At 40.2% G+C, this 250,192-nt stretch overlaps 5 protein-coding genes, 1 non-coding gene and 2 pseudogenes across 8 annotated transcripts in view; 3 read left to right on the forward strand and 5 right to left on the reverse strand.

Moving 5' to 3' along the window:
* Positions 1–222: 222 nt before the first annotated feature.
* Znf346 (zinc finger protein 346) lies at positions 223–51,288 on the reverse strand. Its single transcript, XM_026398211.2, has 7 exons — positions 51,114–51,288; positions 29,841–29,944; positions 28,967–29,059; positions 27,114–27,258; positions 22,898–23,083; positions 3,115–3,208; positions 223–437 (listed from the first exon to the last, which is right to left on the reverse strand). The coding sequence occupies exons 1-7, from the start codon at positions 51,286–51,288 to the stop codon at positions 350–352; spliced, it is 885 nt and encodes a 294-aa protein (XP_026253996.1). The 3' UTR covers positions 223–349.
* Positions 15,519–17,864, reverse strand: LOC144255766 (PR domain zinc finger protein 10-like; annotated as a pseudogene).
* LOC113189482 (U6 spliceosomal RNA) lies at positions 16,170–16,276 on the reverse strand. The gene has a single exon (XR_003301656.1). It is a non-coding gene; the product is annotated as a U6 spliceosomal RNA (small nuclear RNA).
* Positions 18,544–21,735, reverse strand: LOC144255772 (PR domain zinc finger protein 10 pseudogene; annotated as a pseudogene).
* A 34,979-nt stretch (positions 51,289–86,267) lies between the features above and the next one.
* Uimc1 (ubiquitin interaction motif containing 1) lies at positions 86,268–209,142 on the forward strand. 3 transcript variants are annotated; one of them, XM_077797080.1, is made up of 15 exons: positions 86,268–86,985; positions 108,623–108,777; positions 132,873–132,957; positions 151,510–151,634; positions 152,461–152,566; positions 152,861–153,597; positions 158,668–158,732; positions 160,728–160,804; positions 165,817–165,893; positions 170,672–170,825; positions 199,993–200,071; positions 203,792–203,954; positions 205,644–205,707; positions 206,735–206,777; positions 207,306–209,142. In XM_077797080.1, the coding sequence occupies exons 1-15, from the start codon at positions 86,643–86,645 to the stop codon at positions 207,514–207,516; spliced, it is 2,484 nt and encodes an 827-aa protein (XP_077653206.1). In that variant the 5' UTR covers positions 86,268–86,642; the 3' UTR covers positions 207,517–209,142. The 3 variants fall into 3 exon arrangements, with proteins under 3 accessions (XP_077653206.1, XP_077653212.1, XP_077653209.1); XM_077797083.1 differs by having other exon boundaries at positions 86,895–87,098; XM_077797086.1 differs by lacking the exons at positions 152,461–152,566; positions 152,861–153,597.
* LOC113189449 (uncharacterized protein NKAPD1) lies at positions 106,491–107,406 on the forward strand. Its single transcript, XM_026398206.2, has one exon. The coding sequence runs from the start codon at positions 106,525–106,527 to the stop codon at positions 107,404–107,406; it is 882 nt and encodes a 293-aa protein (XP_026253991.2). The 5' UTR covers positions 106,491–106,524.
* Positions 209,143–216,016: 6,874 nt separating the features above from the next.
* Hk3 (hexokinase 3) lies at positions 216,017–228,811 on the forward strand. Its single transcript, XM_026398165.2, has 18 exons — positions 216,017–216,112; positions 219,345–219,507; positions 219,687–219,841; positions 219,936–220,055; positions 220,149–220,244; positions 220,968–221,067; positions 221,149–221,332; positions 221,825–221,980; positions 222,117–222,350; positions 222,685–222,980; positions 223,078–223,217; positions 223,303–223,422; positions 225,735–225,830; positions 225,999–226,098; positions 227,727–227,910; positions 228,013–228,168; positions 228,346–228,579; positions 228,667–228,811. Exons 1-18 carry the CDS (start codon positions 216,017–216,019, stop codon positions 228,809–228,811), a joined length of 2,775 nt encoding a protein of 924 aa, XP_026253950.2.
* Positions 228,812–229,692: 881 nt separating this feature from the next.
* Unc5a (unc-5 netrin receptor A) overlaps positions 229,693–250,192 on the reverse strand; it is a 62,427-nt gene continuing 41,927 nt past the window's right edge. The window contains exons 2-15 of the mRNA XM_026398166.2: positions 244,837–245,058; positions 239,462–239,605; positions 239,114–239,217; positions 238,778–238,958; positions 237,263–237,427; positions 235,783–235,971; positions 235,368–235,670; positions 232,562–232,649; positions 232,146–232,314; positions 231,714–231,947; positions 231,432–231,581; positions 231,191–231,355; positions 230,393–230,571; positions 229,693–230,172 (exon numbers count right to left, since the gene is read on the reverse strand). Coding sequence (XP_026253951.1) covers positions 230,007–230,172; positions 230,393–230,571; positions 231,191–231,355; positions 231,432–231,581; positions 231,714–231,947; positions 232,146–232,314; positions 232,562–232,649; positions 235,368–235,670; positions 235,783–235,971; positions 237,263–237,427; positions 238,778–238,958; positions 239,114–239,217; positions 239,462–239,605; positions 244,837–245,058 — 2,459 coding nt within the window. The 3' untranslated portion in view covers positions 229,693–230,006. The remainder of the gene's footprint in view (positions 230,173–230,392; positions 230,572–231,190; positions 231,356–231,431; positions 231,582–231,713; positions 231,948–232,145; positions 232,315–232,561; positions 232,650–235,367; positions 235,671–235,782; positions 235,972–237,262; positions 237,428–238,777; positions 238,959–239,113; positions 239,218–239,461; positions 239,606–244,836; positions 245,059–250,192) is intronic.

Consider the following 250,192-nt stretch of genomic DNA (forward strand, 5'->3'; position numbering starts at 1 on the left):
TTTAGCTGTAAGAACTGACCCCAAACTGACCTTTAGAGAAAAAGCAGGTGCTGGGGCCACAGGACGTGAGGCCCAGTAGGGCTGAGGAAGAGGAAAAGCCATCCTCCAATCTACCACCCACGTCGTCTCAAGACCCCTGCTTCCCCGTCATGACCAACAGGACCCATACCACAGGGTGGAGCGGGTGCAGGTTTGCCTGGACCTATCAGAGGCTGTCTGTGGCCCAATTCTTCCTCTGGGCTACTTATTCTCCTACTGTAAGAAAGGAGGAAGAGGGAGCCAGGGGCTGACCACAGTCATAGGAAGCTGGCTCTTGGCTGGTCCAGTGTGGAGTGCTAGACAGAAACCTCTAGTCTTCTAAGGTGCTTGAGTCTTTCTGAGTGGGTTGCCTTTGTACTGGAATCTGGCCCAAGGGTGATACCATTGTTTTTGGTGACCTGAAATGAGAACCAACAAAGCACAGGGTCAGTGTGTGGCATGCTGTTAATGAGGTGTCAAGTCCCTTATTCTAATGGTAGCATGGCTCTTCAAGTACCTGGGAAGAGGAAGCAGGGTGGCTTTCCTCTACAAGGTCTGCTGAATGCAGGACAGGATGGATGGTGCACACTTTCCATTATCCTATTTCATTCTTGTGGTAATTCTGAATCCCCATTTTACACACAAGTAAACTAAAGTTCAGAAAATTTAAAGGGCTGGCCCAAAGTAAGTTTTTTAGTGGTAGATTCAGGACTGCAGCCCATGCCCTTCCACTATACCAAACCATTTACTCTGCCTACTTGGCCTGGATACTTACCCTACCAACCTTATTCCACACCATTCTCCCCCTCACATTCAATCAAATGTGGCTCTCCTGTCACTCTCTAACCCATTTTCTAGGGACATAGTACCACTTGATATTGCCTCACTTGTTTATGGATTTGTTTAGGATCTGTTTCTATTTCTAGAGGGAGGAACCAAAGTATCAGAGACAACACTGGTCTTGGTGTCTATTGTATCCCCAGTCTCTAAAACAGAGCCCAGCACATAATAGGTGTTGAGTAAATATTTGTTGAATAAATCAAAGTCTACCTTTAATATATACAACTTATTGGCACTAGCACTTCACATATTTCTTCCTTTTTTTGTGTATTGGGGATTGAACTCAGGGGCACTTGACTACTGAGCCAGCCCTATTTTGTATTTTATTTAAAGACAGGATCTGAGTTGCTTAGTGCCTTGCTTTTTGCTGAAGCTGGCTTTGAACTTGCAATCCTCCTGTCTCAGTCTCCCGAGCTGTGGAGATTACAAGTGTGTGCCACCATGCCTGGCCATTTCACATTTCACATATTTCTAATCCTCACCCAGACAGTAATGTGAGGCTGGTGAGTTCCACTTGGTAGTGATGGAGCAAAACAAATGGGGTTTGCAGTTAAATACTAAGTATGAATCCTTGGTCTAATTCCAAGTAACTATGTGATCTTGGGCAAGTCACTTAAGGTAAGTGATATTTGGCTTCCTCTGGTTGAAAATGAAGGGGATGTCCTATTTTTGAGCTGTTGAGAATTTAATGAGATGTAAGTGTTTATTTGTTCAACACATTAGAGCTTTAAACTTGCAGAAGAAATAGAGACTCAGAGAGGTTTATTGACTTGCCCAAGGCCACTCATCTGAGAAGTTTAGGAACAGAACTATAAAACCATAATTTTCTAGTTTGAGTCACTTCAGGACAAGCCTCTGGCTGGCTCTAGGTTGTTTACTGAAACTACCACTAGTCACACTGCAAGATATGCTGAAACGCTATTTGAGTGCCAGCCTAGGATGCTGGGGCTTGTATCAAGTCTGTATCTAAGATAAGTCCCAAGAGTTCTCCAAATTAAAGATTTACCTACAGATAAGGAGGAAGATCTGTTATAGTGTGGGAGAGGAAATTCTGGGCAGAGTAGAGGACCAAAGATATTTTTTATTCCAACACTCTGTATTACTTCTACCTTTAATTCACTTGGCTCAGTGAGCAATGCACAATCAACACCAAAGTCAAAGTAATCATTTCAGCAGATTTTCTGGCCTGGCACTCAATTTCCTCTTGTATAAAATGGGGATTATGATGACCATTCGAGAAGGTTATGTTATAGCACATTGTTTACACTATACATTTCCCTTTAGAGGGGGAGGGACAGAAGCACACTGGCATTCCTGGCTAGGACCTGTCCTCTTCATATCACATAGTACCATGACTTCCCCCTCAGCGTCATGTGCTGGGAGGAACACAATGTGAATCAGACAGGTTTTAGTTTGAATCACGGCCCTGACTCACCACATCACTTTGAATGTTGGTTGCCTATATCTGTAAAATGAGAGTAATAACTCCTTCCTTCCAAGGTTGTTATGAGGATAACATGAGAGAATTTGCTTTGCATATGGCCCACAACAGAACAGAGGTTCAATGAATGCTATTCACGTTCAAGATGATCATCACTATGTTCACCTGTTCAACCCACTTATCACAATTTTTTTGAGGGGTGGGGAGGTGGAGCTGGGAGTAGAACCCAGAACCTTACATTTGCTAGTCAAGTACTCTATCACTACATCCCTAGCCCCACTCAGCACAATTTTTATTGATTGTTCATTTGCTTAGTTTGTCTCCTCCCATTAGAATGTAAGGTCATAGAATAGGTACTGAGTCTGTTTTGGGGCAACCATTTGGGTATTCAATAAACACTTGGTCACCTAGTGAAAGAATCTAGTCCTATCTGGTAATAACCTATAGAGGGAGCTCCTGCTGCAAAATTGATGGTGTAAAGACAAGGGTCTTCAGGCTAGTTGGGGGGAAAAAAATCACACTTCTCTGTAGTCGGTTGTTACAGATCAGGAAAAGGGTACTCTTAGGGGACCACAACAGAAATCATCTATGATTCTCTACAAAATCCTTCAGTCTGGCTGGTCCAAAGACTAGGGAGAAGCTGATGGAAGAAGAAGTTGATGGAAGAGGAGACACTTTTTCCTGTTAACTGATTTGTCTTATGTTGACTGAGATTACCAGAGTTCTGCTTAAACCTGGGACTACCTGGCTTTGTTCTGACTTAAAAAGCCTGGGCTCCTGCTGCAGACCTTTGAATTTCAAAAATGTTTACTCACTGGTTCTTGTGTTTGAAGCCGCTGACGTGAGCTTGGTACTGTTCTATGGAGTTCAGCACTATCTTACACGTCTTGCAGGGGTAGCCCTTCCCAGCTGAAACACACATCAAAATCAAGATATTTAGTTATCCAATAAGAAGTGACTGGGGACTGTTGCTTTTTGGAGGGAGTGCAAATGCCCTTCTGAGGACTGATGGGTTGGGGGTGAACAGAGTGGCCCAGATGAGAAACCCAGAGGCCACAGTGTGGAGGAGGTAGCCTGGGAGCCTATGTGCTCCCTATAGAACCTTATTTTCCTATGTTGCCAGCGCCAGCAAAAAGCCCACCTCAGGTGTGGTCATGCATGCCTGTGATCACAGTGCCTCGAGAGGCTGAGGCAGGAGGATTACAAGTTCAGAGCCAGTCTTAGCAACTCAGGGAGGTGCTAAGCAACTCAGTGAGACCCTGTCTCTAAATACAATACAAAGTAGGACTGGGGATGTGGTTGAGTGCTCCTGAGTTCAATCCCTGGTATCAAAAAAAAAAAAAAAAAAAAAAGCCTACCTAGACTGTCTGTTGAGTAAATGAAAGAATGACAGAACAAAGAGGTGACACTTGGTGTTAACTATTTTTCCTACCTTGACTGTGCTAAGTGGCCTTTTTAAGTATGCCCTTCACCATGGACCTCCGGGAAAGTGCCACTTTTCTTGAGCTTGCAATAATAGTAATTAATGAGCATATCTGTTATGAAAACCCATCTGTCTTTTTACCTTGGGGCTCACAGATACCCTGTCTCCCTATCAGGGCTGCTCCAGTGACAGAGTGGCCTTCCTCCATATGGCCTAACAGTAAATGAGGAGCTGAGATATTACTTGACTCCTGGTTCTATCTTTATGTGATTTGGCCAAATCCCTTCCTTTCTCTAATCCTTAGCTTTTCTCAACTGCAAACCAATTGCATTACAATTCATAATCCTGGTGCTTACAATAAAATAGCTACTCTTTACCAAATGCCTGACATAGGCATGCATTTTATATAATGTTTACTTTGCATAACGATCCTGTAAAAATTATAACTGTGGGCTGGGGATGTGGCTCAAGCGGTAGCGCGCTCGCCTGGCAGTGCGACCCGGGTTCAATCCTCAGCACCACATACAAACAAAGATGTTGTGTCTACTGAAAACTAAAAAATAAATATTAAAAAAAAAGAATTATAACTTTATTTATTTATTTTATGGTACTAGGTATTGAATCCAGGGTTGCTTTACCACTAAGCTGTATCTGGCTACTAGTTCCGTGCAGGGGTCAATACAGACCATGACTCTCCAGCAGCCACAAACAACGCCAGTCAGAAAGTGCTGGAGGAGACCCAGGGCCTCCCCAGTCCTTTTAATTTTTTATTTTGAGACAAGTCATAGAAGTGGCCTTGAACTTGTGATCCTCCTGCCTCAGTTTCCCAATCTGCTGGGATTATAGGCATGTGCCACTGTGCCTGGCATAACCGTCATTTTGTAGATGGCAAAATTAAGCCAGAGTCACATGCCCAGGAGCACAGAGTTAGTTAAGTGGCAAACAGGCTTGGTTGATTACAAAGGTTTACTGATTCTAGAATGCCAGGTGTTAACTGTTGTAAGACAAGCAGCTGTACACACAACTTGAAGGCCCCTGTGGCTCTGATACCATTTGCTACCTTGAAGTCTCACAGCTTTGAGGTGAGGTCACCTAGGTTCAAATTTCAGTTCTACCATTTGTTACCTGTGGGACTACAGGCCAGTTACCTAACCTCTCTGAGATTTGTTTTCCTCATGCATACATAAGAGAGGCTCCTCTAAGACTCAGGTTCCTGACCTATAAAATGGGGTGGATATTAGTACCAACTATATGAGGTTATTATGATAATTTAAATAAAATTTTCTGGGCTGGGGTTGTGGCTCAGTGGTAGAGCACTTGCCTAGCATGTGTGAGGCATTAGGTTTGATTCTCAGCACTGCATATAAATAAATAAATAAAATAAAAGTTCATCAACACCTAAATAAAAGTATCTGGCACATAGTGCTCAATAAATCTGAGCTTCCCCCTGCCTTTTGGTATTGGGGATTGAACCCAGGTATGCTTTTCCTCTGAGCTATCCCCAGCTCTTTTTATTTTATTTTTCGGTACTGGCAATTGAAGTCAGAGGCACTCAACCACTAAGCCATATCCTCAGCTCTATTTCGTATTTTATTTAGAGACAGGGTCTTATTGAGTGGCTAGTGTCTTGCTTTTTGCTGAGGCTGGCTTTGAACTTGCAATCCTGCTGCCTCAGCCTCCTGAGATACTGGGATTACAGGTGTGCACCACTGCACCTGGCTTGTTTTTTGAGACAGGGTCTCATTAAGTTGCTAAGGCTGGCCTTGAACTTGTGATCCTTCTGCCCCAGCCTTCTGAGTCATTGGGATTACAGGTGTGTGCCACCATGCCAGGACCAAATGTACGCTTTTGTCACTGTTACTGTTTTACTCTTATGGGCTCTGTGAGTCATGCTGGCAAAGAGGGAGAGGCAGAAGGTATCTTTTTTTTTTTTCTTTTAGTTGTAGATAGACACAATATCTTTATTTATTTTTATGTGGTGCTGAGGATGGAACCCAGTGCCTTACACATGCTAGGCAAGCGTTCCACCACTGAGCCACAACCCCAGCCCCCAGAGAGTATCTGAAGATTTCCATGGCAGCTGCAGCTCTTGACAACATAGACAATGTCCTTTACTCTAGCAGTTAACCAATATTCCTAGTTACATTTGTTTCCTTTATATCTTCAAGCATACCTGGAAGACACATCCCTTTAAAGTATGCAAAGGAGAAAACAATTGCAATAAGAATTTAAGTCCTTTCTAGACATTTAAGGTCAGTATCATGGTTCACCATCTTCAAGGAAAACACAATATAAGGGACTAGCAGAACTATTCTTCCCTCAAGGTCAGGGGTGGGACCTGGAGTGGTGTGGGGTTGACAACCACCACTGGTGCACAGATTACAAAGCCCACTCTCTTTCTTTCTTTTTCTTTTTTTTTTTCAGAGCCAGGAATAGAACCTAGGACCTCATGCATGCTGGGAAAGTGCTCTCGACCATTTAGCTACAATCTCAGTTCACAAAGCCTACTACCTGTTAAACATCAGACACCATGCTAGAAGTTTGTGTATTTATGTCTTTGGGTTTATATACCCTGCAAGTGAGATGGTTATTTCCATTTTCCAGAGTAAGAAGCATTCTTAGAGAAGTTTAGGGGTTTATGTGGAGTCAGAGCAGAACTTGCCCTCTGCAAAGCCCCTCTGGACTCTCCTGTGTTCCCTTGGAGGAACAAGATCTCAACACACTATTTGCTTATCTGTAAGCTACATTCAAATTATTATTTGGGGCAACTGTAGAATTTATTAGAACTTCTAAAACAAGATTTGCCTAGTATATACATTAAGTGAATTTCCAGTTGCTTGTTTTACATGTCCAATATTCTGGTTTACCTGTATGATTTTATGAAGTATAAGTTGCTAGAGTAACTTTGTTTTTTTTTGGTACCAGGGATTAGACTCACTGAGCTACATCCCCTTTTGTTTTTTATTTTGAGACAGAGTCTGGCTAAGTTGTTTAGGGACTTGCTAAATTGCTGAGGCTGGCTTGCATCTTGTGATCCTCTTGCCTCAGCCTCCTGAGCTCCTGGAATTGCAAGGTGAACCACCATGCCTGGCTCTAGAGCTGATTTTTTTTTTTTTTTTTTTGGTGGTGCTGGGAATTGAACTCAGGGTCTTTTGAATGCTAGGCAGGCACTCTACCAACTGAGCTATATCCCCAGCCCTAGAGCTGATTTTTAAACATGGTTTATTTAGAAAAGACTATAGCAGAAGAATGTCATTTGTCTTAAGTCGATGGAAGTCTTTCTCCCATCCTACTTCCTTCTCTACTATTACCTTTCTTTTTTTTTTTTTAAGTTGTAGTCAGACACAATACCTTTATTTATTTATTTATTTTTATGTGGTGCTGAGGATTGAACCGGGGCCTCGCACATGTTAGGCGAGCGCTGTACTGCTGAGCCACAACCCCAGCCCTCTACTGTTACCTTTATTTTCTCTTGCCCTTTACTAACATGCCTCTTGAAAGAGCTGTCTATACTTTTCTGTACTTGTTTCTCCATTTCCTTGTCTCTCAACCACTTTGTCACCTACCCATTACATACAAAGACATGAATAGTCTTTCTGAGGCCAATAGTGGCTTCCGTGTATCTTAATTTAATGGACAAAATGAATACTTATTAGGCCCCCTCATATCTGACAGAACTAGCAATTGCTCCCTTCTTCAAATTCTCTCAGCTTTGGCTTTTGACATTTGAATTTTCTCCTCTGGTTGTTCCTTCTCAGCATCTTTTTTCCATCTCCCCCCTCCCCTCCAGTACTGGGGATGATATGCCAGGCCTTGTGCATACTAGACAAAAGCTCCGCACTGAGCTACATTCCCAGCTGTGCTACCTTCTCTTGAACCTACCATTTAATACTGGCATCCCAGAGGGCTCCATCCTCTTTTTCTTTCTTTCTCTCATTTTCTTCTTTATTATTATGATTTTATTATGATTGAACTTGAAGTCACATGAGCACTAACAAGCTAACACTCCCCCACTTAGCTACCCCCCCCCATCCCTTTTAATGTTGAGAATTGAACTCAGGGCCCAATGCATTCTAGGCAAGCCCTCTACCTTTGAGCTACATTCCCAGCCCTTTTTATTTTGAGACAGGATCTCACTAAGTTGCCCAAGATGGCCTCAAACTTTCGATCCTCCTGTCTCAGCCTCTTAAGTAGCTGGGATTACAGGTGTATACTACAGCACTTGGTAATCTAAATCATTTTGTGCATATGTGTGTGTGCGTGTGTGTGTATGTGTGTGTGGTGCTGGGAATTGAACCCAGGGCCTTGTGCATGTGAGGCAAGCACTCTACCAACTGAGCTATATCCCCAGCCCTCTAAACCATTTTTAAGTGTATAGTTTTGTGGTGTCAAGCACACTCACACTGTTGTTCAAGTAATCTCTAAAACTCTTTCGTCTTGTAAAACTGAAGCTCTATACTCATTAAACAACTCCCCACTTTCCTTTGCCCCCTGCCCCCACCATTCTATATACTTTTGTTCCCATGAGTCTGATTACTCTAGATGCCTCACTTAAGTGAAATCATACAATATTTGTCCTTTTGTGACTGACTTATTTCATTTAGCATACTGTCTTCAAGGTTCCTCCATGTTGTCATCAGAATTTCCAAAGGGCTCAATCTTAGATCCTCAGTTAGATCTCTCTCTAAACTCTGTAAAGACCTGGGGTACATGCCTGTAATTCCAGCCACTTGGGTGGCAGGCTGAGGCAGGAGGATCATAATTTTGAGAATAGCCTCAACAACTTACTGAGACCCTGTTTTAATATAAAAATCTTAAAAAGGGTTGGGGATATGTCTTGGTGATAGAAGGCCTCTGGTCAATCTTTTGTACCGAAACAAAAGCAAACACCAAAACAAAACATAAAAGCAAAGAAAAAAAAACTCAAAATGAAACAAAACAAAACCTCTATAAGGGATTTCATTTATTCCCCTGACTTGTAATTATTATTAGGCTAAAACATGACATTATCGATAGTTTCTAACCTACAGAAACAGTGACTTCATGTGGCTCAACCTAACATAATGAGAAGAGAAACTTTTCTTTCTTTCTCTATCCTTTGAGCTCCAGAACTGTATGTCCAACTGCCTCTTCAGTATCTGTGATGTCTCATAGGCCTCTTAAGCTCAAGTTGACAAAACATAGTAATGGATCTAATATCTTAAGATTACATCTGGGCACCACCCTTCTTACTTTCCTTCAATTCCCATTGGCAATTTTACTTTCTTTTTTTAAAAATTTTTTAAAGAGAGAGAGAGAGAGAGAGAGAGAATGAGAATTTTTAATATTTATTTTTTAGTTTTCGGCGAACACATCTTTATTTGTATGTGGTGCTAAGGATCGAACTCGAACAGGAGAGCACGCTACCGCTTGATCCACATCCCCAGCCCGGCAATTTTGCTTTTTATGCACCTCTTGAATCTATTTACTTCTGTCTACTTGTCCACTGCTACTGTAGTCCAAGCTCCTATCTTTTCTAATATGAACTTCTACTAGGTTTTGGTATTAGAAAGAGATCCATGATTGTCACTTATCAATATCAGCAGTATCACCTTGAATAAGTCACTGAGTTTTACTTTTATTCAAGTGGGAAATTCATACTTATTTACAGGAATGCCATAGGGATTAAATTATAATGCATATTTTTATTTTCTTTTTATTTTATTTTTTTTAAAGAGAGAGTGAGAGAGAGAAAGAGAGAGAGAGAATTTTAATATTTATTTTTTAGTTATTGGCGGACACAACATCTTTGTTTGTATGTGGTGCTGAGAATCGAACCCAGGCCGCATGCATGCCAGGCGATCACGCTACCGCTTGAGCCACATCCCCAGCCCAGCATATTTTTATTTTCAATATAATTTTTACAGTTACAGTAGTTTGATTCATCCTGACGAACTCATACATGCATGGAATTCAATTTCAGTTCATGATTCCCCCCAGCCCTCCCCCCTTTCAAGAAGGACTGTATTTTTATTTGACCTCGACTACAAAAAAAAAAAAAAAAAAAAAATCAAGCTACATAATACATATATTAATATCAAAAAGGGACATGAGCTAGGTGCGGTGGCACACATCAGTAATCCCAGACGCTCGGGAGGCTGAGGCTGAGGCAGGAGGATCGAGAGTTCAAAGCCAGCCTCAGCAACTTAGTAAGGCCCTAAGCAACACAGCAAGACCCTATCTCTAAATAAAATATAAAAAGGGCTGGGGATGTGACTCAGTGGTTAAGAGCCCCTGGGTTCAATCCCTGGTGCCAAAAAAAAAAAAAAAAAAAAAAAAAAAGAACATGATACTTAGGTTTACTTCTGTTTACTAAAACAAATGTATTAATTTTTATATGTGCCATGTAGGACAAGACTATTAACATTATAATTTAATGAATATACAATAAATGTCCACATTTTAATAATAGGATAGGGTTAACATAGGGTCATGATTTTCAAGTAGGAGGTCAGCTTTAGAAACTCATGAAGTACTTTATAGCTCTAGATACTTGGTTCTTTTTAGCTGTGTGAGATAGTGCACAACCAAAATCCCAGTGACTTAAGAGTCTGAGGCAGAAGGATTGCAAGTTCAAAGCCAGCCTCAGTAACTTAGCAAAGCCCTAAGCAAATTTTCGAGACCCTGTCTCAAAAAAAAAAAAAAAAAGGCTGGGGATGTGGCTCAGTGGTTAAGCACCAATGGGTTCAATCTCTGGTATCAAAAACCAGTTTTTTAAAAAGGAAAATTCCAAGTCAAAAAACAAATCAAGGGGCTGGGCTTATAGCTCAGGGGTTGAGTGCTTGCCTCCCAAGTGTGAGGCACTGGGTTCAAGCCAACACCATAAAAAAATAAATGAGGAAATAAAGATATTGTGTCCATCTATGACTAAAAAATACTGAAAAACAAAACAAAAAACCAAAAGTCAGGCACAGTGGTGCACACCTATAATTCCAGCTACATGGGAGGCAGAGGCAGGAGGATCACAAGTTCAAAGCCAGCCTCAGCAACTTAGCAAGACCCTATATCAAAAAAATTAAAATAAGGGTTGGGGCTGGGGATGTCGCTCAGTGGTAGACCACTTGCCTAGCATGCATGAAGCTCTGGGTTCAATTTGCAGTAACACAACAAACAAACAAACAAAAAACAATTTAAGATCAAAACAAAAGGTTTTCCCAGAACAGTGGGAATTTTACACAATGAAATGTCTATTCTGCAGGTATAAATCAAACAATACAAATATAAAATCTATATCCTATCTATTCCAAAATATCCACACTGCACTGAACAAAGTGTCAATGTCTTTAGAAAGGCCACAGTATAAACACTGATTATATTTATGTCTCCTAGACTGAGTTTTCAGACAATTTATAATCTTCTACCTCTTCAAATCTGAGTTCTTTTGAAAATCCATTATGCTGGAATGAATGTGCATAACATTCTTAAATCACTGTTATCTGGGCTGACTGCCACATGCATCTAGAGCTGATAATAGGTAAATTAGTTTTAGACTGGAATTTATTTCAAATAAGGGGAGAAGGAAAGGAAAAGGAGGGGGAAGAAGAGAAGGAATAGAAGAAACTTAGAAGGGAAAGAGAAAAAGAGATTTTTCTAAAATATTTTTCTCTGTGTATTTTAAACTTGAAATAATCAGCATAGGACTGTAGTCTATGTAGGCCTAGCATACACAAGGCCCTGGGTTCAAAAGCAAAAAATAAAAAATCAAATGCATAAAATGAACATTCCATTCATGGAAAGTTTTAATTTTAATAAGTTATTTCTGAGGTTAGAAGAGATATCCTTTGGTTTGAACAACAACAACAACAAAACCACCAAAAGCACCAAATTTAAGTTATAAAAATTAAAACTAGGCTTTTGCATAAGTCTAATATTCTTTACCTAGCAAGTCCTCTCTGGACTGGACACCAGGATATTTATAATCTTTACATTGTATGACTCTAGGAACCAGAATCTATATTCTGCAAATTGGGGTCAATATTTTCTATTGAAAACATTGATACTATCAGGTGTGGTAGTGCACACCTGTAAACCCAGACACTTGGAAGGCTGCAGCAAGAGGAACTGCAAGTTTGAGGCCAGCCTTGGCACCTTAGAAAGACCCTATCTCAAAATAAAATAAAAGGGCTGGGAATATAGCTCAGAGATAGGAGTCCTAGGTTTAATTCAAAGTGCTGCTAAAAAACAAAACAAAACAAAAAAAACCAATGTTACCTTTTTGTCACCAAAGATATAGAGTCCATTTTCAGTTTCCACACATTCATGAAGTAACTTTCTCAAGTTCTCTTAGTGCCTAAATATTCAGGGATAACAATTTCAATGAGGTCTCAAAAATAAGGCACAAAAATCTACATATTAGTAGTTATTTCTACAGAATTGTTAACTCTTCAGAAAGGTATATTTAACTATAAAGAAGCTAGTACACTTTTTAATTTATAAAGCCATTTTTTACCCAGACACATAAATAAAATAAGTTAGTTTCATATGAAATGAAACTAGGTTTTTCTGTTCTGGGGAGAAAATTCTACTGTACAATAGTTATTCTAAAAATGTGTTAGCATGTTATAAAAGTTGCTAAAATACATACTTTTTTTGGGGGGGGGTGTTGCTAGGGATGGATGTCAGGATCTTCCCCCTCAGCCCATATTGATTTAAAAACAAATTGAGTTTGGTACTGGAGATTAAACCTGGGGGCACTCTACCACTAAACTACATCCTTAGCCCCTTTTTAAATTTTTTACTTAGAGAGACAGTCTCAATAATGTGTCCGGCTGGCCTCAAACTTGTAGTCCTTCCTCAGCCTCCTAAATAGCTGTGATTACAGGTTTATTATCACACCACCAGTCTACATTTTTATTTTTAATTGACACAGAGAATTTACGTAATTATTGTGTATACTGTGACATTTCAACACACATATATAATGTGTAATGATGTGACCAGGGTAATTATCTATCATCTCAGACAATTATCATTTCTTTTTATTTTGAAATATTTTATTAATTCTTGCTCATGATAGTTATTGAAGTATGGTATAGAATACCAAAAGTTATTCCTTCTATTCAACTCTACCAACTTTTGTTGTTGTTGATGTTGTTTTGGTACTATGGATTGAACTCAGGGGCGCTCAATCACTGAACCACATTCCCAACCCTTTTTTGTATTATATTTAGAGACAGGGTTTGCTGAGTTGCTTACGGCCTTGCTAAATTGTGAGGCTTGCTTTGAACCCATAATCCTCCTGCCTCAGCCTCCTGAGCCGCTGGGATTACAGGTGTGCACTACTGTGCCTGGCTGTTGTTTTTTCCTTTTAATTGTACTGGGGCTCAAACTCAGGGATGCTTAACCACTGAGTTACATTCGCAGTCCTTTTTTTTGGTGGGGGATTGAACCCAGGAGTGTTTAACCACTGAGCCATGTCCCCAGCCTCTTTTATTTATTTATTTTTTAAATTATGAGGTAGGGTCATGCTAAGTTGCTTAGAGCCTCTCCAAATTGCTGAGCTGGCTTTGAACATGCAATCTTCCTGCCTTAGCCTCCTGAGCCAGAGATTATAGGCATGCACCACTATGCCTGGCAATTTTTAAAATTAAGGTATTTCATGAGTATTTTACCTATTTACTTTGTAGGACTGAACCCAGGGCCCCATGCATGCTAGACAGGCACTCTAATACTGAGCTACATCTTTAGCCCAGTTTTTTAAAATTTTGAAACAGGGTCTTAGTAAACTGTCCAGGCTGGCCTTGAGGTTGCAATCCTCCTGCCTCAGCCCCCTGAATCACTGGAATTACAGGTGTGAGCCACCATACTCAGTTTATACATTTTTTTGATAATAGCCATTCTAACTGGGGTGAGATGACATGTCACTGTGATTTCGATTTGCATTTCCCTGAAGATCTGTGATGTTGAACATTTTCCCCAAATATTCATTTACCTACAATTTATATATCTCCCTCCTTTTTTCTTTGCAGTAGTAAGAATCAAACCCAGGGTCTTGAGCATGCTGGGCAAGCACTTTACCACTGAGCCACATCCCTAGTCCTGTTATGTATTTTGTTTAGAGACAGGGTCTCACTGAGTTGCCTAGAGCTTCACTTTTGCTGAAGTTGGCTTTGAACTTTCGATCCTCCTGCCTCAGACTCCGGGATTACAGGTGCATCACTGTGCCTGGTCCTTAGTACATTATTAATGGTCCTATATTTCTATTTTTTCCCCAAGCATGAAGCTGGTCACTTTGTGAGCAAGAGTTTAGTGAGCTGAATACTTAGTAAGAGTACAAAATAAATAAAGATTATTTCTTTAAGGGAAATAATTGCTGGATTTCTTAGGGCCTTGCTAAATTGTGAGGCTGCCTTTGAACTCACAATCCTCCGCCTCAGCCTCCCGAGCCACTGGGATTACAGGTGTGCACCACTGTGCCCGGCTATTGTTTGTTTTTTCCTTAAGGGAAATAATATTTATTTATTTTATTTTTGTGATGCTGGGGATGGAAACCAGAGGCATCTCCAGTCTTTATTTATTTTAATTTTGAGACAGGTTTTTGCCAAATTGCTGAGAATCTTGCTAAATTGCCTAGGTTATTCTCAAACTTGCTATCCTCCTTCCTGCCTCAGTCTCCCGAGTCACTGGGATTATACATATATGCCCCTGCACCTAGCTAGTTTTAGTAATTTTTTTTGATATCAATATCTCCTATTTAATATAACCAAACCAGGGTAGGGAGGCAAAGCTTTAGTGCAGGGTTTAAATTCTGCTGACATCAAGGCAAACTTTTCTCTTTCTGGTGTAATAAAGAACTACTAGAACATGAGATTCTGCCCTAATCTGTTGAAGGTCAGCATCTGTGAAAAGCACTACCAAAAAACCGAAAACAGTTTTTAATTAAAAAACACACAAACAAAAAGTTAAATTTAAAAGAATTCAACAATAAGAAAAATTTAGACAAGTGTTTTTTTTTTTTTTTTGGTACTGGAGATTGAACTCAGGGGCACTCGACCACTGAGCCTCATCCCCAGCCTTAATTTGTATTTTATTTAAAGACAGGTTCTCACTGAGTTGCTTAATGCCTTGTGGTTGCTGAGGCTGGCTTTGAACTTGTGATCAACCTGCCTCAGCCTCCCGAGCCACTGGGATTACAGGTGTGCACCACCAAACCCCGTCTAACAACTTTTTTTTTTTTTAGAACATTGTCTAACTTTTATTTAACCTTTAATTTTTTTTTAAAAAAATAGGCTCCTTTTGTTAAATTTTGAAAACTCAACTGCACAATATAAAGCAGTCCCAACCTAACATACTCCATTAAAATGCTGCTTCTTCCCATAGCTTGGAATTGAGAAATCCAATGTCTATGTCCAATGTCTATTGAGCCAGGCACAATGGCACATACCTGCTATCCCAGCTACTTGGGTGGCTATGGCCACAGGACTACAAGTTTGAGGCCAGTTTGGGCAACTTAGAAAGAACCTGTCTCAAAATAAAAAATAAAAAGAGGGCTGAGGATGTAGCTCAGTGGTAGAGGTTCCTTGGGTTCAATCCCTAGTACCACAAAAGGAAAAAACAAAACTGAACTAAACAAAACAAAGAAATTCAATTATCATGGGCTTTGGTATATCCTGTTTCCACCTCTGGTATAAACACAATATGCCACTTGATGTGCCGAAAAGGAGAAGGCTTATTAATGTGTTAAAAAAAAAAAAAAAAACCCAAATTAAGAGCAAGGTAGTTTCTCCATCTTGAAATTTATTTTCCCCTGAATGATCTCTATTCCTTGGCAGAAACCCAGAGTGTTTGAATAGTCAATTTGGTAAAGATGACCTTGGCAAAATAACCTAGTGCAGGTGTAAGTGTCAAAATTGTAATTTGCATGGGGATGCACGTCTGTAATCCCAGTGGCTCGGGAGACAAAGGCAGGAGGATTGTGAGTTCAAAGCCAGCATTAGCAATAGTGAGGTGCTAAGTAACTATGTAACTCAATGAGACCTTGTCTCTAAATAAAATACTAAAAAGAGCTGGGGATGTGGCTCAGTGGTCGAGTGCCCCAGAGTTCAATCCCTGATACAAAAAAAATATTTTCCCAACTCTTGAGTGAACTGTAAATTTCCTGGGGATGGAACCAGGGCCTCAAGGCTGTTAAGACAAGTACTCTACCATTAAGCTATATGCCCAGGCCTATAAATCTTTTTTTAATATTTATTTTTTAGTTATAGGTGTATATATATCTTTATTTATTTTTTTAAGGTGGTGCTGGGGATTGAACCGAAAGCCTCATGCATGGTTATAAGAATGTACCATGTGATCTGTTGGCTGACAGATGGCTAAACCTGGACACCAGAGAAGTAGTTTGCTTTTTCTCCAATTTTGGTTGTCTTTCTTTCTTTCGTTCTTTTTTTTTTTTTTTTGACTGATTCACATAAAAATATGGAATGCTTCATGAATTTGTGTGTCATCCTTGTGTAGGGGCCATGCTAATCTTCTTTGTATCATTCCAATTTTAGTATATGTGTTGCTGAAGTGAGTACTGAGTTGACTTTCTGATAACATATAATGACCCAGAGTAACTGCTCTTACTTGTCAAACCAGTATCTGTGATCACAAAATGACCTGAAGGACTTCATCATTTGAATCTTAGGTAAACTGACACAGAAGGAATTCCAAGCAGCAGGTAGGTATGTGTGTTATACAGGAATTCTGCTGCTGATGATACATAGTCTGCCCTTGTGCAGAAACTGCCTTTTACATGGGAGAGGCAAAGCCCATAGTGAGACTGCTAGACAGAGGGTCTCAAAACCTGCCCATCTCCCCTGGATAAAGACAGAATTGAGGTGGTGACCAGGGTGACCTGGATGTGCTGTACCTGGATGACATGCTGGGTATGCATATGAGGATCATGGAACTGGCCAACATCTATAATGGATTGCTGAGAGTGGTGAGGCAAAGTAGGCTGAGCCACACAACCATGTGAAGTTGCAAATGCTGAGGTTGCTGGAGACCACATGCAGAGTGTGACACAGGGACAGACTGGTGGTCTCTTTGACTTTAATCCACTAAGGTTTGGTAAAGTTCTGTCATTGTTCAGGTTAGCAGGTCTGTTGTGGACAGTCTCACCATGGCACTATCTGTAGTTAAAACAGCTGGCACAGAAGTGATCATAACTGTGGTCAATATGGTATAAATGGTACAAAGGAGCTGGGAATACTCTGGATGCTTCTTTTGAATGAGTCGGGCCTTCCTGGTCTTGCTATTGTGCTATTTGGAGCAATAAGGGAAGCAGACAGGAGGGGCAGCTATGACATTTCTCAGCTGGGTATGGGTAATAAGCACGGGGTTCTGGTTTTCTAGGACCAGCAGGATGAAATTTCTGAATGTTTTATGGGAGCTCAGCTGCTGGATGCTTCTTCAGAATATGGGCTTTAGCTGTGCTTCGTGGCACACACCTGTAATCCTAGCTACATGGGAGGCTAAAGCAGGAAGATCACAAGTTTGAGTTCAGCCTTATCAACTTAGTGAGAATCTCAGCAACTTAGTAAAACTCTGTCTCAAAAAATAAAAGGGACAGGGATTAAAGCTCAGTGGTAAAATGCCCCCGAGTTCAATCCCTAGTACCAAAAAACAACAAAGATTCAAAAAAACAAAACAAAAACAAAACAAAACAAAGCAAACAAACAAAGACAACAAAACCCCCCAAAAACAAAAATCCAGAATATGGGCTTTAAAGCTTGCTGACACCTGTGTAAGCCTTATCATAATATTGACAAATGTAATTGCAGCTGGCACCTATTTAAGTCTGGGTGCATTTTTTAAAAATTTTTTACTATTTATTTTTTTTTTAGTTTTCAGCGGACACAACATCTTTGTTTGTATGTGGTGCTGAGGATCGAACCCGGGCCGCACGCATGCCAGGCAAGCACGCTACCGCTTGAGCCACATCCCCAGCCCCTGGGTGCTTCTTTGATAAGTGGTTTACCAGCATGACTTCTTCTGTAAACCTGTCACCCACAGGTGGCATTTGAACATGAAGCTGTCATAAGCTATGGATGTGATGGGAGGTGTGAACATTTGGGAGCTGCTGTGATTGGCTTTCTTGGCTTCCTTCTCAGGATTATGCATCCTTTGCATGTGTTTCCATAGTTTGTCTTTTCTGGTTAAATTGCTTCCCACAAGGAGTACACAGGATGCATGTGGTTTAAACGCTGGAGCATATGGAGCTGCGGTTCACTAGGGTGACAGGAGGTCTTGTCACACTCTGTGCACTGGTAAATATTTTCTCAGTGGAAGCAGTGCGTCTGCTTTTTCACGTGGCTGAAATCTGAGAATTGTTTCTTATAAATTGGGCGGGTAAGGCAGCTATAATTGATATGAATGGTCACTTGATCTTTTAACAAATCAAAGGGGTCAAAGGATTCTGGGCAAAAAAAAAAAAAAAAAAAATCCAAGAGCAAGTTTTCTCATCTTAATGGAACCTCATGTGGCTTTCCAAGAAAGCACTGGTGCTGAAGACTGCTATAGAGATCACAGGTCAATGGGCAATTCTCCCATCTATGGAAATGTCATTGTTGGTGGTCCAGTTTCATGGACACTGGTTGAGGTTATCCTTTTCACTGATGACTTTCCCACACTGCAAAGATTCAATAGGCTGGAAGGATTCCAAATAGACAAATGCTGAGAGGTCTGTTTTGGATGCATTTGGCCTGTACATGTCACTAGATGTTGCAGTGCTCTGGATGAGCGCCATGCTATGCTCTCTTTGTATTGCGGCTACAGGTACAGGGTGTTTGTGACATGTGTTCTAAAGAAGACTGGTTTCATATAGAAGCTGAGGCCTTGGGATAGTGTTTTTTTTTTTTTTTTTCCCAGCTGAACCAGTTGCTGGTTCAGCTTCATCAAACGCCTTCTCTGTGGAAAAAAGTAGCAAGTTCTGTGTCCCTTCATCAATCTTTTCCCCATTTTTTTGTGGCTATTTCCAAGTGGATAAACTTTAGAGGACACCCTGGATGTTGACCTGGGCTTTCTTCAGTTTCTTGCTCTGCTAAATACATCTAGTTTCTTGTCATGAGATGCCATTGCAACTCATCTCAGTTTATAAATAAGCAGTTCCATTCACAGCAGGACTAATTCTTTTCTTGATTTCAAAGAATTTTTTTTCCCCCTCAAAAATGTCATGAAGTTTTCTGATTCACAAACTCAGCATAGGATACAGCACACCAAGCCTTCAGTTTCTCCTTGGGTTCGAGAATTTCTTTTCTTTCTTTCTTTCTTTTTTTTTTTTTTTTTTTTTTGGTGGGGCTGGAGATTGAACCCAAGACCTTGTGTATAATAAGCAACCTGTCTACACTGAGTTACACCTTCATCCCCAGGCTCCATGCTCTTTGTCACTGAATAATTACATTGTGGCCTTACCTGTTCAACTATCAGGCTTGGCTCCAGGTGATTCTAGGATGAACAAACATCATCCATTACAAAGGTCCTCATCAAACAACTTGAATCATAAGTCTTCAACCAAATCCCTACCTTTTCCAACCCCTTTAACAAGAGGAACTTTTAGCCAGGTATGATAATGCACACCCCATCCCAGTGGCTTTGGAGGCTGAGGCAGGATGATTTTGAGTTCAAAGCCAGTCTCAGCAATTTAGCAAGGCACTAAGCAACTCAGCAAGACCCTGTCTCTAAATAAAAAATATTTTTTAAAGGGTGGGGATGTGGATTAGTGGTTAAGTGCCCCTGGGTTCAATCCTTAGTACCAAAAAAAGAAAAAAAGAAAAGGAAATTTTAGAGGATATTGCAATCTTTCTGCTTAGGCCCATTGACAAGGGGTTCTTCCACATGGTATGCTTAGGAATGTGCCTTTTGGCGAGTACTACCCCAAGGAACCTGTCTTTGTAGAGGACCATGGGAAGGAATCTGTCTTTGTAGAGGACTATGGGAAGATTTACTCTGGGTCAAGTGAACAAGAACTGGTTAGGGATTGGATGCAAGGGAAAATGCACTGGGCTCACTGAAGAGTATGTGTCATTACATGTCTTCAATATCTTCTTCTCTATGCTTGTCTTTTTTTTTTTTTTTTTTTTGCCTCCTATCTGTAATGTTCTGCAGGGTTGCCAGAAGACTGGCAGCACCTGGTTATGCACCAATAATAAGGCCTACTAGGATATTAGATATAAGTTACCCAAGTCTTTAATCAGAGCCACATGGCTTTCACAAGGTGCATATATACCAACATGTGCTCCAGACCATCCATGAAGTATAGGAGGCGCCATATGCCATGTATACTAGTTGCTGGGGTGGGTGAACCTGGTTATCAGTGTAAACATCTGAGCCACAGTTCCATTGTCTGAAACAAATTACACCTGGGCAGCATTTTGTTTGTGCTCTACAGACCTTAATTACATGTATGAGATTTCAATTTTGAAGTCCATTTTTCCTGTACTCAACAGCTCCAAGTCTGGGGTACCAATGCAGCATGGGGAGGGAACAGTGACCTATCTACCACATGTTGTATTCATGACCGACAAAAAGTGTCTTTACAAAAAACATGACATTGGGAACAAGAAGATGGAATCAGTGGGTCCCAGATCTTTTCTAAGAGTGATGGAAATCAAACTTCCAACCTTGCTACCTCCCTGATTATGTTTTTTTTTTTTTTCTTTTTTATGGTACTGGAGATTAAACCTAGGGGCACTCTACCACTGAGTTATATCCCTAACCCTTTCTGAGACAGGGTCATATTAAGTTGCTGAGGCTGACCTTGAACTTGTGGTCCTCCTGCCTCAGCCTCCCCAGTAGCTGAGATTACAAGCGTTTGCCAGCACACCTGTCCTCTGCTTAGGTTTTCAGTAAGGATCTGGGCTAATCTGTAAAGTACTCAGATGCCTCAAGCAAAATAACCAACCAAAAACCCAAAGCTAGTGATTCTAGGATTAAGTAATTAGCCTCTGAAAAATGGAGGGGGAAGACAGAGATAAGGAGGCAGCTTTGGTTTGAGACAGAAGAGCAGAATGGACGCAAGTTAAAATAAGCAGCTAAACACTGCAATGACTCAGTCCTGCTAATGAACAAAAAAAAAAAAAAAAAAAAGAAAGAAAGAAAGACGAGAGTTGGGAGGACTATTGAAGGAGTCAGGGTTGGAGTGAAGGAAGAAAGGTCTGCTGCAAGGGAATCTTGGGTCAGGCCAATTGGACATAATGTTATATGTATTAATTGCAGTCCAAAAAGAGGCCATCAAGAAGGGAGGCTCTGGGGCTGGGGATGTGGCTCAAGCGGTAGCGCGCTCTCCTGGCATGCATTCGGCCCGGGTTCGATCCTCAGTACCACATACAAAGATGTTGTGTCCGCCGGGAAAAAAAAAATTCTCTCTCTCAAAAAAAAAAAAAAAAAAAAAAAAGGGGGGGGAGGCTCTGAGCTTCTTGGTTCTTAAATTTAAAGAATCCTAAGCATATGGGAATGACCCTGCCTGTATGAGGGAACAGTAAATAAATATCAGATACCCCTTCCCTATCTTGAAGTAATTTATGCAGCAGGTACTGGATGAACAATCCCTGGCACCCAGATAAAGGACCTGGCCCATAGTTTTCTCCCCCTGCTTCCTGATCATTGCTTTGCATCTGTTTCATTCATGTCAGCAAGGCTCAGGAATGGCCTATATGTATGGCTGCCTTTGGTGTTTGGACGGTTGTTAAAGAAGCATGATCCCTCCCACCTTGTGCCCATATGTGATCTGGAACATCTATGGCACTGGGTTGTTCACCCTCCCTATGATTATGGGAAGAGAACAGATGCTTCTAAGCAGCAAGCTCTCTGAAGCCAAGCTGTTCCATATCTAGATACTGAGAAGGTCTCAAGTGTTGACTTGTACCTCCATGGCTTGCCAAAGTTTGCCAGGTCAACATGAGAACACTTTATCTTCTACCTCTTCAACTTAGATTTTTCCCTCCTAGCATTCACCTACCCTGAGGGAGCAATGAGGACCAACACCAATGGTCATGTAGGCTCTACTACTACTCTTCAATAAGGGAACACAGTAGGCACTCAACAATATTTCCTGACTCAATGAAGGAGACAATAATAACATTTCCTTAATACACACACACACACACACACACACATTTATTATAGGCTGTGAGTAGTTACTATAATGGGAGGGACCCCCTAATTGTTTATGAATTCCCACTCTAGTGATATTGATTAAAATCTTTTTTTTTTTTTTTTTTTTTTTTGGTGGAGGGAGGGATGGTGGTACTGGAGACTGAACCCAGGAGCCCTTAACCACTGAGCAACATCACCAGCATTATTTGTATTTTGAGACAGGGTCTTGCTAAGTTGCTTAGGGCCTTGCTAAATTGCTGAAGCTGGCTTTTAACTTGTGATCCTCCCACCTCAGCTACCCAAGCAGCTGAGATTACAGGCTTGATTGAAACCTTGAGGTTAAGGAAGTAGAAAATATTCTCTGAGCCAGAACGGTCTCCTTAGCTACACTATCCCAAGGACATGTATGATAGGCCCCTGCTCCTAGGAAAGCAGTATGCTGAGGACACTCAAAATCCGGCAGCACAAGCTACTGAGACCTTCATATGTGGATGACACTTGAGGAGTTTTTTGTTTTTCGGTACTGAAGATTGACTGCAGGGCCTTGTACACAGTAGTCAATTTTTGAGATATAGCTCAAAACTTGCAAGAGAGTTTAAATCAGAGGTTATAAACTGGTGGTCCTTGGCTCAAATCTGGTTTGCCCACTGGGTTTTACTCACACAGGGTTTAAAATTTTTAAAATTTAGTCCCACATTTAAAACTCAGAGAAATCTGGGCAGGGGACATAGCTCAGTGATAGAACACTTGCCTAGTATGTACAAGGTCCTGGATTTGATCACCAGCACTAAAAAATAAAAAATTAAGAGAAATTCCTATAAAAATCTGGCTTTCCAGAGTTTTCTGAAAAACTGAATAGTCTAGAGCTGACTAGAAGAGGCATACACTTTTCAGCTGACCATATCCCTTTCTCACTCGCGCTCATTTAAATTTCCAGCCTGACTTCCACAGGCATCTAAGTTTGCAAATCTTACTTTAGAAAACATAAGGAGTAGAAGCACAGACCTGGCCCCAATGGTCAAGACCTGATCCAGCTCTGAATGGGAGCTGGGCCCTCTCACCTGATAAGTCAGTGACAGCAGGGTCCGCTAGCCGCCCATAGTGCGCCATGAGTTTGAGCTTGGTCTCCTGTTTCCTGTGTTTCTTGCCCACATAATGTTGTTGAGCCATGGCAGGGTCGTTGAAAGTCGCATGACAAAGGCTGCAGAACTTGTCTGGGTCTATCATCTCTCTATTCTGGTGCAAGGCTAAGGTGGAGGCCACAAGGAAAGGATTTGTAAGGCGTTTCGACAGAGCTGCGGTGAAAGAGTTCAAACAGAAACAATGAAAAAACCCAGAAGGTGCCAAGCTTTCGAATATGCTGAAGAGAAAGAAAGGCAGTGTCACTATTTAATCATACTGGCAGATGTGGCACTGCCTATGTGAATCAAACAATGAACACCTTCTCTAATTGGGAAAACTGGGAAGATCTGGGATAGCCCAGAAGCAGTTAATTTGTTCAGCAGTTTCAACTACTTTAGGCATTTAAGTCCTGATTTTCTCATACCATGAAGAGACTCTGAACTTCTGCCATCAATTTGCTTAACTATTACAAACTAGAGGTGAATACTGCAATCTTTTCGTCCCTCAGAATTTCCTGGACTTTCATAGCAAGTGGGTAAGAAGTTTGGGTATTTTATTTGCATCTTCACAATATCCCAGTTAGGGGCTGGGGTTGTGGCTCAGTAGTAGAGTGCTCACCTAGCATGTGTGAGGCATGGGTTCTATCCTCAGCACCACATAAAAAAGTAAATAAACAAAATAAAGGTATTGTGTCCATCTACAACTGAAAAAAAAAAAAAAAGTATCCCAGTTACAGAGCTGGGACCACTGCACTGATGTAGACATTGAGGTTCTGAGCTCATATGAGGTCAGGAAACCACACCAGTGATGCCTTTTAGGCTACACTGCTTTCTAGGCTGAGTGAGAGAGAGAAGACAGTGAACATCAGGTTACACATTTTGTACGTATTTTTTTCCCTTTGTTCTTCAGAACCACCCTAATGATGTTTGTATTATTTTGCCAAATTACAGAGAAAAACTGAGGCTCAGATAGGTAAAGTGGCTTGCCTAAGATCACTAAGCTAGTGAGTGAACCCAGGTCTGTGTGACCTTAGAGCCCAAGCTCTCTTTGCCACGCCCAGCTGCCAGAGTGTGGCAAGAAGGCTACAACTGATGCTTTCCCTGACTGTGCTGGGGTGTGATTCAGTGAAGCAGAGCCTGGTATGGGCATAGTATGAGCTTCCTGTGAGTCAGCATGGGTCCTGATGTTGACTGTAGGCTGTGCGGATGCCTTATAAAGTGGATACAATGACTCGCTAATAAGTACTGATGGGGAACAATGTTAACCTAGCAACCACTGCTATAAAAATGTGGATCCCAGAACCACCATCAGTGGTAGTGAAGGGATAGAGCACAGCAGCACTCACAGGTAGATGAGATGGCTCAGATGCTATTCTGTCCCTGAACCACTTCAACTGGGGCCATTTTGGAGATTTTTCTCAAGCCATAAGAAATATGCTCGCTATTCCCACAATAGTTTTCCAGTATAAGGAATCTCAATCTCTCTGGCCATTGATTTTTGTTTCAGCAAGCAATGGAAAAAGTAAACTACGTGTTGTAGAATATAAGAAAATATTGTTTGTGGTGATGAATGGGAGAAAAAGGCAGGTTATAAAGCAATTTGTTTCTTGTGTCCTCAATTTTCTAAAACAGCAAAAACCATAGGTAAGTGACTGTATGAAAACAAAGTCAAAAAGTATTTTTCCATATTTTCCAATTCTTCTACAATGAATGTAGATTTTTTGACATCAGAAAAGAGATAATATTGATCACTAAGAGATAAAGGTCATTGAACTGGGGGCAGTGCTGGAAGCCTATAATTCCTGCTAATCAGGAGGCTGACAAAGGAGGATTGTAAGTTTGAGGCCAGCCTGGGCAACTCAGTGAGACTTTGTCTCAAAATAAAAAATAAAAAGTGCTGGGGATATAGCTTAGTAGTAGAATGCTTGGCTAGCATGTGCAAGGGGCATATGGAAAGAATATTCTACAGGGATGTCCACTGTAGTGTTATTTATAATACCAGGAAACAGAAGAGGAAAACTCAAATGTTTAACATTAGGGGAATGGTTAAATGTGGTTATAATGTAGTCACTCTAAATGTTTACAAAAAAAGTTTTTAATTACACAGGGAAATATAAATGTTATGTTAAATTAAAAATATAAATGAGAAATATACATACAATATGGTCATGACACTATTAAAAATAACTGTGCCATCTATCTACATATACTGGCATTTTGAAATGTCATCCACATATTAAGAGTAGTTCTCTTGGTGGTAGGATTTTGGTGTTATTTTAATTTATTTTTTGTACTTTTACACTGTTTGAATTGGAATTATTCATAATGAGTGTGTGTCTTTTTTAAAAAACAAAGTTTTTAAGGTATTCTATGTTTATATGCTCCTATATATGCAATTAACCTAAATATACACATAGTAAATATACAAACAGATAAATACACATAAACACATACATAACAAAAAAAGTTTTTAGGAGGAAACAGTACTCCAAAATGTTAACAGTGGTTATTGCTCAAGGGTAAAATTATGATAATTTTTCTATTTACCTATATTTTCCATGTTTTTTACAACATGCACATATTACTTATACATTAGAAAAATGTTTAATTTCAAGAAGTTATAAACGTACATGATTACATGGAAAAGTGCTTAAATTACAAAAATCAAATGAAAAGTAAAAACAATACAAGTGATTCATGGACTATGATGACAACTATGTAAAAACATTATCTTCAAGTGACAAAGGCTAAAAGTAAATATGGAAAATAAACTCTTTAGTGTGGAAGTTTTGGGATAAAATTTGTTCCTGAGAATTTTCCCATTTGTGGAAAGATAAATATGGCTTGATAAAGTTCAGTTCTTAAGCTAGTATCCTTTGGCCTAATGCTTAAACATTGTGGCATCATGTTTTGTACCAATACTGGTTTTAAGCAAAAGCAATCAGTACAAGTCAAAGATTAATTAATCGTAAGCAAGGCCAATGGCATGTTCCCAGTGGTGGATACTGGATCAACTATTGCATTTTATGAGGGAATTCTACCCACTGGCTATTTTAATGGTAACAACAATGATCATTTACTGAGCATCTATTATGTCCTAGGTTTTTAACATACATTATTTTAACCTCACATCTATGAAGTAGACAGCAATAACATTTTACAGGTGAGGAAACTCAGACACAAAGAAGTTATACAAATGATAAACAGCAGCACCAGGTTTTAAACCTGGGTATCTATGACTTCAAAGGCCGTATTTCATTGTTTCATACATTGAGTAACTAGATTTAGGTGTGATAAGAAGGTATAATTATGAGTGCGTTTTCACTCTATCTTCAAAACTTCCAAATATTATTGTCTTGTTTTCATAACACAGTAAAACAAATAGTACAAATAGTGTAGTCTACTTTGTGGCACAAAATACAGAAGCAAAAATTCACAAGAAAAAAATGAAACAAAGATCAAAGAACTTTCCCTCTTAACTAACTGCAGTTAGCAGAGGTTAAAAACTCCAGCAAACCAGAAGTTAATGAGATGAAAGCAAGGGGTGAGCTCCAGTGGTGACAAGATAAAAGAGGCTATTTTAGAAGTCACTGCACTGGGAACAAATCCATGGCAGCTGCAAACAGCTTGCTGGGCAGTAGTGTTGGCACTGAAGTATTCTGCTTTGAAAGGCAAGTCCTTGTGTAGAGAACAGGCAGCTTTTGAGGATTAAAGTGAGTAGGGCAAAACCTGAGCATGAGAAAAGGACACGGACTTAGCTTTCAACTTGGAACAAGGTAATAAGAGCAAGTAGATAGTGGGAGGGAAAAAACTAAGTGGGAAAAGCAGGAGACAGAACACTCTCACAGTGTATGTGTGTATGTGTGTCTTGGAGAACTTTGGCATTTCTGAGTTGCAGTTTTTGGTCAGGACAAAAGTCCAGGCTAAGAATCTTCTACTGAGGAAACACTGGTGGAACCAAAGAAAGGGAGGTTAGGTGAGCATAACTCTGAGGCTGCATTTCAATGAAGTGGGAGTCTACTTTTTATATTTATAAGAGCTCTCAAAAGCTGTTCAACCTCTCTGTGGTCCCAGTGAACATTTCTGGGAGCACCTGGCAATAATGCCCTGAGGACAGGAAGGGTCCCAATATAGCACTACTCAGGAAAACCAGTACCTTCCACCTTAGTGGATTGCTGCTTCAGCTTTAAGTTCTTTGCGTGGGTCTTCCCCAGGTAGTGCGACTGGGCCACAACAGGGGAGGAAAAGGTCATGTTACAGATGGGGCAGCACTGGTTCTTGTCTTTGCTTCTGCTGCTCTTCTGGTTGAGAGAAAGAACACAGGTCTGATCATGCCACTGCCCGGCCAGAAAATCTTCAGTGGTTCCCCAATGCCCATAGTACACTGGGCATTTAAGACCCCCTTCACTTATTAACCCCCAAACTGCCTTTTTGGATTTTGTTCCAACTATTTTGTCCCAGTCTCTACTCATCATACCCCACTTTATTCTCTATTGCTTCTTTATTTTGCTTGAACTATTCCTGTTGTCTAGAATGTTCTTCCTTTCTTTCCTGCCTGATGTCTTGTCTGCTTAGCCTTTGAGGCCTACTTGAAATAGCTGCTCTTCATTTTAGAAGACTTTTACTCAAGAAAATAATTCAGCATATAATTATCAAGCCCCTTCATGTCTGCATTCCATGAAGAATCTTACTTCTCCTCTGTAATGCCAGAGAGCTAAGTAGACCTCTGTCATATGGCTTGCTAACACCCTAAACTCACAGTGTCACAGCTTAGAAGACTTCTGTGAACTCAAGTGCAAAATTCAGGTGTGGACTATTTGACTCACATTTTATTTCCTATTCCTTGAACCTTGCTAGAGTCTGGCACACAGTAGATGCTCAGAGTTCTCTGAATAAGCACATCATTGGATTTTACTTTTTGATCATGGTTAGGCCGGGAGACATATTTTAAACCTATATTAAGGTGTCCCAATCTAAGCAAGTCTGATCTCTGAACAAGGTATTCATTTAGCATTTCTGAACCTTGGCACTGTTGATATTTTGGGCTCAGTAACTTTTGTTGGGGGTAGGTACTGTAATCTCACTTGAACTACTCAGCCACCCCAAGAGTTGAAGAAACTGAAGTACAACAAGGTGAAGTGACTTGCCCAGTCACAGAGTTCATCCTATCTTCTTCAATTTTAAATCATAAGAAAGGCCACGAGGGGAGACATTCAGGGACTTTCCAAAAGGGACAAGCAAGGTCCTTCAAACCACTGGCCACTAAAATAGAAGGTAGCAGTTTGTAAAATAAACTTTTATTTATAGATCATCGACTAGGAACTGGAATTTCTCCTCACAATGCCTTAAGACATAGGAATCATCTCTATGAGTGAAGTTCAGAGAGAAGTGCTCGCCCAAAGTTGTCCACCCGGGAAACTGCAGTGCCTGGTTCACTGAATTCTCATTCTATGTGTACAGCTTACCACAGAACAGAAATAAGGTATTCCTAAGGGAGAGGGGTTATTTCAACATAATTCTCACAGTAATTCTGACCCCCAAAATAAATGCAATTACCAATTAATGAGAGCAGGCATTTGTTTTACTTACTTACTCAAAACATTCTAAACTCAGTTCTTTTTTACAGCTCTCAAGAAAGTAAGCAGCTTTCTTCCCTCTACTTTCTCTGGGATAGTTTCTTGTCCTGCTCTAAGAAATTTTGGGGTAGTATGAATAATAATAGTTCTATTTACTGAGTCCTTACTACATGCCAGGTTCTGTGTTGGGTGCTTTTTATAAACCTTGTGTTGCTTTAGTTAAGGAAAATCCTGTAGATATTTAGGATGTTATCCATTTTCATAGAGAAAGAAATCGAGGCTCAGAGAATTAATAAAACCTGTCTAAGTCACAAAATAGGAGCAGGATTTGTAGCCGAGTTAAACTGACTCAAAGGCCAGGCTCTTTCACCACACCAACCTGTGTGCTGGCTTCATCAGGAAGCGAGAGGTCTCAACATGGCAGCTGTATTACCTGATCTGAGTCTAGTCTCTTCATTTCCCCCTTTAATGTCTCCAGTCCATGGATTGCTAGGTATCTCTTCACTTTGTTAGCATGTTTTTTGCTCTGCAAGAACCCAGGAAAAAGATCAAAGATAGCCAACTGCCATTTCATATTGAAGGCATTAAAGACTAGATTTTCATCTGATTCATCTTCACAAAAACTTTTGAGGTGTAGAATGTGGGGGAAGAAACTTAAGTTTATCGAGACTCCACTCTGTGAGAGGCACTTTACATGCTATCAAATTTAATTTTCTGGGGCTGGGGCTGTGGTTCAGTGGTAGTGCACTTGCCTGGCATGTGTGAGGACTAGGTTCAGTTCTCAGTACTGCACATAAATAAATAAATTAAAGGCCCATTGGGGCTGGGGATATAGCTCAGTCGGTAGAGTGCTTGCCTTGCATGCACAAGGTTCTGGGTTTAATCCCCAGCAACACCCAAAAAATAAAATAAAATAAAGGTCTATCAACAACTAACTAAATAAATAAAAATTTAGTTTTCACAATAATCAATGAGAAAATCATCATCTCCTCATGCATGAAGAAACTGAGGCTAAAGATGGTGAAGTTTCTTGCCCAAGATGAGTAGCAGAGCTAAAATTTGAACTCATAGTTTCTGCTTTCTACTCTACCAAGTTGAAAGGGAAGACACACTATAATGATCCTGATTTGAATGGGAGAGATGAGACTCTGAGACATCACCTCAATCTACAGGTCACAAGCCAACATGCATGAACATAAAGCCTGAGTGCTAAGAATTACATTTCATGGTGAACGCCAGGGAGAAGTGAGGATTTGGCACTGGATCAAAGAAGTGAAGTAGTGCTAAAGGTTCAATGGAAAAGGTACCTGGTAATGTGCCAGCTTCTGGGATTCAGAAATCAGCAAGGCGCAGCAAACTTTACACTGGGTATTAGTGAAGAGGCATTGGTTCTTCTGGATCATGTGTTCCACTACAGAGGGGAAAAGAAAAAAAATCTGAGTTGACAAATATTACCGCAATAGCACTGTCAAAATATATATATATATATTAGTTGTAGATGGGTATAATACCATAATACCTTTTATTTATTTACTTTTATGTGGTGCTGAAGATTGAGCCCAGTGCCTCACACTTGCTAGGCACACACTCTACCACTGAGCTATAAGCCCAGCCCCAACAGCACTGTCTTTCAACCCTGTCTTAAACACATGCACTAAGTAATAGAATGTCATACTAATACATACAAAGTTGTTAGTTACTACCACCTACTATAGTTATGATGTAGTTAGTTATTATGCTATCATCTCACACCATCTGCATTATTACTTATTTTATAATTTTATAAATACAAACCTTTTTTACTAAGTAACTTTTTAAAAAAATATTTATTTATTTATTTATTTTTTAGGTGTAGATGGACACAACACAATGCCTTTATTTTTATGTGGTGCTGAGGATCGAACCCGGGTCCCACCCATGCTAGGTAAGCGCTCCACCGCTGAGCCACAATCCCAGCCCCTACTAAGTAACTTTTTTTTTTAAAAAATATTTTTTAGTTGTAGATGAACACAACACCTTTATTTATTTATTTATTTTTGTGGTGCTGAGGATCAAACCCAGTGGTTTGCACATGCTAGGCAAGCACTCTACCATTGAGCCACAACCCCAGCCCCCTTAGTAACTTCTCTTTAAAATGAATCTTTAGGGCTGGGGTTGTGGTTCAGTGGCAGAGCGCTTGCCTCACACATGTGAGGCACTGGGTTCAATCCTCAGCACTACATAAAAATAAATAAACAAAATAAGTGTATTGTGTCCATGTATAACTAAAAAAAAAAAAAAGTTGTTTTTAAAAAAAGAATCTTTATAGCTAGGCATGGTGGTACTTGCCTGTAATCCTAGCAACTCAGGAGTCTGAGGCAAGAGGATTCAAAAGCTTGAGGATAGCTTTAGCAGTTGAGACCCTGTCTTTTTTTTTTTTTTTTAATATTTATTTGTTAGGTGTAGCTGGACACAATACCTTTATTTTTTTATTTTTGTGTGGTGCTTAGGATCGAACTCGGGGCCTTGCACGTGCTAGGAAAGCACTCTACCACTGAGCCACAACCCCAGCCCGAGACCCTGCCTTAAAATAAAAATAAAAATGGCTGGGGTTGTAGATCAGTGGTTGAGCACTTGCCTAGCATGCATGAAACCTTGGTTTCAATCCCTGGTACCAAAAAAAGAAAAAAAGGCATGGTAATACCTAACTGAGGCTTACTACCAGATAGAATCAGGAGAATTGAAAAGGGAAATATTATCTCACTGTTCTGGATCTAACTTTGAAACATTTAAAATCACCTAACATCACAGGTTTTAGCCTGTGCTTAATTGTTAGGCATGGACAACTTGCCTCTATGAGAAGGGAGCCATCACACTCAAGATGTGAATTCCACCATAGCATCAATAACAAGAAGTAGAGGCCAAGTCCAGAAAACTAGGAGGGAAGAACAAGCCCAAGCTTCTTTTCTCCCAGTTCCAAAAAGTGGTCAAGATGCCCAGGAGAAGAAGCCAGGCATGGTGGCATATGTCTGTAATCCCAGTAACTCAGGAGGCTGAGGCAGGAGAATGGCAAGTTCAAAGCCAGCCTCAGCAACTTAGTGAGACCCTAAGCAACTTATCAAGACCCTGTCTCAAAATAAAAAGAGATAGGAAAGTGGCTAAGTGGTTACAATCCCTGGTACAAAAAAAAAAAAAAAGATGCGATGCCCAACAGGAAGGTTCTTGGTGGAGAACATCTAATATGCCTCTCTCTCTATGCCATTAGATCAAAGGCTTAACTATGCTCATCTTTTAGGGCAGAAAGGTTTGTCTGGCTATATTTCTGTCCTGTAGGATCTCTTGTTTATTACCACATTTTTCTTTTTCTTTCTTTTTTTTTTTTATCTTTTTAGAATACATGACAGCAGTGGAATGCATTACTATTCTTATTACACATATCATATCTCTGTATATAAAGTATGTTCACACCATACACATAATGTCTTTATACATGGGTTTTTGTTTTTTGTTTTTTTTTGCATTACAATTCTATTACCACATTTTTCTCCTAAAGTGTTTGGTAAATTTTTTTGAAAGACTTTGCCTGCCTTGCTGTGTTCAGAGAAACCAAGGTTGGCTGTATCTGTGAAGACTGCTGGGCCAGAGCATTTTATTTTTTTGATGCTGGGGATTTAACACAAGGGTACTTTACTGCTTTACTACTAAGCTACATCCCCAGCTCGCTCACTCGCTCTCTCTCTCTCTCTCTCTCTCTCTCTTTTTTGATACCAGGGATTGAACTCAGCCACATCCCCAGCCCTATTTTATATTTAATTTAGAGACAGGTTCTCATCAAGTTGCTTAGGGCCTCACTAAGTTGCTGACCTAAAACTTAGGATCCTCTTGTCTCACCTTCTGAATTGCTAAGATTACAAGCATGCACCATGGCACATAGCCTGAGCCACAGCTTTTTAAAAGAGGCAAGAAGCTCCACAGAATGAAAAGATGAGACAGGGGTCAGAGTCCAGCCACCACCTCCTCACCTGGAGATTCTGGATCCTGCTCCCTACCCACAGGGTGCTAGGGAATCCTACCAGGACCTTGGGCACACTAGGCAAGTGCCCTAACATTGCTCTACACCTCCAGCCCCAGACTTTGTTTTGTTAAAGGAGATAGGTCTCCTTTTGAGGACATTCAGAATCTGACTCCCATAGACTACACAAGGAAGGGGCACACCATTTATGACTCCGTATCCCCACTATTTAGTACAATACTGTACCCACAAGCAGGGACTTGGTTAATACCTACTAAATGAATACACTCTGTGCTGGAACCCACTCTTTGGCCTGAGAGTACACTTGTATGATGCACACATTATGTATTCAAAGTGCCATGCCCATGATAACACTGGACTTAGTGCTGGGGCCATGACAATAAATAAAGCACATAAGATAAAGAGTAAATAAATAAGCAAGATAATGATAGAGAATGAGAAATGCTATGGAAACAAAGTAAATTGGTAGAAAATGATGGGGGCAGGATAGTTAGTGAAGACTCACAGGAAAGTGTCAGCCACAAGAAGGTGTAGGGGAAAAGAATGTTCCTGCCTGAGCCACTTTCTGAGGCCGGGGTGAGTGGCATGTTTAAGGAATGGAGAGAAGGCCAGTGTAGCTAGAGTGTGGTAAAAGAAGAGTGGTAGGAGACAAAGTTGGAGAGGCAACATGAAGCTTACTAGATGATGCTGAATGAATGTAAGACCTCATAAATTGCATTATGAACTTCAGATTTTATTCTTTGTGTAATGAAAGGCAACAAGCCCTGGTTTATGTTTTGAAAAGATTACTCTGCTGGGTGTGGTGGTGCATATCTGTAGTCCCAGCCATATGGGAGGCTGAGGCAGGAGTTCACAAGTTTGAGGTCAGCCTTGGCAACATTAGCAAGACTCTGTCCTCTGTCTCAAAATAAAAAATAAAAAGGGCTGGGGATGTAGCTCAGTGGTAGAGTGCCCCCAGGTTCCATCCCCCATACCAAACAACAACAAAAAAACTGTTGAACTTTGAGTGGATTGTGGCTCAGTGGTAGAGCACTCACCTAGCAAGTGCGAGGCCCTGGGTTCAATCCTCATCACAACATAAAAAAATAAAATAAAGGGGCTGGGATGTGGCTCAAGCGGTAGCGCTCGCCTGGCATGCGTGTGGCCCAGGTTTGATCCTCAGCACCACATACAAAGATGTTGTGTCTGCTGGGGAAAAAAAAAAAAAAAAAATTCTCTCTCTCTCTCTCTAAAAAAAAGGGGAGGGAACAATTATTAAAAAAATAGATAAATAAAATAAAGGTATTGTGACTAACTACAACTAAAAAAAAAAAAAAGCCAAAACTGTTGTACTTTGGGTAAGAACAGTGGGGATCCGTGGGTTTCTTTCCCTCAGGGCTGCTCTCGTTTCCTCATGCACTCAGTAGGGGCAGAGGTCCTGTCAGAGAGGAGCAGGAAGAGAACCAATAACTTCCCCAGGGAAGGGCAATATCACTTGTGTTCTAAATGGTGGGTGAGGCCTCTATGCTGCAATGCATGCAGTTGGTGGAAGTAGTGATCTCAGAGGCAGGAAGAGCCAAGGGCTCTACTGACCTGAAGCGGTAGTCATGGTTGGGATAAGCATGTCCCTGGCTGAGATTGTGAGAGGGCCCATGTTAGATACACTCCTGGCCCATTATAAGGCTATGAACACTTCAAAGAGATGCAAAATGGCCCAGGGGGAAATAAAAGACAGGACAAACTTCAAAGTGGCCTGAATTTTAAATATGCTTTCCTATCAACACACAGATTCAACAGAAGACCAAGTAAGGCCTTATTGACTTCCGGTATTTAGAAAAATCTATGGAATCAGTGACTAAGCACTAAGCAACATAAACACATGGAGTAAAAAATGATAAAAAAGAGCCAAATTGAGAATGTTTGCTTCTGAAATCTTCAGCCATCATGTGAACAATTTGAAGACTAAAGCCACCAAGCTGTGAAGAAGCCCAAATTATTCCATGCAGGAAGACTATACAGGGAGGCTCTGGTGATACAAAAAGAAAGAGCTATCTGGCCACTCCTAGAAGCTCCATTCTTGTGCAATTTCAACTTCAGCCACCATCTGAGTGCGCATATGTAACAGACCTTGAATGAGAACTATGCAACCAAGCCTTCTCCAAATTCCAGATCCATAAAAACTGAGAGAGGTTTGTGAAGTTGAAGGAAGCGAAGTCCTACAGAGGGAAAAGTACCTACACAAATATCAGAATTCTGAGACAGATGTCTGACTGCACATCCCTGTTGCCCTGATATGCGCATCTAATCCAACAGGCAGAAATGGTTTGACACAGGTAATTACATGCTTAGAAAATCACCAGGTAGGCTGACAATACTGGGTTGGACCTCCAGAATAACGAATAAATGTTCCAATAGGCTAATAAGGGTCTCTAAGGCAGCCCTCTCAGTTTTCATCACCAATGGAACCTACCCCTCAACATATAAAGCTGGAGAATGGATGCTAGACCACTGATAAAGGAAGAGCTCAAGGTTCCATGGCCTTCCCCGACAGCAACAATAGCCAAGAAGCACAGGAATATGGCCTTTACTACATTTCAACTTTCTAAATCTTATGAATAGTTATGATTGATAGGATTTTATTTGTATCCATTCTGTAGCCAATTAGAAAGTGTTAGGGTACAGGCTATCAAAGTATAAAGCATAAGGCAGATTTTCACAGGGTCAATGAAGTAGAGACAGAGAGAACCAGTGTGAGACAGTATTATGATTTGGAATATGAATTGTTCCCCCAAATCTCCTATTTTTTTTAAAAAAATCTTTCTTTCTATTTCTTTATTTTTTATGTGGTACTGAGAATCGAACCCAGGGTCTCACATCTGTGAGGCAAGTGCTCTACCACTGAACTACAATCCCAGCCCCCAAACCTCCGATCTTAATGCATATTCAGAAGTGACATGATTGGATTGTTAGAGCTGAAACCTAATCAGTCCATCCTAGTGGGAATGGACTGGGTGGTAACTATAGACAGGTGGGAAAAGCTACAGGAGGTGGGTGACTGTGGGCACGTTCTGAAATGGTTCATCTTCTCTGTGGCTCCTTCTTTCCTCTTTTTCTCTGTGCTCTTTGACAGCCAAGAGGTGAGCAGTTTTCCTCTGCCACACTCTTCAGCCATGTTGTTCTGTTTCACCTAGGGCCCAGAGCAATGAACTTGACCAACCATGGACTAAACTTCTGGGACTGTGAGCTAAAATAAACTTTCTTCCCTCTAAGTTCTTCTTCTTCTTTTTTCAGTGCTGAGGACCAAACTCAAGGCCTTGTGCGTACTAGGCAAACACCCTTCCACTGAGCTAAATCCCCAACCCCTCTAAGTTGTTCTTGTTGGTAATTTTGGTGATGCAACAAAAAGTTGACTAACACAGACAGCAAGATAATTCATAAGGTGTGCAGCGGGGTGGTGGTGGTGATGGAACAGTTCAGGGGTACAGCATGTACTTACCGTGCATGAGGACCAGGGATCAACTCCTAGTACCCTCACCTCCAAAGGAAGATAATTCAAAGACTTAATAAATTCATGGGAAGTGGCATCTGGGAGACAAAGTGATCACTATCTTTGGGTGACTATGGTACCTTAAGTTGCCTTAGGTTGACTTAGAGCTAGGATGATTGGTCACAGAATGATTAAACCACCTCCTATATTACAATTAATAGTAAACTTTGCATGCTATTCCTTGAGCCTTGATGTGACCTTAGAACATGCAATTCAGCCAGTTCCAGTGATGTATGCCTTTAATCCCAGCTACTTGAGAGGGTGAGGCAGGAATAAATTGCTCAAGGTCAACCTGGGCAATTTAACAAAGTCCTGTCTCAAAATAAAATTTAAAAGGTCTGGGAATGACTGGGCATGGTGGTACATGCTCATGATCCCAGCTGAGGCGGGAGGAGTGTAAGTTCAAGGCCAACCTGGGCAACTTATAGAGATTCTGTCTCAAAATAAAAAGTAAGGGCTGGGATTTGACTCAGCTATCCCACTCCTCAGTTTATACCCAAAGGACTTAAAATCAGTATACTTCAGGGACACCATATCAATGTTTATAGCAGCACAATTCACAATAGCTAAATTATGCAATCAATCTAGATGCCCTTCAGTAGATGAATGGATAGGGAAACTTTGGCACATATACACAATGGAACATTACTCTGCATTAAAAGAGAATAAAATCATGGCATTTGCAGTAAGTAAATGAAATTGGAGAATATAATGCTAAGTGAAGCAAGCCAATCCCAAAAAACCAAAGGCCAAATGTATTCTTTGATATGAGGATGCTGACTCATAATGGCGATGGGGGGGGCTGGGGATGTGGCTCAAGCGGTAGTGCGCTCGCCTGGCATGCGTGCGGCCCGGTTCGATCCTCAGCACCACATACAAACGAAGATGTTGTGTCCGCCGAAAACTAGAAAATAAATATTGAAAAATTCTCTCTCTCTCTTAAAAAAAAAAATAATGGCGATGGGGGGGCATGGGAGGAATAGAGAAACTTTAGATAGGGCAAAGCGGGGAGGGAGGGGAAAGAAAGGGGCTAGTGGGTAGGAATGACGGTGGAATGAGTTAGACATCTTTACCCTAAGTACATGTATGAAGACTCGAATGGTGTGAAAATACTTTGTGTACAGTGACTTGAAAAATTGTGCTTTATATGTATAATATGAAATGAATTGCATTCTGCTATCATGTATAACAAATTAAAATAAATAATTTTTAAAATAAAAAATAGGACTGTGGATGTGGCTCAGTGGTCAAGTGCTCCTAAGTTCAATTCCCAGTTCATTCCTCCCTAAAAAAGTCTTCAGATTCTTGCTTTTTAACACAGGAAATTTCAACTAGATGCACACAAATTTAGTTAACCATTGTTTTATTTTTTTCATTTAGGTTATTTCTCAGATTTTGTTAGTAGAAATAATGTCATGAATATCATTGTCTCTGAGTGTTCTATATTTAAAGCAAAGATAAAATTTTGTGTTACACTTTATACATTCATGTCTTTTAATCTACTGATATTTTCAATTGGTGTTATATTTATTGAAATGAAACTGTGAATTAATTTCTGAAATCTGACTTGTGTCGTACATTAAAGGTCATTTTAAGTCAGAAAAAAAATAAGGGCTGGGGCTATAGCTCAGTGGCAGAGTGCTTGCCTAGCACATGTGAGGTACTGTGTTCAATCTTTAGAACCACATTAAAAAATAAACGAATAAAATAAAGGCATGCTATCTATCTACATAAATAAATAAATAGGATTGGGAATGTAGCTCAGAGTGCTTGCCTAGCATGTGTGGGGCCTGGGTTCAATCCTCTCATCCCACTCAACCCCCTCTAAAAAGGAAAATTTACCAACAACTGAGGGTAGTTCTCTGAGAGGGATGAAATCTATTTATCACCCCTACTTATTATGGCTTATTAAGAGGCAATGGGCTTTTAGTTACAGCTAAAAGCAGCAAATAACAAAAGATTCTAGGAGAACTCTTTCCTAGAATAATAACCTACCCATGGAGACAATGGTTAGGCAATATAGTCTAATGGGTAGGGTAACTTACAAGAATAAACCAGAGAGTTGGCCACATTAAGGCTACCAAGCCTTGGTATTTCTATTTGTTTTGTGAATTCATATTGTTGATAGTGTCAGGAAGTTCAAATTTTTATTCAATGAAAAAGGCAGGGCTGGGGATGTGGCTCAACTGGTAGCCTGGAGTGCGTGCGGCCCGGGTTCGATCCTCAGCACCACATACCAACAAAGATGTTGTGTCCGCCGAGAACTAAAAAATAAATATTAAAAATAAAATTCTCTTCTCTCTCTCTCTCTTTAAAAAAAAAAAGAAAAAGGCATTAAAAAAGCAAACATAAGGGCACTGATGATATGATACTAAAAGTTGTCTACTTATAATATGTATAAAAGAAAACCAAATGGAAATTCTGAAGTTAAAAGTCTAATATATTAAATGAAAAATTAATTAGAGGAGCTCAACAGAATATAAAAGTGGCAAAAGAATCAGTGAACTTCAAGATAGATCAATAGAAATATCAAATATAAGAACAAGGAGAAAAAAGACTGAAGAATAATGAACAAAGCTTCAGAGATTATGGGAAAGCATCAAATACACTAATACATGCATAAGGCAAATGCCAGAAGGAGGGAAGAGAAAGAAAGGGGTTAAAATTAAAAAAAAAAAAAAAGTTTGTAAACTCCCCATATTTCATGAAAAACAACCTACATATCCAAAAAATCTCAAGGAACCCAAAGTAGGATAAAAACTAAGAGATCTATACCTAAATACATCATAGTCAAACTGTCAAGAGACAAAAGAAAATCTTGAAAGCAGCAAAAGACAAATAACTCATTTATACTAAAATAATTCAATTCATAATTTAACTTCTCTTCTGAAAGAACAAAGGATAGAAGGCAACAGAAGGATATGGAAAGTGGCAAAAAGAACAAAATTATTAACCAAGAACTCCATATCCAATGTAACTTTTAAATATTACACTAAGGGCAAGAAGCCAGACGCAAAGGCCATTGTTATGGTTTGAATCTTAAATGTCCCCCCAAAGCTCATGTGCTGAAGGCATAGTCCCCAGTAGATGGGGCTACTGGGAGGTGGAAGAAACTTTAAGATGTGGAGTCTAGTTGGAGGAAGTAGGTGATGGGGTGTGTTCCCTTAAAGAGTATACTGGGATCCTGGCCCATTCCTGTCTTTCTTTTGCTTCCTGGCTGCCATGGGGTGACAGCTTTTCTCTACGTACTCCCTATCATGACATTCTGCCCTGCCACAGGCCCAAAGAAATGTGGTCAAGTACCCATGGACTGAAAACTCTGAAATCAAAACTAGGAACTGAAACAAACCTTTCCTCCTTTTAAGTTGTTTATCTCAAGTTTTTGTCATAGTGATGAAAGCTAACAGAGCCATGTATCATACAATTTTATTTACATGAAGTATCCAGAATAAGCAAGTCCATAGAGATAGAAAGAAGATAAGTTGTCAGGGGTGTAGATGGACACAATGTCTTTATTTATTTTTATGGAACCCAGTGTCTTACACATGCGAGGCAGGTGCTTTATAACTGAGCTATAGCACCAGCCCCAAACAGTAAGTTTTTAAAAAATAAGAACTTACAATAAAATGTGAGTATAGTAAATAAAGAATCTGTAATGTAGTTGTTTATTATCAAATATTATAATAATTTACATAAGGGGCTGGGGATGTGGCTCAAGCGGTAACGCGCTCGCCTGGCATGCGTGCGGCCTGGGTTCGATCCTCAGCACCACATACCAACAAAGATGTTGTATCAGCCGAGAACTAAAAAATAAATATTAAAAATTCTCTCTCTCTCCTCTCTCACTCTCTCTTTAAAAAAAAAAAAAAAACACTTAAAAAAATAATTTACATAAGGTAGTGAGACTCTGCCTCAAAAAAAAAAAAAAAAAAGGGGCTGGGGATGTATCTCAGTGGTAAAGCACCCCTGGGTTTAATCCCCAATATTAGAAAAACAAAACAAACAAAATAATATACAGAATAGAGGTATATTAGAGAAATATTTTTATATTTTGCAAGAATTAAGTCAGCATTAATTTGAAGTAGACTGGGATGGGTCAAGATCCATATTGCAATCACTGGAGTATCATTAAAAAACTAAAAGATAAAAAAGTTGAAAAAAATCCACAGAGGAGGGGCTGGGGTTGTGGCTCAGCAGTGGAGTGCTTGCCTAGCATGTGCGTGCAAGGTGTTGGGTTCGATCCTCAGCACCACATAAAAATAAATAAATAAAATAAAGGTACTGTGTCCAACTACAACTAAAAAAAAATATTTAAAAAAATCAACAGAGGAATTAAAATGGCACATTAAAAAAAGTAACATAAAAGAAGTCAGTAAAGGAGGAAGAGAACAGAAAGAAAATAAATAAAATGAAAATTTAATTTTCATATCAATAATTAAATGTAAATAGACTAAAAGCTGGGGTTGTGGCTTAGTGGTAGAGCGCTCACCTAGCAAGTGTGAGGCCCTGGGTTTGATCCTCAGCAACATATAAAAATAAATAAAGGTATTGTGCCCGATTACAGCTAAAAAATAAATTAAAAAAAATAATGTAGGAGGCTGGGGATGTAGCTCAAGCGATAGCGCACTCGCCTGGCATGCGTGCGGCCCGGGTTCGATCCTCAGCACCACATACAAACAAAGATGTTGTGCCCGCCGAAAACTAAAAAAAAAATAAATATTAAAATTCTCTCTCTCTCTTTAAAAAAAATAATAATTAAATGTAAATAGTCTAAATAGTCCACTCAAACCCAAGGTCTTGCACATGCACATTTTAGGCAAGCACCCTATCCCTCAGCTACATCTCCAGCTCTTTTTCAGTTTATTTCGAGAAAGGGTCTCACTGAGTTGCCTAGGCTGATCTCAAACTTCTGATCTTCCTGCCTCAGCCTCCAGAGTAGCTGAGATTACAGGTGTGTGTTACTCCATCTGGCTTAATACCTCTTTTTTATTTATTTTTTCATTTTGGTACCAGGATTGAACCCACAGGTGCTTAACTCACTAAGCCACATCCCCAGCCTTATTTTTTTGTTTTTATTTTGAGATGGGGTCTTGCTAAGTTGCTTAGGACCTCACTAAATTGCTGGCTTTGAACTTGTGGTCCTCCTGCCTCAGCCTCCTGAGCTGCTGGGATTACAGGTGTGCACCACAACACCCATCTTAATACCTAATTTTTAATTATCAATAGAACAACTAGTTGGAAAATCAGTTAAGAGTCTATAATAATGTTATCAATCAACTCAATCCAACTGACATTTAAAGACCAACAACTCTGATATATATGTTGATTTTTCAACAAGGAACATTCTCCATGATAGGACATATCGGGTCTCACCATATTTAAAAGAACTAAATTCAGACACTAAGTACGTTTTATGAACACAATGGAATTTAATAAAAAATCCAGAATCAAAGGAAATCTTGGAAATCTCCAAATATCTGGAAATTGAACAACATGTATCAAAGAACAAATTACAAGGGAAATTAGAAATTACTTTGAACTGACAAATGAAACTGAAGGAAGGCCCAACACCATTTTGTCACTCTGTCTCCATTTGCTTTTTTAACTGAGTCACCTTCTTCCATAGTTACTTGGATTCCAGGAACAACAGGTCTGATTGATAAGCATCTTTATGACAAGGAAGTGAAACTACCTCCAAACATAGGTGATCCTTGAGCAGATGACTCCAAGATCAGACTGCCCCCTAAGCACAAACATGACTAGACAAACTGAGGCTGGCCCCTAAGCAGAAGCAAGCATGTCATGATGGGAACTGAATCAACCCACCCCTCAAGTAATGATGAACTTCCCAGAATCCCTGAGACAAATATCAATCAGATCACAGCCTGACTAGGAGGACTTATTCTGCTAGCTATGCAAATCTCCCAGCCATGTAAGCCCCCAACGTTTTTCTTTGTTCTTCCCAATAAAATGTCAAAGTTTCTATTAGTCCCTTTAAGACAGATTTTTGGTCATTAGATCCTTATGTCTGTTCTTCCCAGCATGCCCACTAAAAGCTCCTCTCTTGCTTTTACCACTGCTCAGACTCTTTGATTGGCATACCATGACAGGTGTCAAGGCCTGGTTTGTTGGGACCACCAGACTAGGGCCTTTGCCTAAGGGACTCCAGTAATAAAAACATAATATACAAACATTTATGGGATCTAGCTACAGCAATGTTCTGTAAAAACAAAAACAAAAACAAAACAAAAGCAGTTTCTCCTTCTATACTCCTGTAACACAATATGGCTTCTGTGTCGAAATGTATGGGAGTTTCTCCCCAGACAAGCAATCATACCGTATACACCAGCTGAGCCCTCTATTTCAAATCAATTCTGACACTCTCTACCTGGAGATGGTTTCAGATTGTAACAGTGGTCTACTTTACCTTTTAAATATAGCCCTTGCTGCTTAAAAGGGACATGTTTTTCTTTTCCTCTTTTCCCTCTCCCCTCCCTAATCTGGGGGTGAGGAATAAGATTACCTTCAGTTATCTGTGCTTGAGCACACACCCACCACAGGAAGATGCAGGAAGTGACTATCTCTCAAAATAACAAAGGAATTTTAACATACCAACAGGGTGCACTTGGGATGACCCCACCCTCTCTCCCCACCCTAGGGCACACTTGGAATACAGCCTTTTAAGAGCTTTAAAAGCCCTCTGTTCCCTTAAGAGCAGAATTTCAGCCTGTGGAACAGGAGTCCCCTGTGCTTCTTCTTTGCTAGTAAAGCAATGAACCATCTTTTTCCTTTTTTTCAAAACTGTGTCATTATTGGATTGGCCTTGGGGACAAGGACTGAGCTTTTGGTAACAATATCTCACAGAAAATTGAAGGCTCAGTACTACTACAGAATGCCCCCACCTTCTGATTCCTATTTATCACAAGCTCCAGGTTGTTTTACCAGTTCTTTGGACTACAAATTGGGATTCCTACAAACCCCTTCTTCAGATTTGATTAATTTGCTCAGGTAGCTCACAAAACACTCACTGTTTACTGGTGAATTATAAGGGATATTTTAAAGGATCCAAATAAACAGGCAGATAAGACATACAGGGAGCCTAAAAGGATCTTAAGCACCAGAGCTTCCATTTCTGTGGAGTTGGGTGTGCCATCCTCTGGCGTGTGGATGTGCTCTGGTTCACCTTCCTGTATGCCCTTGAACTCTAAAGTCTTTTGGGGTTTTTATGGAGGCTTCATTATGTAGGCATGATTAATTTATATCACTGGCCAACTTTCAGCCTCTCTCCCTTCCTGGGGGATGGCAGGGGCTGTGAGTTCTAACCCTCTGAGTATATGGCTGGTTCACCTAGCAATTAGTTCTTTAACCTGTGGTTATCGAGGGACTCTCCAAAAATCACCTTAATGACATAAATTCAGATGTAGTTGAAATAAATAAAAGAGTATTTTTCACCTCTATAGCTCTGGAGCTATTTTAGGAAACAAGGACAAAAGGACAAATATTTTGACAAAGACAGTTCTTATTCCTTTAGTCACTTAGGAAATTACAAGGGTCAATGGAGCTGTGAAGGAACTGTAAATGAAAACCATAAGTGCTTAAGAGGGGAATTTATCATTTTACACATCTATACCAGAAAAGAAAGGTCTCAAATTAGCAACAAACTTTCACCTTAGAAACTAGAAAAGATCAACAAATCTTGCAAACCTTACCTAAATTTACAAAGACAATGATAAAAAAAAAAAAACCCTCACAAAAGCTGGGGGTGCTCAGGGGCAGGCCCTGGGTTCACTCCTTACAACGTGCGCGCGCGTGCACACACGCGCGCGCACACACACACACACACACACACACAAAGACATAAATACTAAAGTCAGGAACAAAAATGGGCATGTTACTAACAATTCTGCAGAAATTTAAGGGATTGTTAGTGAATATTATGAACAATTTTTCCAATATATCAGACAACTTAGATTTTTAGATAGTTGCAAATGACCAGAAATACTCAAGAAGAAATTTAAAAATCTGAATACAATCATTTTTCAGTATTCAGAAGACTAGTTTCAAAACCTGCCCCTCTTCACCAAAATTCAAACCAGGAACTGCAGAGGTGAATACCAAAATCTTCAGATGTTCAAGTCCCTTTTATAAAATGGCATAGTGTAACTATACCATTGCCTTTTGCTCCTCATGAAGGAGGACACAGTCCTCATTTTAATTGACTCCATTTTGTCCCTCCAACCTGTTCTCACTTTTTAAGTTATTTCTCCTTTCTAGTGGTCTGCAGGCTGGAATGGAAACTAACTTCCCCAACCCCAAGCAGTAACAATTTCCCTAGCTTCCCTGGTGCCAGCTGATCTACCAGACCACATTCTGAGTATACAGCACACCCACATCTGACCCGCTTTTGTCCTTGCCCTGTATAATCCTGAAGCAATTGTCATTATGGGGAATATAGCTTTCACCATCTTCCCAATATGGCCCACACTGAATTAAACTCTTTTCATACATCACCACCTTTCTCTCTTTGAGGTAATAGGTGGCCTAATTTGGTCCATAGGGACCCCCAGGGTCAGGTCCCTGGCAGAGGTCTGGGTAACAGCTGTATCTACATAGAACCGAAACATATTCTCCTATATATTTTAAATCATTCCTAGATTACTTATAATACCTAATACAATGAAAATACTAAGTAAACAGTTGTTATACTCTTATTTGTGGAATAAAGAAAAAAAAGTCTGTGTGTTCAATACAGACAATTAAATTTTTTTTATAACTTTATTTATTTACTTTTTATGTGGTGCTGAGGATCGAGCCCAGTGCCTCACCTGTGCTAGGTAAGCAACCTACCACTGAGCTATAGCCCCAGACACAATGTTTTTTTTCCAAATATTTTCCATTAGCAGTTGGTTGAATCTGCAGATATGGAACCTCCACATACAAAGGGCCAACTGTAAACTTACGTAAGTAAATTGAATAAATAATTAAATATCTTCTTATAAAGAAAAGCCCAGGAAGCTTCACTGGTGACTTCTTTTTATTGCCCCCCCCCCATTACTAGGGAGTGAACCCAGGGCCTCACACATGCTAGACAAGCACTCTACCATGATCTACACCCCAGCCCTTATTTATTTATTTAGTACTAGGGATTAAACCCAAAGGCTACATTCCACTAAGCTACATTCCCAGCCCTTTTTATTTTGGGACAAGGTCTCACTAAGTTGCTGAGCCTGATCTCAAACTTGTGATCCTCCTGACTCAGTCTCCTCAGTTGCTGGGATTACACATATGTACCACCATACTCCACTTCACTGGTGACTTCTACACAATAAGTGATTTGAAGAATAATACAAATCACTAATCTGTTCAGACAGTTTGAAAGACCTCAAAACTAAGGTCTTTCTGACCTTCTTCTGTCCTCTATTCCACCCTTCCCTCATATCTTGATCCTTTTCCCCAAAAGTGTTCTGGGGGTTGGGGGGGGGGTGTATGTGATGATGGTGGCAGGGGCTGTTCCTCTAAAGTTTCCTTATTTGACCAAGGGAAGTTCCTTCAGAAGGAATGCAATTGTCTTGAGCCTCTTCCTTATATTCTCATCCAACAGGGAAGATTAATTCACAGGAAAGAGGATAAAGGTGGACACTACTTAACTCTTCTGAGGACTGATACTTAGGAGTCAACCTCATAAAGGCACCTATGAAAAAGCCAGAGCTAACATATTCAGTGGTGAAAGACCAAATGCCTTTTCCCGGAGGTAAAATGTTCACTCCAGCCACTTCTATTGAAATTGCAATGTAATTTCAGTACAATACATTTTAATTTTTTAATTACAATATAAAATACTACTAAAAAATTCAAGATCTAAATAAATGTGTCTTCATGAAACAAAACAAAACAAAACAAACCCTAAATACAAAGATAGACTCTGTAATTCTATCTACTCAGGAGACTGAGGCACAATTAGATTGAAAACCAGCCTGGGCAACCTGGACCCTGTCTCAAAATAAACTAAAGGTTTGGTGATGTAGGTCAGAGGTAGTGTACTTATTTAGCATGTGTGAGGCCTGTTATTTAATCCAGGAAGATGGAAGGGGAAGGGGGGGAAGAGGAGGAAGAGGAGAAGAAGAAAAAAGAAAGACAACAGATAACAAGTTAACAAGTACTGGTGAGGATACATAGGAGAAAAGGAACCGCTGTGCACTGTTGGTGGGAATGTAAATTAGTACAGTCATTATGAAAAACTGTAAGGTGGTACTCAAAAAATTAAAATAAAACCTTCATATGATCCAGCAATCCTGCTTCTGGGTATATATTCAAAAGAAATGAAATTATATATAGGAGAGATGTCTGCACTCTTGTGTATGCTTGCAGCACTAGTCACAAGAGCCAAGAAATGGCAACAACCTAAGTGTCCATCAACAGATGAATAAAGAAAATATGGTATATATACTCAATGGAATACTATTTAGCCATAAAAAGAATGAAATCTTGTCATGAAATCTTGACAACACTTATGGAACTGAGGTCTTAAGTGAAATAACCAAAGCACAGAAAGATAAGCATAGCATCTTTTCTCTCATATATAGAAGCTAAAAAAAAGTTGACCTGAATGTAGAAATAGTGATAACTAGAAGTTAGGAAGGGTGTCTGGGGGGGAGGTAGAAAAAAGGGAGGCTAGATTTGGTCATTACATGCTACATGCATGTGCTGAAATATCACATTGAACATCATTAATATGTAACAATACATGTTAATAAAAAAATAAACATTCTATTTCCAGATATCAGAGACTCAATTTTGTCTTGATAGCAATTCTTGCAAATTGATCTATAAATTCAATGCAACTGCTGTATAAATCCAAGCAGATTATTTTAAAAGCAGAAATTGCAAACTGGGTGTATAGAACTCAGGGGCTGAGGACATGCCTAGCATGGTCTTGGGTTTGATCACCAACCTGTAAGGAAAAAAAAGGATGGAAGGAAAGAAGCAAGGAAGGAAGGGGAAAGAAAAAAGAAAGAAACTCACAGGCTGATCCTAAAATTTATTTTTTAATGGAAAAAAAATATAAAAGGATGGGCAAAACAATTTGGGAAAGAAACAGTTGGAGGACTTACACTGACACATTAAAACTTAACATAGGGGCTGGGATTGTGGCTCAGTGGTAGAGCGCTCGCCTAGTGCGGGCAGGACCCGGGTTCGATCCTCAGCACCACATAAAAATAAAGGCATTGTGTTGTGTCAATCTACACCTAAAAAATAAATATTAAAAAAAAAAAAACTTAACATAGTCACAGTAGTCAAGATAGTATGATATTGACTCAAGGATAGGCATATAGATGGAAGGAATAAAACTGAGAGTCCAGAAATAAACTCTTACATTTATGGCCAATTGATTTTCACTGTAAGCATCAAGATGATTCAATGGTATAAGGATAATCTTTCTAACAAATTGTGCTAAGACAACTGCAAAAAAAAATTTTAGATTCTTACGCCATACTATACATAAAATATTAACTCAAAACAGTTTATAGAAGCCAGGTGTGCTACTCAGGAGGCTAAAGCAATGTAAATTCCAGATTAGCCTGGGCATTAAGGGAGACCCTGTCTCAAAATAAAATAAAAAAGGGCTGGGGATGTAACTCAGTGGTAGAGTAATTGCCCAGCATGTGTAAGTCCCTGGGTTCAATACCCAGTACCAAAAGAAAAAAAAAAGAAGACACTGTTTGGAAGAAAAAAACAGTCATAGAAAAGAAATTTATTTAAATCATATCCCTGATAAAGAACTTGTATTCAGAATATAAAAATAACTCTTATGATTCAGTAATAAGACAAATAATCCAATTACACAGAGTGCTTATCTAGCATGCACAAGTCCCTGGGTTCAATTCCTAGCATCAAAAAAAAGAAAAAAAGAAAATCAGATAATTCTTCACACGCTGGAATGGTAAAGATAAAACAATAACAAATATCTGGGGGGATATAAAGAAAGGGAAGTCCTCATACATTCATGGAAGAGCTGTAAAAGGATAAAACCATTTTGGAAAATGATTTGACAGGTCCCCCCAAAATTAAATACACCAAGGCCAATAACCATATGACCCAGCAATTGCAATCCTAGGGAGAAATGTTTGTCCACACAAAAAATTGAGCACAGCCAGGTGAAGTAGCACATGCTTATAATCCCAGTTTTCTCAGAAGGCTGAGGCAGGAGGATCACAAGTTCAAGGCCAGCCTTGGCAACTTGGTGGGACTCTCTCTCAAAAAATAAAAGGGCTGGCAGTGTAGTTCAGGGGTAAAGCACTCCTGAGTTCAATTCCCAGGACCTTGAAAACAAAATAACAACAACAACAACAATAAACCACTTAAGCACAAATGTTCATAGCAGCATTATTCATAAGAGTTCCAAACTGGAAACAATCCACATGTAAACAACTAATGAATGGATAAATAAAATATGGTACATGTATTTATACAGTGAAATTCTATTTAGTAATAAAAAGAAATAAGGTACTAATACATACTGCGACTTGGCTAAACCTCAAAAACATGCTAAAAGAAGTCAAATTCAAAAGATAACATATTGTATGATTCTGTTTATATGAAATGTCCAAAAAGATAAATTTAAAGAGACAGAAAACAGATCAATGGTTAATTAGGTCAGGAGGTGGGAGCGAGGATTTTTTTTTTTTTTTTTTTTTTTAAAGAGAGAGTGAGAGAGGAGAGAGAGAGAGAATTTTTTTTTAATATTTATTTTTTAGTTCTCGGCGGACACAACATCTTTGTTGGTATGTGGTGCTGAGGATCGAACCCGGGCCGCACGCATGCCAGGCGAGCGCGACACCGCTTGAGCCACATCCCCAGCCCCCGGGAGCGAGGATTTAATGTGAAGGAACACAAAGAAACTAATGGGGTGATGGATATGTTCTAAAATTGGACTGTCTTTATGGCTATACAACTCTACACTTTCAGTAAAAATTACTGAGTGGTATACTTTTAAATGGTTGGATATTATGGTGTACAAATTATAACTTAATGAGGGTGCTATAAGAAAATGAAAGCCAGTGGCTGGGGCTGCAGCTCAGTGGCATTGTGCTTGTCTGAAATGTGTGAGGCCCTGAGTTTGATTCTTAGCACTGCATAAAAATAAATAAAATAAAGGCTTTATGTCCATCTACAACTACAAAAAATATTAAAATAAAGAGAAAGAGAGAGAGAGAGAGAGAGAGAGAGAGAGAGAGAGAGAGAAAAGAAAAGCCAGAACTTAGTGTTACGTGTCTCTGTAACTTTGATGCTCAGTCTTGGGGAACAGTCAGTGAACATATGTCAAATTAATGAAAGGAAAACTGGGGGGAGGAGGCAACTTTGTTACAAACATATTTAAAAGTATGAGAGGCTCAGAAACAGTATACATATTACCTAGACTTCATATAAACATGGAACAAATGAGGAAGTTAGGACAATGAACTGGATCATAATAGGGACACCATATATTTATACACATATAAGCAGATGGCTCACTCTTCAGAGTATAGCTGCTATGTTCTCTGCTTCAAGACATACCTTCCCTGTCTCCCCTAGTCACTTCCTTTTTCCATTTTTTTTTTTAAGGTACTGGGGACTGAACTTGAACCCAGGGGTGCTCTACCACTAAGCTATATCCCCAGCTCCCTTTTTTATTTATTTGTTCTAATCTGTTATATGTGACAGCACCCAGCTCTTTTTATTTTGAGACAGAGTCTTGTTAAATTGCCCAGGCTAGCCTCAAATTTGGTATCCTCCTGCCTCAGGTTCCTGAGTCACTAGGATTATAAGCATGCGCCACTGTGCCTGGCCAGCATACCCAATTCTTACACAACCCCCTTCATCCATCCCTTATACTGTTTTCTGGATTAGACGAAAAAACCCTCCAGGGCAAGGAAATATCTTCCTCATCTCTGTAACTTTGATGCTCAGTCTTGGGGAATAGTCAGTGAACATCTGTCGAATTATTATGAAAGAAAAACTGGGGGGGGAGGAGGCAACTTTGTTACAAACATATTTAAAAGTATAAGAGAGAGGCTCAGAAACAGTATACATATTAATTTAGGAGTCAGGCTAGACTAATTGTTAGACTGGAAAAGTATACACTCAAATACCTTCCTTGGATATGACTAAAATTCATAAAATTGGATTTTTCAGTTCACAAACATATTAGACTTTCCAAGAGTAGCCTGCTCCGTAAGCAAACAAACCAGTAAAGAAAAATGATTTCCCTGAAGACACCTGATAGGATTAGCACAGAAGCCCAGGTACAGTTCCTCTCTGGAAATGACTGTGCAGGGAGTCACACGACCAGGTCAGGCTAACTCTTCTATCCTCCTCTTTCTCTCATCTTACCCAGTCAAACACAGAGCAAGCTGGGAAGCCTAGAAGTGACCTCTGAAGTGGCCTTGGGTACACAACTTCGCATGGAGTGTGAAATACAAAGAAGCTGGAGGTAAAAAGTACACGTGGGTCAGTTTCTCAGGCTCCTATCCCTCATGTAACAATAAGGTCCCGGCGACAAAAGCCACACACCTTAGAAACAGGGGTAAACCAGGATTCAGGTAGCAGGAGGCACAGGGAGGGTTAAACCTTCTACGTGTCTCAGAAGTATAGGGCTTGAGAGAAAAAGGGAGGCACGAGACATTACGAGTGGGGAATGCCGGAGACTGGGACGATAAGAAATGGTACTTGGGCCGGCCACGAATTTGGCAAGGAAGGTTCTATGGGTCTCTGAGAGTTTGGGGAAAGGTGCGCTCCGGTACACGGAGGATGGGAGCCTGAGGAATGAGGGAGGAAGACCCGGGGCCTGAGCGTGAGGGGTCCTGGACCTTCGTGCAATGGGGTCCTGCTGCGGACACGAGTCCTGGAGCGCTCTGGCGCAACACGCCAGGAGGCGGGCCGGGCGCCAGTGGGTGTGACGAGAACCCCAGAGCCGGTCCGAGGTCCCGCCCGCCGCTTACGCCACTCCTTGCGAGCCGAGCAGGGGTGAGGGGCTTCCAGTCCGTGAGACCTGGGACTCACCTTCCTCCCTCCCCACCGGCTGGGTGCCGGACACTGCTTCCCACAGGCGGCGCGCCCTCTCGTGGTCGAATCGCACCCCCTCAGGTTCCCGGCCCTCCCGCTCCTCCGAGTTCGTGCAAGGCCCGGCCCCTCCGCTATCCGCAGTCTCCACTGTACCCAACATCGGACTCTCCATCTTTCCTGCAAGCCCTCGCCGGTCGAGAGCGGCTCCTGCACCTCAGTATCGCGAGACGTGGGTGGGCGTGGATTGGGCCCGGCTGACAAATCTCGCGAGGCTTAGACGCCGAAGACCGCGAGGAGGTGCAGGACCTGGAGCACGTTTCCTTTTGCAGTCTTTGGGAGTTTGGGGTGTTTGCGGTAGTTTCGCAAACTGATCGCGGTTTCCACAGCAAGGTTCCCCCCGTGAGATGGGCTCGTGCAGTTCTTGGCTTAGGGTCCTCACCTTGCTCACTATCACCAGTTGACACTTCTCAATTCGTCTTGTTATGGAAACTAAGATCCAGATCCTAAAAAATTTGTTACTAGTAAGAAAGTGGTAATGTTAGATTTCATCATTATGTTTCGATTACTGCTGATAATATTACCTTTTGTTGAATTCTAAGTGGCAACCCCTAGTTCAGACCTTTCTTTAAATTCTGGACCTATGTCTTGGTAGGCTTTTCCAAAGGTAACTGTCAAACCCCAAGTTTTATCTTCCAATTTTTGACCTGCTTCTTCCCCGAGTCTTTCTGAGCCACCGTCTCTTAGGTTATTTATTATAGTTGTATCCTTGCTAGCTCCTGGTTTTGCCCCTCGGGTGTTCCCAGCATAGCAGCCCCAGGGACTCTCCTACAAGTCTGATCATGACATTCTCATACTCAAATCCTGCAGTGGCTTTCTATCTTAGTAAAATCCAAAGTCCTTATTTTAACCAACAAGACTTATGCAGTCTGACTTCCCTTAACTTCTCTGACCTTAGCTATTATTGTATTATTCAATCCTCAAATCTGTAATTCCCCTCCCAGTTACAGTGACCTTTTGGATTGTACTTTTCCCATGTATTCTCATGGTTCTGTCTCTTCCTTTTCTTATCCCTCCACACACTCCATGTCCTCCTTTCCTCCCCTTTATTCCTCTTCAACATTTATCAGACATGTTATATGTTTTGCTTTTTATCTTGTTTGTTTTTTACCTCCCCACTCCCTGGAAAACAGGGATTTTTGTCTATTTTGTTCACAGCTGAATCCCCAGCATCTTGAAATAGATCCTGAACTCTCCTAGGTACATACAAAATATTTCTTGAATGAATGAAACTTATAATATAATTACCTCATTTTAATTACCTCATTTATTCAAATACTTATTGAGAATTTATTATGAATAATGATATGTTTGGGGCATTGGAATACTGTGATGAACAAGACAGAAGCTCTAATAGTTTTTTTTTAATTATTGTAGTGCAGGAAAGAATAATAAAATTAACTAATAAGATAAAACAAGAAAATATATTGGATAAATGATGAGCGAGGAATGGTACTTAGGATATTCATGGAAAAACAGTTGAGCTAAGACTTGATTTGAAGAAAGGGATGGTCATGTGAAGAACTAGGAAAGAGTGTTTCAGGAAGCCACTCAGACAGGAGTGAGCTTAATGTGTTGGAAGAACAGTAAAAAAGACAATATGGTTGGAACCTAGTGAACCAAGGTGGAAATGGTAGCAAAGGAGGCCATAGAGGATAGAGATTAATCTTGCCTGAAATCACCCAAATCATCAGATCAGTGGGCGTGGGGGGGTACTCGGACCCTTGACCACCGAGCACAGACAGGTCTCACTGAGGTGCTTAGTGCCTCAAGGTTGCTGAGGCTGGCTTTGAACTTTGGATTCTCCTGCTGCATCCTCCAGAGCTGCTGGGATTACAGGCATGCACCCAAGCACCTGACCCATTTTTTTAAAAAAAGAATATTTTCAGTTGCGGATTTTCACAGTACCTTTATTTGGTTTATTAATGTGGTGCTGGGGACCGAACCCAGTGTTTCACACGTGCTATGTGAGCACTCTACCACTGTGCCACAACCCCAGCCCTGTACTTTACCCATTTTCACTATAAGTCTTTACTTATTCATAATTCCCTCTTTTTTTTTTTAAAGAGAGAGTGAGAGAGAGAGAGAGAGAGAGAGAGAGAGAGAGAGAGAGAGAGAGAGAGAGAATTTTTAATATTTATTTTTTAGTTCTCGGCGGACACAACATCTTTGTTGGTATGTGGTGCTGAGGATCGAACCCGGGCCGCACGCATGCCAGGAGAGCGCGCTACCGCTTGAGCCACATCCCCAGCCCAATAATTCCCTCTTTTAAAAATATTTTTTTTTAATTGTAGGTGGACACAATGCCTTTCTTTTTCTTTTTTTATGTGGTACTGAGGCTCGAACCCAGTGCCTCACCCACCTAGGAAAGCACTCTACCACTGAGCCACAACCCCAGCCCCTTATAATTCCCTCTTAATCTGCAGTGGACATATTCCAAAACGTTCCATGAATGGAGGAAAATGCAGATCATACTGAATTATGTATATACTGTTTTTTCCTCTATGTAACTATCATAAAATTTAATTTATAAATTAGACATAGTAAGAAATTAATAACAATAAATAATAATAGAATAGAATAATTAAATTATATACTGTAATGAAAGTTATTTAAAACTTATGAATTATTTATTTTTGAAATTTTCCATTTAATATTTTCTGTCCATAGTTGATCCTGGGCAACTGAAATCATGAAAAGTGAAACCACAGATAAAGGGGAACTACTATACTAACAATATTGAGTACCAGCTCTATGTCAGGCCTTAGGCTCCAAACTTTCCAATACAGTAGATGACTGATGTTTGTGCAGTGCTTTACAGTTTACAGAGGACCTTTACCATATATCATAATTTTTAAGCTTCAGGGAATTTCTCCTATGAGGGATTTTTTCATATTTGACAATAAAAAAACAGACTGTGAGAGGTGAAGATTTTGTCAGGGTCAAATACCTAGATAATTACAGAGCTCTTGCTTGGATGCTAGTCCTTTGACTGCAAACCATGTCCTTTTGCTAACACCAGATACCTGGCCTAAAAGCCAGTGGTTATACTTATTTATCTTGTATTCTGTTGTTTATCTTAAGAGTTCTAGTTATCCATATTTGAATAGCAAGAGTTATTCAGCTGGATATCCAAGGGACAAAGGATATTTTTTACAAAGTCCCAGAACCCACATGGATACTTTTGAACAATATGAAGCTAATCCTGGGAGGGAAATATTTAAATTGCTGTGCATATTAAAATAGAACCCTTCCTCCCACTCTCCCCCCTCCACTTTCCTTCTACTCTTAATCCAAATGATGCTCAAAATAATTTCTACTCTCCAAACAAATACTGTCGGGGCTCATCCCGTGTGCCACAGAGGCAGAGTCCTGAGCTATAGGACTAAGTGTCTGAACAGTCCTCATTGTCACTAGTTTTTTGCTTTGTCGTTGTGTACATGTTTCCCAGAATGGCCCAGACTCAGATTCCTTGTTGGGACCTGGTATTGCAGGTGATGCCTCATATTTTGGGGACTGACTTTTTATTTCTTCTGGGTAAAAAAGGAGACTCATTTCCCAGCACATACTGCTGTTTTGTTTTTTGCCATTGGAGATGAATGATCACAGAGAAAGGACTTTACCAAGGGATAAGAACTGAGTACAGTTCATACATTTCAGTTGTATAAACTGTGTGTGTGTGTGTGTGTCTGTGTGTGTGTATCTGTGTGTCTGTGTGTGTGTGTGTGTGTGTGGCACGAACCTGCACTACAGCATTTAGTTAAAATATAGTTTCTGCTTTCAGGAAAACTATCCTCTAGTTTGTCTAACTATAATATATCTATCTAGGCATTGTAGTTTTTATAAACTATATAATATCAGGGCTGGGGTTGTAGCTCAGTGGTAGAGCGCTTGCCTAGCATGTGTGAGGCACTGATTTTGATCCTCAGCACCACATAAAGAAAAATAAACAAAATAGGGCTAGGGATGTGGCTCAAGCGGTAGCGCGCTCGCCTGGCATGCGTGTGGCCTGGTTTGGATCCTCAGCACCACATACAAACAAAGATGTTGTGTCCACCGAAAGCTAAAAAATAAATATTAAAATTCTCTTTCAAAAAAAAGAAAAATAAACAAAATAAAGGTATTATGTCCATCTACAACTAAAAAAATAAAAAATAAAATAAAACACATAAAAATATATCGGGGGTAGATGTTAACTGCCATAATAGAGTTAACAATGAAGGTTAGAGTGGATGGGGACAGAAAATGAATCCATAATGTGGGCATCTTGATGATAACCCCACATCATGATAACTCCTAGTGTGTTTTGTACTTCTTAATTGGAGGTACATCTGTAACTGTTAGAGGTGATTGCAGATCTGGTATGTTGTTTTCTAGTTGTTTTTTGCTTTTGGCTTTTGTATTTGTTTTGGTGATACTAGGGATTGAACTCAGGTGCACTCTAGCAATGAACTACATCCCCAGCCTTTTTTATTTTTTATTTTGTAACAGAGTCTCATTGAGTTTCCCAGGCTGGTCTCGAACTTGAGATTGCAGCCAGTATTACAGACATGCCTCACCATGCCTAGCTGCAGATTAGTTTTTACTAATGGAATGTGAAGTATTGTTTGAATCTCAACCTGAGATTGATCCAAAACAGCAAGAGTGCCCTTGAGGAAAACTGGAAAAACCACACTCATGTGGGATTGGGGGTACACATTTTTGCTACAATCCTTGTTCACTTCTCCGGCTGGACAATTTTGTAGTGCTTTCTGGGTTGCAAGAAAGCAGTATCATCAGGAGATGCCAGTTTTAATTCAGAGACTTTTCAAGGACAGATTTGAGGGTATAGGAAAGTTGCTGGTCATAGACTGGGATTTCCAGAGCATTTTGAGAAGGCAAGGAAAAAGAAGGATAAGGTTATATTCAATAATGTAACCCAGGGGCTGGGGATGTGGCTCAAGTGGTAGCACGCTTGCCTGGTATACGTGCGGCCCGGGTTCGATCCTCAGCACCACATACCAACAAAGATGTCGTGTCCGCCGAGAACTAAAAAATAAATATTAAAAATTCTCTCTCTCTCTCTCCTCTCTCACTCTTTCTTTAAAAAAAAAATAATGTAACCCAGCTTTTCCACCTTACATCCCACTTGGAAAATGAACATAATCTTTATGGTACATTAGTATAAACAGGCTGTTTCTCACTACTGCAGTGATGGGCCAGGGATTCCAGCTACCTACTTACCTACCCTTTTAGCTGGAGGGATGGATGCTCAGAGTTATGCAGGGAAGAGAGTCCGGGTACAGTGGGTGGCCATGGTGTCTTGAACTCTAATGGTATCTGAGGTAAGCAGGAGGGGATTAATTCCACTAATCGCTGAGAAATGAACAGGCTATCAGTTAAAGCTGTAAGTACTCAGCTGGACATCAACTGTTTCATTCTGCTCTCATAATCTGTTTCCTTAAGGATTTTACTTAACGTTTGAGAACTTGTTTCTTCATCTGTAAAAAGGGGAAATAGTACCCACCTCAGATAGTTGTGGTGAAGATTAACCAATATAATTTCCTTAAATTAGTGCATTGCATGGCACTTAGTAAATAGTAGCTGTTGCAAGTTTATTCTGAAAGCTCTTTGATACAGCTCAGTGGTAGAGTACCCCTGGGTTCAGTTCCCGTAAAACACACACACACACACACACACACACACACACACACACACAAGTCTTGGCAATTATATTCCATATAAATTTTAGAATCAGCTTAGGCAAGGACAGGAGATTATTCATATTTTAGTTCCTACCACTTGGCATAGTGCCTGACAGAGAAAATTCAATAGGTATTTCTTGAATAAATGAATGAAGGAACTAGGGGGAATGTAACCACTGAAATATAAGCATTAAGAAGGTAAGAGAGTGTTCTTTGATGTATCCCAAACATTTAAAATAAACCTGGTCCACATTAGGCACTCAATAAACATTAGCTGGGTAAATGAATATGGTTGAGCACTGGTCTTTGCTCCTAGGCTCCTACTTATCTTTCAGCTCTCAGCTTAAATGTATTTCCTCAGGGAAGCCTTCCCTAATATCCCCTGGCAAAATTCTGTGGTTATATCCCATAGTTTCTGTACTTCATTTTCATTGCCATTCAATAGGCTTGTAATTATTTGTGTATTATTTTTCTTCCGTACTAAAGTGGCAGGGCCTGGATCTATCTTATTTACTGTGTCTTTCTTTACTGCCTTGTGTTAAAACACATTGTTGGCCCTCAGTTATTATTGAGAAAAACAATGTTTTAGAATGGAGACTCGGGACTGGGGATGTGGCTCAGCGGTAGCGCGCTCGCCTGGCATGCGTGCGGCCCGGGTTCGATCCTCAGCACCACATACCAACAAAGATGTTGTGTCCGCCGAGAACTAAAAAATAAATATTAAAAATTTAAAAAAAAAAAAAATAGAATGGAGACTCACTGTTCTATTCAAAGAGGAAACACTAGCGAGGCAAGGGTGGTCCACGCCTGAAATCCCAGCGGCTCAGGAGGCTGAAGCAGGAGAACCTATAATTCAAAGCCAGCCTCAGCAAAAGCGAGGCGCTAAGCAACCCAGTGAGATCCTGTCTCTAACTAAATACAAAATAGAGCTGGGGCTGGGGCTTAGTGCCCCTGAGTTCAATCCCTAGTACTCCTTCTTATCCTGCCAAGAGAGAGAGAGAGGGAGGGAGGGAGGGATGGGGGGGAGAGGGAGAGAGAGAGAGAGAAGACACTGGTTCACAGCGTTGGAGGATGAATAAGAATTCTGCATGTGGAAGGGCAGAGAAAATTGGTTCTAGACACTGAGAAAATTGTAACAATGGTAAAGTGTCAGAATATGTGACACTAAGGAATAGTAGCTGGAGCCTACTTTCTAAAAATTGGTAGGAGCCAAACTTGGAAATTAAGATTGTGTTTATGCAGTGGGAAATTGTAGGATTTTATGCAGGAAAATGGTAGGGTCAGTATTTTACATACTGGTGGTAGTGTGCAAATCATAGTATCCTGGGGTGAAATGATACGGACCTGAATCAACGCAAAAGCAAAGGAATTGTGGATTCAAATGTCTTTCTAAGCCAGACATGGTAGCACATGCCTGCAATCTGAGTGGCTCCGGAGACTGAGGCAGGAGGATTGCAAGTTTAAAGCTAGCCTCTAGCTGTTTAGTGAGACTCTTACTAAACTGGGTTATCTGGGTGAGTCAAGTGTAATTACAATAATCCTATATCTTTATAAGAGAGATGCAGGAAGAGTCAGTCAGAAAGAGAAAGTGATGTGATGATGGAAGAAGAAATTGAATTATTGTACTTTGAAGATGGAGGAAGAGGCTATAAGCCAAGGAATGAAGCCAGCCACCAGAAGTAAGGAAATGAATTCTGTTCTGAAAGCCTCCAGAAGAAGCAACTCTGCCACACTTTGACTTTAACCTAGTGAAACTGATTTCAGACTTCTGACCTCTAGAAATGAATTAATAGATTTGTGTGTGTGTTTTTTTTTAATTGCAGTACTGAGGACTGAGCCCAGGGCCTCACGCATGCCAGATAAGTGCTCTATCACTGAGCTACCCACCCCCAGCCCCTGTGTTGTTTTAAACCACTAGATCTGAGGGAATTTGTTTGCAGCAGCCATAGGAAGTGAATACATTGCCTCTCTAGGCTTTGGCTTTCTCTTGATGTATTATAGTATTGATTTTTGTCTAATTATATATTTTAATCAAATTAAATATATAAATAAACAAAAAATTAAAATACTTGCAAATGGGTGAGAGTTTTTTGTGATAATGACTATTCTAAGATTTGTGATAGTTGTGCAAATTTATATATACACTAAAAACAATTGAATTATATACTTTGAGTAAATTCTTTTTTTTTTTTTTTTTTTTGAGACAAGGTCTTGCTAAGTTACCCAGGCTGCCCTCCTGCCTCAATCCCCTGAATTGCTGGAATTGAAGGTATGTGCTATCATGCCCAGTCCTATTCCTTAGGTTTTTTTTTTTTTTTTTTTTTTTAGTTCTCTGCGGACACAACATCTTTGTTGGTATGTGGTGCTGAGGATCGAACCCGGGCCGCACGCATGCCAGGTGAGCGCGCTACCGCTTGAGCCACATCCCCAGCCCCCCAGCCTTTTTACTTTTATTTTTTAATTTTCAGACAGGATCTCACTAAGTTACCAAAGCTGGTTTTTGAATTTGCCATCCTCCTGTCTCAGTCTCTTGAGTAGCTGGAATTATAGGAGTGCACCCTTGTGCCTGACTGAAATTTACATTTAAATTAGTCAAGTAAGTAAAGCAGATTGCCTTCCTTAATGCAGCCAGGTCTATCCAGTCAATCAGTGTGAGGCCTGAATAGAATAAAAAAGCTGACCCTTCCCCAAATAAAAGAAGCATTCTTGCTACCTGACTATCTTGAAACTAGGACATCAACTTTTTTCCTGTCTCTGATTTGACTTGCAATATGGGCTCTTCCTGGTTCCTAAGTCTACTGGCCTTCAGACAGGAACACACATCATTGGTTCTCCTGGTTCTCAGGCCTTCAGACTTGGGCTGGTAGTAAATCATTGGCTCTCCTAGTTCCTAAGATTGCTGAATCACTCTGAAGATCTTGGAACTTTCCATCTCCATAATTGTGTGAGCCAATTCCTTGTACTCAGTTCTATGAACCAAACATGTATAATACTCTGGATGCTGGTCTACTCAACCCTCCAGGGCTTATTACTGTGATTTACTTGTTTATTTACTTTATGACAGAATGTATTATTTCAGTGAAATCTATTCTCTTCTTTCCCCAGTGTGATATTGTGCCTCAAAGAGGCCAAGCTTTAGTTTAGGTATGCCCAAATTCAGCCTGGGAGAATAGTGGTAGTAACAATCTCTTTCTCTTTTACTGACCATACCCAGCTGTTAAACTCCACTAATTATGGGCTGATTTCTTTATCGTTTTCAACAATTCCCTAGGAATAAATTGCTCTACATACTTGTGCAATCAAATTCTGGTTCCTTTGAAATAATAGTTCCTGAAGTTATATTTCATATTTTTTCTAATTCTGGCAGGGCTTCTCCTAGCAATTTTATTCTCTGCTTCTCACCCCACCCCCACTCAGCTCCTGTACACAAGATGATTTATAATTTAGCCTATATCTACATTCTCTCAGTTTTTTTTTTTAATGAAGAAAATTGAAAATTTCATGCCTCTTTGACACAAAACTCTCAGTTCTTTTGATGAACCCAACTTAATTTCATTTTAAGATTGGGAGCCATCTTGTCACAAAGTCATAAAAAGTTCATTTCCGTTTTACTATAAATTACTGAGCTTTCTAAACTTGTTTGGAATTCCTGCCCGTGCTCTGAACTCACCCATGCCTGGCCACCCCCCCCCCATTTTAAAAAAATATTTATTTTTTAGTTGTAGAACATAATACCTTTATTTTATTTATTTATTTTTACGTGGTGCTAAGGATTGAACCCAGGGCCTTGCATGTGCTAGGCAAGTGCTCTACCATTGAGGCACAACCCCAGAGCCCCCCTTGCTTTGCTCTCTTGACCAGATAACAACCCTCTCTAAAACCTTAGTGGCACCTCATAAATCCTGGCTCCCCCTGACCAGGAAACAACCCTCATAAATCCTGATATTGGGATCTGAATTTACTCCCTACCTTGAAATATCATGCCATGTAGATCATTAACCTGTTATCTGCCTTTGTATTATGCTTGTCAAAATCCTGTTATCTGTAAGTTCTCAAGACATCCCCCCTTTGCAACTTTTTGTGCTATAAAACCTTGTTCCCAGAGAGCTGGGAAGCTGTTCTCTGGCCCAGGGTTTCAGGTGAGACAGTCCTGGCCAGCTCTTAAGTACACAATACAAGCTTGCTTTATTTGATTTAAAATTGGAGTGGGGGGCTGGAGTTGTGGCTCAGTGGTAGAGCACTTGCCTGGCATGTGTGAGGTCCTGGGTCAATCCTCAGCACCGCATATAAATAAATAAATAAAATAAAAAGATGCATTTACAACTAAAAATATTTTTAAATTAATAAATAGATAAAATTGGAGTGGGGGCTGTGGGGTTGTGGCTCAGTGGTTGAGCACTTGCCTCTCATGCATGGGGCACTGGATTCAATCCTCAGCACCACATAAAAATAAATAAATAAAAGATATTTAAAAATGTTTAAAAAGACCGGAGTCAGTGGTCTTTTCTTTGAGTCATCGTTCAACACTATTTCATCACCACCTACATTGTTCTTGCAAGTACCCTTAGGTTTGAGCTTCTAGAGACTCTTGCAAATGAAGTTACTTTGGGAAGAAATCAGGAATACCTATTTCATGATCTACTTGTCCCCAACAAAAAATTTCTTTTCTTTCTTTCTTCTTTCTTTTTTATTTAAGAGAGAGTGAGAGAGAGAGAGAGAATTTTTTTATTTTTTTATTTTTTATTTTTTAGTTCTCGGCAGACACAACATTTTTGTTGCTATGTGGTGCTGAGGATCAAACCCAGGCCCCAGGCATGCCACGTGAGCGCGCTACCACTTGAGCCACATCCCCAGCCCCTCTTCTTTCTTTCTTTATTTTTTCTTTCTTTTTTTTTTAAGAGAGAGTGAGAGAGGAGAGAGAGAGAGAGAGAATTTTTAATATTTATTTTTCAGTTCTCGGCGGACACAACATCTTTGTTGGTATGTGGTGCTGAGGATCGAACCCGGGTCGCACACATGGCAGGTGAGCGCGCTACCGCTTGAGCCACATCCCCAGCCCCTCTTCTTTCTTTCTTTCTTCTTTCTTTCTTTCATTTTTCTTTTAAGAGAGTGTGAGAGATGAGAGAAAGAGAAAGAGGGAGAGAGAGAGAGAGAGAGAGAGAGAGAGAGAGAGAATTTTTAATATTTATTTTTTAGTTTTCGGCAGACACAACATCTTTGTTGGTATGTGGTGCTGAGGATCGAACCCTGGCCGCACGCATGCCAGGCGAGCGCGCTACTGCTTGAGCCACATCCCCAGCCCCTCTTCTTTCTTTCTTTCTTTCTTTCTTTCTTTCTTTCTTTCTTTCTTTCTTTCTTTCTTTCTTTCTTTCTTTCTTTCTTTTTTTCTTTCTTTCTTTCTTCTTTTTTCTTCTTTCTTTTTTCTTCTTTCTTTCTTCTTCTTTCTTTCTTCTTTCTCTCTTCTTTCTTTCTTTCTTTCTTTCTTTCTTTTTTCTTTCATTCTTCTTTCTTTCTCTTTCTTTCTTCTTTCTTTCTTTCTCTCTTCTTTCTTCTTTCTTTCTTTCTCTCTTCTTTCTTTCTTCTTTCTTTCTTTGTTTCTTCTTTCTTTCTTCTTTCTTCCTTCTTTCTTTCGTTCTTTTTTTTTTCTTTTTTTTTTGTAGTGGAGATCAAACCAACTGGCACTTAACCACTGATCCACATGCCAGCCCTTTTTAAAAAAAAAAAAAAAAAAAGATTGAGTGAGAGAAAGAAAGGGAGAGAGAGAGAATTTTAATATATATTTTTTAGTTATCGACGGACTCAACATCTTTGTTTGTATGTGGTGCTGAGGATCGAACCTGGGCCACACGCATTCCAGGCCAGCGTGCTACCACTTGAGCCACATCCCCAGCCGGAGCCCTTTTTAATTTTTAATTTTTTTTTTGGGGGGGGGTACCAGGGATTGAACTCAGTGTAACTCAGCCACTGAGCCACATCCCCAGCCCTATTTTGTATTTTATTTAAATACAAGGTTTCACTAAGTTTCTCAGAGGCTTGCTAAATTGCTGAGGCTGGCTTTGTATTTGCAATCCTCCTACCTCAGCGTCCTGAGCTTACTGGGATTACAGATATATGCCACCTCACCTAGCCCTGAGACAAAATTTCTAAGCTAGGAATATGGAGCTGGGGATGGAGATGTTAGCAAGCTTCTTTCTGAGTGACACGCTATTTTAGTGTTTGAGAGTTTGGGGTCTGTATGTGAGTAGCAGCCTGAGGTCTTCTTGGCTCATTCTGATGTAGAATTATCACTTCTGATGTTGGGGCAAGGGTGATCAGGGCCCTAGTATTCTCAGCACACCACACCCAAATTAGAGTCTCTATTTCATGAGTGAGGGCTGGATGGAAGAAGGGAGCTCCCATTTCTTCACTGCATTTGTCTGGGACTTAGACTTAGTAATAGGTAGTTTGGGACAGGATGAGGAATTTTGATGTCCTGTGTTTCCTTGGAAGAAACCCCTTCAACTGGGAACTGGACAGAGAGGGAGCCCTCTGATCTATAGCAATCTGGAGTGGAATCTCCACCTCAGTGAGCTGGGAGGGAATGTTATTTGTTCACATTCTATAGATTTTCTGGGAATGTGGGTCAGTGGCAGAGTGCTTGCTTGCTAATATGTGCAAGGTCCTGGTTTTGATCCCCAGTGCCACAAAACAAACAAATAGAATAAAAACAAAGACACAAAGAAGATACAAAAAACAAAGCCAAATTCCACAGACTTTTATCTTTCTTACCAATTATTTGTGATTTTTGTATTTCATTTCAATTTTTTTCCACATTCATTCCATTTTGGGGGTGTACTGGGGATTAAACTCAGGAGCACTGGACCACTGAGCCACATCTTTAGCCCTATTTTATTATTTAGAGACAGGGTCTCCCTGACCTTGCTTTTTACTTAGGTTGGCTTTGAACTTGTGATCCTTCTGCCTCAGTCTCCTGAGCCGTTGGGATTACAGGTATGCACCACAGTGCCTGGCTTTGTTTCATTTTTGACATGGGTCTTGCTGCATTGCCCAGGCTGATCTCAAAGCTCATGAGCTCAAGTGATCCTCCTGCCTCAGCCTCCTTAGTAGCTGGGACTACATGCATGTGCCACTAGGCCTGGCTTATAGACTTTCTTGAGTAGTTGTTTCTTCTTTTAATTAGTGCTATTTCTAGAAGCTCTAAATGATTGTTTCTAAAAAAATATTTTTCACTAGTTTCACTGGAAATATAGGTCAGTGAAATTCTTCCTATTGTCATGCTGGAGGTTGATCCACTAAATAGATAAATTTCATGGTGTAGTAATTACTTCTCAATTAAGTTGTTACTTAAAAAAGGAATGATTTACATTGTTGTGTCAGAATTGAGGGGTTGTAGTCATTGGCTTTTGGCAGGAGTCAGCCCTCCCATTTCATATTTTAAAGAAGACTCTAGGGACTGGAGCTGTAGTTCAGGGGTAGAGTGCCTGCCTAGCATGTGTGAGACACTTGGTTTGATTCTCAGCACCACATAAAAATAAATAAAATAGAGGTCCATCAACAACTTCAAAAAAATTTTTTTTTAAAAAAGAGAAGACTCTAACACCAAATTCTCACTAATTACAAACTCTAGAGTTTCTTTGGCTCCTATATAATAAACCCATCCATGTTGCGTATGGGTCTCTAGGGATTCCACAGTTTTCAGCTAATTCTTACTTGATAGGATTCTTGTCATACATAGTTGATACTCCCTGTGGTAATGTAATATAATAATTTGTTGTTATATTGCTCTACATGGCCTATTTCAAGTTAACCATTCTCCCCTTGGTGAATATTTGAATTGTTTCTAGTTTTTGGCTGTAACATACTGTTCAACTATAATCACCTTTGTTCAAATTTGTTCTTTCTCCTTTGAATGGTCTTCATAAGATGTGTTCCCCAATGTGGTATTACTCAGGTTGAGAGTATGATCATTTTCAAAATTTTTGACAGCTATTGCCAAGTTTCTCTCGGGAAAGATTATACTTGCTTATAGTATACTCTCAGTGAACAAGTGTATTTATTTTCTCACAGTCCTGCTAGCATTGAGTTCCATCAGTTTTATTCATTTTTGCTAATTTAATAAATGTGCAGTGGAACTTTTGTGTTTATCATTAATGATAGTTTCACATTTTTTCTAGTGCTTGCTTATAGTGAAATTTTTTTGTAGGTTAATTCTATGTTTGACAATCCTTACTTTGTTTATAACTGTGTGGCTTTGGGCAAGACACTAATTACTTTTCCTCCCTGTGATTCAGTTTCTTAAACTGAATTGTAAAATGTGGACTGCTTAGTGTTTACTCTGCTTAATAAAAAACCTTTTTTTTTAACCCCCAAGCATGAACCTACATAGATTCTTAATGTTTAAAACAGATAAAGTGGTAATTATTAATACAGTTATTTTAAGAGTTCAGAATTATGTTATTTATAAAATCAGTTATTAGAACCATGAGGCAATCTAGATAAAGGTGAATTTTTAAGTTGGGAAATTGAAATCCTGAGTCAGAATCATCACGTAGTTAACTCCTGTTTGTTTAAGTTTTTATTTTGGCATAATTTTAGACTTGCATTAAAGTTGACAGAATAAAGAATTCACATACATACTTTGTCCATATTTCCCAAATGAAAATTTCCAGGTTCCCAGTTTTTTTCTGTTGATTTTATTATTATTTCTACATTTACTTTTTTTTCTTTCTGGTATTGGGGTTTGAATTCAGCAGTCTCTACCCTTGATCTGCATCTCCCAGCTCTTTTTATATTTTATCTTAAGTTAAGGTCTTTCTAAATTGCCCAGGTTGGCCTCTAACTTACAGTTTTCTTACCTTAGCCTCTCAAGTAGTACATTTACTCTTTTTTTTTTTTTTGAGAGAGAGAGAGAGAGAATTTTTTTAATATTTATTTTTTTTAGTTCTCAGTGGACACATCATCTTTATTTTATTTTTATGTGGTGCTGAGGATTGAACCCAGCGCCCCTCGCATGCCAGGCGAGCGCGTTACCACTTGAGCCATATCCCCAGCCCTACATTTACTTTTTTATTTCTTTTTATTTTTTTAAAATATTTATTTATTTATTTTTTAGTTTTCGGTGGACTCAACATCTTTGTTTGTATGTGGTTATGAGGATCGAACCCGGGCCGCATGCGTGCCAGGCGAGCGCGCTACCACTTGAGCCACATCCCCAGCCCAACATTTACTTTTTTAAAAAAATATTTTTTTAGTTGTAGATAGATATAATACCTTTATTTTATTTATTTATTTTTATGCAGTGCTGAGGATTGAACCCAGTGCCCCGCACATGAGAGGCAAGCACTGTACCAACTGAGCCACAACTCCAGGCCCCAGTACATTTAATATATTTAATATATTTATATATATATATATAGATATATGTATACATATATCTATATATATATATGTATACATATATCTTTAGATATATATATATCTTTATATAAAGATATATATATATCTTTATATATCTATAAATCATCTTTATACATATCTTTATATATATATATCTTTATATATCTATCTATATATATCTTTATATATATATCTTTATACATATATATTGTTTTGCAACATTGAAATCAAGATGAATACATTGTTACTCTGCTTTAATCTTGTATAGTTTTAGGTAATTTAGCTGAATTTATACCCTGCCAATTCCCAGAAAAAACATGAATATATGAATATTACTTATCTTGATTAGCCTATTCTTCCCACTCATTTTTTTTTGATAGTAGAGATTGAACCCAGTGGAGCTTAAGCATTGCATCATATCCCAACCCTTTTTATTTTTTTTAATTTTGAGACAGGGTCTCACTAAATTGCTGAAGCTGGCTTTGAACTAGTGTTCCTCCTGCCTTAGCCTCTTGAGCCTCTGGGATTACAGGCAAGCACCACCACACCTGGCTCCCCTCATTTCTTACCCTATATCTATTTTTTTTTTTTTAATATTTATTTATTTATTTTTTTTTTAGTTCTCGGCGGACACAACATCTTTGTTGGTATGTGGTGCTGGGGATCGAACCCGGGCCGCACGCATGCCAGGCGAGCGCGCTACCGCTTGAGCCACATCCCCAGCCCCCCTATATCTATTTTTTAAAATTTATTTTTAACAGGTGAAATATTCCTTTTAAAAATATCTTTATTTTATTTTTAATGTGGTGCTGAGAATCGAACCCTGTGCCTCATGCATGCTAGGCAAGTGCTCTACCACTGAGCCACAACCCCAGCCCCTACCCTATATCTATAACCTCCCAACACTCAACAGGTAGGGAAATTGATTTATGGGTTTATCTTGCATTTCTCTTATTGTTGGCCAAGAATAAAATCTCCTTCACTGTTCAGCTGGAGCTTGGTCTTATTATTGGTTCCATAATTCCAAGACTGAAAAAGAACCCAACCATTGGGGTTAAAAATTGGAAATAGTGGGCTGGGTGTCGAACCACGATGCAAAGAAAAGACCACTCCAGTTTTAAAACTCCAATTTTAAATCAAATTAAAGCAAGCTTATATTGTGTACACAAGAGAGTGGGCCAGCAACTGTCTCACCTGAAAGCCAGGCCAGAGAATAGCGACAACTCTCAGGGAAGAAAAGGTTTTTATAGCACAAAAAGTTACAAAGTGGGGTGTCTTGGGAACTTACAGCTAACGGTTCTGGCGAGCGTAATACAAGGGCAGGTAGCAGGTTAATCATCTATATGGCTTAACATTTCAAGGTAGGGAGTAAATTGAGATTCCAGCATCAGAATTTATGAGGCATGGCTGAGGTTTTAGGGAGGGTTGTTATCTGGTCAAGGAGAACCAGAATTTTGAGGGGTCACTAGGTTTTAGGGAGGGTTGTATCTGGTCAAGGAGAGCCAGGCATGGGTGAGTTCAGAGCATGGGCAGGAATTCCAAACAAGTTTCAGAGTATGATCAGGCCAAATAGAAATCTTAGTATTTTATAGAAAAACAGAAATGAACTTTTCATGACTTTGTGACGAGATGGCTCCCAAACTTAAGATGGAATTAGGCTGGGTTCATCATTGGGTATATTGTTCAGTTGGTGGAGTGCTTGTCTCACATGTACAAGGCCATGGGTTCAATCCCCAGCACCACAGAAAGAAAAAAAAATTGATAGTAGTGTTATGGAAATCATGCTTAGCAAGAGACCAAGCATCACTCTGAGGGTTGGAGAACTCAAGTTTATTTATGTGAGTGGACCCAGAGGAGCTAGTGCTCTGAAGTTCTGGGCCTCAAGCTGATGTTACATGGAGTTTTATAGGAAATTTGACATTATTTCTTAACCATTACAACATTGGTGTGTTTGAATTCTTGGCCCATGATTAAAGACCATACACAGGGATTTTACAATAAGTAGCTCAAAGGTGTAGAACAAATATTGTAAAAGAAAACATCTGTATAGTGTTATTGCAAAATGGCAGCAGTAATTCAAGAACTTGAGTTTTCCTCCCTAAGAGGTATAGTTATAAAAACTATATCTAAGCCTACCAGGTTATAATTTAGACAACAGTTAATTGGCCTAGCATTTAAGTGATATAGTTACATTTCTACAGAGTTCAGAAAGTTACAAAGTATAGGAAAACTAACCCTTTCCCCAGGCATTGGTTCTTTATCATAATGTTCTTATCATTTCTAGTATCCCTGTCACATTTCCCACTTTTGATGCTTGCCTATTTTTATATAAGGCCTCAACCTTACAGATTTGTCTTATGTGGGGTTGGATAGATTCAGAGGTCAAGACTGAAAGGACACTTGCAAAATCCACCAAAGTTCAAGGACCACACCACACACCAGAATCTCATGCAAGGAATTTATTGTCAGTAGCATGGAGCAAACTGATAAGGCTGTCCCTCTGAGGAGAGCTGCAGCATGTTAGCACTCACAGAACAGCTTTATAGCCTGCAAGGGGAATTTCACAAGCACGCTTTAGGGGTTGTGTCATGGGCTGGGGTAGGTTTGACCTTTTAGCAGGCACATGTTCTTATGGGGAGCTAAGCAGCATTGCCTCAGAATCTCTAGATAAAATTGCTCCTAAATCAAAACTTAGGAGTCCCTAGATAAAATGGCTCCCAGCCTAAAATGGCAGATCTGATGCCCATAGATTTATCACTTTAAGATGTGACACGACAAATTGGATTAACCTCATATCACTATCCTTATCTATTTGTCTTCTAATATTTCTCCCTTAAAGATTGGAGACCCTGAATCATACAGGGAATAAGGGGTATAGACCTATAGGGTAGGAATCGCCAATTCTTGTTATTTTCCAGTGAAGTGCTTCAAATTATTAGTAAAGCCTATCCAGGGGGTCATAGTAATTCTCTGATTTAGTAGAAACAGATTGTGAAGGTATCTGGGAGGCAGATACCCTATGAACAAAACAGGAGGACAAAGATTGATAAACAATAGACACAGCAACATCCAAATATGCTGATGATATGATAATGACTATAGATATCAGCAGTTTCTTCTACCAGGAAGTGTCAGAAAATCATGAGCTAAAAAGTTGATCCCATGATGAAAGTGGCAAGGACATAGTATCTATTGGAAAATGTAAATCTTTAAGGAGTTTAGTTCCATTGTCAGAGTGGTTAGGAATATAAACACAACATTTAGTCTGGATAATGGCACAAGTGCCACCCTGAGCTGTAATGTGAACATCCAAAGCCAGCTAGTTTATAATACAGATTTTTCATGAGTGTCACCTCTAAGTTAAGACGAAAAATCTAAGAGTCCTTCTTTTATATCCTTCAGTCATACTTACTCTTGGTGGAGCTGACACAAGTGTACATCTTAAGTTACATTGAAAAAAACATTTTTTTTTTCCTTTTGCCCATGTGGTTAGGCACAGTCTCCTGCCAGGTGTTTAAGACTAAGTTGTTCAACACTGACCTTGTTTTTGTCTATTGTTAAGAGTAAGCTGAGTTTCCTTAAGGATAGCTCTTGGGAGATTGGGAGAAGCCTCTTGGCTCCTTTATCTTACCAGTTGTGCCATCTTCCTGGATGGGTTAGGGTCTTGCCGACCACATGTGGCTTCCCTTGGAAGCATTAGGGACATATCCCTTTCCAATGACCCTCCTTTTTGCAGGATCTGCACGATTGGCTTCCTATTCTCTAGGGTCTCATTGATCCCTCTGATTGGGAGGTCATGTGGCCCAGAATTATAAAACCCTTAGAGAAGTCCCCTTGTCCCCTGAGTTTGAGCTGACCTCATAGGGCAAGAGCCAAATATTGGCTATTTTTTCCTTGGCCCTTTTATTTCCTTAGTTTAGTTCCTAAATTTTGGTTTTAAACATCTAGCAAGGCAGTTTCACCAGTCTTAAAAGTAGGAGTACTGGGGTTTACAGTTTTTTACTCCTTCCATTTAATTGGGGTCAGTCAGTATTAGTATTGAAAGTCAGCCTTGTAGCCCATCTGTCCCATAGGTGATGGCTTATTGTCTTAAATTAACTTAGGTTGTTATATTAGAAGATGTACTTCTGCAAGCACTAATAGACAAGAGTTATAAAGTTTGCATGGAAACAACAAAATAAAATTAACAAGAATAAAAACATATTCAATTTGTGTAATAGCTATGAACCAAGAAAACTTATTTTTATGATTTTAAATTTCTACTTAGTTATATATTATATCCCCTGTTTGAAATCATAGTAATTTTACAACAAAAATTGATCTTTTGAACACAACTTTAAATGATCTGAAGTCTAGCCTATTTTGTAGCCATTTATACATGGAGTAAGATGAGAGGCAGAGCCTTATCTCAGATAAGGCGGGGCTTTTTACAACACAGTACATCATTATATCTGAAATATGAATCAAACAAAGGCTAAGAGAACTTTTAATTTTTCTTTTGTGGAAAATGTGGCAAAATGCTTCCATGTTTTACAATCTCACAGATTAGACTTTCCTTATTACTTTCCAAAAATACATTTAAATTCCTATTCCAGTGTGAAAAGTAACAAAATTATATAGAACTTATTGACAACAGGTTACCTTTATGCAGCTATAAACTATTAAATGACCTGAATAAATACCAAACAAATTTGTTATTTCTATATCAATTTGAAGGATATTTTTGCTATAGGTAATTTTAGTTTGGAGAACACCAACTTCATAAAGTGCTCTCCTGAGCTTCACATTTAACTAAGTTTATCTTTTCAAGTACAATTTAGAAATTATAGTGTACTATAACTATAATCACAGGTATGCATGGGCTAGCAGTACTAGCAAAAATCAAAGAATAGCTTTAGATCTCTTTTACATTTAGAAAACAGTGATAATGATCAGAAATAGTCTTAGTCCAAGCAAACAGTCAGGTCTTCAAATGATAGTGCGGCCCTTCTATGTCAGATACAATAAAATAAAAGAGAACACTTATTGGTTATCTTGCTGGCAAACTTACATAAACTTTCATTTTATAAATTTTTCCATAACATTTAGATAAGGCTTAGACAGATATTGATCTCAGATGCATACATATACCTAGTTACATATATTTATATTATAACTATATTGTTATAATCTAAAATAACAGGTGTTTATTTAACCAGTTACAAAGCAGTCATTTAAAAGACCTTAAAACAGGTAAAAACCCTAATTCCTTTAAGATTTAGTTTCCCTAAAAGATACATAATATATACAAGAAAATTATCTGATAGATAAGAGCAGATCAATGTTTCAAGAAATCCTTGTTACTCTAACATATAAAGAATTAAATTCTGGTTCATATCAGCACATTAATATTTGACCTTAAGAAAAACTTAAATAACTTTCACCAATTGTGCTAATTATAGCCAACTAAATCACACACAAACCTTTAAGATTTACCTGCCACAAACCTTGTGTAACTTACGTAGATGTTCTATGACTTGTTTACATCCCTGTTTTTTTCCTCTTGGACTTTTGGGCAAGAATATTACTGAAAGGATAAAGAAATTGAAATGTAAAGGATAAGGTTTGTTTCAAGACCTGTAAAGTTTTTAAGTTCTGTTAAGTTGCATTTGAAACCTGAAATTCATGTGGCAGTTAAAACAACTCCCGGAGAGACCAGTAAATGTATGTTGAAATCTCCCCTGACTATCTGGTTGTTCTGTAAAAACAACCCACCCTCCCAGAAAGAAAGCGTGCAGTCCAGCACGTATATACCTCAGGGCTTAAGCCAATCAGTTCGAATGTATACCCTTCTTTGTGCTGACCAATCACCCCTACCCGACTTGTTCCCGCCAGTGAATGTACTAATCATAGTTAAGAGTTGTTGTTTGATTTTCCCGCGGCGTGTGATGATTTGTTATTACGTATATGAAGTCCCTGCCCTTTCCAAAGAATGTATATAAGCTCTGTTTAAGCTGTTCATGGGGCTCTTTGTTCTCTGCTCCTCTGAAGTGAGCTCTGAGCCCCAGCATGCTGGACCCTCAATAAACCCTTTGCTGTTGCATGAGACAGTCTCTTGGTGGTCTTTTCCTCCAACGTTCACCCGACCTTTACATCACTTTGCCAGACAAAAACACCTTTTTTTTTTTTTTTTAAAAGCCCCATTCCCATCCCTACAGTCTTTTTTTTGAAAGAGAGAGAGAGAGAGAGAGAGAGAGAGAGAGAATTTTCAATATTTTTTAAAATTTTTATTTATTTATTTATTTATTTATTTATTTATTTTTAGTTTTCGGCGGACACAACATCTTTGTTTGTATGTGGTGCTGAGGATCGAACCTGGGCCTGCGCTCATGCCTGGCGAGCGCGCTACCGCTTGAGCCACATCCCCAGCCCAAAAACACCTTCTTAACAAGAAACATTTTCTTTATCCTCTAATTTTTCATATCAAAAATATATTCCCACACCTATAACTTTCCTTCATCTTTTCTAGTTTTGGACCCCTTTCTTTCTTTCTTTTTTTTTTTAAAGAGAGAGTGAGAGAGGAGAGAGAGAGAGAATTTTTAATATTTATTTTTTAGTTCTCGGCGGACACATCTTTGTTGGTATGTGGTGCTGAGGATCGAACCCGGGCCGCACGCATGCCAGGCGAGCGTGCCACCGCTTGAGCCACATCCCCAGCCCTGGACCCCTTTCTTAAACTTATATTCTCAAAGAATCTTTATGAACGTGAAGCCAGAATTAGACAGGCAGTCAGTGTAGATAGGTAAATCAAGTCAGGTCATATCTAGAAGGCCAATTTGAGTGAGTTGAGGAAGTTGGAGACTGTCCCCTGAAGGATCTTATCAAGAACCTGCCCCTGCTCCAACCTATTGCCAAGGTAACCTGTCCCAGGAATTTCCCCTCCCTACAGGGAGCTATAAGGTTGTTAATTAATGTGTCTTTGACTGCTCCATCCTGCCCTTCCCCCTTCAGCTCACCTGTTTCCCACCTTTTGGCCTTCCCATTGAGCATTCCTGGGCTAGTCAAGAACTCAGGAAGGAGAGAGATAAGGGGAAGAGAGCAGGAGAACAAAGGAAGCCTAGGATATATAAAAAGGGCAGAACATTAGGATACCAGCTATGGCCCCCTTCTCCCTTGCAGGAGAAGTCTACGTTACCCCTTTTTAAATAAACCCTATTTCATATGCTTGCCTTGGCGTGCTTCTGTAATGTTCAAACTTCAACATGTGAGGAAGCAGGACTCATCATCCATAACCTGCAGGAATCAAAAGTTATCTATGCATTTATTTTACACAACAAATTTCATCCCAGGATCAGTCAGTCTAGCATATACAAAAACTGTACTATGATTTTTTTTCAGAGATTGTACCCAAAGGGTTAGAGCCCAGGATATTTTGAGCCTGACCTGTCTCTCTTATCATTATCATAATGTCATCAACTTTAAGTGAGTTTTTCCACTGTCATCTATACCCTGAATTTCTCTTTTGGGTCGTTTTCTTAAACTAGGCATATTGATATTCAATATTCATTGAAGGAGACCCCAGTGAGGTGATCTGTAGCTGCCTAGGGCCAGGCTTAGAAATAGTGCTGGGGTGCCAGCACTGGGTTGAAAGGATTTAACCTCTTTGTAACCCTTTCTTTTGGTGTCCTGCTGTCTTTGCATATGAGAGGCAGTGCCTTTTGGCACCTTCAGCATAGTTTCTGACTACTCAGACTCCTTATCATATAACCATATAAAATATCTCTACATACAGAACCTTCTAAATAATTTACTTCTAACAGACCAACTCCAACATAAGAGTGTATAATTTTCCAGAAAACCATTTAAAGGCCAAATAGTGAAACATCTCTCTCTTAGGCTCATACCTATAAGGGGCCCACTCAGCCATGATTTTTTAAAATTTATTTTTAGTTGTTGATGGACCTTTATTTAATTTATTTATATGTGGTGCTGAGAACTGAACCCACTACCTCACACCTGCCAGGCACTCTACCACTGAGCTACAACCCCAGCCCCAGCCAAGATATTTTTAAGACTACAGGTAAGATCAATGTAGTATGGCCCATGTCTTAAAGGGCCAGTAACAGATACAAAAAACAGACAAGAGGATCATTAAACCAGGACTGACAGTGGAAACCTTTAAAACAGACAAACTTGTATGTACAAATTTTCCTTAGCTTGGATAGTGAAGGATTCAAGGAGGTGGGAACCACTACAGCTGGCTCAAATTCTCCTTTCCCCTCATTGTTTACATTCTGGAGTCAGAAGTCCAGGAGTGTTGGCCTAAAGGAGGCCTAAAGTTTGAGTCAAAATACTAAAGGCTCCCCCTAACTCACCCTTGGTACTGGGGATTAAACTCAGGGGCATTTGCCAACTGAGCCACATCCCCAGCCCTTTTTTGTACTTTATTTAGAGACAGGGTCTCACTAAGTTGCTTAGCGCCTTGCCATTGCTGAAGTTGACTTTGAACTCATGATCCTCCTGGCTCAGCATCCCAATCTGCTGGGATTACAGGTGTATGCCACTGTGCCTGGCAGAGGAAAGGTTTTTAAGAAAATGAAAACTTGCACATTTGGGATCTTTCTATTTTTCTTCCCAGTGCCCATGTAGAGAGAAGAGAAAATCATTTAGCGGGGGACTTATTGAAAGAACAGAATCCTAGAATATAAGAAAAGAGAAAATAGTCTTCTATGTCCCACAGCAGCTTTGATTTAAAGTGACACTTATCTTTTCCTCTTCAGCCCAGTGTCAGTGTCCCAAGACAGAGAAGAGGAGGAGGGTTGTCACATCCTGCATGACAGTTTATTCAGGGCTAAACTGTTGATGAGGGGATTAGGAAAAAAACAAACAGACACAAAAGTAGAGAAAAAGCTGGGGCTTGGTGGCTCAGTCTGCCTCTGGTGGAGGAAGACTGAACACGAGAAAGCTTGGCAAGTTTACTATATAGGTTTAAACATCAAAAGGATTTATTGTGAGAAAGATTCTTCAAGACCAAGCTGAGGATAAAAGCAGCCAATTAGAACTTACCACCTTGCCCCCATAACTCTCTACCTCCAGGCAGCAGAAGTTTGAACCCAAGGTTGTGAACTAATAAAATTCCTTGGCTAGCAAGAAATTTCCCTTTGAACAAGGCATCACCATACAAATGGGCAGTTTTTGCTTGGTGCCTTTGCACTGAGAAATTCCCAAGGGAGGTGTTGAAAGGTTAATAAAATAGGTACTTGTCACTCTGTTTTTCTATATGCTTAACAGAACACTGTTGAAATCTTGTTCCCAGGATGTGTTGTCCCCAACTGTGAACTGTTTGCTAATCTTGTTCCCAGGATGTGCTGTCCCCAACTGCCAAACTGCAGGATGCACTCCCTCACTCGGTTGCAGGCAAACTGCTCACTAGCCCTGACCCATCAATGAACTTCCCTCCCTGCCCTCTCCAAGAAAAGTATATAAGCTCTGCTCAAGCAGTTCTCAGGGCTCTATCTCTCTTTGCTATAGAGAGCTCGGGCCCCAGCATGCTGGTCTCCAAATAAACCCACCCTTCTGCTTTTGCATAAGACAGTCTCTTGTGGTCTCTTACTCCGACGTTCCGCCGGACCCTTACAGTGTCACCTCTGTTTTTTGGCAGTTCAAAAGAATCAGGATTCATTTGCCACTCTCCACAGAAGGTCAAACAAAACGCTCACCTGGATGCATTTCTGAAGGAAGGTTAGGGGCTTCTTGGCTGAAGGCATACCTGTATAAACCCTGGGCCTGGTCAGCGGTCCCATTATAGGATGTGAATCACCATTATGCCATATGAAGTCACCACAGAACTGCAGGTTAGGGCTTACTTGGACTCCATAGCACACACTATGGAGCCACATATAGTTTGACACTCACTCACACATACGTTCAGGAATTTACGTGTTACTTTTAAGAATTTTAACAGTGCTTCCCTTGTGTCCCCTTTCCTGGAAGTTCAGCCTGTACTCAAACTGTTTTCTTCCCCTTTCTTCTTTAGAGGTGCAGTTTCCATTCCAAACTGCTATGGAATATACTGGAGCTACTCCAAGAGTTGATCACACTCTTCTTCTTTCCACAGGGTAGACTTGACTTTGTCCTGATACCTCCCTTATCTTGTGGTCCATGGTTCTTGGTGAGTTGGTTCATTCCTCTTCTGGGTCTGCTTGGGGCTCAGCAGTTTTGGGGGTCTGGAGAGCCAGCTGAAGGGAACCTGGAAAACCATCCGTGTGCTCTCCCATCCATCTTGGCTCTCCCTTCCTCCTGTGGGGCAAAACTCCAAAGCAGCAGCTCCATAGGCCTGCATGGTTAGAATCTCTGGTGTGGGGTGGTGGCCTCCATGAAATGTTATGGAAATCATGCTCAGCAAGAGACCAAGTGTCACTTTTGTCCCTCAGAAGTATGGAGAAATCATGTTCATTTTCATAGAGTGGACCCAGATGAGTTAGTGCTCTGAAGTTCTGGCCCCTGAGCTGAGGTTACTTGGGGCTTTTATAGGAAATTTGATATTGTTTCTTTTTTTGTCATTACATAACTTTAATAACTTTTAACATTTTGCTATATTTGTTTTAACTGATTTTTTAAAAATTTAATACAGGGGCTGGGTTTATAGTTCAGTGGTAAAGAGCTCACCTAGTATGTGCGAGGTGCTGGGTTTGATCCTCAGCACCACATAAAAATAAATAAATAAAATAAAGGTATTGTGTCCAACTACAACTAAAGAAAAATATTTAAAAAATTTTTTTAAATATTTATTTTTTTAGCTGTAGATGGACACAACACAATGCCTTTATTTTTATGTGGTGCTGAGAATCAAACCCGGGTCCTGCCCGTGCTAGGCGAGCGCTCTACCACTGAGCCACAATCCCAGCCCCTAAAATTTTTTTTAAGTTAAATACATATATGAAATTTCACTGTGAAATACAATATGTATCTCTAAAACAGGACATTTCCTTTTCTTTTTTTAAAAATTTATTTGTTCTTTTTGTTTATTTGTTCTACATGACAGTAGAATGTATTTTGATATATCATACATTTGTGGAGTATAACTTCCCATTCTTGTGGTTGTACATGATGTGGAGTTTCACTGGTCTGACATCATTTACTAACCATTACAACATTGGCGGGTTTGAATTCTTGGCCTATGTGACTAAAGACCATGCCAGGGAATTTACAATAAGTAGTTCACAGGTGTAGAACAAAAACAGTAAAACATCTCCAAGTATTATTGCAAAGTGGCCTTCACCACAGGCAGTAGTAACTCAAGATAACTTCAGTTTTGTTCTCTAAGAGCTATAGTTCTAAGAACAAAGCCTACAAGGTCATAGTTTAGAAGGCAGTTAATAGGCCTAGCAATTAAGAGATGTAGCTACATTTCTACAGTTCAGAAAGTTACAAAGTATGGGAAAATTAACCCTTTCCCTAGGCATTGGTTCTTCATCATAATGTTCTTTCTTTTTCTTTCTTTCTTTTTTTTTTTTAAATTAGTTGTTGATGGACCTTTATTTTATTTATTTGTATGTGGTGCTGAGAATCGAACCCAGTGTCTCACACATGCTAGGCAAGCGCACTACCACTGAGCCACAATCCAAGCCCATGTAATATTCGTATAATTTAATTTTATAATCAGGTCTGGTATCTCCTTCACATTTGCATGATGTCATTTTGCCACTACAAATATTTGAATGTATATTTCCTTTTCTTTCTTTTCTTCCTTCCTTCCTGTGTGTGTGTGTGTGTGTGTGTGTTGCTAGGGATGGAAACCAGGGGCACTTTACTATTGAGCTATATCCCTAGTCCCTTTTTATGATTTTATTTAGAGACAGAGTCTTGTTAAGTTTGTTAGGGCCTCGCTAAGTAGCTGAGGCTGGCTTTGAACTTGTGATCCTCCTGCCTCAGCATCCCAGGACACTGGGATTACTGGCATCACCATGCTCTGGCTGCCTTGCCCAACTTTGATGTGTATTATTTCTTCTCCTCCTCCCCCTTCTCCTTTTCCTTTTAGCATAAAAGAGTATGATTTATTCAAATGAGAAGAGAGACAGCTCCCACAGGGTGAGAGGGGACCCAATAGGGGGGGTTGCCTTAATGTATATTTCTTAAAAACAAGGACATTTGTATATATAAGCACAGTACAATTATCAAAGTAAAAATTACCATTAACACAATATTACCTAATCTATAGAATTTATTCAAATGTTAATGATTCCAATAATGTCATTTTTAGCAAAAGAAAATTCTAAACCAGGGCTGGGGGTATAGATCAGTGGTAGAGAGCTTGCCTAATATGTTTAAGGCCTTGGATTTGATTCTTAGCACCATGTTAAAAAATAAAAAATAAAAAAAGGAAAAGAAAAAAGATTCTAGACCATGTCTTTTATGCTATTGTCATGTCCTTTTGTTTTTCTTTAATATGGAAGAATTTCTCAGTTTCTGTCATTAGTGTATTGATGTAACTGACACAGACTAGTTATTTTGTACAGTGTCCTTCAGTTTGAGTTTGTCTCTTTTTTTTTTTGCTATGATTAGATTTGATTTTAAAAAATTCTGAGTGTTTTAAATTTAATTATAAAAAAAATTTAATTATAAAAAGCCAGAGGATGGAAGGGAGGAGGTAAGAAGCTAGATATTGGCCTGAAAAGAACAAAAGACTGCCTCACATCCCTGAAGGTATGTTAAAACCTTAAATCCCATCACAACTCCCTAAGTGCTACCACATCCTGCTTACAACCCCACCCAATCAAGAAAAAACAATTATTATTTTTTTTAAAGAGAGAGGGAGAGAGAATTTTAATATTTTATTTTTTAGTTATCAGTGGATACAACATCTTTGTCTGTATGTGGTGCTGAGGATCGAACCCATGCCAGGCACGCATGCCAGGCGAGCGCGCTACCGCTTGAGCCACATCTCCAGCCCAACAATTATTTCTTATGAATTTCCCTCCTATCACCAAAGTGGTTCCTACTTTGGGTAATCCTGCCCCTCTTACCTATAGTCCATGTATTGGATATGGAAAATAACAAACACCAAAATAGGGAGAACTAGAAAAAGGCAGTAAGAAAGAAAGCCATACATTGAGAGCATCGATCTTTCCCTAGTACAATTTTTTTCAGTGATAAAACAACCCCTGGGGAGGAGATGTCCATCAAACCTAGACAGTCAGCCTCTGGGAAGAGGCCAAAGCATTAATCCTTCCCTAAACAAATACTTTCCAGATACCAACCACTGACCCCAGGCTCTCCATCTGGCCCAGAAGTATAAATCCCAGAGACTGATGGCTGACCCCAGGCTCCCTCCCATTTTGTCCAGTAAAACAGACCCAAAATTCCTGAGTGCCTGAGCTGACATGCTCATTAATTAAGTCACCTCTCAGTATAACCTACGTAGGCCCAGTCTCCTCCTCTATTCAGTGGCTCATTTTACACCAGGAGAGTGGGTTCATCAGAACCATTCCTGAATAAAGGCTTTTTGCTGATTTGTGAAGTTTGCGTCAGGCCTGGTTTCTTTGTGCTAACACCATGTAGGTTAAATGTAAACAATTTACACCATCTCTCCCCAGATTTTCAGTATTAAAAAAATGCTCTTAGGGGCTGGGGATGTGGCTCAAGCGGTAGCGCGCTCGCCTTGCATGCCTGCGACCCGGGTTCGATCCTCAGCACCACATACCAACAAAGATGTTGTGTCCGCCGAGAACTAAAAAATAAATATTAAAAATTCTCTCTCTCTCTTTAAAAAAAAAAAAAAAAAAAAAAAAAAAAATGCTCTTAGCTCTTATTCATCAGGCATTTTTCTAACCACTACCTAACATTGCTGCTGTGGGTGGCAGGACTTGTCCCAGGATTGGTCCTTTCTTTTTGGCTAACATCTGTATGGCCTCAATAAATTTTTATTTCGGATATCTTTTGGTCTTAAGAATTTTGGTTTAGGGGCTGGGGATGTGGCTCAAGAGGTAGCGCGCTCACCTGGCATGCGTGTGGCCCGGGTTTGATCCTCAGCACCACATATAAACAAAGATGTTGTGTCCGCTGAAAACTAAAAAAAATAAATATTAAAAAAAAAAAAAAAGAATTTTGGTTTAGGCCGGGCAAGGTGGTGCATGCCTGTAATCCTAGCAGCTTCAGAGGCAGAGGCAGGAGGATTGTGAGTTCAAAGCCAGCCTCAGCAATTTAGTGAGGTGCTAAGCAACTCAGTGAGACCCTGTCTCTAATAAAATACAAAATAGGGCTGGGAATGTGGCTCAGTGGTCGAGTGCCCCTGAGTTTAATCCCTCAATCCCTGCTAGTCCCCCCTCCCCACCCAAAAAAAATTGGTTTAAAGATCCAATTTATGTATTTAAAAAAATTTTTTTTTAGTTGTAGATGGACAGAATGCCTTTATTTTATTTATTTTTATGTGTTGCTGAGGATTGAAACCAGTGCCTTATGCCTGCTAGGCGAGTGCTGTGCCGCTGAGCTACAGTCCCAGCCCTAATTTGTGTATTTTTTTGCATCAATACTACAGACATCATGTCAGGATGTGAGTGTTGTTGTCTCATTGTTACTGGGTAGAGGGTTCTTTAGTTCTTCTTGAAAGAAACATTTCAGTCAAGAGTCTTAGATAGGGTTTAATAAAGTGGAAGTATGATCAGAGATGCATCTCCAAGAGAGGAAATGACCTGGGTTTTTCCACAGGGCAAACTTTTGTATTTGGTCTGGGAACCTCTCTCTTCATGAGAGGTTCATGTATGTTTTCATTACAGTGATTTCCCCCCATGGCTTAGTGATCTAGTGCCAATTTTGCTGTGGTAGGTTATTTTTATAGCATAGACCATAACCATTTTATCCAGATTGTCAGGGAGCTGTTTGACTGTAAGAAGAGGGGCCCTGAATGGAGTAAAGCCAGTTAGGTGCTTCCCAGGAGTGGAGCCTGGATTTCCTTTCCCCACCTTACTTGTTCAAGTCTATATAGCTATCTAATATTGAGACAGGGAAAAAGGCCAGGCAACAGTGCAGGTAAGAATGATGAGGGTCTGGTAATAAGAAAATTGGCTGATGCCTATCTTTCAAGTCAGGCAGTCAACATGGGTAAAATAATGAGGGTCAAGAGAGTGATGATTGTTTTTCAAAGAAAGAACAAAGGTTTGCTGATGGTTATTTTTTCAAGAAAAAATTAAAAAAAAAACCTCCCATGTTCGAACGAATAGATAGGGAAGAAAGAAAATACAATGATTAATGGAAGATAGAAGTTCTGAGGGCTATAAAAAAGGCAAGTTGCATCCTTCCCATGGGCTTTCTGCTCTGAAGTCCCATCCTCTCTGGAGAAGTCTGTCTCTACCACTTTCTTAAATAAAGCTTGATTGTCATGCCGGGTGCGGTGGTGCTTGCCTGTAATCCTAGTGGTTTGGGAAGCTAAGGCAGGAGGATTGCAGGGTCAAGGCTAGCCTCAACAACTGAGTGAGGTCCTCAGCAACTCAGTGAGACGCTCTCTAAATAAAATACAAAAAAGGGCTGAGGATGTGGCTCATGGTTTCATTCTTCAACTCCTTGGAATAGGAACTTGGTCCTGATCATCAATAAGACTGGTATCAATATCTACTTTTATTTATTTATTTTTGCTATCCAGGTCTGAACCCAGGGATGCTCTACCACTGAGCCACATTCCCAGTCAAGGATGGCTTTGTACCTTAAATATGGGATTCCTAAGTTCAAAGGTGTGAACACAGTAAATGTATGAATTTGCAGTCCTCCTGCCTCCGTTGCTGGGAGTACAGCCTGCATCACCACACTGGTCCATATCATTACTTTGATGATATCTTTGACAATGATTAAAGTGTTGTCCAAGTTTCTCCACTGAGAAGATGCAATTTTCCTTTTGTAACTAATAAGCATCTTGTGAGACAATTCTTTGAAAGTATGTAAATTTGTTAGTTATCCACCTTGTATCCACAAGTTTTAGCATTCATTGACAACGCTTGAATTTATTATTACTCTAATTGTTGCCAAGTTGTGGTTTTTTAAATATCATTCTTTCCACATTTTTAGTTGACATTCTACCTGATGGAAGGGATGTCCTTTATTTTTATTTATTTATTTATTTTTGAGAGAGAGAGAGAGAGAGAAGTTTTTTTTTATATTTATTTTTCAGTTTTCGGGGGACACAACATCTTTATTTTATTTTATGTGGTGCTGAGGATGGAACCCAGCGCCCTGCACATGCCAGGCAAGGGCACTACCGCTTGAGCCACATCCCCAACCCCCGAGAGAGAAGTTTTTAATATTTATTTTTTAGTTTTTTGGCAGACACAACATCTTTGTTGGTATGTGGTGCTGAGGATCGAACCCATGCCACACGCATGCCAGGAGAGCGCGCCACCGCCTGAGCCACATCCCCAGCCCCTGTCCTTTATTTTTTTTACATCAACATAGACTTATAGGACACTATTTCACTTGAGTTATGCTCCATGACTATCATTATTTGCTTTTCAAATTGTACCATAGAAACTCCTTGATGACGCCTTTGTGCAATTTTTACAAGGTCTCATCCTTCCTTCTGTGAATGTTTTGTTTTCTTCATTTTTATTTATTTTTCCTTTTTCCTGTACTGGGCATTGAACATAGTACGTAATAGGCAAGCACTCTACTGCACTATACCCCTAGCCCTTTTTATTTTATTTTGAGACAGAATCTCATTAAATTGCCCAAGCTGGCCTCATGCTTTCACCTAGGAAGTAGCTTGGATTATAGGAATGTGCCACTGTACTTGCATCTTTTGAATACTTCTGTACTCTCTTATACAAGTCTCATCCTGTACTTTTCCTAGAGAGGCAACTATATTTCTGAGGAGCTCTTTTTCTTTATAGTAGAGAATGTTTAAAAACCAAGGTCTGGGTGGCGACCACGATGGTGCATTCCTGTAATACCAGCTCCTCCAGAGGCTGAGGCAAGAGGATTCAAGTTTGAGGGCCTGTTTACGCAATTCAGTGAGACTCTGTCTCAAAATAAAAATAAAAAGGATTTAAGATGTATCTCAGTTATAGGACACCCTTGGGTTCAATCTCTGCTACCACTAAATAAATAAATACCAAGATCTGGAGCAAAGTTCAAGGTGTTTTCTTTGTTACTGGGATGTCATTGCTTCTAGGCTCTCTCAATAGGTATAACACATATTTGTATGTATGCATTTATTTTTTCCTCTTCACTGTGCATTTTGTTTTGTTTTCCCCACTTTTCCCTTATTTAGTGTGGTTATGTTATTCATTTAGAATATAATTGGTTTGTTTTTGTATGTCATTCTTAAAAAAATATTTATTTATTTATTTTTTTAGGTGTAGATGGACACTACACAATGCCTTTATTTTTATGTGGTGCTGAGGATCGAATCCAGGTCCCGCTCGTGCGAGGCGAGCACTCTACCATTGAGCCATAATCCCAGCCTTCTGTATGCTGTTTATAGGCTCCCATTCTTGAGGATTTTATTTTTTAGCATATGGAAACAGAAACATGATTCCCAAACTAGAACCATACAAAAAATTATTAATGTAGTAGAATGATTCCCCTCCATAAATTTTTTATCCCATTTCAATCATTACTAGTTCTACTTTTTTTGTGTGTGTGTGTGTGTGGGGGATGTTACCCAGGGTCTCACATATGTTTGGTTAACGCTTTTCCCACCATTCTTTCTATCTGCCTCCTAGGAGATAACTAATGCATAGTTTCTAATTTGTCCTTTGTATGTGCGTGTGTGATTTTTGTTTGTTTTTCTGATGCTATACATTACTTCTGCATAATATTCCATTAATTGGATATTCCAATCCAAATTGAGGTTATTTCCAGTCCTAGTGCTCAGAAAGGAAGCCAGTGGTATTTATTTATTTATTTATTTATTATTTTTGTGTTTTTATAACCTAGTCTTGAAAATCACATCCTACTACTTCTGCTTTATAATATTCAGAAGTAAGTCATTAATTATAGCTCATACTCAATGAGAAGGATTATAACAAGTGTGACTGCCTTGAGGGGGGATCACTGAGTTCTTAGAGGCTTGCACACCATAGTTTAGCTCTCCTCAGGGTTATAGAATAACTGCCACCATTCATAGCACATCAGCATTCTTCCTTAAAGTTAGTGCTCTAAAAGGATCATTCTGGCTCTACTTGAAAACTTTTCTGACCCTTCCCACAATTCAATTCTATTCAATTAAATTCACAGTTATAGAGTCCTTGCTTTTGGCCAGGCTTTTTCCTGCTTTCTAAGGTTACATGGACCATGTTTTCAGAAAGATCACAAGTCTTACAGAAGACATAGACACATTAAACAAATAATTATAACATACCATGGGAGATTGAATGTCTCAGCAACTGAGGAAGCAAGCAGGAGAAATGAACCTCCTCGGGTTAGAGAAGGCAGAGGAAGAAATGACTAAGCTGGATCTGGAGGATGGGATGGTAGATGAGTCGGGGGTATAGGGCAGGATATTTCAGAATTTAAATGTTCTAGAAAAGTTCTGAGAATAATGTACTTATGTCCTATTAGTCAACTGTTAACAATTTGTTATGTTTATTTTGGGTTTATTTATTTTTGGTGCTGGGAATCCAAACCAGGTGCTAGCACATGCTAAACATACTCTCTACCACTAAACCCAGCCCTAGGTTTTTCTTTTCTAAAAGAAATCTGATATCTATCTTTTTTTAAAAAATTCTTTTTAGTTGGACATAATATCTTTATTCTTGTTTATTTTATTATTTTATTTATTTATTTTAAAGTATTTATTTTTTAGTTTTCGGGGGACACAACATCTTTGTATGTGGTGCTAAGGGTCGAACCCGCGCCGCACGCATGCCAGGCGAGCGCACTACCGCTTGAGCCACATCCCCAGCCCCTGATATCTATCTTAAGTACCTTTTGTTCCCCCTTCTTTGCTTCCTCCTTTACCATCTTCATATCATTATACCATTACCATAATGTGAATTCATCCATCCATCCATCATCCATCTCTATACTTTTGTTTTTTTTCCACAAATTATGAACCACAAAATATGTAACTCCCCCACTTTTTTTTTTTTTTTTTTGGTGCCAGGAATTGAACCTATGGATGTTAAACCACTTAGCTGCATCCCCAACCTTCCTTCCTTCCTTCCTTTCTTCCTTCCTTCCTTCCTTTCTTTCTTTCTTTCTTTCTTTCTTTCTTTCTTTCTTTCTTTCTTTCTTATTTTTTGAGACAGGGTCTCACTAAGTTGCTTAGGCCTAAATTACTGAGGCTGGCCTCTAGTTTATTTAGTTATTTTTTTTAAAGAGAGAGAGAGAGAGAAATTTTTATATTTATTTTTTAGTTCTCTGCGGACACAACATCTTTCTTTGTATGTGGTGCTGAGGATCGAACCTGGGCCGCACGCGTGCCAGGCGAGGGCGCTACCGCTTGAGCCACATCCCCAGCCGCTGGCCTCTAGTTTATGATCATCCCACCTCCGCCTCCCGAGTTGATGTAATTACAGTCATGCCCCACCACACCCAGCTTCTTCCTGATTTCTAAGTCTACATAGGTCATTTCACAGTGCACATATTTGTTGGTATGTTGCTATTTCAATAACTCAGGTTGTTAGGAGCTATCAAATCTTATGTATAAGGCTGGGTGTGTGGTGCATGTTTATAATCCCAGTTGCATGGGAGGCTGAGGCAGGAGGATGGCAAGTTCAAAGCCAGCTTCAGCAATTTAGGGAGACCTGCCTCAAAATAAAAAATAAAAAACGGCTGGGGATGTGGTTAAGTGCTGGTGAGTTCAATTCCTGATACCAAAAAAAAAAAAAAAAAAAAAAAGTATAGGAATCATTTATTAGTTGTATTGTCTTATCATAAGAACATTTTTTCAAACTTCTTTCATCTACATATTATTTATTTATTTTCATCTGAATATTGGGCATTTCCTCTGTTCGCAGTTTTTTTTTTTTTGAACAAGGAAGCAGGTTTCTTGAAACATATCTTCTTTTGTATTCTTGAATAAATTTCTTTCTGTATATTCCTGGAAGTGAAATTGCTAGGTCGGCAAGCATTCAAATTATTTATTTACTTTTTAAAAATTTGAGACGGGGGTCTCGCTAAATGCCGAGACTGGTCTTGAACTCGTGGTCCTCCCGCCTCAGCCTCTCCAGTCGCTGGGATTACACACATGCGCCACCGCGCCCGGCAAAACAGGTATTTTCAATTCTATCAAGTCGAATTGTTCTCAAAAGTGGCGGTTTTAATCCTACACTTCCACCTGGTCGTCTTGAGTTTCGTTTCTGCGATTCCCTACCTCTACTGAAAGGATCAGACGGTGACACTTAACCACAGAGGAGATAGTAAGTAGTTATGTGAACGCAATAATTCGGATACCTCCAAATAAAGGGCAAGAGGCGGCTTGATGTTGCAGAGCCGACTTCGAATGATTCATGGAAGTGATTTGGGGGCCAAACGGCTACCGCTTGATTTCCTTTCAAACCACAGGGCCAGAGAGCGCACCAGAGGGGCCAGGACTGCCGCGTGCCCCGTTTCATGCAGTTGGTACATCCCGCGGCTTTCCCCTGTGGCCAGGTTGGTTGCGTCCACAGTCGCCCGCGCCTGCGCGGGTCTAGAGATCGCGTCTCAAGCTCGGGATGCCTCGGTTTGGCGCTCGCCCGACGTTCCCCAACTCTTGACGCGCTGCAGCCTCTCGCGACCCCCAGCGTCCCGAAGGAGGGGCTCTGCGGAGCGGCGCGCGCCGGCCGGTGAGTACCTGCCGCCTCCGCAGACCTTCAGCCCGCCCTCTTCCCGCCTCCTCCTTGGCTTCGGCGGGGCCACTGCCCACTTCTCACCCGCAGAGACGCTTCCCGACGCCGAGGTAGGCCGCTCCCCACGCCGCGGCGGGCCTTTCCCGACGCCGGTGGGCCCCTCCGAATGCTCTGGCCGGCCGCACCGGACTCTGGGGTGGACTGTTACTGCCCGTGAGCAAGGCCTCTTGGGATGGCCGGGTGGGCTTCCGCCCTGGGGTGCCTGGCCAGACCCCCTCACACCCGGACGGCGGCCTTCATCCTTCCGAGTATACACATCTCCACTTCTCGTTCATCTCCAAAAGACTCCGGGGTCTTTTTGCTCACATCGTACTCCCCGCCGCCGCCTCCCGCGACCTCTGCTGGAGTAGGGCGACTAGGCTCCTCCGCCGCCGCTGACTCCTTGCTCCTTTTTTCTCCCGTCAGGTTACTTTTGATTGTCATGTGATAACTTGTTCTACTAGTTCGTTGCCCAGAGTCCGCCCCCCCCCCCCCTTTGGAAACCTTATCATCACGTACCATTTACCCCCTCCAACAGAGCTGGTGTGATTCCCCTACATTCGATGGCAGGCACTATTTAAGCTTTTTACAAGCACGCATTTATGAAATAGACACCTTATGAAATAGGAAGACTTACAGCTTGTCAGTGATGGAACTGGAGTTGAATTCAGATAGCCTGACTCCAGTATTGCATTTAGTCACTAAATCATACCGAGACATCAGTAACACAGGAAAAAATGAAAAGATATGCTTCTCTATTTTTTTTTTTTCCTGTCATGGAAGGCTCTGCTTTTTAGTTGAATCAAGGAAAGCCCGTTTTTGGAATCAGAAGTAGTGAGTTTCAATTCCCAGTATAGTCATTTACCAGCGTAGCAACCGAGTAAGTTTCCTCACCCATTAAATAGCGGTATGGGTATCTACCAGTTAGTGGGAGGAATAACCACCATATGTGTTTGAAGTACCTAGAACAGTGTCCAAGGATTCAGTAAATGATAGCTTTAATTATTGCTCAAAGTGTGTTTAGATTCTGTTACACACTTGTCCTAAACTGAGGCTGACTATAAACTAGGAAACAAGGTATCAGGTGTTTGTGTGTGTATGTGTATAGATGTTCATTTTCCTTTTTCTCTTCCTAGTTACAGAAACAATCAAGCTCATTGTAACCAGTTGATAAAGAGCTTGATACTAAATTTCTTGAATACTGATTGGTTTAGGGGTGAGAGTCAGTCATTCATAAAGAATTGTTCTTAACGTCCCTACCCAACCCTTCCCCACAAGCTTTCAAAACTGTTTTGACAGGTTTAGTATCTAGAATGTCAGGATTTTAAATTATCTTGTCAGTGATTGTTCTTCAAATAGATCAGTATGATGGATGTGCTAAAAAAAATGACAAATAATATTCCAAATTGGGGATTTTCAAGGACACCACCAAAAATGTTACCTGTGAAACAGATGATTTATTGGGTCACCTTTCCTGTTTGTAAATTCTTCTAAGAGATATTTTATTCCTCACTGTTGTGATTAAGAAGTTGCTGTTTGCATCCAGACTTGATTCCTTTTTCATAAGCAGCTATTGGTAATTAATGCTATAGCCTCAGTTCAAGTAAGTGAAGATAAGCCATTATTTTGTGATCTCTTCATCTTTTTTTTTCCTTAAATGTTTATTTTTTAGTTTTAGGTGGACACATTATCTTTATTTTTATGTGGTGCTGAGGATAGAACCCAGTGCCTCATGCATACTAGGTGAGCGCTCTACCACTGAGCCACAACTCAGCCCTGAGCTCTTCATCTTGAAAGAAAAAAAAAGTAGTTGAACTGTATGCTGGCTTGCTTGTTTAAATTTGCCAGTCAGTGACCTTTTTTACTCTTAGAATTTCTGTGAAAATAGGAACTTAGTGTGGCTAAATCTCACAAAACATTGTAATTTTGGTATTTGAATTTGTGGGGTGCCTCTATTCTCTAATGCTTCTTATTGACCCCTTATTTGCTGTGATTCTTTGAAAACCCACATTAACTCCACAGTAGTTATGCTAGGGAGAAGGGTACTTATTTATATGCCTTTAAGAAATTATATGTATTTGGTGGTATAGCTACCCTTGCTATTAAAATTTGAGCATATTGGTTTAAATAACTCAGTGGTACAGGAAATGTTTAATAAGTTGGTAACGCTATACAAGATATTTTCCTAGAGCATTATGATTGCTCCAGTCTTCTCCCATACTAATCCCCACTTCTAAGTTCTGTTCATACTGTTATCTTAAATTTAAGCATATCTATAAGTTTTAGATTTTCCATGTAACTTTCTTTAGCTACATTCTTCTGTACCTTTAATTTTGTCCCTCTGTGCATTTATTTATTCAAGTGCTGGGGCTGGAGCTCAGGGCCTTGTACATACTAAGTACTTGTTCTACCACTCAGCTAAACCCCGCCACTTTTAAATAGAATTTAATAATTTAAATGTGTGCTTTATGGTAATCATGTATTCAGCAAATATTATTTATGTGTACATACCATGCATCAAGTAGCAGTTCTACTTAGAGGAGATTTAAAGGTAGTGGAATATTGGAGTCAGGAGCCAAAAGTGTAAGTGCCTTCTTTTGGGCAAGTTTGTGTGTGTGTGTTCCTTCGATCTTTTTTTGATACTGGAAATTGAGCCCAAGGCTTTGCACATGCTAGGCAGGTGCTCTACAATTGAGCTTCATTCCTACCCCTGGGGAAGTTACCTTTCTGAACCTATGTTTCCCTATAATAGTTAGATGTACTTTTCTTAGGATTAGTTGAAGTACTCACTTGTTGCATATATATTATTTTGTGGGGGTACTAGGGATTGAGTCCAGGGAGCTTTACCACTGAGCTACAATCTAAGTTCTTTTTATTTTTTAAAACAGTTCTTGCTAAATTGCTGAGGTTGGCCTGGAATTTGTAATCCTCCTACCTCAGCCTCCCAAGTGGCTGGGATTATATGCAAGTGCCACACCTATCTTACTATTTTTAAAAATTTTATTAAGGTATCAGTGACTTATAGTGAAGTGACTCAGTCTTAACTGTATGACTTGATGTGTACACCCATGTAATTACCACCCAAATCAAGATTTCCAGCACCTCAAGGCTTGTGCCCTTCCTACTTAATACAATTGGTAACTGATGTTCTGAGTTGGATCACCAGATGTTCATTTCTTCTAGACAGCTTTATTGAGGTATATTTTGTATATCATATAATTCACCCAATACCCTGTGCAATTTGATCACTTTTGATATATTCAGAGTTGTGTAGCCATTACTGCAATGAATTTTAGAACATTTCTTGTCCTTAAAAGAAACTCTACTACTCTTAGTCCCTCCACTCCAGCCTAAACAATCACTAATTTACTTTTTTTTTGGGGGGGGGGGGTACCAGGAATTGAACTCAGGGGTACTCAACTACTGAGCCATATCTTTAGCCCTATTTTGTATTTTATTTAGAGAAAGGGTCTTGCTGAATTGCTTAGGGCCTCGCTCAGTTTCTGAGGCTGGCTTTAAAATAGTGATCCTCCTGTCTCAGCCTCCTGAGCTGCTGGGATTACAGGTGTATGCCACTGTGCCCAGCTACTAATCTACTTTTTGACTTGATTGATTTCCTGATCTGGGTATTTCATACAAATGGAATCATAATATGTGTTCCTTTGGTTTTTTTTTTAACTTAGCATGTTTTTAAGCTTCATCTATATTGTATCATTCTTTTTTATTGTTGAATCATATTCCATTGTGTGTATATACCACATTTTGTTTATTTGTCAGTTGATGGATATTTAGATTTAGATTGCTTTCTTTTTGTGGTTCTTCTTATAACTAATGCTTCTATCAACATTTGTGTACAAGTTTTTACATAGGCATATGTTTTCATGTCGCATGGAAAAGAAATAAGTAGGAGTGGAATAGTTGAATGATATAGTATCTCTAATTTTAACTTACTGAGGAACTGTTAGATTTTTTCCAAAGTGACTGATCAGTAGTGTATGAAGGTTTCAAGTTTTCCCACATCCTCACCAACACTTGTTACTGTCTTTTTGAGTCTAGCCATCAAAGTAGGTGTGAAGTGGTGTCTTTTTTTTTTGAGGGGGGGGGAGGGAGAATTTTAATATTTATTTTTTAGTTTTCGGCGGACACAACATCTTTGTTTGTGGTGCTGAGGATCAAACCTGGGCCTCACGCATGCCAGGCAAGCTTGCTACTGCTTGAGCCACATCCCCAGCCCAAAGTGGTGTCTTATTGTGTTTTTGATATGCATTTCCCTCAGGGCTAGTGGCACTGAATATTCATTGTGAAAAATCTTTGGGGAACTCTCTATTTAGATCCTTTGGCTAATTTTTATTTAGTCTTTTTTTTTTTTCCGAGTTTTTTTATTATTGAGTTAGGTTAGGTGAGTTTTTTTATGTATTTAGATACAATTCCCTTATCAGATAGGTAATCTACAAAACAATATCTCCAGTTTTGTGGGCTTTTCTTTTACATTTTTACTTTCTTGATATTGTTCTGGTAAGCACTAAAGTTTTTAATTTTTTTTTTTTGTAGTTGTAGATGTATAGTGTATTAGTTAGGATTCTCTAGAGGAACAGAATCAACACAACGTAAATTATAAAAAGGGGACTTATTGGGTTGGCTTATTTGACCAGAAGCTGGATAGTCCACAATGGCTGTCTGCAGGCTGGAGAGCTGGAAGAACCAGTAGCTGTGTAGTCCAAGAGGCTGAAGCCCCAGAGCAAGAGGGATCAATGGTGCGACCTTAATCCGAGACTGAAGGCTTTTGGAGAATCCACTTTGGAAGAATGAAGAAGCAAGAGTTGGATATCCTCAGAGGATTGCGGCAAAAATCAAGAACCAGTTTAAGAAAACTGGAGCTTGCATCTGCTACTGCTTACTTGTTCTTCCAAATTTTATCCTATCCAAGCCATCATCCTATTGGATGGTGCCACCCATGTTTAGGAAAGGTCTCCATTTCAGCTGGCTATCCCACATGCCAGTCATTTCTAGACACACCTTCATCAACACAACCATAATCCCTGTAATCCTTGGTATACCTTAATCCAATCAAGTTGATGATTCAAATTGACCATTAAAGACAGCATGCCCTTATTTTATTTTTGTATGCAGTGCTAAGGATTACAGTTACATACTTACCTAGCATATAAATGTTTTGCCACTGAGCCACAGACCCAGCCCTAAAGTTTTTAATTAAAAAAAATTTTTTTTGTTTTGTAGTTGTTGATGGACAGAATGCCTTTCATTTATTTATTTTTATGTGGTGCCAAGGATCGAACCCAGTGCCCCACCAATGCCAGACAATTGGTGTACAACCCCAGCCCAAGTTTTTCATTTTTGATGTTCAATTTACCTATTTTATTATTTTATTGTTTGTGCTTATGATGTCATTTCTGAAATACAATTACTTAATTTCAGTTTGTTGGAGATTATACCTGCCTTTCTAAGAGTTTTCTAGGTTTAGTTTTTAAACTTAAGTTTTTTTTTTTTTTTTTTTTTTTTTTTTTTAGAGAGAGAGAGAGACACAGAGACAGAGAATTTTTAATATTTATTTTTTAGTTTTCGGTGGACACAACATCTTTGTTTGTATATGGTGCTGAGGATCGAACCTGGGCCGCACGCATACCAGGCAAGCGCGCTACCTCTTGAGACACATCCCCAGCCCCTAAACTTAAGTTTTTAATTGAACTAATTTTTGTATGGTAGGAGTCCAGTTTCATTCTTTTGCATCTGGTTAAGCAGTGTCCCAACATCATTGATTAAAATGACTATTCTTTGTCCATTGAGTGTTTGTGGTGGCCTTGTTGAAAATCAGTTGACTGTAAATGAGAGCATGGGTTTCTGGACTTTTAAATATATTCCTTTGATCCATTTATCTGTTCTTTTTTTTCATTTTTTAAGTTGTTGATAGAACTTTATTTATTTGTATGTGGTGCTAAGAATCAAACCCAGTGCCTCACTCATGCTAGACAAGCACTCCATCACTGAGTTACAAGCCCAGCCCCATATATCTGTTCTTATGCCAGTGCCACAAATTCTTGATCATGGTAGCTTTGCAATAGATTATGAAATTGGAAAGTATGGCTCAGGTGAGGCGAGTGCTCTATCGATGAGTCACAGCCCCAACCCCTATTTTGTCAATTTCCACAGAACAACCACCTGGGATTTATTGGGGATTGTGTTGAACCTGTTTATCTATTTGGAGAACATTGCCATCTGATACTAAGTCAAGTTTTGCACATCTATCACCATTGGCAATCTAATGCTGGGTTCACAAAATCTGACTATTCCAATAACTTAAGAAAACGACAAAAAAAGCACACAACCACACAGAAGTACCTTTTCAATAATCTGGGGACAGCTCTGAGACCTTAAGGGTCTTTGGAAAGAGAGGGAACCACTGGAATTCTTTATTCTTATATAGGGGACACACAAGGGGGAGGTTCCATTGAACATTCCATCCCCAAAAGGGCACAGGGGTAGGATTACAAAGGATCAGGTGAGTGTAACTCAACCCGAGGGTGATGCCTGTACTTGGAGCCACCTGCACTTGGAGCTACACCTTGCTATCTGAGCTGGGACAACGCCCAGTCTGTCCTAAATGTAGTAATTGGTCAGAGCCCCCTGCATCAGGACTTAAAGGTGTGCTCATCCAGGGCAGCTTCCAACATATCTTTTCTTATTAAAATGAAATGTCTAAGTATTGGGATTGCTTTCTTGTTTCATTTTCAGATTGTTTATTGCACATGTGTAGAAATAGTTTATTTTATTTTAATTTTTTTAAAGAGAGAAGATTTTTTAATAGTTATTTTTCAGTTTTCGATGGACACAACATCTTTATTTTTTTATTTTTATGTGGTGCTGAGGATGGAACCCAGTGGCCCTGTGTCTGCCAGGCGAGCGTGTTACTGCTTGAACCACATCCCCAGCCCCGAAATAGTTTATTTTTTTTATATTGATCTTGTGTGCTATAATATTGCTGAACTAATTTCTTAGTTTTAATCATTTTTAGTGGATTCCTTAGGTTTTTCTATATAAAAGATCATTGCTTATGAAAATATAATTTTACTTCTTTGTTTCAAATCTGGATTTTCAGGTCAGGCATGGTGGTGTATTCCTGTAATTCTAGTGGCTCCAGAGGCTGAGGCAGGAGGATTGCAAATTCAAAGGCAGCCTTAGCAATTTAGTGAGGCCCTAAGCAATTTAGTGAGACCCTATCTCATATTCTACAGTGTTCTCATTTCACCCAGAAATTTAGGCCTTAGTTTATTTTTTATTTTATTTTTCATATTTATTTATTTTTGGTACTAAGCACTTAGTCTAGGGGTACTTTACTCCTGAGCCATATCCCCAATCCTTTTTATTTTGAGACAAGTTCTTGCTGAGTTGCTTAGTGCTTTACCAAGTTGCTGAGGCTGACCTCAAAGTTGGTGATCCTCCTGCCTCAGCCTCCTGAGTCATTGGGATTACAGGTGTCTACCACCGTTAATTACTGGAAGAGAGTGTTTGATATAATATGTTATGTTTTGAAGTGTGACAATTTGAGATCAGTCCAAATAGCCTTGAAAATTCACCTTAATTTCCCTACTAAAGTCCACTAGATAAAGACAAGTACATATACATCAGAAAACCCAAAAGAACCCTGAAAAACAAACCAAAACAAAAACACTTGGGTTATAAATTCAACAAAACACGTCGTGTAGGACTTATAGACTAAAAACTACAAATACTGCAATATATTTTTAAGTTATAAAATGATCATGGGTTTTATAGAATGTTTGAGTAAAGGTGTAAAGCATCTGAATCCTACCAAGGTGAGGAAAGGTGAGTGGTTAAAACTGAAGAATATGGTACCATTTGTACAAAGTTGTGTATGTATTTTCCATTTTTTCTTGTAGTCTACTGTTTAGAAAACTATACTATTTGTGAATTAATATAAAATTAAATTTTTTAATCTAGAAAGTAAAAATATATCCTATTTGTTTTATGTAATGATAACTTGATAGATTCCATATATTTGCATTTCATGTTTGCTTTCTTTTCTCTTGTGAATTGATAGTATCTTAGTTTCTTTTTGCTTCAGTAATAAAATATCTTAGACTAGGTAGTTTATGAACAATAAAAATTTATTACTTATAGTTCTGAAGGCCAGAAAATCCCAAGAACAAGGCCCCAGCAGATTGGTGTCTAGTGAGGGCTTGCTGTCTGCCTTGATTTCTTATTGCATTCTTAAATGGGAGAAAGCAAAAGGGGCAAACAAGTTCTCTCAATCCTCTTTTATAAGGGCATTAATCTAATTCACATTCTCATTCTCATTCTACCTTCATGACCTATTTCTCTAAGGTTCTCCTCTTAATATCAACCAATTAGTGACTAGATTTCAATGCATGAATTTTGGCAGGATACATTCAAACCATAGCAGACAGTTTGTGTTTAATTATCAGCAAATGTTTACATGTGTTATAGTTATTTCTCAATTCTGTTATTTAAATACAGAAAAGTGGGTGTGTAGCTCAGTGGTACAGTGCTTGCCTAGTATATGCAAGTCCCTCAGTTTGATCCCTAGCACCACACACTGCAAAAAACGATATGTAGTTTAATTTTTTGATCTTTTCTGTGTGATTTCTTTTATTTCTTCAAGGCTTGTCATTTAAAAATATATATTAAGAACAGAAAAATAAGTGTATTTTTCCCCAAGACATCTGAAAGTCAAGCTCTCAAAGGTGATAGAGAAGATTCTCAGGTTATAAGAGAAAAGATACAAATAATTCATAAGAATGTCCCAATTCACCTGACAGCAGACTTCTCAGCAGAACTCTTACAGAAGAGGAGATAGTGGCATAAGGTTTTCACAGTACTGAAGGAAAAAAAAATATTGTCACCTGAGAATACTGTACTTAGCAAAGTTATCCTTTAGAAGTAAAGGAGAGATAAAGACATTCCCAGACAAATAAAAGCTGAGAGACTATATCTCCACCAGATCTGTCCTACAAGAAATATTAAAGTTCTTCAAACTAAATGAAAGGATGTTGATGAGTAAGAAAAAAACATGGAAGGGTATTAAATTTACTAATAAGAGTATTTATACAAACAAATCCAGAATGCTTTAATATCATAAGTATACTGTACAATTTATAACTTTAATGTGAAGTCTTAAAAGCAAAAAATGTATTAGTAGCTACATTAATGTGTTAGAAAATAGGCAATTATAGAAAGATATAAAATGGGATATCAAAAATTGAAAATATGAGGACTGGTGGATAGCTAAGTGGTAGACAATAGCCTAGCATGAATGAGGCCCACAGTTCAAGTCCCAGCACAGTAAAAAATATAAAAGATAAATTAAAAAAAATGCTGAGAGGAATGGAGGAGTACAAACGTAGCAAATGTAGAGTTTTCTTATTGGTATATTTTCTTTTGTTCCTTTTTCTGTCTTTAGGATCATGTTAAATTGCTGTCATTTCAGAATAACTTGCCCTAATCAAAGATTTTTTTGTTAGCTTTACTGATAACCATAAAGCAGAAATCTATAATAGAGAACTGAAAAATAATAAGCAAGGAGTCAAAACACACTATTACAGTAAGTCACTTAAACACAAAGGATAGACTATAAGGGGTATGTGACAGGAACTACAATGAAACTAGAAAATAAGTTACAAATGTCTATAGAAAGATCTTACTATCAATAATTATCTTGGGGCTGGGGATGTGTCTCAAGCGGTAGCGCGCTTGCCTGGCATGCGTGCGGCCCGGGTTCGATCCTCAGCACCACATACCAACAAAGATGTTGTGTCCGCCGAGAACTAAAAAATAAATATTAAAAAAAATTCTCTCTCTCTCTCTCTCTCCTCTCTCACTCTCTCTTTAAAAAAAATAATTATCTTGAATATAAATGGATTAAATTCTCTGATTAAAAGACAAAGAGTGACTGAATGGATAAAAAATAAAGACTCAACTCTATATTGCTTACAAGAAACTTGTTTTACCTCTAAGGACACACATAGACTTAAAGTGAAGGGATGGAATAAGATATTCCATGCAAATGAACACCAAAGGAAGCAAGAGCCAGGTGCGGTGGTGCTTGCCTATAATCCCAGTGATTTGGGAGGCTGAGACACAAGGATAGCAAGTTTGAGACCAGTCTCAGCAACTTAGCAAGAAACTTAATGAGACCTGTCTCCAAAAAATAAAAAATTAAATGGGTTGGGGATGTGGCTCAGTGGTTAAGTGCTCCTGGATTAAATCCCCACACCCTACCCCCAAAGGAAGCAGGAATAGCCATATTTATGTCAAATAAAATAGACTTTAAATCAAAAACAGCAAAAAGAGACAAGGAAGGTCCTTATATAATGATAAAAGGGGAAATAATTTTAAATATATATGTATCCAGTATTGAAGCACCCAGATATATAAAGCAAATATGTGTAGACCTAAATGGAGAGAGAGACTGTGTTACAATAATAGTTGGGAACTTTGACCCTTAATTTCAGCAATGGATAGATCATCTAGATGGAAAAGCAACAGAGAATCAGGAGAGTTAAGTTGTACCTTAGACCAAATGGATCTTAATGTTCTATCCAACAGCTGCTAAATGTAATTTTTTCTCAGTAACATGTAGAACATTCTCTAGGATAGACCTTATTATAGACCACAAAACAAGTTTCAACACATTTGATAAATTTGAAATACTGTTGAGATTCTTTTTTGGTTAGACATTAATAACAAGAAAAAATTTGAAAACTCTATAAATACATGGAAATTAAACAGCTTACTTTTGAACAACCAATGAATCAAGGAAAAAAATCAAGAAGGAAATTTGTGAAATACTTAGAATAAATGGAAGTGGAGATACAATATACTGAAACCTATAAGATAAAGCAAAGACAGTTTTAAGAGGGAAGTTTATAGGCATTAAATGTTATATCAAAAAACTGAAAGATCACAAATAAACAACTATCACTGTATCTCAAGGAACTAGAGAACCAAGAACAATCTAAACCTAAAATTAGTAGAAGGAAAGAATGAATGAACTGAGTTTTTTGAAAGGATAAACAAAATAAACCCTTAACTGACTAAGAAACAGAAGACTCAAATAAAATTACATGAAAAGGGAGATGTTACAACTGACAATACACAAATACAAAAAAATTTTAGATATTATTATGAAAATTGTATGCCAACAGTTTGATAATAGTTTGGATAGCCTAGTAGAAATGGATAGATTCCTAAATATTTAACACCTTATCAAGACTGAATCATGAAGAAATAGAAAACCTGAATGCATCATTAACAAGGAATGAGATTGAACCAGTAATAAAAGTCTGTCATCAAAGAAAAGCACAGGATCAGATGGATTCACTGCTGAATTCTACCAAACATAAGGAAGAATTAATATCAGTTTTTCTCAAGTTATTCCAAAAATAGAAGAGTAAGGAATGCTTCCAAGCACATTCTACAAGGTCAGCATTATCCTAATACCAAAACCAGATAAGAACACAACAAAAAAAAGAAATTGCTTGCCAATATCCTTGATGAATAAAGGACCCAAAATCTTCAACAAAGAACTAGCAAACTGAATCTGACAGCACATTAAGAAGATTGTTTGATGGGAGCAGTGATGTATGCCTGTTATCCCAGCACTCAGAAGACTGAGGTAGAAGGACTGACAGTTTGAGGTTAGCATCTGAAACTTAGTGCTTAGTGAGACTTTGTCTCAAAACTAAGTTAAAAGGGCTGGGGATGTAGCTCAGTGGTATGATGCACCTGAGTTAAATCCCAGCACTGAAAAAAAAAAAAAAAAGATTATTGTACATACCAAGTGGGATTCATCCTAGAGATGCAAGGATGGTTAATGTATGCAAGTCAATGAATACGAGACACCATAAAAACATAATGAAGTACGAAAAATATGATATATAATGTTAAACAAATTGGGTATAGAAGGGATGTATCACAAGGTGGCCACCACCTCACCAGCGTAATTTTTCCTGTTTAGTAGGGGATAAGCCACCTGAGAAAATAAAGTCTGAAATATTTAGTGAAGAAATAAGACAAAGCATTAGTTTTGAAAGGCATGGAGTGCCTAATAGGTCCAGCCCACAAAGGAGTTGGAGCTGAACAATTAAAAAATGGCTCCAGTGGTTTATTTAAGAGAGTACATCAAAGGCAGGGATAAGGTTTCAGGGTGGAGTCTTGCTTCATGGTGTCTTGCAGCCATGATTAGCATCTTGGGAAGCTGCACCCATCTCTGTGGCTACAGCAGGTCAGCCCATCTCCCGTGCTTTGTGGGACTTGGCAGAAGCTGAATAGAAATTCACATGTATCTGGGTGGTCTTAACCATAAGGATTACCACTGGAAGTTCCCACATACCAGATTTTCCTATTCACTGGCTGCTATGCTGGTTTGGTCCACACTTAGTCCATGGATGGCTCTTGACAGGAATGCACCTAAACATAATAAAGGTTATTTATAATAAGCCAACAGTTTTGTTTTCTGAAAGGTTAGATCTGAAACAAGACAAAAATGCCCACTTTCATCACTTTTATTCAACATATGCTTGCCAGAACAAGCAGTCAAGAAAAAGAAAGGGCATCCAAATTGGAAAAGAAGTCAAATTGTCACTTTTTTTTTTTTGGCTACTGGGGCATTGAACCCAGGAGAGCTCTAAATTGCTGAGGCTGGCCTTAAACTTGTGATCATCCTGCCTCAGTCTCCCAAGTGACCAGGTTATACACACATGCCACTGCACCAGCTACAAATTGTCACTATTTGCAGATGATATGATCTTATATTTAGAAAACCCCTAAAACTCCACTAAAAAACTATTAGAACTAATAAACGTACTCAACAAAATTGCAGGATACAAATCAGTGTATAAAAATCAGTAGCTTTTTTTATACACCAACAATTGTTGAGAAATCAAATAAATTCAAAGAGGTGAAAACCTTTTTTTTTTTTTTTTTTTGGTTACTGAGGATTAAACCTAGGGGCACTTAACTGTTGAGTCCCAACTGCAGCTCTTTTTTTACATTTTATTTATAGATAGGGTCTCGCTGAGTTGGTTAGGCCCTTGCTAGGTTGCTGATCCTCCTGCTTTAGCCTCCCGAGCTGCTGGGATTACAGGCATGTGCCACCATGCCTGGTGAGGTGAAAGACTTCTTCTACAATGATACCTATAAAACATTGATGAAAGAAGTTGAAGAGAACATAGAAATGTGGAATAAAATTCAGTGTTCCTGGATTAGACGGATCAATATTAAAATATCCATACTACCCAAAGCAATCTACAGATTCAGTGCAATCTATGAAAATACTAATGACATTCTTCACAGAACTAGAAAAAAATAATCCTAAAATTTGTATGAAATCACAAAATACCCTAAATAGCCAGAGCCATCTTGAGCAAAAAGAACAAAGCAGGAAGCATTTTACTATCTGACTTCAAAATATGCAACAAAGCTGTAGTAGTAAAAACACAAAGGTGAAGCCAGGTGTGGTGGCGCATAATCCCAGTGACTCTGAAGGCTGAGGCAGGAGGATCACAAGTCTTAAGCCAGCCTCATCAATTAACAAGGCCCTAAGCAATTTAGTGAGACCCTGTCTGGCGGGGGGAAGTCTGGGGATATGGCTCTGGTTAAACATTCCTGGGTTTAATTTCCTCTACCCCCCCCCCCACAAATAATAATAATAATACGGTTGGGGGGCAAGATATTTTGGGGAAAAAAACAAAAGAGACATGTCAACTAATGAATAGAGAACCTAGAAGTAAATCCACATATCTACAGCCAATCATATTTTGACAAAAGTGTTAAGAACATAGATTTTGGCAAAAACAGTCTTTGATAAATGATGCTGGAAAAATTGGATATCTACTTGCCAAAGAATGAAACTAGATTCCTATCTCTTACCAGTTGTAAAAATCAATTAAAAATGAATTGAATTCTTTAACATGAGACCTGAAACTATGATTATTAGAAGAAAACTTAAAGGAAACAATTTAGGACCTTGAAATAAGCAAGAATTTTTTTGGGGACAAGGTCCCCCGAACACAAGAAGCGGAAAGCAAACATAGACAATGGTATTACATCAAATTAAGAAGTTTCGGCACAGCAAAAGAAACAACAGAGTGAAGACATAACTTGCAGAATAGGAGAAAATATTTGCAAACTATATCTGACAAGGAGTCAATACTCATAGTATATAAGGAACAAGCAAAAAACCATATTCACCTGATTTAAAAAGGGGTAATAGACTTAAATAGATGTTTCTCAAAAGAAGACACACCAATGCCAATTGGAATATGGAAAAAAAATGTTCAACATCATTAATCATTAGGGAAAGGAAAGCCAAAACCACAATGAGATATCATTTTTACCCCCCAATAAGAATGAAAAGATAAAAAACAGGGACTGGAGGTGTACCTCAGTGGTAGAGTGTTTGCCTAGCATGAATGAGGCCCTGAGTTCCATCCCTAGCACTTGAAGAAAGAGACATCAAAAGATGTGGAGAAAAGGAACTCGTGTTGTGGGAATGTAAATTATTATAGCTATTATGGAAGTCAGTATGGTTGGGGGACTGGGCATGTAACCCAATGGTAGAATCCTTGCCTAGCAAGTTTGAAGTCCTGGGTTCAATCCTTAGCACCACAAGCAAAGCAAAACAGTATGAAAATTCCTCAAAAAATTTAAAACAGAACCTTTATATGATTTAACAGTCCCATTCCTGGATATATATCCAAAGGAAATGAAATCATTATGTTGAAGAGAGTTCTGCACTCTCATGTTCATTGCAGTAATAGCCAAGAAATGGAAGCAACCTGTAGAACATAAAATAGAATACTATTCAGTCATAAAGATGAATGAAACTCTGGTTTGTGACAACACAGTAGTACCGAGACCTTTATGTTAAGTGAAATAAACCTGGCACAGAAAGACAAGTACCATATGATTTCACTCATGTGGAATTAAAAAAAAAAAAAAGAATGTTGATTTCAGTGAAAGTTGAGAGTGGAATGGTGGTTCCCAGAGGCTGGGAGAGTGAAGGGTGGGAGGAATGAGGAAAGGTTGATATCTGGGTTATTAAGAGACAGGAACAAGAAGCTTTAGTGTTCTGTTGCATAGTAGGGTGATTATAGATAATAAAAACCTACAAAATATTAGAAGACAGGATTTTGAAAGTTTTTACTACAAAGAAGTGAAAAATATTTGAGGAAATAGATATATCAACCTGATTTAAACATTACACAATGTATATGTGTATTGAAACATTACATGGTACTCCATTAATATGATTTTCATGTATCAATTTAAAACTTTTATTCATATTTGTGCTTGTATTCATATGTGGAATAATTTTGTCACTTGGCGCATATGGGTGTATACTATTTTATTGGCATCTCTCAATTTACAGTCTTTTATCCCTGAAGTAGTTTTAGTAGAAAGATCTTAATGCTTAATCTTAGCATTAAGATAATATATAATAGCTCCCTTAGGAATAATGGAATAGTTAATAGATTTGAAAGTTAGTAACAAAGTTAAGATTGTTCTGTTTAAATATTTGAGTCTGGGGCTGGGATGTGGCTCAAGCGGTAGTGCGCTCACCTGGCATGCATGCAGCCCGGGTTTGATCCTCAGCACCACATACAAACAAAGTTGTTGTCTCCGCTGAAAACTAAAAAATAAATATTAAAATTAAAAAAAATAAATATTTGAGTCTGATTCTTTGTTGTGGTTGTAAAAATAAATTGGGGATCCACTTTTAAAAACTGAAGTAAAATTCACAACATAAAATCTACCATTTTAGCCATTTGAAGTGTATAATTTAGTGGCTTTTTTTTTTTTAGTTGTAGCTGGACACATGCCTTTATTTTATTTATTTACGTGGTGCTGAGGATCGAACCCAATGCCTCACACACATGTGAGGCAAGCACTCTGCCACATATATACAGTGTTGAACAATCTTTACCATTTTCTTTTTTACAGAACTTTATCATTAACCCCAAAAGAAAACCCATAGCTGTTAAAAACCGTTTTACATTTTCCTTTCCCTAGCCCTATGACTAGTCTACTTTTTGTCTCAGTGGATTTCCTATTCTGGATATTTTATGTAAATGGAATCTTAACAATGTGTTTTTTGTGTCTGTTTTCTTTCACTTAGTGTGGTGTTTTCAAGGTTCATGAATCAATAAACACTTCATTACTTTACAGCAGCTGCATCTTACATTCCCATTGGTGTACTAGATTCTAATTTATCTACATTCTTACCAGTACTTGTTATTTTTCTTTTCATAGTCATCATAGTGTGAAGTGGTATCTCATTGTAATTTGATTCGTATTTCACAGTGTCTAATAACATTGAACATCTTTTATGTGCTTTATGGTCATTTGTATATCTTCTTTGGAGAAATGTTTATTCATGTGCTTATCCCATTTTTTAGTTGGGTTATTTGCTTTTTTACTATGGCGTTGCAAGTGTCCTTTATATAAATCCTTTGTTCCTTAGATAATTTGCAAATTTTTCCTCCTGTTCTTTAATTTTTTTTTTTTTTTACTTTCTTGATGCTTTATGGTTTGAAGCATAAAGGTTTTTAATTTAGATCAGGTCTGATTTTTCTATTTCTTTTATTGTGATTTTGGTGTCATATTTAATATAGTATTGGCTATCAAAGGTGACAAAAGTTTTATGATGAATTTTCTTTTTTTAAAAAAATTTTTTTAGTTGTTGATGAACCTTTATTTATTTATTTTTTAGAATTTTTTTTTGTAGTTGGACACAGTACCTTTATTTTATTTATTTTATGTGGTGCTGAGGATCGAACCCAGGGCCTTGCACACGCTAGGCAGGCGCTCTACCGCTGAGCCACAACCCCAGCCCGGACCTTTATTTTATTTATTTATATGTGGTGCTGAGAATCAAACCCAGTTCCTCCATATGCTAGGCAAGTGCTCTACCACTGAGCTACAACCCCAGCCCTGAATTTTCTCTTAAAAGAGTTTCATAGATTTTGTTCCTACATTTAGGTCTTTAATTCAGTTTACACAATTGTTATGTGTGTGTAAGATGGGTCCAATTTCATTTTCTTTTTATGTGTATCATTTATTGAAAAGACTATTTCCATTAATTATCATGTTACTGCAATATAAAATTAGTTAACAGTAAATGTTTGGGTTTTTACAATCTCAGTTCTATTCTATTGATCCATTTATCTGTTTTTATGTCAGTGCAAGTGTGTGAGCACAGTCTTGGCAACTATGGTTTTGCAGTAAGTTTTGGCATTGAGATGTTTGAGTACTCCAAATCAAAGTTTGCTCCCCACCCCCAGGATTGCTTTAGCTATTCTGGGACCCTTTCATTTTCAAATGAATTTTAAGATCAGCTTGTCTTATTTCCACAAAAAAGCAAACTGGGATTTAAAAAAAAATATTGTTTTGTTGTCAGTGGACTTTTATTTTACTTATTTATATGCTGAGCCACAACCCCAGCCCCAAACTGGGATTTTATTAGGGATTATGTTGTATCTGTAGAACAATTTGGAAAGTATTTCCATATTTATAGTAACAAGTCTTTCCACTTCATGAACATGGGAGGGCTTTGCATTTGTTTAGATCTCCTTTATTTTCTTTCAAATATGTGTGTGTGTTTTGTTTGTATTTGGTGGACCTGGTGATACTTGCTAGGCAAGCATTCTACAACTGAGCTATGTTCCTACCCTCTTTCAATATTGTTTTAAGTTTTTAGTTCTAAGTCTTGAACTTTCTTTTTTTTTTTTAATGTATTCTTAAGGACTTTATTGGTTTAGGTGCTATTAGAAATGGAATTTTTAAAATTTAAATTTGGATTATTACTAGTGTATAGCAGTGTAATTGTTTTTTTTATATTGATTGACCTTGTATCCTGCAACCTTGTTGAACTTGTTCTTTAGTTGTTTTTTTAGGGAATTCATTAGTGGTTTTTGTTTGTTTGTTTGTTTGTTTTTTAAACATGATCATGACATCTGCAAGTGGTTAATAGTTTTACTTCCTAATTTGAATGCCTTTTATTTCTTCTTCTCTAATTAACCTGCTTAGAGCCTTCACTATAATTTTTAGTGATGAAAGTAGAGATTTTTTTTTTAAGAGAGAGAGAGAGAGGGGAGAGAGAGAGAATTTTTTTTTTAATATTTATTTTTTAGTTCTTAGAGGACATAACATCTTTGTTGGTATGTGGTGCTGAGGATCGAACCCGGGCCGCATGCATGCCAGGCGAGCGCGCTACCGCTTGAGCCACATCCCCAGCCCAGAGATTTTTTTTTAATATTTATTTTTTAGTTGTAATTGAACACAATACCTTTATTTTTTATGTGGTGCTGAGGATTGAACCCAGGGCCTCACACGTGTTAGGTGAGTGCTCTGCCTCTGAGCCATAACCCCCAGCCCTAGAGATTGTTTTTCTGGTTTTCTTTTGCAGGGGGTGGTACTGGAGATTGAATTCAGGGGCTCTCTAGCATTGATCTACATCCCCAGCCTTTTAAATTTTTTTGTTTTGAGACACAGTCTTACTATGTTGTCTAGGATGACTTTGAACTTGCCATTCTCCTGTCTCAACCTTCCTAGTAACTGGGATTACAGAAATGTACCACTGCACTTTTTTTTTTTTTTGAGATGGAATATCCTTATATTGCCCAGGAGGACCTCCAATTCACAATCTTCTTGCCTTAACCTCTAAAGTAGCTGGGATTACAGGCCTATACCATGGTATCTAGTGAAAGCAAACATTCTTATTTTGCTCTTTTTTAAAAATTCTTTTTATGTATTCATGATAATAGAGTGTATTTTGACATATTATGCATACATGGAGCATAACTTATTCTAATTAGGATCCCATTCTTGTGGTTGTATATGATGTGGAGTTTTATTGGTCATATAGGAAAGTTTCGTCTGATTCATTCTTTCCTATTCCCATCTTCCTTCTTCCCTTTGTTCACCTTTGTCTAATCCAGTGAATTTCTATTCTTCCCTCCCCCCTGTTCTTTGTCTTAAGGAGGAAGAATTAAACTTTTGCTTTTAAATATATTAGAGTATTAACTGTGGATTTTTGGTAGAATCCCTTTATTAAGTTGAATCTTTTTTTTGCTATTGGTTATTGAACCCAGGGCCTCAAGCATGCGAGTTAAATGCCCTATCACTGAGCTGCATGCCTAACTCTTATTTTATTAATTAATTAATTAATTAATTATTTTTAGTTGTAGTTGGACACAATACCTTTATTTATTTATTTTTATGTGGTGCTGAGGCTCGAACCCAGGGCCTCGAATGTGCTAGGTGAACACTCTACTCCTGAGACACAATCCCAGCCACTCTTATTTTATTTTTTAATTAAAAATTTTTTTAAAAAACATTTTAAAGGCCACGCGAGGCTGCGGCGCACGATCTTGTAATGGAGTGGTTCTTCGTCTCACACTAACAAGATGCCTGATTTCCTCAGGATTGAGGGATTGAAGAATGTCTCGGGTTCCATTGGGGAAAGTCCTCCTGAGGAATGTCATCCGGCATACAGATGCTCACAATAAGATTCAGGAGGAGTCAGATATGTGGAAAATAAGAGAACTAGAGAAACAGATGGAGGATGCTTACCAGGGGACGAAAAGGAAAATGTTACCCAGCAGTTCAAGTCGGATGCGTAGTGATGGTTTTGATGAAGAAAGTCAAAGAGACTACTGGAGGCCAAAGAATGAAATTGCTGGGACTCTGGAAGATGATTTTCTGAAAGCTAAATCCTGGAATAAGAAGCTATATGATTATGAAGCTAACATGCCAGACAGATGGGGTCACAGTGGTTATAAAGAATTGTACCCTGAAGAGTTTGAAACAGACAGTAGTGATCAGCAAGATATTACCAATGGGAAAAAAACATCTCCCCAGGTAAAATCATCTACTCACGAATCCCGCAAACATAAGAAGTCAAAGAAATCTCACAAAAAGAAGCAGAAAAAAAGATCACACAAAAAACAGAAGAAAAGCAAGAAGGAAGCCACAGATGTAACAGCAGATTCCTCAAGCGAGTACTCAGAAGAAACTGGGGCTTCTAGTACCAGGAAAAGAAAACAACCACATAAGCGCAAGAAAAAATCTAGGAAAAAGTCTCTCAAAAAATCTGCTTTATTTGTAGGGGCAGAAAGTGACACTTCCCAGTCAGATGATTCAGCATCCAGCAGTTCTGAGGAGAGTGAGGAAAGAGACAATGAGAAAACCAAAAGGAAAAAGAGAGAGAAAAATGTCCATATCCCCATAGTTAACAATGAAATACAGGAGAGGACAAACAAACGCACAAATTGGAAAGTGGTTACAGATGAAAGGTCTGCGGAGAGCTCAGAAGATGACTAAATGGGAAACATTCTTGTATTTCTCATTTGACTCTGGTTATTTACAGCTCTTACACCTTGGAGTTTGGCCAGTGACTCCTTCAGCACAGGGGGTCTGAGGTCAGAGCTGTCTTGTGCCATCTATATGTTTTGACAGACTCCTGTCTTCTGTTTTGGCCTGTTAAACTTGATCCCCTTTTCTTGTTAATAGGGAATCTGGTATTTTGTTATGAAGGTTTCCTGAAGAGATTATTTTTTTGCAATTAATCACATTTAGTGTAGAGGACATATATAGTAAATTAAAGAACCCAGAAAGCTGAATCCAATAAAAAAAAACAAAAAAAAAAAACAAAAAAAAAACAACAACAACAACAAAAAAAACATTTTAAAAACTTTAATTAATTTTTTTATTTTTAAAATTTTGTTTGCTTTCTATTATATCTTTTGAATTAAACTTAATAAGTTTAATTTTTTGGGGTGTACAGGAGATTAAACCTTAGGACTTCACATGTGACAACATTACGTTGCCAGCTTTTTTTTTTAGATACTGAGGATTGAACCCAGGGGGCACTTTACCACTGAGCTACATCTCCGGCTCTTTTTATTTTTCATTTTGAGATAGGGTCTTGCTAAATTGCTTAGGGTCTAGCTAAGTTGCTGAGGCTGATTTTGAACTTGTGGTCCTCCTGAGTCAGCCTCTCTATTGGCTGGGATTACAGGCATGTGCCATTGTGCCTGGCTACCCTCAAATTTGTAATCCTCCTGCTTCAATTTCCTGAATAGCTGGGATTACAGGTGTGAGCCACCATGCTTGCTTGAGACATTGGTATTTTAAAAAATATTTTTTAGGCAAATTATTAATGTGTAGTTTAGAAAATTAGTTATCTAAGCTAATGTATAATAATATAATATTGTTATATTATTGCTATTAAAATTTCACAGAAACAAGATTTGTGTGTGTATTTTTTTCTCTATAGAAAAGAATAATTTTTATTTCACTTTATTTTTTTAATGTTGTGCAGAGCATCAAACCCAGGTCCTCAAAGGTGCGAAGCAAGCAGTCTACCACTGAGCTACAATCCCAGCCCCAAAAAGAATGTAATTTTTAATGAGTAGTAGAAAAGTTCTGAAATCCAGTTTTTACTTGTAGGATGAATATCTTTTTATTTTACATGACTAAATTGAATCACTTCTAGGAAATTTATACTTCAAGTAAATTATTTGACCTTGTATTTCAGGTAAAACGATGCCACGCAGAAAGAAAAAAGTTAAAGAAGCCTCTGAATCTCAAAACCTGGAGAAGAAGGATGCTGAAGCTACCAGTTCTGTCAGTGTGAAGAGGAAGCGTAGACTTGAGGATGCATTCATTGTGATATCTGATAGTGATGGAGAGGTCAGTAGTTTGAAGTTGTAGGTTTCAAATTAAGCCTTTTTTCCCCCCCTCGCCCTTTTTTTTGTTACTGGGGATTGAACCTAGGGGTTCTTAACCTTAACCACCGAGCCACTTCCCAGCCCTATTTATTTTTTATTTTGAGATAGGATCTTGCTAAGTTGCTTAGGGCCTGGCTAAATTGCTGAGGCTAACCTCAAACTTGGGATTCTACTGCCTCAGCCTAGGATTACAGGTGTGCACCACTACGCTCAGCTGAAATTAAGCCTCTTTACACATGTATGGTTTGTTTTGTAGTTGTACTTTCATGCTAACTTGCCAAGACCAGGCAATTGTTATTCAGTTTCATATGATTTGTAAATGGAATTATGAGTTACTTAAAAGAAAGTAATTATGCTGTTCGGCAGAGGATGGATTATAATTTCATAATATATTTTAACCTAATGGTATATTTTACAACTGTTGGAATAAGTTAAATCAATTAGAAATCTTAATCTTTTGTGTGTCAGGAAATTGAAAGAAAGAAAATGTGAATGCACCTGAGGTACAGCTTAATAGTAGAATACTAGTAGGTGCAAAGTCTTTGATCTCTAGAATTGCAAAAAAAAAAAAAAAAAGAGAGATAAATGTGAATTAAGTCTTTAGATGTAATCTAGTACAATAGCCATTAACTGCCTATAGCTATTTTAATTAAAATTAATTAAAAATCAGTTCCTATATTGCACTAGTCACAATCAAGGGGACAAAGCTACTACATGAGGCCAGTATCTATTGTATTAGCACAACCATAGAAATTTCTATTATTGTGGAAAGCATAAAGATTGACCTTCTCTGTAGATATTAACTTCTTTCCTTTAGTCCCTATTTCCATTTGTTTATTGGAGTTTTCCACCTGCCTGTAGATCACATCCAGTAAGTAATGAACTGAATTATTGTGGTTTCTTCCAGATTTCTTTTTTCCCCCTCCTGGTATCTTCTGTCTTATTTGATAGTAAAACCATTCATTTGTCTCAAGCTAATAAACCTCAGAATCATGTTTTTGACCTTTTTCATCTTTTATTCCTGGTTACTACATGATTTAGTTTTTACCTCTTAAATGATACTAAAGTCTGTTGTTTTCCATTTCCATCTCTTTTCCTGACCAAATGTTATTTGGATTCTTGTAAAAGAGTCTAAAACTGGCTTTTCTGCCTTCAGATTTTCCTCCACACATTTCATTAAATTTATTGTAACTTTCTTTCTTTCTTTTTTTTTTTTTTTTGGTACCAGGGATTGAACATAGGGGCACTTAACCACTGAGCCACATCTCCCAGCCCTTTTTTATATTTATTTAGAGACAGGGTTTTGCTGAGTTGCTCAGGGCCTAGCTAAGTTGTTGAGGCTGGACCTTGCAGTCCTCTTGCCTTAGCATCCCAAGCTGTTAGGATTACAGGCCCAGCTTCAACTTTCTTTTAAGAATTCAGATTGTAGATCTTTGCACTTATTTGCTTAAAAATCTTTGGCTTCGCAATTCCTACAAAATCATTTCGAATTTTAACATGATGTTTGCTGCCTGACTCATTGTATATCTTCTAAGACTAGGTCACTTGGCCATCTATTGTGCTTCCATAAAACCTGTACTACTTCTGTGGTATTATTTGTCATACCATTTTGAAATTGCTACTGTATTTTTTCACTTCTATCACTGGATCATGATTTCCTGGAAGGAAGAATTTCTATATTTTGAATGCCTATCATTAATGCTTGACCTTTACAATTAGGCTCTCTCAAGAAAATACCCACCTTGGGCTGCGGATGTGGCTCAAGCGGTAGTGCGCTCGCCTGGCATGCGTGCGGTCTGGGTTCGATCCTCAGCACCACATACAAACAAAGATGTTGTGTCTGCTGAAAACTAAAAAATAAATATTAAAAAAAAATTCTCTCTCTCTCTTTCTCTCTCACTTTATAAAAAGAAAAAGAAAATACCCACCTTAAGTTTTACCTATAAGTGCTATTTTACTTATTTGAATGTGTCTTTTAGAAAACGTCCTTGTTCCTTGGTGTAAAATAAGTCAGGAGATATCTTGTCTGTTTTTTTTTTTGTTTGTTTGTTTGTGTAAAGATGATACTATAAATCTGACATCGTTAATGCTTCAGTTGATCTAACTTGTTTCTGCAGTTATTTTACTTGAGTCAGTCCATTCTTTTATTGTTTTATTCTCCCCAAGTTTCTAAGAGAACAAACAAAAGCTCTTTATAAACCTTACCAATTGTGTTGGAATTGCCATTTACTGTGTTGTCCTTTCTGAACTTTTTTTTCTCACCTATAAGAGTAGTAACACTCTACAGGATTATTGTGTTGATTAGGAATAATACAAGTAAAATTTCCTACAGTGATATTTCAATAAATGATAACAGATATTGTTATAAACGTTCAGGATGTAGTTTAAGCCTGGCAAGAAATAAAGCTAACTGACTTTTTGTGGACAAGAACCTATTAGTTGTTTTTTCCTTTTTGATATTCTTATGTGTTAAAACAACAAAATAAAACAACAACAGTAAATCCAAAAGAAAAAGGGGACAAGTCTTGTTCTTCTGGAAAAAAGATATATTCCTGTGTGGCATCTTTTCTCCATTTTTTCAGAGAGTAGTTTCTGGAATCTCAGTGTCTGTCTTACTTTAACATTTGCTCACACTATATACCTAGAGGCATTTTTTTTCTTAGCCTTTATTTTAAAATTTATTTATTTATTTTAATTAGGTATATATGACAGCAGAGTGCATTTTGTTTCATTGTACACAATTGCAGCACATCTTTTAATTTCTTTGTACATGATGTAGTGTCACAACATATGTGCAGTCATATGTGTACCTAGGATAATGACCATCAAATTCCACCATCTTCCTGCCTCCTACACCCTCTTTTCTTAGCCTTTTAAGTACAGTTTTAATTTTTTTTAAAGAGAGAGAGAGAGAGAGAGAGAAAGAGAAATTTTTAAATATTTTTTAGTTTTTGGCGGACACAACATCTTTGTATGTGGTGCTGAGAATCGAACCTGGGCCGCACACATGCCAGGTGAGCGCACTACCGCTTGAACCACATCCCCAGCCCTTAAGTACAGTTTTAGTATTTCTTATTAAAAAATAACTTATAGAAGCAGTGACTATGGGGATGAGTTTGTGACTCAGAGATAGAGTACTCGCCTCATAAGTGCAAGGGCCTAGATTCAAGCCTCAGCATCACATAAAAATAAACAAACAAAATAAAGATATTGTGTCCAACTACAACTAAAAAATAAATATTAAAAAAAGCAAAGACTATGTTTTATCTCAGCTTAGTAACTCTCTTTTGAAGCTGAGTTTAAATTAAGGCTTTTGTACATGCTAATAAGCACATGCTCTGTCACTCAACTCAGTCCCTCTCAGATTCTTTTGCAGATATTGACATTACAGATTTAAATATACAATTTTGTTTGTGGGTTTTTTTTTTTTTTGGTACCAGTGTTTGAATTCAGGGCCACTTAATCACTAAGCAACATCCCCAGCCCTTTTTTATTTTGAGAGAGGGTCTTGCTGAGTTCCTTAGGGCCTCTCTAAGTTGTTGAGGCTGGCTTTGAACTCTGATCTCCCTGCCTCAGCCTCCTGAGCCACTGATTGCAGGCATGTGTTACCATGCTCGGCTAATAAATTCTTTTTTTTTATTTTTTTGTGTGCTGGGAATCTAACCCAGGGCCTTTTACATGGCCATCAAGTGCTGTTTTATTCAACTTTTTCTCTGCTGTGGCTAAAAGAGCTGACCAATTTTACAAGAGGAAAGGTTTATTTAGGGGCTCATAGTTTCAGAAGTCTTGGACCATGAAAGACTGCCTCCATTCCTTGGGGCTTGAGGTGAGGCTGAACATCTTGGTAGAAGAATGTGGCAGAGAAAAGCAACTCACATGGTAATCAGGAAGAGAGACAGACTCCACTTGCCAGATACAAATATATACCCCATAGCCACAACCTCAGTGCCCCTCTTCTCCATTACCACTCAGTTAATCTCATCAGGGATTAATTCACTAATTAGTGTAAGGGTATAACCCAATCATTTCTCCTTGTATTGTCTTACACGTACGTGTCTTACATCACATCTAAACCACTGAGCTATATCTTCAGTCCTGTCTGTTTACTTATTATTGAGTTTTGAGAATTCTTTATATGTCCTACTTACAACTCCTTTATCAGATATATGCTTGGTAAATATCTTTTTCCAAGTTTATGGCTTGACTTTCCATTATCTTTTTTTTTTCTTTTGGTACTGGGGATTGAACCCAGGACCACTCAACCACTTAGCCTATCCCCAGCCGTTTTTTTTTTTTTTTTTTTGGGTGGTGCTTGGGATTGAACCCAGGGCCTTGTGCATGCGAGGTAAGCACTCTACCAACTAATCTATGTCCCCAGCCCTCCCCAGTCATTTAAAAAATATTTTATTTAGTGACAGGGTCTTGCCAAGTTGCTTAGGGCCTTGCTAAGTTGCTGAGGCTGGTTTTGAACTTGTAATCCTACTGCCTTAGCCTCCTGAACTCCTAGGATTACAGGCATCTATCACTGTGCTGGCATTTCTTTCCATTATCTTGACAATGTATTGTGAAGAACAGAAGTAATTTTTTTTTATTTTTTATTTTTTAGTTCTCGGCAGACACATCATCATCTTTGTTGGTATGTGGTGCTGAGGATCGAACCCGGGCCGCACGCATGCCAGGCGAGCGCGCTACCGGCTTGAGCCACATCCCCAGCCCAGAAGTTATTAATTAAATGACTTTGTTATTTACCAATTTGTTTTTCTATGGATTGTGCTTTTGGTGGTATATCTAAGAAATCTTTGTTTAGCCCAAGATCACAAATATTTTTTTTTGTTTTCTTCTAGAAATTTGATAATGCTATTCACTACAAGTTAATTTTTATATATGGTATAAGGTGTAGATCCATGAGCATTTTTGTGTTTTTGTGTATTGTATCCAGTCTGTATGTTGGAAAGCCTGTTCTTTCTTCACTGCATTGCCCTTGTACCTTTGTTAAAATCAGTCACGTATATGAATGTAGGTTTATTCTGGACTATATTCCATGATCTTTTGCCTATTTATGTCATTATCATGCTGCTTTTATTATTTGTAGCTTTATAATAATTTTTGAAACCAAGTAGTGTTAGTTTTCTAATTTTTTTTTTTTTTTAGTCAGGGTTTTTTTGTATGCTAGATCCTTTGCATTTCTGTATTAATTTCATTTCCTATTAAATTTTTTTCCCCCAGTATTGAGATTGAACCCAGGGATATTCAACTACTAAGCTACATCCTCATCCCGTTATACACACACACATACACACACACACACACACACACACACACAAAATATTTATTTATTTTTATTTTGAGACAGGGTCTTGCCAAATTTTTGAGGCTATACTTGAACTTATGTTCCTGTATAGATGTGAGCCTTCATATTAATTTCAGAATCAGTTTGTCAATTTCGTAAAAGCCCTGTTGGGAGATTTTATTTTATTTTTATTTATCTGTTTTTTGCCGGGATCAAACCCAGAACCTTTTGCAAGCTAGGTAACCATTCTACCACTGGCCTATACCCACAAAACCCATTGGGATTTTGATTGGAGTGGTTTTGAATTTTTAGATTAATTTGGGGAAAATTGACATCTAAGCAGTGTGATATTAGACTCTTATCTGTATATTTTTAGATTTTGTAAATAGTCCTTTAAGCAATAATTTCTAGTTTTTAGAATACATATCTTTTATATCTTTAGTAAAATTTAATCCTTAGGATCATGTATTTTGATGCTGTTGTAAATGTTATTTAATAAATTTTTAGTTAGCCTCTTGCTAGAATATGTAAACAATTGATTTTTGTGTATTCTTGTATTCTTCAAACTTTCTAAACTTATTAGTTCTTAGAGTTCTTTTTGTGGATTCCATTATATTTTATATTTTCTATAATTATATTTTCTATAATCAGGTCATTTATTAATGACCTACTTTATTTTTTTCTTTCCAACTTGGGTTTGTTTATGTATACATATTTAGTTGTCAATGGACCTTTATTTTGTTTATTTATGTTTTTGTGTGCTGAGGATTGTACCCAGTGCCTCACACATACTAGGCAAGTGCTCTACCACTAAGCCACAACCCCAGCCCCTTCCAACCTGAGTTTCTTTTTTTTTTTGGTTTAAGTGCCCTACCAGTCTTTCACTATTAATTATGAAGTTATTGAAAATGGAGGAGGTTTTTCTCTCAGTGCCCCTTAAAATTTTGAAGAAGTTTTTTTGTTCCTAGTTTGCTGAGAGTTTTTTTTTGTACCAGGGATTAAACCCAGGGGTGCTTAACCACTGAACCACATCCCTAGCTGTTTTAAAAAATATTTTATTTTATTTTTGTTCTTTTTTTTATTGGTTGTTCAAAACATTACAAAGCTCATGACATATCATCTTTCATACATTTGATTCAAGTGGGTTATGAACTCCCATTTTTACCCCAAATACAAATTGCAGAATCACATCGTAAAAAATATTTTATTTAGTAACAGGGTCTTGCTGAGTTGGTTAGGGCCTTGCTCAGTTTCTGAGGCTGTCTTTGAACTAGTGATCCTCCTGCCTTAGCCTCCCGAGTCAATGGGATTACAGCCATGTACTACTACCATGCTCAGCCTGCTGAGAGTTTTTTTTTTTCTTATTTTTTTGTGGGGGTGGGGGCGCAGGGTGGAGGGCAGGTATCAGGAATTGAACTCAGGGCATTCAGCCACTGAGCCACATCCCCAGCCCTGTTTTGTATTTTATTTAGAGACAGGGTCTCACTGAGTTGCTTAGTGCCTTGCTTTTACTGAGGCTGGCTTTGAACTTGTGATCCTCCTGCCTCAGCCTCCCTAGCTGCTGGGATTACAGACATGTACCACTGCTGAGAGTTTTGACCAGGAATGGATATTGAGTTTTGTCAAATGCGTTTTCTCCATGTATTGTGGTGAATTCCTTGTTTTCTTTTTCAATCTGTTAATATGGTGAACTACATTAATCATTGAATGTTAAACCATTCAAACATTGTTCAGCATTTTTGAGACACACTCCACTTACTTATGATATATTATCTTTTTAGTAGTTTTGGATTTGATTTGTGAATTTTTTTTAGGATTTTGTCTTTATATTCATGATTGCTTTCTTTAAATTTTTTTTTTTGTAATCATAGATGGACAGAATGCCTTTATTTTATTTGTTTTCATTTTTATGTGGTGCTAAGGATTGAACCCAGTGCTTCATACATACTAGGCAAGTGCTCTACCACTCACCTCCAGCTCCAGCTCATGACTGCTTTCTTTTCCTTTTTTTCAAGTACTCTGGGGATTGAACACAGTGGCACTATTACTGAGCTATATAGCCTTAGCCCTAGCCCTGCTTTTTTTTTTTTTTTTGGTACTGGAGGTTGAACCCAGGGCTACATCAACAGTCCTTTTTAATTTTCATTTTGTCACAGGGTCTTACTTAGGGCCTCACTAAGTTGCTGAGTCTGGTCTTGGAACTTGCGATCTTCTATCCTCAGCCTCCCCAGTTTCTGGAATTATAGGGATGAGCCATTGTACCTTTTTATTTTTTTTTTATTTTGAGACAGTGCCTTGCTAAATTGTCAAGGCTGGCTTGAATTTGTTATCCTCCTGCATCGGTTTACCAAATAACCTAAAATTATAGGCCTGTGCTCCTGGATCTGGCTTGATCTGTACTTTTTCTTATAATGTTTTTGGTTTTGATAACCAGAAACATTTTGGAGGCCATTTTGTCCTCAGAATCAGTTGGGATATATCTCATCTAGGTTCTGGAAGAATCTTAGTAGAATTGATATTATACTTTCTTAAAAAGAATTCACCAATTAAACCATCTGGGCATGAAGTGTTGTCTTTGGAAAGGATATTATCTAGTTTCAATTTCATTAAAAATAAAGGTTATTCAGTTTATCTTTTCTTGAGATGCTTCATGTCTTTCAAGGAGTTCATGCATTTCAACTACATTATTGAATTTTTTCTTTCTAAACCATTTTGAAAACTAGTGATACCACCTCTTTCTTCCAAATTTCTTTTTTTATACTGATTAGTCTTATTAGCACTTTGCTTTAACTGGTTTCTCTCTCTCTCTCTCTCTCTCTCTATATATATATATATATATATATATATATATATATTTTTTTTTTTACTTTGTTTCACTTATGTACATTTTGTCTTATTTTTTTATTTCTTTGGGGTTAATTTTCTCTTTTGATTCTAGTTTGTTTCTTTTTCTTTCTTTTTTCTTTTGCCATGCTGGAGATTGAACCTAAGGACATTTTTAACGCTGAGCTCCCTCCTCAGCCCTTTTTATTTTTTATTTTGAGACATGGTCTCCCTCTTATTAAATTGCTGAGGCTAGCTTCAAACTTGTGAGCATCCTCCTTACCTCCCAAGTCTCTGGGATTATAATTATGTGCCACTGCACTTAGTTTCTTAAGGTAGAAGCTAAGAGCAGTGATTGGAGGCCTAATATGGGTGTTTAGTACTACTATGAGCACTTTTCATTTCCCTCTCCTTGCTTTTTTTTTTTGTTGTTGTATATCTTTATTTTTATGTGTGCTGGGGATTGAACTCAGTTCCTCACATATGCTAGGCAAGTCCTCTACCACTGAGTCAAAACCCTGGCCCCTCTCCTTGCTTTTTTTAGTGCTGGAGAGCAAACAGGACCTTTTGCGCACTAGGCAAGTATTAGGGATAGCTCTCTCAGCCCTCTAATTTCCCTTTAGATTTCTTCTTCAAGCCATGAGTTATTTAGAAGCATGCTATTTAGTTTCCAAATATTTGATAATTTTCTAGATTTTTTACAAAATATTTATTTTTTAGTTTTCGGTGGACACAATATCTTTGTTTTTAATGTGGTGCTGAGGATCGAACCTGGGTCGCATGCATGCCAGGCGAGCATGGTACTGCTTGAGCCGCATCCCCAGCCCTCTACAGATGTTTTTGTTACTGATTTCTAATTTAGTTTGTCATATGTATTTTGTATGATTTGAATCCTTTTAAAATCAATTGAAGCTTGTCTTATGGCCCAGAATATCATTTATCTTGGTAAATATTCTTTGTGTAATTGATAAAAATGTACACATGAGGGGAGCTGGGGTGTGGCTCAGTGGCAGAGCACTTGCCTAGCATGTGTTGAGGCACTGAGTTTTATCCTTAGCACCACATAACAAATAAAGACATTCTGTCCATCTACAACTACAAAACACAAAAAATTATTAAAAACGTGCATATGAGGTAGCATTATTAGACAGCACTTTCTATAAATGTCAGTCAAGGAAACTGGATGTTAATGTTGTTCAGTCTACTGTATCCTTACTGGTTTTCTGCCTATTTGCAGGGCTTTTAAAGTCTTTGACTGTAATTGTAGATTTATCTATTTCTCTTTTTAGTTCTATTAGTGTTTGCTTCATATATTTTGAAGTTTTACCATTAGATGTGTAAATGTTTAAGATTATCTTTTGATTAATTGACCCCTCTTTATCATTACGAAATGACCTTTTTTCTTTTATTTTGATTGAACCCAGGAGCACTTAACCACTGAGCCACATCCCCAAACCTTTTTATTGTTTATTTTGAGACAGAGTCTCGCTAAGTTTCTTGGGGCCTTGCTAAGTTGCTGAGGCTGATTTTGAACTGTGACCTTCCTGCCTCAGCCTTCTGAGCCTCTGGGCTTGCAGGCATACGCCACCGTGCTCAGCTGAAATGACCTTCTTCAGCACTGGTATAATCTTAGTTCTGACATCTACTTTTTTGTTTGTTAGCTGGAGATTGAACCCAGGACCTCATACATAGTAGTCAAGTGCTCTGTCACTGTGCTGTACCCCCAGCCTTGACATCTAGTTTTTCTAGTATTACTGTAGCTACTCCAGTTTTCTTTATTCTTTAATAGAAAAATTTATGACTTAACTAGAATAGAATAAATTTGTCCAATTTAAAATTCTATTAAGTACCAAACTCAGTGACAATGTTTGCATAATATTATAGAATTCTCTCAAAATAGTGGATCCTAATTTCATTGGAAGTCTTCTTAGAAGCAGAAAAATCTAATTATTGAAATAATTAAGACTCTTCTCCTTTAGATGAAAATAGTTCAATTCCTGGAACCCGCCACTCCACCCCATACCCCTCCCCCCCCAAATAAAGAAAATAGTTATCTGTGCCAAATTCTGATTTTAAAATCCATATTATACCTCGTGTGGTGGCACATGCCTATAATCCCAGCTACTCAGGAGGCTGAGACACAAGGATTGTAAATTCAATGCTGGCGTGTGAAATTCAGCAAGATCCTGTCTCAAAACATAAAAATGGCTGGGGTTTAGCTCAATGGTAGAGCACTTGTAGTTGTGAGGCCCTGGATTTAATTCCCAGTACTTGGGGCAGTGGAGAAAGCAAGTTACCATATGTTCTTTTTTTTCTTCTTTAATTTATTATAAACCATATACCTAAAGCTGTAATTATTTTGTATTGCCATTTTCCTGTATTTCACATCAATACATGTGAAGTATCTTTTAACTGTTGAAAGCTTCCAAGATGACCTAATATTCAAAATGGTATCTTAGAAATGCCATTTTTACTCAATATTTTCTGTTAACATTGATTCACCCTAATTTAGTTTAGTAATTTAGTTCATGTATGTTAATATACAGACTATCAAAGTACTAGTCACTAGTATAATTTTTTATTGTCATCTTCCTTAAGACAATGAATATTTCCTCCTTTTGCAGTCTTGTCATTTATTTGACAGAGAAACAAGAATAAAATTTTCTTCTTGGGGCTGGGGTTGTGGCTCAGTGGTAGAGTGCTCGCCTAACATCCACGAGGCACTGGGTTCAATCCTCAGCACCACATAAATGTAAAATAAAGATATTGTGTCCATCTAAAACTTAAGAATAAATATTTGAAAAAATATTTTTTCTACTACAGCCATGTTTCCAAATAGGTTGGTTTCCTTGTGTAATATTATTATACAACTCTCCCTTCATATCCAGGGGGCTCACCATCTGTGACTTGAAAATGTAGAAGTTTCTTTCTCGTTTAAACATGTACAGATATTTTTTTCCCTTATCATTATTCTCTAAACAATGCAGTATGATTAAACTATTTATATGGCATATATATTATATTAGGTAAATGATCTAGAGACGTTTTATAAGTATATGGAAAGATGTTTAGGTTATGTGCAAATGCTATGCCATTTTATATCCATGGAGATTTGTGGGGAGGGGCTTGGTTCTTTGAATCAGCTTATACCAAGTGTGTTTGTTAAACAGCAGCCAGCATAACAAATATATGAGATAATCAACTTATAAAGAGAAATTGTTTTTTTGGGATCATAACTTTGGAGGTTCTAGTCCATGATGGATTGGCTCTGTTGTTTTGGGCCTCTGGCAAGGCAACACATAATGGCAGGAGCACATGGTAGAACAAAACTGTTTACTTCTTTTAAGGGCACAACTCCATTGACCTATACTTCTAGTATGCCCCATCTCTTAAGTATTTCATTACCTTCCAATAGTGCCCCCGCCCTCCCTGCCCCAGGACCAATCCTTTAACACATGGGTCATTAGGGGACATTTAAGATCCAAATCATAGCACTAAGTGACAACTATATTTCAGTATTTAAGTATCATGGATCAATTTTTAAAAAAATTTTTTTATTGGTTATTCAAAACATTACAAAGATTGCAGAATCACATCGGTTACACATCCACATTTTTACATAATGCCATAATAGTAACTTTTGTATTCTTTACCTTTCCTATCCTCTACTATCCCCCCTCCCCTCCCATCTTCTCTCTCTACCCCATCTACTGTAATTCATTTCTCTCCTTGTTTTTTCTCATTCCCCTCACAACTTCTTATATATAATTTTGTATAACAATGAGGGTCTCCTTCCATTTCCATGCAATTTCCCTTTTCTCTCCCTTTCCTTCCCACCTCATGACTCTGTTTAATGTTAATCTTTTCCTCCTGCTCTTCCTCCCTGCTCTGTTCTTAGTTGCTCTCATTATATCAAAGAAGACATTTGGCATTTGTTTTTTAGGGATTGGCTAGCTTCACTTAGCATAATCTGCTCTAGTGCCATCCATTTCCCTGCAAATTCCATGATTTTGTCATTTCTTAGTGCTGCGTAGTACTCCATTGTGTATAAATGCCACATTTTTTTAATCCATTCATCTATTGAGGGGCATCGGGGTTGGTACCAGTTCCTTGCTGTTTTTGTTACTATTGTTTTGTAGTACAGTTTGAAATCTGGTATCGCTACACCTCCTGATTCACACTTCCTGTTTAGAATTGCTTTTGCTATTCTGGGTCTTTTATTTTTCCATATGAATTTCATGATTGCTTTATCTATTTCTACAAGAAATGCCTTTGGAATTTTGATTGGCATTGCATTGAACCTATAGAGAACTTTTGGTAATATCGCCATTTTGATGATGTTAGTTCTGCCTATCCATGAACAGGGTATGTTTTTCCATCTTCTAAGATCTTCTTCTATTTCTCTCTTTAGGGTTCTGTAGTTTTCATTGTATAAATCTTTCACCTCTTTTGTTAGGTTGATTCCCAAGTATTTTATTTTTTTTGAGGATATTGTGAATGGGGTGGTTTTCCTCATTTCCATTTCAGAGGATTTGTCGCTGATATACAGGAATGCCTTAGATTTATGCGTGTTGATTTTATATCCTGCCACTTTGCTGAATTCATTTATTAGCACTAGTAGTTTCTTTGTAGAACCTTTTGTGTCTTCTAGGTATAGGATCATATCATCCGCAAATAGTGATAATTTAAGTTCTTCTTTTCCTATCTTAATGCCTTTAATTTCTTTTGTCTGTCTAATTGCTCTGGCCAGTATTTCGAGAACTATATTGAATAGAAGCAGTGAGAGAGGGCATCCCCGTCTTGTTCCAGATTTTAGAGGGAATGCCTTCAGTTTTTTTCCATTTAGAATGATGCTAGCCTGAGGCTTTGCATATATAGCTTTTACAATTTTGAGGTAAGTTCCTGTTATCCCTAGTTTTTCTAATGTTTTGAACATAAAGGGATGCTGTACTTTGTTGAATGCTTTTTCTGAGTCTATCGAGATGATCATATGGTTCTTATCTTTAAGTCTATTGATGTGGTGAATAACGTTTATTGATTTCCGTATATTGAACCAGCCTTGCATCCCAGGGATGAATCCTACTTGATCATGGTGCACGATCTTTTTGATATGTTTTTGTATACGATTTGCCAGAATTTTATTGAGGATTTTTGCATCTAAATTCATTAGGGATATTGGTCTGTAGTTTTCTTTCTTTGAGGTGTCCTTATCTGGTTTGGGAATCAGGGTGATATTGGCCTCATAGAATGAATTTGGAAGTTCTCCCTCTTTTTCTATCTCCTGAAATAGATTATGGAGTATTGGTATTAGTTCTTCTTTAAAGTTCTTGTAAAACTCTGCTGTATATCCATCCGGTCCTGGGCTTTTCTTGGTTGGTAGTCTTTTGATGGCTTCTTCTATTTCCTCACTTGATATTGGTCTGTTTAGGTTGTTTATATCTTCTTGACTCAATCTGGGTAGTTCATATGTCTCAAGGAATTTATCGATGCCATCACTATCTTCTATTTTGTTAGAGTATAGGGTTTTAAAATAATTTCTAATTATCTTCTGTATTTCTGAATTGTCTGTTGTGATGTTGCCTTTTTCATCCTGTAAGATAGTAATTTGGGTTCTCTCTCTTCTTCTCTTTGTTAGCGTGGCTAGTGGTCTATCAATCTTATTTGTTTTTTCAAAGAACCAACTTTTAGTTTTGTCAATTTTTTCGATTGTTTCTTTTATTTTGATTTCATTGATTTCAGCTCTAATTTTAATTATTTCTTGCCTTTTACTGTATTTGCTGCTGTTTTGTTCTTCTTTTTCTAAGGCTTTGAGGTGTAGTATGAGGTCATTTATTTGTTGGCTTTTCCTTCTTTTAAGGAATGAACTCCATGAAATGAATTTTCCTCTTAGCACTGCTTTCATAGTGTCCCAAAGATTTCGATATATTGTGTCTGAGTTTTCGTTTACCTCTAAGAATTTTTTAATTTCCTCTTTGATGTCTTCTGTAACCCTTTGTTCATTCAGTAGCATATTATTTAATCTCCATGTGGTGTAGGATTTTTCCTTTCTCATTTTATTATTGATTTCCAATTTCATTCCATTATGATCAGATAAAATGCATGGTAGTATCCCTAAATGTTAATGGCTTAAATGCACCAGTCAAAAGACATAGGCTAGTAGAATGGATTAAAAAAAAGATCCAACAATATGCTGCCTACAGGAGACTCATCTGATAGGAAAAGACATACACAGACTGAAGGTGAAAGGTTGGGAAAAATCGTATCACTCATACGGACCCCGGAAGCAAGCAGGGGTGTCCATACTTGTATCAAATAAAATAGACTTTAAGCCAAAGTTAATCAAAAGGGATAAACAAGGACACTACATACTGCTCAAGGGAACCATACACCAACAAGACTTGACGATCATTAATATTTATGCCCCAAACAGTGGTGCAGCTACATTCATCAAACAAACTCTTCTCAAGTTCAAGAGTCTAATAGACCACAGCACAATAATCATGGGAGATTTTAACACACCTCTCTCACCACTGGACAGATAATCATGGGAGATTTTAACACACCTCTCTCACCACTGGACAGATCTTCCAAACAAAAGTTGAATAAAGAAACCACAGAGCTCAATAATATAATTAATAATTTAGACTTAATTGATATATACAGAATATACCACCCAACATCAAGCGGATACACTTTCTTCTCAGCAGCACATGGATCCTTCTCAAAAATAGACCATATATTATGTCATAGGGCAAATCTTAGCAATTACAAAGGAGTTGAGATACTACCATGCATTTTTTTTATCGATTTTTTTTTTTTTTTTTTTTTTTTTTTTTTTACAATTAAAATACTACTACATGGCTGGGGCTGTAGCTCAGTGGTAGAGCACTTGCCTGCATGCGTGAGGCACTGGATTCAATCCTCAGCACCACATAAAAATAAATGAATAAAAGGCATCTATCTATCAACAACTACAAAAAAATTAAAAAAATACTATTACATATACAATGAGAAATTTGAGACATTTCTTTCTTTTTTTTTTTTTTTTAAAGGGTGAGAAGCCAGATCTCCTCTTTCCCTGGACCAGGCTTCTTCTTCTTCTTCTTTTTTTTTTTTTTTTTTTAAGAGAGAGTGAGAGAGGAGAGAGAAAGAAAGAGAGAGAGAGAGAGAGAGAGAGAGAGAGAGAGAATTTTTAATATTTATTTTTTAGTATTCGGCGGACACAACATCTTTGTTGGTATGTGGTGCTGAGGATCGAACCCGGGCCGCACGCATGCCAGGCAAGCGCGCTACCGCTTGAGCCACATCCCCAGCCCCAGACATTTCTTAACTATAAGCCTTTATCATGTAGTTTTAAATTTTAATCTACTAGTCCTTATATATGCTCTTAGTGGATTTCAAAAAGATTAATAATCCTAAAGCCAAATTCATCTATCTCTAACTTATTTTATTCTCTTTAGGCAAGTCATCTGATTTTACTGGATTCCCAGGGACAAAAGTAAAAAATTAGCAGTGGTTTTGTACTTTTTAGAATTGTTGGTTCAGCTTTAGTTGTATGTCCACTTGTGATACAAAAAAGTTATGTAGACTACACATTGTTACAGAGACACAGAATGATGTAGTATTATGTGGACTAGGAAATTAAAATTACTTGATAAAAGGAGGGAGTCGTATTTACATAAAAGTGATATTCCTGAACTTCTACCAAACATCAGTGTAAAGACATTCTGTAAATTGAATTTGTAAAAGCTGTGCATGGAAACTATAGTATTTGGGAAAGAAGAAAGGTTTATAAAAGCTTTAGCATTTACAAAAATGTAACTTTTTTTCTACTATGAATTACACATTAACATAATCACACTAATTGAAGGACTAGGCATGTAGCTCAGTGGTAAAGAACTTTCCTTTACATACACAAAGCTCTGGGTTGCATCCCCAGCACTGCAAAGAAAAAAAAGTACACAGCTACATTCATAATGTTTAGAAAAAGCAATTCAACATTTTCTAAATGGATTATCCCATTTATTATATAATGTAGCTGTAAAGATAAGGAGATTTTCTCCCTCTAAAGCTTTCAACATCAAAATTTATGCCTGTAAGATTTTAGAACTTTTAGCAGTTTATTTCAAAAGAAAACTGTTAGAAACTTCTCAAATGTTCTTTATATTACAGGTTATATTAATAGTTACATACTGTAGAATCCTGCAGACATTTTTCTTTCTTTACTGGATGGCTTTCTTTCAGTATTGGCCTTGAGTTTGTGTTTGCTTTCCTTGTTGCTCTTTGATTAGTCCTGTCTTTTCCTATTTGTCTTTACAAGTGTACTTCCTGTAGGGAGCATAGATAGTTGAGTCTTGCTTTATTTTCCAGTCTGACAATCTCTACCTAATACCTCCATCAATATCTTTACTTAGGTATTTAGGCAGTTTAGTTAATGTGATTATTGATATGGTTAGGATTCCATTTATCATCTTGTTATTTTTTTGTTTGTTTGTTTGTTCCATATTTCTTTTTCTGTTCCCCATTTTTTGGCCTTTGTATTGAATGCTTTCTGTCTGCTAATGTTAATATCTTATATATCCACAGTACATTTATCAGAACTAAGACATTATCATTGATGTTACTGTAGTCTTCATTTGGATTCTAGCAGTTTTTCCACTAATGTTCTTTTTCTATTCTAGGATCCAATCCATAATTCTTACTACATTTAGTAGCTTTAACTTTGGAGGGTTATACCAGATATAGAAATTATGGTTGGCAACTTTATTTTTCCAGTACTTTAAAAGACTTTGTTCCATTTTCTTCTTGGCTTATTGTTTCAAACAAAATATCTAACTTCATTCCTATTTTTCCCCTCTGTAAATTTGCGTCCCCTGCCAGTTTTAAGATTTTTTTCTTTTATCACTGGTTTAAAGTAACTTGATTATGTACTTTTAATTAAATTTATCATAATGTGGGCTGGGGATGTGGCTAAAGCGGTAGCACGCTCACCTGGCATGCGTGCGGCCCGGGTTCGATCCTCAGCACCACATACAAACAAAGATGTTGTGTCTGCCGAAAACTAAAACATAAATATTAAAAATTCTCTCTCTCTCTTTCTTTAAAAAAAATTTATCATAATGTTTCTTGTGCTTTTGGTTTATAGAACTTCTTAGATATGAGTGTTTGTAGTTTTCATCAAGTTATGAATGTTCTCAGTTATTTTCTCTTAATTGATTTTTTAAAAATTTCTGTCCCTCTCCTCCTTTAGGAAGTGTAATTACTACATATTAGGTCACCTAAAATTGTCCTGCAGCTGACTGATATTCTCTTCACTTTTTTTTTTTTTAGGATGCCACACGAGCCACATTTCAACTACTTAATAACTCTAGTGGTTACTGTATTCTACTGTATAGAAAGTCCCATTATATGGTATTTTTCCTTTAAGAGATGATCTTAAATAATTCTATCATGCCTTAAAAATCTGTTTACCTTGGGTACCACAAGAAATCCAAGCTTCCACTGGCATGCCTTTGTCCCCTGAAGTCTCATCCCCATATGACTCTAATCTGTGTTCTGGGAGACCCCTCAGTGTTGCTTTTATAATTCATCTTAATCTCCCCCTCTACCCTTGAAATAACTCTGTTCCCTTGGAATTTGTTAGTGATCAGAAAATTCACTGTTCTCAACCTCCTTGGTGAAAGTTTTCTCATCTTTTTGTTCTCACTGAAAGATAGCTGTCCTGGTTCTCCTTGCACCTTCTCAACTATTGGCTGTTACTTCTTCCATATACCATAGTAGTAGTGGACCTGGAGGTAGAATACACATTCTTCTTGTGCTTCACTATTTTTTTTAAAGGGGGGGGGAGGGAGGGAGAGAGAGAGGGGATTTTTTAATATTTATTTTTAGTATTTAGTGGACACAACATCTTTATTTTTTTTTTTATTTTTATGTGGTGCTGAGGATCGAACTCAGTGCCCCGCACATGCCAGGCAAGCAAGCTACCGCTTGAGCCACATCCCCAGCCCTTGTCCTTCCCTATTGCTTCTAGAATACTGGAAAAACCTACTTTGCAGCACAAATCATAGTGTTATTCCTCCTACCTCAGCCTGAAGCAGTAATCTGCAATCTTCCTGACCATTCCCCACCTCTAACACTTCTCAGTTCATTGAAAACTGTAAGTATCACTTACCATCTTTCTCTTTACTACTCTTTGCCATCATTCTTGATGATTTCACTGTTTACATATTAGGCTGAATCATACAAAGCTGCGGTTTTTGTTGGTTCAAGTCAAGATATGACCCTTCTGATGCTCTGGCCTCTCAGTTCCTTGACCTCTTGGGTATCTATCCTAATAGGTCATAGCACCTCAGCCTTTCTCAAGTGGGATTCTGAAAAAGAAGTAAATCTAATGCCCTAAGGCATCAACTGTATGGGTTTTTTTGTTTGTTTTTGTTTTTGTACTAGGGATTGAACTCGGGCCCTCTATCATTGAACCATACCCCAGACCTGTTTTGTATTTTCTTAAGAGATAGGGTCTTGCTTAGTGCCTTGCTATTGCTGAGGCTGGCTTTGAACTTTGGATTCTCCTGCCTCAGCCTCCTGAGCTGCTGGGATTACAGGTGTGTGCCACTGCACCTGGCTCACTGCATGTTTTTAACTGTCTTCTGCATGTAGAGCTGTACCAGCTATCGACTCTCCTTGTCAAAATTAAGGAAACAGTCACTTCATTTTCTGTGTTCCCTGGTTCTGATAAGGAATCCTTATTGAGCCTGTCATAATAATAAACATGCTATTTTCCATATCTCAGTTTCAGATGTTCATTGTGTAATCAGTGTCACCTATCTTTTCCAACTTACTCCTTATAATACCCTAACTCCAGTAATCCTTTAGCCCTAGTAAGATGTCTAATCAGCTGACTTTGTCACCTTTTCATTTTCTTCTACCATTTGATGTCCCCACTTTTCCTCCTTATCTAATATAGATAGCACAATTTTTATATTAACAGTTCCCTTGAATATCTTGAATATTCTCTCAACCTCTTTGTATTATATTTCCTGGCAAAACCCTACCTTGTTTAAACCTATCCCTCCACCTATTAAGTGCCCCTTTTTGCTGAATGTGGCAAGGAAAAAACAAAACATGTAACTGTGCCACTGTGATCACATTTATTTAAGATCACAAACTTTAAGAGACCCCTCAGTGTTGCTCCTTCTCAGTACTGCTTAGCAATCTTTTTTGTTTTTGCAACTTAGTGAGATCCTTTCTCAATATAAAATTTAAAAAAGGGCTGAGGATGTAGTACAGAGGTAGAGGTTTGATACCTGGTACCAAAACCTAAACAAAATATCCCTCAAAAACAACACCACAAAAACCAAAACCTCAAAATAACTCAAGGAACTATTGTATGTATATATATAGATGTAGATGTGTGTGTTTATCTCCTCCCCTTTTTGAGATAGAGTGCTAGGCACTCTACCAATAGCTACATACAGCCTCAACCCTTTTGAATTTTGAGACAGGGTTCCCCAGACTGGCCTGAATGTTGTGATCCTCTTGCCTTAGACTCTCAAGTAGGTGGGATTACAGGTGTGTGCTACCATGCTGGATTATATGTATCCTTTATTTTGCTATGTACTTATATGAGTATTCTTACATACAACTCTCACTGTCATTGTTGACCAGCTTTACTAGTTTGTTTTTATTTCTCCACTGATACTTTAACACAAAAATAAGCTATGTACGTATCTTTAATTTCCCTTCTTTATGTGAAATATAGTATATTTCCTATTTATATTTTGTCCTTTTCTCTGAATAATATATCCTGGAAGTTATTACTTTTAATTTTTTTATTTTCTTATACTTTTTAAATATATCTTATTAGATTTTACTTAAACCTAACTTCTTGGGAACCCAGTAACTTATTTTTTGTTTTTGAGGTGGTTTTATCTGTTTTCAAAGTTTGATCAACTTTCATTTGTTCCTCTTTTGTCTGTTTTTTATCTTAGATTTTGAATTTCTGGGCAAAGTGCTCTACCATTGAGCTACACTTCTGGTTTTTAAATTTCTGATTTTCTATTTTGGCAGTGCTAAGGATTAAATCCAAGGCCTTGGATATGCAAAGCAAGTGCTGTGTCACTGAGCTGTACCCTGAGTCTTTTTTATTTTATTTTTTGAGATGTGGTCGTGCTAAGTTTTCCAGGCTCCCCTTGATCTTGCAATCCTCCTGCCTTAACTTTCTAAGTAGCTGGAAATATAGGCATGCACCAACATACCTGGGTATAGTTTTTTCTTAATCTTCAAAAGTTTCTTTGAATTCTGTTTGGAATGTCTTCTTAACATGTATGCATATTTTCTGGGTTGGTATTTAGGGGAGAATGTTGATAACCTGAAAATTTTTGATTTGCATTATGTTTTGTCTCATAGTTTAGAATTTATTCTTATCAGTTAATGGATAGATGAAATAGAGAGTTTCCTTTTCTTTACTTCAGTGAAGTCAGTTTCTTTCATGAATGATGGTGTTGATATAGGTGTGATATTGGGGGAGAGATTAACTCATTTGTGTGTGTGTGTTTTTTTCCCCCTCTCCTTCAGGATCATTTGTCTTTATTTCTCTTATTCTTCCTTCAGTGAATCTGAAGGAAGAATAAGAGAAATAATAATATTTAGGTGGACACAATATCTTTATTTATGTATTTATTTTATGTGGTGCTGAGAATCAAACCCAGTGCCTCATGCATGCCAGGCAAGCGTGCTACTACTTGAGCCATATCCCCAGCCCTGGACTTTTAATGTAGCTGTTGGTATGAAGTACCAAATGTTGAACCTGTGTTCAATGTTTGATCTTAATTTTGCGCTTTCTAAAATTTTATTGTATTTTTGGTACCAATGATTGAACACAGGGGCACTTAACTACTGAGCCATATCTTCAGCCCTTTTTTTAGTTATTTTTTATTTTGAGAGAGGGTCCCATCAAGTTGCTTAGGGCCTTGCCAAGTTGCTCAGGCTGGCCTTGATCTTGGGATCCTCCTGCTTCAACCTCTGGAGTCTTTGGGATTACGGCATTGCCACCATGCCAAGCTAAGACTTTTTAATTGTTTTTAAATATTTTTTTTTTTTAGTTGTAGATGGACACAATATCTTTATTTTTACTTATTTATTTTTATGTGGTATTGAGGATCGAACCCAGGGCCTCATGCATGCAAGGCAAGTGCTCTAACATGGAGCTACAACCCCAGCCCTGGACTTTTTTAATTTTAAGGGTGATTTTTTGAAATTTATTTTTTAATTAAAGATGGACACTATATATTTATTTTATATTTATGAGGTGCTGAGGATCGAACCCAGTGCCTCTTGCATGTTAGGCGAGCGCTGTACCTCTGAGCCACAACCCCAGCCCATTAAGGGTGATTTTTTTTGTTTTTGTTTTTTTGAGGCAGGGTCTTACTGTGTTGCCCAAACTGGCTTCAAACTAGGAATCCTTCTGCCTCTGCCACTCTTAGCTGGGATTATGTGCATATGCTACCATGACTGGCTTTTACATCTTTTAAAAAAGTTGATTTTGTCTATGGTTCTTTACTCTATTGTAATTATTATTCATGGACTCTCTTTTAAGTCTTTTTTATCTGTTCTTTGTACCCACAGATTTGCAGTAGTGGTGGGAGTGCTGATGAAATTTGTTACCTGCATTTTTTTCTTTCTTTTTAACCTGCATTTCTTTCTTGCATAATTTGATGTTTGATATTGTCTGTGGTCTTTGTAGGTCTTGTGATTTTTCTGGAGGGTATGTGGAGTGATTCAAATTTAGACGATTTACCCTTATCTTCTAGACCTTTTCATGTCAGACATTTTGGATCAGTTTATCACTGCTGAATCTCTTGTATATAATCTTGAGTTGCATCTTGTTAGAGTCTGTTATATTTACTGTATTTCTTTTTCTATATTCTTTGTGGGGTTTTTTGGCTATTTTTTGGCATATCTTTTGTTATTTAGGAAAGTATATATTTTTTATTCTAACATTTTTATAATATGACTTTCATAATTCCTGTTATTCCCTTTTTTTTTTTTTTTTTTTGCAGTGTGGGAATTAAACCCAGGACCACACACGTGCTAGAGCTTTGTCACTGAGGTGTACTCCTAGCCCTTATTCCCTTGTCTCTCCCTTTCTCCTTCCCTTCTTCCTTCTTTTTCCTTCCCCTTTCTCCTGTCACCTGTCTTCTGTCCTCTGTCTTATCCTGTTCTTTGGTTTCCTGAGCTGTGTCCCTACCCATTTTTAGTTTTTATTTTAAGACAGGGTCTCACTAAGTTGCTGAGGCTAAGTTGGAACTTACAAACCTCTTGTCTCTGCCTCCCAAGTCTCTGGGTTACAGGTGTGTGCTGCCATGCCTGGCCTCTTTTTTCTTATTTAATCTTTTAATGTTTACATGGTTTGTCAGTTTTAAATGGTGTTCTTTGATTTACACTTATGGACTATTCAGTAGTCAGTGCACTTATTTTATTTTCTGTTTCTATCTTTCATTAATTAATTGTATAATTTCTACATTATTAAAGGATATTTACATATTTTCTTATATTTTATCCCTACTTTTGTTTTAGTCTTATATCTAAAATTAAATATATTTATTGTTGATTCTTTTGCTAGTGCTTCTGTAATCATTTTTTGATTGAATGATGCTCATTCTTTGTTAGGTTTGTCAAGAAGAACTTATGAAGATAGCATTTCCCAAGTTCTTGCATGTTTGATGTTGTTTTTTCCAGTCTTGATAACTGAAAGAGTTTTTGGCTAGGTACAAAATCCTTTGTTTAGGAAATGCAGGGAAGTGATATTGGCCAAATCATATTGTTATATTGTATGCATGTAACAACAAATCCCACCTTTATGTGCAATTATAATGCACCAGTAAAAACATGGACAAAATTCCTTGTTTAAAAATATTTCTTGTGTTTCTTTAAAATAATTCCCTTTTTTGTATTGTTGCGTACTACACTAGGTATGTTCATTTCCTTTTTTTAAGAATGATTTTTTCTTTAGTTGCGATGGACCTTTATCTTATTTATTTGTATGTGGTGCTGAGATTTAAATCCAGGGCCTCACACATGCCAGACAAGTGCTCTACCGCTGAGCCACAACCTCAGTTCGGTGATTATATCTTTTTGTCTTTTTTCTTTATCTTTAGGATTTACCCAGTACATGTCTGGGAATTGATTATTCAAGGTCAACTTTCCAAGAGAATGGTGTGTACTTTCAAAGTGTAGATTCCTGGTCTTACTCCTCTGCCCTCCATTTCCTTGAAACGATTTATTCGATTATAGTTTTAGTATTAGTTTGTTCTATTGTTTGTTTTCGTCTTCAGAGATCCCAATTTTACATATATGGAAAAAACACACACACACACACACAATCATCTTTGTCTATATTTTTTTAAGCTGATTTTTCTTGGCTCATTATTATTTGTCTTTCATTTTTTGGTCCTCAGTGTCTCTTGGTTAACTGCTAGGTGGAGTGAAGTAGGTGTATTTGGTTCTGTTTTAGTTCTACAGAATTTATTTACCTTCTTTTCTTTTGTTTTACTTACCCAGTAGCTAAAGAGTGATTTAAAATAAATTAGTATGAAGTGAATTTAAACATTATTATTAGTTTTTAAGCTTTGAATTAAGTTTCTCTGATCTTGGGTAGATGCCTACTGGTAATTTTGGAAATTGGTTGATCTTTACCTAACTATGTATGTGATAGATAATAATGTCACCATATTATACATTTTTATTTTTATGGTTTTATTGGTTCCAGATATTATGTGTTTCCCTTTTTGTACTGCAAAAGAAACTTCTTCTGATGTCTTATATGCACATTTTTAACAGTCACTGATTCTTCAGAGTCCTTTTTTAGCCATGAAGAGATGTACAGGAGACAGAAATTTCTACTTTTAATTTTAGCCACCCTGATCATATTTCTTGTTTTGCAACAGGAACCAAAGGAGGAGAATGGATTGCAGAAAACGAAGATAAAACAGTCAAATAGAGCAAAGTGTTTGGCCAAAAGAAAAATTGCACGTATGTTTTCATTTTGGGGTTGAATTGGTACTAGTTTTATTTTTTTTTTCCTCGTTGTTTTCATTAGGAAAAGAGAATTGTTTAAAAAAGGATACTTATGCTTCCTATTTAATCTGGATTTATTAATTTTAGAAATTGCTTATACAATTATCTATAATTTATGCAATTATCTTGTTAGAGGGAGAATGCTGAAATAAAAAATGTGATGTTCAGGGCTAGGCCCATGTGGGTTTAAATCCTTGATTTATTTCTTACTATGTAGATATTAGGCAAGTCACTACTTTCAGTTTTCCAGTTTCTTCATCAATTTAGTTATTATCTAAATAGTAACACTTATTTAGAGATTCAGTTAGTAGTAACCCTCAAATAATTAATGGTACCTGTTGCTATTTTTTTCCATTAGAACGGTTAGTTGGAAGTTTGAATGTCACTCAGTTATGAAATCATTTAATCATTTCCTTATCTCTAAATACATTCATCTTTATAGTTAGATCTATTTAATGTACTCAAGTTATTTTCAGTCTTGAGAATTATTAGTAATAGTTACTTTTTTGTGGGGGGTGGTACCAGGGATTGAACTTAGGGGCACTCAACCACTGAGCCATATCCCCAGCCCTGTTTTGTATTTTATTTAGAGACAGGGTCTCACAGAGTTCTTAATGCCTTGCCATTGCTGAGGCTGTTTTTGAACTTTGGATCCTTTTGCCTCAGCCTCCCGAGCCACTGGAATTACAGGCCTGTGCCACTGTGCCCAGCCAATAGTTACTTTGTGTGTGTGTGTGTGTGTGTGTGTGTTGCTGGAGATTGAACCCAGGACCTTGTACAAGTGAGGCAAGCACTCTACCAACTGAGCTATACCCTAGCCTCATTAGTTACTTTATTTTTTATTAGTTCTTATCAATTATACTTGACAGTAGAAAGCTCTTTGATTCATTGTACACAATGGGAGCAGAATTTTTCACACCATTGTGCAATCATACATATACCTAGGGTAATGATGTCCATCTCATTCCACCATCTTATCCCTTGTACCCTCCCCCCACTTTGCCCCATCCAAAGTTTCTCCACTTATCCCCCAACAGTTAGGCATTATTTAGTAGTTGATGGTTTAGGTTTTGTCACCATTAGTATACTGTTGGTAGTTATCTGCTTGGTAAAATTTATATCTTTACAGTCAAAGTATGTTTTATCTTTTATTTAATTAGATTATGTTGTTTTTCTTTTATACAGTGAAATAATCTCTTTTGTTTTTTGAGTTTAGGCCATTTACATTTAATATAATTACATTGATGTGGTTGGATTAAAATTTACCCTTTTGAAAGATGTTTATTTATATTGTTTTTTTGTTTCACTTTTTTTTCTGCCTACTTTTGTACTTGCTGAATATTATTTTGATTTCATTTTATTTCTGCTGTTGGCTGATTTTTTTGGGTGGTACTGGGGATTGAACTAAGAGGCACTTGACCACTGAGCCACATCTCCGGCCCTATTTTGTATTTTATTTAGAAGACAGAGTCTCACTGAGTTGCTTAGTGTCTCACCATCGCTGAGGCTGGCTTTGAACTTTGAATCCTCCTCCCTCAGCCTCTCAAGCCACTGGGATTATAGGCATGTGCCATCACTGCTATTGGCTAATTATTTATATCTTTTAAAAAATATTAAGTGGTTGCCCTAGGGTTTATAGCACATGTATTTACTTAGTCACCTTTAAAAAACGTTATATATCTTCACATGTAGTATAAAGACTTTTCAATAGAATATACCCAATTCCTTTCTATCCCCCTTTGTTATGCTATACATTTTCCTTTTATAAGCATATAAGCTGTTGATACTGTTTTACTTTTGATAGTTGATTGTCTTTTATAACAATGAAAATAAACAATTAGAAATTCTATACTTTGCTTTATTTATGCCCTTTTTAAAAAATTTTTTTTTTTTAGTTGTAGATGGATACAAATTTTATTTATTTATTTATTTATTTTTATGTGGTGCCGACGATCTAACCCAGGGCCTCATGCATGCAAGGCAAGTGCTCTACCATTGAGCTATGACCCTAGCCCCATTTATTTATGCCCTTTTAAGAACTGTTTATTTCCTTATTTACATCTAGGTTTCTTTCCTGTGTCATAGTCTTTCTGCCACAAGAGCTTCCTTGCACACTTACTGTAGTATAGTCCTGTTAGCAAAAAAATTCTTTTTGTCTGAAAATGTCTTCATTTCTCTCTTTTGGGTTAACTCCTTTATTGAGATATAATTCATATATAATTCACCCATTTAAAGCATACAGTGTTTTGAAGTATATTAACAGTGTTATGCTGCTGTTCTAGAATTTTATCTTCCAAGAAAGAAACCTGTATCCTTGCCAGTCATACCAAACCCTTCATCTTTCCTATCCCTAGACAATTCCAGTCTACTTCCTATAGATTATTTGTTTATGAATTTGCTATTCTAGACCTTGCATATAAATGGAATCATATGAGGTCTTTTGTAATTGATTTTTTTCACCTAGCATAATGTTTTCAGTTTCATCCATGTTTTAGTATGTGTCAGTATTTCATTCCCTCATTGCCAAATAATATTTCATTACATTTCTATACCACATTTTGTTTATCCTTTCATGATTTGATGGATATTGGTGTTGTTTCTACTTTTGGGTTATTGTGACTAATGTGGCTATGAATATATTCATATGTGTGTGTGTGTGTGTGTGTGTATTTTTTTTATACATATATATATTTTCTACTGAGGATTTAACAACCAGGACCTCTTTACCACTGAACTTTTATTTTTTATTTTGAATTTGAGACCAATGAAACTGTTATCATCAAATAAGTTTTCCCTCCTCTAAATTGTTTTTGTCAGGTATTTTGGTTACAGTGATGCAAACTTAACTGAAACAGTAGGGTTTATACTTACATATTTTGGTTGCCGGTCTGAATTTTATGTCCCCTCATTGATACTCAATTACAGTCAGAGCTGGTTTATTCATTGGATCCTATATCTGAGATGTTTAATTCAAGTAGAATTTTTAAAAAATATTTATTTTTTAGCTGGGCACAATATCTTTATTTTATTTATTTATATGTGGTGTTGAGCATCGAACCCAGGACCTCACACATGCTAGGCGAGCGCTCTACCACTGAGCCATAACCCCTGCCCTCAAGTAGAATTTTTAAAAGAGTCTATTATAATCCATCTGGATTTAAGTAACTTATTTAAAACAGTTGTATTCACTGTTTTGCCCCCCCACTTGAAATGTGGCAATCTAGAGATATTTTTGGTTGCCACAACTTAGAGGGATGGTGTGCTACTGGCCTCTAGTGGGAAGAAGCCAGGCATTATACTAGCCATCCCACAATACAAAGGTAGTCTCCACACACAAAAAATTGTCTTTCCCAAAATGTCAATAGTGTTAGGGTTGATAAACCTAGATTCAAAATAAGTACAACTGTGCAAAAATAATGTTAATCAAATAATGACATTTTTGACAATAAGGATTCATTAATGTCAGTTTTTCTTTTAGGAGCCTAATATAGCAAAATAATGTTTTTCAGAGTCAGTGGTTATATTCTCATTATTCTATAGTTTACTCTTATGACTAATGATATCATATCTTTGAATACTAGCTTATAAATGTGTATTTTCCTACATAAAAAAGAAAGAACTATTGAACTTTTTTAAAGCTCTGAGATGAACATGTTACAGAAAAAATAATATTGATATAATATTTATTCTTAATAAAAATGATATAGCTTCAATTTAAAAAAATTTATTAAGACTGGACATGGTTGGGCTGGGGATGTGGCTCAAGCGTCAGCGCGCTCACCTGGCATGCGTGCGGCCCGGGTTCGATCCTCAGCACCACATACAAAAAAAAGATGTTGTACCCGCCGATAACTAAATAATAAATATTAAAAAAAAAAAAAAGACTGGACATGGTGACACACGTCTGTAATCCCAGCTGCTTGGGAGGCTGAGGCAAGGAAGATTGCAAGTTTGAGGCCAACCTGAACAACTTAGTGAAACCCTGTCTCAAACTAAAGTTAAAAAAGGGCCAGAGATGTAGTTCAGTGGTAGAAGCCTGCATGATGTCCTGAGTTCATCCCTAGTACCCATTACCAATAAATTAATATAGCACAAAGAAGAAAGTAAAAAAGAATACCATGCAAAATCCATTACCTTAGAAATAACTTAATAGACATTAGTTAGGTGATTATTTCTGACATGTATACATAGATATAGATAGAAAGTTTGGATGTAGTAATTTCATAAAGATAGGTTTATATGTACAGTTGATCCTTATTATTTGTAATTCAACATTTGCAAATTTGCCTATTTGCTAAAATTTATTTAGAAACCTAAAATTAGTACTTTTGGTTCTTGTAATCATTAGGGAACATGCTTAAGCAAAGATTTTTTGAGTTGTCTGATGTTCACATTCCCCAGGTGAGGCTGAGCAGAGTGATGCTGTACCCTCTGTTTTAGTTCTTAAGACTATCAATGTGTTCTTTTTGCAGTCTATTTAGTGCCACAGTTTTTGTATTTTCATGTTTTTTCTTGATGATTTCACTATTTGAAATAATCCTTAAGTGTAATGCTGTCAAATGTTCCTAAAGTGCAAGAAACTGTGATGTACTTTATGGAGAAAAGGTGTGTTAAGTAAAAACTTCATTCAGACATGAGTTAGAGTGCTGTTGGCTATATGTTCAGTTATGAAACACAGTATATATCCTAAATTTTTATCTTTCAATACATACAGTGGTTTTTAAAATTCTACTTCTAGTTTTAATTTTAACAGTTCCTTATTGTTTCCTGATGTTTTTCCCCCCATTAATGATATCCTAAACTTGTCTCATAGATATAATAATGTCTTATTTGCCTGAGGATATTAATAATTATTGAAGCTATTTTTTCCTTCAACTTATTTTTTCAAATTTTAGTCCTTCACATTAGAGGGTTTTCTTTGATATCTGGTAGTTTCTTTTTTCTTAATTGCTTAAGGTTTAAGAACTTTGTGTGTGTGTGTGTGTGTGTGTGTGTGTGTACGCGCGCGCGCACATAACTATCACTGTGTGTATGAGGGAGGGTGGTGTAGAGCATTTTATCTTAATGAATGATCTTTGAAGATTTAAAAAAAAATATTGTAGCATTTTTTTAAAGTTGTAGATGGACACATACCTTTATTTTATTTATTTATTTTTATGTGTTTCTGAGGATGGAACATGTGTGAGGCAAGCATTTTACCAGCTACAACCACAGCCCATTTGTAGCATTTTAAAAATGACTAGATATAGAAAACAACCTGATTGTATTATAGTAGAGTAGTGGGTACAATATATTATGGCATAAACACATTATGGAATATTTTTATTGTATTTATTTTAAAAATGTGTATTTTTAGTTGTAGATGGACACAGTGCCTTTATTTTATTGGCTTATTTTTTTTTTTATGTCGTGCTGGGGATCGAACCCGGTGCCTCACGCATGCTAGGAAAGCATTCTACCATTGAGCTACAACCCTGGCCATGGAATATTTTTAAATTGCCATTAGGGAACAGTTTTAAATTGCCAGTCCCTCCTTCTTCATTGTGGTATGGGAAATTGAACCTAGGATTTCACAGTAGGCAGGCTCTCTACCACAGAGCTGTATCTATAGCCCATTTTAAAACTTTTTAAAAAACTTGAGATAGAGTCTTACTAAAAGTTGTTCAGGCTGGCCTCAACCTTGTAATCTTCCTGCAACTTCTTGAGTAGCTAGGATTACAGGTGAGTGCCATGATGTCCAGCTCTAATTTTTAAATTGTGTTTAAATATACAAAATTTATCATTCTAGTTATATAGTTAGTGATACTAAATACATACATGGTTTTGTGCAAGCATCACTATTTTCCTTCTGTTTAACTTTTCATCTTATAAAACTGAAATTCTACACTAAACAACAACTCTCTGTCCCTACTACCCCAGAATTCTAGGGGAAAAAAAAAAAAGAGAAAATGATAAGGAGAGCTGGGGGTATGGTGGTATATGCCTGCAATCCCAGTGGCTGGGAGGTTGGGGCAGAAGGATCTCAAGTTCAAAGCCAGCCTCAGCAAAAATGTGTGGTGACAAGCAACTCAATGAGACCCTGTGTTTAGTAAAAATACAATATAGGGCTGGGGATGTGACTCAGTGGCTGAGGTGCCGCAGAGTTCAATCCCTGGTGCCAAAAAAAAAAAAAAAAAAGAAAGAAAATGATAAGGAGGAAATTGTAAATAATAACAAAGTTTAAGAACTGAAGGTTACACATTTCTAAAGACATTTAGGTATCCCCATAGAAGATTCTGTTTTATCCTATTTGTAAAAGCTAGGCATAGGTCATAGTGATCTTAAAAACAAGAAATACACAAGCCACCTTCCCCAGTCTCATTCCTGCCAGATGAAAAGTTCTTTACACTGTAACACGGCCTGATGCTTACATTATATGGTGAGCCCTATGTTTCCCAGAAGACTCTCATGCCTTTTCCATAGACTTTCTCTAAATCTTTCACATGTGAAATCTCAAGAAGTTGAAGTCTAAGTATAAGCCACTGCCTGCTCAGTTTTATTTTTTCCTTAGGGTTGTTCTTCTGACAATAGAAATATTGTTCTTGCCTTATTTACATAGTTTTGTGTATTTATCACTACGTTTTTATATTAATCACCTTTCACATTCATCTCTACAAAAGTGTTATAAAATATTTACTTGAGGAAAAAGAACACATTTGATTCTTGTTTTCGAAGTAGTTTTATAGAAAAAAAATCACAGGTAGCACTAGATTAGCAAAAACGAATCATTGCACCCTTGGCAAATATAGGATTAAGTTCTTGTGAGCCTCTGGTTACATTTTCACCAACCAATCAACACCTGCTATGAACATGTGTGTACAAATATCTTTTTGAGACCCTGCTTTCATTTCTTTTAGGTATATAACCAGAAGTAGAATTGCTGGATCACATGGTAACTCTATTTAATTTTTTTTAAGGAACTATCATACTTTTATATAATGGCTGTACCATATTTACATTTCCACCAGCAGTATATAAAGGTTCTAATTTCTCCACATCTTTGTCAATGCTTTTTTTCTTTTTGTTTTGGTAGTAGCCATACTAATGGATATAAAGTGGTATCTTATTGTAGTTTGGTTTTACATTTCCCTAATGATTAGTGATGTTAAACATCTTTCCATGTACTTATTGGCCATTATACAAGTTCTTTGACCATTTTTTTTTGTTGTTGTTTTGATGGTTGAGTTTTTTGGAGTCACTTATATATTCTGGATTTTAATCCCTATCAGATGTATGATTTGCAAATATTTTCTCCCATTCTGTGGGTCACCTTTTTATTGTTGTATTGGGGATTCAACTCAGGGCCTTAGGTATTGTCAGCATACTATTGGAGTCTGTGACCAGGGTCTACTCACTTCCTTTAGAGTTCAGTTAATAGAGAAAAGTGGGAAATAAAAGGAGTTTATGTCAGTTGGCCAGTCTAAGAAGATAGCTGGTCTGGAAAACTGTCTCCCTGGTCTGGTAACAGCTTCAGGATTATATAGGAGAGAGACTAATGCAGGGGGACAAGAGGTATGCATAAGCATAATAGTCTTGGTCAGTTTGGTGGCAGGTCTGGTGTTGCAGGGTCCTATTGGCTCCCTGCTGGCATCCTCCTAGCATAAGGGATTGAACCAGGCAGTTTCTGTTCCCATCATGAGATGATTGCCTGTAGGAAGCTGCAAAGAAGAAATAATCTTAAAGAGAACAGGTCAGAGTGATAAAATGGAGTAATTCAGGACAATGACTGGATCCTTCTTTAAGTCTTCCAGTTTTAAGCTATGTCCCCAGCATGACTTGTCTTCTTACACTATTGATGTACAAAAGTTTTTAACCTTCATAAAATAGACTTTATCTATTTTTTTTTTGTTGTTGTTGCCTGTGCCTTTGGTGTCAACTCAAGAAAATAGTGTTAAATCTATTGTTGTGATGCTTTGTCCATGTTTTCTTCTGAATTTTATAGTTTTAGGTCTTAAATTTAAGTCTTTGGTCCAATTTGAATTATTTATTTATTTGTAGTACTGGTGACTGAATCCAGGGTCTTGCATGCTCTAGGTAGGTATTAACCACTAAGCCACATTCCCAACTCTTGAGTTATTTTTTTTAAAATATTTTTTTAGTTGTAGATTAATACAATACCTTTATTTTATTTAGTTTGTTTATGTGGTGCTGGGTGTCGAACCCTGCACCTTCAATGTGCTACGCAAGTACTCTACTCCTGAGCCACAATCCCAGCCTGAGTTAATTTTTGTATATACTTTTAGGTAAGAATTCAACTTCATTCTTTGATACATGACTATTTGGTTTTCCCATCATCATTTGTTGAAAAAATTGACCTTTCCCTACTGAATGGTTTTGGCACTATTTGACATGTATATGAGTGTTTGTTTCTGGGCTCTTTATTCTATTCCATTAGACTACATGCCTATTTTTATTCTAGGATCCCCCACTGTTTTGACTGGAGCTTTGTAGTAATTTTTTAAAATCAAGAAGTTTGAATCCTCTAGATTTGTCCTTTTTTTTAAAGATTGTTTTGGCTATTCAGAGTCCCCCGAGATTGCATATGAATTTTAGAATGGGTCTTTCTACTTCTCTAAAAAGTGTAATTGGTTTTCTGCTAAGGGGTGATTGTGTTGAATCTGCAGATTATTTGGGTAGTAGTGGCATCTTAACATTATTAGGTTTCTAATCCATGAACTTGGGACATATCTTCATTTATTAATGCTGCCTTTAATTTATTTTAACAATGTTTTGTAGTTTTCATTGAACAAGAGTTTTACCTCCTTAGTTAATTCCTAAGTATTTTATTCTTTTTGATGTTATTATATGTGGAATTGTTTTTGTAATTTCTTTTTATGATTGTTGTTAGTATATAGAAATACAAGTGATTTTTGTGTGTTGATTTTGTATCCTGTTACATTGCTGGATTCAGTTATTAATTCTAACTTTTTTTTGTGGAAGTTTTAGGGTTATCTACATATAAGATAGCATCTGTGAACAGAGATGATTTTATTCCTTCCTTTCCAGCTTTGATGTCTTTTACTTTTTCTGGTCTAATTGCTCTGGCTGGAATCTTTAGTATTATGTTGAAATAGAAATGGTAAAGGCAGGCATCCTTGCCTTGTTCCTGGTCTTGGAGAAAAAGCCTTATAATCTTTCCCTCTTCATTATTATATTCACTGTGATTTTTCAGATATAGCTTTCATTATTTTGAGGTAGTTTCCTTCTTTAGTTGTTGAGTGTTTTTATCATGAAAGGGTGTTGAATTATATTAGATCCCTTTTCTGTCTTGTGTGTTTTGTTTTTTTCCTTTCAGTTAATTGTGGTGTCTTACATTGGTCAATTTTTACATTTTGACTTATACTTTCATTTCAGGAATAAATCACACTTTGTCATGGTATTTAATCTTTTATTATGTAGCTGAATTAGTTTACTGGTATTTTGTTGAGGATTTTTACATTAATGTTTATAAGGGATATTGGCTTATCTTGTGTCCATCTTGTCTTTTTTTTTTTTTTTTTTTTTTTTGTACCAGGGATTCAAGTCAGGGACACTTAACCACCAAGACACATTCCCAGCCCTTTTTTGTTATTTTATTTAGAGACAGTCTCACTGAGTTGCTTAGGGCTTTGATAAGTTGCTGAGGCTGGCTTTGAAATCTTGATCCTCCTGCCTTAGCCTCCTGAGTCACTAGGATTACAGGCCAGGCTTGTGCCACTTCACCTTACCTTGTCTGACTTTTGCTATCAGGGTAAAACTGGCCTCATAGAATGAGTTAAGAAGTTTTCTTGCCTCTTCAATGTTTTGAAAAGTTTGAGAAGGATTAGTACTAGTTTTTCTGGGGAAAAAAAGAGACAAAAACAAAACAAAAGACCTCCCTTAATTCTTAAATGTTAGGAATTTGGGGCAGAGAATGAAATTAGATGTTTATGTTTAGTCTGCCATCCTTAATAGCAAGTATCTATGCATTTTATCCAATGCAAAAGTTGTGAGTTTGATTTCATAGAGAAAAAAATGAATTAATGACACATATATGCTGAAAATACAGATAATTTTTTTCCATATGAAACAATAGATTCTTTTTTAAATTTTTTTTGGTACCAGGTATTGAACCCAGCCGCACTTAACCACTGAGCCTCACCCCAAACCCTCACCTTTTATTTATTTATTTATATATATAAATTATATATATATAATATATATATATATATAATTTAGTCATAGTCGAACACACAGTACCTTTATTTTATTTATTTATTTTTATGCTGTGCCGAGGATGGATTGCACATGCTAGGTGAGTGCTCTATTGCTGAGCCACAACCCCAGGTCCCCTCCCAGCCCTTTTTTATATTTTATTAGAGACAGGGACTCACTGTGTGCTTAGGGCCTCACTAAGTTGCTGAGGCTGGGTTTGAACTTGCCATCCTCCTGCCTCAGTCTCCTGAGTCACTGGAATTACAGGTGTGAGCCACTATGCCCTGCCAACAATAGATTGTTAAATTCCTTTTTTGGTTAAGAAAAATATGAGTATTGACAATAAGAAAAATGAAGCAATTAACATTCTTACAGTTTTTCTTCCTTCCCTTCACTCACATAGATTTTTGTTAGAAATATTTTTGCTAGTGCCTTGTTAAAATGCTTATTACATTTTGTCCCATAATCTTCACTGTAATATTATTTGATTTATATATAAGTAGAGGATTGATTTCTCCCCATTACATTATTTTTTCCCTATGCTGTATAATCGATTTTTTCATTGCTTAGTTCTTTAGTATTTTTTTTAAAATATATATTTATTTTTTAGTTATAGGTGGTCATAATATCTTTATTTATTTTTTATGTAATGCTGAGGATCAAACCCAGTGCCTCCCGCATGCTAGGCGAGCGCTCTACTTCTAAGCCACAACCCCAGTCCTAGTTCTTTATTTTTTAATTTTATTTTTTGGTACTGGGGATTGAACCCAGGGGCTCTTTACCTCTGGGCTTTTTTAATTTTTTGAGACAGGGTCTAACTAAGTTGCCGAGGCTGACCATGAACTATAGATTTTCTTGCCTCAGCCTCTGGAGTCACTGGGATTACAAGAGTGCACCATAGATTGCTTAGTTATTTATCTTTTGTTTTTTTGAATGATAGCAAGTTTTTTTTTAATTTCTAAAATTTGTTCTAATCAGTAAGTTTTTAAAATTTGATAAAATATACATAAGACAAGCCTTACCATTTTAACCTTAAAGTATATTATTCATGATATTTAGTACATCCACAGTGTTCTCCAACTTCAGCACAATCTAATTGATAAAACTGTTTTTGTTAACTGTCCATTAAATAGTCACTTTCTATTTCCTCTTCTCCCAGTCACAACTCCTTTCTGTCACTGTGGATTTGCCTATTCTGGAAATTTCATCTAAATGTAACATACAAAAATGTGGTATTTTGTGCCTAACTTTCACTTTGAATAGTTTTTTATAGTTCATATTGTAATATGAATCACATCTTCATTATTTATTTACTTATTTTGAGATAGGGTCTTCCTAAATCAACCATATTGGCCTTGAACTTGTAATAGTTCTTTTTTAAAAAAAAACATTTATTTTTTAAATGTAGGTGGACATAATACCTTATTTTATTTTTATGTGGTGCTGAGGATCAAACCCAGTGCCTCACATCTGTTAGGCAAGGCTCTACCACTAAGCTACAACCCCAGTCTGAGACATTTGTTTTTATCCTTACCTTTTGGTTATTGTGGATAGTGCTACTGTGAACATATATGTAAAAGTTTTTATTTGAACATCTGTTTTCAGTTCTTTTTGGTATACATCCAGGAGTGGAATTGCCAGGTCATAATATAAGTATGTTTAACTTGTTGGAGAATTATCAAGAATTTAAATTTAATCTCCAGTTCCATACCACATTTCATATGACTGGTAGAAATTTAACCTCATTCATTCCTAAGAGGGCTGTCCCCTTTCTCCTAGCTTGAGTCACAATTGTAGAGTCTTATGCTATAACATGGTAACAGAGGGGGACCCCTTGGGGCATTGGTCAAAACTCGGACAATCTCTGAGACATCCATGGGATCTATCCATAAGTTCTCTTTGGATCTGAAAGCTGTCTGCTCTTTATTCTTGCCATAGAGAGATTTCTTGTGAGACTTGGTTCTTTCTCCCAGATATATCAACATAGCCATTCTTTTTTTTTAAATACTTATTTTATTTTTTAGGTGTAGATGGACACAACACAATGCCTTTATTTTTATGTGGTGCTGAGGATCAAATCCTGGGTCTCTCCGTGCTAGGCGAGCGCTCTACCGCTGAGCCATAATCCCAGCCCCTACATAGCCATTTTTGTTCAGGCCCTTGAACCTGCCTCAAGGCATTAGGGATCAAAACTTTGGTCCTTCTGCTCTGAAATGTACAGACTCTTTTCCTCTTCAACTCCAGGCCAGGGAAAAATTTCTAGTTTACTTCTTTTCCCAGGCTGCTTTGCTCATATTCTTTCAGGTTAGTATTTGTTTATTTGTTTTAGTTTTAGACATATTTTATTATTTCCACCTAATTATTGGTGGGGTTTTCTATCAGAAATTGTCATGTTTTCTTCTCATTATTTAAATTTTATTAGAAACCATCTAACTGTGTTAAGTTTTGTTTACACTTATATGATTAATATTACTCAGCCTTTCAATGTGTTATACCTGGGCTGGAGAATGTTTGGGAATAGTGTTCTCATTATAATACATGAGTGAGTCTTTCCAGGGATATTTGGTTTTAAGTTCATTACTGCTAGAATGTTGATAAGTTGTGAGATCTAAAAAGAAAAAGACCAATCCAGGCCGATCAAGATAAAGTAGAATGAGAAAGGAAAAAACACAGGGAAAAAACAGTGAGACATAATTATTTCTACTTCTTATAGTAAAGTAAGAGGAAATGAAATATTCCTTGAATTGAAAAATAATTTTGTGTCTTTCTTGCACTAGTTTTTGACTGTCCTTAAAAATTTTAATTTATATAAAAATACAAATCCTAAAAAGTATTATTTAGTTAGTTTTGACAGTCATATATACCCTTATAAGCATCACTCAAATCAAGGATATGAAAATTTGTCACCTCCCAAAATTCTCTGTTTTCCCTTTCTAATAATTTTCTTACCTCCTGCCCTGTACATCTCCAGAGACAACCACTTTCTGATTTCCATCATTAATTAGTGTGTTTATTGTTGGTGAACTTGATGCAAATGAAATCATGCAAGTAGTTTTTTTGTGTGTGTATGTGTGTTGAACTTCTTTAGGCATAATAGTCTTTCTATTTTCTCTGTATATATTTTAGTGGGTATTTATGTAAACAAGAATATTTCCCTACATATTCATAATAAAAACATGAAAATCATGAATTTAACATTGATATATTACTACCATGTAATATCAGCCCAGTTTAAGTTTTCCCAGTTGTCTTTCATAGCAGTCACATGTTTTCTTTTATGTTACTCCTTCAGTCTGGACCTTTATGAGCTTGATTCTTTCTAAGATGATAGGCCAGTTATCTTGTAAGATGCTCCTTAATTGTTTTTTGTAAAATATTGTTATAAACTCAGGATATGGTCTTTGGTAGTTATTTCACAGAGCTGATGCTGTTCCCCCTACTCCAGGAGGAGTGTGTGTGGGGGAATACCAGGATTGAATCCAAGAGTACTTAACCACTGAGTCAGATCCCCAACCGGTTTTATTCATTTTGAGACCATGTCTCATTAAGTTGCTTAGGGCCATGCTAAGTTGCTAAGGCTGGCTGTTCTTGAACCTGCAATCCTCCTGCCTCAGCCTCCCGAGTTGCTGGGATTACGGGCATATGCTCCACACCTGGCTGCTGTTTTGCTTTTTATTATAGTTTGTAAGGTGGTGTATACTTTCAACTTGTCTTACTGATGGTATTCACTGTGATTACATGATTAAGGTAGTTTAATCAGATTTCTGCACTATAGAGCTACTGTTTTCCTTTTTGTAATTAATATGTACTTTGTAAGGAGTTATTTTGAATCTAGGTAAATAAATCATTCCTTATAAAATTTTCAGTTCTTTTATTTATAGTTGTTTTGGATTCATGTTTTTCTTTATTTTAGTCAGTGGGTTATAATCTCTTATTATCATTATTTTTATGCATGTGGCAGCCATAGAAGTATGCTATATGGATTTCCTTTCAAGAAGGAGCTTGCTGTTCAGCTGCAAAGAGTATAGTTAGTTGATAGCTTCCGGTTTCAGCATGTTTAGGATCTGCTTCAACTTCAGAGCTGAGGCTAGGCTCTTACCAGGCAGCCAGTAGGCAGTGACTAAGCATGACACACAAACTAGGGTCAGGCTATTTCTCTCCAAAATAAAATTATTCTAGTGATCAGTCTGCTCTGGAGCTCCCTGCTGAGTTGGCTATATATCAGGTCTGCATTGCTGAGGCTCTCCTTGCCTATTCTTACTTCCTTTTTTCTTTTATGGATACTAGATTTTCTGCCTAATTCTGCTTCCAATTTCTTTTCTCTTTTACAGTCCTTACAACCCTTACCTCAGTATATTCTATCTCACTCCATCTCAGTGTCTGTTTTTTGGAGGGTCCAACTTATACAATGCTAAACTGTCCGCAATTTGGCCAATGGAGGCCATTTAGAATGAAGCCAGCTTATGGTCCCCATTTGACCTAACCCATCTTTCTTGAACACTCATCCTGCTTTCTGGTACAAGAAGATGTTCTAGACTTATTTTGAGCCTTCCCTTCTTCACCCTTGGAATCAGCCATTTCAGAGCCTTAATTCCTTTGAAAAATGATATCTGGAAGCCAAGATTTGGCTCTAAGAAAGCTCATTGGTATGAATGTTGTTGTTCCTGGTCCTTCTTAGCATATAAAGCTAGGGTATAGGGGCTGGGGATGTGGCTCAAGCGGTAGCGTGCTCGCCTGGCATGCATGCGGCCCAGGTTTGATCCTCAGCACCACATATAAACAAAGATGTTGTGTCTGCCGAAAACTAAAAAATAAATAATAAAAAAAATTCTCTCTCTCTCTCTCTCTCTCATCTCTCTTGTCTCTTTCTCTCTCTCTCTTTAAAAAAAAATTTTTAAAAAGCTAGGGTATTGATACATGTAAATACATATATACCTACCTACATATATGTAGAACCATATTTATATCTACATTTATTTTTATATTTATATTAAAAGAATGAGTTTATATTGATTCTTTTATTCCAATACTTGTGATTCTTTCTAAATATGTCACTCCTCTGAAGACAAAAACCTGTTTTCTGTTAGTCTTAATTTATTATTTCATTAGTCCCTTCATATACTACTGACTCTCCATCTCCTCTGCCACCTCCTCACCTGTGTGGATACCTTCCTCATCTCCCTGGGGCTCCAACACCGTCTACCAGGCCACTTCCCAGTGTGGATGCTCTTTTACCAGTTTTTTTTTTTTTAAACAAAAACTTTTTTAATGTGGTACAGTGCCCTGAATGTGCTACACAGGTGCTCTACCACTAAGCTACAACCCCAACCAACTAGTTTCTAAAATCTGTTATCCCATTGATAGAAGTTTGCAGTATTTCTAGTTTTTTCCTATTATGTATAAAACTTATACAAACAGTCTTGTATAAATCATCTTTTGGACATATTTTTTGTTGTTGGGTCATAGTGTAGGTGTATTTTAACTTTATAACAAATTGCCAATTTTCCAAACTGACTACTCCCTGAAGCAGTCTATGAACATTCCAGTTGCTCTATAGTCTTAAGAACATTTGATGTTGTTGTCTTTTTTTTTTTGGCCAATACCTTCATTTTATTTATTTATTTATTTTTATGTGGTGCTGAAGATCAAACCCAGTGCCTACACATGCCACCTGAGTGTGCTACTACTGAGCCACAACCTCAGCCCCGTTGTCAGACTTTTTAATGTGTTCTGTTATGTATGTAGCAATCTCTCTTTCTTGTTTAATTTGTATTTTCCTGATGAATAATGAGCACTTTTTTTATGTGTCCTTGCACTGTGTTGCATATTTTACTTTGTGAAGTGTCTATTCCTCTTTCTAAAAATTGGGTCATTTGTCTTTATTAGTGAGTTATAATGTTTTTTATGGTAGTATTACAAATAATTTCTCTAATTCTGTGACTTGCCTATTCATTTTTTTTTTCAGTAGTGTCTTTTGTTAAGCAGAAGATTTTAATTTCTGTGTCTATTTTTTGGATTTCGTCTAAGAAATCTCTGCCCACCCTGGGATTGCAAAACTTTCTTTTATGAATTTGAGGTTCTACTTTTGTGTTTAGGTATATACCTAAAATAATTTTCAGATGTGGTTTAAAATAGTCATCAGTTTTATTTTTTTCCATAGTTTTTCCAGTTATTCTGCCATGTTTATTGAAAAAACTTTCCTTTGTGCTTTGAGATAGCCTTGGAACCTTTATAGAAAATTATTTGTATGAGTATTTCCTGTCAACTTTGTTTCAGTGATCTGTTTGATACTTAGGCCACAGCTATACTATCTTGATTAGTAAGTATACCAAGTTTTGATGTCAGAGTAATTTCTCTGTCTTTATTCTTTCTAAAGATTAGTATTTATATTAAATAAATATAAATAAATACTTTGGCTATTCCAGATTTTTTGCATTTCCATATAAATTTTAGTATTTCCATATGAATTTCAGAATTATTTTCAGTTTTATTAAAACGCATGTAGGAATTTTAAGGTTTAATTGAATCTACAATGCAAATAACTTTTATGACAGACACGAGTAATATTTATTGAGTAACAACTAGCCAGGTAACCTTTAAAATTTTTTTATTAATAGACTATTTTTTAGAGAAGTTTTAAGTTCACAACAAAAATAAGTGGAAAGTTTAGGGAATTCCTGTATGTCTCCTGCCCCTTCACATATTAAGCTTCCACCATTGTCAACATCTAGCACCAGAATGTTACATTTGTTATATTAAATGAATATATATTATGTCACTAAAGTCATTAAGTAAATGATTACTTAATAATAATTATGTTGTTATAATTTAGATAGGTGCTAAAAAATATAAGTGAACTCATCTGGAGAATTAAATAGCAGAAGGGTATTGTCGGGTCGTTCTAGGTCATGATATAAATATTGAACATATTTTAAAAATAACACAAAATTAACAGAGATAAAGGAATCCCTAAAGTTGGATCCAAACAAAAAATATACCCAAATTGAATTTGAAATGATCTTAATGAAAATGGAAACATACAAAATTTGTGGAATACAACAAAAGCAACATTTACAAGGAAATTAATAGCTTTATATGAAGAAGAAAAGCTTAAAACCAGTGATCCAAGCTTCCCATTTTAAGATGTGATAATATGGAGAGTAAAATAACCCAAAGTTAGTGAAAAGAAAGAAATATGGCAAAAAATCAATGAAATAAAACATAGCCTACAACTGAGAAAAAAATTAAAAATAAGTTCTATAAAAAGTTCAATAAAATGCATAAGCCTCTAACTAGACAGATCAAGGAAAAGAAAACACATTAACAGCATCAGTATTGTAAAAGGGGACAACATTTCTGATTCTGCATTCACAGAAAGAATGATAAAGGAATACGGTAAATTTATTTGATACCAGTAAATACTACAGGTTGGATCATGCATTCTGAATGGAAGTGATATCATCCTTAAGGTGACAAAATTGATTTTTGGAAGGCAAGATCCACTGAATATCTTGATGTGTAAGACTTTTCATAGAAACAGTGGGGCCAATGGCTCTTTAAATTAGACCTCAACTCTTGACTTATAAACTTAGGGAACTGTCTAAATCAGAATCACCTCTTCCTACCCCAACCAAATTATGCCTATTCAATTCTTTGATTATATTTAGCATATATCTATTGTGTTTGTTTATTGATGTTCCACTTCCATATTTGGCCAGTGAGGGTTTCTTTTTTTTTTTTTTAAAGTTTGGCTCCTAAGTTCTTTTGTAGTGTTTTGATGAATATCTTGCTCACAGCTTTGAAAAATATTCTAGCTCATCTTGTATGTTTCATGCTCTAGACTAGGAATCAAACATTCCTTCATTGTACTACAATTGATTTTTACTAGGAATGTTCTCCATTATTGGATATATCAGAGGGTTCTGAAGAGTAGAATTATTCTGGTTAAATGTTGGGCATAAAGCAGTATGGTATTTATTCATTCATCAGGTATTTATTAATTATTTATCATGTGCCATTCTCACTGATGCTGAAGATATAATGAACAACACAGGCAAAGACAATATCTTTAGGACCTTACCCAGGGTTCTTGTAACTGTTGCTAATGATCTTGACCAACACTTCACCTTTTGTGGTTTTCTTCATTTATTAGATTACAAAATTGTACTCAATGGCTTTTAGTGTCCTTAGTTTAAAAGTTAAGGATTCTGTTTTTGTTATTGTTGTTGTTATTTGTTTCCAGGCTAATTCATTGTTTGTGGTATCCTTTTCTCTCTTTTCCCTATCCTCTTACAGAGATGACAGAAGAAGAGCAGTTTGCTCTGGCTCTTAAAATGAGTGAGCAGGAAGCTAGGGAGGTGAACAGCCAGGAGGAGGAAGAAGAGGAGCTCTTGAGAAAAGCCATTGCTGAAAGCCTGAATGTAAATATGCTATGCTGAAAGAGTTTGTGGGATTTATCAGCAATGTTTTTTGACTTCTACATTGTTATAATTGCATTAGGAACTAGCTGTGGTATTTTATAGAGTTTTCAACTAACAGATATTTCCCATAATAATTTTTAATATCCATGTTGAATTGTTGGTTAACCCAAATTGAAATATTTCATAAATACTTAAGTTTTCTTCTGCCCACAGCTTTTTTGAGTCTGTTGCTTAAAAGAACCATAGCAAGTTGACAGTTCCTAAAAAGAGTTAGAGAACACCAAGAATTCCAAAAGAAGCAAGATCAGATGTTTACCTCCCCTGATTTGTGGAGAGAACAAAGGAATGGGTAGTTTTTAAAATAATGTTAAGTTGTGATTTGAATATGTACAATTCAAATTATTTTAAATATTAAGGTACTTGCCAAAGGCAGGTTCTGAGCCATCCTTGATTTTTTGGTTGTTATTTTGAGATGGGGCCTTGAAATGTTATCTAAACTGGCCTCGAACTTGCAGGTTCAAGTGGTCTTCCTGCTCAATCTCCCAAGTAGCTGGAACTGTAGGCATGTGCCACTGCATCCAGCCCAAGCCATCATTTATGCCATTCGCCCCTCGTATTTGAAAAGGGAATAGTATAGTGATCTAGTATAGCACTTTGCACATAGGCATTCAGTACATGTTATGGAATTCATTTGAATTGAGCATCTACATGTTGGAGAAGAAAAACTCCTAGGGGCAGTGGCTTCCCCTTATTGTCCTTCCTGTGACTCTTCATATATAGCTGTTTTAATAATAAACTTGGTCTGGTGTGGGATCACTTGTTTCAGACTTGCCGGCCTTCTGATGCCTCTGCTACCAGATCTCGACCTCTGGCCACTGGACCATCTTCACAGTCCCACCAAGAGAAAACCACAGACTCTGGGACCACTGAAGGCATGTTCTGGTTCCTTCTACTCATCAACTATAACCGTATCACAGGGATCTCATTTTGAGAGTAGAAATGCCCAAAATCCCTTTGGTGATGTTAAAGAGGTTCAAACAGAAAGTAGTTGAGATCTCACTAATATCCAATGTACTTTTATCTCCAAGGAAAATCCAACCTTTGGTTAAACCCAAAGAAGAGCTTTTCTTACCCACATTTTATAATTCTTGGTAAGTGATAGCTTACCAACCCCCTCTTAATTAAAAAGTTTGTCCTTAGCCCTACTTTTTCTCAAATACCTACAGGCATATGGCAGCTGGTACCTCCATCACTGTTTAAAGGCTCACATATCAGTCAGGGAAACGAGGCTGAGGAAAGAGAGGAGCCTTGGGACCACACTGAAAACACTGAAGAGGAGCCGGTCTCTGGCAGCTCAGGAAGCTGGGACCAGTCAAGCCAGCCAGTGTTTGAGAATGAGAACGTTAAATGTTTTGACAGATGTACTGGCCACTTGGCTGAGCACACAAAGTGTGGGAAGCCACAGGAAAGTACTGGGAGGGGTTGTGCTTTTCTCAAAGCTGCCCAGGGTAGGGGGGACACATCTAGGCACTGTCTGCCTACCCCAGCAGATGCCAAAGTTCTTCAGGACACTGGGGGAAATGTGCACTACTTCTGGGGTATTCCATTCTGCCCTGCTGGAGTAGACCCTAATCAATATACCAAGGTCATTCTCTGCCAGTTGGAGGTTTATCAAAAGAGCTTAAAAATGGCTCAGAGGCAGCTTTTAAAAAAAAAAGGGTTTGGGGAACCAGTGTTACCTAGCCCTCCTTCTCTGATCCAGAATGAATGTGGCCAAGGAGATCAGGCTAGTGAAAAAAATGAAGGCATCTCAGAAGATATGGGAGATGAAGACACAGAGGAGAGGCAGGAGTCTAGGGCATCTGTCTGGCACTCAAAACCCAAGGATTTCCAAGAAAGCCCAATTAAAAGCTTGAAACAGAAACTTTTGTTGGAGGAAGAACCAACAACCAGTCATGGTCAGGTAAGGGTCAGTGATGCTGTAATTAAGGATGATTTATTCACAGATTAAACAAGGATTATTTTAGCTTTTTGTATTTTTTGTCGTTCCCTCCAATGATTAAAGTAATACATGCTCTCTAAAGAAAATTAGTAAAGTACAGAATATAAAGAATTACTTATAATTCCACTACCAACAGGCAATCATCACTATTTCTATACATATAAAATATAATTTTCCACTTAATTTTTGAACAAAATGAAGACTGTTCAGTATAAACTTTTTTCCTTTCCCCCACCTTATGGTTTATTCTAGGTCTTTTCCTATTTATTAAATACACTTGAAAACCTTCTATCATATGGGTATATCATAATTTATTATTATTTAAAAATTTTATTTCTAAAAAGCTACTTTTGACTAGGTAATATTCACAGGGACAAAAATTCAAAAATTTAAAAATCTTGTCTCTACCCTCCAGCCAACCATTTCTCCTCTCTGGACTCAATCTGTGTTACTAGTTTCTGGTACATCCTTCCAAGGAATTTATATACCATAAGTGTTATACATATTCTTTTCCCCACTGTTTTTACACAAACAATAGCATACTAAACACTTTATTCTGCCCTTGCCTTTTAAATTTAATATCTATGAGATTGTGTTATAATAGTACATAATGAATTTCTTCATTTGTTAATCTTTTTTCTTTTTGGATGTGGAATATACCATGTGTGAATTAATCATAGTTTGTTTTATCCAATAATGGTCTATTAGTGAACATTTAAGTTCTTCCAATATTTCCTATTACAAACAGCACTGCAGTGATTTTTCTTAAACATTTCATCCACATGGGAGATATTTGTAGGATAATCTCATGTTGATATAGCTGGTAGATCAAAGGATATCTGCATTTATAATTTTGTTAGATATTGTCAAACTTTCCTCCTTAGAAGTTGTATACATTTACACGACCACCAGCAATGTATGAATATAGTTTCTTTGTACCCATACCAGTATAGCATTATCAGACTTCTTGAACATTGCCAATCTGAGAGATGAAAAAGGTATTTCAATGTAGTCTTTTTTCCTTTTTTCTTTTTTGCAGTGTTGGGGATTAAACCCAGGGCTTCATACCTGCTAGGCAAGCACTCTGCCTCTGAGCTTATACTCCCAGCCCTTATGTTAGTACATTATTGAATTTTTAACTTACAATACGAATGTAATCATTTTCTTATATTAAAATTATCTATAGTTTTTCCTTTTTTTTTTTTTGGTACCAGGGATTGCACCTAGGGGTACTTAATCACTGAGCCACATCCTCAGCTCTTTTTTAGTTTTTATTTGGAGACAGGGTCTCAGTAAGTTGCTTAGGGCCTCACTAAATTGCTGAGGCTGGCTTTGAACTTGCTGTCCTCCTGCCTTAGCCTCCTGAGCTGCTAGGATTACAGGTGGTGCCATGATGCCCAGCCTAGATTTCATTAAAAAAAATATATATATATATATATATATTTTTTAGTCATAGGTGGACACAATATCTTTATTTTACTTTATGTGGTGCTGAGGATCGAACCCAGTGCCTCATGTATGCTAGGCGAGCACTCTACCTCTGAGCCACAACCCCAGCCCCCTAGATTTTATTTTTATATATTTTTAAAAATTTTTTAATCACTGGATATTTTGGTTGTGTGAAACTTAGATCTGTGTGAAACTTTTCTTCATTCAAAGTCAGTGCCCTTGGGTATAGGGAGCCAGAAAAATACTATATTAAAGAAGGGGGCTTGGGTTGTGGCTCAGCAATAGAGTGTTCACCTTGCACGTGAGAGACCCTGAGTTTGAGCCTCAGCACCACATAAAAATAAATAAGTGAAATAAGGTAATGTGTTCAACTACAACTAAAAAATAAATATGAAAAAAATTGCATTATTTGTTTAAAAAAAAAGAATTGTGAACATACAGACTCGCTATTTATTGCCACATTGCTTTTCAGAAAGATTGTTCAAATTTGTATTTCCTCGCTCTAGCAGTATATGAAAATACATGGTTCACTACAGCCATGCTAACATTTAAAAAAATAAAACAAACTTACTGATTATACAGGCAAATAATGAAAATATTATATTCATAATTTTCCCTTTTATCCTGATCTCTTGCTTTCAGGAATTGTGTGTATAAGGAATTTGGGTGTTTATAATTTCTGTTGAACATGACTTTGTTGGAGTTGCCCATTTGTGTAACTCTTTAGCTGATAGAGATAGCAAGAGAGTCTCAGGAATTGAGACTCAGAAAAAACATTTACCTTTGGTCAAATGGCATAGTCTGTAATGAAAGTTATTAAAACTTTATAATCAGATTATTGCTCGTTTCTGGCATTGCTTCGACAAGGAAAATTGTTAATGAAGATAAGAGGTCACCTCAGTGGCATTATGGCAGGGAGATGTTGATGTGGTCACTACTTTTCAGAGTCTGATCCTTAATTTTTCAGTCTAGGTGCTGGAACTTATTTCCAGAAATTACCACATTGTGTGGAGTTGTGACTGTTACTTAGCCAAACTTCAAGCTGATGTATATACACCAAATGACACATTTCTTATGGAATAAAGACATTTTTAGTGACCAGACTACTCAGATCCACCATATATTGTACCTCTTTCTATGATGAATGTATCTAGAAAGCTGAAATAATAATCAGAAAATGGAAACTTGAAGAGATGGTTTAACTAGTCTATGGAAAGACCTGATAAGCGATCATTGCCTTCCAACAGAGGCCATTTCTGTGATGACTGGCTGATGGTTTAATTCATTTTCATTTCCCGGGCCATGGTGTTGAAAACATTACTTGAGTTTGATCTTTGGATTTTTCTTTTTTAAGTTTCAATCAAACTATCCCATTCCTGTAACTTATTTCTTTAAGTATAAAATGCAATATCTTGATTAGGCCACAGATTCTTTAGAGCTTTATTTCTACATTTTCCTGTTCACTTTATTTAGATTTAGGTAGTCTAATCAAATTTGGTTGCACATTTTGCTATCTTATTTTCATATTCTAAAAGAACCTCACTGTACAGCTAAATTCAGTTGAGTTCCATTTAAGGTATAACTTTAGAAATTAAAATAGTTTACTCAAATGAATACATTCTTGGGATTTCTTGTTGAAATGGTTGGGAAGATGATCATTTATGTAAACGACATAACAGTAGTGGTTCAAACATGGATTTTGGGTTCAGGAAAGTGCCAGCTCCACTTTTGATCAGTTGTCTAATTTTGTGCAAATTATTTAACATTGAAGTTTAATTTTCCTCATTTCTAAAATAATAATTTTTGCTTCATAAGGTTCTTGTGGAGATTTCAGGATAATGGATGTAAAATGAATAGGCCTGGCACTTAAAAGGTGAACAATAATTTTTAAAACAATTACACTGGCAGAGCTGGAGATATGTTCAACCTAAGGTGGATATGGAAGTGTCTTATAACTGATTTTTTCAAATGATTGTTTCTGAAGTCTTAGGGCTTAGTCATCTAGTAATTCTAAGTCAGCAAAATTCTATTAAGTGGACACTAGGTGTCAGTGTTCACTGTTTTTTTTTTTTAAAGATTCTAAAAAGGAACTTGTAAGTTCAAACAAAATCAGGCTAAGTATTGATTGCTGTTTTAGTTCTTTTGATAGTTTTAATCAGCTCATTTTTCATAATAACTACATTCTTGATCTGTACAACTATGCCTTCTTCTTGACTTAAGACTTGATTCAGCTACCCCACCGCCACCCTCTCCCCAGAAACTTTTTTTTTTTTTTTTTTTTTTTTGGTGCTGAGGATTGAACCCAAGGCCTTGTGCATGCAAAGCAAGCACTCTAGCAACTGAGCCATATTGCCAGCCCTCCCTTCCCTTTTTAAAAAGGTGTATTTCATCATTTACCTAAGTGGTAGAGAGATGACTAATTTGTTTAGGTTATTTATCCTGTTAGGAAACTCTGAACACTTCAGCCAGTAGCTTTATATCTACTGGAAGAAGCTTCACAGACAAGGTACTTTGTCAGAAGTCTACTTAAGGTAAAAGTAGCTGCTTTTTCTGTACATCAACATTCAATGTGTTGATAATTTGCACTGATTCTACCATGAGTCAATGCAAATGTGTTTTTCTTATTTCAGTCCCAGTCATTGCATTGCTTTTTTTTTCTATTGTTTCTTTATTTTTGAAGAATTTTGTCTACTAGGGGTTGAACCCAGAGGCACTTTACCACTGACCTACATCTCTAGCCTTTTTTAAATTTTTTATTTTGAGATAGGCTTTCACTAAGTTGCTGATGCTGGCCCAAACTTGTGATTCTTCTGCCTCAACTTTCCAGTCAGCAAGATTACAGGCATGCACCACCCACCTGGCCATTGTATTTCTTAAAAGGTATCTTTATAGTTAGGTAGCCATACCTTAATGGCAGATTTGTAGCAAAAAGAATCTTTATAGCTTTCCCTTTGGAATGTCCTATGTTATGTCCTAGCTGTGCTCAGAGAGGTAGCTTTCATGGGTCACAGTGTTTTTCCCAGCTCAGTATTTCTGTTGAAAACTGGACTTTTCTATTTTTCCCTCCCACAACAAAAGCTTTATAATTGTTTTTCTGGTATCATAATACATTCGACTTACTAATTAATATTTATGTAGGTCTTGCATTTTACAAAGTACATTGCATAATTATCTTGCTTAATTCTCATAATAATAATCTGTGTTAATACTTAAGATGAGAAAAGAGATTCAGATATGACTTACCCAAAATTACAGTTAGTAGGTGATCTAGATCTGATTCAAATACCAGTCTTTCATCTCCACAGGGTATGTTTTCTTTTTACTGAAACTTAATGACTTAAGAAAAATGTTTTATATTTATTGCTGAGTGATAATGTTGAACGATTACTATTATTTTTGAGGCGAGGATTGTGCTGGGGATATAACCAGGACTTCATATGGGCTAGGCAAGCACTCTATCACTAAACTACATCCTAGGCCTGTTTTTTTCTTTTCTTTCTTTCTTTTTTTTTTTTTTTTTAAAGAAGGAGAAACCAGTTCATCTGTGCCTGTGTATTTAGGATGTTACATATTTCTTTGCAGTCTTCCCAAGGGCTATTTGTTGAAGAAACTTCTGAAGAAGGAAACTCTGTACCTGCCTCACAAAGGTGAGATTGCATGTTGTTGTGAGTTCCAGACTCTTCTGATGGTATCAACATAAAGAAGATGAACCACATGAATGAGACTACATCTGGACAACTTGCTACGGAACTTTTAACTCTTTTATAATATAAGCACAGACTAGGAGAAATCATTACTGTCTCCAAGTTTTCAAATATTCATCTCATAAAAGCCTAGAATATTGAGTCTGGAAGAGATCTTAGAGGTTTTCTTGTCCACCCTAGTTATTTTGGCATAAATCCCATTTATCTTACTCCTGAAAAGTGGTCATCCTGCTTCTCTTAACTAACCCTAGCTTCCTTTACCAATTTGAAGTCTTTATGGGCCTTGTATTCTTCTTATCTATTTCTCCATTTGTTACTCTTCTTATGCTTACTTCCAAACCTTGTATATCTTTTAAATCTACTCTCAAGACTTACATCCTCTTTGATGCCTATAATTATATTATTCAGGCCACATAGATCCTATGCCACTTTTAATTTGTTTGTATCTCATCTTTTCTACAAATGGATTTATTTGTATTACCTCCTCCATTAATTTTTACTGCTGATTTGTTGATAGGGTTACCTTCTAAGTCTTCTTATTTTAAAAATGGATGATGACTGATTGGTTATAAACTGTGATATTAACTGGATCAGTTTTCCAACTACTTTCTCCCTTTGTTTGATAGTTGAGTTTTGGGAATTTCTCAAGAATATAGTTTTGTATTAAGTGATTGTCATCTCCTATATAGAAGTTGAGGTCCAGTGCCATTTGCTGTAATGTAGGTAGTGTTCTTTCTTAGGCTTTTGGTGGACAGTACTAAGTATTTCTTCTTGGGCTGAAGAATATGGCTTTGGTTGATTCTCCTGTGGTTAAGACAGTTTTAGAAGTGTTTTTAACTGGAGTAGGCCTTCTGTTCCCTGTAGACCTTTCTGCTTTATTGTGGTGAGTCTGTGCAGAGCAGATGTAGGTTTTTAATAAATGATTATACACTTTGTCACCAGGAGAGAGTTGAAATTGCAGGCAATGTGGTTTGACTTCAAATTGATTAGCCCATTTTATAAATGTCAGCAAATTGTTTTGTGATGGACCCTTTGAATAGAACCCTAATGTTACATGCAGAGTAAACTGTCTGGCTTGGGTTTGTAACAAATGCTATGAGATGTTTTATTTAGAGAGAGAAATCACTTGTGGTTTCCTGTCAAGATTTAGTTATTTATCTTGAGTCAGTGATGGCTGTTCTCTCTTTGTGGTTCTTGGTTGATATGAGAATTTGTGTTTTTAAGCGTCTTCTTGCATACTTGATCAAACTAATCATAAAGTTCTGTGAAGCATGAGAGTAGTAGTTCAGATGCTCAGATCTCTGAGCCATGTGTTTCTGTGTCAGGAGGAGTTAGCATTCCATGAACAGGCAGGGAAAACCAGAAGGTTGGATGAGGGAAGCTATTCATAATTAAGTTTTCCTTGGAAGAGAGATTGAATTTATATGGACAGATTTTTGCTGTGAGATAGTTTGGAATTGTATTTCATTTTTGTTGTTTGGAAAGCTACATCTTGAGATAAAGAGGAAATGTAACTGTGAGGTGATGAAAAAGTTAATGTGCTGTCGGGAGAATATCTATTTACATGTCTCTAGCCTTCAGAAGGCTGAAATGGAGGCTATAAAACACCTTTGACATTGTTTTGTTGAAGTGGAATTTTTTGTCTTCTGTGATATTTGCAGATAATGCTTATCCTTCCACCTTCCTTTGTGAAGACTCCAAAAGGGGGTTTCTTTTCCTTCAGTTATTTCGCTGGAACCCAAGTTATAAGCATGTTTATTTTCCCTGTTTCTGGCCTAGAGTTTTCACTATGGACTCCTTGCTTCCCTGTTGTGCCTTTGTGGTATTAGACAGCAGGTATCAGATTGCTTGTGGCTTTGTGAATGACTCACTGTTGTTTTGGCCTGGTATTCTGATTTATTTTACTGGGAATTCACCTGGAGTTTGGTTCTTTTCCAGCATTGCTGCTTTGACCAATAAGAGAAGCTTAGTCCTTATGCCAGAGAGTTCTGCAGAAGAAATCACTGTTTGTCCTGGTAAGCGCCTTCCTATGATTTTACTGGATTTCTGATACCTTGCTAACTATCTTTTCATTCCTGACTGTTTAAACCGTTTTCTGACTTTTCAGACCATTCTCAGAAAGCATATGTGTGATTGATATATACACACACACACATACATGTAGATGCATCCTTATATATGTTTATATTTTTAATGGTATATTGTTGGCTCTGATTCTCAATCTTTTCTCTTTCTAAGGGTAATTTGGTTTTGAAATTAACATATGACTTTTTTTGGTCTTCTTTTTGTCTACTTAACAGAAATGGCAGCAAAGAATTAGAAATAACCCTTACTTAACTGTACATGCAGAGCCAATAGGCTTTTATGTTTTGGTTATGTGTGCTCTAAAAGTTGGACTGTCCTCTTGTCTGCTTCATTAAGCAGATTTTTCTCTCAGCCTTTAACTAGTTTTGACATGGCCATTCATTGTTTTGTTTTGTTTGCATTTTTTGCATAGTAGGTCCAGAAATTGAATTTTGCACACAGTTCTGTGATCAGCTTCTTTGCAGGATACCCTGGTTAAGTGTGATAGTTTGCTTTTTGTTAATTGTAGAAATTAAAAGGTACTTATCTTGCTTTAGGCATAAGAGGAACTCTTTCAAAGTTGCATATGGATGTATTTACATATACAAATTAATTTTTTTAATAATGAAATTTATTTTAATTGTTAATGGACCTTTATTTTATTTATTGATATGTGGTGCTGAAAACCGAACCCGGGGCCTCACACATGCTAGGCATGCACTATGCCACTGAGCCACAACCCCAGGCCACATATACAAAGAAATTTTAAATGAACTGAAATACCTAATAGAATTCTTGAGTTGAATCACTGTATGATATAAAGAATTTTTTTGTGATGTAAATCATTACCTTTTTTTGGTGCCAGGGACTGAACCCAGGAGCACTTAACCACTTTTTTGTTTTTTTATTTTGAAACAGTGTTTCCTTAAGTTGCTCAGGGCCTTGCTAAATTGCTGAGGCTTGTCTTGAACTTGGAATTCTTCTGATTCAGCCCCCTGAGCCACTGGGATTACATGCTTGACTAAACCACTACATTTAAAAAAAATTTTTTTTCTTGTATTTATAGATGGACAGAATGCCTTTATTTTATTTGTTTATTTTATGTGGTGCTATGGATCGAACCCAATGCCTCATGCATGCTAGGCACGCACTCTGCCACTGACCTACAGCCCCAGTCGTAAACCACTACTTTTTAAGAAACTTTCTTCTTTTTAAAAAGTAGAGCCCCCCTCCTCCCCACCAAAAAAAGTGGAGCCCATTATATTTATCAGTAATTTCATTCATGTGAGATTGAGGAACTTCTTAATGTTTAAATTCTTTGGACAGCAAGTGATGTACGGATGTTTCTATCAGTCATATGGGTTTCCTTCAGGTCTTACATAGTCTGTCAGGATTAGAGATAGTCAGTTTTCTTGTTTGCTTTTCTTCAGTTTTTTTTTTCCCCCCAAAGAGACTTGGAAACAAAGGAAAGTCCTGGAAATATTTTAAAATATTTGTCTATCATGAAGTTTTATTTATTTTAAAAACACATTTATGTTGATTTTTATTGAAAGTAGTTCCTTAGTTCATTTGAAAGGTATTTGGGTCATTGCCTAATAATTCCCATTAGGAGACCCCATTACGAAGTGCTGAGATTTTGGCAGGAACATTCAAGAAAGCTATGTACTATCTTTATGAAAAGAAAGCTTAATCTCTTAATCTCTGTCTGGGATTCCTGCATCATGCCATCTTTCTGTGAAGTCATCTAGTCTACCTGTTTTGGATATGGCATGTGATGTCACACAAGATATTGTCGGAGGAACCTCCAAATATAATGATCTTGAAAGTCCTAGTTAGTGAGAGAAGGAAAAGTAAGCCCTTAATGACTGAGATTAAATAACTTTTATGATTATGACTTGCTGTCATTAATTGCTGCAAATGAAGTCTAAATATTTTCTGATATAAACTACTTCTAAATGAGATTGCAAAAGGTTTTCAAAATACTAATGTTCCCTTTGCTAAGAAAGTAGAACTAGTTCTCCATGAAACCAAACAAACTCCTGAATTTCTTTTTTGATATAGAATTTTTAAGCTATGCATCTAAATTGTACCAAAAAATTGTTCTAAATGGGTTGAAGCACAAATTGAATATAGTAGTTTGTTACCTGTTTCCTTTTGTCTCATATTTCTGACAGTTTCAGGGGTCTGATACTCAAAATTCATTATCTTTCTAGTGTTATTTACTTTGTTTGAAGAGGCAAGATTATAGACATATTGTGCCCACGTTGCACATGCTGGTAGCATTGTTTATTTCTGAGGAGCTAACACCCTCTTGAGTTGTTTGTAGTTGGACATTCAGCTATTCACATAAAGCTTAATTAAAGACTTTTTATTATTGCAGTCCAAGTAGTGAGCAGCTCTTATTTTTGAACAGACTAAATGTCTTTTATAATACACTCTCTCAGGGAAACTTAAAGAAGATTTTGAAGTATGTGCACTATAAGCCTTTTTCCATCAAGGGGATAAAAATCTGTGTATCCAATTTCAAAAAAATCGTGATGTATTAAAATACATTTATTATTAGAAGTGTATTTAACCCTTTTTTAATGATTCAGAAAATATTTTAGAATCTTTTTTTTAATATTTATTTTTTAGTTTTAGGTGGATACAACATCTTTATTTTATTCTTTTTTATGTGGTTCTGAGGATCAAACCCAGTGCTTCAGATGTGCCAGGCAAGCCACTTGAGCTATATATCTCCAGTTCTAGAACCTTGTAGATAGTTTGTTTGCCTAATACTGGCTATTTATTGTATTTGTGAAGCACAAAAGTATTAGTTAGAAATAGTAAGTACAGTATCAAATACAGGATTTGCCTTCTGAGATAAATTATTTGTCTCAATTTGGGCTGAAACAATAAAATACGTACACTGTGGCTCGTAAACAACAGAAATTTATTTCTCACAGTTCTGGAGAATGGGGAGTCCAGGATCAAGGCCTCTGCAGATTCTGTGTCTGGTGAGAGCCTGCTTCCTTGTTCATAGATGGCACTTTTTCACTGTGTTCACACATGGAAGAAAGAGGATGAAAGAGCTCTCTGACCTCCTTTTCTTTTTTCTTTTTTTAATATTTATTTTTTTAGTTATAGATGGACACAATATCTTTATTTTTATGTGGTGCTGAGGATCGAACCCAGTGCCCCACACATGCTAGTCGGGTGCTCTACCTCTGAGCCACAACCCCAACCCTCTGAGCTCCCTTTTATAAGGGCACTAATTCCATTCTTGAGGTCTTTTCCCTTATGTTCTAATTTCCTCCCAATCTACTTCAAATATCATCACACTGGGGGTTAGGATTTCAACCTAACATATGGAGTTTGGGAGGGATATAAAATTCACTTTCTGATATTTCTTTTATAGATTTGTTGTCATTTGATGTATAATTACTGTGTGGTATTTTTTTTGGCGGGGGGGGGTACCAGGGATTGAACTTGGGGCCACTGAGCCACATCCCCAGCCCAATTTTGTATTTTATTTAGAGACAGAGTCTCACTGACTTGCTTAATGCTTCGTTTTTGCTGAGGCTGGCTTTGAACTCGCGATCCTCCTGCCTTAGCCTCTCAAGCTGTTGGGATTACAGGCGTGTGCCACTGTGCCCAGCAGTTACTATGCTTTTGTTATATTAAATGACAGTTGTCTAGAGCAGAGGTTAGCAGAGGCTAGCAGAGGTTAGCAGACTTAAAATATTTTTTCACTTATTTTTTCTCCCACTTCCCATCTTTTAAATAAAAGAAGACTAGTAAATATTTTAGGCTGTTTGGGATATGAGGTCTGTTGAAACTACTCATCTCTGTTGTTTTAGTGCAAAGGCAGCCATTCATAGATGAATGAGTGTGGCTATGTTTCAATAGACCCTTATTTATAAAAATGGACACCCAGCTGGATTTGACCCATAGAGCTGTGTATAATTTCCAGACTATAAGGGACTCACAAGTTGCATCTCCATACTAGCTATAGATAGTAGAGTGTCTGGGACTTGTTCAATTAATATTTGTTAAATTAATTTTGAATTTATAGATGCTGCTTAAAGAATGTATTGAAGAAAGGCATATCTTTGTCCAGAATGCATATTCTATTTCTGGTCCCAATTTCTATTTTTCCTAATCACCTCTTTAACCTCATGCCAACCTAATGTTGGCATGTTTTTGTTTTCTATAAAAATTAATATAGTTTGGAACTAGAACTACAGTGGAAATAAGCTAAATGGATCAACTGGTGAACAGATAAACAAACTGTGAAATATTCATATAATGGAGAACCAGTAAAAAGGAGTGAACGACTAACATATGGGACAACATTTCAGAAACAGTATGCTAAGTGAAAGAAGCTGGACACAAGACTATATATACTATGTGATTTCATGTATATGAAATTTTAGAAAAGGCAAAACTATAGGAACATAAAGTAGATACTTATAATTAACTTAATGGGGTATTGGGAAAGATTATTATTATTTATTTATTTGGTACCGAGGATTGAACCCAGGGCCACTTAACTATTGAGCCACATCTCCAGCCCTTTTTTACATAATTTATTTAGAGACAGGGTCTCATTGAGTTGCTTAGGGCCTCGATAAGTTGCTGAGGCTGGCTTAGAACTCATGATCCTACTGCCTTACCCTCCTGAGCTGCTGAGATTACAGGCATGCACTGCTGCACCCAACTGTTTTTTATTTTTATTGTAGTGGTAGTTAAGTGATATAAATTGTACCATGTATAATTGGTATATTTGTTAAAACTCACCAAATTGTACATTGAAAATTGGTGAATTCTGTTATATGTAAATTATGCCAATAAAGCTTTAAGAGGAAACAGACTAGATCTGTATTGCCATTACAATAAACAAAGGGTAAAATAGATGTTTGGTTTTTTTAATTACTAAAACTCAAAATGAAAATTCATGGAATCTTAATTTTTTTAATTACAGAGACACAGCTAAGTTCCCCTGAAACTCTTGACCTTGAAAGAGAAGATTCTCCTGGTAGCAGAGAAACCCTGGATGAAGTAAGAATAATAATGGGAGACAAGGAGATGAATATTCTCCTCTATAGTTTTTCTTAGTTGTTTAATCCTGCTGGTTGTCTTTTTTCTAATGCAGTGTTGACTTTGGCTGAAAAGATTTATGTGGCATAGGATTTTAGCTTTGGGGACATTTATCTCATGGAGAAATTTTTATAATTAAGATCAGTTTAGCATTGTTTCTAAAAATAAAAGTAGTTGCTATTTCTTGAATATTTTTATATGCATTATTTCTGTTACAGATGGGGAAACAGAGGCTTAGGATGTTTAATTTGCACTAGTTCTTACTGCTATTAATAATAGAACTAGAATTTGAATATTGGTTTGTCTCCGAAGTTCTAGGGCATTTTCTCTTACATACTGATATACAACAGAGATGAACAATCTTGGGAAAAATAACTATATGAAATAAATTTTCAGTCCTAATTTTAAAATGTTATTAGAAATAACAAACCCAAGTTAAAATATATTTTCATTACTACCTTTTGTAGCTAACATTACATATCTTGTAAGAGCCATAAAGCTGATTGGTAGAAACTCATACTTCTGATTAAGATTCTTAGTGTATATTTTTCATGTTGAGTCTGACAAAGCAATTTAACTACCAGGAATTCTTTTAAAGAATTTAAGGTTTTAATCTATTGCTATGAAAAGCAGCTTAAAAATTAAGCAAATTCTTCTCTGGAAATAAAGATTTTGGTTATATTTGTGTTTACTATCTTGAACTGGCACCTTAAAAAATACTTAATTCTCATTCCTTTTTATACTTTAGGTTTCTCCTCCTTATTGTGTGTGTGTGTGTGTGTGTGTGTGGTGCTGAGGATCTATCCCAGGATCTTATGCATGCTAGGCAAGCACTGTACCACCGAGCTGCATCCTTCGATTTTTTTTTGAAAACAGTTTTTACCTTAAAAGTTAAATCTCTTCCTTAGTACTTCCCTTTCCCAGTACTGTAGGTAACTGGGTAGAAATTCTGCTTTCTTGAATCATGCACACTGCCGGTTCCTTGAAACCTGATCCGTCACAACTGATAGACCAGGATTTCCTGATACGAGTGAGGGTAGGAAAGATGATGACACTTCCTTCCTCAGAGGTACTGAGGACACATCTTGCTAGATAATGTCAGAATGGCCTCTAGGTCCTTTTCCTAGCAAGGACATGGCCTTCTAAATGGGAACAGGGGATCAGAGTAGTAATAACATAGTTATCCAAACATACAGAAAAAGCCTTATAAAAGCCTTTAATTAGTTCATCAAGGCTGATTCTTACCCATCCTTGATTGCAAAGGATACTATTTTGGGGGTCAAAAAACGTGAATCCTATTTGGAATTTATAGTGTGCATTCTGCATTACTCTGCCTCAAACAGTAGAGTGTATAGCCTTTCTCACTTTAAATGTCCTCTTTTTCTTCTCTGTTGGCTGATATCTGGATATTCCTAAGTAGCCAGAAGTTTCCATTAAAAGAAGTTAAAAATACTGTAGTTTTTAAGTCATTGAATAATCACTTATTAGTTACAAGAAAGATAGAATTGAATAATTTCTGTGCATAAAAAGGATGTGGACTCTTGCCTTTGAAATCTATGAATAGTTTTTTGTCTTTTATTGAAAGGTGGTATGGTATAGTGTAAGGTTCTTGCACATTGGAATTAGAAGACATGGGTTTGAATGCCAGTCCCACCACTTTGTGATGTTGGACAAATTCATTTTTTATTCATTTATTAGGCAGGTTTTTATGGTTTTTATACTTTGCATTATTCATTGTTTTAAGACTCTTAGAGATGCCAAGATAAATTAAAAAATGATGTTCCTGCCTTCACAGGGTCCTGATAAGGGAGATAATAGACACATAAACAGATAATTATAATGTGGTCTGACAAATGTCATAGTAGATTCCTAGGGTATTAATGCAGCACAGAAGAGGACCGCTCTTCTGAATTTCACCTCTTCATATAAAAATTGGAGGCAAAATATTTTTATTTTTTGGGTTGCTCTTCAGATTAAATTAGATAAAGATTATAAGACACTTAGCAGAGATTTGGTACAAGTAGAAGTGTGCATGTGGAAACAGTTACTATTTTACTGCTTTGTGAGTATTATGGCTGTTCAGTGATATTAGCTTACCAGTGATGGGTAGTTGCTCAGCACTGCTAAAGTCTGTGGAATAGCTGTGGTGGAACTGCAGCCCCTCTTGATTTGATTTCCCACAGAAGTCAGGTTTCTTTGAAAATAATGGTTTCTCAATATCATGCCTGATTGTTTCCCTTAGTTGGATTCTCAGATAAATATTCTGTTTTCAGAGGAGTTAATAGAAATTATTCAGAGTTTAAACAGTGAGTTTAATGAGTAATTTTTTTAAAGGTAACTTGTGTTAGAGTCCTAAATGGTAAGGAGAAAGATCTGAATAAATGACTTTCTAAATTACATCTAAACTGGGGGAAGGTTAGAGGGTTTGGTAATTTGTAGAACATGCCTTTTTTCTACTGGGTTCTTTTCTTGAGGTGAGGTTCCTTTTGAAGCCAAAAGGTAAGAACCAACCCTTTAAGGGGTTAAGAATCAGTGTCTGAGTACCACTTTTAAGAAATTGCTGTTTAGTATTTTTTAAAAAGTAGAACTCATTCTGCAGAATCTACACAGATAAAAGCTGTGTTGGTTGTATTTTCTTCTTTGAGGTTCCTCTGTAGTAGTTAATTTAAATAGACCTTTTTAATGGCATTGGGGGAAATATTTTTAATATAAAAATTTTCAGAAAGCTTCTGGTTTTCCTCTGAATGTAGTTGGAAATAGTCTCATATCCATAAAATAATAATAAAGATTACTTCCTTTCAAGTATATTAATAGTTTTTGGTACATTCTCTGCACTTTATAGAGTGGCAATGAATACAAAAGGAGTGTTGTAGTGCTATTGTGAGCACCAGTGACACTCATGTTATCTCTGTACTTAGTGAACTTTAGAATTTCAAGTAACTGCTCAATCACCACTAACTTTCAGTAACTCAAGAATGCTTGTAAATTTTAGGATTTATTGATTTCCCTCTCTGCTCAAATTGCTTTGCCTGTACAAGACAACTTTTTCTTATGAGTTGTTTGAACAGAGGAACCTGAATTTTTGAGAAGCTCAGTGACTAGGCTTAGAATAACAGCACCTAGAAATTCCAGACCCACTTGACTTTCTGTACCTCCAAGAGAATAATAAAATCATGTAATCTCCCTGGTATGTTCGGGTTCAACTTCTAGAAACAAATGAGAAGGGAGGCTGTTTTTGCTTCTGCCATTTTCATTAATGAAAATACTGAAAGTTTTTATGTGAATTAGGTCTCGGTTTGAGTGTAGATTATTCACTTACTAACTTTGTGTTCAGCAGATTACTTTACCTTTCCAAGCTTCAATTTTCCTTTCTATACTACTGGAGCTAGTGATACCTATGTCCAGTTGGATTGTGAGGGATGGATATGGAAAATGCGTGGCAGAGCCTGGCATAGTGTAAGAACTTAACCACTGTTAGTTCCTTTCTCATCTTTCTGTTTTTCCCCATCTAGAATGTCTTTTTAATAGCAAATAAGTGTGTTTGGCTTGGTATTTAGAAGATCTGTTTCCCTCTCTGCTGGATTCCACTCACAAGCAGTAGATTTTAGAAATGGTCCAAATTTACAAACCAAAACCAAAAAATAAACAACAACCAAAACAACCACAGTTGATTTAGAGGTTAAATTAACTATCCATTGCAATTTGGGTCCTATTTTGTTTTTATACCGGATGAGGACTTCTTTTTTTCACCCTGTAGTAAGGTATAATGACAGTCCAGATGCTCCTTGGTCTTAAGTGGAAGCAGTAGCTGTGCAGGACTGTTACACATTGATTGGATACGACATGCTGTCCTTTGAAGCAAGAGTTAGGCAGTAGTGCTGCAGTGCCCACGCATACTGTTGAATTAATCACTGCAGAGTCCCTGGCTCTGACTAACCTGTGTAGGTAAAATAAAACTGCCTCTGAGAGACACTGGCAACTATAGGAGAAATGATGACTATAAAACACTGAGGAGTAAAGAAAGTTTAAGTGTGGCTTCAACAGAATTGATTATCTTAGTAATGACTTTTCTATGGCTCTTTGGGTCTTTGTGTCCCCTTTCAGTCCAAAAAGTCAAAAATTAAACACAAGGGTGTTATATCTTTTTGGTATAAGCACAGACCTAGGCTCTTAGCTTAAATTCTAATTGTGCTACTTTTGGCTTAGAATCTTTTGTTTTTTAATGCCTTTTATCTTAAAGTTTCAATGACCACAGTTTTCTTTTTTATGAGATTGAAAAGCATCTTTAAGATGCTATTGAAATATAAAATGTGAAACACAAGAGATAAACAGTATACTTGGGCAATGAATACCGTGCAGTGTGGTAGATAGAGGCCAGTGTCCTCAAGGTTTAGAGCTATCTAGATAGTCCTTGTTTTGAATTTCAACTCTGACATCTATTTGTTTGTGTGTGACACTGTGCAAGTTCCCTTACTGTTTGGGGCAATACTTTTCTCATGTCTATGCCTTTGTAAGAATGTGAGAATTAAATAAGTAATTCATACATAGGGCTTAGTGTATAGCTGGCAACTTAGTATAGTTAAGTATTAACTATAAGAGTAGTGTCTCCCAGGCCTTAGCCCTGAATTTGATACGTTGATTGGTATTGTCTCCTTGAAAGTAATTGGGATAGAATCTTTAGTGGGAAAGACAGATGATAAGCTAAAGATGTTACAATTCCTGTTTGTCACGTTCTTCAGGTTGGTAACAGGGAAGATGCTGAGAAGGATTTGCCTACTTCTACCTTCTCATCTAGTACCCAGGTATCCTGCCCATTATGTGATCAAGGCTTCCCATCCACAAAGATTGAGCGACATGCTATGTACTGCAATGGTCTGATGGAGCAAGAAGCAGGTAAAGACTCATCAGAACAGCCAGACTCTTATTTGTATGTGGTTTTGTAATCCTCTACAATTCAATGTAGGGAAAGCCGCTCTTCTTCAAAGTTAAAGTTGCTTTTTTTTTTTTTAATTAATTTTCTGGTACTTTCATGGTTTTTATTTGTTTTAGTATGTTGTTACTTGGACCTTAGGAGTGGGAAAGGAAAAACCCTTTCCTCTTCTAATGTTTCAACTTATTTGCTATAGGTAGGCCAAAGACCAGTACAATGCAGTAGTTGCAATCCCAACTCATATATTCAAATATTGCGATTCTGGTAGAACTTGAGAATCTAAGTCTAGTGTTACCTATTTTTTATTCAAAATAAGTCTTTTCTGGCTTTTTTATTTGTTTAAGATAGAAATTCTACCTGGAGATAGCAGCTGAAAAATAACCCTAATTTATACTCATATCCCACATGTCTCTGCTGAGTTACCCTGGAGCTATTGGTTTATATCTCTGAGAGTATACCAAAAGCCAGAGTTTTGGTATAGTTTGGAGGTGTGTGTGTGTGTGTGTGTGTGTGTGTGTGTGCGTGTGCGCGTGTGTTTTGATACTGGGGATTGAACCTAGGTTGCTTTGCCACTGAACTACATCCCCAGTCCTTTTTATTTTTTTATTTTGATACAGGGTCTTGCTCAGTTGCTGAGGCTGGACTTAAACCTGTGATCCTCCTATCTCAGCCTCCTGAGTTGCTGGGATTATAGGCATGTCTGGCCAGTGTGAGATATTGATTAAGAAAATCTTCTTGTTAATCACACTCCTTGAAATATCATCCTGATCCTTCCTTTCTATGATTTCTACCTCTAAATATAGTAGCATTAGCATAGCTACCTTTCTGTGATCTGTCATATTGAATGTAACCCTTATATAGTAGGTGTTGCAACATTCTCTGCTTGAATCCTATAACTGATGTATTTAAATCTGAAATTGTATAGTTGTGAAGTATTTTATAAATTAAAATTTCCAAAAATAAATGAATAGTATTTAATTTTTCTGAAGTAGTATACATCTTAGTTATTAAATAAGAAAGTATGTAAACTTGTAATTTAATGTTTGTGGATTTTTCTGATTATTAAGTAGTACATGTTCCTTGTAATAATAATAATGACTTACACTTATTGAATAATTAAAAGTGAGTATTCAGGCATTATTTTCATACATAGGAGGCTAAATGAGACATTTTAAGAAAAGGGCTTAGCAGTGTTTAGCACACAGTAAGTACTTAAGAAGCATTAGCTGCTATTATTATTCCCAATAGTGAAATTCCTAGGTCAAAGATTTTGTGGTCATTTTAAAAGAGCTTTATATATAGCATTGTTGTCTTTCAATTAGAATAAAGTTTGCGGACCTAAATCTGGCTGTCAACTCCTTTTAACAGAAGAGTACTAAAGGAATGGAGTCTAGCTGCAGTTTCAATTTGACACAGTTCTTTAGTCTGATTTTTTTTTTCTTTTTTCTTTTTTTTAAGCTGAGAGTTTCAGTGACTGAAAGAATTCTGGGGCCAAGTCTTTGGTGTCCAGAGAGGGAAGAGATGATTCTGTCTTACTGTGCATACTTACTCACTGGTATTGGTCATCTGAGTCAATCACTTATTCAGTACTGAGGTTTAGAAATAAATGAGTTTGAGAAGCTGAATGTCCCTGTGAACTCTAAGAGTAGATAACTTCCTTCAAGTCCGAATTATTAGGTAAAGAGTAAAATAGAGAGGCTAGGGTTGTGGCTCAGTGGTAGAGTGCTCACCTAGTATGTATGAGGCACTGGGTGTGATCCTCAGCACCACATAAAAATAAATAAAATAAAGCCCATCAACAACTGAAAAAATATTAACAAAAAAAAAAGAAGAAGAAGAATATAGAGTATCTCCTACTGATATCTCCCACATCAAACTTTGCTATTTTGTGCTTCAATAGGAACCTCTGGCATTCATTACTGTCAGATATCTATAAGCTACATGGTATTTGCATTCAGGCCTTTTCCTTACTAGAGTATGGCAGGGGAATATTTGCTGTAAAAGAATTTGGGCTTGTGTTTTAATTTTCTCAGACCAAATGCAGACTTACATTACCAGTACCAGGTTGTTCTTATTGAACTTTTTAAGCTGATACGATCAGGTGGACAAAATAGACTGAGACTAACTAACTGTCTTCATCATTCAGGCAGAGCCTTTCAGGTTCTTATTTTACTGGTTCCAGGGTCAGTGACTCAGTCTGATGCTGCTCAATTGGATTTGCTTTCTGAATCTTGTGGACTTTCAGACATTTTGGGTATAAATGTGTTTTCTGACATAATAGAAAGTCCTAATATTCTAATAGCCCTGATACTATATGTCATCCAACCTCTGTCTGAAGATGTTGTTACCAGCAGCCAAACCAGGCAAATTGCCTGGAACCCTGGTGGCCAGATTTGGTCATTCCTCTGCATAAGAAATAAGTAAATGATGTAAAAAGGGAAAATGATGTTTACACAGCTTGATCAAACTGGGGAGAAGCAGCTAGATTGTTTCTCTATTGGTCCCATGGAAGCAGTTACAATTTATAGAAACAAAAGTTGGTGATATACATATGTAGATTTAGCTAGGCTGTGCTTATCCAGAGAATATGTCAGCTTTAGTTTTCTTGGCATCTGTCTGCATCATGAGGAAGTTTTTAATTCTCAGCATGAGGAAGTTCAGGAGCTCTCTGCTATATTCTGAATAGCAATCTTTCTTTTTCATAGGGACATTTGTTTTGAGCTGTCTAGAACATTACATTCTTCTTTTCAATGTCAACTCATCTAGATCCTTTTTGCCACTGATTCTTATTTACCCTTTAATTCATCCCAATACTTATGAAATACTTTTTAAATTGTGGTAGGCCTTACTTATGGAGTTTGCTAAGCAAGTTTAAGATAAGATTTCTGCCATCAAGGAACTTGCAGTCTCATTGGGGAAATAAGCATTTACCTAAGAAAATAATTACAAAATGATACAGAGTAAATGGTTTATACCCAAGTGAGTGTTCCTGAAAGTAAGTATAATCAGAGAAAAGTGACACTGAATTGGAATGATGTCCCAGAGACATCATTTAGTCTAGACTGTGAAATCTGGGTAGGTTTAAATAAACCTATAAGAGAGTAGGGGGCCCTTTATCCTCCTGTGAGTTTAAATAAGAAACAAAGACAATGGCCACTGATCAATAATTCTAATAGTGTTAACTTGTTAACCAAACTTACCCTTTTGGTGACATTTTAGGCCCAATGAGAGAGTTTGGAGCAGGGAATCCTCATTAGAACCACCCTATGTCTACTTATTCCTCTACTTTCTTGGGAACAGAGTTTGGGGTATAGGTAGGCTGGAGAAGTGGTTAGAGGAATTGTGTGAAGAACCTATTAGTGTGTGTGTCAGTCCTTAGTAAATTTGACCTCTTAACTTGATTTCCCCAGTAGCTTACCTGTCCTCATCTTCTTGCCTGATGTAAATTAGTGATTGATTTTGTTCAGCTTTGTAACATGACCAAGGCCTGGCCGCCAGTGCAAGGAAACCTCTCCTGCTGTAGAAGGAAAAGTTACTCTTTTGAAGACCTAACAGGTTGAGAGATCATTAGCGCCATGTCTAAGGGGTGGAATAAGAGACGACTTTCAACCCAGAATTAAGTATCCAGTTTCCCCCTCCTGTTTTTCTGTGAAGCTGATCCTAGAGATGCTTGATTTGGTTGTGTAAGAGAAATAGTAATTAGAGTCATTTACATGAAGCACCTACCATTTATGCCTAGTTACCATGCAGCACAATAACAATTATGCATATCATTAAATATGTGTCTGATTAACTTTGCTGTAAGTTTTATTTGATTATCATACTGCATTCTGGTTAAGTTGGTTTGTCTTCTCAGTTTGCTCAATGACATGGCTATATATTGAGCACTATGAAAAAAAATTGAGGACTGTTGTTTAAAGGCATCATCTGAGAGGTAAGATTTGCTAAATTGACCTAGACTAGAACAAAGGCAGATTGCCTTTGCTTTCACTTTCTGCAAAATGTATTTGAGATCATTTTTACTCAAAATGTATTTGAGATCATTTGAGAAGAATAAAGCTCTGTACTTACTCATTCAATAAATATGTATTAATAACCTGCTATATTCCAGATACAGTGAACAGATATTTCAAGTTCCTATTTCCATGGAGTTTTTAAACTAGTACTGGGAACAAATAATGGAAAATAAATATGTGGTATGTCACACAGTGATAAGTATTTTAGAGAAAAAAATAACAGCAGAAGAGCGGGATAGGGAGTACTAAGGTTAGGAAGTAGCAATTTAAAATTGGTGGTCAATGAAGGTCCTATTGAGAAGATGGCATTTGAGTAGACACCTAAAGGAAGTGAAGGAATTTTGAGACAGGGAGGAGAAAGTGTAACAGGCAGAGAAACCAGTAAATTTAAAGATCCTGGGGTTTGAACAGCCTAGAGTAAGGCTGGAGTTGAATAAATGAGAGAGAATATGAGACCACAGAGAGAATTGGGGAAGGGAGGGATAGGCAGACCAGGTACTCTTTGACCTTAATAAGATCTTTGGCTTTTTCTCTGGACAAGGGAGTAACCATTGGAGGGATTTGAGCAAAGAAGTAATGTTAAGTAAAGGATCACTTTGATTGCTGAATAGAAAATAGATTATTAGAATAGGGACAAGGCTGGAAGGTAGGAGATCAGAGTCAACATCTCATATTTGGCAATATGATAGTGGAAGAAATGTGGGCTGTGTGACTAGACAGAGCTGGACTTAAATTTTAACTGTGTTAGGACCAGGCTCCATATTTCTAAAATTAGTTTGACAGTATCAGGATTGTCATGAGAATCTGAGTCACTTTATAAAGTATGTAGCTCTGTGCTTAAATATTCAATAAATGTTGCTATTATTATTGACTATTTTTTCCTGTATATTTAGTTTTTCTGAGGTCTGTGTTTCTATGTGCTAGTACATAAAGGATAAGCTATCAGCTGGATAGAACTAAAGGGAAGATAAAAGGCCTAAAAGTCAAAGTGATAAGAATAAATTAGTAAAAATTAGATCATAGGAGAGTTAGGGAAACTGAAGACATTAACTATATACATTTTGGACCTAGATAGAGGTTCAAGTGCGGCTTACAGTTAGGATACTGGTTGGAGGGGATTTTCTCTTCAGAAAGATCTCCAGAAAAGTAATGTTGGGGGCCAGGTGCTATGGCACACACCTGTAATCCCAGCAGCGTGGGAGGCTGAGGCAGGAGGATTTCGAGTTCAAAGCCAGGCTCAGCAACGGCGAGGGGCTAAGCAACTCAGTGAGACCCTGTCTCTAAATAAAATTCAAAATAGGGCTGGGGATGGGCTCAGTGGTTGAGTGTCCCTGAGTTCAATCCCCAGTACCAAAAAAATAAAAACCAAAAAATAATGTTGGTTAGGTTGGGGGAGGTAGAGATCTTTCTTGTTCATATTCCTGGGAGGTAACATAAATGGACTGAGGTCTAGAATAGATTTTTTGGGGGTAGCTCAGCAAAAATCTGTTAATACCTGAACATATCTAAGTAAGACATTTCTCAAATTAGTCAAAGTTGGACCTTTTCTGTTTTAGATACTTGTATTTGCCTACCTGAATATAATTTGAATACTGTTCATTCTTCTCATTTGTATTAATATGGCTTTTTGTGGTACCCAATATGATTAGATTAAGTTATATTGCTATTGGTGCCTAGCTACTGAGGTGTTGAAAGTTCTGAAATAGGATAGGTTTAATACACATAACATGGATTCTGGAGACAAATTGACCTGTGGGGAGATGTACAAATCAAACAAAGGCTCTGATCACATATCTTAGTGTTATTAGAGTGGTTCAGTTGGGTAGATAAGACATGCACAAGAATAACTGTAATACAAGGTCAAAACTTCTAAGGGATACAAAAAACATCCTGTGGTGTTTTAGAGGAAATGTGATTAGAGATTGAGAGAGAAGGGCATTATTGTAAGAGAATAGTAGGCAAAAATCACATAAATAGAAAAATGTGAAGTGTATATAGAAAAGAGCAAGCAATTCAGTGTAGTAGTAATATGGGAAAGGAAATAGTAGGCAACTGGAGAAGGACAAATGTAACTTGAATTACGTGGAATAACAAAGGGCACTTTTTTAAAACCCTAAAAGAGTTATTTGTGTGTTTATACCCACTGTGGTATTTAGGAGCCTCTTGGATGCAAGTGTTAGAAATATATAGCTTGCATAATTGGGGAATCTGGTTAGGGTTCATTCAGACAGAACTGGATCTAGAAGCTTGGACTTCCTTTTTTTTTTTTTTTAATTAGTTGTAGTTGGACACAATACCTTTATTTTATTTGTTTTTATGTGGTGCTAAGGATTGAACCCAGCGCCTCACACATGCTAGGCAAGCACTCTACCTGTGAGCTACAATCCAAGCCAAACTTTTAGCTTTTTTGTTTGATTGTTTACTAATTTATTTTTTAAATTTATTTTTAAAATTTATATGTGGCAGCAGAATGCATTACAATTCTTATTACACATATAGAGCACAATTTTTCATATCTCTGGTTGTATACAAAGTATATTCACACCAGTTTGTGTCTTCAAACTTTTAGCTTTTAATGGAAAGAAGGAGATCTTTCTCCTAAGACCATAGGTCAGTCTAGAGGAAGATTTTAATACCCCTTACTTGATTTGAGTGTCTACTCCCTGGTCTGGTCACTGTAACAAAGTTGATGGTTATGTATCATTTATAAGTCAGAACAAGTAAAGGAAAATCCTATTAATACTATCAGAAATCTATTAGTATCTACAGGAAAATTTTGTTGGTAGTCACAATAACACTGTTAACAATGAGTTTAACACATAGGATTTATTTTTCTTAAAAAACATTTGGAGTGAGACAGTGGCTCTCTTATATAATTGATGACAGGCTTTGGCCCATTGACTTCACAATCCTAAGTTTGAGACTTACTTCTTGATTCATGGTTTCAGGATGATTGCTGAATCTCTAGATCTCATATAGAGATCTCTGTTTCAGGAAGGAAGGAGGAGAATGGGTAAAAGAATATGATTACTAATTCTGACTACTTAGATCTAATACTTGTTCCTCAGTCCCATTGGAATAGGGCCTATTCTAAATTATGGTTCAATTAAGCCAGTTCTAAGTTTAGTATACTTTTATGTGTGTTTATATGTCTTTTGCCTGTATAATTATTCTATCTTTGAAGTCACTAATTACTTTTTACAGTCATTCAACTTAAAAAGTTTCCATATCTTGCTCTTGATGAAGTATTGTATGAGATGCTAGGAGTGAGGAGTGGAACTCAAGAGGTGGTAAGGGATTTGATAAGAGCTGAATAGGATCTCAAGCTTGTACTTAGGAAATTTACAGTCCATTGAGGAAAACAACTTGGGCATCATGACTAAGTATAGGGAAAATAGTTAAAATGCCAAAATAGAGGAACTAGCTACTCAGAGGAAGAAGGTTTTAATTCCAGTTAGTAGGATAAGGAAAAATTTCTTAATTATTCACCTCATATTGGACATAGGTTTTTTTGTTTTGTTTTTTTAAAAAAAAAAACAATACCTATCTGACTGCCTGACTATCTAGCCATCCATCCATCATCCATCCATTTATTTTTGTGGCACTGGGATGCTTTACCACTGAGTTACATTCCCACCCCCCTTTATTTTTCTTTTTAAAATTTTGAAACAAGGTCTTGCTAAGTTGCTAAGGGTCTCACTAAGTTGCCGAGATTGGTCTCAAACTTGCCTTAGCCTTCTGGGTCACTGAAATTACAGACATGTGCCATCACACTTAGCTTTATTATTATTTTTTATTAAAAGTAAACATCTAAAATAGCAGTGTTCTCTGAAGTTTGCCCTTGCATCTATTGGGATCTGAGTATTTGCCACAAAGGTGGTTTTCAGGTTTTTTCCACTCACTCATCAGTTCTCACCAAGTTACCAGATTGATGCAGCCTGGGACAGCAGTTCCCTTCTTGTGTGAAGACTGTCAAAGTTTTTTTTTCTTGAAGCAGAAGCAGTGCTGATCCTGTAGAAAGATCTAATCTCTGTGAATAGAATGGGCACTGAAACAGAGAAAAGAGTATTGGAATTATGTAGAATTAAAGGGGGATGGGGTGGGCAGCAAGTAGAAGGAATAAAAAATTTGTTGCTATTTATGATGGGAGGAGAAAGCTAAAGAAGTGAGAGGAAGAGGAAGTGGTCTGGTCCAGGCATCAATAGGAACTAGGAGTCCACAATGATATATTTAAAGGAATTGTGACATACTTCCACCTCATTTCCAAAGCTACTGGGAATTTAAAAACATACTTCCCCCCACCCCAGAATATAAAAAGTAAAAGAAATAAAGTCTACTAGTGAGGCCATGAGGCCATCGTATTTATTTTGAAGTATTTCCTTTGTGGAGTGATGTGAGAGGGTTGATGGAGCAAGCACTTTCCTCCCTAATATTGGAATTCTATTACACACATACTGATTGAATATTCCTTTTTTTTTTTTTTTAAGAGGTGCTGGGGATTGAACCCAGGGTCTTGTGCATGCTAGGCAAGCACTGTACCAACTGAGCCATATCCCAACCCTGGGTATTCCTATTTTAAAGCACCAAAATCTTAAATGCACCATTTTGAGCACCAGCATGATGGTACAAGTGGAAAATGGAAAATTCCACACCTGGTGTCATGTGTCCACTGACTGATCACAACCCAATTGCAGGCCCACTAAAAATATTATATAAAATGACTTCAGGGGGCTGGCGTTATGGCTCAGTGATAGAACGCTCGCCCGGATTTGATCCTCAGCACCACCTAAAAAAAATAAAGGCATTGTTTTGTGTCCATCTACACCTAAAAAATAAATATTAAAAAAAATGACTTCAGGCTATGTGTATAAGGTGTATATGAAACTTAAATGAATTTCATGTTTACACTTGAGTCCTTCCCTCAAGACACCTCATTATGTGTATGGATATATTTCAAAGACTGAAAAAATCTGGAATCTGAAAAACTTTTGATCCCAAGCATTTTGGAAAAGAGATATTCAACTTGTCTGTGTGTGTGTGCATGTGTGTGTGCATGTGTGTGCGCACACGTGTACATGCACTCACATACTGTTTTTACATTTATCCCCACCCCTAGTATTATAAGTATTTATCTGACATCTCATGCTGTTAGAAATTTATTAGATTTACAAGGTTGTTTTTAAATTCAACAAATTGTCTAAACATACTTAATTTTTTGTCTTCATTGGGGAAATATTTTTTGACAGAGAAAACCACAATGACAGGAGCAACTTATATAACAAAATGGAAAGGCATTTAGAACAAAATCTGGGAACTCAATTATTTCCACCATAAAGTATATTCCTCTTTAGCAGGTTTTACCCCAGACCTATTTGGTGATTTCTGGAGAGGCCATCCTCTTATTCACATAACCATGCTATTGGACATAGAAATACATCATAACTCTTAGATACAGAATGACCTCTTAGACTAGTACCTCCAATCCAGACTACATTACATTGCATGTAATGCTCTTTTCTTGAATTAATAATGCAGAAGTGAGTCCCCACTCCTCATCATGGTCTCAGTTGTCTTCTAACAACTTTCTGTGGAATATTTCCTCTTGTTAGCTCCACTGGTGCATTAATAAAATTTGATGTGGCATGTGAAATGGTAGCCTGACTGCCATGTTTGCTCAAGTTCTTGGTGTCTTTGCTCTTCCCATCTTCTTCCTTTTAACATTGGCCTCCTTTGTTTCAGTTATCCCTGTTCATTGTGCCTTGATGTTGAAGAGCCAGGCCTCAGGATTTCTTTTAGCAGTTTCTCTGCCGGATATGCTTATTCCTTCCTTGAAAAATAAAATAGCTCTTTTTAACACCCGAGTTAATACCCAAAGCATTACGTGTTAAAAGAATATTAACAGCTGAAAACCATTTTAGAGAAATTCTCTCACTTCAGAATCTAGTCACACTTTTTAATTCAGGCATCTAAGAGCATTTTAAGAAAGAGAAAAGTTCAAGGAATTAATACTAGTTCAGTGATCTTTATAGAATTATCTGAGAGCCACATAATAATACATATTCTCATTACCTCAGAGTATATGTATTATTATCTCCATTTTATTATTGATGAAAGTGGCACCAGGTTTAGGCTGGTATCAGCAGAGCCAGGGGCCAAGCCCAGGTTGCCTGACTCCAAAGCTAGCATTCTTCATTATTGTTCATTGCTCTCCCTTGCAGGTGTAGAGGTGGGACACAAAGATTCAATGAACTTTTGGTGGTAGCTGTGAAGGTTGAGCATGCAGACTGATTTGTTACTGAGGAGTTTTCTGAGGGTCTGATAAAAAGGAAATGCTTGATATTATTTTTTCCATTAAGTAAAAGGATTTAATTTGGTAATTGACCAGCAATAGCTATCACTTAGGAGCACCTACTGTATACCAGGAACTGTTTTAATCTTCCCCACAGTCTTTTGAAACAGATATTTCAGCTTTTTAGACAAAGAAATGGATACTTGACAGGGAAATAATTTTCCTGAGGTCACATACCTAAAAAGTAGAAAGATCCAGGAATGTTCAGATTTTTTTAAAAAAAGCAAGTTTCAGAATATTAAATGCAATATGATAGTCAATATATTGTTTAAAAATTTGCTGTTTGCTGTGGTGCATGCCTGTAAACCCACTACTTCAGAGTCTGAAGCAAGAGTATTCCAAGGTTAGGCCAACCAGGGCAATTTAAGGAAGAAGTCCCTATCTCAAAATAAAAAATAAAAAGGGTGGAGCTGTAGCTTAGTGGTTCCATCTCCAGTACTGGAGGCAGGAACGAATTACACAAATTGCATTTGTATAAAAACAAAGGATAAACATTTTGTGAATAAAGGCTACCTTTTGAGGGTGGGATAGAGGCCGAAGGTTGGGATCAAGAAGAAACAGTTTAACTATTCTCACAATCAGTATATGAGCATTCTAGTTATTTGATATCTTTGCCAACATTTGGTATTCTCTCAATTTCGACGCCCCTACATTGAGTGGTATTAATTTGCATTCCCTTAATCACCAATGATATTGAACACTCTTTTCATGATTATTGACTTATTTATATCTTTTATGAAGTATTTGTTCAAATGTTTTATCTCTTTAAATTGTATTGACTTTTATTATTGAGACATGAGGGTTTTTTTAATATTTATTTTTTAGTAATACCTTTATTTTATTTATTTATTTATTTTTATGTGGTGCTGAGGATCGAACCCAGGGCCTCGCATGTGCTAGGAAACACTCTACTGTTGAGCCACAACCCCAGCCCAGAGATAGGATTTCTTTATATGTCCTGAGCAACAGTTATTGTCAAATATATATTGTATAGATATTTTCTTCTTGTCTGTGTCTTGCCTATTAATTTTTCTAATCCTGTCTTCATGAGCAGAAGTTCTAAGATGGTTTAATATACTGATTTTGTTCTCTTTTGGTTTTGTTTTGTTAGGTGTTTTTTTAATATTTATTTTTTAGTTGTAGATGGACACAATATCTTTATTTTTTTATGTGGTGCTGGGGACTGAACCCAGTGCCTCACACATGCTAGGCAAGTGCTCTACCACTGAGCTACAGTCCCAGCCCTGTTTTTAGGTTTATGATGCATTTTGAATTGATTTTTGAGTGTGGTTTAAGGTAGGGGGTTGAGGTTTATTTCTTCTATATGGATATCTTGGTTATTCCAATTCAGTTCATTGAAAAGATTTCCCTCTGTCATTGGAATCCCTTTCTCATTTGTTGAAAATCAAGGAGTTCATTTCCAGGTTTTTTTTATCATATCTAATCTATCTATTGGTTTATCCTTCTGCCATACTTCTGTTATCTTGATTACAGTAGCTTCTTGGTAAGAAACCAGATAGCATAAGCTCTCTGTTCTTTTTCAGAATTGCAGTGGATATACTAGTCTTTTGTATTTTCATGTAAATTTTAGAGCCAATTCTTTAAAGTGTAGTATTTAAAAATCCCAGGAAACAATGTTATAGTTTTTGCTTTAAAAGTCCTATGTAGGCAACTGGGGTTGTGGCTCACAGGTAGAGTACTCGCCTGCATACATGTGGCACTGAGTTCGATCCTCAGCACAACATAAATATAAAATAAAGATATTGTGTCCATCTATAACTTAAAAAAAAAAAGTCCTATGTCGTTGCTAGTAGCTCAGTGGTTGAGCGCTTGCCTCGAATGCATGAGACACTGGATTCCATCCTCAACACCACATAAAAAAAAATAAATAAAATAACGATATTGTGTTCATCTACAACTATAAAAATTCAAAAAGTAAAAGTCCTGTGTATTTTAAAGAAATCAGAAGGAAAATAGTCTTTTGTATTTTCAGGATACTATCAGTTTGCATTAATGGGGTCGTTAAATTTAATTCCCTCGTTACAGTGGCCTTCACTGGATTTTCTTCGTGAAAGTATTTTTTCTTTTTGAAATCTCTGGGTTAATATTTTGAGGCTTTATGAACATTCTATTCTAAAACATGGTTTTAATATCCATTGGTGATTCTTAAATTATTATCATGGTGGAAAGTGATAATTTTTGTGGTTCTGCCATTTCTTCTGCATTGATTAGCTGATATTCTTCTGACGAACTTTCTCTTCTTCCTAGCTTAGTATTTCTTTTTAATGTAGTATGGGGTCATGAATTCATTTTTTTAATTTAATACAATTCTTTTGGGGGGGGCGGGGTACTGGGGATTGAACTCAGAGTTACTCAACCACTGAGCCACATCCCCAGCCCTTTTTTTGTATTTTATTTAGAGGCAGAGTCTCACTGAGTTGCCTAGTGCCTAGCCATTGCTGAGACTGGCTTTGAACTTGAGATCCTCCTGCCCCAGCCTCCTGAGTTGCTGAGATTATAGGCATGTGCCACCATGCCTGCCTAATTTTTTCTTTTTAAAAATAGTAAATATTTATTATGGCATGTTTTAGGGAAAATTTAGTTGGAATAAAAATTCACTCATGGGGCTGGGGATGTGGCTCAAGCGGTAGCGCGCTCGTCTGGAGTGCATGCGGCCCGGGTTCGATCCTCAGCACCACATACAAACAACGATGTTGTGTCCGCCAATAACTAAAAAATAAATATTAAAAAAAAATTCTCTCTCTCTCTCTCCCTCTCTCTCCCTCTCTCTCCCTCTCCCTCTCTCCCTCTATCACTCTCTCTTTAAAAAAAAAAAATTCACTCATGATCTAACCTTATACAAGTAACTATTACAGTTCAGTGTGTGTGTTAAGGTGCTATTCCAAAATCCAAATAAAACTCTGGGTCTTTTTGAAGAAAAGACAAAAGATTTATTCTGGCCAGGGCCAAGGGAGCAGAAAGCAGACAGTTCTGCAGCCCAAGACAAAGGGTGCAGGTGAAGAATCAAACTTTAAGAACAACAAAAACAACCAAAAAACAAAGGAGGGTATAGGTAAGGCAAGTACAATTATAAGTCATAAAAAAGTGGAAAGTACCAAGTAACAGAACATTCTAAGAATTCACACTTCTTGTATATACTCAAAACAGCTTATATAAGTATATACTTAAAGACATTGTAGTAAGGGTGCAAGTGAGTGAGGGTGTCAGCTTCTCTGCGAGTGGTCTTATGAGATAAGGGGGGCAGCAATTTTCTACAGGGTGAGATGTCTGAGCAGAATAGAGTCAGTCTGACTTAACTTTCAAATCATCCCATAATATGTGAATCCCTTTCTTACTTTTTGTTTTTCATAGTTAGATTTTAACAATTAATAGATAGTATTTTGAACTGATCTTTTTAACAGTGTAATGAATCCCTATGAGCCATCTCCAACTTCAACAGTTAGCATCATATGTGCAATCTCTTTTCATGTACACTCTCATCTCTCACCCCTAACCCAACTATATTATTTTGAAGCTGTTTTCAAGCACATCATTTCCTCTATAAACATTTCAGTATGCCTTTTAAAAAGCTAAGGATTATTTAAAAAATACAACCAGGGTTGTATTTTGTCATTATAATACTAGTACCATTGTCACACCAGTCAGGATCCTCCCTTCCCTAATAAGCTCATAATTTCTTTTAATGGTTGGTTCAAATCAGGATGCAAACAAGGTTCACATATTACATTTGGTTGATGTCTCTCATTAGTATCTTTCCTCACTTATTACCACCCCCACCTTGTCCTTTATGCTTTATTTGTTAAAGGTACTGCCTTTTTGCTCTTTAGAAATATTTTCCTATATTTTGTTGGTTGTATCCCTGTTCTACCTTTAACGTGTTTGTCTGTTTTAGACACTGTTTTTTGGAAACTACCAATTAAATTTGAGGCTTGATTAGATTCATTTTAATTTTGTTCTTTTTGACAAGAGAGCTTCATAGGTGTATTTTTTTTGTTTGTTACCTCTTCATATAGTATTAGATTGAGAGGCATGACCTGTCTAGTTACCTTTCTTTATATGATTTTAAGATTGATCAATGAGGTCAGCCAAATCCATCCACTAGAAAGCTCCATACCAGCTTTGCTCATTGCTGAAATTTATTATTTAATTGGGATTCTGCAATTATGTGAAAATATTTTTTCTTTTTAAATTTAAGAATGCTTTAAATTAGGGCTGGGGCTGTAGCTCAGTGGCAGAGCACTTGCCTAGCATGTGTGAAGCACTGGGTTTGATCCTTAGAACCACATAAAAAACTAAACAAATAAAGGCATGCTGTTCATCTACAACTACAAATTTTTTTAAAAAAAGAATGCTTTAAGTTAAAAAATAATTAAAATATTAAAGTGGTACATGTTCATTGAAAAATATGGCAATATAATTGGAAAAATGAAGGTAAAAATAATCACACTAAAACCCAGCCTCTCTTCCCCAAAATTAATATTTTGATATATTCTTTTTCAATATATATTTTGTATTTTTACAATTATTTAATTCTGCTTTTGAACATTAGGTTGTTTAAGTTTTTCATTGTTATAAATAATGCTTTGACAAAACATCTTTGTCTTTAGTCTCATCTAAATTTGGGTGATTGCCTCATAGTAGATTCCTAACAATAATTCATGGGTCAGAAGATATGAATCATTTAAAAAATTTAGATATATATTGTCAAATACCCTAAGTAAACTTCCAGCTCTTAAAGAAAAATATTGAGCTATAAATATAACATTTATAAATATTTATACATATAAATATGATACATATATGACTGTAGACTTTTACTTTTGTAACCTTAATAGGGTGTTGTGCTTCAAGGATTTTTCTTGGTATGGACTCTTCTGTTTTTCTTTGATATGAAAGCATCACTAAGAATATTTTTTTATGGATACTTTATTCTTTATGCAGAAAGATGTTTAGCAAACTGTGCTAACTCTTCAGTTGCAGGGGCTAAATATAGCATTACTGTACCTTAAGGTCAAGAACTCAACAATCAAGTGTCAACATACCTTATATACAATTAGAGATATGATAAATTGTGGTATAAAGGTATATTAAGAATTGTAATGAGAGAGCTCATGTATAATGGCATAATTTGGAGTGAACATACTTTACAGAGTTATGAAAAATGGTGTTGTGAATAGATAATTATGATTGTAATGCATTCCACTATTGTCATGAATGTAAGAAATTAAAAAAAAAATTTGTTTTTTTTTTTTTTTAAAAAAAGCAAACACATCTCTAAATTTGAAAGGAAATTGCTAGCTACAACTTGTGTTAGGTATAAGAGGCCATATGTGGCTTTTCTGCAGGAAAGAATGATGTTTGGCAGTCTTAACAGACTTCAAATAATATTCCAGGGCATTTATTTACAGGCTTGAGGCCTCTGAGCCTTTATTTGCACATCTATAAAATGGACATTGTGATGCCTACTTTTTAAGGGTTGTTGTAAGAATTTAGGTTTAGGAAGTATCAATGTAATCATATAGAAAGTTTTTTTTTTTTAACTTAGAAGCTATCTCTAGTAGAATAAGATTATTGAGTCTGGTACCTGAGAGAATAAGAATTCATTTATTGATTGGAATGAGGCACACTTAGGTTATGCTTTGAATTGGACTCTGGAGGTATTTTCAGCTAAGTTATAAAAATATTCTGTTGCTCTTAATAAGAAAAAATACTACACCAAAATTCTGAATAAAACACTACCTTGTTAGATTGATTCATTAAGTATACATTTATATAAAGTGCCAATTTAATGCCAAGAACTGAATACTGAAGTAATTAAAGAGAGAGGATGCTGGGGGACATAAATAGGTAAAGTAGTAATTAGTAGGTTGTATGAGAGGTACTGTGGTAGATATGCACATAGGCAAAGTATATGGGTATAGATGCAGGTAGGTTAATAGTTTTTTACTCTAATTTGTTATGTATGACACAGAATGCATTATAGTTCATATTACACATATAGAGCACAATTTTCATGTCTGGTTGTATACAAAGTATATTCACACCATTTGTGTACTTCATACATGTACTTAGGGTAATGATGCCCATCTCATTCTACTGTCTTTCCTACCCCTATTCCCCCTCCCCTCCCCTCCTTCCCCTTTGCTTTTTCTAGCATTTTTCTAATCCACCCATTCAGCATTCTTATATCAGAGAAAACATTCAGCATTTGGTTTCTTGGGATTGGCTAACTTCATGTGGCATTATATTCTCCAGTTCTATCAATTTACCTGCAAATACCATGATTTTATTCTCTTTTAATGCTGAATAGTATTCAATTGTGTATATATATCACATTTTTTGTTATCCATTCATCAACTGAAGGGCATCTAGGTTGATTCTACAGTTTAGCTATTGTGAATTGTGCTGCTAAAAACATTGATGTGGCTGTGTCCCTGTAGTATGCTGCTTTTAAGCCCTTTGGGTAGACCGAGGAGTGGGATAGCTGGGTCAAATGGTGGTTCCATTCCCAGGTTTCTAAGGATCTCCATACTGCTTTCCATATTGGCTGTACCAATTCACAGTCCCACCAGCAATGTATGAGTGTGCCTTTCCACCCACATCTTTGCCAACACTTATTGTTGTTTGTATTCCTAATAGCTGCCATTCTGACTGGAGTGAGATGAAATCTTAGAGCAGTTTTTTTTAAAAATATTTTTTAGGGGGCTGGGGTTGTGGCTCAATGGTAAGAGCACTTGCCTAGCATGTGTGAGGCCCTGGGTTCGATTCTCAACACCACATACAAATAAATGAATAAAATAAAGGTCCATAACATCTAAAAAGTATTTTAAAATATTTTTAGTTGTAGTTGGATACAATACTTTCATTTTATTTATTTATTGTTATGTGGTGCTGAGGATTGAACCCAGGGCCTCACATGTGCTAGGCAAGCGCTCGATACTGCTGAGCCACAATCCCAGCTCAAATCTTGAAGTAGTTTTGATTTGCATTTCTCTAATTGCTAGAGATGTTGACATTTTTTCATATATTTGTTGATTGTATATCATCTTCTGAGAAGTGTCTGTTCAGTTCCTTGGCCCATTTATTGATTGGGTTATTTGTGTTTTTGGTGTTAAAACTTTGAGTTCTTTATATATTCTAGAGATTAGTGCTTTATCTGATGTGCATGTGGTAAAAATTTGCTTCCAAAATGTAGGTTCTCTTTTCACCTCACTGATTGCTTCTTTTGCTGAGAAGAAACTTTCATTTGAATCCATCCTATTTATTGATTCTTGATTTTAGTTCTTGCACTATAGGAGTCTTATTAAGGAAGTTGGGTCCTAATCCAACATGATGGAGATTTGGTCCTACTTTTTCTTCTGTTAGGCACAGTGTCTCTGGTTTAATTTCTAGGTCCTTGATCCACTTTTGAGTTTTGTGCATGGTGAGAGAGAGGAGTTTAATTTTATTTTGTTGCATATGGATTTCCAGTTTTCCCAGCACCATTTGTTGAAGAGGCTGTCTTTTCTCCAATGTATGTTCTTGGCGCCTTTGTCTAATAAAAGATAACTGTAGGGCTGGGGCTGTTGCTCAGCGGCAGAGCGCTTGCCTAGCAAGTGTGAGGCACTGGGCTCAATCCTCAGCACCATGTAAAAATAAACAAATAAAATAAAGGCATTCTATCCATTTACAACTACAAAAAAAAAAAAAAGATAACTGTAGTTATGTGGGTTTGTCTCTGTGTCCTCTATTCTGTACCATTAGTCTACAAGTCTATTTTGGTGCTAATACAATGCTGTTTTTGTTACTGTTGCTCTGTAGTATAGTTTACAGTCTGGTATACAGATGCCACCTACTTCACCCTTCTTGCTAAGGATTGCTTTAGCTATTCTGGATCTCTTATTTTTCTAGATCAATTTCATGACTTCTTTTTCTATTTCTATGAGGAATGTCATTGGGATTTTAATTGGAATTGCATTAAATCTATATAATGCTTTCAGTAGTATAATAATTTTGACAATATTTATTCTACCTATCCAAGAACAAGGTAGATCTTTCCATCTTCTAAGGTCTTCTTTAATTTCTTTCTTTAGCGTTTCGTAGTTTTTGTTGTAGAGGTCTTTTACCTCTTTCACTGTTGATTCCCAGGTTTTTGTTTTTGAGGCTATTATAAATGGGGTAGTTTTCTTCATTTCCCTTTCAGAGGATTTGTAACTGATTTGTCACTGTCTCCATTTAGAATGATGTTGGCCTGGGTTTTAGCATAGACAGCTTTTACAATGTTGAGTTATGTTCCTGTTCCCTAGTTTTTCTAGTGTTTTGAACATGAAGGGGTGCTGTATTTTGTCCAGTGCTTTTTCTGCATCTATTGAGACGATCATGATTCTTTAAGTCTATTGATGTGATGAATTACATTTATTGATTTCCATATGTTGAACCAACCTTGCATCCCTGGGGTGAACCTCACTTGATCTTGGGGCACTATCTTTTTGATATGTTTCTGTATTCGATTTGCCAGAATTTTATTGAGAATTTTTGCATCTATGTTCATTAGAGATATTGGTCTGAAGTTTTCTTTCTTTGATGTTTCTTTGCCTGGTTTTGCAATCAGGGTGATACTGGCCTCATAGAACATGAGTTTGGAAGTGCTTACTCTTTTTCTACTTCACAAAATAACTTGAGGAGTATTGGTATTAGTTCTTCGTTAAAGGTCTTATAGAACTCAGTTGTGTATCCATCCTATCATGGGCTTTTCTTGATAGTCTTCTGATGGCATCTTCTGTTTCATCGCTTGAAATTTATCTGTTTAAATTGTATATATCATCCTCATTCAATTTAGGTAAATCATATGACTCTAGAAATTTTTTGATGCCTTCGATATTTTCTATTTTATCGGAGTACAAGTTTTAAACATAATTTATAATTATCTTCTGTATTTCTGTAGTGTCTATTGTGATATTTCTTTTTCTATCATGTATGTTAGTAATTTGAGTTTTCTCTCTCCTTCTCTCTGTTAGAATGGCTAAGGGTTTGTCAATTTTATTTATTTTTTCAAAGAATCAACTTTTTGTTTTGTCAATTTTTTTGTTTCTTTTAATTTCATTGATTTCAGCTCTGACTTTAATTATTTCCTATCTTCTACTGATTTTGGTGTTGGTTTGTACTTCTTTTTCGAGGGCTTTTAGATGTAATGTTAGGGCATTTATTTTTTGACTTTTTCTTCTTTTAAAGAATGAACTCCATGCAATAAACTTTCCTCTTAGTATTGCCTTCATAGTGTCCCAGAGATTTGGATACGTTGTATCTGTTTTCATTTACCTCTAAGGATTTTTTATTCTCCTCCTTGATGTCTTTTGCAACCCATTGTTCATTCAGTAGCATATTATTTAGTCTCCAGGTGTTGGAGTAGCTTTTACTTTTATCATTGTTTTCTAGTTTCATTCCATTATGATTTGATAGATTGCAGGGTAGTATCTCTACTTTTTTGTATTTGCTAAGAGTTGCTTGGTGGCATAATATATGGTCTGTTTTAGAGAAGGATCTATGTGCTGCTGAGGAGAATGTGTATATGCTCATTAAAGGACGAAATATTCTATATATGAGACTAGAAATCTAACTTTTTCTAAAATTTTATTTATTTTTAAAAAATACACGGCAACAGTGGAATGCATTACAATCCTTATTACACATATAGGGCACATTTTTTCATATCTCTGTATGTAATAATTAAAAATATATGTGAAATAAAGCTGTCAATTTTGTAAAAGAAAGAAAGAAAGAACAGAAAGCTCTGGGAAAAAAAGAAATATTCTATATATGTCAGTTAAGTAAGTTATTGATTGAATTCTATAGTTTCTTTGTTCAGATTTTGTTTGGAAGATCTGTCCAGTGGTGAAAGAAGTGTGTTAAAGTCACCCAGAATTATTGTGTTGTGGTCTATTTGACTCTTGAACTGGAGAAGAGTTTGTTTGATGAACGTAGATGCTCTGTGTTGGGGGCATATATATTTATAATTGTTATATCTTGTTGGTGTATGGGTCCCTTAAGCAGTATGTATCCCTTTAGCTTGAAGTCTATTTTATTTGATATGAGGATGGAAACCCCTGCTTGCTTCTGTAGTTGATGTGAGTGGTATAATTTTTTCTAACCTTTCACCTTCAGTCTGTGGATGTCTTTTCCTATGAGATGAGTCTCTTAGAGGCAGTATATTGTTGGGTCTTTTTTTTTTTTTAATCCAATCTGCTAGTCTATGTCTTTTTTTAATATTTATTTTTTAGGTGTAGATGGATACAACACAAGGCCTTTATTTTTATGTGGTGCTGAGGATCGAACCCAGGTCTCGCCTGTGCTAGGCGAGTGCTCTACTGCTGAGCCACAACCCCAGCCCTAGTCTGTTGTCTTTAGATTGGTGAGTTTAGGCCATTAACATTCAGAGTTATTATTGAGACATGATTTGTATTCCCAGCCACTTTTGCTCTTTTTTGTGTGTGTATTTAACTTGACTTGGATTTCTCCTTTGATTAGTTTTTCCCTTAGTGTAATACCTCCCTGTGCTGATTTTCATCATTGTTTTTTATTTCCTCTTCATGCTGAGGATGTTTTGTAGTGTGAGCTTTCTAGTTTTAAATTCTTTTAACTTTTGTTTATCATTGGAGGTTTTTATTTCATCAACAAATCTAAAGCTTAATTTTGCTGGATATAAGATTCTTGGTTGGCATCCATTTTCTTTTCAGAGCTTGATATATATTGTTCCATGATTTCCTGGCTTTGAGGGTCTGAGTTGAAAAATCTGCTGAGACAATTGAATTTGGTCTCTTCCTATATGTGGTCTGATTCCTCTGTCTTGCAACCTTTAAGATTCTATCCTTATTCTGTATGCTAGGCATTTTCATTATAATGTGTGTTGGTGTAGATCTGTTGTAATTTTGTACATTTGGTGTCTTGTAAGCCTCTTGTATTTGATTTTCCAATTCATTCTTCATGCTTGGGAAGTTTTCTGATATCTCATTGAAGAGATTGTGCATTCCTTTGGTTTGAAACTCTGTGACTTCCTCTATCCCAGTAACTCTTAGATTTGGTCTTTTGATGCTGTCTCATAATTCTTGGATGTTCTGTTCATGGTTTCTTACTATCTTTACTGTGTGGTCCACTTTATTTTCCAGATTGTATATTTTGTCTAAATTATCTGATGTTCTGTCTTCCAAGTGATCTCGTCTGTTGGTGATACTTTCTATTGGGTTTTTTGATTTATTGTTTCCTTCATTTCAAGGATTTCTGATTATTTTTTTTTCAGTCTATCTCTTTCTTGAAGTAATCTGTTGCTACCTATAGGCTCTCTTATCTCTTTGTTGGAGTGATCAATTTTTGCCTGTATTTGCTCATTTAAGTCATTCTTTAATTCACAGATCATTTTAATTATGAACATTCTGAACTCCTTCTCTGACATTTCATCAACTTTGCTGTCCATGGGTTTTGTTATTGTAGTATCCTAGTTTGTTTGGGGCACTTTTTCCTTTGTTTTTTCATGTTATCTATGTGTCTCCCTTTCTTGCAGCGTGGATCTGAGATATTATAGTTTCTACCCTATAATCTTGTAGCATCCATGCAGATTATCTGTACCTCACCTTGATGTTGGGCTTCCAGACCCTGCAGGTATCCCTCGTGGTATGCTACTACAATTAAAGGGGGTGGCAGCAATAGTGGAGGTATCTCGAGATAGCAGTGGATGAAATGCCTTTCAGAGATGGGACTGAAAGGGTGCTTAAAACTGTCTTTGGGATGCCTGCTCCAAAATACAGCTGCTTCTAGGCCCTGTCTGTTGTTGAAAGGTAGAGGCTACTGCATGGGGAAGGCTATAGCGATATCTGCAGTGTCCCAAGATGGAAGTGGGTTAGGCCTGGGCTTGTGTGTGTGAGGGGGGCACTCAGACCTTCCCTGGGCTTGGGTCCAGCACAGGTCAGTGTAGGCAGATCTGGGCTGGGCCTGCACTCCGACAGGGGTCTGCTGGTGGCAGGATGGACCTGCCTACCCTGGGCCTGGGTAGACCCACCTGCATGGTCAAGTTAATAGTTTTGGTGGTAGAATGATGTGAAAATTCTCACAAGTCCTTTTTGTCATCAAAAAAATGTCATAGGGATTGGTTTAATATTAGTTAAGGTAGGACAAAGGACAAACATGTCATCATCTAAATAGATGCAGAAAAGGTATTTGGCAAAATTCAACACATTTTCATGATAAAAACTACTCAACAAACTAGAAACAGACAAGAACTTCTTAACTTTATAGAGGGCATCTATGAAAAACCCACAGCTAACACCATACTTAATTGTGAAAGACTAAAAGCTTTCCCTAAGATCAGGAACAAGACAAAAATGTCCTCTCTTGCCACTTGTGTTCTTCATGGCACTGGAGATTCTAGCCAGGACAATTAGGAAAGAAATGAAATGTAAGTCACTCAGATTTTGGGGGAGGAGCAGGGGATACTGGGGATTGAACTCAGGGACACTCAACCAATGAGCCACATCCCCAGCCCTTTTTTGTATTTTATTTAGAGACAGGATCTCACTGAGTTACTTAGCTCCTTGCTTTTGCTGAGGCTGGCTTTGAACTCTTGATCCTCCTGCCTCAATCTCCTGAGCCACTGAGATCACAGGTGTTCGCCACTGTAACTGGCTAAAGTCAATCAGATTTGAAAGGAAGAATTAAACTATTCTTTCAGATAACATCTGAAACCATTCAAGGCCTGAGAATTCAGATGATGAAGGCATGCCACAGAAAGCTTGGATTTCTTTGAATTGATTTTTATTATTTTTAGTTATAGATGGACACAATACCTTTATTTTATTTTATTTATTTTTATGTACTGCTGAGGATCAAACCCAGTACCTCACATATGCTAGACATGTGCTCCACCACTGAGCTACAACCCCAGCCCTTAGATTTCTTATAGTGCCCTAGGTAAACAGATTTAAAGCAGACCAAATTAGTGCTGGATATCTCTTAAAGGAGAAGCACTATCTACTAGGACTTTCTGCAGTGCTAGAAATTCTCTATATCTTGAGGTGTCAAATATGGTAGCCACATGTGGCTATTGAGCATTTGAAATGTAGCTCATGGGACTAAGGAGTTCAATTCTAAATTATACTTAATTCTAATTAATATTTAAACTTAAGTAGCCACTAGTCTCAAAGTGGTTGATAATTAATTCTTTCCTATTGGGACTAGTCTCTTAGCGCCTGTGTTGTAGAGAGGCAGGTAGCCTTGAGGAAAGCACCATGGTGCCCCTTCTGTCCTACAGCCTCTGTGCTAGGCAGAGGAAGGTGGTCTTTTGTTTTTTTTTCTTTTTCTTTTTTTTTTAATATTTAATTTTTAGTTCTCAGCGGACACAACATCTTTGTTGGTATGTGGTGCTGAGGATCGAACCCGGGCCGCACGCATGCCAGGTGAGCGAGCTACCGCTTGAGCCACATCCCCAGCCCGTTTCTTTTTAAATATATATGAAGTAGAGTATATTTTGACATATTATACATACATGGAAATAAGTTAGGTCTCATTCTTATGGTTGTACATGATATGGAGTTTCACTGGTTGTGTATTTATATATGAACATAGGAAAGTTATATCTGATTCATTCTACTCTCTTTCTTAATCCAGTCCCCACCTCTCTTCCCTTTGTCTGATCCCGGGAACTTCTTTTCTTCCCTAGGAAGGGTGGGCTTAGCAAGAATATACACAGCTTTATGGCTTCCCGTGGTTTTGAGGTTAAGGGAGAAAAACTGAGGAGACTTTAATCACTGTCATTCTGCCAGATAGATAGATATTTCTTTCTCTCTGTATATACAATTTCTATTCTCCTCATAGGAGCCATTTCCTTCACTATTTATAGTACTAGGCCATATGTTTTTATTTTTGATGGCTTATCTTCTTTGAATTTTGGGAACAAATGTGCTGATGTTTACATAGTATTGATAATCATTCCATAATGCTTGAGCTGTGTATTTGTCTATTTTGTTTGTATAAATTAGTATGAAAACCGCTTAAGACTAAGACTTAAATGCTAGACAGCTGGTGGATGTTGGTTTTAAGCATTGGCTTAAGTTTCTGGGTAAGGCTAAAATATAAATCTTGAAGAATACGGAAAATTCTATAAACAGATAATAACAAGCAATGTTTGCTTAGGGGTTTCTGTGGTCCAGATACTCTTACAACTTGGAGTATTTGGTATGATCCTTACAAAACACATGAGAGTTTATGCTATTAAAATTTCATTTTTCAAAGCAAGGAAACTTGACATGAAGAGGTTATGGAACTTGCCTAAGACCCCACAACTAGTAGAGGCCCAATTTGGACACCTTTTGAACTCCAAAGCCAGTAGACAGTACTGCTTCTTTGCATCTTTTTTTTAAAATTTTTTTTTTTTTAGGCATTGATGGACTTTTATTTTATTCATATATTTGTATGTGGTGCTGAGAATTGAACCCAGTGCCTCACACATGCTAGGCAAGTGCTCTACCACTGAGCCACAACCCCAGCCCCTGCTTCTTTGCATCTTAACCGTGCCAAGCTACAGTCCTAAATGCAATTCCTTAGGGCATTTCCTGTCCAGTAATAGAAACAGCTGTTAATGGCTATGTATTTATTTATAGGCAGCTCTCTCAGCTTTCGGTGATACCCACCCTCTTCTAACTTGTCCTGTGGTTGTGTTCATACCCCTTTAAAATATTGGCTCTGTCATCTCCCTTCAAGAGGCTCCTTTGAAGGGGCCAGAGTTCCCAAAGGAGAACTGTACCTGTAAGGTCTGGTCAAGTCTACTCTGATCCTAATATTGAATAATAGAATTGCCATATAGTTCCCAGCCATCTGCCAAGTGTCTTCCCTCAAATTCTTTTCTACTATTTATCACTTTTTCTCCTCTTATCTTTTATCCTCTTCTTTCCCAGGAGATGCAGCCTCGTCTTGTAGAAGAATATATGCTTCCTACTAATTAGAATTGTTTTGCATTCCTTGTGCCATTTTTTGTTTTGTTTCTAGTTTTCTGACCCTGATCAGATTATTTGTTATTTCATTATCTATAAAAGAGATAATGATATATGCAAGGCATATATCATATATAATATATGCCTTGCATATATCATTATATATTATTGTTGTAAAGATTAAAAGTTATGTTTATGAAATCCCTAGCACAGAATAGATCCTTGTAAAAGTGAGCTCTTTCTTCCCTAGAATCTGTTGATACAATGTAATTGAGCAAATATTTATTAGCATCTAATCTGTATTAGACTCTGCTGAGGATACTGATCAGATTTATTAACAACACAACAAAAGTCCTCAGAGTCTCTGTATTCAGAAACTGCATGGTATAGAAGAGAGAAGGACATTATTTTTTTAATATTTATTTTTTAGTTATAGGTGGACATAATATCTTGATTTTATTTTTATGTGGTGCTGAGGATCGAACCCGGTGCCTCACACATGGTAGATGAGCACTCTACCTCTGAGCCACAACCCCATCCTGAGAGAAGGACAATATAAATGAATTAGAACAAAAATGTGCTCAGTTAATAGAGGTATATATAAAGTGCTGTAAGCAGTTAATTCTTTTTCCAGGCCTATTTGTGGAGAGATTTCCAAGTTTCTTTTTTTTGTTTGTTCTTAGAAAAATACATGGTAGTCAAGATGAGGGGACAAATAGAAAGAGTAGGAGGAAAAAAAAGGTTCAGTGGGCTGGGATTGTGGCTCAGCGGTAGAGCACTCGCCTAGCACGGGAGGGACCCGGGTTCAATTCTCAGCACCACATAAAAATAAAGGCATTGTGTTGTGTCCCATCTACACCTAAAAAATAAATATTTTTTTTAAAAAAATGTTCAGTAATTGTTGATTGTTGATGCGCCAACCTTTTTTATGGGGAGGGGGTGCTAGCTGCATCCCCAAGCTTCCCTGCCAAACCCCGCCTTTTTTTTTTTTTAAAGCAGGGTCTCACTAAGTTGCTTAAGGCCCACTAGGTTTCTTGAGGCTGGCTCCAAACTTGTGATTCTCCTGCCTCAGCCTCCTGAGTCTCTGGGACTATAGTCATGTGCCACCATGCCTGTCTGAGGTGTCAACCTTTGAGAACTGATTTAGCAAGGCATCTGATGAATCTTTCATGAAGTTGCTTATGTGTGTGATGTTGTTTTACTATGCATACCTCTTTACACCTGTGTTATAATTATTTGAGTGCATGTGCTGTCTCCTTTAGTAAGCTACAAGTTCCTTAAAAGTAAGGACTCTGCCTCAAATTTTCTGTATCTTCCCAAATTACTTGCACATTGATGATTCGCAATAAACATTTTCTTGATTTATCATTTAAAAGAAAGTTGGATTGGGAAAAAGACAGGCTTATCTGATAACGTGCCACAGTCCTTGGATGTATTCTTTTTCCCTAGTGATGGATAAAGATATAGAAATCATGCTTATTGTATATGCAAATGACACAAAGCTGGAAAAGAGAATATGACATCAAATGACAGTCAAAACTGCAGATGATCTCAACATAGCAGACTATTCAGTTGAAAAGAATAGGGACAAACATACAGTACTGTGTTTAAGGGGATAAAAATACTCAGCAACTTCATTAGATATAGAATTAAGAGAACTATGTTGATAACATTTAATTTGAAGATTATTTGGGAGGGTAGGGGGTGGATTTTAATTGCCTTTAAGTTCAGTATACCAGGATTGTCAGTAAAGCCTAACAGTTAAGAGTCTTGACTATATTAGTATAATATGAATCCATATAGAATAGCTCATGGTTCTATTCTTCTTTTTATTGGTCAGGCTGTTGAGTGTTGGAGACAGTTTGAGAATGTCATACATGTAGTGAAAAACTGACAAATTGCAATCTGTCTAGAAGAATATAAGTAGGAAGTTAAAAGCTTTGATGAAGGAGTCAGGTCTGGTTTTACTGATTGTTTACCAGTTGTGAAAGTTTGACAAAGTCAACCATCTCACTTTGTTTCTATACCTTTAAAAAGGGATGAAGACAGCCAGGTGTGGTGGCTCACACCTGTAATTCCAGTGGCTGGGGAGGCTGAGGCAGAAGGATTGCAAGTTCGAGGCCAGCCTCAGCAACTCAGTGAGACCCTGTCTCAAAATAAAAAGGGCTGCAATCTGGAGGGTCATACTAAAAATTAGCACTAATGGAGGCACTCAAAAGAGTCTGGACTCGGGGCTGGGGATGTGGCTCAAGCGGTAGCGCACTTGCCTGGCATGTGTGGGGCGCTGGGTTCGATCCTCAGCCCCACATAAAAATAAAGATGTTGTGTCCACCGAAAACTAAAAAATAAATATTAAAAAAAAAAAGTCTGAAATCTAGGTCTTAATAGGGATTGGCCTAGTGAATGGATGTAGGCTCTCCTTTAAAAGAGGCTACATTTTAATGGGGAAGATAAGCAAGTAAATCCAAGATTATAATACGACTTGTTAGGTTGCATTATAATGCTGACTTATGGAAAAGGTGAATAAATTTATTCATATTCCCCAGTAAATGTAGTTTCCATCAGATTGCTATGTAGCAGTAGAATGAGTTTCCCTAGGAAGAAGTACATTCCCTTACAGTCACGACTAGACCATGTGATTACTTATGAGGGGTGTTTATAGAAAGTGAGTAGTAAGTTGGACTCAAAGGGTAGGCAAACTATGGCCAGCTGTGGGCCAAATCCAGCCAAATACCAGTTATAGTAAATAAAATTTGATTGACACAGCTCCACCCATTTGTTCATGCTTCCTGCTACAATGCAGAGTTGAATAGTTGTGATAGAGACCACATGGCCTGTTGAACCTAAAATATTTACCATCTGGACCCACAGAAGAAGTTTGACCCATGAACGAGATAAATAATTCACAATATAAGTTATTTCATGAACTAGTAACCTTTATAAATTCTTCGTTATAGGGATTTCACATGTTAAAAGAAAGGAAGGCAGGGTTTGAGTGAACTGATCATTGTTTTTCTTGTTGTGGCAAAGAATTAAACTGCAAAACACTTTTTTTTAATTAATTTTTTTTCAAATTTTTGTAGTTGTAGATGAACAGAATGCCTTTATTTTATTTGTTTATTTTTATGTGGTGCTGAGGATCGAACTCAGTGCCTTACACATGCGAGGCAAGTGCTCTGCCACTGAGTTACAGCCCCAGCCCTGCAAAACAATTAAATAATTTCCAAGGTTCCTTAAGGGTCTATGGTTTTATAGACAAAATATTTGTACATCATCTGAGCTAAAACCATCTATACTCATTGGAAGTGGGATGTGGTCCAGGTACACTGGAAAGGACTGGTTGTATTAACTGTTCTAAGGAGCAGTTTCCATGTTTATAAATGAAACATTTTGTAAAGATTGGAGATTATAGTAGGTACTCAGCTGTAGCTGTCATTACTGTATTTCATAGTATACCTCATTGAAGAGTGGTTGGGAATTGTGGCTTGGAAAGTGTAGATCCTTCCCTTGATTGCTTCAAGGTGGTGTAATACACAAAAACCTTTCTTGGAGTGAACTAGATCTCAGGTCCTCATGGGTTTAGCAAATAGTTAGGGGAATGTCTTGTGGCTGGTGGTTTTGGTACATGTTATGGGTGTTATTCTCAGTACTAGAAAGATTGAGGCTTCCCAAATATTGCACTTCTTCCCCCAGACTAGGTTATTAAACTTTGCTTCTTCCTTTATATTTTATTTTTTATACTTAGAGTCTATGCTAGCTAACATTTTTTTTTCCTTTTCTTGTGTGAAAGTGTTGACTCGGAGACAAAGAGAGGCCAAGAACAAGAGTGACAGCAGGACAACTGCACAGGCTTCCCTAGACATTGACAAGTAAGTAGGTGTGCTGCATTCACAGAGCTCTTATTTAACATGCCGTTGCTTGGACCAAATAAAGAGACCAGTTCCTTTCTCTGTATTTCTTTGGCTTGCCAATCACTTCATTGCTTGGATGCTTGGACTTTTTCTTATTTCTATGTTATGTCAATATAAGTCATACCTGCATCCCCTTTCAGTACACTAAAAATGATCCTGCCACCCACTCCACTTCCACATTGCTCTTAGGTTTCTGTTTTCTTTTAATTTGTAAATTGGTATTTGGTGGTTTGGGAAAGCATTGAACATTTTGCTGCGTAATAGTACACAAGTTGAGTTGCAAAAGGTTGGGTAATATAGACTTCCTTGGGTTGTGGGTTGCAGTTTGACTAAAAAAAGTTCATTCTAAGGAATGGATCAGGTATATAGGTGCTGCCTCCTGAAAACAAAGAGGTTATCAACACTACATTACCAGTGAGTCACTAGGCAGAAAATGAGCTTTTCAGGTTCTTTTTTTTTCTTTATTTTTTTTTCCTTGAGAGTTGAACTTTATTAGAGTGATTTAGATAAATAATCATAAAAACTCACTTTGTATGGTGACTTACAAATTATTTGAGTGTATTTTTCTAATCCATAGAATGAACATTTTATCTTCAAGTTTTAGGATTAAAAAAGCAGTGTCTGAGAGAAGAGTGCTTTGTCAAGGTCACATGGCTCCTCAATGGTTAAACTGAATCTTGGGTTCCCACCTTTAGGCCACAAGTGCAGGGTTCTTCTGAGAACACAATGAGTCTTTCATTTCCCTGCACTCATGATTCTGAGAGCCTTGGAGGCAAAGGGAAGGAAAAAAGGGGAAAGACTGCCCATTGTGAATAGACTATTTCTCACTGCATAGCTTGCTTAGGAAATTCTAAAGATGCATTCTTTTTTCTTTATTTTTAAAAACTAATACATAGGGGCTGGGGTTGTGGCTCAGTGGTAGAGTGTTCACCTAGCATGTGTAAGGCACTGGGTTTGATTCTCAGTACCACATAAAAATAAATAGAGGTATTCTGTCGATCTGCAACTAAAAAAAATTTTTTAAGTAATAACACATAAAAATTATACATATTTATACTGTCCCATGTGTTTTGATACATGTATGTACTGTGTAACGTGTAAGTCAAATCAAACATACCTATTTTCTCCAACAGTCACCATTCTTTTACAGTGAAAACATTGAACTAAAAGCAGTATTTTATCCATAGTCACCCTCCTGTGCAAAAGCACACCAGAATTTCCTGTTCCTGTAACTAACTATAACTTAGTTTGACACTGATCAACCTCATCCCATCCCTGCCTCCTGTCCCAGTCTCTGGAAATCATTCTTCTGCTCTCAACATCTATGAGATCAGTGTTTTTATATTCCACATATGAGTGAGATCATGTACTACTTGTCTTTCTGTGCCTGTCTTATTTCACTTATGATGGTCTCTAGTTCCATCCACGGTGTCACAAAGGACATGGTTTCAATCTTTTTTTAATAGCTGACTAGTTTTTCATTTTCTTCATCCATTCATCCACTGAGGGATGCTTAGGTTGTTTCCATTTCCACAAAGGTGGGCATACAGATGTCTTTCTGACATACTGATTTCACTGGCTTTGGATATATACCCAGGAGTGTATATAGTGTACATATATATGGATCATATAGTATTTCTATTTTTTAATTTTTTGGGGAACCTCCATGCTGTTTTCCATAATAGCTTTATTAATTTACATTCCCACCAGCAGTGAGCAAGGATTCCTTTTTTTCCACAATCTTGCCAGTACTTGTTATTTTTTTATTTGTCTTTTTTTGATAATTGCCATGGCTATTGGAGTGAGGTGCTACTGCATTGTGGTTTTGATTTGTAGTTCCCTGATGATTAGTGATGTTGAGCATATTCTCATCTACTTGTTGGCTATTTGTGTGTTTTTGTTTGAGAAATGTCTATATAGGTTTATTCCCCATTTTTAATCAAGTTATGCAACTCTTTAATATTGAGGTTTTTGAGTTCCTTATGTATTCTTATTTTAAATAACTCCTTTTTACATGTATAGCTTATTTTCTCCCTTTCTATAGATTGTCTTCTTTGGTGATAGTTTCCTAGAAACTTTAATATTTAAAAAATAAAAATTTTAGACTCCAAATTTCAGAGCTGTGTTCCCTAATTCATTTGAGCAGAGTTTATCATTTCATCCTTCAGAATTCTATTTTAGTAATATTCCTTTAGGATTGTATTGAAGTTTTGAAAAAAACATTTCTGTGTCCCCAGCTAGTGTGAGTTGAAGGCAGATATTTGCTTTCATTTATATTTATGTCCCTAACATCCAATAAAATGTGACTGCAACAGCAATAATATTAACTGTTTATTGGGCACCAAATATTATGTGCCAGTCATTGTTCTAGATGCTTTATTTATTTTGTAACTATATAATAGTGGAAAAAGGTATAGTTGTTCTTTTTTAAATAAAGAAATGAACAGAAAATATATGTAATTAATTGGTTAGGATCATGTGGCCAGAAATGGCAAAGCCCATCTGTCTCTAAAACTTCAACTCCTTTCGCAGTGCTGCTATCTCTCATATATAGTGGATAATTGACAAATAAATGCTTAGTTATCAATTTATAAATTCAGTTTATTAATTTCAGTGTTTATATATCAATGCATTAATTGATAAATCTTGAAAGGGACACTGGTCTAGCTTTTCTTAGAAGGCAGAGATTTGTTTGCATTCTTCCAGATAATTAAGTACTTGTTTAAAGACTTCTGGAGAAATTCTTCCATAGAACTAATATTTTACTGTAGTTACTGAATAGTAATGACTAGAGAGAGAAATTTAAGCATGTGCCAGAAAGTTTTCTTCAGCTTCTTAAGCTAAAATGCTCTTATGAAGTTAGACTTATGTACGTTCTGGTAATTATGAGATATAAGACCTTGAGAAGAATGTTCTTTTCTAATAGTGCTGAAGAATTAATTGAGAAATATGTTTCAAGGGCCTTCCACAGGTATTGACGACAGAGAAAGTATTTAATGTATTGATTTTTTTTCTTTGGCCCCAAATAATTCCGGTTTTAATGATATCCAATAAACATTACTTCAAAGGCATACTTTCTTCTCTCTTTTCAAACTATGTTGTTTTAAAAAGACAAAAATAACCATGTATATGAAATTATGCAAAAGCCCCCGGCAAGCCCACATGTTTTAGTAACTTCCTAGTTGATGTTACAGGTTGTAGATTAAGGAAGTTAGCATATAGACAGACTAGATTTACTAATCAGATTGAGTTCATCCACCTGGTAAAAATGTTATCTTGATTTAATGCTCTTGGTACTCCCTTTTCTGTCAAAATTTTAATTTCTCTTTGAAAAAAAAAATGATTACACTTAATTTCAGAAGAGTTTGACAGAATATTTTATGTCGGAGGAGCAATCAGCATTGTTTGAGATAGTTAGAAGAGCTGATTTCATTACCATCCCACTGCTGCAACAGCAGGATACATAGAAACAGCCAGGGAAAATGCTAATCACTCAGTCCTTTTGATTGGCATGGGGTTAGTTTTATTGGTAATCCCGCTGAGCAAATCTTCATTGGTTGACGTATCTCCTCAGCAGAATAACTTCAAGATGTAAAAACACAATTTGAGACATATCCAGGAGCCCAGAGGCAAATGCAAATCTTAAAACTGCTTTTTCTCTCTCTTCTGATTGGCTAGGGTTGAAAAGTGTTATCTTTGTAAATCCCTGGTCCCATTTGGAGAGTATCAATATCATGTAGATTCCTGTCTCCAGCTTGCAAGGAGTAACCAAGGAAATGGACTTGAAGGAAGTGGTAGAGCATGTTCAACTGTGAAAGGGAAGTGGCTGAGGAATCCAAAGGTATGTGGGGAGTGTTTTGGGAAAGTCTTCCTAACCCTACTTAATTTTAAGAGGCCATAATAGTTCTTTTCTGGGCTTCCTGTTACCTCTCCCCTTCCTTCCTATTATCTTGAAATAGAATTTTTGCTTTTTTTAAATTACTTTTTAATTTAAAAGGTAATTTGGACTAGGGATGTTGCTCAATGATAGAGTGTTTGCCTAGCTTGCACAAAACCCTAGATTCAATTCCTGGCACCACCACCATCAACAACAACAAAACCAAAACCAAAGTAATACATGTTCATTATAGAAAACAATGAAAGTTCAATAGAATTATGAAAAACCAGGAGAAGTCATCACCCATAATTTGCTACTCAAAGATAGCAACTTTTAAAAATATTTTGGCTTATTTTCTTCCATTCTTTATACACACACAAGATATATATACTACATGTACATATACACTCTTTATATACACATCATACATAATATTTTATATATATATATATATACACACACACACACACACACACATATACACACACACACATGCATGCTATATATAAAAAATAGGTGTTATCTGGACTAAGGCACATATATTTTAGACTCTTCCATATAGGATTATATGTGTTTATAATCCTATAGTATATAATAGTATAAATTTTTTAGGACTTATAAAAACAATGTGTAGGGGCTGGGGGTGTGGCTCAAGCGGTATCGCGCTCGCCTGGCATGCATGCGGCCCAGGTTCAATCCTCAGCACCACATACAAACAAAGATGTGTCCGCCGAAAACTAAAAAAAATAAATAAATATGAAAAAAATTCTCTCTCTCTTTCTCTTAAAAAAAAATCAGTGTGTAGTATAAACATCTTTCTGGGTTTATTTTTAAACTACTTTTAACAATTACTGTTAATGTTTGTATCACACATGGTCACCTAACCATTGGACATTTAGTTATTTTCATAATTCTTTTGTATTATAAAGCATTTAAATATATTAGTCTTTGTACCAACTTTGTACCAATTATTTCTTTAGAATAGATTTCCTGAAATGAAACTATTGGGACAATAATTCTAAACATTTTTGGGGGGGGTATACTAGGGATTCAGCTCAGGGGGACTCAACCACTGAGCACATTCCCTAGTCCTATTTTGTATTTTGTTTAGCAACAGGGTCTCACTGAGTTGCTTAGCACCTTGCTTTTGCTGAGGCTGGCTTTGAACTCACAATGAGGAAGCCATTCTCTGTCATGCAGGAAGAAGGGGATCTTTCTATGAATGGGTAATTTTTTGATGTGGTGGTTTGAAATTATGGTTCATAGGTGAGAGCTTACTTACACCAAAGAGCCATTTTATTCTTTTGGTATTGCTACCTGTAGAAGCTACCTTGAAACTTATTTTCTATTTTAAATCTCCCCAAATCTATCATAGGTCTGAGGCAGGTGTTCTTTGATGTGATTTTAGTGGACTGATTTGGCTTGCTAATAGTATCCGTTCTTGGATTATATTCTTGACATAGAGATGTATTCTGTGTATTAGAGTTTACTTTTTTTTCTTGTCTTCCCTCATTTATTAGAAAGAAAAAGACTTCCCTACAGCTGTTTGCCACACCTCTTATTTTCTGGAAAATAGGTGTGATCTGGGCTAAGGCACATATATTTTAGACTCTTCCACGAAGTAAACCTTTCATCTGTTTCTCTCTGTCACAGGAAAAAGGCCACAATGAAGGGCGACTCCTCAGTCTCTTGGAACATTCTGAGCATAAGACTGAAGGTGAGAATCCTAGGATTAGTTTTCTGAGTTTCTGTCTAAAGCCTTCCAGGGCCACTGTCAACTCCTAACTATATGTTGGGAGTTATGTGAGTACATTTTTGGCCTGATCAGCTGACCTTTGAGACTCAGTCTAGGTTATCTCTCCCTAAGAAGATTAGGAGATAACTCATCTTATTCATGTGATTCATTTCAGGCTTTAAAAAGGCCTGATAGCAGGCCTGGGAAACATGTTCAAGTCATAGGGGAATGACACAATACCGGAGTAAGCTTTCTAAAGAAACTAGTGTGGAAAACTAGACATGCAGACATTACTGCTTCCTCTTGATGTTTTGTTCATCATTCATATATTACCTTTAGCTTAGCCTCCCAACTTATGCTTCTGGGGGATTGGAGGAAGTAACTCCTTCTCTTTCTCTTTCTTTTTTTTTTAGGGAGATTAGAATGTATTGGTCAAGAGCATTGCAGAATGTTAGTAATACCAACTTTATAGATTGTATTCTCTGGCATAAATAAGGCTCTTAATAAATGTTAGCTGCTATTATTACTGTTGTTGCTATTAGTCACTATTGTTCAAATTCATCAGATGTAGATGAAAGAGGAACTTTTGCTTAAGCTTGGTAAAATTTGTTACCATGTAGTTCTAATAGTTCACTCCCACCAAGCTAATCTGTTGTGCCTTCTGATGACTATAAAAAAGGCAGCCTTTCCAAGCTCTACGTCCTGCTGCCTCTAGATCACCAGGTTGTGAATCTCTGCAGGTGGCAGATTTCCCTTGGCAACTCCTTATTGCTCAAGTCCAGATTTGAAGTAGATTTATTCAGAGGTGGTTCATTGAAAAGTGTTCACCTTGATAATTCTGCCGCTGAGCCTGTTGGATACTAATGCTCACATTCCGATGGTCTGAGGATTGGGGGTCTGAGCTACTTGAATAGGCCTGATGAAAAACAGCGCCTAGAATACAGGAAATACCAGATCAGTGACAAGTGTTATGATTACCAACATTATTACTTTTTCTTTCCTATCACAGATGCAGAGATAAAAACCAAGTCTTCAGAAATAGGAACCTTCAGGTGAGTTGAGGTATACACAGAAATGTAGCTGTCAGCAGTTCTGAAAAGTATAGGCCTGGTCCTGGATTTTGTGTGAGTGTGATAGTCAAACTGTTGAAAATATAAATCACTGTGGAAGTAGTATGATGCCTCTGTCTCTGTCTTTGTCTCTCTCTCTCAAGTCTATAATAACTATACATCTGAGCTAAGAATGGCATGAATAGCTTCTTTCACTTATGGTATTAAAACAAATAGAGCAGAAGCTATGGTCCTACTCACCTGACTTCTCTATCCCCATCCAACCCTGATCCTTTGGACCTAGATTTCAAGCAGCTTGGGAATTTGAGTCTGAATCCTCATTCTTTCAATGCTTTTAGGTTATGTGATTCACCTAGTTCCTTATCTGTACAATGATAGTACTTAACTAGTTGGATTGTTACAAAGATTATGTGTACTACTATTATATGTAAAAGCCCCTCATATAGTGCATAGCACATATTTGGGGTCCAGTAGGTGTATATTGAACTTAAAATTTCCCCTTCCTTCTAGGTTGCCCTCACCAGGTGAGGAAGAGGCAGGCTGCAGCAGAGAGATGCAGAGTTCCCTCACACAGCTTGGATTAAATGAATCTCCTATCAAGTCTTTTGTTTCCATTTCAGAAGCCACAGATTGCTTAGTGGACTTCAAAAAGCAACTTACTGTCCGACCAGCTAGCCGGACACGGACCAAAGCAGGCAGAGGAAGGAGGAGAAAATCTTGAATTTCTAGAGTTCAAAGGTTGACAGACCATTAGTAATCAGGGTGGGCCATGTTCATTAAGCCATAGTAGCCCCCATTTCATTGTTTAGCAAATTTCGACCCTGCAGTTTTTACCACCAGCACCCACTCACTCAACATCTTGTTTTTTTGTTTTCTATGATCTATACAGACAGCTGTGTAAAGTATTCTGTTTTATAACAGTCTGTTTGAATTTACTTATAGTTAAAAGAAAGTTTAAATATATTTATCTATGTATGAAATCTTATTTCAATAGAGAAGAGTTTCCTTTTTGGGGGGGTTTGGGTGAGGATATTTTAATTGTGGAGGTAGTTGTCATAAATTATGTGTTTCTGAATGGATTTCATTAGTAATCTTTGACATCCCACTTACAATCACTTATAGAACAGTTCTGAATACTGTGTGGTTACTACCATTATTGTTTCTGACACCAGAGTTATTCTGCTTTCCCTTTGATTCAGTGGCCTGCCACTTCTTCTTGTCCTCCCCCAGTTAATAATTCTCAGCCAAAAACTGGGCATGGTGGTGCATGCCTGTAATCTAAAAGGCTTGGGAGCCTGAGGCAGGGGGATTATAAGTTCAAAGCCAGCCTCAGCAACTTAGTGAGGCCCTAAGCAACTTAGCAAGACCCTGTCTCAAAATTTTAAAAAAATAAAATAAAAAGGGTTGGGGATATGGCTCTATGGTTAAGTGCCCCTGAGTTTAATCCCCAGTACCCCCGACCCCAGCCGCCCTGCAAAAAAAAATTCTTAGAGCATAGAATATTTGAGAGAAGTGCCCTGCCATTTTCCCTAGGATTTTTTAGGTATGCAGTCTGGTATTAGTTCCTATGTGATTATTTTTTCAAAATAGATTAACCAGTAGAGATGCCAGGCATAGTCATATGTTCAAAATAATATTGGTTTTTCTTCCTGTCAAAGGTCATAGCAGCAATAGTGACTGTTATTCCACTAACATTACTGGGGTAGTGCATATTCTTCCATCATTTTGCCTGGGAACTTCCACTGCAGAACAAAATATGGTCTGTCCTCAGTGTATAAGCAGACTCCAAAATGAGAGGTTGTGAAATGGCAGAGGTAGTTACCTGAGGGAGATGAACAAACAGGTATCTTAAGAAAGCTAGCTTTGGCCCCAGCTGCTTTGAAGATGGCTTGAGAGATTGTAGGAGGTAGCCGTTGACCAGGAGGAGATCTTGGGTCATGATAAATGGGCACACAATGCAGACTCTTCTGACTGATTTATTGTATCCCAAGTTACCATTTCCTTTATTTTAATTAAAATTAGTTAGCCTGGGGAAGGTAGCTAGAATGTAAGAATCAGCACAGACGTTAAGACACTGTATCCTGCTCTAGGGACATTTGCACACAAGCTCCTTCAGTTAGAAGGCAGGCTGCTCACTGCCATCCATAGATGATGTCTTGTTGTTGGATGGCACTGACATTGCAGCTATATCACGTATGTAATAGCTATTTTTTTTTGAGCAGTTACCATAGACCAGGTAATGAATGTACCTTCATTACATTTAATCCTCATAGCAACCCTATGAAATAGATATTATAACCCATTTTCAGATGAGGAAACAAAGGCTCAGAGGAACAAATAAAGCCACTCTTTGTTCATGTCAGTAAAACTGTGGTGCTGCTACTCTTCAGTTCTAAAGAATGCTTTATTTTAACTCTAGTATTGATTATTTTCCTTCTAAGGAAAAGTAGTTTATCAGTTAAGTCCCAACTGCTTAACCCTTGCTTATCATCTTTCTCATTAAATGGCACTTTATTGGAGGTAGAGCTCTATAAACAGGGGACAGTGTTTCTCTCTCTGCCTGAAGAAAAGGGAAAGAGCTGTTTCTCAAAGGTAAATTATTTAACTTAAATATGAGCAGTTGCCATAGAACTTGGTTCAGTGGCACGAGGGTATGGATCAGCCAGACCAGGAAATAAAGGCTTATTTATTAGTTAATGGAGAATGAAGGGAAGAACAATCACTGTTTCCCACCCCAAACACACCTCCCCCAGCTATCTTCAATAAGGGCTGCCGCTTTTTTTTTTTTTTCCTTCCCTGTGCTATGGTCTTACAGGGGGAGGATTAGTGAAAAAGGTACAAGAGACAAAGTAGAAAGTGTGTCAAACCAAACCAAGTCTGCGCTCTGCTTCTGATACAAGTTACCCAGCCTCTCTGTACTTAGTTTTCTTTGCCCACAAAATAAGAAAAATTATGCTTACAGATTTCTAAGGATTAATATAATGTATATAAAAGTTGTACCACAATGTCTGTCACATAGAAGATGGGGAGTTAGTGGCAGCAGTTGTTACTAATTTGACATAAGTCTTGTCATAAGTGGTGTTGCAGTGAGGGGTGGAAGGACCAGAGAGAGGTGGAGTGCAGATGCAAGAGGAGATATTTCTGAGGACTGAGCACTCACTCAGAGGATCTACTATAGCCCCATCAACCACCAGCCTGCCACAGAAAGCTTGGTTCCTGTACATTTGGAGCTCTCCTGGGGACCCTGGGTGGTTCTTCTGAAAGACAGGAAGCGGCTGCAATGCTGGTGTTGCCAACTCATGGAAAGCTGGGAAGCTTCATGAGCTTCACAAGCTATTGCCATAAACTGGGAGAAAGACAGAGATTGCTCTGTGTCAGGCATTGTAGCTGTGTTATTTCATCCTTACAACAGCCCTCCAAAAGATGTTGTGCCTGGCCCACTTCCCTTGGGCATTCACCCTTCTACTGCATTCCCACAGGGCCCTTTTGGAAGTACCTATGATGCCCTGCCTGAGGATTTCTTTTGGCTTATGTTGGTACATGCTAGAAGTTCCAGGGGAGCAGTGCCCTGGGGTAGCTCTCAGCCAGTGAAAATGAAAGTTGAATGATAAATACCCCGTCTTCTTTACCCCTCAGGTGGAATAAGGTGTATTCTATTCTTCTTTCTGTTGAATTGAGTGTCAGTACCTCCCAGCAACGACTTAATTATGTACCCTTCTCTGTTGGCATCTTTCCCTTGCTACCTTGCTTCCAACTCTCCTGTCAGGACCAGGACTAGGTAACAGTTTCATGTAAATGCAGGGTTAGAACTTGAGAGGGTCTTGTTACATTTCTGCATCCTAGGTATTTCACTTGCATCACCCTAGTCCTGGCCCTGCTCTGGATCTTCCCAAATAAAGTTTTTGCCCTCAAGTTACATCCACTTCTGGGGGGGACTCAACCTAAAGCAAATCCTATGGAGAAATTAATCTCCCGTTTTATACATGGAAAACAATTTCAGAAAAGTAAAAGAGTTTTTAATCACACAGCAGGTAAATGGGATGGGATTTGAACACAGGTCTGTTTTGACACCAGAACTTATACTGCCTGTACTGTACTATGTCTGACCTCCCACTTGACTCACACAGCCGATGACTCCATGGAAATTTCAGGCTTGGTGGGCTCATTCTCACCTGTGGGGCAGGGCAGCTTTGGTGGAGAAGGGAGGTAGAAAACGGACGGGAGGGTTGGTAGATGGGAAAATGCAGACACCCAAGAGGAAAGTGCCATATGCACCAGCAAGGTAGGAAGTGGCTGTTTATTTCCTTTCCATTCTAAAAGCCCTGGACTGTTGAGGTTATGGGAGGGCCCTCCTGTTTAATAAAAATTAGCTGATAGCTATTCTGTATCAGGTCTAGAACCAGAACTTGAGGCTCCAAAGGTAAATAAGGAAAATTACCTGGGAGCCCATAGTGCAGTGGGTAAAATGAACACATATATAGATGATTTTAATAAACTTGTAAATGCAAAGAAATTAGCAAAATCAAGATAATAGGGAATAGGTGGGCAGGCTCCCAGCTGGGGTTAGGGCCAGGAGGAGCCTGTCAAGGAAGAACTTCCCACCTTTGCTGACTGAACTGCAGTTTAACAGATGAGGGGAAATTAGGTGAAAAGGTGTGAGAGTCCAAAGGGGGTGTCTTTCTGGACAAATCGGCATGAACAAAGGCACAAAAGAAGTAGCTTGATGCCTGTGGAAGAGTTGCAAGGTACATTCAGAGTATAAAGGGCATCCATGCTGGGGAGCCTATGAGGGCCTGTGTCCCGGCTGCAAGTACTGAGGGTGGAGGGCAGTAAGCTCAGAGCAGGGGGTGCCTAGCCTCTCAGCCCAACAGCTGTACTCTATCCCTGTTCCGCAGTTACTTCTTGGTGGTTAAGATTACACTAAGGGACTATGAGGGCAGCTTGTCTGGATTTGTCCTTCTCCTTGCTGGTCAGTGACCATCTGGTATCTGCCCGAGTATTGCATCTGCCTTGCCTCTGCTACTGCCAGGGCTGTCCCAGCTGCTCACAGCATCCCTCTACTGACTGACCCAAAGACTTTCCTTGGCACTACAACTAGAGATCAGGACACCCACTGCCTGGTGAAATGGGCACGGCACTTACACTGGCAGGAGTTCTGGTAATGCTTGTCATGTGTGTCCTTACCCTGGCTCAAGAGTGCAAATGTTAGGCCCTGGGTTTAATCTCCCAATGCAGCAGGGGGAAAAGGTACAAATGCTGTTGTCAGCATAAATCACAGCTAGAGCTTTTTGCATTCAACTAAACTAAGTTGAGAAATGGGAAGCTCAGGCTAGGGAGAATGCTGTTTTTGTGGGTGACAGCCACTCTGCCTTCCCCAGTGCATCCTCCACTTCCATTGCCTTTTAGAGCCTGGTTGGTACACAGTGTACTGCAGCAGGGCTGATGTCTGCCATGCTTCCAGACCTAATTGTGTAAAAGCTGATAGAAAAGTCACTGTCCCTGGTGTTCATCTAGTGTCATGTGGAAGCCTTGTCCTATACAGTAGGGAACTGCTGATGAGGTAGTGGTAAAGTGTCCACCAATTTTCCTGAAACACAGATTGTTGCAGTGTGCTTAGTCTCCTACAGTGGTGCCCCAGGGTTCTGTGCATTCAGGACTAGTTCAACGGAAAAACAGCTTGGTGGCCAGCAGCCTTAGAAGCCTTAGACTTTGCTTCTCCTTCCAGTAAAAAGACGCATGGTGTGAGCCTAATCTCCCCATTTAAGACAAAGGCTAGATTCCTCAGGCTGGCTGTCACCTCTTCTCCCACCATATATCCCCTGTAGGCCCTGGGAGCTGCACACAGTTCCATGAAGGCACCTGTGTGTATGTGACCCGTGATTGCAGGTATGCGCTCCTCTTTGTGAAAGGACCCCCTCTGCCAGCACACTGTTCTTTCTTCAAGACTTGGCTTCCACAGCCTGCCCAGCACTCATTCACTGTCAGTCCCTTCCTCTTGTGTTTCTACATTGCCTCTTACCACATTTTTTAAAGCTGTTTATTACACTGCATATTTCCCAGGCTAAGCTCCCACTCCTTTCCAGGGATGAGCTACCACCTCAAAACTCTGAAGTGTTTATAAAAGGAGCAGAATTCCTAGCATTGCAGTAGGGATGTCACAGGATCCTTGAGTCCATTCACAGTTCCAGCATCCTGTGGTCATCTTACTTTACTTTGCACCATAGCCCTAACTACCCTGGGTTCCTCTTAGAGCAAACTGGGAAGGAAGTTGACCTTCCTGAATTAGTGGATGTCTGGTAAGCAGTAGCTGAGGGGAAGGGCGGGGCTTGGGGACATTATAACTTGGGTCACCCTGAGTTTCACTTTTGAACACAGACCAGGTCACTGTGTGCCTCACATTGAGAAAAGAGCTTAGCCCTGAGGAGGGTAATCAACTGCTGTATCTCCCAGGTGAGTGCTTCCTGTGATTCTGGCTTGCTGCTTCCCAGCCCTATTATCCTCATCCCTTCTGCTTGGCCCACACCAAGAGGTAAGTAGAAGCTCAAAAGGCTAAGCCACTGGTCTCAATGGTGAGGGCCACTCCCACCCTCAGTTGAGTTACCTTTTAGAAGGAATGGTCTCTCAATGTAGCTGATTCAGTTAAGGGAAGCCAAGAAGCCCTTGGTTCAAATTTGCAGACCCTGGGCTGGGTTCTGGGGTACAGTATTGAAGGAGACTTGTCCTTCCCCACAGGAGATAGAGTTTAATACTAGAGTTAAGGGGGGAAATTTCATAGTTTGGCATATGATGAATAAATGTTGAATGAGTGAGTGAATGATTGAGCTAGATGGGCCTTTAACTGAGAATGTCGTGTAGCCTTCAACCCTTTCCAAAGGTAATTAATTGCCACAGTTACCTCACTTTATTGTTAAAACACATTATAACATTTATAGAATGAACATGCTATAGTCCCATTTGAGAGATTTGGAAACTGGATGTAGGTACATGTGATTTGGGGGAGATTTGTCAGAAACTGACTTCTGGTTCACCAAATAAAAACCTCTTCTTCTGCTTCCAATTTTATAAAGTTGTGTTAGCACATCCTATGCCCAAACATGTGCTAGCATTGAAGATGCAGACTCAGATATTGTAGGGTTTAACTCTCCAAACTTGGGAAACAATTTGAACAAAGCCTGCCAAGCAAGAGTTAGGGAGCTTGTAGTCCATGTGGCTGGTTTTTGGAGCAGAATAAGCAAGAGGAAATTTAGGTTGAGGGTTTGTGAAAGGCTCGCAATGCCACCATAAAGAATTCTGGACTTTCCCTACTGCAGTGGAAGCCATCATAGTATGAATATTTGCTTTCTTTTCTAAGGGAGACAGAACTTCCCTTAAATGACAGTTGCTGGTGATGTGCTGCAAGTTGGGCAAGTAGATGAGCAGAAGTATTACTTAAGAGGCTGTTAGAACAATCAGACAGTGGTTGTGGGGGTAGGGAGGAGAGGACACTGGAAGAGCTCTTTTTCCCAGAGTCCAAGATCAAGCACACACAGGTGGCAAGGCACGTATACCAGCAACCCAAATGGTTGGTGTAAATGAGCAAACCTCTTGATGCTTCCAGCCAAGGGGGAGGACAGGAGTTCAGTGGTGAAAAGTAGGAAAACACATTAGTTTTGATTTTTGAGCTTAAAGAGTCTCTCCAGCACCCAGGTAGTGAGATCTAACAGACCACTGGCATATAGGATTGGGCTCAGGTCAGGGATTTTGGGATCCCTGCATAGGTTTTACTCAACTTTGGGGATGAGTGAGATAAAGAGGGATTGTGAAGAAAGGCATGCATGATCAGAGGCTTGGGAACCCCACTGTTTAAAGGCAGACCCAGGAGAGACTGGCTGCTAGAGCCAAAGAAGGGGAGAACACAGCAGCAAATGCACTGAGGGAAGGGGTTTGGGTTTGTCAAATTAGGTTTTAGTTAACCACATAGAGGGCAAATTCATAGGAGTATGGGGCTTGAAGGTAAGAAGGAGTTGCAGTAGTGGGAAGGTACTATGTTTCCAGAAGTTTTGCTGTTTCGAGGTAGAGTGCTCAGTGGACAGAAGCCTTGTGGCCCTCTTGGATCCTCCTCTGCTTCTCCTCTCCTCCACCCTGAAGGGTACCTGAATCACTGGTACATGAACTCCTTTAATCCTCAGAAGAACATAGTTTTTTTTCCCATGGTATCAAAGAGGAAATTGAGGCTCATAGGGTTTCAGATTTGGTTAAATAAATCTGGATGTGCACTCCAAGCAAGGATCTTCTGCTCTCATTGTCTCATTTTCCCCACATAGCACTTTGACATTTTGGTTCCATGTTAGTCCCCATTTCACAGAAAAAGAAAATGTGGCCTTGATGTTGGGACACCTGGTGCCATGTCCTCGTGGAGAGTCAGGTCCTGGGCTCTCAGTCCAGGGTTTTCTCAGTTCTGTAACCCTACATTTCACAAAGCATTTCCCCAGGTTTTATTCCATTTTGTGTTCATAACAGCCTTGCAAGGGTAAATATTATTGCTTTACAGATGATGCAGCCAAAATTCTAAGTCATAAATGACTTGTCCAAAGTCATACCATCAGGGGAGCTGCTTTCTAAAGCACAGATTCAGTTTCCAAAGTACAGACCCTTTTCTGTGTCTCCTTGTCACCTTCAAGATGAAATTCACACGTCCTAGACTGGCTTGAAGGCTATCCACAGTCCAGCCTGGCTGCTTCTTTGGCAGATCTTTGGTCTCTCACACCGTTTGACCTCTAGCACATCCCTGACCTTCCAATCATAGCAGCATGTTCAACCATTAAGTACATGTGTCCATCTATACCACAGTCTGTGCCAGCCCTGCTGTGATTGTTGGTAAGGCTGTGAGTTCTCTGAGGATAGGGCCTGCATCTACTTCATCTACACCCCAGCATCCTGCACAGAAGGCCGCCGGATATAAATGAATGACAGAATAAACAAATGACAATTGAACATGAAATCAGCTTCCCAATCTCTCTTGTTAACACATGCTTCTGGAAAATAACTGCCTTCTGGTTAATTGCTAAAGGATCTTTGATAATCAGAGTTTCTGAATTCTGCCCACAATCTCCTCCTTGGTCCCTTTCAGAAGGAAGGGAGTTGAAGGTCTGAGTTACAGCCTCCTAGGGCCTAAAGATTATGTGGTTGACCCTGGCTGTCCCTTTTCTCCTGTAGGTGACCCACTCCCATTGTGGAATCACATGGACTCCATTGGGCCTGCTGGGTTGCAGCCTGGGGAAAGAGCCCTGGGCTGTCCCCAGGAGGGGTTACCCCTGCCCTCAGACAGCTCAGAGCTGGTAAGTTCAGTGCTGGGGGCCTGTTTCATGCTTATTCCAAGGATGTGAAGAGCAGGAAGACTGGAGATCACACCTGTGTGACCTCTTTCCAGTTTACCAAGCTGTTTTCTCCAACCCAGTACCTCTTTCTTTTGAGGCTCCAAATAACTGCAAGATTAGCTCACAGGCTTAGACAGGTGAAATGACTCGAGTTTAAGGCCTGACAGGAGCTTGAGCTGAGGCGTGTCAGCTCCAGAAGTATTGCTTTTGCCACCTTTCCACATGGGTACCGTCCCTACCCCAAGTGAGTCCATACATCCAAAATGGGCCCTGCCAGGAGTTTCTTGTAAATTGCTGTATTCTTGAGCCCTTTCCACTCCTCCAGTCACACCTGCACATGTCTCTGTCCTCACACCCAGGGTTGATTGTAGTGCTGAACTGAATGTGGAAGTTATTATGTGGCATAGTCCATATGGCCAAGGTTTGTTCAGAAGTGAATTTCTCTTTTTTTTCCCCACCATCTGACCAAGACTCATAAGCTCTTGCCTACCACACCCTTGAGCCGGAAACACTTATGTAAATCGTTTCATATACCTTGGTTTGTTTCTTCATCAGTAAAATGAAGGAGAATAAAGCTGAATGTTCTCCACTTCCTGAATGGTTAAATGAGCTCATGGAGATAAAGGACCTGCGCAGCGGAGGCACCCATGTTTCTGAAGTTTTCTGACTCCTTCTAAGATCTACTCACTAGGCTTCTTGTCCAACTGTGAAGACATCACCCCTCACTGCATTTCATGTTCCCCCTCCTCTCTTGTCCAACTTTTACCCTAGACTCTGCTGTAAACATTTCCTCTGTGTCCAACCCATAGCTGGGTCGCAGGAATGAGCAATGACTGCTCTCTAGGGCTTGTTTTAGGGCCTGCCATCGACTCCCTTTTCACCCCTCCCTCCTGTGCATATCCCACATCTGCCCTCTGCCTCTGCACCTGTAATTCCCTTTGGCTTTGGGGAACTTCACAGGGACTCCTACTCAGCACCCAGGTCTCACCCTGGACTCCCTGCCCACAGCCTTAGGTTGAGAAAAAGTTAATTACTTGTCTCATAGACCCTTCCCAGACCCTTCCCCAAAGTCTTTTTTTGTAACTAGAGAAGGTCTAGATTCAGATCCTCTAGGCTAGCTGTACCTCATGCTCTGAAGAAAGGGAACCCACATTCCCCAGGCATTTCTTTTGTGTCGGACACTGCTCCATTGCTGCCCATCTGTAATCTTGTCCTCACAGCATTCTTTGAGAAGCGGGTACTATTCTTGTTCTTGCCTGATAGAGGAGGTAACTTGCTCAGAGAAGTGAGGTGATGGCTCCTCACTAACACGTGAGTTAATTAAAGGAGCCAGCATGGAAGCCATACGGACTTCACAGGCTATCTAATGCTTTGCTCCTTGCTTCCTAACCAAGGATAGGATAGGAGGGGAGGCTCCAGAAGTTTCTCCAGGCTGGTGTGCACCCCACCAGAGTGCCAGAGAAGTTCTTTCTTGTGGCTTTGGTCATCTCCTAGTCTCTCCACTTGAACCTTATTGTACCCAGGAGAAAAATAAATTTGCCCAAGCATTGACTTCTCCATAACTCCACAGTTGTCTCCTCTCCCATTTGAATGGCATTTTACACTTTCACAAACATTGTTCCCATTTATCTCATGTCACAACCATTCAATCAACAAATCCCAAGAGCCTGTTTGGCATGGCCCTGAGAGCCATGAACAGACATAGTCTTCCACACCAGGGGACTTAGGAATATTGTATTTTCTGTTTCTCCTAAGAGTTGACTGAGGCTCACAAAGAGTGTGCCTTTCCCAGGATTACATGGCTGAAAAGGGGCAGGGCAAGGACTCTGATTAAGTTTTCTTTTGTTTGGGGTATTCTTCCTGCCTTAAATTCTTTTCAGGGGTGGTTGCTAGTCTTTACAAGTCTTCACATTGATATAGAAACATCTCTATAGTTCATGTGACCTGGGTTCACAATCCACCCTGCTCCTTCATATCCTTCTCTGGCTAGGCAGATGACTTGCCCTCTCTGAGCCTCAGTTTCCTCATTTGTAACATAGGAGTAAACTTTCCAAGCATGTGTGGTTGCTGGCAGCTGCCACATACCAATGTCATGGAGCCCTCCAGTTAGGATATTTTCTTCCTCATGAACTCTGTTTCCCAGTCTCAAGAAATTAATCCAGCAGAGGTTTTTGCACACAGAGCTGGGGCTCCTGGGGCTCTTCCTTTTGGAGGAGTGGGAACCTGGGGTGTCACATCCTCTGCCTTCCCCTGCCTGCTCAGCCCTCCTTTCAGGCTCCAATCCACTCCTGGTCTTCCCCCAAATCCATCACTTACTCTAGAGAAAGCCCATTTGTGCTCATCCTTCAGATCTTCATATGGCTTGTTCTAGCCTTCATTTAGGTTTCCTCCTCAAAGAGGCCTTCCTGGATTCATATCTAAAGAGATCTTTTCCTCCCCAGTCATTCTCGATCTTCCAATCCTGCTCCCCTCCCCCTTAATAGCCACTAAACTATTAAACTACCACAATCATATTATTATTTACTTATTTTCTGTCTCTCATTCTGGAATCAGAGCTCTACAAGAGCAGGACTTGGTTAGTTATGTGGTGTATGGTGCTTAGAGTAGTGCCGGCCTTGGTTGATATGTTGGGAAGGATTACTGATGAAGGGAAGACCATCTCCCGTGGTCTCCAAACTCTCCTGTGCTGAGCTTGTTCTGGCTCTAGAGTATGAGAATGGGTTAGGAAAGGCAAACACTTGATATTTGTTCACACATTTGTTCATAGGCTTTTGCTCTGGATACTGGGGGGCCAGAGGGCAATCAGTCATAGTGACAAGAGGGAGGTCTTTCCAAACCCTGCATCCAAATGAGTAGACAGGCAGGGAAGAGGATGTTGGAGCTGAGAGGAAACCACCAGGACAAGGAGCAGGAGGAGGTGGGTGGTTTCTCTCTCCTAAGCAGAATTTTCTGAGGACACAGGAGCTGGGTGTAGGCCATAAGAGTCAGTGTATGAAGAGGCAAGGAGTAGGATGGGCGGGTGCTAGAGTAACAAAGTTCAGAGGGGTTTGGGGACAGGGTCCAAGCCAGCCCCTTGGGAAGCTGAAGGACTGAAAGACACGTGCGAGATGAGCAAGGCAGGCCTCTGCTCCTGTTGGAGAATCTGGCCAGTGCAACAGGGTTTCCTTCCAGATGTTGGCTTGTTTCTCCCCAGGTACAGGAATGTCTACAGCAATTCAAGGTGACAAGGACACAGCTGCAGCAGATCCAAGCCAGCCTCCTGGATTCCATGGAGCAGGCATTGAAGGGACAGGACAGCCCTGCTCCTGCTGTCCGGATGCTGCCCACATATGTGGGGTCTACCCCACATGGCACTGGTGGGTGGCATTAGACTAACATGAGTGACCAGGCTTGGAAGAGAATACTGATCTTATCCCTGTGTTCCATCTCTAAGTTCCCTTTATCCAGATTTTGCAGGCCTTGGGAATTTTTCTGGGAGGCAGAGGGCACTGATCTTGCTGGCTACATGGCTTTCTATGACCTGCTTGCCCCCTAGAACAAGGAGACTTTCTGGTGCTGGAGCTAGGGGCCACAGGGGCCTCACTGCGAGTCTTGTGGGTGACTCTGACGGGCATCAAGGGGCATAGGGTGGAGCCCAGGAGCCAGGAGTTCATGATTCCTGAAGAGGTGGTACTGGGCACTGGCCAGCAAGTGAGTATCAATGCCAGCCTTTAGGATCTGGGCCCGGTTGGGTGGCTGGGGCTCAGGTGGGCAGAGCTAAGTGCCCTGACTCCTTGTCTCACAGCTCTTTGACTTTGCCGCCTGCTGCTTGTCTGAGTTCTTGGATGCACACCCCGTGGGAAATCGCGGCCTGCAGCTTGGGTTCAGCTTCTCCTTCCCTTGCCACCAAACAGGCCTGGACAAGGTGAGGTGGAGCAGGCCTGGGAATAGTGTGTGGAGAGGGACTGCAGCATCATGAAAACCACTAGAGGATTGATTCCACTTCTCTGCCTCCCAGAGCACCCTCATTTCCTGGACCAAAGGTTTTAGGTGCAGTGGTGTGGAAGGCCAGGATGTGGTCCAGTTGCTGAGAGATGCCATTCAGAGGCAGGGGGTGAGTGGAAGTAGAGGTGATGGGATGGCGGCCCTGGCTGGCCTGGGCTTGCATCTATGGGCTGTGCCTGTGCTTCAGAAAGGTCCTGCCTTTCTTTCCTGCTCACTGCTTTTATCTGGTTTAACCCTGGTTGCCACCATTCCCATTGTATAAGCAAGGTAACTTGGGCTAAAGAAATGTTCAGGGCCCTGGTGGTGGTACTGGACAAAAAATGAAAACTGTGATTTTGTCCTCAAGGTTCTTACAGTCTACCTGTGTCACATTCTAATAAAAGATTGTCTCTGTGTTCTGACTGTGGAGGGAGCAGGCATTTGAAGGAAAAATTTGCCTAGTGTTTATGGTGAGGCTGAGGAAAAGGATCTAGTTCAAAGGTGGGCACAGTCCAAAGTGTTAGAGCAAGCAGTAACTAGGGCCTGGGGAGCTAGGCCAGGATGCAGGTGAGGAGAGCAACCCTAAGCAGGGCTCAGTCTTGAGACCGTCATCTTGAGGAGCTCTGGATGTGATGACTGAAGGTGGGAACCCATGACCTTGAGGCCTGATTTGGGGAAGGGAGGAGCTGAAGATGGGATGGGAGGAAAACCTTTTATAGGGGCCCTGGATGTTGTGTTTGGGAATGCAAACACTTGCGTTTCATGGACTTTGGATGTCTCCATCAAAGCCCTGCCCCAGGGATCCCACTCTGGCTATCAGGCCAGTCCCAACTTTGCCCTGTCCACTGCCCAGGCCTACAGCATTGACGTGGTTGCTGTGGTGAACGACACAGTGGGCACCATGATGGGCTGTGAGCCAGGCACCCGGCCATGTGAGATTGGGCTCATCGTAGGTGAGCCACAGACCTTTTTAGATGAGGGGTGGTGGGTGTGGCTGCCTGGCGGGCAGGACCTGATGGAGCTATCCCTGCCAGACACTGGCACCAATGCATGTTACATGGAGGAGGCGAGGCATGTGGCCGTATTGGATGAGGACCGGGGCCGCACCTGCGTCAGCATTGAATGGGGATCCTTCAACGATCATGGGGCCCTGGGGCCAGTGATGACCACCTTCGACCATGCCTTGGATCAGGAGTCCCTGAATCCTGGTGCCCAGAGGTGACCTAGCAGGGGGTCCTGACCCTGGTCTAGGCCTTATCGCTGCTCTGACCCACCTCTTCTGCTATCCCTGCACTCAGGCCCTTACCACTCCTCCCTCTTACTCTGAAGGTTCCCAGTTGCACCCTGGGGGATCCTGGCAAGGTTCAAAGAAGAAAGGCCTCAAGGTTCTAGAACCCAGAGTTTTCAACCCTGGACACTCCTTTATTCCTGACTCTCATCAGCCCTGATAGATGGCTGATGTTGGGGGTTCAGAATAGCTGAGTCAGGTGTGCCTTGCCTTCTTTAGATCCTGCTGTGCCTCCAGGAGGCCCGTGAACTTACCCTAAGTCAGAGGGGGCAACATGCTCTGTCCTCTGGGAGGTTCCAGTTGGGAGCCTCCAGTTGGGGGTTTCGGTATAGAAAGTGACTCCTCTTTGGGGGCTTTTGGAGGTGGAGCCAGGTAGGTTGAGGGCTTCAGCAGGGCTGTCCAGCTACCCTTTCCACTTGCAGGTTTGAAAAGATGATTGGGGGCTTATACCTGGGTGAGCTGGTGCGACTGGTGCTGGCCCACTTGGCCCGTCGTGGTGTCCTCTTTGGTGGCTGTACCTCTCCTGCTTTGCTGAGCCAAGGCAGCATCCGTCTGGAGCATGTGGCTGAGATGGAGGAGTAAGTGGGGGAGGCTGGCAGCTCAGGCAAGGGGATTCTCAGGTTGGGAAACAGGAGGTGGCCATGGGGATTTTGTGGGATGGGGAGCTACTGGGCTGTCTGAGCCCCAAACAATTATCCTGTCTACCTGCCCCAGCCCCTCCACTGGGGCAGCCCGTGTCCACACAATCCTGCAGGACCTGGGCCTGAGCCTGGAGGCTTCAGATGCTGAGCTTGTGCAGCGTGTGTGCGTGGCCGTGTGCACGCGGGCTGCCCAGCTTTGTGCAGCGGCCCTGGCTGCAGTCCTGTCCCGCCTGCAGCACAGCCGGGAGCAGCAGACCCTCCAGGTTGCTGTGGCCACAGGAGGTCAAGTGTTTGAGCAGCACCTCAGGTACTGTGAGAATATGGACACATAGCCTGAACATGCCTGTGTTTATGATAGACACCCAGAGGGCACCTGGGATCACATGTGTAAGCCAGTGGATATGAATGGCACCTAAGCAGAGTGAAGGCCAGACTGGGCTGTGGGAGGCCAGGAGACAGCCAACAAGAGAAAAAATGTTTCTTTTTGCTTGTGCCATGGAGGGGGGTCACTGGGGACACTTAGATGTATTGTTGGTGCACAGAACTGATTTAGGATTGAGTTGATTTAAAATTATAGGACCCAGGGCTTCAGCAAAGGGCTCAGATATCAAGCTGGGTGCACCTGGTGTATGTCTGTGTAGGTTCCACAGCATTTTGCAGGAAACAGTGATGCTCTTGGTCCCGGAATGTGATGTCTCCTTTATCCCCTCTGTGGATGGAGGTGGCCGGGGTGTGGCAATGGTGACAGCTGTGGCTGCCCGCTTGGCCGCCCACCGGCGCCTGCTGGAGGAGACCCTGGCACCTTTCCGGTTGAACCTGGAGCAGCTGAAAGCCGTGCAAGCACAGATGCGGGAGGCCATGGCCAAGGGGCTCCGAGGGGAGGCTTCCTCTCTCCGTATGCTACCCACTTACGTGCGAGCCACACCTGATGGCAGCGGTAAGGACTTGGCCTGAGTGTGGGTCTGGGAGTCACAGAGTCTGCTGGGGCTGGAGCTGCCAGCACTGTGTTGGTACTGAGTGTCTCTGTCCCACAGAGCGAGGAGACTTTCTGGCTTTGGACCTGGGGGGCACCAACTTCCGGGTCCTCCTGGTGCGTTTGACAGAGGGAGGTGTGCAGATCATCAACCAGGTTTACTCCATCCCTGAGTGTGTGGCCCAGGGCTCTGGGCAGCAGGTACTCGCAGCAGGCCCCATCAGAGGGTTGGGGCGGGGGGGGGGGCACGGGTGGAGCCCACGTCTTGACCTGCCACACCCTGCAGCTCTTTGACCACATCGTGGACTGCATCGTGGACTTCCAGCAGAGGCAGGGCATGAGTGGACAGAGCCTCCCCCTGGGTTTCACTTTCTCCTTCCCATGCAAGCAGGTTGGCCTGGACCAGGTGAGGGAGTGAGGGCCAGGAAAAGTGATCCCCAAGGGGTTCCTACCCGTACATCCGTCATAGAGTGTGTATGAGCCAGGGAAAGGGCCGTGTGTAGGGTGGGGGTGGTGCTAGAGGGGGGTGGCAGAGTAACAGGCACAAGTCTAGACCCAGCATCCCCACCCAGAACACACCGCAGTGTGTCCTTCCACATGTACGACAGCAGCACAATCTGCTGCCATCTCTCGACTGGTCTGCTGGGCTCCAGGCTAAGCATGCTTGCTACTTTTGATTATTCTTTGCAAGGTGTGAGAAGCAGGTATGACTCAGGTATAAACCCAGGCATGTAAGAAACATGGTTTGATACATTTCTTTCTTTCTTTTTTTTTTTTTTTAATCTTTTTGTGTGGTACTGAGGATTGAACTAAGGGGAACTTCACCACTGAGCCACATCCCCAGCCCTATTTTGTATTTTATTTAGAGACAAGGTCTCACTGAGTTGCTTAGCATCTCGATTTTGCTGAGGCTGGCTTTGAACTCGTGACCCTCCTGCCTCAGCCTCCCAAGCCACTGGGATTACAGGCATGTGCCACCATGCCCAGTACAGTTTGATTAATTTCTATAACTGAACTTTACTTTGTGTGGAGCCCACATTCTTTTGAGAAGTTAAAACTTAGTGTTAGTCAATGTGGGGATCTCCTTCCCAAGGTAGGTTCTGCTCTTAGCTCCATAGCAGCCTTTGCTGTGCAAAATTTACAGACATGGGGAAACTCAGAGAAGCCCAGGTCCCAGCTCTCTGGGAATCTCCTTCTGCCAATTTCTGTCTTAAGTCTTTTTTTTTTTTTTGTACCAGGTATTTAAATCCAAGGGCACTTAACCACTGAGTCACATCCCCAGCCCTTTTAATTTTTTATTTAGAGACAGGATCTTGCCAAGTTGCTTAGAGCCTCACTAAGTCTGTTGCTAAGGCTAGCTTTGAACTCGCAGTCCTCCTGCCTCAGCCTCCCAAGCCACTGGGGTTACAGGCCTGTGCCACCATGCCCAGACTTCTCTTGAATCTTAATACTTCCCTAGGCTTTACTTGGAGAATGAAGATTGAAGCCTCTTCTGTTCTCAGGACACTCAAATCCTTTCTGTCTCTCCCCCACCCCACCACACAAGTTTAGTTCAGGATGGGGGGCATATGACACCTTTCTCAGGAAACCATCAAAAATCTGGGTCGGAGTTCCCCTCTGCCTCCACTTCCCCAGACAGGGGGTCCATCTTGTCTGGGGCAGGGAAACTATTATTTCCCATCATTTGGTCTCTCTCAAACTGCTTCTCCCTCTAGTCTCTCATACTCTCTGGTTTGTGTTTTTGAGACAATGAGCACACGGTGTCTCACTGCTGTACAGTGGGGAAAGGGACATAAGGCAATATGACTGGGGGGAAATGTTGTTCACTATTTCTGAAATCCACTGCACTAGCAGGGAGTGGGGGTGTGTGCCTGCAGATTCAGCTACTCCAGAGTCTGAGATGGGAGGCTCCCTTGAGTCAGGAGTTCCTGGCCAGCCTAGGGATCAACATAGTGAGACCCCCATCTCATAAAAAAAAAACAAAATAATAGAATCTGCTCCCAAAATTCCCAGCCCTGCCTCCTTCTTTGGGCAGAGTAGTCATTTTCCCCTGATGGCACTGGCCTTACTCACTCCTCCTGCCCCTCCCTCAGAGGGGGCTAACAAGAACAAACCTCTTCAGGTACAGTCCAGTTCCCTGTCACTAATCTAAGTCCAGTTCCTCACAATAAAAGTGTGTCTGTCTTGCCCCCCTCATCCTGTCCAAGTGTCTCGATTTTCCATTTGTCCTTTACCCATAACTGGGACAAACGAGTGAATCTGACATTGACACAGTTCCATCCCTAACTCTGAGTATTCCTTCCTTTCGAGTGACTTTTGATTTCTCTCAGAGAAGGTGGGATCTGCTGGCATTTGAGCTTCTGAGCTTTCTCTGTCCTCTTTCTCACCCACAGCACTCACTTTACCAGTTCTGTTTAGTCCTGACTCAGTTATAAAGGGCCATTCCTTCTGGCAAATGTCTTAAAATGGCCAGACCCTCAGACTGTCTGTGAGTTCTAGAACTAATAATGAAAGATGTAGGTCAAATCACTATTAATAGGTTTTTTCACACTGAAATCCTCTTGGGGAGTTGGGAGGGAGAAGAAGTCAAGGCTTTTGACCATAGGGCAAAGTGGTCAAGGAAACTAGCAGAAATTGTAGCTTTTGTTGGGATGATGGCTTTGGGGAGGCAGAGTGAAGGGACCTCCAGTTTCCTGTCTCTTCTTGGTCCTACCTCAGGGCATCCTTCTAAACTGGACTAAGGGTTTCAATGCATCAGACTGTGAGGGCCATGATGTTGTGCATCTGCTGCGGGAAGCCATCAAACGCAGACAGGTAAGAGCCTGCCCTGAGGGGTGCTTTGGGCTGCAGGAGGCCTTGAAGGGAGCAAGGGTCTCTTGCTTTCTGAGAGGGGGGTCCTCTGCAATAGAGACCTCTGGGTCCAGTGCTGGTTGCCGTGACGACCACGTTGCCCAGCAACTAGCAGCATCCTTTTGTGTGCAGGCAGTGGAGCTGAATGTTGTTGCCATTGTCAATGACACGGTGGGGACCATGATGTCCTGTGGCTATGAGGATCCCCGTTGCGAGATAGGCCTCATTGTCGGTGAGGAGGGTCCTGCCCTTTTGTGCCCCTACTGCTTGATAATTTGCTGCCTCCTGTTGATTCCTTGGGTTGGATGTTCCCTTGGCCCTGGGGATAAAGAATTGTTCCTGTCTGATCCAGTGGGGTCCTGGGATACTGTATAGGGCTGGGAGTCTGGAGTTAGATTATTTCATCCACCTTAGTTACTGACACAGTCATTAAATATTTCTAAGCCTCAGTTTGCCCATCTTTATCAGATGGGCAGATTCATTTATCATGAATCTCTGCTTTGGAGTCATATAGATTTGGGTGAAAATAGTAGTTTTGTCACTTCTACCTTTTGACCTTGGGCAAGTCACTAGACCCTCAGTTTTCTTATTGTATAAAGCAGATAATAGTGCCTCTAATAATAGTGAAGATGAAATACAGGATGGGGGGGGGAAGTGTGCACAATGCCTGACTTGTACTGCATACTCAATTCTGGAACTGGCAAGGAGCATGAGGGAGGGACCCATGAGCTATATGGGTCTTTCAGACAGTCTAAGATTCAATATCTTTATTAAGCACCTACACTGAGGCCAGCTGGAATCAAAGCACATATAAACGAAGGAAATTCTGCATTTTCAGAATTGACCATCCTGTGGGGTTGAGCATAGAACAGCCCATGGGTGAGAGAGAACTGATTCTAACTCTACACATGGGTGGGTACAAGGCCAAGATCAGAAAGAAGTGGGCCCTGAGACAGGTGGGACTTGCAAGTCTTGAAGGAAAGGAGGGCTCCCCAAGCTCCTTAAGAGTCTCTTAGAGTGCAAGACACACAGCAGCTTCCCATGGACTGGAGCTTCTTGAACACAGGGCCTGGCACCTGCAGGCGCTCAGGAGAGATGTATCCATGTGGCTATGGGAATAATCTACTGGATAGAGGAATTCCAGGTGGCAAGAAGCCCATCTTCCCAGGGTTGAAATATGGAGGGAGAGAGGGGAAATGCCTTTGGCCATGCTGTGCCTCCTGCCTGGAATGCCTTTCCCTCTCCATGCCTCTTGGCTTCAAAGCCCAATTTAGACATTGATTTCTCTCTGTAGCTTTTCTTTACCTTGTAGGCAGCAAGACCTACCCTGAGTTCCAGGACTCCTATGATGTCGTCCTTTTGTACTTCTACTTAGGGCCTGTAGATGTCCATCAGAGATGGCCATTCATTATCCAACTTATGGCCAGATGGTGGGGTTCCTTGTGTTGGATTCCCCTGTATGTTCCTGGCCTGGCCCAGTACCAGTTAGTTGACTGGGGGTCTAGAAAGCCAAGACTAGGGAGCTCTCTAGCCTCTTACCAGCTGATGGCAGTGGGCCATCACATCTCCCAGGGGAATAATGTGACTGATGGACCTTGCAGGGGCACTTTTGGGCAGCATGGCAGATGCCCTGATCATGGTACTGGTAGGGGAGGTAGTGGAGGCCCCAAGTGCTTGGTGCAGACAGGATCTGCACTGTGGATGTCAGGAAGGAAGGAAGAGGACTAGGACAGGTTTTGAATGTGGGAAGATGGAGAAGTAAGGAGGGAGCACGAATTTTGTCATTTTGGTGTGGGAAGGGCTCAGAGGGGTTTTGTCTGCATCAAAAAGTGTTTTCCACCCCATCTGGCTTCTCTGCAGGAACTGGAACCAATGCCTGCTACATGGAAGAGCTCCCAAATGTGGTGGACATGGCTGACGAGTCAGGCCAAATGTGCATCAACATGGAGTGGGGAGCCTTTGGGGATGATGGCTCACTGGGCATGCTCAGCACCTGCTTTGATGAGAGTGTGGACCAGGCGTCCATCAATCCTGGCAAGCAGAGGTGCGGGCTGGGCCTGGGCAGTGATGGCTGGCAGTGGCAGGCTCTGGGGACAGGAGCTGCCAGGCCCTCCTGTCCCAGGCAGACACACACATGTTCATGCAGATTTGAGAAGATGATCAGTGGTATGTACCTGGGGGAGATTGTCCGCCACATCCTCTTGCATTTGACCAGCCTTGGAGTTCTCTTCCGAGGCCAGCAGACCCAGTGCCTTCAGACTAGGGACATCTTCAAGACCAAGTTTCTCTCTGAGATTGAAAGGTACCCAAGGCCAGCATTGGCTTCCTACTCCCCAAAGGAGTCTATCCGTCCACTGTGGGGGAATGCTGCCTGCTGGTGATGGTTGGGTCCTCTCTGGAGGATGAGGTGGGAAAAATCTTGAGAGAGGGGGAGCTAATGCAGGATCCCACCTCTGCGCTTTATTCTTCTGTCCCCCAGCGACAGCCTGGCTCTGCGACAGGTCCGAGCCATCCTGGAGGATCTGGGGCTGCCCCTGACCTCAGACGATGCCCTGATGGTCCTAGAGGTGTGCCAGGCTGTGTCCCGGAGAGCTGCTCAACTCTGTGGGGCAGGTGTAGCTGCCGTGGTGGAGAAGATCCGGGAGAACCGTGGCCTGGAGGAATTGACAATCTCCGTGGGGGTGGATGGGACCCTCTACAAGCTGCATCCCCAGTGAGTTTGGGTGCATGAGCCAGGCAGGGAAGCATGGCTGCGGGGCTGGGCTGGCCTCGGGCTCATCTCAGCTCCTTCTCTTCACAGCTTCTCCAGCCTGGTGGCTGCCACAGTAAGGGAACTGGCCCCTCGCTGTAAAGTCACTTTCCTGCAGTCAGAGGATGGATCTGGCAAAGGTGCAGCTTTAGTCACTGCTGTTGCCTGTCGCCTTGCTCAGAAGACCCGTGTCTGAAGAAATCTACAGGAACCCTGGGATCTCAGCCCTAGTCTTGCCAGACCAGGGCCTGGACCTAGCCCGTCTCCAAGCCAGACCAGCCACCAGAGACTCTCAGAATAGTCCATGTATGATACCTCTGTGGCCATCTACCCTCCCCGATAGCTTTTCCCAAGAGAGGTAGCACATGGATTAGCAATATATATATATAATTTATTTACATTCACGTCCGCTAAAATCCCTATGCGCCCCGGCGGCCGGGCAAGGCTGTGTACATAAGGCCAAGTGTAAGTGCATGAATGCACTTAAGACAGAGTCAGGACACAAGCTTCACACGACAGGCCCCACATGGGGGCACCGGCCAGCCCTAGGAACGGGCACGCCACAGCACACACACTCGCCGTTGTACAGCCCGGGACTCCCATTGCATATTCACACGCCCCGCCGGGCAGGGCACCTCGAGGCTGGGATCAGGGGAAGGGTCAGGGAGGAGCCGTCGGGTGTCCCTGGGTGGGTGGGAGAAGGGCAGCATGTGAGGCAGATGTGTACCGACACCAGGCGTGAGACGTGAGCGACCTCTGGGTGTACAGCATGAGATGCGTGTGGTGGTGGTGGGGTCTGCGTGACCCGGGAAGGGGTGCATGTGAGATGGGCACACAAGGCATGCATGGGCACATGCCCGTGTGGTGGTTGTGTGCCTGAATCCAGGGGCCAGCCCGTCTGGCTGGGGTCCTCAGTCCGGCAGGCATGGAGCCAGGCCCCTCAGGCGTGCCCCTACCCGGCAGGCACAGAAATGTTTGCATAAGGCCCAGCTCAGGCAGGAGCCCCAGGGGCCTCATTCTGAGCCCAGCGTGTACACGTGTGCCCATGTGTATGCGGGCCCCTGGGAGGGGCAGGAGGAGAGGTAGCATCACACGCACACACACACATACACAGATGGGCTGGGCCCAACCTGGGCTCCAGGCACTGTCCACCCTGGGCCCTGGGGCCAGGCATAGTGTGAGCAGGTGGCTGGGCCAGGCTGGCCAGGCAGGCCAGGGAGGGATGGGAGTTGGAGCAGGGTCTGAAGGGCCAGCATTAAGGGACAACTTCGGCCAGGAGGGGGCCTGTCCAAGCAGCTCTCCCTGGTATGGGGGTAGGGCCCCTGTCCGGCTTCTGTCCCTGGCAGGTGCCAAAGCTGGTGAGAATGTAGGCATTATGGGCCTGGCTGGTCTCAGCACTCGGCCTCTGACACCGTGAAGAGGCCAGCGTCTGGCTGGCCCAGTCCAGCCACTGCCGCTGCCAGCTGGCTGAGGTTGCCGTTGGGGAAATGCCGTGCCTCCCACAGGTTGAGGATCATGGCTGTGGGGCTGGGCTTGGAGGCAAAGAAGCTGAGATGGCTGAAGAGAGGAGGAGAGCCCATCAGTGGCCTGACCTCACCCCGGGCTGCCACCTCACACCGCAGCCTACCAAGGACAGGACCACCCCTCAGCCAAATGCCGTAACTGCCCCAGTCACTGGTGGAAGTTGCAGGGCCCTGCAGGCCGCCCGCCTGCCCCGCCTGCCCCACCTGGATTGCTGGGGGCCTCCACAACCCCTCCCTGCCCGGGTCCCACCCACCTGTCCAGGTGGAGTTTCTGGGCTAGAGTCCGCCAATCGGCACCCCGACTGCAGGGCGGGTCCAGGCTGGTAATGATCTTCTGCCGAATGAGGAAGGGAATCTTGAAGGCACTGGGGCCCACCAGGGCTGGGACCCCCCCTTCACTCTCCAGAGCCAGAAGCTCAGCAAACCTCGTGTCCTGGGGATGGGAAGGAGGTGGAGATGGTGTTAGAATGCTTCTCACTGCCACCTCCGCTGGGGCAGCTCCCAGACATCCCAGAACATGGAGGTGGCGTGGGCACTGGGGCTTCCTGAGCACCCCTCACTTGGTGCCAAGCCCTATTCTCTGGACTTCAGAGGGACCCCGGGATCAAAGGTGCACAACCTGCCCAAAGTCTCAGCCAGTGAGCAGAGGCACTCTCTGGCCCCCTTCCCCTACCTTGAGTCCTCGGCCAGCCCTGCCACCACCCAGCACTTACTGCTCCTGCTGCCTTCAGTCCTCCCTCCTCAGCTCCTGCTGCTGGAAATGTCCTTCCCCACCCTGCTGCTTGTCAACTCCTGCTTAACCTTCAAGGCCGGTACCAAGCCTTCCCAGGGGGAACCCCTGCAGCACCCCCAGCCCTGCTCCCACACCCTGCTTGACACCACTCTTCAAGTTTCATTTGCCTGTGAACCTCTCACCCCAGGACACTTGGAAGGCGCCAAGTGGTTTTTAGAAGGAGGTGGGCCTGGGGACAGTGAGGGGGGCTGGTGACAGAGCAGGTGCGGGAGGTGTTTCTGAGGTACGGTGGTGGGAGCACATTGTCCTTTCTGCCCACCTTGGTGATGTTGAAGTTGATGTTGAAGCTCTGTCCATCACCCTCGACCTGCCACACCCACACCTTGCAGGCCAGGTCACTGGTGCTGGGGCTAACGCGCTCCAAAGTGAAGGTGCAGTGCAGGTGCTGCTGCGAGCCATTCCAGATGTGATAAAAGGGGATCTCCTGGGGGAAGGCAGACAGCAGGCATCAGGTGTGCCCTGTGGCAGCCCCCAAGTGCTGGCAGTGGGCTCTGCCTCACCTGGTAGCTGACAAGGAGCTTGCTCTTCCATAGGGAGCTGGGGACGTCGTGGATGGACAGGCGCAGGTTGTGGTAACTGTCCTTGAAGTGCAGGATTCGAGGCTCCTGGATCAGCTGTCCACCCAGTTGCTTCTCCAGCTGCACCACCTCCTGCAGTGTCCAGGCCATCAGCAGGGCCTGGGGGCTGGGAGAGCCCCTCTCTGCTGCCCCTGAAGCAAGGGACTCCATGCTGAGAGCCCTGGGCAGTCAGCCCACAGGGCTGCAGCCGGGGGAGGGCCCTACCTTGAGTGCATCGTGGGTGTCATGCAGGCAGTAGACTCGGATGTTGTACTCGAGGGAGGTGCAGGCCACAGGGGCAAACAGAAGCAGCTTGAGGCGCTTGGCAGCAGCCACACTGAGGGCCTCTCCCACCAAGGCGAAGCGGCCCAGCTGCTCGGTGAAGACATAGCAGGCGCTGGCCTCCAGCTGGCAGTAGTAGAGGTGGGAGGGTGCCTCCTCGCCCAGGTGCAGCACATCCTGCGGGTGGGCCCAATGGTCAGTTCTACCCAATCTGGGAGCCCTTAGGCCAGTCTCAGCTCTGAGAAGTAGCCAGAGACTAGGGAGGGCTCTGGAGGTGGCTCAGGGCCAACTGGCTGCTGAGGGCCTCGCCTGAGCCAGCAGGAGGCTACGAGGCCAGCGCCGGGGGTGGGCAGGCTGGGGCTGATCTCTGCTCACCTCCCAGCTGCCCTCACACGACTGCTTCTTGAGGCGCAGGCTCCAGCTGTCGGGGCTGGGCTCCCCACAGTGGTCCATGGAGAGGATGACAGGCCTGGTGAGCAGGACTCCGGGGGGCCCACAGCTAACGATGGGACTCAGCAGGGTCTGACAGCCAGCTAGGGGCAACCTCAAGTGGGGAAATATGGGTGGGGAGGGAAAGGAGTCAGTGGCCTGTTTGGGGACCAGGGGCCAGGGCGCCGGGCCTTGGGCAGGGCAGCAGCACCCAGGCTGAGGACTACAGAGCCTGGTGGGTTAGGGTGTGGCTCTTCTGCCCTCCCTCAGGCCAGGCACAGGGATGAGTGGGCAGGGGCGTCCCAGAGACAGAAGGCAGCAAGCAGGACCCTCCCCGCCCGGCAGCAGGACTCAGCCCACACCTCACGTCCTCTGGCTTGTGCAGTGTGAGGTAGATCTCGTAGATCTTTCCTCGGGGGATGGCGTCCGGAGGGATGAGGAGGCTGATTCCTGTGATGGACAGAAAGAGGCCAGGTTGACCAGCTGCAAGACATGCACACTCTACCAGGAGTGCCTCCATGAGTCTCCTGTTGAGGACTGGCCTGGGGACAGGTGCTGCAAGAACTGCCACGCTGTCCCACCACCCACACTAGCATGAAGATGAGTCAGGGAGATTCCAAGAACAGCTGAGGGAACCCGGGTGGGAGAAGCATGCCTATTTAGCCTGGGCATAGAAAACTCTGGAACAGAAGGTGCCAGGGATGTTGACCTTATCTCCCCTGTCATCCAAAGGGACTGGCTGGGACCAGGGCATATCCCTGCCTCTGCGATAAAGTTCAGATTCCTGGAACTTAAGGCCTTTCACCTCTGCTCTCCTTCCAGCAGTTTCTCCAGCCCAGCCTGGGCTGGATACTTGGTGGTTCTGGAACCACTACCCTCCTCCCCTCTCCATCAGCCCTGGCCCCCTTTGGGGACTGGTCCTTCAACAGCCTCCTGAGCCTTGTCAGGTGCCTCACCTAGCACCTTGCAGGAGCACCATCAGAGGGGTGGTTAAGGATGGAGCGGGGCAGGATACCACCAGGACAGGGCCAGGGAGTCACTCTAGGGGACTGGAGGAATGGCCCTGCCCCAGGATAAGGAGTCCTACATCAAGAGGGGACGCCCTGCTCAGGACAGGGGGAAAGGGAAACATTCTAGAACTTTATTCCACAAAATCCAAAAGTAAATGGATATTCTCAAGAGTGGGCAGCTCTGAGGTGGCTGGACAGTCACTTGATGCATAATGACATTTCAGTCAATGAAAGACAGCATTTACAATGTTGTTCCCATAAGCTGATATTGCTTAGTGACATCATTGCTGCCTAGATTTTCATAAGCGCACACTATGATGTTCACACTGAGGAAATCACTTAAAGACACATTTCTCAGAATATGCCCTGTTATTAAGTGACGCATGACTGTATTTCAGAGAAAGCTGAAGCCAGAAGAAGGAAGCCATTGATCCCATATACAGTCATTGCCTCTCTTCACTAGCCTGCACTGTCCCCTAGTACCTAATGTTGCTGGAGTTGGTGACAATCCCAGACATCCCGGTATGAATGCTCCCTGTGACGGAGGCACAAACGCTTGCACACGCACACAACAAATGCTAATGCTGAACACTAAAGCCAGGCGCTCGGGAAGGTGAGGGAAAGCAACAGAGGCCCTCTCACGAAAGCCCTCAGCCCAGCCAGGAAAAGGACAAGCAAACTGCAGGAAAGGGTGTAGGGAGCAGTGGCACCTACATACTCTGCCAGGGGCGAAGGGCTGAGGGCCACGGAGGACCCCTGTTTGCTCGCCTCTTTGTTGGAGCCAACAGGTGCCATCTCACCTCCTCACCCTAACACCCCTGAGGGGTTCGTCATCATCCTCTGTCCAGGGGGGGATTCACAAGAGCCGCCAGGCCAAGACTCGAGGAAGAGTAGCAGTTGAGTCAGTGGAAGGGTCAGAGGGACCCGTATGAGCAAAGGTCACACGGTGTTTCTGAGGTGCTGATGGTCCATAGCCGCTATGCAATGTGCTGATGTGCATGTGGGAGGGAAGAGGCCACAGCTCTAGCCAGAGGGGGATGGGTTATCTCTTCCTTGTCACATGCACTTTGCAGGGAGCAGGGAGGAGCCCTAGAAGGGGTTTGTTTGAATGGGGGAGGGACATGATAAATGGGAGCTGCAATGAGATAAGGGGTGTGGTGGCCTGAGCCAGGAGAAGCATCTGGGAAAGCCGAGAAACAGGAGGCAAGAGCTGTTGAGGAGGGAGAACGCACAGGACTTGGTGTATGACTGAGGCTGGCATAGGTCCAAGGGGGTGAATGAGGAAGAGCAGGAGGTCAAGGTGACCCCCAGCCAGTTCCTGGCTTGAGCAGCCAGATTGTGCTGTCCATGAGCTGGGGAAAGCCAAGGAAGAGGATGTCTCTGGGGGAGGGTGGGAGACGGTTCTGTTTTAGGCACAAGGAATCTGAGGTGCTGTGAGACATCCAGATGGAGCTGCCCAGGAAGCAGCTGGGTGTATGGTTCTGGCTGGGGATGGAGGAGTGGGAGTGATCGGCAGAGACACGGTGATTAAAGCCATGGAGTGGGTGAGATTGCTCAGCGGAGAAAGGCTCCAGGAAGGAGGGCTGAGGCACACCTACATTTAGGCAACAGGAGCAGCCAGAGAGGGGCGAGGAAATCCGGGGCACCTAGGGTCATTTAAGCTGAGGGACTAGATGGAGGATGGAGTTGCCAGCCTCACGGGAGGCTGTGGCCGTCTCCCCAAGATGGCCACAGGAGGGTCCATGGATTCTCTAACAAGGAGTCTGCTACCCTGTTGGGGTTTCTGTGACCCGACAGGCAGAAGCCAGGAGCAGCCGGGCTCTCAGGGGCCCTGTGCTCGGCCTGCGCTCTTCTCATTTGGGTCGCCGTCGTGTCTCTCCACCTGGGGCGGATGCCTGGGTCCAAGGGCAGGCGTGTACAGGCTGGCTGGCTGGCTATGCAGAGGAAGGGACAACACTGTGTCCACAGGCAACAGGAGGGACAAGCTCTGGCCTGGCACCACTGACAGCCTCGACTGGGTCCTCTCCCCATCTGCCCCTGTCCTTGCAGGCCTGCTCCAGGGGCCTCCAGGAGCTGAGCGGCCCAGGAGGACGTCTGGGCTGTCCTGCCCCCCAGGAGGGAACTGGAGGCTCCCTGGGGCACTCTGGGTCCTTCCTACCTGTGTTGGGAATCATCAGCCGGCCCCCGAGGAAGTTGAAGGTCCCGTAGGCCATGTTGCTGGTGCCGCGGGGCAGGGAGCGGAAGTAGTTCTGGGTGGAGAGGCGGGAGACGAAGTCCTCAGCCTCGGAGGTGGGTGAGCTGTGGTGCAGCGTGTGGCGGCCACCACCCAGGGGGCTGAGCAGGTGCCCATTGGTGAGCTGGAACTTGGGGCTGGGCCCGTCCTGCCGGGGACACAGACTCCCCTGGTAGGTGGTGGTGGTGGTGCTGAGGTCTGGCTGGATGGTGAGCAGGTGGGGATTGTCTGTGGGGACAAAGACAGACTCAGGGTGCAGCGTGGGGGCGGGGGGGGGCTTTCCTCAGTGGCAACTGGCACAGGGGCTCGGGAAGGAGCGCTGGGGATGGGGTCTCCTCACCTGCTTTGCTGGGCTTGATGCTGACGGGCTGGAAACCTGAGGTGAGGATGGACGAGTCGGCCACATCCGAGTCCAGCCCCTCCTTCTTGCGGCAATACACGAGGATGAGGACAAGCAGCAGCAGGACAAGGCACACGGCGACGGCGATGAGGCCCACATAGAGGGCCACATCCTCAGGGCCGGAAGCAGCTGCAGGAGAGAGTGTGGCCTTGGGAGATGCAGGGGACAGGGCCTGGCAAGGAGAGGTCAGTGGTCCTCACTCCTCCACTCCTGGGCGTTACACACTTGTGGCAAGGAGCCTGGTGCCAGCACGTGTGTGTGCCAGCCCTGCACCCACCACGACCTGGCTTGCAACTCACCCCTCACAGGCTTGAGGCTCAGGCCAAGGGGGCTGCTAGGGAAAATGGAGGAGGAAAGGGCAGGTGGCCTGGGGCTTGGCTGCTAGGCTGAGCTTGCTACCTGCTCTTCTGGGGAGCTGCTCACCAACTAGGCTGGAGGGGAGCTCCTGGGATTCCCAAATCAGGGTTTGAGTGTGTCCACCAACCGTTCATATGTTAGAAATGTGGCTCCCCGTGTGGTGGTGTGAGAGTAGAGGAAGTTCTTGTGGGACCCTGGTAAGTGCTTGTGAGAGTATTAAGTTCCTCTATAATCTCTCTCTCTGGATTCCTGCCTTGCCATGTACTCTTTCCCTCTCACATGCACTTCTACTAAGCCATACACCATGAACGATGTAGCTAAAAGGGACCTTGTCAGAGCTAGTGTTGTGTTATTTAGACTTTCAGCCTTCAAAACTGGGAGCTACACAAATCTCTTTTCTTCACCAAGAGCCCATCTTCAGGTAGTTTGTTACAGCAATGGAAAACAGATTAATACTCAATGGATCTGCTTACTGTGTGGTTCCTATTCAGTCCCTGGGCCCTCTTCCTTGTCTGCCTCCCCCAGTTCTGGAGCTGGGCAGGGGTAGGGAGCATCGACTACCTGGAGGAAACTATATTGATTTTAGAAGGGTTTTGCCATAATGGAAGAAATGTCCATCAGAAAAGAATTGACACAGATAATTAGGTTTTTAATTGAAAGAATGGGGGAGGGTGTGTTCTAGAGAAAAAAATCCAACAGAGATCTTTAATTGTTAGTTATGGCCTTGTAATTAACAGCCCTCACAAGCTTGGCATTCCCTCAGGACTTGTGTGTGCGCTTGGGGGATGGGGTGGATATGAGGCTGTGGGACAGGAAGGCGTTTGGGTGAGCAGACAGGGCTAAATGAGTCAAATACATGCCTGTCTCCGGGGGCATGGGAGGTGGGAGCATGCGTGGGCATGTGTGGGGTGTGTTAGGGATGAGGAGTATCCCCAAGGCCCTGAGCTTTGGAGAGGAACGCAGCCTGCAGCAGAGGAATGACTGCCTTAGCCACACCTCTCCAGGAATGGGCAGGGCCATTCCTGGCAACCAGAGCCGTGTCCGGGGGACAGAGAGAACTCACTGTGCACACAGAGGTCGCTGGTACAGTTGCGGGTGTCCAGGTCAGCGCCCCGGCACTCCTCACCTCCGTTGCGGGGCGCTGGATCGGAGCACTCCCGGCTCCGCCAGTGAGTGCAGTCGAGCCCGCAGGCTGACCACTTGCTCCACGGGCTCCAGCTGCCGTCCACTAGATGAGACAACACGGGCAGAGAGGAGGCAGCGCAGTCAGCCCGGGAAGCCAGCCCTGGGTGGTCTGCCGGGGTGGCCCCACTGGGTAGGTGGGCCAGGCAGGGCGGGCTGGTCTGGACCTAGGTGCGATGCCAGAGCCAGGCCCACCGAACTGCACACCCTCTAGTGCCAGCTGGCCTGGATGACACATGCTAATGACAGGGAGGCGCGAATGACGCCAGGGGCCGCCTGGCTCTCCCCACCCTTGGGAGGCCGTCCTGGTCCTGGGGCAGTAGGGCTCAGTCACGTGATGGCCCTTCTGGTCCCAGGCACAGGTGGATTCCAGAGCCCCAGGCTGAGCCCTCAACCCTGTCCTCAGACTGTCCCTTCTACCCTGTGACTGAGACCCTATGCTGAACCCCAAGCCTGGACGCTGAGCCCTGACTCCAACTGCACACTGGACCCCGATCCCTGCCTCAGCCTGAGCCTGGCCCTGTGTGGCAGGCGGGTGGGATGGAGCCATGGGGGGACAGGCTGGTGGGCACGATGGAGCCAGGGCACGGAGATGGCGTGGTGAGGAGCGATGCGGGAGGCAGTGGCCGCTGGTACCTGGGCACAGGGTGGCGCAGGCTGTTTTCTGGACATTCTGCCCCTCACAGAAGGCGCCTCCGTTGAGAGGCGCCGGGTTGGTGCAGCTCCGGCTCCGTTTCTGCCAGCCGCGCCCACAGCTGGTGCTGCAGACGGACCATTCGGTCCACGTCGACCACCCACCGTTCACTGGCCGGACAGAGAAGGACTGGGGTCAGGGAGCGGGGGCTTCCTCAGACATGCTGGCCCAGGGGACAGGGCGTGAGGGCAGAGGAACCATGAGCTGGAAGTGGGTGGGCTGTGGCTGTGCAGGAAGAGGAGGCCTGGAGGGGAGGCCAAGCTGTGCCCGCTGCTCTAGGGCCTGGCAGCACTGCTGCAGGAAACACCCTTCTCCTGCCAGGTGCTCCCGCGCTCCGTCAGCCCAGGCCCCAGCCTCTCGCTGCAGCTCCTGCTCCCTCTGCCTGCTCCTGGGCTGCCCGGGGCCATTTGGTTTTACTTTCCATCTAGGGACTTAGGAGCACAGGAGGTGATCCGGTGTCTTCCCTAGATCCCCTCCTGTCCCTTATCTCCTTTTGCATACTGTCCCCTGCACCAGATGACCACCGACCTGTCCCAGCTCTCTGCCCAGACACCTGTCTTCCCCAACAACCACGGGAACCTTGTCCTTTCCAGTCAGGCCACGTCTGGCCCACCATGTCCTCTCTCCACCCTGCCAGCCACATGTCTGTCCCCCAGAGTCACCTCAGTAATTCCCCATGTGACTGGGGAGTCTGGGACCCACCGTAGACAATGACAGCAGCCGAGGCACTGCGGCGTCGGGCCACAATGTTCTTGGCCACACAGGTGTAGTTGGCCGTGTCAGCCAGACGGGCCTGCCGCACCACCAGGCTGTGCTCCCGCGTGATGTACACGTTGGGATCCAGGGATGGGTCCACCAGGTCCTCGTTCCGGAGCCACTCCACCTGGGGGAAGCGACCCACTGCATGGCTAGCCCTGCTGGCAGTGCCCAGAGAGAGAGCAGCCCCGCAGGAGGGCAATCTGGGTGGGGAGCAAGGCAGGGGAACCAGGAAGCTGGGAGCCCACCACCTGTGGAGTAGGCCTTGGGGCCCCCTCTCACCTCGGCCGGGGGGATGCCCTCTGGTGGGCGGCAGTGCAGCACAATGCCCTGCTCCAGGGACACTTCCTTGGCCAACGGTTCCTGCTCAAAGTTCTTGCGCAAATCTGAAAGAACAAGACAGTCCTCCTGCCTGCGTGCCTGGCCAGCTCTGTTCTTTGGTCCTTCAGAGGCCAGGACACATGGCAGAAGGAAACGCCAAGAGTCTGGGGGGACATGGAGAGGGCTGTCCCCAGGCACTTCCTCCATCCATCAAGTCAGGACTGTGGGGTTTTCAGACTCCCCTCCTTCAGGAAACCCGTCACCCCCCTGTCCTGATGACACCCGCCACGGGCTGGGCCCGGGACTCACAGGCGATGCGGATGTAGGCCTTCTGACTCTTGGTGGTGCCTGAGGAGCTCCACGCCACACACTGGCACCAGTATTCCTCCAGCCCGAACACCTTCTCCACCTGCTGCCGGGACACGTTGATGCGGACCTCCATGGCAGGCAGCCCTAGGGACACAGGGCCATCCTCAGCCTCCTCATCTCATCCATGGCAGAAGAGTGGGCTCTAGGGGTCACCCTCAACCGGGAGGGAACCAGATGGCCCAAAGGAGTGTTGAGTTATATCTTCTGAAGGTCAGGAGTGGAGTTTCTAGAACTTTCGTTCATTTTACTTTGTTTCTCTGGAGTCACTAACAGAAATGTCCCTGAAGGGGCTTCGGGTGGAGCTTGGGCAACAAGTTCTGGCTTCCAACAATCCCAGGCAGAAAGGGTGGGGAGACAGGTTGAGCTTAGGGGCCTTTGGGGGTGGAAGAGGGAGAGGAAGGCGCTGCCCCCTCCCTGGAGGGCAGCAGGTAGATTCAGAAGGTGATGCTGTGGTAAGAGCTGTTACCAATGTAATTGCAGCTGTAGGGTCACGGGCCCTTTGGACTTAGTGACGGTCTCCCGTGTATGTGTGTGTGTGTGGGGGGGGGCTCGTTTTCTCCTCAATTCACTCCCTTCCATGGAGTCGTTACCACGCTATGGATAAGGAAGTGAGGTGCAGAGTAGTGAACAAGCACCCAGGGCTGTGTGAACCCAAAGTCCAGGACTCTGCTGTCACCCTGGGATTGGCTGGGGTGTCCATCCCTGAGGGAAAAATGTTGGAAGAGGGTGAGGGGCCGTCAGTGGAAGCTGGCCAATGATTAGGGGTCAGAGACCTGCTCTGCCTGGCTTGACTGCGCCGGGGGAGGGGGGACCCCTCTCCGGGGTGCACTCAGCTCTGCCTTCTGCCACACCTGGACCCCGATGGTGGGCAGTGCTGGGAGGGCCCTGTCCACACGGAAGAGGGACGGGACACCAGTCCTCCTCCCTTACCCTGGTCTTCAGCCAAAACCAATGTCCCCAGAGTGAGAAAAGACTGTTTGTTTCCAATTTCTCCTCCTCCTGACCCCAATTTCCCTCGGGTCATTGGCTTATCAGAAAGAGGGAGAGAGGCCAGGCTGCCGCTGTGTTTCCATTGTTAACAGAGAAATTCAATTAGGGCGGCATGGCAGGAGGAGCAGTGCGCCCAGCTGAGCCGAGTGGCGTGGAGGCTGTTTTCCTTCTTAATTTCTCCGACATGTCTTTCCCTGACCCCTTCCCAGGCCCCTCCTTGTGGACACTCTTCCGCTCTCTCACTGGGCCCCCAGATTTTCCTCACTTGTCCCTGTTGCTCTTGCCAGGAGGTGTGTCGGGGGGTCACTTGTGACTGGGCACTTTCTCCTACTCTGCTGCCCACGGGTCCCTCACAGGGTCCACGTGTAGGAGGGGGCCCCTAGGCACCAGCTACCTGCAACGCACACGGAGACCTAGGGCGTCTGAGAGGGGACTGTGGGTGGTCCCTTTCCCTGTCTTCTTCCTTTCTGCCTCTGGAGTTAGCCGTGGAGACCTCCAGAACCTTCTGAACCAGGCACTTGACCCGGGTGGACGGCTCTGTTGATGGCCCTCTCTGACCCCCGTGGTGCAGGGGGAGCCCGGTGCCCCCTCAGCAGCCTCACACACCCAGGCGACCCAGCTTGAGGACAGCTGCACTAAATTTAAGAGTTCCCTTTCTCCTTTTGTTCTCTCCCACTTCTGTCCCATCACCTCCTCTTCTCCTTTCTGTCGCCATGAACGAGGGCCAAGTTTATCCACGGTGTCCCAGCCCCAGAGGGCACCTCTGCAAGGGATGCCCCAGAGCCCCACAAGCTCTGAGAGGTGGGGAGCCCAGCCCTGCCCCGCCTGGTCCTTGTTGGGAGGGACGGTGCCCTCCTCTCCTGCAGGTTGCTGTGTGGCCTGGTTCTTGGGAGCAGTTTCTGGGTATGGCTGTCTGCCTCTGTCTGGTAAATGTGAGCTGGTGCCAACCTTGGGGAGGGACAGGGAAGAAGCGGGAGGGAGGGATGTGAGTGCTGAGGGCACACACGGGGGCTCTGGTGGGGGCGTGCTGAGTTTTGTGGGAGGCAGAGGGTTGGCTGGGGCCCTGAGGTCAAGCTGGGCATAGATTCTCACCTTCTCAATCTGCTTCGAGTAACCAGTTTGTTTAATGCACAATAAACTATACTCCCAGATCTCACTCCAATGCTTGATTTCTCAAATTTCAGGCTCTTATAGGGGTAGCAGGCTTGGGTTCTAGCATTTTCTGGCTTTGGTCCGTTCCTCCAGGCTTCTTGATGGGGAATGAAAGCAAAAGATGGGCACTGTCTCCTGAGGGCATCCTCCAACCACCCCAACCCCATACATGAGTAGGAGGGGCTGCAGATCTGAGGCAGAGCCCTGATCCCCGTCCTTCCTGTCTGACCATAGACCAGTTCTGGTTCAGGGTCTTTGGTCTGTACATTGCACAGTGTCACTGCCATGATATGTTTGTGGAGCAGTAAGGAAAGCTTTTCTCCTTGCCTCAAAGCACTCAGTGGCTTTGGGTTGAGAAATCAATGAGATCAATGAACATTCAGATGAGCTGGCCCTGGGAGGCCTGAGGTTGGATGTTCAGAGCAGGAGAGGGCCTTGGAGGTTAGAATGGGATGTGTCTCTGTGCGCTCTGTTCTCGGCTGGACTTGAATGGAGCAAGGCCCTGGAGCCTGTTGGGAGTACAGGTTGCAGGCTGTCTGTGTGGCGCTGGCGTAGGTCCAAGACGGTTCCTTCAGGCCAGGGCCTGAGTCCCAACCAAACTATGCACTTGAGACCGTGTGGTGGCAGGGGTGTTTTTAATGATGGGGGCAGACTGGAGCCTTCCAGGAGGCTCTGGGAAAGGTCTTCAAAGAGGCAGTAAAGCAGTTCTTTGGCTGCAGCTTCCTCCTCCCCTGTCCTTTCTCTGGGGGACCTGCCATAGCAGTCGGAGAACTCAGGTCACAAAGTGGAACTGGGCCCTGGGGTGGGGTGAGGCCCATTTTCTGTAGGCCAGAAAATCCTGGTTGGAATCATGAACCCACTGGGTTTATGAGACTTCAGGGCTTCTTTCCAGCAAGGGGCTTTCCTCATCCCCATTTTACAGATTAAGTCCAGAGACGGGAGTGAAGTTGCCTGAGGTTTTGCAACTGACCATTTCACCAGGACCATGGGGGCCCTACAGCTGTCCTCAGAGGCAGGAAGACCTCTGGGCACCTCTGCTGGGACAGGAGGAGGCCCTAGTGCTGCTGGTGCCCAGAACTTTCTTGGGCTGTATTGGTCACTGATACCCTCCTTCCTGAAGGTGGGAGGCAGAGCAGGTCCATGTTGGATGTCTGAGGTCTGCAGGAAAGAAGCTGCCAGGACAGTGCAGGGCACAAGGGTCTGGCTGGGAATCACTGACCCAGGGAGGTGGCAGGCGGAGTACAGGGACAGCCTTGTCCTCTGAGGCTCCTCTTGGTGGAGGGGAGCTGACCCTTGGCGGGAAGGAGACCAGCTCCTGTGGAGCCTGGCGGAGGAGGATGCAGTGTGACTTCTGTAGGCCAGAAAATCCTGGTTGGAACCCTTTGGGGACCCTGAGAAGGTCACAGCTGAGGTGTTTTTCTTTTCTTTTATTTGGTGGTGCTGGGTATTGAACCCAGGGCCTTGTGCATGCGAGGCAGGCACTCTACCAACTGAGCTATGTCCCCAGCCCTAAGGTCTTAATTTCATCTATAAAACACCAGGCTGCTGCTAGGGACTAGATCATGCACTGCCTAGATGCAGGGCTCTTCAACTCCATTCAAATGATTGCAAGGGCTCCCAAACAGTTCTCCAGGCCACAGCACGGCTACCCTGTAGTCCCCATCTGCCCTGTGATCCTTCCACAGTGCCTTCCCACAGGCCTCTCAGAGCCTCTGTCTGTCCCGCAGGCTCACTTTCCTAGCCCAAACCCCGGCCACCCTGGAGGCCTCTGCACCTCCTGTCCCCTTGGCCTGCAAAGTGCTCTTTCCAAGTGGTTTTAAGACCTGAGTTCAAATGTTACCCACTCTTTGGGAATCTTTCCTGGGCCACATAACCTTCCCCTGCCCCCCAGACACAAGGTGCCTGCGTGCCTTCCACATCAGTGTGAGTCCTGGGTGCTGCCTGCCTGTCCCCAGTGGCAGCATGTCTCTGGCCTCATCTTGGCCACCTGTGGGTCTGTCCCCCACAGTATGTGCGCTGTGTGTCTCAGGTGGGAAGACAAGTCAACCTGAGGGCTCTTCATGTATGCAGTGCTCTCCAAAGGGCTGAGGAGACCAGGGCATTTTTGGAACCTCCTCTGGGTCTGCCTGCTGGTCCTGCTCTTGGGGCATGACGGAACCCAAAACAAGGGTTCTCTGCACACAGCACCGTGGTCCACTGCTGCCTGAGGCCAGGACTGGTGATGGGGCATTGTGGTGTCCCACGGAAGGAAGGGGCACTTCTTGAGTCTGCCTATAGCCCTAGAGCCCCGCTCTGCACCTTTCAGAAGAGTCCCATTGGCTCCCTCTCCTCTGTGTCTCTGGGCCTTGTCAGCCCCCACATGTGCCCCTGAGTGTCACCCATGGCTCTGGCCACATAGCTCTACAATTTGAAATCCCTCAGGACAGCCACACCCCTTCAGTCTCCCTGCAGCCCTGCGCCCTCACTTCCGAGCCTGCCTGGCCTGAGCTGTCTGTCTCCAGGCCTTTGCTTGTGCCATGACCCCTGCTAGGGGTGCCCTTCCCCTTTTCCTCTCCCTGACCAATTATTACTCCTTCCCCAGTTTATGTCTGCTGAGGAGCCTCCCTGTGTGTCCCGGGAAACCTCAACCCTGCTTTCCTCTCCCTTCTATCTGCCTCTCTTTGGGGGTAGTGTTCTAGCAGGGTGTGGTTGCTTAGGGAACATGGGAATGAACAGAGCAACGAATGAATGAATGAATGAATGAATGAATGAATGAATGGACGCACGTGGAAACGAATGTGGGGTCTGACAGCTCTTTAGCCATCTGGGACCCGCCTCCCCCAAGTCCCCTTTCTTTGCTGGCACCTTCTTGCCAGGCTGCCCCTGGCCCTGCCTAGCCCAGTCCTGGCTCAGGCATAGCCCCTTGTGCCACCTCTTGATCTGAGACCCTGGGGCATTTTGTGCATGTCCGTGGGGACTTCCCTGTTTCTCTGCTGTCAAGCTGGTGAGGACTGGCATCTCCCAGGGCAGGCATCTGTGTATACACATGGGTCTCAGGTGTGGGAATCCTGCCTCGCCTAGTGACACAGGAGGTGGTGGCCACAGAGCTAGTTCCATCCCGGCCTTACTGCTGACGGGACTGGCAGGCCCCTCTGGACGGGCCAAGGCTCCTGGCCGCCCCAGCCCAGCCTTACCGCTGCTCCCGTCAGTGCTGCGCTCAATCACGTGGTCCACCTGGCGCACCCACTCCCCGTTGCATTTGAAGAAGATCTGTGTGGCGGGCAGGGCCTTGCACACCAGCAACACTGGCTTGTTCTTGACGATGTACACATCCTCGGGCTCCACCAGGAAGTGGGGAAGCAGGTCTGGGTTGGCGCCGGGCACTGGGTTGGCCACCGTGGCACTCTGCTGGGCACCTGCAGTGGAGGCAAGTGGGGAAGGTAAGCAGGGCCCTCCCTGGGCTGCCGACACGGCAAAGACCCAGTGCAGAGCAGGGCTGAGGGAGGCCAGGCTCAGCTGATCTCGGCTGGGCAAACCCAGGCCACTGAATGCTCTCTCTGAGCCTTGACATTCAAAATGGGGGGAAGAAGCAGCCGCATGCTCTGAAGACCATGGTGAGATGCACTGAGGTTGGGGTGCAGGCCCCAGAACTTAGGAGGCTTCCGTACATGGCAGCAGGAATTGTTACCCTAGTGGACATTCAGGGGTCTGGTGAAGCAGGTCTAGGGGCAGATGGAAGGAAGCGGAGGGGACCCTGGCAGGGCAGGTGGGAGTCTCTTCTGGCTGCTTCTGGGGTCTTCTTCCTGGTGTGTCCCTGCACGTAGCAGGTGCTCAGAAAACACAAAGTGAATGGAGGGAGGGCTGGTGGCCAGGATGGGTTTCCAGGGGCCATGGAGGGAGTCCTGGAGGGCAGTGGTCTAGGACAGAGGGCAGCGGGGAGGGAGAGTGGGTGCGGGGACGGGGTTGGCGAGGCAGGGCTGCTGGGTGGGCACGGCAGGGTGGGAGCCAGGGCAGTCTGTCTGGGAGTCCCAGGGACCTGGGCTATTTCCCATCCCTTCAAGGAGACCTAAATATGGGTTTCCTTCTAATTTTAACCAAAACCCACAACCATCCCACAAGTCATTTGTTGCTAATTACACAGGTAATTGGCTCTGAGGCATCGGTGGAGGTAAAAGTCCCAGAGCAGTCTGACACATTTGCAGACCAGCAGGACCCTTGAAAAGGTGGGGAGAGGGGTTGGGGGAACCCCCAGCTTCTGCCCACCCAGCTAGCCTGGCCTCCCCCTAGGGCTGCAGTGATCCCCCTTCCCCACATTCACAATTAATAGGGGCCTCAGCATAAAGAGGGGAAAACCACACAGAAAATGTGGGTTTGTAAGATCCACGGCATTGGTGACCTTGGGGAGTTGGTGGTGACTCTGGAAACTGGCTTTCAGTCTGGGAACAGGGATCACCTCAGCCTGCGGGGGAGTCTGAAGGCATCTCCCCCAGGGGGTCTAAAATCTACCAAGGGTTTCCAGGGGGGAAGCCTGGCTCCTTGAACCTGTACCCACTCCTGGGAGCACCCAGGCCTAGGCCACCTGCCCCTTTGTCCCACTTGCACAGGACACTCTCATTCCAAGGTGGGGATGTGGCCCTCGGCCTCAAGCCTGGGGCTTTGCCAGGGTGTACATGTGTGTCCTGCAGACATCCTGAGGCTGCCGAGAGGCTGAGAGCCTGGTGGGATGCTCACCTCAGCCACCCTGAGTCTATTTCCTCGCCTGTAAAATGGGGAGAGATGGTGCCTGGTTCTTCGAGTTGTGAGGATGAAATGAAGAGGGCCCCCGAGGTACTATGGGAGGTGCCCGTAGCCAAGCTCCTGGGGCCTTGCTCTTACAACCCAGCTCAGGAGTGCCCACCGCCAGCCTCGGGCGTGAGGCCATTAAGGAAACTGAGGCCCAGAGCTGGCAGATGCCCTGTCCTAGGAGGGCCACAGCTGTGCCCCTGTGGGGTACGAGGCACAGAGGGCATTTCTGATGTAGCCGGGCAGAGCTGCCAGCAGCAGGCTGGTCCTCCACCCCTCAATGGGCGCCCTGATGCTCCTCCCGTCCCCGCTCCTCCCCCTGCCGACCTGTGCAGACTCTGGTCTCTCCCTGGGTTATTTCTCCCTCTGGTGACCTCCCTTCAGCAGCTGCCCACCCCTTGCATGTTCCTGCAGCTCCATAATGAACGCCAAGTACACCTGCAGTGAGCGAAATGGAGGCCACCCTTCCCAGCCCCAGCCGCCCTGAGCCACCCTCCTGTTGTAGGCTCAGGAAGGTGGGGGATGCAGGCAGAGAGAGGAGACCATCTAGACATCTTACAGATGGAGGATGTGAGGCCCAGGAGCAATCCCTTGCAATGGAGCCCCAGACCTGTCCCTGGACTCAGACTGTGCCGTGGTGGCCACCTCATGACCTGTTTGCTGGTGCTGGGAATGGAAGCCAAGGCCTCGCACATTCCTGGCACACGCTCTACCACCCAGCTGCATGCCCAGCCCTGACCCAGGCGGCGGGCTTAGGGGTGCAGGGCGGCATCCAGGCCTCCTGAGGTCTACAGAATGGTGACTCTGGGAAGCTGGGAGGTGGCTCTGGAGGGTGGGTATGGGCCAGTACCAGGAGGCCCAGTGGTTTCTGCAGACATGTACCAGGACAAGCCATAGTGTCTCTGCAGACTCCAGGGCCACACGGAGACAGGGCCAAGCTGGGCTCCAGAGAAAGGCCCTGCGGAGGCCTGAGGATGGGAGGACAGTCACCATGGAACCCTAGAGCAGGCTCTCCACCTGTTCCTGCCTCACCCTTTAATAAGCGGAGTCCCAGCGAGATATCCTGAGCCTGTCTGCTGCCCCGGAGCTGTGTGGGCAGGGTGCCCCTCTGGCCAGGCGCACGGGCAGCAGGCGCGCTCCCGCAGCTCCCTATCGATCAGCGCACCAAGCACCGCTCCCGTCAGCCACCCGCTGAACCCTGCACAATCCCTCATGTCTGCATTTAACTGCTAATGAAAAATAAATGTACTGTGACCAATAAGGGACATAGCTCACTTCTCCAGGGCCTCTGTCACGCCACGCGGGCTCAGCCTCCCCCCATCTCTGGAGGGGGTATTTATTGGGTGGCCCCAGGGGGCACCCTCCAGCCTGCAGCTATGCCCTCTAGCAAGGACACAGAAGGCCATGGGTAGGTGGTAAACCCAGACGATACAGGATGTACTCTAGGGACCATGGGACACTGCCTGGGTAGTCGGGCTAGCTTCCCCTCCACCTGGTCCCCAGTTTACCATGTGACCTCTACCCTGTGGTCAGCACCTGCCTGACCTCCCCTGCACCCCCAGGGTCAGTTGAACTAAGGCACGGCATGAACTTCAGATGTCTCCCCTCCTGTGTCCCAGGCTACTAGAGTTCTCTTTTACAGGAACTTGCACTTGTTTATCAAGGACAACACTCAGCAGGATACACTAAGTGCCAAATGATCTGTGACATTTGCAACACAGCATAAGAGTGCTCTAGTTTGCCACAGTCCCCACTACTCCCTATTGCTGAACACTGGACCTGTGTCTGCCTGGCTTCCAGGGGTGCCAGGATGGAATCCATACCTTTGTCTGATGCCCCTGGGATTTGCATTCTGGACCCACCCCCTCCTCTTCCTCTCCTCTGCAGAGGCACCCACTGATCCCTAGGCACTAGCTTCCCCCTCCCACACTTTTCTCTCTGAAACACCCAGACACCCATACATCCCATCACACCCTCTACACCTGGTGCCTGTCCTCACCAGTGCTGTGGCTCTTACCACAGGAGGAGCAAGTGGGTGCTGAGGCTTCTGTCTCCACCATCAGACTACCCAGCCCTGGCTCCTGCCAGCCAGTTGAAAGCTGCTAAGTGCAGGCACTGGGCACTGGGAGTCGGGTGCCATCACTGTGCCATCGCTGCAGGACAGTGGGCAGGCACAGGGCCCACTGGCTCCCCGGCCCTGCTATGTCCTGAGTCCCACTCACCCCTGGTTTCCCAGAGGCCCTTCCACTGCCTGCAGCCAAGGCTTCCCACTGGCCCAGGACTTGCCCAGCTGCCCTCTTGGAATCCGTTAGAAGATGTCTTTCATTTATCAGCAGATTCCTGATGGGCTCTTGGCCTCCAGGAAATGCAGACGGGGCTGTGCAGACGGCTCAGGCCCAGAAGTGAGAACCCTATTTGCAGTGAGCCCCGGGGCTGGCCAGCTGGCCCCTGCCTCTCTCAGGAGAGTGCCAGCTGCCCAAGTCAGCTGGAGCTGGCACCCCTGCCTGGGCTGTCCCCAGCAAGGGCAGGAGCAACGACCCTGGCAGGCCCCACCCCCTGGGTTTTCCCAGGGACAGCGAGGACAGGAAGGGTGTGCATGAGTGTCGGGAGGCTGGGGCTTAAGGGGTGGAGGCTTCAACAGGGCAGGAAAGCAGGTGAGGCCCCAGGGCCAAGAACACGGAAGAGACCCCAGGGAAGGGGCCTCTGCCAGAGCTGAGCTGGGACGGATGCCACCCATAACCTGAAACGTATTCAACAAATACTTAGTGAGGCCTGTGAGTGTCAGGAATGGTCCTGGGTCCGGGGTCCAGCCATGAGCAAGACAGACGCAGGGCCGGCTCTCGGGATTTCTGGGGAAATGAACCCCCAAACTGAGCATTTCTGGTAAGAAGTGAGGAGGGTGATGTTTCAGAAAGGATGTGGGTGCGGGGGGCCCGGGAAGTGACATCATGGCCATGCTCTGACCTCTGAGGCCGGGCTAAAGAGAGGTTTAGGAAAAGGGACAGTGAAATCCCCAAGACAGGAAGCAGATGGCTTGCCTGGGGCCAGCGAGGAGGCCGAGGGGCAGAGGGGAAGGGGCAGGAAGAGGCTCCTACGTCACAGAGGAACAGAGCTGGATACCTCTTCTGGCTGTTGCTGGAGGGACAGGCTTTAGGGTCCAGCAAGGAGTTGGGGCTTCATTGCATGGGTGGAGGAAAGCTTTGGGGGCCATGTGCAGGGACCTAGTGAGATGACCCTGAGTGAGGAGCAGTGGGGGAGGAGTGGCAGCGGGGGAGGGGCAGCAGTGGGTACAGGATGGGAAGCTGCTGCAGGCAGCTAGTGGATTGGACTGTGGTGGACCCACCCTACCTGCTCCACCTGGGTGGACCTCCCTCCAGGGTGGACGCCACATTCACAACAGTGTGTGGGGGGTTTCATGCTGTGTCCCTCCTTAGACCCTGAATTCCCATGTGGTGGAGTGTTTGTTGAGTGACTAAACAACCCCTGATTCTTCTCCCCAGGAATTCAGAAGATCTGCCCAAGGGTGGCCCCTTCATTCTTATTCTGTGGGGAGACCCAGAGACAGGGCAGAGCCTCCCACAGGCAAAGTTCTGAGCAGGGAGAAGGCCCTCACTCCAGGATGCCCCCAGCCACCCGGGGCCATGCTGCTCTTTGAGACCCCCCACCCATTTCCTCACCTGCAACCGGGGAGGAACTTGGAGGCCCAGGGTGGGTGTGAACATGCTTTCAAATGTTTTATTTTTAAAAGCACCATGAAAATATGAGGTG

The sequence above is a fragment of the Urocitellus parryii genome, chromosome 1 (genome assembly GCF_045843805.1).
Source record: "Urocitellus parryii isolate mUroPar1 chromosome 1, mUroPar1.hap1, whole genome shotgun sequence".
NCBI lineage: Eukaryota > Metazoa > Chordata > Mammalia > Rodentia > Sciuridae > Urocitellus > Urocitellus parryii.

Bases quoted from the DNA above. Each gene is read 5' to 3' on its own strand.
- Znf346 (XM_026398211.2), bottom strand. From the start codon at position 51,288: ATGGAGAGTCCGATGTTGGGTACAGTGGAGACTGCGGATAGCGGAGGG. The intron at 29,945-51,113 runs GTGAGTCCCAGG...TCCCCTCTGTAG, and splicing joins GCCGGTGGGGAGGGAGGAAG to TGGAACACATGATCCAGAAG. The intron at 438-3,114 runs GTGAGTAAACAT...TTCTCATTTCAG, and splicing joins GGCTTCAAACACAAGAACCA to GTCACCAAAAACAATGGTAT.
- Uimc1 (XM_077797080.1), top strand. From the start codon at position 86,643: ATGTTGCAGAGCCGACTTCGAATGATTCATGGAAGTGATTTGGGGGCC. The intron at 152,567-152,860 runs GCATGTTCTGGT...AAATACCTACAG, and splicing joins AGACTCTGGGACCACTGAAG to GCATATGGCAGCTGGTACCT. The intron at 203,955-205,643 runs GTATGTGGGGAG...TCTCTGTCACAG, and splicing joins AGTGGCTGAGGAATCCAAAG to GAAAAAGGCCACAATGAAGG.
- LOC113189449 (XM_026398206.2), top strand. From the start codon at position 106,525: ATGTCTCGGGTTCCATTGGGGAAAGTCCTCCTGAGGAATGTCATCCGG.
- Hk3 (XM_026398165.2), top strand. From the start codon at position 216,017: ATGGACTCCATTGGGCCTGCTGGGTTGCAGCCTGGGGAAAGAGCCCTG. The intron at 225,831-225,998 runs GTAAGAGCCTGC...TTTTGTGTGCAG, and splicing joins AAGCCATCAAACGCAGACAG to GCAGTGGAGCTGAATGTTGT. The intron at 228,169-228,345 runs GTACCCAAGGCC...TCTGTCCCCCAG, and splicing joins TTTCTCTCTGAGATTGAAAG to CGACAGCCTGGCTCTGCGAC.